The following is a 288,358-nucleotide window of genomic DNA, read 5'->3' as shown; positions in this document are numbered from 1 at the left end:
ATTGTGCTGTTCTGTTCTTTGCCTTTGTAGTACCACACTGTAGTGGTTTTAAATGAATTAAAAGACAGAGTCAGCACTTGCCTCTTGGTTTGTACATCAATCATGACAGCTATAAAGCTATAAAGGTGCAAACCTTTGTACTTTTAGTACTTTGTCTACTAGTACTAATAGACAATCACCATGTGGCCCTTGAGAGAGCATTGATGGCTATATTAGTTTAACTCACCATGAGCTGAAGTACCAGCAGGTGATTCCTATTTGGGTCCTGCTGCTATGCAGTATGAGAATGTTGGCCCTCAGGGGCCCCAGCACATGCTACTTACCTTACATGGATAAAAGCAGCACCGGACGAGAGATTGGCTGTTCAGACAGGATTTAGCATCTGATCCAATGATGGTGACACATATGGAGAGTGATCATGATGCTGGAACCAGGTTAGATGGAATGAAGAACTCTCCTTCATGGCAGATATAGGCAAGTTGAAGTTCTCCCTTATGCTACCCCATCCACTGTTAGCCCACTCTGAGGATCATGCTAAGGAGTTTGATGGACCAAAGGCTATAGGTATATCAGAAAAAAGAAACTGCAAGCAGAATATTCTTACTTTTGTCCTCAGGTATGTGTGTTTTGAGGGGTTATCAAAGCTCAGCTATATCAAATTTAAAGTTGAGGATTTATTGGCCAAGACAGATTGTGGGTCTTGAACTAAAGCCACAGAAAAGTTTGGGGACACAGATATCCTTGAGAGAATCTAAGAAGCCTCTTGTTGTGAGCAGAACAGGGATAGAATGTCACTTACTATTAGAAGGGGAATGAATAGCTACTCGTTGTGTGACTGCCTATATTCCTTTTACCAGTTATTATTTGTAACTTAGATCTTTATGGAGCCCCTATGTCCCTTTATAAAGGCTACTCTGCCCAAAATTTGTGGACACTCGGAGCTCTAGCTTTTATGAGGACGCTGAACTAATAATCTTGGGGCACTCCCATCACTTCATCAAACATCAAAATCCTTTTACAACACACACACACACATATATATATATATATGTGTGTATGTATGTATGTATGTATGTATGTATGTGTGTGTGTATGTATATGTATGTGTATATATTATGCTTTCTGCTAACCCAGATAAGTAATTATTATTAGCTTGGTTTATCATTACTGTTATGCTATGTGTTCAAACCCACTTAAATATGGTATAACTCTTTTATACTGCTCTATCTACGGTGCTGTCTTTAGGTATAATACAATTTATTCAGGCAAGAGATGTCTTGTAATGGTAATGTATTGAGAGAGGTAGCCTACTATATTCTGGTTTGTCTATAGGTTAATGCAAGGTACACTAAATATATTTAAAGATACGGTTGGAAAGCCATTGCCTCATACTTGTTTTCATGCTTCATGAGTCTTCATTATACTGAGACAGAGCTAGTAGTTTTTTCACAATGTGATACATTTTATATGGCAATAAGGTATAATCAGATGCCATTTTACATGCTAATTTTCATTATAGTTTATTTTATTGTTCACTTGATGCCATCTCAGTACATGTTTTGGGTCCATAAGTGGCCTTATTTGTTATTTTCCCCAATTTTCCCCTTTATTTCAACATCTTATTTGGTGGTTCCAGAGTGGCCACTTTTTAGCATTTGGGGAACTTACAGTATATTCTTATACCTACTTGATTGCCTTCAGGGGATAAATAAATACTATATACCCTGTATACCCCTTCCACACCAATCATAGGTATGGATTGGTCCAAGAGTGGCCATTGTTAATTATTTAAAGAATTTTTCTTAGAATAGCATATGATATTGTTTAAGTGTAACATAAATAAAATATGAGGTATTGCATCTTTTCTTTGTACTTCAAGTCACGATTATCATAGAAACTAGGCAATGTGGCAATTGTACTTATATTATTGAAAGATATGTTATGATTGTTTTAAGTCTGTGTGCTATTGTTTATTAATGTTTGAAAATACTCAATTGTAATATGCCTGTACCTATTTGTTTTGCTTACTTCAATAAAAACAAAGGAAATCTCAGCTATAAAATAGTTAGAAGCAGATATTCACTTGCTATGAATCGATTTTTAAATCCTAACTATAGCAAGTTGGTAGGTGCAATATACACAACTTGACTCTTTGGCCCATATTTATCAAGGTCTGTCGGACCTGATCCGACAGTACGGATTAGATCCGACAGACCTCGCTGAATGCAGCGAGCAATACGCTCGCTGTATTCAGCATTGCACCAGCAGCTCACAAGAGCTGCTGGTGCAATGCCGTCCCCTGCTGACTCGCGGCCAATTGGCCCCCAGCAGGGGATTGTCAATCAACCCGATCGTACTCGATCGGGTTGATTTCCGGTGATGTCTGTCCACCTGCTCAGAGCAGCCGGACAGGTTATGGAGAAGCTGTCTTTGTGACCGCTGCTTCATAACTGCTGTTTCTGGCGAGTCTGCAGGCTCGCCAGAAACACGGGGTATCAAACTCCATACGGAACTTGATAAATATGCCCCTTTCTGTTAACATTTAACAACCCATATAACTTGCTAAGTTGTTTAATAAGAGACAATATAGTACTTGCAGTCAGCTTCTACGTCCTGTGCTTATGCCTCATCATCTTAGCATGAGAAGCTGCTTTATGAGACATACCATTTTGTGATGTGGTCTGCATATCTAACTATTTCACTCACAAAACTCTATGTCCCTCTGTAACAAAATATCTCTGTTTTTATTTCATATAAATTCTATCTTTATTTTCTTCCCCCCCCCACCCCCAGAATTAAATGAGTTACTTTTATCTAAAAAATAAAAAATATGTCTAGCAAAAAGAAATCTCCCCTGACTATTGCTCAAAATACACAAATTAAATTAAAAATCTGTTGTAATCATTCTGTTTTGCAGAAAAAGAACATCTGTTACATATTTGTCATTGCTGAATAACGTAAAATAGTTTTAAGCCATTCCCTGTTATACAAATGATTATAAATAATATTAGTAGTAAAAAGTATTAAGTTGTATACCCATAATTTTTTAAAATCTAGAATGATTTAAAGCAAACTTATAGTGCAAGATCTCAAAGGGGTCACAAGCATGAATCATCTATTAAAAAAACACACATAGAGAAAGCAAATGTTTTATAGTTGATAAAGGTTTGAGACTGTATTATAATCAAATTACTATTACTTACTGAGCTGTCAGCACACTATGTGCATGGCTGATAAGAATGACCAGAGTAATGGAAGCCTTTCATCCTAACCATATTATGAACTGGAAACTATCTCAACAGTTTTGAATTCCAGTTCTCAGGGCACACTACAAGGCAATATTTTCATGTTATCTGAACTAAACCACAGGTGAAATAATCAGCTGAGCAAAAACCATTGTTACTAACCTGCTGTTACTCATCAGCTGAATATTTAAATTGTGCTCTAGTTGAGATAAAAATAAGGCCTGTTGGTGTGCCTGGGAGACATTAGTTGAAAACTCTTAGGTATCTCATGATTTCCTCTACTGTAAACTAACTGCACTGCCCCAATCCCTATTCTAATCACCTATCTGAACTCCTTAATGCATTTAATCTTACTTGCCATGACCCTTTTCATAACACCAGCAATCACAACCCATTGCAATTTCCCAACATGAAAGAGACTCCTCTGATGTAACTGTGCCCACAATGCTATGCTCCAACAACTAATGGATATCCCCTACACAACTCCACTATCACAATCCCCTAAACACTCAGGTTACATCTTACACCTAAGGCACCCTAAGAAAAAAATTTACATAAAAAAACCCCATAAAGTTATTTCCCAATCTGCAGTCCCGTTTCGTCTTCCTTTATCTTCTTCTAATCACATGAACAAGGTTGCTTGCCATCTTCTTCCTTGACATCAATTAGGGTTTAGTTAAGTGATAGATCCGACCAGTGGGAGCAATCAGTTATAATGGTGCACTCTGCCTTTGCAATGCTAATTAGTTAATTTCCTTACCAATAATCATTGAAAAAATATTGGGGGACACTTGTCCAGGCCTAGACTTTAAAAAGTTAAAGGAATGAGATTAACCCTGTTCCTAGAAGAATGTACAGATAAATCACATTGGAAAAACATCAGAGCAAAGCAAATAGCTTTACATTTTTTTATATTGATCTAGAGGAGGGAGTAGTGACCCTTTACATATTGGACATGTTCCTTAGCTATCGGGGCATTTGTAGTGAGGGTAATGAATTTGGTTATTTTGGGTGTTAAAGGTATTTCAGTGTGGAGGGCTTCTTATGTGTTAGGGTATTTTATTTAGGAGGTTAAATACATAGGGGTTCATTACAATCCATCAGCCAATTTGTTTGCAGCCAAAAAAGGGCACTTTTCATTCAGATGTGATCACAATAAAGTTTTTTGGGCTCTACATAAAAAGCCCTATATTCAACATGGAACTGAACTGAAAAGTTCTCTGCGATTACAATCCATTATTTCAATACTTTTCAAAAAAAATTCCAAAAACATCCTTTTTATATTTATATATTTATATATCTAGAAATTGAGTGTAGCATTGCTTTCTGTAAATGCTTGTTTCTATTTCATACTAGCTTTCTTGTGATTGTTCGTTTAAGTATTGTTGTCTTCATAAATGGGATTTTAATTGGAATCTCGTTTAAGTGACTGTAATTTCACAGTTTGTCGACCCAGCTTGTTTGACCAAGATTTTGTTTTTAATTTTATTTTTTTATATTTATTTTATTTGGAGTAACAGTTGTGTTTTTAAAAAATAGAATTTATGATATCCAGAACCTTGTGTCACCATCTTTTTTACAGTAATATATATTGCACAAAGAAAGTGTGACCATGTGTTCTTCCAGGTTGGGTGACAATTTATGTGCTTACAATATTGCAATGGAGGAAACCTCCTCACTTAGCAGTTTTATGATTTACAGTATGAGAACTGTTGAAATCCCATTTTAGAAGATGGGATAAGTTGCAGGCAATGTACTTTTAATTTAAACTAATTTAGCTCAATGTTATGCATCTACATTAATGAACTCATGGTCTCAGATGCTCATTCCAGACTTAGTGTCCCCCTATAAAAAGAAAGTCATGAAGGTGCAATCTCATTTAAGAGTCTCATAGGAAGATACACTATAACAAGGCACCAGGGTCATAAATTACTGTTTAAAAACCATTAAAATCCAGCAAGAAATGATATGTCTTTTGCATAGAAATTCACTGTTGCCATTTTGTTTCCAGTTCACGCCAAAATGGAAATGGTGCATTCACAAACACTAGTCATAAATGTTATTTAAAGCAGTCAAAGAGCAATGGAAAAATAGTGCACAATCTGCCCATTCTGACAACCTAAAAGATGCTTTCAGATGGGTTCGCAGTGGTGCTGATAGAAAGGGATTACAGTAGTTAACTATAAAGTCACAATTAAGTGAACTCCATTAAAAACACAATTTTAATAACATGCCATTTGTAGTTGTTGGGGTCCGGAAGTGACTTTTCCAGCAGATCAACATACTGTAGCTGTTTGGATATCACATAGTTAATATATATATATATATACACCAATATATTTGTACATGTGTGCTCTGTTCGCTATATACGCCTCTCCTATAGGGATGAATGGATAGTTAATGAATTGTTACCATGTATGTTAATAAACCTCTAGAATGTTTCTTGTGGCCATTTCTGTGTGTTTTACATATGTGCAAGATAAAAGATTGTTTGCAAATGTAAGTGATATATTGTTAAAGATGTTGAAAATACCCTTTCAAAGACATATCAAGTGACTAGAGGTGTCAAATTCGAAAAAGCCAAAAAAGAGCTTGAAAAGCTGTAGAAAAGTGACCTGAAAATGTATTATCGCCAAGAACTTTCTGGCCCCATAAAGAAAATAGGAATCTTATATAGGATCTAACTAATAAATAGGATCAAACTAATAAATTACAGAAGAGTGAGTGCTGGGTCTTTTGTATTAGTATATATATAAATATATACAGATGGCCCTCGTTTTACAACGGTTCAATTTACACCGTTTCACAATAACAACCTTTTTTCCAGTCATGTGACTGCTATTGCAAAGCATTGAGAAGCAGTGCATTTATTAAAATAGCCAATAGGTGGAGCTGTCCGTTTGTGTTGCAGCAAAGTCAAGCAAGCTGAAATTAATCAGTTTAACCAGACCTGAGCTATTGAGCAGATTTCAAAGGAACAAGATCTTCCTCTCTATAAATCAGTCCAGGTTGGAATGCATAGAAAGAACTGTTTGCAGAAAAATGCAAGTGAAGTCTGTGTTGTGTGATTATTTTATTAGGTTTATAATGCTGTTTAGCAAATGTTTTTGTTCATTTACTTAGTTTAATTATATATTCTGTGTTGTGTGATTATTTTGTTAGGTTTATAATGCTGTTTAGCATTTAAAGTCTTCATTTCAAAGCTTTAAAAATAATGTATTAGGTGTTACTTATGACAATTTTGAGAGGGGCCTGGAACCTATCTCCCTCCCTTCCCATTGACTTACATTATAAACTGGGTTTCAATTTACAACGGTTTCAATTTACAACCATTCCTTCTGGAACCTAACAGCAGCTCTCTCCAAAGTGATAGACGATTAAACCAGTTAATATACGTTTTTTTATACGTTTTTTCTTCTGGAACCTAATCCTGGCGTAAACTGAGGGCTACCTGTATTTACAAATGCAAATTACAAATTCTACTATGTGAAGAACCTTGGAATGTAAAGTATTTACACTAAATTACACAGTAAAACACATATAAACATATTCAAATTTAATTAAAATGATTTTTCATGTTTTAACTTATTTGAGTGGAAAGGGCTCCAAAGTGTATACATAAACATACGTAAAATTATAACTTTGGCCTCCTGTCCAATCATTCATCTTGTTGTTAACACTAAAGTTTTATGCAAGCTCAGTTCGTTTGAGTGGAAATGGACGATGAGCCAATCAGAAGGATAAGATGCAAAATCAAACTGCACCATGAACTCTGCTAATTGGCTCACTTGGCTGTGTCCACTAAGCAACAACAGCTCTTTTGCAAGGGGTAAACACATAGGGCTCATGTTCCAATAAGAAGGTCATGGATACAAAATAAAATTCCCAATAAATCCTGCGCAGCTCCATCCCCTGCTCTCGCACAGGGCATGTTAATCATTGTGAACGAGTATGATCGTTGTTTATAAATGTGGGGTAAGCAAGTTCACATTGGACAGCCTGCACTGCAATAGCTCCAAAGTAGCTACTGCTTCTTAGTAAATGGATCCCATACAGTTGCAGGTTCACTAATGATAAATTTAACAAGTAGAGAATGTAATTATTTCCACTATAATGACTCCTATATTATCTGTCAAAACTTGCAATGAGCCTGTTTATTTTAGTGTTAGGTTTGTTTGTCATGTGTTTAACTAGATTTTGCTTTTTTACTGTTTTCCAATTATATTGTTTTTCCAGCTCAAACAGCAGCTCTATTACTCATTGGAATAACTTTGAAATGTATTGTACTGTGTCAGATATGCACAACTCAGTGTTTCCTACTAGTTTTGTATATAAATGTAAACACTTTTACTTAACTTTTTCATGCACAAAATACATTTTTTTTTTAAATAATATTTTTTTTATTGAGGTTTTAGATATAATACAGCGTAAATAAAATGCCATGTAACACATGTGCATAAAGTTTTTCTACATACATATTGTATTTTAGATTATATATGTTTTTCAGGTAAGATTTTACCTCTACACAACTAATATGCACATGTTGGCTAAATATCCTTGACTAACATTAATTCATCTGGTATATATTGCATCATTATTTTTTATATAAATGTGGTATATTCTCCATATATTTCGTCATACTGAATGGATTTATCATAGACAGCACTATGGTTATTATAGCTAAAATATTCGCTAAGTTTTCTTTTTACCGTATCATATGTTTTTTCTTTTCTAGAATTATAGTTTATAATACTTATCAGGATATATTTCCATTAGACATTTAGCGATTGCATGTATATACTCATTAATGTGTGTACTCCTGCTGTAACAGGTCTAGGGTACTAAGGGTTAAGTTTTTTTCTTACCTGGTGTGTGGGCGTGTTTTGTATTCATTGTTTTTATCCAATCACACTGTAACACTGACTTTTTAACCCTTTAAGGACACAGCTTTCAGTTTGCTCAATTGTTTTATGACGGAAAAATTCCGTCATATGTCCTTAAGAGGTTAAACTTGCATTCACCTGCATGACACCTATGGCTATGATTACGGCTGAGTGCCTAAACATGTAAGCCTTGGTGTCACGCTCACACACCCGATTTGCTTGCTATCACTGTTTGCTGTTCATTTAGCCTGCTTTGGCGTTTTAACTTTGCCAATAAACATGGATTTTATTTGCATAAAGCTGGATCCTACCTCTCTTTTGTGACTATGTAATAAGAATAACAGAATATTTAACATACAGCGCTTGATTGCAAATTATTATAGAATTAAAAAAGTTAAAGGGGCATTAAGCACTAAATACATTTTACTGAGGTTATTCCCCCCTCACCCTATAGTCAATTTAGCTTCATTCTATTGACATCCTTTATTGAATGAGCAGCAATGCACTACTACTGGGTAATAGCTTAACACATCAGCAAAGCCAAGGAAAAGAGGCATATATGTACAGCCACCAATCAGCAGCTAGCTCCCACCTCCTGAGCCTACCTAGGTATTTTTTTCAACAAAGAATACCAAGAAAGCAAATTAGATAATAGAAGTAAATTGGAAAGTTGTGTACAATTCTATGCTCTATCTGAATCATGAATTAAACATTTTGGGTTTCATGTCCCTTTAAGGTATCTACAACTGTGGTTTTAATAAGCTTCTGGATCTGTTTATCCTTTCAGCATTCATCATAAATATTCAAATCTCTTTGGCATATTTTATGAGTACATGTTAGATGTATGTGGGATTTTTTATAAACATGAACATTTAAATTATTATGGAACAGAAATAAATATATTCCCAAATGATTTGTAGTATATTATAATACTTATCTTTAATATTTTACCTGTAGATATGTTTCTTTTTTACTTCTCTAAATGTGTTTATATATTTAAAAATGACAAAAAAAATAGCAAAAACTATGACTTAATAAAAAAAAAATTAAGTAACAAGGACTGCAGCAGGAAATAAAGTATAAAAAAAAGTAATACCTAACTTATTTAAAAAATACTACTTGGAAAATAAAAATCACAGGATAGAATACAAACTGTCACCTAGATTCCAAGTTTTGCGTTAATAGGGGTGCGGAGCTAACAAGCAGTTTATGCTCACTGCTCACTTACAGACAGCGCTGGTATTACGGGTTTTTAGAAACCTGGCGTTAGTCGCAAAAAAGTGAGCAAAAGCAAAATTTTGCTCCACATCTCACTTCAATACCAGCACCGCTTACGTTAGCAGTGAGCTGATAAAATGTGCTTGTGCACAATTTCCCCATAGGAATCAATGGGGGAGAGCCGGCTGAAAAAAAAAACCTAACACCTGTAAAAAAGCAGCGTTCAGCTCAAAACGCAGCCCCATTGATTCCTATGGGGAAATACTTTTTTATGTCTACACCTAACACCCTAACATGAAACCCGAGTCTAAACACCCCTAATCTTACACTTCCCCCGACATCGCCGACACCTGCATTATATTATTAACCCCTAATCTGCCGCTCCGGACACCGCTGCCACCTACATTATACTTATGAACCCCTAATCTGCTGCCCCCAACATTGCCGAACCCTACATTATATTTATTAACCCCTAATCTGCCGCCCCCAATGCTGCCACAACCTAACTACATTTATTAACACCTAATCTGCCGCCCACAACGTCGCCACCACTATATTGTATTAACCCCTAAACCTAAGTCTAACCCTAACCCGAAACCCCCCTAACTTAAATATAATTTAAATAAATCTAAATAAAATTAATACAATTCACTAAATTATTCCTATTTAAAACTAAATACTTAACTATAAAATAAACCCTAAGATAGCTACAATATAACTAATAGTTACATTGTAGCTAGCTTAGGGTTTATTTTTATTTTACAGGCAACTTTGTATTTATTTTAACTAGGTACAATAGTTATTAAATAGTCATTAAATATTTAATAACTACCTAGTTAAAATAAAGACAAATTTACCTGTAAAATAAAACCTAACCTATGTAACAATTACACCTAACACTACTCTATAATTAAATTAATTACCTAAACTAAATAAAATTAATTACAATTTAAAAAAAGTATCTAAAGTACGAAAAAATCAAACACTAAATTACAGAAAATAAAACAATTGCAAGAATTTTAAACTAATTATACCTACTCTAACCCCCCTAACAAAATAAAAAAGCCCCCCAAAATAAAAAAGGCCTACCCTACACTAAATTACAAATAGCCCTTAAAAGGGCCTTTTGTGGGGCATTGCCCCAAAGTAATCAGCTCTTTTACCTGTATAAAAAAAAAAGTACAAATATCCCCCCCAACATTAAAACCCATCACCCACACAACCAACCCTACTCTAAAACCCACCAAATCCCCCCTTAAAAAAACTTAACACTAACCCCTTGAAGATCACCCCACCGTGAGATGTCTTCACCCAACCGGGCAGACTCCAGACAGGCAAAAGTCTTCATCCAAGCTGGGCAGAAGAGGTCCTCCAGACGGGCAGAAGTCTTCATCCATCCGGCGAGGAGCGGGTCCATCTTCAAGACATCCGACGTGGAGCATCCTCTTCAAATGACGGCTGACTGAAGAATGAAGGTTCCTTTAAATTACATCATTCAAGATGGCATCCCTTCAATTCCGATTAAGGTAGAAAAAATCCTATTGGCTGATGCAATCAGCCAATAGGATTGAGCTTGCATTCTATTGGCTGATCCAATCAGCCAATGGAATGCCAGCTCAATCCTATTGGATCAGCCAATAGGATTGAACTTCAATCAGTAGGATTTTTTTGATTGGATCAGCCAATCGGAATTGAAGGGACACCATCTTGGATGACATCATTTGAAGGAACCTTCATTCTTCAGTTGTTTGAAGAGGATGCTCCACGTTGGATGTCTTGAAGATGGAGCCGCTCCACGCCGGATGGATGAAGATAGAAGATGCCATCTGGATGAAGACTTCTGCCCGTCTGGAGGACCTCTTCTGCCCGGTTGGATGAAGACTTCTGCCGGTCTGGAGGACCACTTCTGCCCAGTTGGGTGAAGACATCTCATGGTATGGTGATCTTCAAGGGGTTAGTGTTAGGTTTTTTTAAGGGGGGGATTGGGTGGGTTTTAGAGTAGGGTTGATTGTGTGGGTGGTGGGTTTCAATGTTGAGGGGTATTTGTACTTTTTTTTTACAGGTAAAGAGCTGATTACTTTGGGGCAATGCCCCGCAAAAGGCCTTTTTGTGATTTAGTGTAGGGAAGGGCTTTTTTTATTTTGGGGGGCTTTTTTATTTTGTTAGGGGGATTAGAGTAGGTGTAATTAGTTTAAAAATCTTGTAATTATTTTATTATTTTCTGTAATTTAGTGGGGGGGTTTCGAACTTTAGATAATTTTTTTTAAATTGCAATTAATTGTATTTAGTTTATTATTATTATTCTTTATTTATAAAGCGCCAACAGATTCCGCAGCGCTGCCCATGGGTACAAGGATAACAGTACAATGGAGAAACAATACAATAAGACAAAATTTTACAGACAAAAACAGGGGGAATTGAGGGCCCTATTCCCGTGGGAACTTACAATCTAGATGGGTAGGATGGGAAACAGGAGGTGGGGACTGCAAAGGTGAGAATGATATTAATGAGGAGATAGAGGGCAGTTGTTAGTTAAGTGAAGTTAGTATGTTAATAAGTCGGATGATAAGCTTCCCTGATGTGATGATATTTTCTAGAATTCTGGAATAAAGTGAGGTGTCAGTGTGAACCACAGCTGCTGAGATAATGTAAGTGCTGTAGTGTAACTAGGATATTATTGGATAGTAACATAAATTACAAACCATGTAATGTGAAAACCCACATAATATCTCAGATGAATTAATATGAGGTAACAATGCTGCTGTTATTCTAAGGCTGCTGGGGGATTGTTACACAACTTATGCAGCAGAAATAAAGACAGCACAAATACCATGATGAGTTAAAAATAAATCAAGATATGTAGCAGGATATGAACTGCACAGTAACATAACAAACATAGGAATAAGTAAGTAAAAGTGAGCGGAGCATGTGAACAGAGAGAAGGCAGAATGGCTCCGGTATAATATGCAAGTATTATATTATGCACAATATGTTCGTTGGTGATATAGAGTATACTTGCTTTCTTTTGAGAACGATGACAGCTCTGAGGCAAGTTTACCCAGGCAGAGGTAGAGAATATGCAACCGGTTCAGAATGGGAGCAGCGATCCGGAGGAATGGAGGAGCTGCAGCGTGGAGATGGCGTGTGATGTCACCACAAGGAGTTCCGATGTAGAACAGCTGATAGAGAGCAGAGCAGATTCAGTTCCGTGATGGCAGTGCAAGAGCAAGTGAAGCAGGAATCACAAAGAGGCTAAGGGAAATGACTGTAGCAGGAATACCACGGTCCAATACCAAGCACTGTGGAGAGTGAGAGGTGACCTTTTATAGATCTGTAGAGAGCTAATTGTTATTTAAAGGTGCAGTAATGGTACATAATATACATGTATTTATCAGGAAGAAGGGAATCATGACACCTGAACAGAAAGGTCTTTAGGGAACGTTTAAAGGAGGAGAGGTTAGGGGCGAGTCTGACAGCATGAGGAAGTGTGTTCCAGAGGGTTGGTGCCGTCTGAGAGAAGTCCTGTAGTCTAGCATGAGAGGAGGTGATGGTAGAGGACGCAAGAAGCAGGTCATTGTTGGATCTTAGGGGATGGGCAGGAGTGTATTTGTTGATAAGTGAGGACAGGTAGGGTGGGGCAGCATTGGTGAGGGCTTTATAGGTCAGGGTGAGAATTTTGAATTTAACTCTGTTGTGAATGGGGAGCCAGTGAAGGGACTCACGAAGAGGTGCAGCAGAAACAGAGCTTCGAGAGAGGTGGATTAGTCTGGCAGATTCATTAAGGATGGATTGGAGGGGAGAGAGGCGGGAGAGAGGGAGGCCAGATCGTAAGTTGTTACAGTAGTCAAGTGGGAAATTACTAGGGAGTGGATTAGCTGTTTAGTAGTTTCAGCGCTTAGAAACGGATGAATTTTGTAGATATTGCATAGGTGGTTGCGGCAGGATGAAGAGAGCAATTGGATGTGGGAAATGAAGGACAGATTTGAGTCAAGTGTGACTCCAAGGCAGCGGACTTGGGGTGATGGGGAGATAGTGGTGCTGCCAACAGTGATGGAAAAATTAGAAACTGGAGTAGAGTTAGAGGGGGGAATTAGAAGTAGTTCGGTCTTGGACATGTTTATACTTAGGTGGTGAGAGGCCATCCAGGAGGAAATGCCAGATAAGCAGTCGCTGATGTGAGAATTGACAGAAGGAGAGAGTGCAGGGGTGGAAAGGTAGATCTGGGTATCGTCAGCATAGAGAGGATAGCTGAAGCCATAGCTGTTGATAAGTTTACCCAGTGAAGAAGTGTAAATAAAGAAGAGTAGAGGACCCAGGACAGAGCCTTGAGGTACTCCAGCAGACAGAGGCAAAAGAGAGGAGGAGTCACCAGCAGAAGAGATGGAGAAGGATCTGTTAGAGAGATAAGAGTGAATCCAGGAGAGGGCAGTGTCACAGACCCAAAGAGAGCTGAGAGTCTGTAGGAGAAGGGGATGGTCAACAGTGTCAAAAGCAGCAGATAGGTCCAGTAAGATGATTATAGAGTAGTAGCCTTTGTTTTTAGCAGAAAGGAGATTTTTAGTAACCTTGGTGAGGGCAGTCTCAGTTGAGTGTTGGGGACAGAAGCCAGATTGCAGGGGGTCGAGCAATGAGTTGGAGGACAGGAATAGGGTTAGGTGATTGAAAACTAGTTTTTCAAGTAATTTTGAAGCTAGCAGGGGCAGTGATATGGGGCGGTAGTTTGCAAGGGAGTTAGGGTCAAGGGAGGGTTTTTTGAGGATGGGGGTGACCTTTGCATGTTTGAAGGAGGAAGGGAATGAGCCGGTAGAAAGGGATAGGTTGAATATGTGACTAAGAGCCGGAGTGAGGGTGGGAGACAGAGGGGGAATTAGATGTGAAGGAATAGGGTCAAGTGGGCAGGTAGTGAGGTGAGAGGAAGACAAAAGAGAAGCCACGTCACTCTCAGTAGTTGGGAAGAGGGTGCAGAGAGTGGCAGAGGGGGTGACTGGGAGTGAAGTTGGGAGATTGCAGGTTTGTGTTGGGATGTTTCTTCGGATGGCAGGTGTTTTATTGAAAAAATAGTCAGCAAGGTCTTGAGCACTGAATGCAGATGAGGGGGGTAGTGCAGGTGGGTAGAGGAGAGAGTGGAAGATGGAGAAGAGTCTTTTAGGGTATGAAGAGTGAGTGGATATAAGAGAAGAGAAGTATGTCTGCTTAGCTAAGCGAAGGGCAGAGGTGTAAGAGTAAAGAGTGAACTTATAGTGCAGGAAATCAGGTTCAGAGTGGAATTTCCTCCAGGCACATTCAGCAGTGCGTGAGCAATTTTGTAGGTAGTGTGTTTGTTGGGAGTGCCAGGGCTGGAGCTGACAACGTGGGGCTTTGCGAAGTTGGGGCGGAGCGAGAGTGTCAAGTGCAGTGGAGAGAGTATGGTTATAGTGGGTTATGGCAAGGTCAGGGCAGGATATTGTGGAAGTGTGGGAGAGAGGTATATGAATAATATTGGAGAGTTGGGGAGGGTCCACAGTGTGCAGATTTCTACTGGTGCGGGGGTGAGAGGGGGAAGTAGGTTTAGCATCTATATTGGGATTAAAGGTGAGCAGATGGTGGTCAGAGATGGGAAATGGTCGACAGGCAACATCAGAGAGAGAGAGCAGAGATAGGAAAATACCAGATCAATTGAGTGTCCATCACGGTGGGTAGGGAATAGGATGGATTGTGAGAGGCCGAAGGAGTTAGTGAGTGATAGAAGTTAAGAGGCAGAAGGGGCAGATGGGGTGTTAATAGGGATGTTGAAGTTACCCAGAATTAGGGTAGGTGTATTTGTAGAGAGAAAGTGAGGAAGCCAGGCAGCAATGTTGTCAAGGAATTGGGAGGTTAGTCCAGGGGGGCGATAGATAACTGCCACTCTGAGAGAGAGGGGGGAGAACAGGCGGATGCAGTGGACTTCAAAGGAAGAAAAGGAGAGAGATGGAAATGGAGATAGGTACTGATAGGAGCAGGAGGGGGAGAGTAAGATGCCAACACCACCACCATGTCTCTCACCTGGCCTAGGTGTATGGCTAAAGTGAAGACCACCATGAGTGAGAGTAGCAATGGAAGCAGTGTCAGAGGAAGATATCCAGTTTAGTTAATTAATTTAATTATAGTGTAGTATTAGGTGTAATTCTAACTTAGGTTGGGTTTTATTTTAAATGTAAATGTGTCTTTATTTTAACTAGGTAGTTATTAAATAGTTAATAACTATTTAATAACTATTCTACCTAGTTAAAATAAATACAAAGTTGCCTGTAAAATAAAAATAAATCCTAAACTAGCTACAACGTAACTATTAGTTATATTGTAGCTATCTTAGGGTTTATTTTATAAGTAAGTATTTAGTTTTAAATAGGAATAATTTAGTTAATGATAGTAATTTTATTTAGATTAGGTTTAGGGATTAATAAATGTAGTTAGGTTGTGGCGACATTGGGGGCGGCATATTAGGGGTTAATAAATATAATGTAGGGTTCAGCGATGTTGGGGGGCAGCAGATTAGGGGTTCATAAGTATAATGTAGGTAGCGGCGGAGTCCGGAGCAGCAGATTATGGGTTAATAATATAATGTATGTGTCGGCGAAGTCAGGGGTGGCAGATTAGGGGTTAATAAGTGTAAGATTAGGGGACTTTAGACTCGGGGTTCATGTTAGGGTGTTAGGTGTAGACATAACTTTTATTTCCCCATAGGAATCAATGGGGCTGTGTTAGGAGCTTTACGCTGCTTTTTTGCAGGTGTTAGGTTTTTTTTCAGCCGGCTCTCCCTCATTGATTCCTATGGGGAAATCGTGCATGAGCACGTTTTACCTGCTCAACGCTAACGTAAGCAGCACTAGTATTGAGGTGAGATGTGAAGCTAAATTTTGCTCTTCGCTCACTTTTTTGCGGCTAACGCCGGGTTTGTAAAAACCCGTAATACCAGCGTTGTCTGTAAGTGAGCGGTGAGCATAAAGCAAAACTCGTAATCTAGGTGATTGATTGTTGTCTGGAATGAATAATTACCTTATTGTCCCTTTAAAGGGACACTCAAGTCAAAATTAAACTTTCAGGATTCAGCTAGAGCATGCAATTGTAAACAACTTTCCAATTTACTTCCATTAACAAAATGTGCACAGTCTTTTTACATTTACACTGTTTGATACACCACCATCTACTGAGCATGTGCAAGAATTTACAGAATCTACGTATATGCATTTGTGATTGGCTGATGGTTGTCACATGATGCAGTGGATGTGGAAATAGACATAATTTTAAAATTTGCCCCAAAAAAAAAATCTACTACTCATTTGAAGTTCAGACTAAGGGGCCGATTTGCCAATGTCTGGCAGACATGATACGCTGTAGCGTATCAGGGGCGCGATCCGATATCGATCGCAGTTTGCGGCGCAAGCGAGGGAACCGGCGTCGCCCGCAGTTTCAGCTCGCAACTCGAGCCATCCCATATAGGTCGCCGTCAGATGCTAACGTGCCGTAAGTCTCACAAACCAGCGATGTCCAGAAATCTGCGTAAGTACAAATTTCTGGCGTCGCCAGTGACTTGCGCCACGTTAGAATCTGCCGGCGCCTATAAAACCTGACTAAAGTCTAAAACACCCGCACTGTCTAACACGCCTCCCTAACATAGCCCGCACTGTCTAACACGCCTCCCTAACATAGCCCGCACTGTCTAACCCTCTATCCGCTATCCCCCCTCACTAGCCTAACAATAAAAAAGCTATTAACCCCTAAACCGCCGCTCCTTTACCCCGCCGCAACCTAATAAAGTTATTAACCCCTAAACCGCCGCTCCCGTACCCCGCCGCCAGCTATATTATATCTATAACCCCTTAAAGTGAGCCCCTAACACCGCCGCCATCTATATTAAAATTATTAACCCCTAATGTAAGCCCCTTACACCGCCGCCATCTCTATTAAAATGATTAACCCCTAATTTAATCTACCTACCCCGCCGCCAGCTATATTATCTATATTAACCCTAAGTATATTATAGTTAATATAGGTATTACATTATATATATTAACTATATTAACCCTAATTATATTAGGGTTAATATAGTTACTATAGTATTTATATTAACTATATTAACTCTATCTAACACTAACTAAATTTATATTAAATTAATCTAATTCATTTATAAACTAAAATATTCCTATTTAAATCTAAATACTTACCTATAAAATAAACCCTAAGATAGCTACAATATAATTAATAATTACATTGTAGCTATGTTAGGGTTAATATTTATTTTACAGGTAAATTGTTAATTATTTTAACTAGGTATAATAGATATTAAATAGTTATTAACTATTTAATATCTACCTAGTTAAAATAATTACCCAATTACCTGTAAAATAAATCCTAACCTAAGTTATAAATACACCTACACTATCAATAAATTAAATAAAGTACAAACATCTATCTAAAAATACAATTAAATTAACTAAACTAAATTACAAAAAAAAACAAACACTAAATTACAAAAAATAAAAAAAAGATTACAAGATTTTTAAGCTAATTACACCTATTCTAAGTCCCCTAATAAAATAATAAACCCCCAAAATAAAAAAAATTCCCTGCCCTATTCTAAATTAAAAATATTTCAAAGCTCTTTACCTTACCAGCCCTTAAAAGGGCCTTTTGTGGGGCATGCCCCAAAGAATTCAGCTCTTTTGCATTCAACAAATACAATCCCCCCCCCCCATTACAACCCACCACCCACATACCCCTATTCTAAACCCACCCAAACCCCCCTTAAAAAAGCCTAACACTACCCCCCTGAAGATCTCCCTACCTTGTCTTCACCACACCGGGCCGAACTCCTGATCCGATCCGGGCGATGTCGTCCTCCAAGCGGCAAAGAAGAATTCTTCCTCCGGCGACGTCTTCCTCCAAGCGGCAGCAAAGTCTTCATTCTTCCGGCGGCATCTTCAATCTTCTTTCTTCGCTCCGCCGCCGCGGAGCATCCATCCCGGCCGACTGCTAAACTTGGAATGAGGTACCTTTAAATGACGTCATCCAAGATGGCGTCCGCCGAATTCCGATTGGCTGATAGGATTCTATCAGCCAATCGGAATTAAGTTAAAAAAATCTGATTGGCTGATTGAATCAGCCAATCAGATTCAAGTTCAATCCGATTGGCTGATCCAATCAGCCAATCAGATTGAGCTCGCATTCTATTGGCTGATCGGAACAGCCAATAGAATGCGAGCTCAATCTGAGTGGCTAATTGGATCAGCCAATCGGATTGAACTTGAATCTGATTGGCTGATTCAATCAGCCAATCAGATTTTTTTAACTTAATTCCGATTGGCTGATAGAATCCTATCAGCCAATCGGAATTCGGCGGACGCCATCTTGGATGACGTCATTTAAAGGTACCTCATTCCAAGTTTAGCAGTCGGCCGGGATGGATGCTCCGCGGCGGCGGAGCGAAGAAAGAAGATTGAAGATGCCGCCGGAAGAATGAAGACTTTGCTGCCGCTTGGAGGAAGACGTCGCCGGAGGAAGAATTCTTCTTTGCCGCTTGGAGGACGACATCGCCCGGATCGGATCAGGAGTTCGGCCCGGTGTGGTGAAGACAAGGTAGGGAGATCTTCAGGGGGGTAGTGTTAGGCTTTTTTAAGGGGGGTTTTGGTGGGTTTAGAATAGGGGTATGTGGGTGGTGGGTTGTAATGGGGGGGGGGGGATTGTATTTGTTGAATGCAAAAGAGCTGAATTCTTTGGGGCATGCCCCACAAAAGGCCCTTTTAAGGGCTGGTAAGGTAAAGAGCTTTGAAATATGTTTAATTTAGAATAGGGCAGGGAATTTTTTTTATTTTGGGGGTTTATTATTTTATTAGGGGACTTAGAATAGGTGTAATTAGCTTAAAAATCTTGTAATCTTTTTTTTATTTTTTGTAATTTAGTGTTTGTTTTTTTTTGTAATTTAGTTTAGTTAATTTAATTGTATTTTTAGATAGATGTTTGTACTTTATTTAATTTATTGATAGTGTAGGTGTATTTATAACTTAGGTTAGGATTTATTTTACAGGTAATTGGGTAATTATTTTAACTAGGTAGATATTAAATAGTTAATAACTATTTAATATCTATTATACCTAGTTAAAATAATTAACAATTTACCTGTAAAATAAATATTAACCCTAACATAGCTACAATGTAATTATTAATTATATTGTAGCTATCTTAGGGTTTATTTTATAGGTAAGTATTTAGATTTAAATAGGAATATTTTAGTTTATAAATTAATTAGATTAATTTAATATAAATATAGTTAGGGGTGTTAGTGTTAGATAGAGTTAATATAGTTAATATAAATACTATAGTAACTATATTAACCCTAATATAATTAGGGTTAATATAGTTAATATATATAATGTAATAACTATATTAACTATAATATACTTAGGGTTAATATAGATAATATAGCTGGCGGCGGGGTAGGTAGATTAAATTAGGGGTTAATCATTTTAATAGAGATGGCGGCGGTGTAAGGGGCTTACATTAGGGGTTAATAATATTAATATAGCTGGCGGCGGTATAGGGGGATTAGATTAGGGGTTAATAATTTTTATATAGGTGGCGGCGGTGTAAGGGGTCAGATTAGGGGATAGATAAGGTAGATGGCGGCGGTTTTAGAGGCTCACAGTAGGGGGTTAGTTTATGTAGATGGCGGCGGGGTCCGGGAGCGGCGGTTTAGGGGGTAATAACTTTATTAGGGATTTCGGGGGGGGGGGGGGATCGCGGTTGACAGGGAGATAGACATTGCGCATGCGTTAGGTGTTAGGTTTATTTTAGCAGATCGCGGTTGACAGGGAGATAGACATTGCGCATGCGTTAGGTGTTAGGTTTATTTTCTAGTTAGTTTAGGGAGTTACGGGGCTCCAATAGTCAGCGTAAGGCTTCTTACGGCTGCTTTTTGTGGCGAGGTGAAAATGGAGTAAGTTTTCTCCATTTTCGCCACATAAGTCCTTACGCTGCATATTGGATACCAAACTGCGCGGGTTTGCTATACCTGCCTATGGCCCAAAAAACTGCGGGCGACGGCAGAAATATACGCGCGTAACTTCTAGCTTACGCCGTATATAGGATACCAAATCCGCGCAATTATTGGCGTCGCCGGCTTTTGCGGGCGACGATTTTTATCGGATCGACCCCCATATACGCTAGACATCGCTGAATGCCGAATAACGCTGTCGGCATTTAACATTCCACAAGCAGTTCTGGTGAACTGCTTGTGCAATGCTGCCCCCTGCAGCTTCGCTGCCAATCGGCTGCTAGCAGGGGGTGTCAACCCGATTGTACAGGATCGGGGGGATTGAGGTCCGCAGCCATAGAGGCAGTGGACCAGTCTGCTTCATAACTGCTGTTTCTGGTGAGCCTGAAGGCTCCTGTAGAAACAGAGGCATCAGGGGCCATTCGGCCCTTGATAAATCGGACTCTGAGTGCCTTTGCATTGTCTTGTTGTCATGCATTTGTTGATTATGCAAATCTATTGCATTTACTGGTCCTTTAAAGGCAATGTGGAAGGTATGTACATTCTTGGATATTCTGCATTTGTTTTTGGTCCCTGGTAGTGGCATTCAGCTCTGCATGTATATCTCAACTTATAATTTAAAATCTTTACAACTCTGCAATCACTGTTTGTTTTTGTCATCTTACAAAAAAGCAGCCCCTACTAGACAGTAAAATCAATCTGCATATCAAATTTAAAAAAAAAATATTGATGCAGTGGTTTTTGCTGTAGGTTTGGCTAACCATTTTTTAATGTTAAGAGGTAAGGGAAAGTACCTTTTTTCAATACTTAATTCCTAAAACATTACTAAACCAATTTATTTAACATTTAATAAATTTCAGGTCACAGAAGTTACCCACAAAACTGAAATTAGTTTGCACAGTCCTACATTACAAATACTCATAATAACAGGGTTTAACATTAAAGAAATAGGAAGGTGAAAATTAAACTTGCATTATTTAAATAGAGCATGTATTTTTAATACACTTTTACATTCACTTCTATTTTAGATGTGCTTCATTCTCTTCAAATCCCTTGTTGAAAAAGAATATGCACATATCCCACACTATTGGGTACTAGCTGCTAATTGGTGCTTTCACACATTTGTCTCTTGTGATTGTGACAATGCTGTTCCTTTAGCAAAGGATAACAATATAATGATATCCAAAATGTTTCTTTCATGATTCAGATAGAGTATATAATTTTAAACAATTTTCCAATTTACTTCTATTATCAATTTAGCTTCATTCTATTGACATCCTTTATTGAATAAGCAGCAATGCACTACTATTGGGTAATAGCTTAACACATCAGCAAGCCAATGAAAAGAGGAAGATATATGCAGCCACCAATCAGCAGCTAGCTCCCACCTCCTGAGCCTACGTAGGTATGCTTTTCAACAAAGAATAACAAGAGAGCAAATTAAATTAGATAATAGAAGTAAATTGGAAAGTTGTTTAAAATTGTATGTTCTATTCAAATCATGAAAGAAAATGTTGGGGTTTCCTGCCAATTTAAACATTCAGGGAAAAACAGTATGGGGTCTATCTATCAAGCTCCTGCAGGCTCGCCAGAAACAGCAGTTATGAAGCAGCGGTCACAAAGACCGCTGGGTCACAAAGACCGCTGGTCCATAACCCTGTCCGCCTGCTCTGAGCAGGCGGACAGACATCGCCGCAATGCAACCCGATCGAGTACGATCGGGTTGATTGACACCCCCCCATTGGCCGCGAGTCTGCAGGGAGTGGCGTTGCACCAGCAGCTCTTGTGAGCTGCTGGTGCAATGCTGAATACGGCGAGCGTATTGCTCGCCTTATTCAGCGAGGTCTGGCAGACCTGATCCGCACTGTCGGATCAGGTCCGCCAGACTTTCTTAAAGGGACACTGTACCCAATTTTTTTCTTTTGGGATTCAGATTGAGCATGGATTTTTAAGCAACTTTCTAATTTACTCCTATTATCAAATTTTCTTCATTCTCTTGGTATCTTTATTTGAAATGCAAGAATGTAAGTTTAGATGCCAGCCCATTTTTGGTGAACAACCTGGGTTGTCCTTGCTGATAAATTCATCCACCAATAAAAAAAAGTGCTGTCCAGAGTACTGAAACCAAAAAAAAGGCTTAGATGCCTTCTTTTTCAAATAATGATAGCAAGAGAACGAAGAAAAATTGATAAAAGGAGTAAATTAGAAAGTTTCTTAAAATTGCATGCTCTTTCTGAATTACAAAAGAAAACATTTGGGTTCAGTGACCCTTTAAATAGGGGCCTCAGTCTCTGTGTGTATATCTACCATACTATAAATTTTTAAGGAAACTGCACATATTTTTAAATATTTCAATTCTAAAACATTGATGTAGCTTGACTAAATATTGTTTGCCTAAATATTATTAAAAGCCTGTTATTAACTACATTCCACAAGTCACTTTCATGTAATTGAACCATAACTAATCGGTCTGCACTAGTAATTAAAATTTAATGACCTGTATCTTTCTGTCATTAACAACATGTGGCTTATAACTTGGAATGAATGTAAATTAGCGTTACTGTGTTGCTATAAAATGCATATGTTCAAAATTGCTTACAAAAAGTATTTTGTAAATATTTCAAATACATACTTTATGGTTTTACATTTAGCATTAATTTCCTATTCAAAAACACAAACATTTAGGATTTTATACCTATATTTTGAATCAATATTAGTCATTTAAATTTAGAAGATAAAAATATTTTTGTCCCTTTACACAATCTGTATACAATACTTGCACACAGATGAGTATAAATAAAATATCTAACTATGACAATTTTAGATTTTGTTTATTTTTTTTTTTAAATCTAACCAACATTCTGGTTTTACAGTAAGGTAACTTATCTCATAGATGGAATGAATATGAATGGTCTTAACCCTTTGCAAATTTACCTAGGATACTAAAAATTATTTACCCCTTGTAAACAAATAAGTAAAAAGTGAAATAATGTGATTGTTCATGCGATCACATGATTTCAATTATGGGATCATGTCTGGGGGGAGATGCTAGGCACCCCCTCCAGCCCGCGATCCCATTCAGGAAGCGCTTTTGGTTTCAGTACAGCCAAATGGCTAGGATGTTCTATGCCATCCTAGGGTTATAATAATATATAGGTATACAATCCTAAATGTTTGTGTTTTGGAGTAGAAAATGAAGTAAAAAGTGAAATAATGCGATTGTTCATGCGATCACATGATATAAATTATGGGATCATGTCTGGGGGGAGATGCTAGGCACCCCCTACAGCCCGCAATCCCATTCAGGACGCGCTTTTGGATTCAGTACAGCCAAATGGCTAGGATGTTCTATGCCATCCTAGGGTTATAATAATATATAGGTATAAAATCCTAAATGTTTGTGTTTTGGAATAGAAAATGAAGTAAAAAGTGAAATAACATGATCGTTCATGGGATCACGTGATTTCAATGATAGGATCTTGTCTGGTGGGAGTGCCTATGACGCTAGGCACCCCCTCCAGCCCGCGGTCCCATTCTGAAAGCACTTTTGGCTTCTGTACAGTCAACCAGCTAGGATGTTCTATGCTGTCCTAAGGGCACTAAAGCCCAGTGCAGTTAGAATGGCATAGAACATCCCAATGGCAGGAAGGGGTTAAAAAACCACAAAATAAAACATATTGGTATCATAAATCTTCCTATATAAATATTTGTAAATGATACCTGTATTTTTCTTCCTAGAAACAGCTATCCTGTTTAATTTTTATTAGCTCAGAAAAAAACAAAATGAATCTAGCATTTCCTGTCAGGTGATTGTTATTACTATGACAATCACTTTACAGCTACAATGAAAGGGAATCCTGATTTAAAATGCTGTAACCAGCACCTTCAACTGAGAGGTATTAAATTATATTTATATGACCGGAAAATTTTAGTTAACATGCAATTCTAAAAGAGCACCATTCCTGTAAGGTATTTGTCATTGTTAGGGCAATCTTTTGGGACCTAGATAGACACAAGATAACTCTTTTGTAAGAAGGGTATTGCTTAGTTCCAATGAGGGGTCTCCCGATACTCTTCATATTTTGTTCCATATACATATATTTCTCTATGGTGATTGGTGTTGCTATGATGACCACATAGTCCCTCTTTTCAAAGTAGGGCTTCTCAAAAGTTGGGTTACTCACCTGCAACTTCGATGGGCATGAGACCCCTCATATAAAAAGCTAACCCTATCTTTCAAATGAAGGGTGTTTGCTGTTTGTATGTCGTCTTTAGAGGAAGGGGGATCTTATGGAGCCACTTTACCCTTTACAGTAAATACATTAAGTAGATGATTAATATCAAAATGACAGATTCCAATTCTTCCCTCATTGGAAATGGAATCTCCCCACCTATTTAAAAATTGGGAAGAGACTAATGAATTTATTCATTCCTCCACTGAAAATCTCTTTGGTGTCCATTGATACAGGAACTCACCATATCTCTTGGTTATAACCTATATCCAGGGATTGAATTTGTGATGCAAAATTCACATATTGGAGAATATGAAGTGCACATTACAAGCAAATTTAATTTTTAAATAAATATTGTCTAGCAAATATACCTTTTTTATATATGGGCTGCTGAAAAATAACTTCTGAAAAGATTAATTGGAAGTCAAATTCCTTCCTAGCTTAGGGGTTTGCCTCAAGGGACGTCTAATAAACAAAATAAAGGAATTAGTCTAAAAGACAACAGGTTGATTTTTTATGCATATATGTAGCTTTGGTTAGTATTTATTCAGTATACCCTACATTTTGGTATGCTGCTACACAATCTATTTATATACTATTTTAAGAAAATATTTCTATCATAAATATTTTATTTTACCAGGAAGTCTGTAATTGTGCCTTTGGTAGGGCACATTTTATATTTTGCGTATTTTCTATGTTCTCCTTTGCAGTACTGAAATTTCTTTATGTGGTTTCTATGGTAATGAATCTATCACAGTGGTAGATTTCAAATGACATCATAAGGGAGGATTTAGAGTTCTGAAGTCTCTGTGTGTGTTTGGCTACCCAGATAAAAGTTTCACAATGAATAATAATTTTTGTTTTCAAATTATATTTATTAAATGTTAATGCTTTTATGTATTGGTATACATGCTGCCATATAGATTTTCTGCAGCTGTTTCTTTGCTGTAGCAAACAGTATAACAAATCAACAACATTTTTCTTTTTCAGATTTTAGATTTAGTCTTTATACATTTTGTAAGTGGTAAAGAACACAGCCATGGGTTGTGTGTTTGAAAAGCGCTATTAAAGGGATATAAAATTGTAAAATGAAAATGTGTTATTGTGTTAAAGCATTATATTATTGCACTATTGCTTGTATTTAAATGTATATTTAACCCCTGCTAATGTCTTAAACATATATCTATAGTCAGCTCAAGAAAAGCAATGCATTGTTGGGACCTACCTGAACACGTCTGGTAAGGCAATTACAATAAGCATATGTGTGTAGACAAAAATTAGCAGCTGGTCCCAGTAACGCTCTGAAAGTGAAACATTTTGCTTTAGTTAAACTATTTCTGAATATCTTGCTACAAATTTATATTCCTAACCTTATATATTCTTAACATATTGCTTTTTAAAATAATGCTAATGGTTTTAACACTTTTTGAATATTTGCTAAATTAATCAAGATCACATTTTATCCTGGGTTTTTTTTGTTCAGCCAACTGATCAAATCATCAAGAAGGATGATAAAAGTTGGTCAAACGTAACTGCTTTAAGTTGGTTTTAGGTTGATATTCTTAGAAATTCGACTTGATAAAAAAATTAACTTTCTCTTGATCAGATTGTAAAATGTTTAGACTAAGCTTAAAGGGACTGTACACTGTAAAATTGTTTTTCCATAAATGTATTTTAAATAACTTGTTATACCAACTGCAGAGCATATAAAATATTTGAGAAATTGCATTTTCGGTTTTATTTGTGTATCTGAAGTAGCTGGTTTTGTGCTTTGAAACCACAGCCTATTACAATGGGTTGAGCTTTAGGTAATATCAGATCTCATTATGTTAACACTTGGTGTACACAGACTTGCTTCTTTATCTTATATTTGTCTGGAACACCAAAGCTCAATACATAGAGAGAACAATGGAAAATTATCATTTTATTACTGAACTATCCTGCCCCCCACTGTGAGTTTAATTCCTTCTGCTGACTGTGTTTACTTAGGCTTGTCAATAGCTTATACGCCAGTATCAAAACTTTCAGTATAGGTTGGGAAACCACAGGCTAAATCAGCTATTTCAAATGCCGAAATATGAGTAAAGGAGCTACTTGCAACCAATTTAATACACTCTTGCAGGTAAAAAGGATCATTGGGATTAATTTAAAGGGGAGAAAGTTTTTGGGTGAACTGTCCCTTTAAATCTGATTGAATGGAATTGTTTTATTGTTTGTTTGTTTTTTTAACTTTGTACCAACTTAAAATAGTATAATGTTTACCCTAACTAATGGTTGACAGTGATATCTGCAAAGCATGTTACACATTATATTTGCTATAGTAAGATCCTTGTGTTTATCTCTAACTTGGTGGCAAGTCAACTATTCATGGGTAAATGTTTATAGCAAGTCAGTGTTTTTTTGTTTTGTTTTTTGTAATATGAATTGAATTGACTGGGGATATGCAAACTAAACTGAATGTTTGTATGCCGTTCAATTTAGCCCTAGTAGTATTTGTGAAGCATATCACATATCTATATTCATTTTTTTAATAGAAACTTATTTCTAAGTTTGTATTTCACTGACTGCAATAGATGTCCAATCAATGCATTTTTCTTCATTCCTAGGTCACTGGTCTATATGGCCAATCAAAAGCCTGTACCAAACACTAGTTTGACTAAATCATAGGTGCTTGCCAGTCAATTGTCAGTGTGTACAGTGTGTATTCTATGGCATGGACAGAATGGCTTCAAAAAAGCCATGCCGCCAAGTGACTTCAAAAAGAAAACAATATTCATAGGCATCTTTTGCAGTCAGTGAAATGTAAACTTTGGATTAAAAGATTTTAATGAAAAAATATATAAATCTGGATGTGTGGTATGCATGAGGAATACTACCGGAGTGAGTACATATAAATACTACCGGAGTGAGTACATATAAGGACACTTTTCATTTACTGTCCCTTTATCAGCAACAAAGATAATGAAATACTGCAGTATATTGTGCACAGATAATAATAAAATCTTTTTGTTGCAGGTGTTATTTTGGTGATAGAAAAGCAAGCTGCACTTAAGTATAACAAGTGTAGTAAATCTCATTAACATAGTTGTACTTTAATTTGATAAACTGGCATGTAGCTAAATACTCACTGAAGTGTGATACACAGGAAGTAATATGACAGCATTTGTAATCATTTAAATTTGATGCTTAGATAAAAGTATGTTTTGGTTTAAAAGCAAACACACATATTTTTCACTTGTTCTGTCTGCCATTTACCTCATTAACACATTATGTTACACTGCAGGATGTGGTTACTTAATCATCAGTTATGAATAGAAGCTTTACCTGCCACTAATGACAAATACATTTCAGAATAACATAAAATTTGTTTTGAGCAACACAGACATTCTACGCAAGACAGTACAACTGAATTTGTGCTAATAGGATTAAACATTTAAATTGCTTCTTGTCAGATCATAGCATGAAAAACAGTGAGTTCTACCATATTGATGTTTTAACTCTTTTGCGATGGTTAAAGTTCCCTATACATCAGTCATCACAAGGGTTTTCAGGTCTGTAGGTCAGTGGGTCTCGCCCACTGAGTCCTGCAGAAATAGTGCAGTGGATCACTGGAAGCACATTAAAGGAGGAGAAAATGTTCTTTTATAATATTTTCACTATTTATAATATTTGTATTCATTTATAATAACTGTGGCATATGTGCTTTTACTAAGGGTCTTTTAAAGTGAGTGCCAATTTGGAAACCCTACCATCAGATAATGTAAATTTAAAAAATATCAAAACTTTGGCCTACATTTCAAGTGGAGAGAAAAATCATTAGCGCTACTGTGCATTAACATTGCTGAAAAGCAGTCAATAGCACTTTTATTTTTGCTCTCATATTACAAGTTCAAAGTTACGTTTTATCACAAAAGCAATAATCTAGGGCGTGTTGGATATTGCTGATGTGCTAAATCCCTCACATAATAGATTTCTATGGGGTGCGCCCACTAAAATTTATGTCAGTCATCACTTGAGAGCTAAGCTGATGGTACTCAATTGTAGAGTTCTTCATATAGTTCTGTTGTATACTATTAATTATAATAATGGTTTACTTCAGGAGGTCGAATTATCAAGTGTCTGTCGGACCTGATCCGACAGTGCAGATCAGGTCCGACAGACATTGCTGAATGCGGAGAGCAATACGCTCTCCATATTCAGCATTGCACCAGCAGCTCACAAGAGTTGCTGGTGCAACGCCGGCCCCTGCAGACTCGCGGCCAATCGGCCACCAGCAGGGAGGTGTCAATCAACCCGATCATACTCGATCGGGTTGATTTCCGGCGATGTCTGTCCGCCTGCTCAGAGCAGACAGACAGGGTTATGGAGCAGCGGTCTTTAGACCGCTGCTCCATAACTTGTGTTTCTGGCGAATCTGAAGACTCGCCAGAAACACGGGCCTTAGGCCCCCAGGTCTTAAAAAGTGATACATTTTACAGCAGTATTTTGGTTTTTGCTCAAGTGCAACAAAGGGATATGAAACCCAAAAAGTTTATTTCATGATTCGGATAGAGAATGTAATTTTAAACAACTTTCCAATTTACTTCTATTATAAAATTTGTTTCATTCTCTTGGTATCCTGTGTTGAAGAAGCATCAATGCATTACTGGGAGCTAGCTCAATGCATTGGGAGCCAATAACATGAGGAATGTATGTACAGCCACTAATCAGAAGCTCCTGAGTCTACCTATGCATCCTTTTCAACAAATGATATCAAGAGAACAAATGAGATATTAGAAGTAAAATGGAAAGCTGTTTAAAATCACATGCTCTACCTGACTTATGAAAGAAAATGTGTGTTTCATGTCCCTTTAACTCACCACGAGTGTAATGAGTGCGCCAACAGTGCTCCCTGCAGTATCCATTAAAAGTATAGGGCACGCTAAAAAAGTCAAGATGCTTTGGTTAAAATATTTCACCATGCTCTTGTAATACCAGATTTAACCTTATTCTTTATGCAAGGATGTGCAAAAGATAATACATCCTGCACTATCAATTACTCTCCACCTATAATCTAACTGTTTTTTTGGCTCTATCATCAAGCGTCCTAATACTAACAACATATATATATTTTCATAAGTGTCAAAAACACACACACATTTTTTTTTTTAATCAGAATTTTGGAAATGAGATAAAGTTGTCCCAGAATTATGGGGTTAAAGCATGCTGGTAATTAATTCCATGTGTGCATTGCATTCCCATCAGGGTATAAAGTTAGAAATCAACATCAAGAAGTTGTATTGCCTTAGACACTAACATCTTTTTTTTTATATGAGCATATTGTGTATTCTGAGAGTAAGATATAACAGCTGAAGGCTTGAAGCCATCTCTGTTTGTCTGAGTAGGGAACTAGCTTAGTAGACTAATACAGAGGATTAGGACATTTTTTTGTTTATACGGCATCCTTAGTGACTTTATTCTCTCGTACATTCTCTTTTAACATTTCAAATCCACAATGAACAACAGTAAACAATATCCTTGCTTTTACCTTATGGAATACCTGGGATACTCACATAATTATTATATAAACATAGCCCCACAAGCAGAAATAATCCATCTAGATTTTACCTGCAACACTTTACTTTTCCTAAGTTTATCTAAGGTTTTTATTCTGCAGTTCCTAAGACATAACAGTGATAAATGAATTTTTAAACACCAACTGTTATATTCTGGTAAATAGCCAGTAAATCCCTGATAGCCTCTGCTCCTGCTCATTACTGAAATGCTCTTGAAGAGTGACATAGGTATCTCTGCTCTTGGTGCTAATTGTTTAAAGGGACATGAAACCCAATTTTTTTCTTTTGTGATTTAGAAAGAGCATGTCATTTTAAACAACTTTCTAATTTACTTCTATTAACTCATTTGCTTCATTCTCTTGATATCACTTGCTGAAAAGCATATCTAGATATGCTCAGTAGCTGCTGATTGGTTGCTGCACATAGAGGCCTTGTGTGATTGGTTCACACATGTGCATTGCTATTTCTTCAACAAAGGATATCTACAGAACTGAGCAAATTAGATAATAGATGTAAATTGGAAAGTTGTTTAAAATTACATGCCCTATCTGAATCATGAAAGTTTAATTTTGACTAGACTGCCCCTTTAACTTTTATGCCTAGAGCCAGATTCGCATGAGCAAACCTGAGGCAGAGAGTTAAGAAGTAGTGGTCATCCCACTTCACCACCTGTTTTGTGGCATATTTCCATTCCCCCAGAACTTTCCGACCAAGGAGAATGACAGCCCATGCTGGCGTGCGATTGGATATGCTCAAGCAGGGGGCAGCATTGTACACTAGCCGTAGTGTGCAATGATAAATATGGGGATGCGTTACTGAGTGGACAGGGGAGAAGACGTACACCCCTATCAGCCGGATTTTGATCAATCTGGCCCTTAGTGGTGAGATAATATATAGCACTACTATTATATATACACTACTTGAGTAGACATTTTAAGCTATAGTGACTTTGCACATGTATGTTACCAACATCAACAATTGTAGTGTGGGACCTAATAGAAATTAATCTATTAAAATGGCTTTATACATCTGGCCTATCCAACATGATTACTGTAGCATGCACCATACTAACACCTGCACAACAAATGTTAATGATTAAAAGGCAATAAAAGAAAAATAGGACTATAGGTTTGCATACAAGGATATTAAACAATAAATACATGCTAAACTCAAAGCAAAGAATAACCTAAGAATCAAAGGTATATGTTTTGTTTGTTTTTTTATTATAGAATTGAGCACAATTCTATAGAAAAGCTTATCCAATTATTTATAAAAAAAATTGTGATTTACTGTTGAAAATCATTAGATAAATTACAGGATTGTGATAAGCCCTATATCAGTTGTTTAAATATTAGTGAAAAGGTTTAGTTTCAAATTGTATTTTAGTTATTATAAAATAATAGATGCCACCATATTTGAACCTAGATTTTCGACTTACCTCTTCTGCAAAGGACAATTGGAGACAGATATAACACACTCAATAAAAAAAGTGTGCAAACAAGGCTGTGTGTTAAAGTATCTAACAGGATTTCCACCCAGTCTTGTTTGTACACTATCTTTTATTGTCTTACAGAAAAACCGAAGACCATTTCTCTCTGCTTATCCTCCTTGATCTCTCTGCAGCCTTTGATACTGTTGACCACCCTCTTTTGCTCCAAACCCTGCAATCCTTTGGGATTTGTGACACAGCGCTCTCGTGGTTCTCTTCCTACCTGTCTAACCGTACCTTTAGTGTAGCCTTCTCTGCCCCATTACCACTTTCTGTTGGGGTACCGCAAGGTTCTGCCCTCGGTCCCTTTGGTTCTCAATCTACACATCATCATTTGGTTCCCTAATAAAGCCCATGGGTTTCAATATCATTTGTATAATGACGACACCCATCACTGCTCCAGACCTATCTCCTTCCTTGCTAATCCATGTCACTAACAGTCTTTCTCACATCTCTTCATGGATGTCCTCTCACTACCTTAAAGGGACAGTATACTGTAAAATTGTTTTTCCCTTAATGTGTTTACAATTGCTTTTTTTACCAACTGCAGAGTAAAAAATGTATGAAAATTAGCTTTTTAAGGTTTATTTCTGTATATTAAAGCTCTGATTTTGTGTTTTGAAGCCACAGGCTAATAAAATAGGTTGAGCTTGTAGGTATAATCAGACCTCATTACTGTATCACATTGTGTACATATACCTGCTTCTTTATCTTATATCTGTCCTTAAAACAATCACCAATACTTTGAGAGAACAATGGAAAATCAACATTTTATTACCTTATCTCTGCTTTATCACACTGGGAGTGTAATTTCTTCTGCTGGCTGTGTTTACAAAGCTTATCTATAGCTGGTACGCGCGGCCACAAACTTTCAGAATAGGTGGGGATACCACATGCTAAATTAACAATTTCAAATGCCAATATAAGGGTAAAGGAGCTACTTGTAAACAATTTAATACACTCCAGCAGGTAAAGTGGATCATTGGCAACAAATTAAAGGGGAGAAAAATTTTGAGTAAACTGTCCCTTTAAGCTAAATTTCTCCAAAACTGAGCTCCTTATTTTCCCCCTTCTTCCAAAATCCCCCCCATCTCTCTATAACTGTCGACAACTCCATCATTACCCCTATCCCGCATGCCTGATGTCTTGGGGTCACACTTGACTCAAATATTTCTTTTACTCCTCACATTTAGTCCTTGGCTAAAGCCTGCCGCTTCCACCTTAAAAACATCTCTAAAATTAGACATTTCCTTACACAAGACACAACTAAGATTTTAATCCACTCGCTCATCCTGTCCTGCCTCGACTACTGCAACTCCGTCCTCTCTGGTCTCCCTAGTTGCAGCCTAGCTCCTTTACAATCCATAATGAATGTCTCTGCCAGGCTCATCTTCCTTACTTGTCGCTCTTCATCTGCTGCACCTCTCTGCCAATCCCTTCACTTGCTTCCTCTTGCCTCCAGGATTATACACATAATTTTGACTCTGACATTCAAAAGGCTTCAACTGCACTGCTCCACCCATATCTCAGACCTTGTCTCCAAATACTCTCCCTCCCGCCCCCTTCGCTCTGCTCGCAACCTCTTCCTCTCCTCCTCTCTTATTACCTCCTCACATTCCCGTTTACAGGACTTTTCCAGACTGTCCTATCTTGTGGAACTCTTTGCCTCGCTCCACAAGACTCTCCCCTAGTTTTGAAAGCTTTAAGTGCTCCTTAAAGACTCTACTGTTCAGGGATGCATACAAACTACACTAACCTTTCCTAATACCAGTTCCTTTACTCCATGATCACCTTCAGAGCTGACTACAACAGTGTGACTCTTGGCAGGGCCCTCTACACATTTGATCCCTATAAATGCTACATTGTATACTGCCTATGTTTATAGCACTGTGAAATCTGTTTGCGCTCTACAAATAACCGATAATAATAATACATTTTAATAATAATCTGTCCCTATTTGTCTTCAACAGAAGAGAGTAATAAGTGGAAAACCTTGGTTCAAGCATTACAGCACCCATTACTTAAAGGGATAGTAAACACCAAAAATGTTATTGTTTAAAAAAGATAGATAATCCCTTTATTTACCATTCCCCAGTTTTTCATAACCAACACTATTATAGAAATATCATTTTTACCTCTGTAATCACATTGTATCTAAGCTTCTGCTGACTGCCTCCTTATCTCAGATCTTTTAACAGACTTGCATTTCAGGCAATTAGTGCTGACTCTTAAATAACTTTACATGCATGAGCACAATGTTATCTATATGAAACACACAAACTAATGCCCTCTAGCTGTGAAAAACTGTCAAATGCCTTTAAATTAGAGGCGGCCTTCAAGGGCTTAGAAATTAGCATATGAGCCTACCTAGTATTAGCCTTCAACTAAGAATATCAAGAGAACAAAGCAAATTTGATGATAAAAGTATATTAGAAAGTTGTTTAAAATGACATGCCCTATCTGAATCATGAAGGTTTAATTTGGACTTTACTATCCCTTTAAAGGAAATCATTGGAATGGAGAAAAACAAAAATTTTCAAATTTAAAGGGACAGTAAAATCAAAATTAAAATTGCATTCTCTATCTGAAACATGAAACTTTAAACAGCTTTCCATTTTACTTTTATTTCCTAATATGCTTTTTTCTCTTGATATCCTTTGCTGAAAAGCATATCTAGGTAGGCCTAGGAGCTGCAATGCACTACCGAAAGCTAGCTGCTGATTGGCGACTGCACATATATGCCGATTGTCATTGGCTCATTAGGGTCCTTACAATAAAAAAAAATGGAGAAAAAAATATGCAAAACCTGTCCAAGCTTTTTTTTTAGCATTATTTTGTAATCCAGAGCACTAAATAGCAAATTAATCAGCTATAAAGCTAAAATTTGACATTCTAAAAATCTTTGAACTCAAGGTACTGATGAGCCTCCCCAGAGCATACCGCTTTGGATCATTGGGTTCCAGATGGCTTTAGTTTGTTCCCAGTAGTGCATTGCAGCTCCTATTATTTAACAAAGGAAACCAAGGCCTAGATTTGGAGTTTGGCGGTAGCCGTGAAAACCAGCGTTAGAGGCTCCTAACGCTGGTTTTAGGCTACCTCCAGTATTTGGAGTCACTCAAAAAAGGGTCTAACGCTCACTTTTCAGCCGCGACTTTTCCATACCGCAGATCCCCTTACGTCAATTGCGTATCCTATCTTTTCAATGGGAGTTTTCTAACTCCGGTATTTAGAGTCGTGTCTGAAGTGAGCGTTAGAATTCTAACGACAAAACTCCAGTCGCAGAAAAAAGTCAGTAGTTAAGAGCTTTCTGGGCTAACGCCGGTTCATAAGGCTCTTAACTACTGTACTCTAAAGTACACTAACACCCATAAACTACCTATGTACCCCTAAACCGAGGCCCCCCCACATCGCCGCCACTCGATTAAATTTTTTTAACCCCTAATCTGCCGACCGCCACCTACGTTATCCTTATGTACCCCTAATCTGCTGCCCCTGTTCCGATCAGCCAATAGAATGCGAGCTCAATCTGATTGGCTGATTAGATCAGCCAATCGGATTGATCTTGATTCTGATTGGCTGATTCCATCAGCCAATCAGAATATTCCTACCTTAATTCCGATTGGCTGATAGAATCCTATCAGCCAATCGGAATTCGAGGGACGCCATCTTGGATGACGTCCCTTAAAGGAACCGTCATTCTTCAGTTGGACGTCGCCGGATGAAGATGGGTCCACGGTGGAGGTCTTCAGGATGGAGCCGGTCCTCATCGGATGAAGATAGAAGATGCCGCTTGGAAGATGATGGTTGCCGGTCCGGATCTACTCTTCTTCCCGGATAGGATGAAGACTTTGGAGCCTCTTCTGGACCTCTTCAGCCACTGGATGATGGATCGCCAGCCCCCGCTTGGGTTGGATGAAGATTTTGGAGCCAGGACCGATCGGTGATACCCGGTGAGGTGAAGACAAGGTAGGATGATCTTCAGGGGCTTAGTGTTAGGTTTATTTAAGGGGGGTTTGGGTTAGATTAGGGGTATGTGGGTGGTGGGTTGTAATGTTGGGGGGGGTATTGTATGTTTTTTTTTACAGGCAAAAGAGCTGAACTTCTTAGGGCATGCCCCGCAAAGGGCCCTGTTCAGGGCTGGTAAGGTAAAAGAGCTTTAAACTTTAGTAATTTAGAATAGGGTAGGGCATTTTTTATTTTGGGGGTCTTTGTTATTTTATTAGGGGGCTTAGAGTAGGTGTAATTAGTTTAAAATTGTTGTAATATTTTTCTTATGTTTGTAAATATTTTTTTTTTTTGTAACTTAGTTCTTTTTTATTTTTTGTACTTTAGTTAGTTTATTTCATTGTAGTTATTTGTAGGTATTGTATTTAATTAATGTATTGATAGTGTAGTGTTAGGTTTAATTGTAGGTATTTTATTTAATTAATTTAATGATAGTATAGTGTTAGGTTTAATTGTAACTTAGGTTAGGATTTATTTTACAGGTAATTTTGTAATTATTTTAACTATTTTAGCTATTAAATAGTTCTTAACTATTTAATAGCTATTGTACCTGGTTAAAATAAATACAAAGTTGCCTGTAAAATAAATATTAATCCTAAAATAGCTACAATATAATTATAATTTATATTGTAGCTATATTAGGGTTTATTTTACAGGTAAGTATTTAGCTTTAAATAGGAATAATTTATTTAATAAGAGTTAATTAATTTCATTATATTTAAATTATATTTAAGTTAGGGGGGTGTTAGTGTTAGGGTTAGACTTAGCTTTAGGGGTTAATACATTTATTATAATAGTGGTGAGCTCCGGTCGGCAGATTAGGGGTTAATAATTGAAGTTAGGTGTCGGCGATGTTAGGGAGTGCAGATTAGGGGTTAATACTATTTATTATAGGGTTAGTGAGGCGGATTAGGGGTTAATAACTTTATTATGATAGCGGTGCTGTCCGCTTGGCAGATTAGGGGTTAATAATTGAAGTTAGGTGTCGGCAATGTTAGGGAGTGCAGATTAGGGGTTAATACTATTTATTATAGGGTTAGTGAGGCGGATTAGGGGTTAATAACTTTATTATGATAGCGGTGCGGTCCGCTCGGCAGATTAGGGGTTAATAAGTGTAGGCAGGTGGAGGCGACATTGTGGGGGGCAGATTAGGGGTTAATAAATATAATATAGGGGTCGGCGGTGTTAGGGACACATTAGGATAATGTAAGTAGCGGCGGTTTACGGAGCGGCAGATTAGGGGTTAAAAATAATATGCAGGGGTCAGCGATAGCGGGGCGGCAGATTAGGGGTTAATAAGTGTAAGGCTAGGGGTGTTTAGACTCGGGGTACATGTTAGGGTGTTAGGTGCAGACCTAGGAAGTGTTCCCCCATAGCAAACAATGGGGCTGCGTTAGGAGCTGAACGCTGCTTTTTTGCAGGTGTTAGGTTTTTTTTCAGCTCAAACAGCCCCATTGTTTCCTATGGGGGAATCGTGCACGAGCACGTTTTTGAGGCTGGCCGTGTCCGTAAGCAACTCTGGTATCGAGAGTTGAAGCTGCGTTAAATATGCTCTACGCTCCTTTTTTGGAGCCTAACGCAGCCTTTATGTGGACTAAGCCAGCGTTAGCTACGCGGGTCCTTACCGACAAAACTCTAAATCTAGCCGCAAGAGAACTAAGCAAAGTAGATACTAGAAATAAACTGGAATATTGTTTAAAAATGTCCCTTTAAATTACAGGAAAAGAGGACAAAATACATAATGAAAGTATAATGTAACATTCAAAATACAAATACTGAAACATTTTATATTATAATCTCAAATCTGTTTGAAGTACTTTTAATTACCTAAAAAGAGGCTACTGGGTCAAACCTCAGATTTTTAATCTTTAATTAAAAAACAAAAAAACCAACAACAAAAAAAAGCAAAAAAACAAAACAAAAACTTTGTAGCAAGCAATTGACTAGTTCTACAGTTCTCACTATGCTCACTATTCTCACTAACACCTATACAGGTCTAAACAACTAAGTACTTTTTAATGAATCGCTACTCAGAGTACTGTAAAAGAGAATCTTTGTGTACTGTCCTGCAATTACCTTTCACCACTGAACTTCTATAGTTGTATTTAGTTCTGTTTTTATAATACCATACTTCTTTTTCAAAATGCTACGGTAATAAATATATTTATATTAACTAATAATGGGGGTTGGTGGCACTCATTGTGTGGGCTATTTGGTGTAAATCACCAAAAGTGATTGTGCAAGCAGTCACAAAATATTATAATATTATACCATAAAAAGAGAGGACTAATGCAGATTTATAACAAAAGCCAAAGTGTGACACAGGCTGCACCAAAAACATATACTTTATTGACAGCTTTATAAACTCAGTGGAATCTCTCCTAATACAGAGTGTGGCTGTGTAGCTGATACATAGACAGAGGAAACACATGTCAAAATAAATAAAGATATATAACAGACGTCTGTTGAATTATTTAACACCATATAGTAGACTTTAACTTCAAAAAAGGCATGTCTAAAAACTGTTGGGAACAAGCTTGAAAATTATTTTCAAAAATACACACACTATGCAATTGCAAATGATGTTATAAACTGGAGCACTTAAGTGCCTAGACACGCTCCTTGTATTATCCTAAAATTAGACAGCTAAATATAATGAGTTAGTAGGTGTGGGGAGCACTTAGTGCAACTGCACGTTCCAATCCAGCATGAAAAGAATAATCAAACAGTTCCTGTTTATCACAGATTAAGGTTTACCAAAATCTTCAATCTCTGGGCAAATCAATCAACCGGTGCCTCTTTCCTTAGATTAGGACAAAACCGGGACCTCCTTTTTCCTCCAGATTTGGTTTATATCACTTGTACTGTGTCTTTATTATTGCAAGTGTAATCCTCTGCTGCAGTGATTTTACCTTCTCCTGCCTCTGCTTTTGAGTATTAGAACAACTCACTTGATACACAGCATGAAGGGCTTGGTTCACCTTTACCAAACAGCTCACAGCTCACAGCTCACAGGTGAGTAATGATTACAGGATTGATTACATGTTTTGCCCCTCCCCTTTGTGGGCCGTCTTAGGGGCTTCGTCAGATAGCAACCTGATTCCATTCCTTGGCTTTTATAGCCAATTGCAACTTGTTAGGAAGGTATAGTTAACACTTCACATCCTCTGCTGAGTTACTTTGCTAAAACAGCTTTGTTGTTTTAGCAAAGTTTTTATGACTATCAATATTTATTTGTTGGTCTCTTTATTAAGATACAAACAGAAAATACAGGAAATCTGGACAAAAAATATAACCCCCCCACACACACACAATTTTCAGAACAAAATGCAAAATTCAGTTAGAGTTACCTGCCTTGACACTAAGCACATCTTGAACTCTTTTGGGGAGACTGTCCTGAAGTTTTCTGAAGTAATCTTCTGGTATATTATACCAGGCTTCTTTCAGCACTTTCCAGAGTTCTTCTTTAGATTTAGGTTGTCTTTTATTTATTTCTCGGTCAAGGTTATTTTATACTGCCACTATAATATTCGAGTATGGAATCTGTGTAGGCCAGTTGACCACCATGTATTACTAGCACTCATTCTTCCTTCTCTCTCCTACTCCTCTTCTCACATATAGTTGACGATTTTACCCAAAACTTGGATTTGTCACATAATACTCTTTTGCTCTAATGACACGGTACTGTTGGGAATATCCCTGGCCAGCAGGAGGAGGCAAAGAGCACCACAGCAAAGCTGTTAAATATCACTCCCCTACCCACAATCCCCCAGTCATTGTCTTTGCCTGTAGTGCAAGGAGGAGGTGAAGTTTAGGAGGCCAAATTATCAAATATCTGTCGGACCTTATCTGACAGTGTGGATCAGGTCTTAAAGACATCGCTGAATGCGGAGAGCAATACGCTCTCCATATTCAGCATTGCACCAGCAACTCACAAGAGCTGCTGGTGCAACGCCACCCCCTGCAGACTCGCTGCCAATGGGCCACCATCAGGGAGGTGTCAATCAACCCGATCATACTCGAGCAGGCGGACAGGGTTATGGAGCAGCAGTCTTTAGACCGCTGCTTCATAACTGCTGTTTCTGGCGAGTCTGAAGACTCGCCAGAAACACGGGCCACAAGCTCCATACAAGCTTGATAAATGGGCCTCTAGGTGTCTGATGAGAAGTTTTCTTCAATCAAGATTTTATTATTTTTTTAGCAGAGTAAGATTACTATGTTCTTTTCTGGGGTCTAGCCTAGTCCACACCAGTCTCTTCAGTAGGGCAGTGGTTGCTTTTGAGCACTTGAGAACTTGTGAGGTACAATCCTCACTGCATTTTCTCAAGAATCTGCTGCCCTAACTAGAAAACCTGAGTAGGATTACTCAGTTTTTTTTTCTCTTCACAGGTCCATGTGAGGTGCTGCACCCTCTCAAACCAGGTAAGCTGTCCTGCTGCTGGACAGCACTTTCAGGTAAGTGCCATTTTAATTTTCTTTTTCAAGGAGATTGCTGGCACTTGTTACAGCTAAAATCTGTCTTATTTAATATGGGACTTTATTAAACCTTCATGTTTGGGGTTTCTTTTAGGAAGTTTGGGTGATTTATAATAGCTCAGTGTGTTATAGTAGTCTTTATACTTTAACTTTGGAGATTACTGTTGTAAGCTGTTTTTTTTTTTTGACAGTTAGGGCTCTGTAACCGCTCTGTATTTGAAAATGAGCTGCAGGACAGGTAGGCACCTCAGTTAAACTACTGAGGTGTATAGATAGCCTGAGGTCTATTTGGTTTGTTGCACTAACACACATTTCTATTTAAAGAAACAGTACACATTTATTTTTTATTTTCAAATAAATAATTTTTACACTTTATCCTAATTTATTACATAAGATGGATCAAGAGGCTTTTCAAACCATTATCCCAGGCAAAGTTGCTGCTTGTCAGTTATGTTTTGATGTTTAGGTGGAACCCCCAGTTCCTTTTTCTTCCTCATGCATTGAGAAAACTTTAATTTATAGAGATAAAATATTTGACCATGAGCCACCATTATCCCTGGCAAATGCTGCTCAGGTGTCTCCTGTTGCAGATATGCCGCAGCTTTCTCCTCAAGCATCCCAACCTTTTCAGTCTCCACATACAGTGCCCTGTGTTTCCTCTTGCAATCCTGTAGGATTTTCTCTACAAGACACTGCTTCCCAGGTATCCCTTGCAGTATCTGAGGCCTTGTCAGCTTTTCCCATGTTGCAGGGAAGGCATAAATGGAAATTTAAGGAAACAGTTAGTAAGGTTTCTGATCAAGTTCTGGCTATCCAGAGTGTCCCTTCCCATAAGTCTGAGGAAGAAGACATGTCGGTAGCATCTGAGGGGGAAATCTCAGACTCATACAGTTTAATTCCTTCTTCTGATGCTGAAGTGGTATCCTTCAGATATAAGCTAGAACACCTTCACTTATTACTTAAGGAGGTTTTGGCTACTTTGGACGACTCCGACACAACTATCGTAGTCAATCCTAAAAAGTCTAGTAAATTGAACAAATACTTTGATGGTCCCTCCATGGTGGAGGTTTTTCCAGTTCCTGATGGTGCTGCAGAGATTTTTGCTCAAGAATGGGAAAGAACTTGTATTCCCTTTTCTCCATCTCCTATTTTAAAGAAGATGTCTCCTATAGTGAATTCTATTAAGGAGTCGTGGCAGACAGTTCCTAAGGTAGAAGGAGCGATCTCCACTTTGGCCAAGAGGACTACTATTCCCATAGAGGATAGTTGTTCTTTTAAAGACTCAATGGATAAAAAATTGGAGGCTTTACTAAAAAAGATGTATGTCCACCACGGTCTACAATGGCAACCTGCGGTGTGCATCTCAACTGTTACTTTTCGACTAATCCTAGAACTAAAATGCTTAAACAAGTTTCTCAGAGTGCCACCCTTCAAGATGGAGACTATATGCTCCATTCTTCCCTTGGTACAAGAGGGTCAGTTCATGACAACCATAGGCCTAAAGGATGCATACCTTCATGTTTACATTCACAGGGACCATCACAAGTTTCTGAGATTTGCCTTTTTGGACAATCATTTTCAGTTTGTGGCCCTTCCATTCGGCTTTGCCACAGCTCCCAGAATTTTTTCTAAGGTTCTGGGGCCTCTTTTACCTGTGCTTCGATATCGAGGCATTGCAGTGACACCTTATCTGGATGACATTCTGGTTCAGGTGCCATCTTTTCAACAAGCAGAATCTCATACAGAGATCTTGTTGTCTTTTCTTCGATCCCACGGATGGAAGGTGAATCTGGAAAAAAGTTCTCTGGTTCCAGCTACAAGGGTCATATCTTTGTTGACCATAATAGACGGAGGTCAGAAAAAATAAAGATTTTCGACTCTTGTCTTGCCCTTCAGTCCTCTCCACGGCTGTCAGTGGCTCAATGCATGGAGTTAATCGGTCTGATGGTGGCTTCCGTGGACATTATTCCATTTGCTCGGTTCCATCTCAGACCTCTGCAGTTATGCATGCTCAGACAATGGAACGGGGACTATACGGACCTGTCTCCATGTGTAGATCTAGATCAGGCATCAATAGACTCTCTTCCATGGTGGCTTTCTCTGGATCATCTCTCCCAGGGTACTTGCTTCCGCAGACCCTCCTGGGTGATTGTGACCACGGATGCCAGCCTTCTAGAATGGGGAGCAGTATGGGGCTTGTTGAAGGCTCAGGGCTTCTGGACCCAGGAGGAGTCAGCCCTGCCCATAAACATCTTGGAGCTGAGAGCAATCTTCAATACTCTTCTGGCCTGGCCCAGTTTATCAGAATCCATTAAGACAACATAACCTTGGTGGCCTACATCAACCACCAGGGGGAACTCAGAGTTCCTTGACCATGACAGAGGTGGCCTAAATTACGCAGTGGGTGGAAACCCACAACTGCTGTCTTTCTGTGATCCACATCCCAGGAGTGGACAATTGGGAAGCGGATTTTCTGAGCAGACAAACTTTTCATCCCGGGGAGTGGGAACTTCATTTAGATGTGTTTTCCAGGTTGACCCTCAAGTGGGAGCAGCCGGAGTTAAATCTCATGGCTTCTCGTCAGAATGCCAAACTTCTGAGATACGGCTCAAGGTCAAAAGATCCGCAGGTATTTCTGATCGATGCTCTGGCAATTCCTTGGAACTTAATTCTAGCATACCTGTTTCCTCCGTTCACTTTCCTTCCAAGAGTCATTGCTCGAATCAAGCAGGAGAGCGCATCTGTAATTCTCATAGCCCTGGCGTGGCCTTGCAGGATTTGGTATGCAGACCTAGTGGAAATGGCATCCTTTCCACCTTGGAGACTGCCTCTGAGGAAGACCTTCTACTTCAGGGTCCCTTCCTTCATCCAAATCTTGTTTCTCTGAAGCTGACTGCTTGGAAATTGAACGCTTAGTTTTATCTAAGCGTGGATTTTCAGAGTCGGTCATTGAGACCTTGATTCAGGCTCATAAGCCTGTGACTCGCAGGATTTACCATAAGATCTGGCGTAAATACTTGTACTGGTGTGAATCTAAAGGATACTCTTGGAGCAGAGTAAGGATTCCTAGGATTTTGTCCTTTCTCCAGGATGGTCTGGAGAAGTGTTTGTCGGTAAGTACTCTAAAGGGTCAAATTTTGGCGTTGTCTATTTTGTTACATAAGTGCTTGGCAGATGTGCCAGACGTGCAATAGTTTTGTCAGGCCTTGGTATGCATTCTTTAGAAGAAAAAAGTTTTTTTTCTTGTTGCTATTTCCTCTGCTTGGAGAGTTTCTGAACTATCGGCTTTACAGTGTGATTCCCCTTATTTTATATTTCACTCTGATAAGGTGGTTCTGCGTACTAAGTTTGGTTTCCTGCCCAAAGAATATTAATCAGGAAATTGTTGTACCTTCTTTGTGTCCTAATCCTTCTTCTCACAAAGAACGCTTGTTGTATAATCTGGATGTTTTGCGTGTGCTAAAATTTTATTTGCAGGCAACTAAGGACTTTCGCCAGTCTTCTGCATTGTTTGTTTGCTTTTCTGGGAAACACAAGGGCCAGAAAGCTATGGCTACTTCACTTTCCTTTTGGCTGAAGAGCGTTATTTGCTTATGAGACTGCTGGACAGCAACCTCCTGAGAAAATCACAGCTCATTCCACAAGGGCTGTTTCTTCTTCCTGGGCCTTCAAAAATTAAGCTTCTGTGGAACAGATTTGCAAGGCTGCAACTTGGTCATCTTTGTACACTTTTTCCAAATTCTATAAATTCAATACTTTTGCCTCGGCTGAGGTTTCTTTTGGGAGTAAGGTTCTTCAAGCAGTGGTGCCTTCTGTTTAGGTTCCTGTCTTGTCCCTCCCTTATTGTCTGTGTCCTCTGGCTTGAATATTGGTTCCCAACAGTAATTGATGATGATCCTTGGACTCACCGTGTCATTAGAAAGTAAATCAAATTTATGCTTAACTGATAAATGTATTTATTTCTTGACACGGCGAGTCCACGGCCTGCCCTGTATTTAGACAGTTTTTTTTTTTTTTTTAAACAAGCTTTATTGACAAAAGAAGATTTGTTGACATACATTAAAGCTATTTTGAAAACAGTAGTAGTACAGATAACTCTTACGGACATTAGTGAAAAAGAAAAAAAAAAAAAAAAAAAGCTTAGGACGTTTTTTGTCCACTTTAAGATAAACAGTAGTTCGTGATGTCCTGGTGAAGAGTATAAAGTCCTCTGCAAATCATAGCTTGTGGATTTTTCTTATACAAACCAAACAACAATCAAATAACAACAAATAACAAATAAACAAACACAAACAAAAAAAAAATATATATATATGTTACGTAGCTCGTATGCATATAATATTATTTTACATGGTATAAATTGCATTATGGGAAACAAAATATATCATGTCTCGTTGTGTACTATGTCACAGAGAAGCCTAGGGTGGCGTCAGACCAGACTCTGGGTATAACCTATTCGTCTACTGATTTCAAGTGCTTATTCCCTCAAGGAGGAGTAATGGTGGTGCTAGTTATAAGGGAAGTGGTTACTTCAACATTATGGATATACGTTTCCCAGTATAAAGACATTGCACAATAAAAATCTAGTCTATTAGTCTTAAGATAGTGGTATCTTTCTAGGGATAAAAGGAGCGAGACATTCTGTGTCCAGTCCTTTGTAGTTGGGACCGCTCTCTGTTTCCAGAGTCTCGGGACTAGTTGCTTTGCGCTGCTGAGCATAATATATAATAACGTAGACTTATATTTACATTTGAGCCTTGGAGGCTTGTTAAATAGTAGTATCAAGGGGTCACAAGGGATCTCGTGTGCAAGGGCTTTCAGGATCTCACTATGTATGTTCCTCCAAAAGGGTTGAAGGATAGGGCAGTCCCACCATATGTGGTATAATGTGCCAACTTGTTGGCAACCTCATAGGGGGTCAGAGGATCTGTGAATCTTGGCTAGCCTGCTTGGATGAAGATACCACCTTCCTAACAGTTTCATATTTGTCTCTGTGATGCTCATTGAGGATGGTGCTTTCCCCATTTGTTGAAAAATGGAGTCCCAAGTCTCAGAAGGGACATTGAAGCCCAGTTCTGATTCCCAGACTCTAGTGTATGATGGGAGGTTTTCAGAGTGTATAGTTGTTAAGATTTTATATATCTTTGAGAGTGCACCTTTCATTGGCTGTGTAGTCCAGCAAAGTGCTTCAAAAGGGGTTAGACTCCTAACTATGTTAGCTTTGTCCTTGTGGTGTGTGATGAAATGTGACAGTTGGAGGTATTCAAACCTTTTTATATATTTTTCTCTGCCAGAGAGGTTTTAGGCAGGATACTGCCCTCCTCCATCATAGAAAAGCATGGCAAACCTGCTACAATGCCATATGAACCTTCCGCCCATACATGTTGGTAGGGAGGGAAGTCTTTATTATGAAGCAAGGGAGTCAATGGTGAAGGAACTATAGACACGCCCTTTCGGGATCTGGTAAGACAGTCCCATGATAGTAATGTATCTTTCACTAATGTAGTGGAGGGTGTCAACATACTCCTGTTATGTCTATACGTCCAACAAGACAGTTTCTTTTTATATAAACCTCAGGCACCTCTGCATCTTGTGTTACTTCCTTTCTCTCCTTTCTCTTTGGTCAAATGACTGGGGGATTGTGGGTAGGGGAGTGATATTTAACAGCTTTGCTGTGGTGCTCTTTGCCTCCTCCTGCTGGCCAGGAGTGATATTCCCAACAGTAACTGATGATGATCCGTAGACTCACCGTGTCAAGAAAGAAAGAAATTTATCAGGTAAGCATAAATTTTGTTTTTCCTCTGATCTTCATTCCAATGTTTATGAGATTTAGCATATTTTAGCCTTTTTAAACTTGTTCCCCTTCCGAAAAAATGGTTTCTTGGCTGCTGTCCTTTGACAAAGACCATTCCTGATCAAGCTTCTTCAGACTTTAGACCGGTCAACTTGGCATCCAGATGAAGCTGCCAGATGCTGAGACAGGTACTTGCTGGACTTCTTCTTGTCTCTCAAAGAAAAACTGCGAAACTTCTCATCAGAGAAACTGAGAAACTTCTCATAAGATTTGAAAGTTTTCTTGGCCTCCCAGTAAATTTGCCTTGCTGATGCAAAAGTATTAATTTATGTCTTTCAAATTCTGTAATCTTTGGCATTTTGAATGAAATTATGTGATTGAATGTTGTTCTTATTAGCAAGCTTCCAAAAAATTAAACTCATACCACATGTGTATGTAATGCTCAAGCATGTCTTGCACAAACCTGGTGTAATAGACCTTTTTCACAGCAGCCAAAACCTATTTTTTGACAAAATTTTATATGTTTTGTGTCAGTATTTATTTTATAGATGGATGATAGATGATAGATAGATAGATAGATAGATAAATAGATAGATAGATATAGATAAATAGATAGACAGACATACAGACGGACAGATAGATAAATAGTATTTGTATCTATTATTTATAGCTGTTGTAGGCATGTGATTAAGATTACTCAAATCAAGAATTCTATAAATAAAATGCAGAAGCAAACACACACACATAATTATTAAATAATACTTTCACTGCCATATGTGCGATCAAAATCTCTGACCTTCAGCAATTATTTTGCTACCTACACTATTCATTTCCTTTTGTATTTTTACATATTGTAATGACATCACACAAATAAGTAGACAATTAGTCCATTATAGTCAAGGGTTAAATGTATCCCACCTGAGCAAAAAAAAAAAAAAAGAAAAAGAAAACCTGGAAACAGTTAAAAAGAAATAGAATAAAAATAAAAAGGAAACAACCTCATCATCTTTGAGCTAACAAGATACAACCCCAAGACAAGATAATTCACTGGGGCAATAGAGTTTTAATGAATTCTGCATGCTAGAACAACTCGGAATGCCCATATGAGTCTACTCTACCATAACAACGCTGATACGTCAATATTTTAAAATTACAAATATGTATATAATCCATTTTGCGTTTTGAGGTTGTGATTTTAGTTTTTTTTGCATTGCTAGCAGTTATAAATTAATGTGTGAGATACCATGTATTGGGCACACCATGCAACTATAAATGTTAGTTGTAGGAACACCCACAAACAAAATGCTGGGAAACATAGTGAGTGATACTTAATAAAGTAGTTGAATTAGAGATCTTTTTCACATTTAACCATGCACAAAAAGCATTTTTCCACAACATTAATAGAAAACAAAATGTTCTTTTAGTAATGGTAAAACAAAAATACTACATTTTAAAAAACGTTACAAAAAAAAAAAAAAAAAAATATTAAAATCAATGTTAACATAGAGCATCTAATAGAATTAAAGATGTGATGCAGTACAGATAATACACATCAAAATAAATAGCAACAGAATCAGTTCATAAACTTCTGCATATCTTCCTAACATATGTGCATCTTTAAAGAAACAGTCTACTCCAGAATTTTTATTGTTTAAAAAGATAGATAATTCCTTCACAATCCATTCTCCAGTTTTGCATATTTAGCACAGTTATATTAAAGTGAAAGTCAAGCCTATCGTTTTACAAAGCTAGGATTGACTACTGAAACAAATAAAGGGGACTTTCATACATGAAGTATAAGATACTTCATATAGAAATCTCCTTTATTTGTTTCAACCGATCGCCGTTCTTAGCTGCTACAGCAGCTCACGGCTTAAGAACATTTTTTCCTAAGAGGTGACGTTTTCACCTCTTAGCCAATAGCTGTGTGTAAAATCCGGCTTGGCGCCCATGGGAGCCGGATTTACCGCACGGTTATTGGCTAAGAGGTGAAAACGTCACCTTTTAGCAAAAACATTTTTTAGCCGTGGGCTGCTGAAGCAGCTAAGAACGGCGATCGGTTGAAACAAATAAAGGAGATTTCTATATGAAGTATCTTATACTTCATGTATAAAAGTCCCCTTTATTTGTTTCAATAGTCAATCCTAGCATTTGTACAACGCTAGGATTGACTTTCACTTTAATATACTTTTTACCTTTGTGATTACCTTGTATCTAAGCCTCTGCAGGCTGACCCTTATCTCAGTTCTTTTTACAGACTTGCATTTAGGCAATCAGTGCTGACTCATACATTAGTCCACGGGAGTGAGCACAATGTTATCTATATGGCACACATGAACTAACGCTGTCCAGCTTTGAAAAACTGTCAATGTTCACTGAGATAAGATTAGGCCTTCAAGGGCTAAAAAATTTGCATATGAGTCTGCCTATGTTTAGCTTTCAACAAAGAATACCAAGTGAACAAAGCAAATGTGAGGATAAAAGTGAATTGGAAAGCTTTTTAAAATTGCATGCCCTGTCTGAATCATAAGAGTATAGTTTTTACTAGACTGTCCCTTTAACTAATAACCCTAGTAACATGACAGGCACTTGCATCCAGTTTACTGAAGATACATGCAGTTTTACCTGCTAACCATAGTAGCATGGCACACACTCACACCCTTGCATCCCGTAGTGTTTCACAGGAGGTTTATTTTTGGAGCATTCAAAATAAGTAAAATCAGAGGTTTTTTTTTAGAACTATCTTCTTTTAATCTATGTTAGTTTTAAAGGGATAGAAGGAACTTAAATTTGAAATAGAAGCATTTTTGCAATATAGTTTAATTAGCAAAAATGCTTCTAGTAATAGTTATTACTGTTTTTCTTCAGCTTACGCGCATATCCTGTGAAGGCCCCTTGCACCAATATTCAAAGACTACACCTTCCCAGAGAGTCAGCAGTGGCTTCTATGGTACTAGTTACGTCTTCAGAAGCAATACACATTACTGCCAGCTCTCTGAGAAGGTGTGGTCTTTGAATACTGGTGCACAGGGACTCCACAGGATATGTGCGCATGCTACAAAAAAAACAGTAATAACGTTTACTAGAAGTATTTTTGCTAATGGAATTATATTGTAAAATTGCTTATATTTCACATTGAAATGCCCCCATGCACATTTTGACCTTTCTATCCCTTTAAATCTTCATTAACTATCGGCTAGATTACGAGTTTTGCAGTATGGCTGTTAACACTGAAAAATTGGCCATTACGCTGGAATGGCCAGGAACGCATATTACGAGTCTCTGAGGTGTAGCAATATTGCAAGCATTTTAGCCTGTAATGCAACGTCCATTCCGCACTCAAAAAAATTACGTTTGAGTGCGGGATTTTCAATAGCGCCGTATTACATGTTGTGCGGTCCGGCTAAAATGCTTGCTTTACAGCCTTTACCAACACGATCCATACCGCCATCTAAAAGCAGTACTTATGGATTTTGAAAAACAAAAATGTTTCTCAAAACTCATAACTAAAATGTTACAAAGTACACTAACACCCATAAACTATCTATTACCCCTAAACCAAAACCATATACCAACACTATAATAATGTATTAATCCCTACACCTCCAGCCCCCCCACAATGTAACTACTAAACTAAACCTATTAACCCCTAAACCGCAGCCCCCCATCGCAAAACACTACATTAAACTATTAACCACTAAACCTAACACACACCTAACTTTAAATTTAAATATAACCATCTTAAAATAAATTTAAAAAAAATAAACACTAAATTATGAAAAATAAAAAAATCTAAAAATAATAAACAAAATTATCAAAAATAAAATCAATTACACCTAATCTAATATCCCTATTAAAATTAAAAAGCCCCCCAAAATACCCCCCAACCTACAATAAACTACCAATAGCCCTTAAAAGGTCCTTTTGTAGGGCAATGCCCTAAGTTAAACAGCTCTTTTATCTTAAAAAATCACTAAGCCCCCCCTAAAAGTAAAACCCCCCACCCAACCATCCCCTTAAAATAAAAAAAACTAACTCTAAAAAATCCTAAACTACCCATTGCCCCCAAAGGGGCATTTGTATGGACATTGCCCTTAAAAGGACTGTCAGCTCTTTTACTGCCTTTAAAAGGGCATTCAGCTCTTTTAACCTGCCCAAAGCCCTAATCTAAAAAAAACCCACCCAAAAAAATAAATCATCCATCTCAGGGACATCTTCTATATTCATCCCTCAGGGACGAAGCAGAGCTTTCCTGGACGGCAAAGACATCCTGCATGGAGCCTCCTCTTCATACGGTCACCACCGTACACTAAAGTTGAATTCAAGGTAGCCATTTCAAAATGGTGTACCTTGCATTCCTATTGGCTAATTTGGTTTTTCAAATTCAAATCAGCCAATAGGATGAGAGCTACTGAAATCCTATTGGCTGTTCAAAACAGCCAATAGGATGAGAGCTACGTACTGAAGTCCTATTGGCTGATTTGAACAGCCAATAGGATTTCAGAAGCTTTCATCCTATTGGCTGATTTGACTTTGAAGAATCAAATCAGGAATGCAAGGTATGCCATTTTGAAACGGCTACCTTGCATTCAACTTCAGTGTACGGCGGTGACCATATGAAGAGGACGCTCCGCACAGGATGTCTTCACCATCCAGGATAGCTGCGCGGCGGTTTAGGAGTCAATAGGTTTAGTTTAGTAGTTACGATGTGTGGGGCTGGAGGTTTTGGGGTTAATACTTTATTATAAAGTTGGCGATGTGGGGGGCCGGCGGTTTAGGGGTTAATAACTTTTATTAGTGTCAGCAATATCGGGGAGCGGCGGAATAGGAGTTAATCATTTTAGTTAGTGTTGTCGATGTCAGGGAGCTGTAGAATAGGGGTTAATATTTTTTATTAGTGTCGGCGATGTCAGGGAGCGGTGGAATAGGGGTTAATAATTTTTAGTAGTGTCGGCAATGTCAGTGAGAGGCGAGAATAGGGGTTAATAACTTTTATTAGTGTCAGCGATGTCGTGGAGCGGCGGGATAGGGGTTAATAACTTTTATTAGTGTTGGCGATGTCGGAGGGAGTGCGGACTAGGGTTGTTTAGACTAGGGGATAATGTTAGGGTTTTATGTTTAAACAAAACTTTCTTTCCCCATAGACATCCATGGGATTGTGTTACAGCGATCGCCATTCCGTGATCGCAGGTGTTAGTTTTTTTTCTAACACTCTCTCCCCATTGATGTCTATGGGGGAAAGCATGCACAAGTACGTAAACTCAGCCCTTGGCTTGTGTGCGGTATGGAGCTTAACACACCATAACGCACAGCACAAGGAGGCTTTTCAGTAACTCGTAATGGCAGTGCTATGATGAGTGCAATAACGCAAAGATTATTGGCGTTAGTTGCGCACCCTGTATAGCGCAAAACTCGCAATCTAGGAGTTTGTCTTGTAAAACACAATTCATGAGCAAAGTGTTGGCAATTAATGAGCTTACTTGTTTGATGATTACTTGTTCTTTATAGGTGTCTACTCTTCATTACAGAGAGGTGAGTCCCTGGGAAATACCAGAAGTTGCTGCCTGTGCTGTATTTTAGCTGTGGAAAGTTACATAATTGTTAATCAATTACTTTTCATCAATGATGTTTTACTGTGTACATCTTAGAGACTGTAGCATCAGTGAGGTTTAAAGGGGAATGAAACAAAATAAATGCTAGAAATGTATTCAAATCAAAGATTATCTTGAGAATAATATGCCAAATTATGTTTTAAAGTATATTAATATAAATATTGAAGCAATAAGTGTAAATTCCATAAAGCAATGCACACCGCCATGTTGTAACCTAAATTTACTTATCTACTTTGGCCAATTAGGGACTGTTATAAATGATTCTCTAGACCAATGTTTTTCTAACAGTGTGCCGTGGCACACTAGTGTGCCATGAGAGATCCTCAGGTGTGCCGCGGCAGACTGACAACAGTGTGACATATTTTTTTAAATTTTGCTTGTTTTTTATTCTGGGCCATTTTTTTATTTTGAGTGAGATGATGACTGAGAGTAACAGCCTCCACCAACCACAACACGTGTCTAGTGCTGGCTCTACACGCCGCGGACACTTCAATCCCCCATGCATGCTGGCGCAGCTTTGCTCCTCCTCCAGAACAGTTCCAGCCAGCGGGGGTGTCCCTCTTTCAAATTTTGAAATAATGGGAGGTATGTGGCAGGCTCATCAGGCATCATTTACAACCATGACATAATTACATTCATTCACAGACAATCATTATGATTGTTTGTGAATGAATGTCAATATGTCATGTATAGTTTGTAGGAGGCATGGCATGACATGACAGCACAGTACAGTGTGTGTGTGTGTGTGTGTATATATATATATATATATATATATATATATATATATATATATATATATATGTATGTATATGTATGCTGTATTAGGCTACAATGTGTGATTTTGTAAAATTTTGGGATGGTGGTGTGCAGCAGGATTTTTTAAGGTAAAAAAGTGTGCCACTGCAAAAAAAAGGTTGAAAATCACTGCTCTAGACTATGCAAGTGAGCAGCCAATGGCAGTGTGGAATATAGCAGAGTTAAATTACTGGAAAGAGGGACAAAATAAATAATTATTACACATAATCAAATATGTTATTTTACAATTCCAAATTGTTAAATGTTCATTTAATATATGTGTTGCCCTGACCAATATGTGATAATTATTTTCAGAAATATATTTAAAAAATATTTCTTTAAATTACCTTATGGAGAGTTTTACATATGACAAATATAACTGCATTTAATACATTGTAAATCCTCAAAGAGGCTAATGTTTCATAATAACTGTATTCGGTAAATATGGTGTAATAATGAAAATTACAGGTTGATATTTCAAAGTCTGAGTTATAAAACCACAATGACATAAAATGTAACAATATTTTGGGTTTCTTCTCTTTCTTGACCACATGATAAGCAATAATGCTCATAAGTCATACTGTCATAATTGGAGAAAAATCAGCTATTTACTAAAAGCATCTCACTTACAAAGTAATAAATTAAAATAATTTTGTTCTACCAAAAAATAAATAAATAAAATTGATTATCCTAATAACTCAGCCTAGACAAAGTTAAGACGGCTTATTAAATCCTGCACACATAATGAGCATTATTTATCAAATAGTTGATACTGAGTTGGAACTCTTGCAGTGCAGGCTTGCTTATGAGAGGCTGCTAGCCTAAAGTTAAGAAGAAGTAGCCATAACCTCTCTGCCACTACAGAGCTTACTTGTCCTGTGCCCAGCTCTTGCACAGGGGATGGTGCTATACAAGCAGTTGCTTTTGAATGAACAAATGTTGACAGCAAACACAGCTTGTCCTTTGCATTTTGTTGCAAGTGTGTACTGACAAGTTCCCTACCTGGAAGCATTGTTTCTTATCAAGTCTTTGAATATAAAATATGCTTAACACTTCACGTTTTATGTCTAATGAGGTGTCCAGTTAGCGCACATAAAACAATACTAACATTAAAGTGCGTTCTTGAAATATTAAACATAATATATTAAAAATATTAATAATAATGATTAAAAATTATACATACTGTAATATATATATATATATATATATATATATATATATATATATATATATATATATATATATATACATACATTCGTATGCAAAAGTTTAGGCACCCTTGACAATTTCCATGATTTTCATTAATAAATAATTTGGTGTTTGGATCAGCAATTTCATTTTGATCTATCAAATAACTGAAGGACACAGTAATATTTCTGTAGTGAAATGAGGTTTATTGAATTAACAGAAAATGTGCAATATGCATCTAAACAAAATTAGACAGGTGCATAAATTTGGGAACCCCAACAGAAATATTGCATCAATATTTAGTAGAGCCCCCTTTAGCAGACATAACAACCTCTAGATGCTTCCTATAGCCTGTAATGAGTGTCTGGATTCTGGATGAAGGTATTGTGGACCATTTCTCCTTGCAAAACATTTCCAGTTCAGTTAGGTTTGATGGTTGCCGAGCATGGACAACCCACTTCAAATCACCCCACAGCTTTTCAATGATATTCAGGTCTGGGGACTGGGATGGCCATTCCAGAACATTGTACTGTTTTTGACTGTTCTCACCAACCATTGCCTTTGCCTCTCCGATATTTTACTTGGCCTGCCACTTCTGGCATTAACAAGAAATGTGCCTGTGGTCTTCCATTTCCTCACTATGTTCCTCACAGTGGACACTGAAAGCTTAAATCTCTGTGATAGCTTTTTGTAGCCTTCCCCTAAACCATAATGTTGAACAATCTTTGTTTTCAGCTCATTTGAGAGTTGTTTTGAGGCCCCCATGTTGCCATTCCTCAGAAGAGAGTCAAAGAGAGCAACAACTTGCAATTGGCCACCTTAACCCCTTAAGGACCAGCGACGTACCCTGTATGTCACTGGCCTTTTTTTGGGACTTGATTGTTTTATAGCGCGGTCTTGCCACCAGCGTTGAGACTGCTCTATTCCACAAAGCCTGCTGGAGGGAGGGCATTAATAGCGTGTTCTTGCTAGACTTGTGCTATTATGTCCTGAAAAAACCCTTAACGACCAGTGACATACAGGGTACATTGTGGTCATTAAGGGGTTAAATAAATTTTCTCATGATTTGATGCACCTGTCTATGAAGTTCAAGGCTTAATGGGCTCACCAAACTAATTGTGTGTTCAAATTAAACAGTGCTAGGTAGTTACAGGTATTCAAATCAACAAATGTATACTCAAATGTATACACCTGTCTAATTTCGTTTTGATGCATATTGCACATTTTCTGTTAATCCAATAAACCTCATTTCACTGAAATATTATTGTGTCCTTCAGTTATTTGATAGATCAGAATGAAATTGTTGATCCAAACACCCAATTATTTATAAATGAAAATCATGGAAATTGTCAGGGGTGCCTAAACTTTTGCATACAACTGTATATATCAACTGTGTGTGTATATATATATATATATATATATATATATATATATATATATATTCTATGGGTTATTTAGATTTTTTTTATGGTGTGAATAATAATTTTTAATAACTATTATTTTTTTAATAGTTTATATTTAATATTTCAAGAACATGCTTTAAGATTAGCAATTCTTTATGTGCTAACACGACACTGCGTTAAACCAAAAGTGTGAAATACGAAACAGTTTACACATACAGTATTTTACATTACTATGTTCTTCACATATAGGGCTCCATTACATATGCGGCGGCGCCCGCAAAAGCCGGCAACACCATTTTTTACGCATTTTTGGTATCTAATATACAGCACCGCATATAAATGCGGCATGTATGTTTCACCCGTCGGCTTCAATTTTTACTCCCATAAGCTAACATAGAACCGCGGTGCAAATCGGTATCACATATTCCACGCAAGGACTTACGTGGTGAAAATGGATAAATTTTACTCCATTTTCACCTCACCACACAAAGGCAGCCGCAGCAAGCCTTGCGCTTAGTATGTGAGCACCGTAACTCCTGTAACTGCCTGAAAATATAAACTAACACCTAACGCATGCGCAATATCTATCTACCTGTCAACAGCAATCCCCCACTGCAATAACTAATAAAGTATATTAACCCCTATGTCCACCATCAAATCCACATCACAAGTAATAATTAAATTATTAACCCCTAAATCTGCGAACCCCAACATCACAAACTACCTAATGTATTAACCCCTAATTCGCCATTATCCTACCCAAAAAAAAATTAAAAAAACTAAACCCCGAAGATCCACGATCTTCATCCAGGCGGTGAGAAGTCTTCATCCAGGTGGCATCTTCAATCTTCATTCTGGTGGAGAAGTCCTCATCCAAGTGGCGAGAAGTATTCATCCAGGTGGCCTCTTCAATCTTCATCCTGGCGGCAAAGTCCTCATCCAAGTGGTGAGAAGTCTTCATCCAGGCGGCCTCTTTAATCTTCATCCAGGCAACATCTTCTATCTTGATCCTAGCGGTGTGGAGCGGGTCCATCCTGAGGACATCCGGTGCGGAGCATCCTCTTCATACGGTCGCTGCCGTACACTGAATCTTCAATGCAAGGTACGCAATTTCTATTGGTTGAAAGATTTGAATCAGCCAATAGAATTAGAGCTGCTAAAACCCTATTGGCTGTTCAAATCAGCCAATAGGATTTAAGCAGCTCTAATTCTATTGGCTGATTCAAATCTTTCAGCCAATAGGAATGCAAGGGATGCCATCTTGGATCGCGTACCTTGCATTGATGATCCATGCCAAATGTCTTCAGGATGGACCTGCTCAGCGCTGTTGGGATCAAGACTGAAGCTGCTGCCTGGATGAAGATTGAGGAGGCCACCTGGATGAAGACTTCTCGCCACTTGGATGAGGACTTTGCCGCCGGGATGAAGATTGAAGAGGCCACCTGGATGAAGACTTCTCACCGCCTGGATGAAGATCGTTCAAGCGGGACTTCAAAAACTGTAAGTGGATCTTCGGGGGTTAGTGTTAGTTTTTTTAAGGGTTTTTGGGTAGGTTTTATTTTTAGTTTAGGGTTTGGTCATGTAAAATAGCTAAATGCCCTTTAAGGGCAAAGCCCATCCTAATGCCCTATTCAGGGCAATGGGTAGCTTAGGTTTTTTTAGATAGTTTTTTTATTTTGTGGGTTTGGGGGGTGGGGGTTTGTAAGGTTAGTGGGTATTTGTATTTTTTTTTACAAAAAGAGCTGATATCTTTAGGGCAATGCTCTACAAAAGGCCCTTTTCAGGCCCCCCCAAAAGGCACTTTAAAGGGCCCTTGGCAGTTTGGGGGGTGGGGGTTTGTATACTGTTAGGGGTGTTTGCTTGTTTTTGTAGCAAAAGAGATGTTTAACTTAGGGCAATGCCCTACAAAAGGTCCTTTTAAGGGCCCCCAAAAGGCCCTTTTAAGGGCCCTTGGTAGATTATTCTAGATTATGCTTTTTTATTTTGGGGTGTTTTTTTTAAAGGGTATTAGAATAGGAATAATTTAAATTTTTTGGATAATTTCGTTTTATTTATTTTTTTGTAATGGTAGTTTTTTTATTTTTGTAATGGTAGGTTTTTTTATTTTTTGTAATTTTAGGTTTTAGTGTAAGGTAGCTTAGGTTTTATTTCACAGATAATTTTGTATTTATTTTAACTAGGTAGTTATTAAATCGTTAATAACTATTTACTAACTAGTCTACCTAGTTAAAATAAATACAAACTTACATGTGAAATAAAAATAAAACCTAAGCTAGCTACAAAATAACCATTAGTTATATTGTAGCTAGCTTAGGTTTTATTTCACAGGTAAGTATTTAGTTTTAAATAGGAATTATTTAGTTAATAATTGTAAATATAATCTAGATCTATTTTAATTATGTTAAAGTTAGGGGGTGTTAGGGTTAGGGTTACGTTAGGATTAGGTTTAGGGTTAGGTATAGGGGTTAATAGTTTAATTTAGATTGTTGCGATGTGGGGGGCTGGCGGTTTAGGGGTTAATAGGTTTATTTAGTGGTAGTGATGTGGGAAGCCAGAGGTTTAGGGGTTAATAACTTTATTTAATTGCGGCGATGTCGGGCAGCGGTGGAATAGGGGTTAAAAACTTTAGTATAGTGGCGGCGATATCGGGAACAGCAGATTAGGGGTTAATACCTTTATTTTTGTGGCGTAACATTGGGAGTGTCAAATTAGGGGTGTTTAGACGTGGGGTTTATGTTAGCGTGTTAGGTTTAAACGTTAGTTTCTTTTTCTCCATAGATATCAACGGGGCTGCATTACGGAGCTTTTCTTTCCGCAATCGCAGGTGTTACACTTTTTTCTGACCCACTCTCCCATTGATGTCTATGGGGGAAGCGTGCATGAGCAGGTCAAAACAGCACTTTTCTTGGTGCAGTATGGAGCTTAAAAGCATCATATTGCACGCACAAGCAAGGATTTTTAAAACTTGTAATGGCAGTGCTATACGGGATTAAATAACGCTACTTTTGTTTGTAATCTAAGCCAATGTGCACAAAAAAATTATATTGTTTGCCCGCAACAGTTATCGCGCCATTTATAATGTAGCCTTAAATATATAAATTCAGTTTAAATACATTTCTCCTGCATTTAAAGGGACAGTCAACACCAGAATTGTTGCTGTTTAAAAAGATAGATAATCCCTTAATTACCAATTCCCCAGTTTTGCATAACCAACACAGTTATAATTATACACGTTTTACCTCTGTAATTACCTTGTATCTAAGCCTCAGCAGACTGCCCCCTTATTTCAGGTCTTTTGACAGACTTGCAGTTTAGCCAATCAGAGCTGCCTTCATGGTAAATTCACGAGCATGAGCTCAATGTTATCTATATGAAACACCAGAACTAATGCCATCTAGTGGTGAAAACGATCAAAATGCATTTAGATTAGAGTTGGCCTTTAAGGTCTAAGAAATTAGCATATGAACCTCCTAGGTTTAGCTGTCAACTAAGAATACCAAGAGAACAAAGCAAAATTGGTGATAAAAGTAAATTTGAAAGTTGTTTACAATTACATGCCCTACCTGAATCATGAAAGATTTTTTTGGACTTGACTGTCCCTTTAAGTTGACATTCTGGAAATTAAATACAGGCATTAAATTATTTGCTTTTGTTATTTTGCGGCCTTTATCTAATTGGAAACTTAGCACCAGCCTATGGGTTTTTAATGGTTTGTTTGCTAGTACATTTGTTTAAAAGATCAATTTCAAATCAACTGAGATTGAAACAACTTGGAATATTTTGAAATCAGATTCAGTTCAATTGAATCCAATAAAATGCTTTACAGCCAATCAAAATAAATTTAGAACATATTGGCAAATAAGTTGGTTTCAATTGAGCTATTTCCAAGGTAGTTTTTTTTTATTATCTGCAGTTTGTGGATATGATAAGTTTTGGCCTACTATAAACAACTTTGTTGAACCAAACTTATCAGACTATTTTGAAAAAAAATTAAGTTGATAGAAAAAGTCAGACCTTTGTGAAAATTATACCTTGCCTTTTGCATTCTTAAAAAAAAACAGAATTTATGTTTACCTGATAAATTTCTTTCTCCTACGGTGTATCCGGTCCACGGCTTCATCCTTACTTGTGGGATATTCTCAATCCCTACAGGAAGTGGCAAAGAGAGCACACAGCAGAGCCGTCCATATAGCTCCCCTCAGGCTCCGCCCCCCCAGTCATTCGACCGATAATTAGGAGAAAAAGGAGAACCATAGGGTGCAGTGGTGACTGTAGTTTACAAAAATAAATTTAAACCTGACCAAATGCCAGGGTGGGCCGTGGACCGGATACACCGTAGGAGAAAGAAATTTATCAGGTAAACATAAATTCTGTTTTCTCCTACATTGGTGTATCCAGTCCACAGCTTCATCCTTACTTGTGGGAACCAATACCAAAGCTTTAGGACACGGATGAAGGGAGGGAACAAGTCAGGTAACCTAAACGGAAGGCACCACTGCTTGTAAAACCTTTCTCCCAAAAATAGCCTCTGAAGAAGCAAAAGTATCGAATTTGTAAAATTTGGCAAATGTATGCAGTGAATACCAAGTCGCTGCCTTACAGATCTGTTCAACAGAAGACTCATTCTTGAAAGCCCAAGTGGAAGCCACAGCTCTAGTAGAGTGAGCTGTAATTCGTTCAGGAGGCTGCCTTCCAGCAGTCTCATAAGCCAACCGGATGATGCTTTTCAGCCAGAAAGACAGAGAGGTCGCAGTCGCCTTTTGACCTCTCCTCTTGTAAGAATAGACGACAAACAAGGACGATGTTTGTCTGAAGTCTTTAGTTGCTTTTAGATAAAACTTCAAAGCACGAACCACATCAAGATTGTGTAACAGACGTTCCTTGTTAGAAACTGGATTAGGACACAGAGAAGGAACAACTATTTCCTGGTTAATATTCTTATTGGAAACCACTTTTGGAAGAAAACCAGGTTTGGTACGTAAAACGACTTTATCTGTATGAAACACCAGATAGGGTGAATTACACTGCAAAGCAGACAATTCAGAAACTCTTCTAGCAGAAGAAATAGCTACCAAAAACAAAACTTTCCAAGATAGTAACTTAATATCTATGGAATGTAGAGGTTCAAACGGGACCCCTTGAAGAACTGAAAGAACTAAATTTAGACTCCATGGAGGAGCCACAGGTCTGTAGACAGGCTTGATTCTGACTAAAGCCTGTACAAATGCCTGAACATCTGGCACGGCTGCCAGACGCTTGTGTAACAAAACAGACAGAGCAGATATCTGTCCTTTTAAGGAACTAGCTGACAGACCTTTCTCCAATCCTTCTTGGAGAAAAGATAGTATCCTTGGAATCCTAATCTTACTCCATGAGTAACCCTTGGATTCGCACCAGCAAAGATATTTCCACCATATCTTATGGTAAATTTTCCTGGTGACAGGCTTTCATCTATAACTGAATCTGAAAACCCACGCTTAGCTAGAATCAAGTGTTCAATCTCCAAGCAGTCAGTTGCAGAGAAACTAGGTTTGGATGTTCGAATGGACCTTGGATTAGAAGGTACTGCCTCAAAGGTTGCTTCCATGGTGGAACCGATGACATATTCACCAGGTCTGCATACCAAGTCCTGCGTGGCCACGCAGGAGCTATCAAAATAACCAAAGCCTTCTCCTGTTTGATCCTGGCTACTAGCCGGGGGAGAAGAGGAAACGGTGGAAAGACATAAGCTAGAATGAACGACCAAGGCGCCACTAAGGCATCTACCAATGTCACCTTGGGATCCCTGGACCTGGACCTGTAACGTGGAACTTTGGAGTTCTGACGTGACGCCATCAGATCCAGATCTGGAAGGCCCCATAGTTGAGTTAACTGGGCAAAAACCTGATCTGATGACTCAGATAATCCGCTTCCCAGTTGTCCACTCCTGGGATGTGAATTGCTGATAGATGGCAGGAGTGATCCTCTGCCCATTTGATGATCTTGGATACCTCCCTCATCGCCAGGGAACTCTTTGTTCCTCCCTGATGATTGATGTACGCTACAGTCGTCATGTTGTCTGACTGAAATCTGATGAATTTGGCCTCTGCTAGTTGAGGCCATGCCTGGAGCGTATTGAATATCGCTCTCAATTCCAAAATGTTTATCGGGAGAAGAGATTCTTCCTGAGACCATAGACCCTGAGCCTTCAGGGACTCCCAGACCGCACCCCAGCCTAAGAGGCTGGCATCGGTCGTGACAATGATCCACTCCGGTGTGCGGAAACTCGTTCCCTGAGACAGGTGATCCTGAGACAACCACCAGAGGAGTGAGTCTCTGGTTTTCTGGTCCATTTGTATCTGGGGAGACAAATCTGCATAATCCCCATTCCACTGTTTGAGCATGCACAGTTGCAGTGGTCTTAAATGAATTTGAGCAAAGGGAACCACGTCCATTGCCGCAACCATTAGTCCTATTACCTCCATGCACTGAGCTATGGAGGGTTGAGGAATGGATTGAAGAACTCGACAAGTGTTCAAAAGTTTTAACTTCCTGACCTCCGTCAGAAAGATTTTAATTTCTACTGAGTCGATTATTGTTCCCAGGAAGAAAACCCTTGTGAACGGGGACAGATAACTCTTTTCTATGTTCACCTTCCACCCGTGAGACCTTAGAAAGGTTAGAACAATGTCCGTATGAGCCTTTGCTTTGTGAAAGGACGACGTTTGTATTAAGATGTCATCTAGGTAAGGTGCTACTGCAATGCCCCTTGGCCTTAGCACCGCTAGAAGGGACCCTAGCACCTTTGTGAAAATTCTGGGAGCAGTGGCCAATCCGAAGGGAAGAGCCACAAACTGTTTTTCCAGAAAGGCGAACCTTAAAAACTGATGGTGATCCTTGTGGATAGGAATATGCAGGTACGCATCCTTTAAGTCCACGGTAGTCATATATTGACCCTCCTGGATCATTGGTAAAATTGTCCGAATGGTTTCCCTTTTGAATGATGGAACTCTGAGGAATTAGTTTAGGATTTTTAAATCCAGAATTGGCCTGAAAGTTCCTTCCTTTTTGGGAACTACAAACAGGTTTGAGTAAAAACCCAGTCCTTGTTCCGCTGTTGGAACTGGGTGTATCACTCCCATTTTTAAAAGGTCTTCTACGCAATGTAAGAATGCCTGTCTCTTTATCCGGTCTAAAGATAAGCGAGACATGTGGAACCTTCCCTTTGGAGGAAAGTCCTTGAATTCTAGAAGATACCCCTGAGAGACAATTTCTAGTGCCCAGGGGTCCGGAACATCTCTTGCCCAAGCCTGAGCCCTTCATGCTGTCTTGGTAGCAGCAGCAGGCTTCTTGGCCTGTTTACCCTTGTTCCAGCCTTGCAATGGTTTCCATGCTGGTTTGGGCTGGGATGCGTTACCTTCTTGCCTAGTGGCTGTAGAGGTAGAAGCAGGTCCGTTCCTGAAATTGCGAAAGGAACGAAAATTAGACTTATTTTTAGCTTTGAAAGGTCTATCCTGTGGAAGGGCATGGCCCTTTCCCCCAGTGATATCTGAAATAATTTCTTTCAACTCTGGCCCGAAAAGGGTCTTACCCTTGAAAGGAATATTAAGCAATTTTGTTTTGGACGACACATCTGCCGACCAAGATTTTAACCAAAGCGCTCTGCGCGCCACGATTGCAAAACCGGAATTTTTCGCCGCTAATTTAGCTAACTGCAAAGTGGCATCTGTAATGAAAGAATTAGCCAACTTCAGGGCGTGAATTCTGTCCATGACTTCATCATAAGAAGTCTCCTTCTGGAGCGAGTTTTCTAGTTCCTCAAACCAAAATGCCGCTGCAGTGGTTACAGGAATAATGGAAGAAATTGGTTGAAGGAGAAACCCCTGTTGAACAAAAATTTTCTTAAGTAAACCTTCTAATTTTTTATCCATAGGATCTTTGAAAGCGCAACTGTCTTCTATTCGTATAGTCGTGCGCTTAGCTAGCGTTGAAACTGCCCCCTCTACCTTAGGGACCGTCTGCCACGCGTCCCTTCTGGGGTCAACAATTGGGAAAATTTTCTTAAATATCGGAGAGGGAACAAAAGGTACACCTGGCTTCTCCCACTCCTTAGTCACGATATCCGCCACCCTCTTAGGTATCGGAAAAGCATCAGTGTGTACTCGGACCTCTAAGAATTTGTCCATTTTACACAATTTTTCTGGGACCACCAAAGGGTCACAATCATCAAGTGTAGCTAGGACCTCCTTAAGTAGGGCGCGGAGGTGTTCTAGCTTAAATTTAAATGCTATGGTATTAGGCTCTGCCTGCTGAGAAACTTTTCCTGTGTCAGAAATTTCTCCCTCAGACAGGCCCTCCCTCACCGCCAAGTCAGATTGATGTGAGGGCACTACAGATAAATTATCCTCTGCGTCTGCTTGCTCATTTTCTGTATTTAAAACTGAGCAATCACGCTTCCTTGGAAAAGCTGGCAGTTTGGATAAAAATGCTGCGAGAGAATTATCCATTACTGCTGCTAACTGTTGCATAGTAATAGCAATTGGTGCGCTAGATGTACTGGGCATCGCTTGCGCGGGCATAGCTGGTGTTGACATAGAAGGAGGGGATAGCGGGCTATCCTCACTACCTTCAGCTAAAGAATCATCTTGGGCTACATCTTTAAGCGTGACTGTACGGTCCTTAAGCTGTTTGGACGCTATGGCACACTTCACAGATAAATTTAATGGGGGAACCACCTTGGCCTTTAAACATACAGAACATAGGCTATCTGAAAGGTCAGACATGCTTGACAGACTTAGACAGAACTTCAATGCAATAAAAATTACTTTTGACAAAAACGTTACTGTGTCTTTAAATAATAAAAGTGCACACTTTATTACTGAAACATCAAAAAACCATCAAATAAACATCCGATTTTAATGAAATTTTCACCACAGTGTCTTAATGCTTTGAAAAGATTGCACACAAATTTTCAGACTAATTAACCCCTTAATGTCCAAACCGGAGCTAATAACAGCAGTTAAGCGGTTAAAAACACTACAGTACAATGCCACAGCCTTTACTGTGGCCTTTACCTTCCTTAGGGGTTATTTAAGTAGGAAATAAGCTTCCCTGAAGTCCTTCCTGATGTCTCTGGACTCCCCACGTGAAGCTGCATGAACTACCTAGTCAAAACAACTGCGCAATTGAGGCGCAAAAATGAGGCCTCCTCCCTCTTCATTCCAGAGTGGAGGGGCCTTTTAGACTAGATTAGGTGTAATAAGTGCCAGGCGCAATATTAAACCCCATAAGTGTTTCAAAGTCTGAAAAAACACCTTATATATACTGAAAACATGCTAAAAAGCAATCGATTAGGCCCAAAATAGTGTCAGCCCTTAATATAAGCCATCATTTTATACAGAGTCTAAAAAAAATGGCTTACCTATCCCTGAGGGGATTTCTGACAGTCTTCTAGCATTACTTGGTCTTGTTAGAAAAATGACTGATCATACCTGAAGCAGTTAAGCCTGCAAACTGTTCCCCCCAACTGAAGTTCTCTGGTATTCAACAGTCCTGCGTGGGAACAGCAATGGATTTTAGTTACTGGTGCTAAAATCATATTCCTCTCAGCAGAAATCTTCATCACTTTCCGCTTCAGAGTAAATAGTAAAAGCCGGCACTATTTTAAAATAACAAACTCTTGATAGAAGAATAAATAACTACAACTAACACCACATACTCTTTACCACCCCCGTGGAGATGCTACTAGTTAGAGCGGCAAAGAGAATGACTGGGGGGGGCGGAGCCTGAGGGGAGCTATATGGACAGCTCTGCTGTGTGCTCTCTTTGCCACTTCCTGTAGGGATTGAGAATATCCCACAAGCAAGGATGAAGCCGTGGACCGGATACACCAATGTAGGAGAAAGAAAGTTTGTCTTCATATTTCTCATAAATTGTTAACATAAACTAATTGCTTTTTTACACTAAACACTTTTTAATTACAAGAGGTTTCTACTGTCTTGCTATAAAAAAAACAAGCCACATTAAATAAAAAAATGCAACTTGTTTGCTGCAAAAGGTTTTCAACTGCAAAATTTCACCCACCAGTTCCGTTATTTGGAGGAGCCAATCCAGTCTTGTTACTAGTTTGCATTGTTTTGAAGTTTATTTGCTGAGGTCTGTTAATTAAACATTTTATTTACAATCACAAAAAGTGTTCACTGCCCCTTTAATACTCTTTAAACAAACTATTTGTTGAAATCATTGTACCACTAATTTTAATTTAGTATTTAATTAAAAAAATTTGAGACAATCACAACATATGTTAAACTTAAAATGCAGAGCAGAATGTTATCCATCATCAAGTTACTATTTTCTCCAGTGAACATTTCATCCTAAGATGTGAGGTTAGCTACATTTAGTAGTTTGAGCATTGTTATAAGCAGTAACCAGGTTAGATAATACCTCCTGCAGCCTGCAAGGTCCCAGAGCTAAGCATGTTCAAATATGACTCGTGCAATCTGGCAAACATGGATATTTATTTAGCCTGTTATATGGAATACTGAGAATCAGAATGTAGGTGTTGACCTTCTGTGTGCGCATTGTGCTGAAAACCAGCTCCACTCAAAGAATAAATAAGTTACATAGATGAGGATATGGCAGGCTTTTAGGAAATTTGGTGAAGGCTTCTTTATAATTGCTATGTTTTATTAGGAGAATAAGTTAATGTGATGTCACATTATTGATGATAAAATTTGAAAAAAATAAATCTTTGATTTGAAAACTCACATGGTTCCTTTTATAAGACTAAGATAAGACCAAGATACTTGCAAACATGACAACCTAATATTAGCCAAGCTTCTATGGTTTGTAGCACATGGCTTGTGATTATGTAATTCTGCCAATTAGTTTTCATTCCACACTTTGTCATGAGCAGCACTCATAGTTCTAAAGAGGCACGGGGCACAGATTAGAACAATCCAAGGTTTAGGGCTATTACAAGACCAAATGTATTTGATTTTAAGTCTGCACAATAATACATGTTCATTAGACAGTCATTTGTGTGCCTAATCTGTTCTCACTTTTTGTTGCACTGACATATATATAGAAAATATAGGAATGGTTGCTATATAATCAATTAGTCATAGAATGTAACTACATTTCCAATTTCCTACATGCATTACAGATTATATCCAAGCATAGGAGAATATATAATATTCTATGAGTCATACATTTCTATATCTATAATACTAACTTGAATCTAAATTTGTATATTTTAATTAAATATGCTTAATAAAAATGCTTATTTTCAGTCTACATATTAGTTCATTGCAATTTACATATTGTTTATTTTAACCTCCCATGCATCTAAAATATACTTAAATGGCAAGTTACAGTATTTGTTCATGCTATCTATGTTTTGCAGCTTTTTACAAACACAGCATTCCTTCTTGTCGCCATTCTCTGTATAAATTGCTCCGCTTGACAGTTGTATGAATCAAGCATTAACAACCTAGATTGCACTGAAGTAGGAAAGGCATCAGAATGAAAAACTCTCATTTATCACTCTGCTTTATCCTGGTGATGGGATTTTATGAGCACAATTTATCAATCTTACCAAGGCATTTAATGCCATGTAAGGGCCTCATTCACTAAACAGTGAAAGTTCAGGCAAAATCATTTACAAAATCATGATTGGAGATTATATTGACAGAAATCTTCAGATACAATCAAAACAGTTATTTTAAGAGTAGCCATATTTATAGTAGTAAAAAAGCCAGATACTGTTAAAAATAAAAATACATCAAAAGCTTTTGATGAATAGGTCTGAACTTAGTCTTGGATCCTGATTGGTAATTGGTCAATAATACAGCCTGGTCATGTGATACAAGTTTGTCATATAATTCTCATTGCTTTAAATTCTGTTAGCTGTAAATCATTATGTGACCTTGGAGTAATAAAATAAGAGATAATATTAAAGAATCCTTCAAGTACCGGTATATTATGAGATTCAACAAAAAAAAAAAAAAAAAGAGAGAGAGAGAAAATTCTCAACCAAACGTCATACTTCTCATGTTGAACTTCTAAAAGAGGTTGGGAAAGGCAAATAGAAAGGGAATTCAATCACTTCTAAGCATTAATTACTCTTACACTGTCAGAAATATGGACTACCTCAATGGACCTTTTGCTTTTTAATTGCCATCAAAACCAGATATTGTACTAGGGGATTTAGGGTATGTTTGTATATAATAATATATATGTGTTCCATATGGGCATGCTAATATGATAAGGAAGTCAAGTAACCTCTGTTTTGGTTGTCAGTTAAGTAAATCCCTCCACATACATTCCCTATTATTTTATATTCTACGTACTTTACATTTTACTACTATCCATTTTATAAAACTAGAAACTGTAATGGAGAATATATTGGGTCTTCATAGGCAGATATATACTGTATATATATATATATATGGGTGCAATAGTGAGTGCACTTTATTGGAAACATCACCACACACAAGTAGACTAAAAAGTTAAGGAAAAGTTCAAGAATATCTAATTAATCTCTACCAAATGGCACTAGTTGTGTAAATCAGCCTTTTTGTTACACAATATGATTTCTGGTACACAAAAAGTTAGGGCTAGTTTAAACTTTAGGTAATAATAATTAACATCTTCATTAAAGTAATCTAGGATTTTTTTTGATGTGAGTACAAATTAAAACATTACATATCTTAAAATGGAGCCAAAAAGCATTATTAAATTCAGCTAGAGAAAAATACTTGTTGATTTATTTTTGCTACAGGTTTATGTACTTCCTCATTGACTTTTACAATTGCATAGATTTTATTTGCAGTGTTATCATCTCCCTACCCCCATTAATATTCAGAAACGTGGTAATTTTATTTGTAAAAAAGGCTTGTTTTGGGCATTTAAAGGGACAGTCAAGTATAAATTAAACTTTCATTATTCAGATAGGACTTCTAATTTTAATTGACTTTACAATTTACTTTTATCATCAAATTTCCTTTTTTCTCTTGGTATTCTTAGTTTAAACTAAACATAGGTAGGCTCATATGCTAATTTCTAAGCCTTTGAGGGCTGCCTCTTATCACATGCTTTTTAAATCTCTTTTTAACACAAAGAGACAGAAAGTACACGTGGGCTATATAGATAACACTGTGTTCAGGCACAGAAAGTTATTTAAGATCTAGCACAAAACAATGCTAAATGCAAGACAATAGATAATAAACAGTCACAGTCATGTGATCAGGGGGCTGGAAGAAGGTTCCTAGATACAAGGTAATCACAAAGGTAAAAAGTACATTAATATAACTGTGTTAGTTATGCAAAACTGGGGAATGAGTAATAAAGGGATTATCCATCTTTTAAAACAATAACAATTCTATGGTTGACTGTCCCTTTAACTTTTACCTATGATATATAAAATATTTTAAGTCAATGTAATTTGTATGACTTTATTTAAAGAAAGTAAAAATCATTTTGTAAGAAAATAACAAAAGTGATGTACTGGTGATTCATATAATAGCTAACTAATAGTGGATAAAATTATAAGCTTTCAGCAAACTGAGGTCCCTTTGTCATATGCTTTACATGTTTTAAAATATTTTCATAATACTTGTAAAGGGATATATTTCCCATTACACCTAGTAGGGGAAGATATATGTTTTTCAAGTTAACATCAGCATTCAAATGAATGACCTGAATGACAATTAGCTTTTAACAGCTCTAGTTGATGCAATGTTACCATTAGCTTCCATAACGTGACTGGTGTAAAATAAAAATCTTCAAACATTTAGGGCTAGATTTCAAGTGGCATGCAGTTGTTAACGCGGATCACGATAACCAATATTGAGACCATGCTAATTTACATGCATTATGCAAGTTGAAAGTAAGTGAATTTGCTCAAGCCCAAATTAAATTAGTGCACATTGGGTTTACGTGAATGAAGTCCTAGGGGGGTAGTTATCAACGTGTCAACTTTCCTGCCTTCGCCGGCCCAATACGCCTGCCTAAGCTCGCCTACCATCGCCGCCGCGGACCTGAAAAAAATCGCCTAAATTATCAATAAATCTGTCAAAAAGCCGCGCACCAAGTACGGGGCGATGAGCAGCGGACTGTGATAGTTATCATTCATCCGATCTAGCTGCTCTTCGGCTTTTTTACAGCTTTATTGCTAGCCTGTCACTAAGCACCCACACTAAACTACACTGTTCTACCCCCTATACCGGCGCCCCCAGAGCCCCCCGCAACTCAATAAAGTTACTAACCCCTAAACCTCCGCTACTAGACCCCGCCGCAACTCTTATAAATGTATTAACCCCTAAACCGCCGCTCCCGGACACTGCCGCAACCTACATTATACCTAGTAACCCCTATCTTGCCCCCCCTATACCGCCGCCCTCTATAATAAAGTTATTAACCCCTATCCTGCTGATCCCGCACATCACCGCAACTAAATAAATAGTTTAACCCCTAAACCGCCGCTCCCGGACCCCGCCGCAACCTATATTAAATTTATTAACCCCTAATCTGCCCCCCTACACCGTCGCCACCTATAATACATTTATTAACCCCTATCCTGCCCCCCACTACACCGCCGCCACTGTAATAAATTTATTAACCCCTAAACCTAAGTTTAACACTAACCCTAACACACCCCCTAACTTAAATATTAATTAAATAAATCTAAATAATATTTCTATTATTAACTAAATTAATCCTATTTAAAACTAAATAGTTAGCTTTAAAATAAACCCTAATATAGCTACAATATAAATAATAATTATACTGTAGCTATCTTAGGATTTATTTTGATTTTATAGGTAACTTTCAATTTATTTTAACTAGGTACATTAGCTATTAAATAGTTATTAACTATTTAATAGCTACCTAGCTAAAATAAAGAGAAATTTACCTGTAAAATAAAAACTAACCTAAGTTACAATTACACCTAACACTACACTATCATTAAATAAATTATTCCTATTTAAAACTAAATACTTACCTGTAAAATAAACCCTAAGATAGCTACAATGTAATTAATAATTACATTGTAGCTTTTTTAGGATTTATATTTATTTTACAGGTAACTTTTTATTTATTTTAGCTAGTTAGAATAGTTATTAAATAGTTATTAACTATTTAATAACTACCTAGCTAAAAGAAATACAAAATTACCTGTAAAATAAATCCTAACCTAAGTTACAATTAAACCTAGCACTACACTATCATTACATTAATTAAATAAATTAACTACAAATAACTACAATTAAATACAATTACATAAACTAACTAAAGTACAAAAAAAAAGTTACAAGCATTTAAAAAATATTACAACAATTTTAAGCTAATTACACCTAATCTAAGCCCCCTAATAAAATAACAAAGCCCCCCAAAATAAAAAAATTCCCTACCCTATTCTACATTAAAAAAGTTCAAAGCTCTTTTACCTTACCAGCCCTTAAAAGGGCCTTTTGTGGGGCAAAGAAAAGTGCTCTTTTGCCTGTAAAAGAAAAATACAACCCCCCCAACATTAAAACCCACCACCCACATACCCCTAATCTAACCCAATGCGAAATCAATCTGATTGGCTGATTGGATCAGCCAATCGGATTGAACTTCAATCTGATTGGCTGATTCAATCAGCCAATCAGATTTTTCCTTCCTACACCATCTTGGATGACGTCCCTTAAAGGAGCCTTCATTCGTCGTTAAGTCCGTCGGGAAAGAAGGATGTTCCGCGTCGGCGGAATAAAGATGGATCCTGAAGAAAGAAGATTGAAGACCCCGCTTGGAAGATGACATCGCCCAGATAGAAGACTTCTTTAGCGCCGCTTGGAAGATGACATCGCCCGGATGGAAGACTTCTTCAGCGCCGCCTGGAGGATCACTTCATCGGATGGAAGACTTCATCAGCGCCCCTTGGAGGATCACTTCTGCCGCTCCGGATCTCCTCTTCAGTTCCATCGGTGGCTCGGCTGAGTGAAGACGACTCAAGGTAGGATGATCTTCAGGGGATTAGTGTTAGGTTATTTTAAGGGGGGTTTGGGTTAGATTAGGGGTATGTGGGTGGTGGGTTTTAATGTTGGGGGGTTGTATTTTTCTTTTACAGGCAAAAGAGCAGTTTTCTTTGGGGCATGCCCCACAAAAGGCCCTTTTAAGGGCTGGTAAGGTAAAAGAGCTTTGAACTTTTTTAATGTAGAATAGGGTAGGGAATTTTTTTATTTTGGGGGGCTTTGTTATTTTATTAGGGGGCTTAGATTAGGTGTAATTAGCTTAAAATTGTTGTAATATTTTTTAAATGTTTGTAACTTTTTTTTTATTTTTTGTAATTTAGCTTTTTTATTTTTTGAACTTTAGTTAGTTTATGTAATTGTATTTAATTGTAGTTATTTGTAGTTAATTTATTTAATTAATGTAATGATAGTGTAGTGTTAGGTTTAATTGTAACTTAGGTTAGGCTTTATTTTACAGGTAATTTTGTATTTCTTTTAGCTAGGTAGTTATTAAATAGTTAATAACTATTTAATAACTATTCTAACTAGCTAAAATAAATACAAAGTTACCTGTAAAATAAATATAAATCCTAAAATAGCTACAATGTAATTATTAATTACATTGTAGCTATCTTAGGGTTTATTTTTCAGGTAAGTATTTAATTTTAAATAGGAATAATTTATTTAATGATAGTGTAGTGTTAGGTGTAATTGTAACTTAGGTTAGTTTTTATTTTACAGGTAAATTTCTCTTTATTTTAGCTAGGTAGCTATTAAATAGTTAATAACTATTTAATAGCTATTGTACCTAGTTAAAATAAATTGAAATTTGCCTGTAAAATAAAAATAAATCCTAAGATAGCTACTATATAATTATTATTTATATTGTAGCTATATTAGGGTTTATTTTAAAGGTAAGTATTTAGTTTTAAATAGGATTAATTTAGTTAATAATAGAAATATTATTTAGATTTATTTAATTAATATTTAAGTTAGGGGGGGTGTTAGGGTTAGTGTTAGAAATTTAGGTTTAGGGGTTAATAAATTTATTACAGTGGCGGCGGTGTAGTGGGGGGCAGGATAGGGGTTAATAAATGTATCATAGGTGGCGACGGTGTAGGGGGGCAGATTAGGGGTTAATAAGTTTAATATAGGTTGCGGCGGGGTCCGGGAGTGGCGGTTTAGGGGTTAAACTATTTATTTAGTTGCGGCGAGGTGCGGGATTGGCAGGATAGGGGTTAATAACTTTATTATAGAGGGCGGCGGTATAGGGGGGGCAGGATAGGGGTTACTAGGTATAATGTAGGTTTAGGGGTTAAGCGGCGGTTTAGGGGTTAATACATTTATTATAGTTGCGGCGGGTCAGGGAGCGGCGGTTTAGGGGTTAATATGTATAGAGTAGCTTGCGGTGGGCTCCGGGAGCGGCGGTTTAGGGGGTAATACATTTATTTAGTTGCGGCGGTGTAGGGGGGACAGATTAGGAGTGTTTAGACTCGGGGTACATGTTAGGGTGTTAGGTGTAGACAGCTCCCATAGAAATCAATGGGATGTCTGGCAGCAGCGAACTTGTACTTTCGCTATGGTCAGACTCCCATTGATTCCTATGGGATCCGCCGCCTCCAGGGCGGCGGATTGAAAACCAGGTACGCTGGGCCGGAAAAGTGCCGAGCGTACCTGCTAGTTTTTTGATAACTAGCAAAAGTAGTCAGATTGTGCCGCACTTGTGTGCGGAACATCTGGAGTGACGTAAGAATCGATCTGTGTCGGACTGAGTCCGGCGGATCGAAGCTTACGTCACAAAATTCTACTTTTGCCGGTCTCTAGCCTTTGATAACTAAGGCGAATCATCCTCGCCACAAATACGCTGCGGAATTCCAGCGTATTTGAGGTTGACGGCTTGATAACTACCCCCCTAGTGTAAAGTGTAAGGTTTTAAAAAAATATGCCCCAAGCATATATAGATAGATATGTATTATATAGATATTTTTTGCACATCTATAATAATTATTTACATTAATTATTCATATTTTTCAATATTTCATAAATCCATAACACACCTTAATATAACTCATGTTGGGTTAGCACAATATACAAATTGTTTATATATTTATTAAAATAATGAACATCATTAATAATTAATGTAAATAATTATTATAGATGTACTCAAAAATTCTAAATAATCCATAGGGAAAAATAAATGTATTATATTTTTTACAATATTTCATATTTAATACCTAAATAACATGCCTAAACCCCTTAAGGACTTGGCATTTCAGACAAAAACTTCACCAAAAGACCAGATAATTTTTAGCATTTTTGCCATCACTACATTTAAACAGAATTAGAGCCTTATTTATATTTATCTATCAAAACTATATACATTTTTTTTATTATTGATCTAGGCCCATTTTGGTTTATTTCATGCCACCATTTCACCGCCAAATGCAATCATGACACAAATGGTTGTAAATGCTTCTCTGGGATCCCCTTTGTTTAGAAAGAGCAGAAGTATATGGCTTTGGCATTGCTTTTTTGGTAATTAGAAGGCCGCTAAATGCCGCTGCACACCATACTTGTATTATGCCCAGCAGTGAAGGGGTTAATTAGTTAGTTGTAGGGTAAATTTTAGCTTTAGTGTAGAGATCAGCCTCCCACTTGACACATCCCAACCCCCTGATCCCTCCCTGACCCCTCTCAAACATCTCTCTTTCACCCCCCCAAAGGTCACCACCTTCTTAAGTACTGGCAGAAAGTTTGCCTGTATAAAAATAAAAGGTTTTTTTTTTATATATATATATATATTTTCTGCAGCGTAGTATCCCCCCTTACCTCCCAACCTCCCTGAACCCCCCAAATAGCTCTCTAACCCTCCCCCCTTCATTCCCTGTAGCATAGCATAGCAGTCCCACCTGCTCCCGCCCCCTACAGCAATGGGCCACCCACCCACCTCCCTCCTTACCCTCCCACCCATCAATGTTCGGCACCACCGCTGTCCGATGCAGAGAGGGCCACAGAGTGGCCCTCTCTGCATTGGTAACTCTGCAAATCTTTTTCTGCAGTGCTCCCCGCATGCAAAAATAGTGCGATCGTGCTATTTTTAGCTAAATTGCTGCAGATAGAAGCCCAGGACTGCAGCGTCGTACAGGGTGCATCGCTCGTCCTTAAGGGCATAACGACCAGTGTCGTACAGGGTTTGGTGTTGGTCGTTAAGGGGTTAAAGGGATATGAAACTCACAATTTTTCTTTTGTGATTTAAACGGAGCGTACCATTTTTAAAAAGTTTCCAATTTACTTCTATTACCAAATTTGCTTTGTTCCTATGGTATTTTTTGTTGAAAATATACCTAGGTAGGCACCTGGAGCACTACATGGCAGGAAATGGTGCTGCCCTCTAGTGCACCTGCATTCTTGTAAAACTGCTACCATATAGTGCTCCAGAAATGGGTCGGCTCCTAAGCATAAGTCCTTATTTTTTAACAAAAGATGCCAAGAGATCAAAGAAAAATTGATAACAGAAGTAAATTAGAAACTTAATTAAAATTGCATGCTCTAGCTGAAAACATTTTTTGGTTTTTTTTATATCTCTTTAAGTTAACTAATTCTTTATGTGCTCTAACCCGGCACAGCGTTAAACCTAATGTACGCAACACTAAACACATTACGCATATTTAACATTCCAATGTTCTTAACATAGAAAAAAACTATCATTTTTATTATTAAATATATATATGTTAGTGTGTTCATGTTATCCAAGGTCCCAAAGTTAGCGTGCATTGCGTTTTGCTTGTGCCCAAATTTTTTAATCTCAACGTGCAATACACACGTCAACTTGAGCGTGCAAAAAGATTACTACTAGCAGTAATAAATAGCACGCCACTTCTAGCCCAAACTAGGCAGCGTAAAAATAAATCTCCATCCATTAAATAACCATGCCCAAAACCTTTTTAACCCCCCCCCTAAAAGTCCTGATTAAATAGCTCTGAAAAAAATACCTTATATATAGAATATCTTTCAACATCTACAGAATGAGAGCCCTAACATTATAGAATATCTACTCATTTTCTATGTTCCAACTTTTTAATGTTCATGTGAAGATATGCTAACGGTTTTTATAATTCCCCTGTCTACCTGCAAGGTATAATTTTTCATATATGCAACTCTAAAATTCTGTAATGTATAATCACAAAAGCCATTTTCATTGAATCTTTTTAAAATATATAAAAGACATTCTTATTTAACCAGACCTTTGCTTTATTTAGCATAATTATGGTCTCCATTATGAAAGATGTGTTTTTCACATCTGTTGCTATTTTGTGCTCCCCTGCTATTTTCTTTCTTGAAATTGTAACAATTTCAGTATCATTTCTTGGAAAAAATATATAATCAATTATGTTTTACTATTTCTCTTCTGTAGACGACAGACTACTGATTCTCGCTGTTATCAACAAAAAGCATTGGTAATTGTAGTCATTAAATATTCGAAAAAACAATTTTATGTCCTTTATTTGCTGTTCAATGCTGTTCAATAGCAATAAATTGATTTTATATTTAATTTAAACATTTCTATTAGCAGTTTAGTTTAAAATGGTTATTAATTATTTTAAAATTGTGAAAACATAGCTACATTAGATTATGTCCTTAAAAATATTTTCATTAATTTTATGAATACTTGCCAAGGTACATTTCATTTTACACAGCTGAATATGAAAAAAAGGTGTTACAAAATTTTAAAATTATGATCCACAGTTTAAAGGGACAGTAAAGTCAAAACTAGACTTACATGGATTGGAGAGAGTATACCATTTTAAATAACTTAAGCAATTTATTTATATTATCTATTTTACTTAGTTCTCTTGATATCCTTAGTTGCAGAGTAATCCTAGGTAAGCTCAGAAGCATGTATTTGCTTTTAACTGCAACTGCAATGTTATACATAGTTGCAAACACTGCTGCCATATAATGCTTATAACATATGCACAATCATAAACTCTTAACACCTACCTACAGTTACTTTTTGACAAATGATGCCAAAAACACAAAACAAATGTGATAATAGCAGTAAATTGGAAAGTTAAAAATATTAGCTCTATTGTGGGTAACTTTGCTCAACTGCAGTCAAGAGTGCTTCTCTTTTTTAACTCATATTATAAATCCAAAGTTCTTTTTTTTTACTCAAGTGATATTCTAGGGCATGTTAGCCCCTACATGTTGGATAGCGTGGGTGTGCTAAATACCTCACATAATAGATTAATGTTGGGGGCATGTTGAAAACCCACTGATGGTAAGCTAAGCTGATGGTTTTCAATAATTTCATTGTTATACTATTAATAATAATGATTTACTTCAGGTCATAAAAAGCGCTACATTTTACAGCAGTATTTTAGATAGTGCTCCAGCGTAACACTTGTAATACATGCATAAAGGCCAAGCTAATAGTGCTCCTTGCGCTACCCATTAAAAATATAGGGCACGCTAAAAATGTTTAGACTGCGTTAAGAAGTTTTGGTTAAAATGTTAAACTATCCACTTGCTATACCAGTCAAAATATGCCAGCACCTGGAAGTAATGATGGTGTGCCAGGTCCAAGGGTCATGCACAAACCCTAAAGTTAATCCAAAAACATAGAAAGCAGCAGCACCACCAATGTCTTTAACAGATTTTATTTAGCTGAAACAGGTTAACAGCCAGACCAAAACCTCTGAATGGAGCTTGATACCCCTGTTTCCGTGGCTCGCCAGAAACAGCAGTTATGAAGCAGTGGTCTAAAGACTGCTGCTCCATAACTTGTCCGCCTGCGCTGAGGCTGCGGACATCAATCCACCCGATCCTATACGATCAGGCTGATTGACACCCACTGCTAATGGCCGATTGGCTGCAAATATGCACTGCTTGTGCAATGATAAATGCCGACAGCATATGCTGTCGGCATTTGTCGATGTGCGGCGGACATGATGCGCTACATCGTATTATGTCCATCCACTCTTTAATAAATTGGCCCCATGTGTTATTCAATGTTCAAAGCCATGCAAAAAAATGATGTACCATGTGCTATCTATTGGTCTCCACTTATAATCTAGCCCTGTATCTTTTACAGAATGTTAAAAATTTAGGCCTAGATTTGGAGTTCGGCGGTAGCCGTCAAAACCAGCGTTAGAGGCTCCTAACGCTGGTTTTGGCCGCCCGCTGGTATTTGGAGTCAGTGATTAAAGGGTCTAACGCTCACTTTTCAGCCGCGACTTTTCCATACCGCAGATCCCCCTACGCCATTTGCGTAGCCTATATTTTCAATGGGATCTTTCTAACGCTGGTATTTAGAGTCGTTTCTGAAGTGAGCGTTAGAGCTCTAACGACAAGATTCCAGCCGCCTGAAAATAGCAGGAGTTAAGAGCTTTCTGGCTAACGCCGGTTTATAAAGCTCTTAACTACTGTACCCTAAAGTACACTAACACCCATAAACTACCTATGTACCCCTAAACCGAGGTCCCCCCACACCGCCGCCACTCGATTAAAATTTTTAACCCCTAATCTGCCGACCGCCACCTACGTTATACTTATGTACCCCTAATCTGCTGCCCCTAACCCCGCCGACCCCTGTATTACATTTATTAACCCCTAACTTGCCCCCCACAACGTCGCCGCCAGCTACTTAAAATAATTAACCCCTAATCTTCCGACCGCAAATCGCCGCCACCTACGTTATCCCTATGTACCCCTAATCTGCTGCCCTAACATCGCCGACCCCTATATTATATTTATTAACCCCTAATCTGCCCCCCTCAACGTCGCCGACACCTGCCTACACTTATTAACCCCTAATCTGCCGAGCGGACCTGAGCGCTACTATAATACATGTATTAACCCCTAATCCGCCTCACTAACCCTATCATAAATAGTATTAACCCCTAATCTGCCCTCCCTAACATCGCCGACACCTAACTTCAATTATTAACCCCTAATCTGCCGACCGGAGCTCACCGCTATTCTAATAAATGTATTAACCCCTAAAGCTAAGTCTAACCCTAACACTAACACCCCCCTAAGTTAAATATAATTTTTATCTAACGAAATAAATTAACTCTTATTAAATAAATTATTCCTATTTAAAGCTAAATACTTACCTGTAAAATAAACCCTAATATAGCTACAATATAAATTATAATTATATTATAGCTATTTTAGGATTAATATTTATTTTACAGGCAACTTTGTTATTATTTTAACCAGGTACAATAGCTATTAAATAGTTAAGAACTATTTAATAGTTACCTAGTTAAAATAATAACAAATTTACCTGTAAAATAAATCCTAACCTAAGTTATAATTAAACCTAACACTACCCTATCAATAAAATAATTAAATAAACTACCTACAATTACCTACAATTAACCTAACACTACACTATCAATAAATTAATTAAACACAATTCCTACAAATAAATACAATTAAATAAACTAGCTAAAGTACAAAAAATAAAAAAGAACTAAGTTACAGAAAATAAAAAAATATTTACAAACATAAGAAAAATATTACAACAATTTTAAACTAATTACACCTACTCTAAGCCCCCTAATAAAATAACAAAGCCCCCCAAAATAAAAAATTCCCTACCCTATTCTAAATTTAAAAAGTTACAAGCTCTTTTACCTTACCAGCCCTGAACAGGGCCCTTTGCGGGGCATGCCCCAAGAATTTCAGCTCTTTTGCCTGTAAAAAAAAACATACAATACCCCCCCCCCCAACATTACAACCCACCACCCACATACCCCTAATCTAACCCAAACCCCCCTTAAATAAACCTAGCACTAAGCCCCTGAAGATCTTCCTACCTTGTCTTCACCATCCAGGTATCACCGATCCGTCCTGGCTCCAAGATCTTCATCCAACCCAAGCGGGGGTTGGCGATCCATAATCCGGTCCAGAAGAGGCTCCAAAGTCTTCCTCCTATCCGGCAAGAAGAGGACATCCGGACTGGCAAACATCTTCTCCAAGCGGCATCTTCGATCTTCTTCCATCCGGAGCGAAGCGGCAGGATCCTGAAGACCTCCAGCGCGGAACATCCATCCGGACCGACGACTGAACGACGAATGACTGTTCCTTTAAGGGACGTCATCCAAGATGGCGTCCCTCGAATTCCGATTGGCTGATAGGATTCTATCAGCCAATCGGAATTAAGGTAGGAATTTTCTGATTGGCTGATGGAATCAGCCAATCAGAATTTAGTTCAATCCGATTGGCCGATCCAATCAGCCAATCAGATTGAGCTCGCATTCTATTGGCTGATCGGAACAGCCAATAGAATGCGAGCTCAATCTGATTGGCTGATTGGATCAGCCAATCGGATTGAACTTGATTCTGATTGGCTGATTCCATCAGCCAATCAGAAAATTCCTACCTTAATTCCGATTGGCTGATAGAATCCTATCAGCCAATCGGAATTCGAGGGACGCCATCTTGGATGACGTCCCTTAAAGGAACAGTCATTCGTCGTTCAGTCGTCGGTCCGGATGGATGTTCCGCGCTGGAGGTCTTCAGGATCCTGCCGCTTCGCTCCGGATGGAAGAAGATCGAAGATGCCGCTTGGAGAAGATGTTTGCCGGTCCGGATGTCCTCTTCTTGCCGGATAGGAGGAAGACTTTGGAGCCTCTTCTGGACCGGATTATGGATCGCCAACCCCCGCTTGGGTTGGATGAAGATCTTGGAGCCAGGACGGATCGGTGATACCTGGATGGTGAAGACAAGGTAGGAAGATCTTCAGGGGCTTAGTGTTAGGTTTATTTAAGGGGGGTTTGGGTTAGATTAGGGGTATGTGGGTGGTGGGTTGTAATGTTGGGGGGGGGGGTATTGTATGTTTTTTTTTACAGGCAAAAGAGCTGAAATTCTTGGGGCATGCCCCGCAAAGGGCCCTGTTCAGGGCTGGTAAGGTAAAAGAGCTTGTAACTTTTTTAATTTAGAATAGGGTAGGGAATTTTTTATTTTGGGGGGCTTTGTTATTTTGTTAGGGGGCTTAGAGTAGGTGTAATTAGTTTAAAATTGTTGTAATATTTTTCTTATGTTTGTAAATATTTTTTTATTTTCTGTAACTTAGTTGTTTTTTATTTTTTGTACTTTAGCTAGTTTATTTAATTGTATTTATTTGTAGGAATTGTGTTTAATTAATTTATTGATAGTGTAGTGTTAGGTTAATTGTAGGTAATTGTAGGTAGTTTATTTAATTATTTTATTGATAGGGTAGTGTTAGGTTTAATTATAACTTAGGTTAGGATTTATTTTACAGGTAAATTTGTTATTATTTTAACTAGGTAACTATTAAATAGTTCTTAACTATTTAATAGCTATTGTACCTGGTTAAAATAATTACAAAGTTGCCTGTAAAATAAATATTAATCCTAAAATAGCTATAATATAATTATAATTTATATTGTAGCTATATTAGGATTTATTTTACAGGTAAGTATTTAGCTTTAAATAGGAATAAGTTATTTAATAAGAGTTAATTTATTTCGTTAGATAAATATTATATTTAAGTTAGGGGGGTGTTAGTGTTAGGGTTAGACTTAGCTTTAGGGGTTAATCCATTTATTAGAATAGCGGTGAGCTCCGATCGGAAGATTAGGGGGTTAATAATTGAAGTTAGGTGTCGGCGATGTTAGGGAGGGCAGATTAGGGGTTAATACTATTTATGATAGGGTTAGTGAGGCGGATTAGGGGTTAATAACTTTATTATAGTAGCGCTCAGGTCCGCTCGGCAGATTAGGGGTTAATAAGTGTAGGCAGGTGTCGGCGACGTTGTGGGGGGCAGGTTAGGGGTTAATAAATATAATATAGGGGTCGGCGGTGTTAGGGGCAGCAGATTAGGGGTACATAGGGATAATGTAAGTAGCGGCGGTTTACGGAGCGGCAGATTAGGGGTTAATAATAATATGCAGGGGTCAGCGATAGCGGGGGCGGCAGATTAGGGGTTAATAAGTGTAAGGTTAGGGGTGTTTAGACTCGGGGTACATGTTAGAGTGTTAGGTGCAGACGTAGGAAGTGTTTCCCCATAGCAAACAATGGGGCTGCGTTAGGAGCTGAACGCTGCTTTTTTGCAGGTGTTAGGTTTTTTTTTCAGCTCAAACAGCCCCATTGTTTCCTATGGGGGAATCGTGCACGAGCACGTTTTTGAGGCCGGCCGCGTCCGTAAGCAACTCTGGTATCGAGAGTTGCTTTTGCGGTAAAAAATGCTCTACGCTCCTTTTTTGGAGCCTAACGCAGCATTTGTTTGAACTCTCGATACCAGAGTTAATTTTATGGTGCGGCCAGAAAAAAGCCCGCGGAGCGTTAACAGCCCTTTTACTGCCGAACTCCAAATCTAGGCCTTAGTGAACAAAATCAGATGAATTGTTGCTCAATTTTCAATAAAAATATGTTATGGTAAAAATGTTTAAACTGATAATGAAACCACTAAGAAATCTATGCTTGCTCACAACTGATACTAAAGCTTCATTGCTCATTGGATATTTAAAAAAGCCCACAGCTATATTAGCAGATATTGTCAGGGTGTTAGGAATCAGACTGAGACGAGAAGTGCAAAAATAATCACACCTTTATTGATAGCAAAAAATAATAAAAAGTCCACAAGTCAAATAACAAGCCAGGAATCAAAACCAGAGCTGGTAGTCAGACGAGCCGAGTCAGGAGCCAAAGCGAAAAGTCAACGAGTCGAGTCAGGAGCCAAAGCGAGTAGTCAGACGAGCTGGAATCAGGAACAAGGAGAACAGCAGAGTCAGGATTCAAGCCAGAGATCAGGAACCAGGAGGGACAGCCAGACAGCCAGGTAATACACAGGAGCTCTCACAAACAGGTCTGAGACAACTCAAGGGCAAAGCATACTGAACAGAGGCCCTTTAAATAATAAGCAATGACATCAAAATTCTGAGACTGCATCCTGTCTCACACGGATGATGTACACCAGTCTGGCCATAGAAGGAAGTGCAGGAAATGAGCAGCATCAAACAGTATGCACCAGAGTCAGCAAGAGAAGTGAGTAAAATGGCTGCCAGCAGCACATGACAAACAAAACAGGGAAAAAACCCTGACAGATATTGACATACATACAACTTAAATGGTGTTTTAATAAACACAGGGACCTATATGGTTGGTTTGGAATAAAATAAATAAATAAAAATAATTTCTTTTAAATGTGACAAAGAAAAAAAATTATGTTAATATCTTGCATGCATTCAGCTAGTACACTCAGAGCCCAGTCTTCAATGTCATAACTTATTCATGAGCCTTCTAATAACTTAATAATGAGTCTTCTAATATGTTGTATTCATATACTCAAAGTGTTGTAAATTTCTTAAACAATCAGTGCTTCTAAAACTTTAATTGTTGTATGCACTTAGTTTATAACCCTGAGAACTATGGGCCTGATATAACCCTGAGAACTATGTCCCTGATCTCCTCCATTACAAGATTATGGTAAAAAGTTTAGTCAAAGAATTAGTCAAAGGGATAACAGAAGATTGTGATAGAGACAACACTGCATTGAAACATTTTTAAAGCTATTTGTTTAGTAGAATGTGTTGTGCACAAGTACTGTTAACATTGTACTGCACATAATAAATCTACCTATTCTCCTGACCAATGCATTTCTTCTCTTGATATTGACAGAAGGATATCCAATTCCAAAAATAATTGTGCTATAATGAAAGAAGTATTTTTATATCTTATGGTTAGGACAATCCCAATCAATACAGTAATGAGGAGGAACTGTTATGTTAGCCCTTTATGCAGCTAAAAAACAATGCCTTCTTTGATATTCAAGAAGTCTGTCTGGGCGTCCTATTGATTTCACCACCTAAAAGCTGTCAAATGTAAATTGCAGAGCTAGACACAGAAATACACACAAACATATTGACTGCATTGATGATAACTCTGAAAAACAGTGTGTTGCATGGTCCATGAGGGCTCATTAGCTGTAAAATGCTGCAATGATCAAGGACATATAAAATACCATGAATCTTATATAATTTTTATTAAGGATTACTGCTTAGAAACTTTAAATAATAATTCCCATACAGATTTAGACAGGAGATGACACATGAGACTTAAGTTCACAACTTGATTTATTAGGCCCTATATAGGATATAGGCTTTGTCTTATGTCAGTACTGGCAAACTGGCGTTCCAATATAATTTCTGAAAGGCCATATGCTATAGTGTGTGCTCACAAGCCAAGCCTGGAATTAGTTCTGAATAGTTCTCAGGAAATTTAGGAAAACTTCACTATTTTAGTGGACTGAGTAGAGCTATGGCAAATTGCACTATTTTAAAGGAATAAGGTAAAGAATGTATACTTATTATTTAACATTTAGATTTTAAAATGCTGCAGGCAGTAGCAGACCTACCCTGGGGCTAAATATTTTTTTGGGGCCCCCAAAGGTAAATCAGTTGTAAGCAACAGTAATAATATACATACTGCTCTTTATAATGATTTTGAGAATGATGATAGATAGATATATGATAGATAGATAGATACATGGACCCGCATAATAAAATGATCCCTAACATTACGTTTGTAAACATTCTGAACACTCCTATGTAGAGACTGGCTGCTATGGACCCCCAAGAACTTGGGCCCTGGTGAAATTGCACCGGCTGCACCAATGCTAGTTCTGCCCCTGGCTGCAGATATTTTTAAAGGAACAGTACACTGTAAAATTGTTTTTCTATAAATGTATTTTAAATGACTTGTTATACCAACTGCAGGGTATAAAATATTTGAGAAATTGCATTTGCGGGTTTATTTGTGTATCTGAAGTAGCTGGTTTTGTGCTTTGAAACCACAGCCTATTACAATGGGTTGAGCTTCAGGTAATATCAGATCTCATTATGTTATCACTTTTATGTACACAGACTTGCTCCCTTATCTTATATTTGTCTGGAACACCAAAGCTCAATACATAGAGAGAACAATGGAAAATTATCATTTTATTACTTAACTATCATGCCCCCCACTGAGGGTGTAATCTCTTCTGCTGACTGTGTTTACTTAGGCTTGTCAATAGCGTATACGCCAGTATCAAAACTTTCAGTATAGGTTGGGAAACCACAAGCTAAATCAGCTATTTCAAATGCTGAAATATGAGTAAAGGAGCTACTTGCAACCAATTTAATACACTCTAGCAGGTAAAAAGGATAATTGGGAATAATTTAAAGGGGAGAAAGTTTTTGGGTGAACTGTCCCTTTAATGTGTGAGGACTATTATCTGGGAACCCCTGGGAGTTCGAAGTAACGGGAAGGGGACTTGACCGTTGGAGGAATTAGGCCTTGGGTGTGATTGGTTTGTACCTGTAAGGGGGCGGGCTTAGCACGCGCTGTTACGCATTTAAGGAAAGAGCGGGAGAATCTGTCATCAGATTATTTATCAAACCTTTCTGGAAAGTGCTTGTTAATTGGTAATTTGTGATGGCGCATTTTGATGCGATTTTTGACCAACTTAAGTTGGAAGCTGCCAAAATGGGCCCTACCTGGCTCGAAGAAAAGTTACGTCCATTGTTTAGCCCGGTTATCGAACCCAGGGAGGATATCGTGGATGTTGCATCGAGACCTGTGAGGCGTTCGAGGCCCCCAGTTCGTTCGGATCCGGATCCGGAGGGGGGTAATAACGGTCGGAAAAAATCCAGCCCCAGTCCGGGGTTAAAGGCGGCTGTGAGGAAGAAGTCAAGTTCTAGTGCCGGAAGTCGGCAGGCCGGAGCGGAGGTTGCGGATAATGCGATGCTGTCCGGGAGCACTTGTTCCCTTCCGGAACAATTCGTAGAGCCTGTAATAAAGGGTGATTCTTTGCCTAAGGGTAAGATGGCCAATTTAGGCCAAAAAGTAGCATTTAAGGGAAAAAGGCAAGCTAGTAAAAGTGACGGCCCGCCGAGGCCTAGTTTGCCGTGTGGGGGTAAGGAGCAAGTGAGTATAGGTAGTTTAGGAAGTGCCTTAGTGAAAAAGAAAGGTGAGGGTTTGAATGTGTCGGGGCTGACTGAACTACCTCAGGCGGTTTCAGAACAGTTACATAATGTTTCAAAAACGGCACAGATTTTAAGACCTTGTAGTAATATTGAGGAAAAGGCTTATCGAGTGTTAGACGAGAGGGTGGAAGGGCCTGAAGTCAGTGAGAGTCAGCATGACACCGAGGTTGATAACGGTGTTGAAGAATTAGCTTTATATTTAGATTCTTCTGAGGAGGATTTTATTCCACCTTCTCCCAGTGTAGTTAACCCTATTCGCCAGTTTAAACCGTCAGTCAGGGTCCCGAGTGATTTGGTTTTAAAGGGTGAGTTAAGAAATTTGAGGGATAGGAATGTTGACGTAATTAAAAATTTACCTGTCTCTAATGATGTTTTTCTTTTAGAAGGGAATGAGACTGGGTCACAGCCTGAGAATTCCCCGGGTCTTTTAATGGTGGGAAATGACGGCCTAAGTGGGGATGCTTATGGTCTGCAGGAATCCTGGACGGAAAATATCAGGCTGGATATTGAGGACGGCGTTCCGGGGGCGGAACGTTTTAATGCAAGGGGAGAAGAAACAAGGGTGAGTACGGCCAACAATCTTAATTTTGGTCTTCAGGGCATGATGGGTCAGAGTATTAATAATACGTTTCATAGCTCGGTTAACTCTGTTCAACGTCCAAACAGGTCTGGGATTGGGAGAATACAAGGTAGAGGTAGACAACGCAAGAGGTATGGGGATTTAAAGGGAGAAGGGTTTGAGGTTCCATCTGCTAAGAAGGGTAAGGGTGTTTTAGTGGATAGTAGGTTGGGTATGTCTACAGCTAGTAGGGGCATTGGAATTTGGGCACCTTCTGGGGGTTTGTCACATGTTTCTTTTTTGCAGGCAGAAAAAGGTCAGCAATTAATGGCTAATACGGATCCCAGGACTACTGGTTTCCAGAATATAGAGAAGGTTACGGCTGCATCTCAAGGGGTTCAGTCTGCAGCGACTCAGGATCCGAGTACAGGTAATGAGGGATCCGGGGTGGTGAATCTGAATGTGGGGGTTGATACAGTTGGTGTGCATGCTGATCCTTTATCTATAACTGTTGTAGCGGGTTTAAGGGACTTGTTAGCCAAATTAGAAGGAGCCAAAGTCCCGGGGGGAGTTGCCAATTCATGGGTTCCCCCTGAATTGGCTCTCCAAAATGGGGTATTAGGGATTGTTGGTGAGGGAACAAAAGATGTAGGGTCGGTACCCCAATCTCAAATGGTCGGTTTATCCCAGCAAAAGGTGGCTAATGTCGATAATAAAGCGTCTGGGGGTCCCGAGCTGAAGATTGCTGACACGGCTTTGGCCAGGTCTTGTTTGTGTTCTATCGGGCCTTTGGGTATGCATTTGACGGTCGAGTTAAGGGAAAAGATATACAAGAGAGAGTTTATTGAATTATTTTCCCTCCTTCCTCTTGATCAGTCTTTTGAGATACCTGAAGACTCAAAAAAGGATTCGGCTAAGAAGGAGGAGGAGGAAAGGAAAAGACGTTACAGAAAATTACCGAAAACATTTACTAACTGGTTCCAGGCTTTTGTTATTTATGCTAGTGTATTTGCTGTTAAGTTCCCTGATCAAGGCGCGGCCCTCTTTTGCTATTTAGATGAAATTGCCGCTGCTCAGAGAACATATGGTGGTATGGCTTGGTGGTTTTATGATGAACAATTTAGACAACGTTTGTCGGTTAAGCCTGAGATGAAATGGGACGATCGTGATATGGGTCTATGGTTAAAAGTGATGACCCCGTTAAGGTCTTCGCAGCCTTTTCGCGGGGGTGCCGGCGGGTCTCTTCAAATCGGTTCATCGGCAACAGTCAAAAAAGGTTTCTGTTTTGCTTTCAATGAAAAGTTCTGTAAATGGGGATCGTCCTGTAAATTCAGACACGAATGCTAAGGGTGTGGGGGATCCCACCCTTCCATTAAGTGTTTCAAAAAGAACAAATTGGGAGGAACCCAGGAGCTTCCTGAAAAAGGGATTAACTCCGGTGAGGCTAAGCGGGATGGAGCTGTGGCTCGTACTCTACGCTAAACAGAAGGGCTGTGGTGATAAGGCCTTGTTATTGCTACATGGTTTTGAGTTTGGTTTCAGAATCCCATCTTCAGGGGGTGTTGTTCATTACAGGGGTAACCTTAAGTCTGCTAGAGAATTGCCTGAGGTTGTCAGGATTAAGCTTGAGAAGGAGGTTTCTTTGGGTCGAATGGCAGGTCCTTTTAAAATCTCTCCTATCCCCCATTTGCGTATTTCTCCTTTAGGAGTGGTTCCTAAGAAAGAGCCTGGTAAATTTTGTCTAATTCACCACTTATCCTTTCCAAAAGGTGGATCTGTTAATGATGATATTCCGGGTGAATTATCGTCTGTGTCTTATACATCATTTGACATGGCAGTTAATTTGGTTAGAGAGGCTGGTCAATTTGCTTTAATGGCTAAAGTGGATATTGAGGCGGCTTTTCGGTTACTTCCAGTTCATCCTTCTTCACATTATCTTTTGGGTTGTTGTTTTGAGGGTTTTTTCTACATCGACCTCTGCCTCCCGATGGGTTGTTCTATTTCTTGTTCTTTGTTTGAGTGTTTTAGTTCTTTTTTGGAATGGGTCGTTAAATTCAAGTCTGGAGTCTCGTCAGTAGTTCATTATTTGGATGATTTTCTTTTTGTTGGTCCCCCTGATTCGGACGTTTGTTTGAAGTTAAGGGATTGTTTTTATTCAATGGCATCTGATTTTGGGGTTCCTATTGCAATGGAAAAATCTGAGGGTCCAGTTACGGCCCTTAAATTTTTGGGTATTACAATCGACTCTGAAAGTATGGAATGTAGGCTACCTGTGGAAAAGATTGTGGATTTGTCAGAAATGATTCAGCAATTTTTGGCGGTCCGTAAGGTGACTTTGAGAAAAATGCAATCTTTGCTGGGAAAATTGAATTTTGCTTGTAGAATCATTCCTATTGGTAGAGTTTTTTCTAGAAGAATGTCATTGGCTACGTCTGGTGTTAGTAAGCCTCATCATTTTGTAAAGATTAAAAAAGGCCACAAGGATGATTTGAAAGTTTGGTTGGAATTCCTTAAAAACTTTAACGGTGTTGCAATATTTATGGAAGCTAGGATCTCTAATGTTGATTTGGATTTGATAACTGATGCAGCTGGGGGTGTTGGTTTCGGGGCTTATTTTCAGGGGTATTGGTGTGCAGAGGTGTGGCCTCAAGAGTGGGTCAATTTGGGTTTAACAATGAACCTAGTTTTCCTTGAACTATTTCCAATTCTGGTGGCTCTGTTTGTGTGGGAAGTTGATTTGATGAATAAATCCATATTGTTCCATACGGATAATATGGGTGTTGTTTCTGCTATTAATTCTTTATCTGCATCATCATTACCAGTTTTGCGTTTATTAAGAGTACTAGTCCTGAAATGTTTAAGTATGAATGTATTTGTCAGGGCAAAACATATCCCTGGTAAGCTTAATTTGATAGCAGATTCTTTATCTCGTTCACAGTGGTCTCTCTTTCGAGAGTTGGCTCCTCAGGCGGATGTAGCTGGAGCGATGTTTCCTGTCCAACTTTGGAAGCTTGGGACGGAGGATTGGCTGAATTAATTAAAAAATCTTTGGCTCCAGGTACTTGGTCGTCCTATGTATCAGTTTGGAGGGAATGGGAAATGTGGTTATGTCAATCTGAAATTAAAGAAGGGTCTGATGATGTCACGGGTTGCTTATTGGAATGGATGTGGCATTGGGGAAATTTGGGTTTGTCACCATCTAATATGGAAAGAAGATTGGCGGCCCTTGCTTTTAGATTTCGTTTATTAGGTTTGTCTGATGTTACAAAAGTTTTTTGGGTACGTCAAGTTCTTAAAGGCTTGAAGAAAAAGGCAAAGGTTAGAGATAAGAGAAGGCCTATTACATTTTCTTTACTTAAAAAAATTTGGGCAGTATTAGCAGAGATTTGTGCATCAAGATTTGAAATAATATTGTTCAGAACGGCCTTTGTATTGGCCTTTTTTGGGGCATTTAGAATTTCGGAATTGGTAAGCCCTAGCAAAAAAGTTTCAGGAGGTTTACAAAAAGAAGATGTAATATGGAACGATAGCAGGGTAGAAATATTACTGAGAAGTAGTAAAACGGACATATATGGGAAAGGCAAGAACATAGTGCTGTTCCCTAGTGGTGGAGAGATATGTCCATGTCAGGTAATGATGCTTTATGGGTCCATACGGCCTTTGCAGGATGGCCCTTTGTTGGTTCACTCAGATGGTTCTTTTTTATCACAGTATCAATTTAGAGCCATTTTAAAAGGTTCAATTGTTTTATTGGGTCTTAATCCTTTAGAGTTCGGATCTCACTCTTTCCGGATTGGAGCTGCTACTGAAGCTGCTATGTTAGGTCTCAGAGAGGATATAGTAAAAAAGATTGGTAGGTGGGGTTCAAGTCGTTATAAATCCTATGTTAGGCCTGATTTAAGGTTATAAAAAAAAAAAAAAAAAAAAAAAAAAAAAACCTTGAATAGAGCGTATGTTTTGGAATGTTTGAGCTGTAATCATCCTGAATACTTTCTTTATTTCTTTTATTTTAGGTGTGAGGATCGTATGGGTGATGGGGCATTCGTTTATATACTGGGCCAATGCTGAGGCCAGTAAGAAAATGGGCGGCCTTCAGCTCGGTGTCCAGTTGATCAATGGGAGGTCAAATGGTTTGGGATTAGGGGCATGTGCTGGGAACTCTTGTTTCCGTTGTTTCTAGACTATGGCAGATTTTTTCCCCGTCCTGATGTTTTGATAGTGCATTTGGGGGGAAATGATTTAGGTATGATTCCTCAAAAAGAATTAGTGAGAAGAATTAAAAGGGATCTGGGCAATATAAAGGAGCTTTATCCCGGAATAAAAATAGTCTGGTCACAGATTACTCCTAGGCTGGTTTGGAGATCAGCGAGGGATTACGATAGCCTAGAAAAGAGCCGCAAGAAAATTAACAAAATAGTTAGCTCTTTTGTTAAAAGGTTGGAGGGAAGTGTAGTTTTCCACCCAGATTTCGAAGTAGACGGGGCTGAGGAATTTTACTTAAAAGATGGTGTTCATTTTAACCAATTTGGGCTGCAGCTATTTCTTTTTGATATAAAAGAAGCGTTGGGAAAAATGTTGGGTTTGGCGGGACTGGGCTGTTCGGTCAGTCCAGTCGGTGGCGGGGGTGCTAGTTCCCAGACAAATATGGTATGCAATATGGCCAAGTGATTTGGAGGATTTTAAGTAGTTGCCTCTCCATGGGGTGAGTGGGCAACTGGTTTTATAGGGGCAAGGGGTTCCCTATTAAAGTGTAGGTGTCCTTGGACGGACTCAACAGGGATATAGTTGAGTCCAGTTGTTGAATAACGGCCATCTTGTTTTGTGGGTTTGGGAACTAGCACCGCTGTGGGGAATTGACAGTTTTATTTGACAGTTTTGATTGGAATGTTATTTATGAACATCAGGTATGTTCTGTTAAAAAATGTTTGAAAATATTTATTACACAATATTTAACTTGTGATGTTAATAAAATGGCTGCGGCCAAATTTTATACCAAAGTTGTGTGTAACTCTTTATTTATAGTTATTATGTTAGCTTATAATGGTTATAAGGTTAAGGCCGGGGATTGACGACTTTAAAGGTCAGGGAACCCCTGGGAGTTCGAAGTAACGGGAAGGGGACTTGACCGTTGGAGGAATTAGGCCTTGGGTGTGATTGGTTTGTACCTGTAAGGGGGCAGGCTTAGCACGCACTGTTACGCATTTAAGGAAAGAGCGGGAGAATCTGTCATCAGATTATTTATCAAACCTTTCTGGAAAGTGCTCCCTCCCTCCCTAATTTTGTTTTCCTTCCTTGTTTCGTGTTCGTCGCAGCAAGGCGGGGGTGCTAGTTCCCAGACAAATATGGTATGCAATATGGCCAAGTGATTTGGAGGATTTTAAGTAGTTGCCTCTCCATGGGGTGAGTGGGCAACTGGTTTTATAGGGGCAAGGGGTTCCCTATTAAAGTGTAGGTGTCCTTGGACGGACTCAACAGGGATATAGTTGAGTCCAGTTGTTGAATAACAGCCATCTTGTTTTGTGGGTTTGGGAACTAGCACCGCTGTGGGGAATTGACAGTTTTATTTGACAGTTTTGATTGGAATGTTATTTATGAACATCAGGTATGTTCTGTTAAAAAATGTTTGAAAATATTTATTACACAATATTTAACTTGTGATGTTAATAAAATGGCTGCGGCCAAATTTTATACCAAAGTTGTGTGTAACTCTTTATTTATAGTTATTATGTTAGCTTATAATGGTTATAAGGTTAAGGCCGGGGATTGACGACTTTAAAGGTCATGTTTTTATTAAGCCATTTATTTCCTATTCCTTTAACATATCCTAATTACTCCATCTTAACTTTGATGACCATGAACAAAATAATGCTCTGGTTTTATTCTTAAAAATTGAGAATAATATTCCTTCATGTTCTGATGAGAAGAAAAATAAGATATATATTTTGTTTAACTCTGCTTGATGGAAGCACTGGTTCCTTCAGGTATTATGTTATGACAAGCATATTTTTCCTTACAAATAAGTTTCAAATGTATCTTTAAAGATTTATTGCTCATAATAAGTCCAAATAAAAATGATGGGGTCTTTCACAAGCTTTCTGATATCTGCTCCCAAAAACAAGGTTTCAATTGTGGACAATACGGGTAGAATGTTTTTCAGGTGATTACAATCCAAAACGGATTCGGCCACTAAAACCTCACAATCGCCAATACATTTTTAAACAAAAAATTCCTGTAAAATGTTTTCGGCTGTTAAGTACTTTATATAAAATCAAAACTGGTAATCCAACCAAAATCGACATAATTCTTAAGGTTACATTACAGTTTTATATTTTAAAAGTATTTTATTTTTCATTACTTTTAATTACAAAATTCACTCCTTTATACTTACTGTAAGTTTTAATATAACTGTAGACAGATGCCATCTAACATTTTTTTTTTGCAAAAAATAAAAGTTAGATTAGTGGTCTTGTGTATGTATATATATATATATATATATATATATATATATATATATATATAAAGCAAAATAACTTGTTTTTGTATGTCTGAGGAAGGGGCTAAACCCCCAAAAACGTTAACATCTTAGGAAATAAATCTTTGAAAGTGAGTGCACTCTTCTTTTGCTTCTACAATTCTTTCTGTTGCAACCCAGGCATTTGTGACCTGATATCTGGAGTGCTTGTCTTTCCCTCCTTCTTCTCCTCACACCAAACTTCACAGAAGCATTATGTCATTAGATCAACAACAGCTTTCTAATTCCTTCAAACCTCTCCTCTCATCCTTCTCCTTCTTTTCCTGCCCTGACCAATCTATCTGCCACTATAATTCCACCCTTACATCTGTCCTTGACAATCTCGCCCCTCTTACCATAGCTCGGAAATCAAACACTCATCCTCAGCCCTGGCATACTCCTCTTACACGATACCTACGCAGATGTTCCCGTACTGCTGAGCGGCACTGGAGAAAATCTAGGAGTTCAGCTGATTTTCAACATTACAAATTTATCTTGAACTCCTACTACTCTGCCCTTCATTTCCATAAGCAACACAATAGAAGCTTAAAAGGAAAAACTGCTAGATTACGGAATAGTTTTTTCCCAAGAGCCATTACTCTGCTAAATAATAACTTTTAAAAATCTCTCTTATGCTCATAGCCTTTTTTAACTTTTTAATTTTTTATCCTTCTGATGATTAGATCTTTTTATTATATTGAAGAAAGTGCTAAATTAATGGTTTTAATTTAATTTATTGATTATCCTGTTAATGGTTCTTTTTCACCTCACTTTATATTCACATAACACATATAATATAAAATACACATATGATTCATATAAAACACTCATGATTCACATCATATATAATGCAAATGTACACATATGTGTGCAAGATGACTAATTTTTTATTACATTTTTCTACACATATATATACTTTTTTGTATGGAACTGATTTTTTTTTGCACTTGCACTTTATTACACTTACATTGTACTTACTTTTTTGGTATAGAAATTTTCTGCACAAGTCACTTGAATTTTTTGCTATCTATTAGTTTTTACCATTATAGTGCTATCTGTGTATAGGATTGGTTAGATTTTCAAATATAATTTCGTTGTCTCTGTTTTCCTACTTTGTACAATGACAATAAAATGAATCTAATCTAATCTAATCTAACACTACTTCTCTACTCTTATCTCTAATCTTTCTTCAAACCCAAAACGTTTGTTCTCCACTTTCAATACTCTTCTCTGCCCTCCCCCACCTCCTAATACAACTTCTCTCAACTCAAGACTTTGCCAACCACTTCATTAACAAAATCGACTCCATCAGAAATGAAATCAGCTCTCAACATAATTCCATTCTCTCACCCCCTCAAATAACTTGTTTTTGTATGTCTGAGGAAGGGGCTAAACCCCCGAAAACGTTAACATCTTAGGAAATAAATCTTTGAAAGTGAGTGCACTCTTCTTTTGCTTCTACAATTCTTTCTGTTGCACCCCAGGCATTTGTGACCTGGTATCTGGAGTGCTTGTCTTTCCCTCCTTCTTCTCCTCACACCAAACTTCACAGAAGCATTATGTCATTAGATCAACAACAGCTTTCTAATTCCTTCAAACCTCTCCTCTCATCCTTCTCCTTTTTTTCCTGCCCTGACCAATCTATCTGCCACTATAATTCCACCCTTACATCCGTCCTTGACAATCTCGCCCCTCTTACCATAGCTCGGAAATCAAACACTCATCCTCAGCCCTGGCATACTCCTCTGACACGATACCTACGCAGATGCTCCAATACTGCTGAGCAGCACTGGAGAAAATCTAGGAGTTCAGCTGATTTTCAACTACAAATTTATCTTGAACTCCTACTACTCTGCCCTTCATTTCCATAAGCAACACTACTTCTCTACTCTTATCTCTAATCTTTCTTCAAACTCAAAACGTTTGTTCTCCACTTTCAATACTCTTCTCTGCCCTCCCCCACCTCCTAATACAACTTCTCTGTCAGCTCAAGACTTTGCCAACCACTTCATTAACAAAATCGACTCCATCAGAAATGAAATCAGCTCTCAACATAATTCCATTCTCTCACCCCCTCAAATGCTCTCAATCAACCACAATCCACTTAACCTTAAACTTAGCTCATTCTCCCCTGTTACTGAGGAAGAAGTTTTGGCACTTATACTGCGCTCTCACCTCACTACCTGTCCCCTTGACCCTATCCCCTCACAGCTACTCCCCTCCCTCTCTGCCACCCTTACCTCTAAACTCACACACATTTTCAACCTCTCTCTCAGCCCTCAGCACTGGTCACACCTATCCTCAAAAAACCTTCCATTGATCCTAACTCCCCATCCAACTACCACCCTATTTCCCTCCTCCCTCTTGCATCAAAGCTTCTCGAAAAACTAGCTTATGCACGCCTATCCCATTTCCTTACAGTAAACTCCCTCCTTGACCCTTTGCAATCTGGATTTAGTCCCCATCACTCCACAGAGACAGCAATTGTTAAGGTTACCAACGACCTACTTACAGCAAAATCAAAAGGCCACTTCTCTCTGCTTATCCTCCTTGATCTGTCCGCAGCCTTTGACACTGTTGACCACCCTCTTTTGCTCAAAACCCTCCAATCCTTCGGCATCTGTGACACAGCCCATGTGGCTCTCTTCCTACCTATCAAACTGTACCTTTAGTGTAGCCTTCTCTGGGGCCTCCTCTGCCCCGTCACCACTTTCTGTCGGAGTACCACAAGGTTCTGTCCTCGGTCCCCTTCTCTTCTCAATCTACACATCATCATTAGGTTCCCTAATAAAGTCCCACGGTTTACAATATCATTTGTACGCCGATGACACCCAAATCTACTTCTCTTTACCAGACCTATCTCCTTCCTTGGTAACCCGTGTCACTAACTGTCTCTCTCACATCTCTAACTGGATGTCCTCTCACTACCTCAAGCTAAATCTCTCCAAAACTGAGCTCCTTATTTTCCCCCCTTATTCTAAACTCTCCACCCCCAATCTCTCTATAACTGTCGACAACAACTCCATCATTACCCCTACCCCGCATGCCCAATGTCTCGGGGTCACATTTGACTCAGATCTTTATTTCACTCCTCACATTCAGTCATTGGCTAAAGCCTGCCACTTCCACCTTAAAAACATCTCTAAAATTAGACACTTCCTTACACAAGACACAACTAAGATTTTAATCCACTCTCTCATTCTTTCCCGCCTCGATTACTGCAACTCTGTCCTCTCTGGTCTCCCCACCTGCCACCTAGCTCCTTTACAATCCATAATGAATGCCTCTGCCAGACTCATCTTCCTTACATGTCGCTCTTCATCTGCTGCACCTCTCTGCCAATCCCTTCACTGGCTTCCTCTTGCCTCTAGGATCAAACACAAAATTCTGACATACAAAGCCCTCAACTGCACTGCTCCCCCCTATATCTCAGACCTTGTCTCCAGATACTCTCCCTCCCGTCCCCTTCACTCTGCTCATGACCTCCTACTCTCCTCCTCTCTTGTCACCTCATCACATTCCCATCTACAGGACTTCTCCAGACTGGCTCCCATCTTGTGGAACTCTCTGCCTCGCTCCACAAGACTCTCTTCTAGTTTTAAAAGCTTCAAGTGCTCCCTAAAGACTCTATTGTTCAGGGATGCATACAACCTACGCTAACCTTTCTTTATACCAGTTTCTCTCCTCTATTGATTGATATCCCCTGAACCCCCTTAGCATGTAAGCCTAATAGTCCAGCAGTTTGTAGATCACCTTCTTAAGAGCTAACTAAAACAGTGAAACTCTTGGCAGGGCCCTCTACCCCTTTGATCCCTATAATTGTTTTGTTGTACTCCGCCTTTGTGTATAGCGCTGCGGAATCTGTTAGCACTCTACAAATAACCGATAATAATAATAATAATATATTTATATATATATATATATATATATATATATATATATATATATATATTGTTGGCTTTGTATCTTAATACTGTTATTTATGACAAATCTTTGGGGGGGGGGGGTTTGAGCAAGAACGTCCAGAACAGCATTTTTTGAGAGACCTCACAGTACTGATGAGAGATGTTAGATCATCTCGCCAGAGCAGAGAGGTTTAGATCATCAGGCCCTTAGTATGAAAGTCATCTAAAAACCTTTCATATGCAAATTCAGGGTTACAAAATATCCATATATTAGTCTTGTGTTATGTTGACTAAAAAGTAGAATTTCTTTGCAAATATTTGCTTTCTCCAGCTTTTCCAGCTGGAGATGAGTGAATATTAGTAAATCAACAGTATAGGAAAACATAGGAACTGATAAAGATGCTCAAGAAAATGGAGAACTGGAGGGATAGAGAGGTAGAGAGAAAGAGAGAAGGATGAGAAAAATAGAGACTCCACACATGTAGAATGATAGGAACTGTAACTAACTGATTGATAGCTGCAGAATATTACAGTCTATTCTATGAATAACAGTAAAGCATATGCAGTAAATATAATAAAGTTAAATAAAATAGAACATTAGCATAGTTTTATCTCAACCTACCAGACAGCCAAGCAATTAAATAGAGAAATCCATTCTGAGGAATCATAAAATCACAGTATATTTCTCTTAGTTCTGTAGTACAATAATTTTAATAAACACATAAAATGGTTAGTCATGTCTTAATATATTAAAGAGTTATCAGATTTAAAATAATAAACTACATAACAGTTACATTTAATAAAAGCTTTGATTTATTTTGTCTCTTTTCCAAAAATGGAGGTCATTTGCAATGTTGTGTTAGTTCTGATTGGGAACTTCCAAATAAAACAAAATAATAGTTAACTTTTAATTAACTTGGCTTACAGTTATTGGTACAATGTGACAGCTGTAATCCAAATGAAACCATCAATTCAAGCATTGTTTCTTAAAGTTATATAACAGTGTTCTCTAAACTTTTTCCTACAAACCTCTCCTACCCTCATACCCATAATGCTTAGTCTGATAATGGGTTCAATTGCAATCTATAATCAGTTTGCTCCCAAAATGTTATTTTTTTTCTTTCTGCCCATATTGGTTGTCGAGTTTCTCATGTAATCATAATAGAAAATGGATTTGTTTGTTAAAAGACCACAGCCATACCCAAACTTGAACGAGCAATTTAAGGAACTTGAGAACTTTCATATTCTTTCCTTATGCTTCAAATATTACAGGTAAGTGTTAAAACCCATGTGCACTTCAAAGATTTACTACGAGTATAGCACCTGACTCATAAGTACTTATGTTTGTCTATTCCTACCCCGAAATATATTCTATTGATGGATGATACAGGTTTTCCTTCAGTATTGGATACTCATCCTTTTAATTTATGGTGTGAACAAGGGTTTGCAACTGTGGGGGATGTCCTGAATTAGCTGTCACATAAGATAAGATTTTTTCTTTTGGGAATTTATCAAATTGTTTTACACAAGGACTTAGATGCTTTTTGGAAAGCTGGAACATAGATGTTGCTGAACCTCTTACCTTGCAGCATATAAAATATAGTTTTGAACAAGCTAAGAAAGCCTACATTTCAAGGCCTCTAAGAAAGATTCAGTTGAGAATGCTTCATAAATATTATTTTGGCTTTCCAAATGGAGACCCTCTTGTAGCAATAAATGTGTAAAATGTAGTCTAGATATCCCAGACCTATTTAATTTTTTGTTAAATATTCCTTATTAAAACACTTTTGGTACAAAACTCAGCATTGGATTAATAAAACCTTTGAGATCAATATTTCACATGATTTGTTCCACATGTATTTTAATGTGGGACAAATCACTCTCTAAACTCCAAAGCATTCTTTTATTGATTGTTCTATTGAATAGGAGTTATATCCTTAATCAGTGGACGATAAGAAAACCACCTTCTCTTAAAGAAAACAAAAATTGACCAAACAGTTATTTATTAAGCAAGACCACACTAAGGCCTAGATTTAGAGTTCGGCGGTAGCCGTGAAAACCAGCGTTAGAGGCTCCTAACGCTGGTTTTGGCCGCCCGCTGGTATTTGGAGTCAGTGATTAAAGGGTCTAACGCTCACTTTTCAGCCGCGACTTTTCCATACCGCAGATCCCCTTACGTCAATTGCGTATCCTATCTTTTCAATGGGATCTTTCTAACGCCGGTATTTAGAGTCGTTTCTGAAGTGAGCGTTAGAGCTCTAACGACAAAACTCCAGCCGCCGGAAAATAGCAGGAGTTAAGAGCTTTCTGGGCTAACGCCGGTTCATAAAGCTCTTAACTACTGTACCCTAAAGTACACTAACACCCATAAACTACCTATGTACAGCCAATAGAATGCGAGCTCAATCTGATTGGCTGATTGGATCAGCCATTCGGATTGAACTTGAATCTGATTGGCTGATTCAATCAGCCAATCAGATTTTTCTAACTTAATTCCGATTGGCTGATAGAATCATATCAGCCAATCGGAATTCGGTGGACGCCATCTTGGATGACGTCATTTAAAGGTACCTCATTCGTCGTTCAGTCGTCGGCCGGGATGGATGCTCCGCGGCAGCGGAGCGAAGAAAGAAGATTGAAGATGCCGCCGGAAGAATGAAGACTTTGCTGCCGCTTGGAGGAAGACGTCGCCGGAGGAAGAATTCTTCTTTGCCGCTTGGAGGAAGACATCGCCGGAGGAAGAATTATTCTTTGCCGCTTGGAGGAAGACATTGCCCGGATCGGATCAGGAGTTCGGCCCGGTGTGGTGAAGACAAGGTAGGGAGATCTTCAGGGGGGTAGTGTTAGGCTTTTTTAAGGGGGGTTTGGGTGGTTTTAGAATAGGGGTATGTGGGTGGTGGGTTGTAATGGGAGGGGGTATTGTATTTGTATGCAAAAGAGCTGAATTCTTTGGGGCATGCCCCACAAAAGGCCCTTTTAAGGGCTGGTAAGGTAAAGAGCTTTGAAATTTTTTTAATTTAGAATAGGGCAGGGAAATTTTTTTATTTTGGGGGTTTATTATTTTATTAGGGGGCTTAGAATAGGTGTAATTAGCTTAAAAATCTTGTAATCTTTTTTTATTTTTTGTAATTTAGTGTTTGTTTTTTTTTGTAATTTAGTTTAGTTAATTTAATTGTATTTTTAGATAGATGTTTGTAGTTTATTTAATTTATTGATAGTGTAGGTGTATTTGTAACTTAGGTTAGGATTTATTTTACAGGTAATTGGGTAATTATTTTAACTAGGTAGATATTAAATAGTTAATAACTATTTAATAGCTATTATACCTAGTTAAAATAATTAACAATTTACCTGTAAAATAAATATTAACCCTAACATAGCTACAATGTAATTATTAATTATATTGTAGCTATCTTAGGGTTTATTTTATAGGTAAGTATTTAGATTTAAATAGGAATATTTTAGTTTATAAATGAATTAGATTAATTTAATATAAATTTAGTTAGGGGTGTTAGGGTTAGATAGAGTTAATATATAGTTTATATAAATACTATAGTAACTATATTAACTATATTAACCCTAATATAATTAGGGTTAATATAGTTAATATATATAATGTAATACCTATATTAACTATAATATACTTAGGGTTAATATAGATAATATAGCTGGCGGCGGGGTAGGTAGATTAAATTAGGGGTTAATCATTTTAATAGAGATGGCGGATAGCTTTTTTATTGTTAGGATAGTGAGGGGGGATAGCGGATAGAGGGTTAGACGTGTCGGGCTATGTTAGGGAGGCGTGTTAGACGTGTTGGGCTATGTTTAGGAGGCGTGTTAGACAGTGCAGGTGATTTAGACTTTAGTCAGGTTTTATAGGCGCCGGCAGTTTCTAACGTGGCGCAATTCACTGGCGACTCCAAAAATCTGTACTTACGCAGATTTCTGGACATCGCTGGTTTGTGAGACTTGCGCCACTTTAGCAAGTGACGGCGCCGCATATTGGATGGCTCGAGTTGCGAGCTGAAACTGCGGGCGACGTGGGTTCCCTCGCTTGCGCCGCAAACTGCGATCTATATCGGATCGCGCCCATACTGCTTATTTGAAATTTAGAGTAAGTTTTATTACATTATATTTTTATTAAGCACTTGTTAAATATAGAATTGTTTTGTATTTAATTGTCCTTTATTTAGCCTTATACATATCCCAAGCTCTTGTGAACTTCCAAACAGTATTTGTGCTTACCACCTGTAAGCCAAGTGTATTCCACAAATTAACCAGTTGCTCTGTAAACAAAAACTCCTGCAAATTACTCATGAGCCGATACCCTCTCTCGAAGATTATTACCTTGTATTATGGTATTGCTCTTTTTGTTAAAAACACTTCAGTTTTAGTATATCCATTAACAGTTAAAGGATTTTATCCTATCACCTTCTTTTACTATATATATATATATATATATATATATATATATATATATATATATATATATATATATATATAAATAAATATATAGATATATTAACTCACATTGTAATATTATTATATAAATTTAAATTATTGTGGATTCATTTTGTAGATGGTGAATTTTGTAGATGATCCATTTATATAGCCCATACAGATTTTTTTTTTTTTTTAAGTATAGTTTTGCTTATTTTTAAATAACAATGCTCTGATTTTCAGATTCCTAACCAAGCCCCAAAGAGAATACTGATGTATACCTACTCCAGCTTGCTCCTGTTTGTGTAAAGGGTATTTTCATATGCAAAGGAATAGGGGGGGGGGGGTTAGTGTCTGATATTTCCCACTTGCAGCTACCTTTTTAACAGAGCTAAACTGGTAGCTTCTAAGTAGGTTTTTAAATGGTTTTATACTGGATTTTTAGATCAGTATCTGTGCATATTATTATTTATAGTAGTGTCTATTACATGCAGTTATATGAAAATTGGTGTATACTGTCCCTTTAAAGGTACAGTCTACACAAGAATTGTTATTGTTTAAAAAGATAGATAATTTCTTTATTACCAATTCCCAAGTTTTGCATAACCAACACAGTTATATTAATATTTTACCTCTGTGATAACCTTGTATCTAAGTCTCTGCAGACTGCCCCCTTATCTCACTGCTTTTGACAGACATGCAGTTTAGCCAATCAGTGAAGACTCCTAAATAACTCCACGGGAGTGAGCCCGATGTTATCTATATGATACACATGAACTAGTACTGTGTAAAAATCTTTCAAAATGCTCTGTGCTAAGAGGCGGTTTTCAACAGTTTATAAATCAGTTTGAGCCTACCAAGGTTTAGCTTTTCAAAAATACCACCAAGGGAACAAAGCAAATTTAATGATAAAAGTCAATTGGAAAGTTGTTTAAAATTGCATGCCCTATCTGAATCATGAAAGTTTAATTTTGCCTAGACTGTCCCTTTAACCTTATTTCCATGTGACAAACTCATGTTATGCCTGAACTCTGTGCTGCCCTGACAAAGCTGTGTCAGAATCAAATATGTATCTTTGTATACTGAGCAGTGAAAGTTTTAAAAAAGTTATTTAAATCAATGCTAATAATATACAGCCACAATATAATGATTTTCAGATATGTATGTGTATTATTTGTTGTTTTCTGTTTGGATAAACAAAGATGAAAGTTCCCGAAATCACAATTTCCATGTAAAATCTTTTGTAAAAGCCTTGTATTAGTGAAAATGAAAAATTAAAGGTTATAACCAAAATTATATTCCTCAAGCAGCAATCAAGATTCCTCTGCTTGCACTAACAAGAAAGTTATTGATTGTACTTCTTTCCCAGGAGAGTCCTTCCCCGGATCAATTATGAGTCAGTGTTTCTAATAAATGAATGCAGTCTACTGCATATTAGCAGGTCTATTTACAATTGCGGTTATTAAAAAAAGGTTACCAACAAAATTATTTTTTAAAAACGTGTTTATGTCAACGATTGATGCACTAAATTAATATAACATTTATATATACTGTAGATGCAACATCCAGTGCAAAACAGATGTAAATAAACAGAAATGGTAAGGAATTGGAACTGTTAACTGTAACTATTAAATCTTGTTTCAAGTGTCAAAATTTTAAAGAAAAAAAAAAAAAGAGACAGAAATGTCTCTATATAATTAATCATATGATAAAAGCATATATGCTTTTTAACCTAAAATAAGTTACTTGTCTTCTTCACACCAAGGGACCACAATTGGAATTTTGCATTGCCCCCTGAATGTGCACTCCTGATGAAGTACAGGTTTTCAATGCTCCTGATAGGATGCAGGTATGTTTTAAGCCATCCAGTAAAAAAACACTAGAAAGAGAGGTACCTACTGCATTCTCCAGAGTAGGAACATCTGCATTTTAACTAAAGTAAAAAAGCTCTTTTAGTTAAGCTAAAAGCATATACATACTTTTATTAGTGTTCTGATTCTGGAAAATGCTGAATGCATTTCTGCTTCCACTGTCTTCCGCTGCCTCAAAGGTCTTGTAAAATATACTTGTAAGGGTTCCTGGGAGGATGGAGGAACGTCTGTAGACTACCCATGTATTTCATGGTAGTAGTGTGCATATAGAGGGCATTGGAAATGTTCAGAAGAGAAACACAACCATTTTGAAGCTGCATAGGCTATTTTAGGTTAAATTCCATATACATTCATTATGTGATTCATCTCTTCCTTTAAAAGAGGGAAATGAAAACCCAGATTTTTAAAACATTCAGCTAGATTAAAAGTTTTGCGTTATGGTGCGGTACGGCTATACCACTGAAAAATTGGCCATTGCACGTGGAATGGCAGGTCTCCCATATTACAAGTCGCAATGGTATAGCTATACCGCAAGCATTTTAGCCTGTAGCGCAATAATCCATTCCACACTCAAAAATTTACGTTTGAGTGCAGGATTTTCCATAGCACCATATTACAAGTTGTTTGGGCACGCTATAATGCTAACGTTATAACTTATACCGTCACGATCTGAAACCAGTAGTTATGGATTTTGCAAAAATAAAATGTTTCACAAAATTCTTAACTAAAATGTTACAAAGTACACTTACACTCATAAACTACCTATTAACCCCTAAACCGCCACCCTCCCGCATCGCAAATATGATATTAAACTTATTAACCCCTAAACCACTGCCCACCCACATCGCCAACACTAAATAAATCTAGTAACCCACCGGCCCCCACAACAACAACACTATAATAAAAATATTAACCCCTAAACCCCCAGTCCTCCACATCTCTACTAATAAACTACACCTATTAACCCCTAAACTGCCCCCCCCCACATTGCAACACACTAAATTAAACTATGAAGCACTAAACCTAATACCCCCCTAACTTTAAATTAATTTTACAATATAACTATCTTTAAATAAATAAAAACTTACCTGTGAAACTAAAAAAAAACTAAGTTTAAACTACAAATTAAACTAACATAAAATAAACACAGTTCAATATCCAGCACTCTAAACCCTCAGGTGTGTGCACACTGTCACAGGATCACTGCAACAATCTCAAAGACTCAAAAATCACAAAAAATACAGCGGCACCACTTCTCATCTTCCAAGAATTCTTTTATTTCAACATAATGGGAGCAGATTCAGCAAGAACAACGTTTCGGGTTATACACCCTTAGTCATGTTCATAAATTAAACTAACATTACTATTTTAAATAAATAAAAGAAATGAAAAATAAAATAACCTAACATTACAAAATTATAAATTCGTAACACTAGGATTAAAAATTAAAGAAAAATAACATTACAGTATTATAAATCCTAACACTACAAATTAAACACAAATTAAAAATAACATTACAAAAAATAATAAACACTAACATTACGAAAAATAAAAAAGTCTAAGATTACAAAAATAATAAAGAAATTATCCAAAATAATAAAAAAATAACAGCCCTATAAAAAACAAAAAAGCCCCCCAAAATAAAAACAGCTCTAACCTAACAATAAACTAACAAAAGCCCCTAAGGGCCTTTTTTAGGGCATTGTCCTAAGTTAAACAGCTCTTTTACCTACAAAAAATTACAAAGTCCCCCAAGAGTAAAACCCCACACAAACAACCCCCAAAAATAAAACAACATAAGTCTAAAAAAAAACCTAAGCTACCCATTGCCACTAAAGGGGCATTTGTATGGGCATTGCCCTTTAAAGGGCATTCAGCTCTTTTACTGCCTATCCCTAATCTTAAACCCCCCCCCCCCCCAAAAAAAACGTAAAAACTAACACTAACCCCAGGAAATCTACTCACGGTGCCTGAAGTCCGGACATCCATTTTCATCCAGGCAGCTACATCTTGATCCATCACGGGAGGCATCTTCTATCTTCATCCCGGAGGCGCAGAGCTGTGGAGGTGTGGAGCATCTTTACCGGCGGCGTGGACATCTAGCGTGGAGGATCCTCTTCATATTATCACCGCTGTACACTGATGCTTGAATGCAAGGTACACATTTAAATATGGGGTACCTTGCATTCCTATTGACTGACATTTTAAAATCAGCCAATAGGATGAGAGCTACTCAAATCCTATTGGCTGATTTGAACATGTCGCCACCTGGATGATGACTTCTCACCGCATGGATGAAGATGGATATCTGGATTTCAGGAACCTGAGTAGATTTCCTGGGGTTATTGTTAGGTTTTTTTATTTATTTTTTAGGTGTTTTTTTTAAGATTAGGGATGGGCAGTAAAAGAGATGAATGCCCTTTTAGGGGCAATGCCCATACAAATGCCCCTTTAGGGGCAATGGGTAGCTTAGGTTTTTTTTAGACTTAGGTTTTTTTATTTTTGGTGATTGGTTGTGTGAGAGGTTTTACTGTTGGGGGGCTTTGTAATTTTTAGTAGGTAAAAGAGCTGTTTAATTTAGGGCAATGCCATACAAAAAGCCCTTTTAAGGGCTATTGGTAGTTTATTGTTAGGTTAGGGGGAGTTTTTATTTTGGGTTTTTTTTGTTTTAATACTAATTAATATTAGATTAGGTATAATTTTTATAATTTTGGATAATTGTGTTTATTATTTTTTTTAATCTTAGATTTTTTTATTTTTAGTAATGTTAGCGTTTATTATTTTTTGTAAGGTTATTTTTTTTTTTTTATTCGTAGTTTTAGGATTTTACAATATTGTAATGTTAGTTTTTTTTTTATTTCACAGATTTTTATTTATTTAAAGATAGTTATATTGTAAGTTTAATTTAAAGTTAGGGGGTGTTTGGTTAAGGGGTTAATAGTTTAATTTAGTGTGTTGCGATGTGGGGGCCAGCGGTTTAGGGGTTAATAGGTTTAGTTTATTAGTGCCAATGTGGAGGGCCGGCGGTTTAGGGGTTAATAGGTTTAGTTTATTAGTAGCGATGTGGAGGCCAGCGATTTAGGGGTTAATAGGGTTATTTAGTGTCTGCGATGTCAGAGGGAGGCTGTTTAGGGGTTAATCATTTTATTTAGTGTCAGTGATGTCGGTGAGCGGCGGATTAGGGGTGTTTAGACTAGGGGTTTATGTTTAACTTTCTTTTCCCCATAGACATCAATGAGGTTGCGTTACGGAGCTCTCCATTCCGCAATCGCAGGTGTTAGTAAACTCAGCCCTTGGCTTTTGTGCGGTATGGAGCTTATCGCACCATAACGCACAGCACAAGGAGGTTTTTCAATAATTTGTAATGGCAGCGCTATGGAAAGTGTGATAATGCAAATTTTTTTGGCGTTCTTTACGCACCTGGTTTAGCGCACAACTTGTAATCTAGGTGACTTAAAGATCAGGGCCTTTTCTGGTTGTTCCAATTTACTCCAACATCTCTTCCTCTGCAACATTGATCTTCTATGCAACTGACTGACATGGTCTTTGTGCATAGGTAAGCTTTATATTTTTTTCTAAATAATTACATATTTGAAGTAATTTATATTAGTATGTATTTTAAGTTTGAATTTTTAATATACTTGCAAATTCTGAAAATTACTATAAGGTTTTGTATTTTACATTGCAGTATGTATGCTTCACATCAGTAAAGAGAAATATGCTCAAACTTCAAGAACAAACTAAACTCTGGAGTATTTTTGTTACAATGAGAAATTGAAGAAATCAGTAGACCTTCGATCATATTTATTACAGGATGCATTGTAATGACATATGAGCAGCAAAAAAGATTATAGTAATAATTCAGCTTTATCTCTTCTATTATAAATAATGTACAACCCAGATAATTTAAAGAATATTACAGTTAACTTTACTACTAAATTACTGGTTTTAGAGGCCCTTTAATATGTGTGTTATATCAGTTTACACTGTTACATATTTAAGAGATATTTTTTCAAAAACTTATTTTAAAACATTAATTTAAAAAAATTATGTAGCAGAAACTGGTTTACCATATGGGCTACCATATGGTCAGAAAACAATGATAATAATTTTATCTGACAGTATTCCAAATACACAGCTTATTTAATAGTAAAAAAAAAAAACAAATACACAAATAAATGGTCTGGTTTCCTTGACCTAAATGTGTTAAATCACATTTGCACATCTACAAAAAAACTTTATGTCTATCTTTCTTTCTATCCATTAGTATATCTATCTGTAAAGCTATAAATCTAGTTTCTTGGTCATTGTTAACAATATTCTTGAGTTCTCCCTTACGTTGTAATATATGAGCCTTTCCATGTATTACTAAAATTGCTATTCCAGCATGCCCTCTCTCCCTCAGTGTTTAAAGGAGCACTGAAGTGATATGTGTAGATAAATGCATCAATTCCTTTCTAACACTCGGGGGAGAAAAAGAAAATGTATAATTTTTTTGTGGAACAAAATAATTTGCCATAGTTGTCTTTTTAAAACACTCTCTGCATTCCTACATTTGGCCATAAAGATTTCTGATCTATATGATGGACCAGAAGCAATATATTAAACAGTTTATTTCATGTTGCCTTTAACCAAATGTATAGCAGTACAGCTTTACTGCTCAGGCTGCTTATTGCTGATTACTGCCTGCCATAAGGACATTTGTGCAAACAAAGCACAGGTTCAGCAGCTAATTTTACAATGTGGACACTCCACTCCTAGAATGGGGACAACATTAAGGAAAGGGAGCAGAACGCCCCTCTCTCAAATATATAGGCCTAGATTTGGAGTTCGGCGGTAGCCGTCAAAACCAGCATTAGAGGCTCCTAACGCTGGTTTTGGCCGCCCGCTGGTATTTGGAGTCAGTGATTAAAGGGTCTAACGCTCACTTTTCAGCCGCGACTTTTCCATACCGCAGATCCCCCTACGCCATTTGCGTATCCTATCTTTTCAATGGGATCTTTCTAACGCTGGTATTTAGAGTCGTTTCTGAAGTGAGCATTAGAGCTCTAACGACAAAATTCCAGCCGCCTGAAAATAGCAGGAGTTAAGAGCTTTCTGGCTAACGCCGGTTCATAAAGCTCTTAACTACTGTACCCTAAAGTACACTAACACCCATAAACTACCTATGTACCCCTAAACCGAGCTCCCCCCACATCGCCGCCACTCGATTAAAATTTTTAACCCCTAATCTGCCGACCGCCACCTACGTTATACTTATGTACCCCTAATCTGCTGCCCCTAACCCCGCCGACCCCTGTATTACATTTATTAACCCCTAACCTGCCCCCCACAACGTCGCCGCCAGCTACTTAAAATAATTAACCCCTAATTTTCTGATTGGATGATGGAATCAGCCAATCAGAATCAAGTTCAATCCGATTGGCTGACCCAATCAGCCAATCAGATTGAGCTCGCATTCTATTGGCTGATCGGAACAGCCAATAGAATGCGAGCTCAATCTGATTGGCTGATTGGATCAGCCAATCGGATTGAACTTGATTCTGATTGGCTGATTCCATCATCCAATCAGAAAATTCCTACCTTAATTCCGATTGGCTGATAGAATCCTATCAGCCAATCGGAATTCGAGGGACGCCATCTTGGATGACGTCCCTTAAAGGAACCGTCATTCGTCGGGAGACAACGGAAGAAGAGGATGGATCCGCGTCGCCTGCTTCAAGATGGACCCGCTCCGCACCGGATGGAAGAAGATTGAAGATGCCGCTTGGAGAAGATGTTTGCCGGTCCGGATGTCCTCTTCTTGCCGGATAGGAGGAAGACTTTGGAGCCTCTTCTGGACCTCTTCAGCACCGGATGATGGATCGCCAACCCCCGCTTGGGTTGGATGAAGATGTTGGAGCCAGGACGGATCGGTGAACCTGGTATGGTGAAGACAAGGTAGGAAGATCTTCAGGGGCTTAGTGTTAGGTTTATTTAAGGGGGGTTTGGGTTAGATTAGGGGTATGTGGGTGGTGGGTTGTAATGTTGGGGGGGGGGTATGGTATGTTTTTTTTACAGGCAAAAGAGCTGAAATCCTTGGGGCATGCCCCGCAAAGGGCCCTGTTCAGGGCTGGTAAGGTAAAAGAGCTTGTAACTTTTTAAATTTAGAATAGGGTAGGGAATTTTTTATTTTGGGGGGCTTTGTTATTTTATTAGGGGGCTTAGAGTAGGTGTAATTAGTTTAAAATTGTTGTAATATTTTTCTTATGTTTGTAAATATTTTATTATTTTTTGTAACTTAGTTCTTTTTTATTTTTTGTACTTTAGCTAGTTTATTTAATTGTATTTATTTGTAGGAATTGTGTTTAATTAATTTATTGATAGTGTAGTGTTAGGTTAATTGTAGGTAATTGTAGGTAGTTTATTTAATTAATTTATTGATAGGGTAGTGTTAGGTTTAATTATATCTTAGGTTAGGATTTATTTTACAGGTAAATTTGTTATTATTTTAACTAGGTAACTATTAAATAGTTCTTAACTATTTAATAGCTATTGTACCTGGTTAAAATAATTAAAAAGTTGCCTGTAAAATAAATATTAATCCTAAAATAGCTATAATATAATTATAATTTATATTGTAGCTATATTAGGATTTATTTTACAGGTAAGTATTTAGCTTTAAATAGGAATCATTTATTTAATAAGAGTTAATTAATTTCGTTAGATGTAAATTATATTTAACTTAGGGGGGTGTTAGTATTAGGGTTAGACTTAGCTTTAGGGGTTAATACATTTATTATAGTAGCGGTGAGGTCCGCTCGGCAGATTAGGGGTTAATAATTGAAGGTAGGTGTCGGCGATGTTAGGGAGGGCAGATTAGGGGTTAATACTATTTATGATAGGGTTAGTGAGGCGGATTAGGGGTTAATAACTTTATTATAGTAGCGCTCAGGTCCGCTCGGCAGATTAGGAGTTAATAAGTGTAGGCAGGTGTCGGCGACGTTGAGGGGGGCAGATTAGGGGTTAATAAATATAATATAGGGGTCGGCGATGTTAGGGCAGCAGATTAGGGGTACATAGGGATAACGTAGGTTGCGGCGGTTTACGGAGCGGCAGATTAGGGGTTAAAAAAATATGCAAGTGTCAGCGATAGCGGGGGCGGCAGATTAGGGGTTAATAAGTGTAAGGTTAGGGGTGTTTAGACTTGGGGTACATGTTAGAGTGTTAGGTGCAGACGTAGGAAGTGTTTCCCCATAGGAAACAATGGGGCTGCGTTAGGAGCTGAACGCTGCTTTTTTGCAGGTGTTAGGTTTTTTTTCAGCTCAAACAGCCCCATTGTTTCCTATGGGAGAATCGTGCACGAGCACGTTTTTGAGGCCGGCCGCGTCCGTAAGCAACTCTGGTATCGAGAGTTGCATTTGCGGTAAAAATGCTCTACGCTCCTTTTTTGGAGCCTAATGCAGCATTTGTTTGAACTCTCGATACCAGAGTTAAATTTATGGTGCGGCCAGAAAAAAGCCCGCGGAGCGTTAACAGCCCTTTTACCGCCGAACTCCAAATCTAGGCCATAGAAAGGTTAAATATATGAAGTACACTTTCTATGCTGCAATAGGTGATGGCTAAATAAAAGCATAATACAATTATTTAATGAAATTTTTTATATGTACTTTTGTTTTGTTTGTCCTGACACTATATTGCAAACACTGGTGCAGAAATCACTTTTTATATGTTAGGCCATATCATATAATGATTTAAAAAGAGTGGTGAAAAAATAAATTATGAGATTAGGCTCATAAAAGTTTATGACTTGTGTATGTATGAAGTTATTTTGAGAAAGCATTATTTAAGTTTAACCACATTTCCGATAGTTACAATATAAATAACAACCAAAAATCCATCATGGTGCAAAATAGTATTATAGAACCAGCACTCAAAGAACTGAATTACTATTATTTGATACTTTAAGTCTGAAAAAAAGTTTGTGTGTGACCATGATCTCAATAAGTGTTAGCTCTTTTCTAGTAAAACAGCCAAAAAATTACAATATAGGATTTATGATAATCTGTTATTTTGTTTCCAATATCAGGGTTACATCAGGACAAGTTTGTAGTATTTATCACTGTATAGTGAGTGAGAGCCTCAGGGCTTAGCAAGAGTACAATTCAGGTAGTTAAATGATTGTTCATGTTCAAAGTCAAACTTAATCACTGAGCACTGAGAAAATGTTAAATCCAATGCCAATTACCAGGAGGTTATTAACAAGAAAAAGTTAAAGCAATCCATAGTTATTAAAGCTAAATTAGAATAAAAAGAATTCACATGTGCATATAAGATATGTTGCAGCTAAATTATTGCAATTAAATGTCATATGGTAAATGCAAACTTTAGAATTTTGGTCACTGCAATAATATTTTGTAAGTTCAACATTCAATTCATGAAACTTTTCCATAAACCTTGTGTCAGAAACAGGTGGAAGCTTAATCAAGTCATATTGTCACACATAAACTATAGTATGACCTGTATTTCTATTTGTATTCTTGATTATCTACATTGAACTGAACCTTAAAAATACCCAACATGCTGGTATTTTACTGGTTGGGTGGCAATTCTATGCTACCTACACTGTAAAAGGCTTTAGTACTGGACTACTTATTGGTCATGATTCTACTTTAGCCACATAAAGTACTAGTCAGCATCTGTATTGTGTGGCTAGCTTCCCTACACTAGTTGTAATAGAAGATGTGTATTACACTATTGCACTTCAGAGTGAAATAATGGGGACATTAAACTCAGGGTTTCTAAAGGGACATTAAAGTCATATTTTTTGTAAATTGATCTGAAATCTATCAATGACCTGCATACAAAACAAATATTTAAAAAATAAATCTTGATCGCATAATTTTGTAGTCATAGGGCACATTGTTTACTTTACTTGAAAAGTCTCTTAAGTGTTGTTTCCCTTATCACTTTTGCTGTGGCCAATAAGGGACAGATATAAATAAACTTTGTCACATATCAAGCATTCTTTTGGTAGAAAGATGATTAGAGTTTCTGTTCCAGCTTCTCTAGGGACAGCAATCTATTATTTTGAGATTTAATTTACTTGAAAAGAAGATTAATAAATAATGAAAGTGCCCTGCAAAGGTTTTGCATTAAGCCTTTTCTGGTGAAATACATTTTGAGTTTAATGCCTCTTCAATAAATGAAAGCTCATATTCAAATACAAGTTTGTACATATTAAAAATATATGTATGGGGTTTGTCCAGGCGGCTATCATGTCAGGTAACAATATTGAGAGAAGGGCAAATAGTGCTGTTTCAATCACCATTTTACAGCTGACCCTAGAGAGATACTTGATCGAAAACTACAAGAATTTATTTATTATTCTTTCCTGGATCTAATGATACCAATATTACTAGGGACCTTTCTATAATCCAATTAGAACCTTTGGGAGCTCCAGAGACATGTTAGCGTGTAGGCTGTCAGCAACCCCCACCACCCTGCCGGAGCTATCAACACAGAAAATACCTGTGCATTCTTTTTATATTACTATTCATTTAACAAGGAGCATAGAAGATATTTTTATAATGGTGCAGGCCTTCTTAATGGATTTTCAAGATTGTAAGTTCCTACGGGAATAGGGCCCTCAATCCTTCCTGTATGTGCTTGTAAATTTTGTCCTGTATCTTACAAGTCTTGCATTGTTTTATTTAAATGAATTGTATCCATGGACAGAGCTGCGGAATATGTTGGTGCTTAATAAATAAAGTATAATAATAATAATAATAATAATTTTGAAAATGTGATTTTCGCATGATTTGATCGCCTCTCAGCAATTATTCAGCTTTTGAATACAAAACTATTTCTTTTATGGTGACTACGGCAGGGCAAGAGGAACTTTCTGACTTGTAGAAGATTGTGCAGGGTAAAATAGGCCAAGCAGGTATTATGACTAGTGCCACAATTCTCCTACCCTGGAGCCACAGGGATCCTTTTGCTCTATCCTAGTCCCTCCTCAGGGAGATGTGGCCATCCCCTGGAGTGAGATATAACTCTATGGCACTGTCTGGCAGTGATTCATCAGACAACTACTATGACATGTTCAGCTGCTAACTCCTGCATGGGCTTTAAATTATCTGAAACCCTCACAAACCAGCACATCTTGGTACACTCAAGGGAAACAGCACCTGATAGCTTAGCTGGAGTTATGCCACTACAGAATGATGGTGGCTTCAAGAAGGAAGAATCTTGATATGCATACAGGCAAGTTAACAGCTCCTTATATTTAATTGATGAGCTTGCTACTATTATTGGCAACTGGAGGGGAGCTGTGTCACTTAAGACCATTCAGCCACTGACACAGGGCTCTGCAAACTTTTGGTCCTAGAAAGAGCACCAGAACCCTCTTAGACATGCTTTAGAGGTTGAAACCCTCTTCTCTTTCTGTGACCCTCATATGGGGGCAATGGGTTTCTCAGCCAAGAATGTAGTTATATTATTCTGCAGAGCCAGCATTGGGTGATTGCAGCTGAGCTGTTAGACCATGGGAGGGATGTTTTTGTGCAGTGTAATCCACTTATCTCTCTATCAAATTATAATCTAGTGATCTAATATGCCATTTTATGATTGTCACCATAATATATTATATTTTTTACATTTATTTTAGTTATTTGAACATACCCTGGATAGTACTTATTTTATCGTTCATGACAAATATTTTTGCCTTGTTCTATTTATTGGTATGTTTGACTGTGGTTAATGTTACTCTCAATAGCAATAGGTTGAAGGCACCCCTGTAAATAACTAGGAAACTTTCTGAGTTAAATAAGTAAGGCTTTGCCTGACACTTATTTTATTTCAGTAATGGGGTTTCTTTCAAGAATGTTGATAGGACCACCTATTCATTGGTCACAGCCAATTGAAATCCAATGTTAGTATATTTGCAATACCGGCTGTATGTTCCATAGTCCTTTCTATATGTGCATTAAGAGCCAAAAATACTTAGGGTTTGTACTACTCTAAATTTCTTTTTTTTTTTTATTATCTTATTTACGTATATAGTTGTTAACCATCTCAGCACACATATTAGTACTAAAGTATATACTCCCTGTAATTAAATATGTGCTGGAAGGTCGAAGAGTTTCCACCCCCTGGTCTTTTTATAATATTTCAATATTTGTTGACTCCCTGTGGTAGATGTATTATGTGTCGAGCAGACATTATTTGCTATAGCGAATCATGTCCGTTCAACATTGCTAAATGCTTGACGTGCATCTTGTTTTTCCAAGGAGCCAGCAAATTGTTGGTTCAGAACCATGAACAGCACTTGTTTATTGGTGCTGTCCAATCAGCAAGGACAACCCAGGTTGTTCACCAAAAATGGGCCGGCATCTAAGCTTACATTTTTGCTTTTCAAATAAATATACCAAGAGAATGAAGAACATTTGATAATAGGAGTAAATTAGAAAGTTGCTTAAAATTGCATGATCTATTTGAATCACGAAAGAAAAAAATTAAGTTTAGTGTCCCTTTAAGAGCCTAAATATTCAGTATAGAAGGGGACGCAACAGGCATAATCATGTATTTCAAATGACAAAATAAAGGTAAATGAACTATTAGTAATCATTTTACTACACTCCAATAGGTAAAATAGATATATGGGAACAAATTAACATTAATTTCGAGAAAAAAATTGCAATACCTTTAAATCTACCACCTCTTATGATTTATCCTTTTTAACTTGTAGTTGCAGGCTTGCACTAAGTGAGCCAACACTCACTTGGACCCTATTATATAGTTCAATCTGCAACTTTTATGTTTGTTTCATCAAACTGCATGTTTAGAACTTGTCTATGTCAAAGAAGCTCAGTGGTTAAAAAGACAACTCCATCAAGTACATTATTTGTCAGTCACACAACTCACAATCATAAAAACAAAATGGCCCTGATTACAAGTGGAGTGCTAATGATAGTTTGGGCTGCAATATTATGCTGTCGGCATTTATAAATGTATAGTTAGTCCAATAAAAATGTATCATTGCAGTGTTTCCAACAGTACCACCAACAGTCCTGATTTTCATTATAGCTGAACCAGTGCACAGGAGAAGTAATCAGCTGATCAGTAACCAACCTGCTCTCATCCACCAGCTGATTATTTCACCTGTGCTCTAGTTCAGCTATAATTAAAACCAGGACTGTTGGGGGTACTTGAGGACCGTGATCGGGAAATACTGGCTTAAAAGGACAGTCTAGGCCAAAATAAACTTTCATGATTCGAGCATCTAATTTTAAACAATTTTCCAATTTACTTTCATCACCAATTTTGCTTTGTTCTCTTGGTATTCTTAGTTGAAAGCTTAACCTAGGAGGTTCAAATGCTAATTTCTTAGACCTTGAAGGCCACCTCTTTTCAGAATGCATTTTAACAGTTTTTCACCACTAGAGGGTGTTAGTTCACGTATTTCATATAGATAACACTGTGCTCGTGCACGTGAAGTTATCTGGGAGCAGGCACTGATTGGCTAAACTGCAAGTCTGTCAAAATAACTGAAATAAAAGGGGCAGTTTACAGAGGCTTAGATACAAGATAATCACAGAGGTTAAAAGTATATTATTATAACTGTGTTGGTTATGCAAAACTGGGAAATGGGTAATAAAGGCATTATCTATCTTTTAAAACAATAAAAATTCTGGTGTAGACTGTCCCTTTAATACAATACTTAATGTAATGCTTGTTATTTTGAGATTATATATATATATATATATATATATATATCAAAGTCCCAGCTAACAGTTATTCAAAATGTAAATAGCTAAACAGAACTGCATTCACTGGATTTGTCAAAAAAGACAAATATTTATTTACATACGGTGAACACAAACCCTTTCCTACTTTGTCTGAGGAATGGGTTTGTGGACCGCTAAACATCACCATACGTAAATAAATACTTTTATTTTTTCACAATTCCAGTGAGTGCAATTCTGATTTGTATATATGTGTGTATATATATATATATATATATATATATATAAAGAGAGTTCATAGGCATATGCACTCCCACCAACCGTTCACCTGCCAGGGTGCTTTCAAAAAATTCAAAAAATGTAGCAGGAAAAGCACTCACTGGACTTCAGACTTCAAATGTGACAACAAAATTTATTGAATGTGACGTTTCGGGACTTAACACGTCCCTTCCTCTGACAGTTTGAAAACTCCAAACAAACCAACTTATAAAGGCATACAAAACCCAACCCCAATACTAGCTCCAATCACTGGAAACCGTGTGCAAAATACAATGGTTTCGACCAGACAAGTGTGTTAAATAAAACATGTATTCACAAATTCAAAGTGAAAAAATTAAACCATTATTACTATAATGTTAAAAATACAAAATGTAATAAATATATAAATGCATATGTGAATATAGCACGAATAATGCCCCCAGACCACTAAAACTACCAATATGGATCATCACAGCACCCCTGTATCAGAAATTGACTCTCCTCCAGCGTCATTAAAGGGTTTAACATCACATAAGGATACTCCCCTAATGCCAATTAATATCACGATTCACAGATCAAGAATCCCATAGTTGCTTATTATAAGCGGCACTGCTTCCATTCACATACCGCATCACCATTCATAATGTAATCAGAACTAAAACAAACCTGATTGCTGTCAAAGATCTCCCTTAGTGAACACAACACCGGTGATTACGTCACAGCACGTCCCCTAATCTCCCATTGGACCAATCAACACGTTGTCCAGACGACTGGGAAAACAAAGGCGTGCCCCAACCAATGACCAAACAGAGGTACTAGAGTCAGGGACCAATATATCTGCCCATTGAGGGCTTGCCACCTCACAAACATTGGAGCCCCGTAACTCCCTAAACTAACTAGAAAATAAACCTAACACCTAACGCATGCGCAATGTCTATCTCCCTGTCAACCGCGATCTGCTAAAATAAACCTAACACCTAACGCATGCGCAATGTCTATCTGCCTGTCAACCGCGATCCCCCCCCCCCCCCCCGAAATCCCTAATAAAGTTATTACCCCCTAAACCGCCGCTCCCGGACCCCGCCGCCATCTACATAAACTAACCCCCTACTGTGAGCCTCTAAAACCGACGCCATCTACCTTATCTATCCCCTAATCTGACCCCTTACACCGCCGCCACCTATATAAAAATTATTAACCCCTAATCTAATCCCCCTATACCGCCGCCAGCTATATTAATATTATTAACCCCTAATGTAAGCCCCTTACACCGCCGCCATCTCTATTAAAATGATTAACCCCTAATTTAATCTACCTACCCCGCCGCCAGCTATATTATCTATATTAACCCTAAGTATATTATAGTTAATATAGTTATTACATTATATATATTAACTATATTAACCCTAATTATATTAGGGTTAATATAGTTACTATAGTATTTATATTAACTATATTAACTCTATCTAACACTAACACCCCTAACTATATTTATATTAAATTAATCAGATTCAAGTTCAATCCGATTGGCTGATCTAATCAGCCAATCAGATTGAGCTCGCATTCTATTGGCTGATCGGAACAGCCAATAGAATGCGAGCTCAATCTGATTGGCTGATTGGATCAGCCAATCGGATTGAACTTGAATCTGATTGGCTGATTCAATCAGCCAATCAGATTTTTTTAACTTAATTCCGATTGGCTGATAGAATCCTATCAGCCAATCGGAATTCGGCGGACGCCATCTTGGATGACGTCATTTAAAGGTACCTCATTCCAAGTTTAGCAGTCGGCCGGGATGGATGCTCCGCGGCGGCGGAGCGAAGAAAGAAGATTGAAGATGCCGCCGGAAGAATGAAGACTTTGCTGCCGCTTGGAGGAAGACGTCGCCGGAGGAAGAATTCTTCTTTGCCGCTTGGAGGATGACATCGCCGGAGGAAGAATTCTTCTTTGCCGCTTGGAGGACGACATCGCCCGGATCGGATCAGGAGTTCGGCCCGGTGTGGTGAAGACAAGGTAGGGAGATCTTCAGGGGGGTAGTGTTAGGCTTTTTTAAGGGGGGTTTGGGTGGGTTTAGAATAGGGGTATGTGGGTGGTGGGTTGTAATGGGGGGGGGGATTGTATTTGTTGAATGCAAAAGAGCTGAATTCTTTGGGGCATGCCCCACAAAAGGCCCTTTTAAGGGCTGGTAAGGTAAAGAGCTTTGAAATATGTTTAATTTAGAATAGGGCAGGGAATTTTTTTTATTTTGGGGGTTTATTATTTTATTAGGGGGCTTAGAATAGGTGTAATTAGCTTAAAAATCTTGTAATCTTTTTTTTATTTTTTGTAATTTAGTGTTTGTTTTTTTTTGTAATTTAGTTTAGTTAATTTAATTGTATTTTTAGATAGATGTTTGTACTTTATTTAATTTATTGATAGTGTAGGTGTATTTATAACTTAGGTTAGGATTTATTTTACAGGTAATTGGGTAATTATTTTAACTAGGTAGATATTAAATAGTTAATAACTATTTAATATCTATTATACCTAGTTAAAATAATTAACAATTTACCTGTAAAATAAATATTAACCCTAACATAGCTACAATGTAATTATTAATTATATTGTAGCTATCTTAGGGTTTATTTTATAGGTAAGTATTTAGATTTAAATAGGAATATTTTAGTTTATAAATTAATTAGATTAATTTAATATAAATTTAGTTAGGGTTAGATAGAGTTAATATAGTTAATATAAATACTATAGTAACTATATTAACCCTAATATAATTAGGGTTAATATAGTTAATATATATAATGTAATACCTATATTAACTATAATATACTTAGGGTTAATATAGATAATATAGCTGGCGGCGGGGTAGGTAGATTAAATTAGGGGTTAATCATTTTAATAGAGATGGCGGCGGTGTAAGGGGCTTACATTAGGGGTTAATAATTTTAATATAGCTGGCGGCGGTGTTAGGGGCTCACTTTAGGGGGTTATAGATATAATATAGCTGGCGGCGGGGTACGGGAGCGGCGGTTTAGGGGTTAATAACTTTATTAGGTTGCGGCGGGGTAAAGGAGCGGCGGTTTAGGGGTTAATAGCTTTTTTATTGTTAGGCTAGTGAGGGGGGATAGCGGATAGAGGGTTAGACAGTGCGGGCTATGTTAGGGAGGCGTGTTAGACAGTGCGGGCTATGTTAGGGAGGCGTGTTAGACAGTGCGGGTGTTTTAGACTTTAGTCAGGTTTTATAGGCGCCGGCAGATTCTAACGTGGCGCAAGTCACTGGCGACGCCAGAAATTTGTACTTACGCAGATTTCTGGACATCGCTGGTTTGTGAGACTTACGGCACGTTAGCATCTGACGGCGACCTATATGGGATGGCTCGAGTTGCGAGCTGAAACTGCGGGCGACGCCGGTTCCCTCGCTTGCGCCGCAAACTGCGATCGATATCGGATCGCGCCCCTGACCTCCAAATGTTAGTGCACCTAAGTCTTTCACTTGCGAGCTAAACCTTTACTTTCAACTTGTAATAACAGTGCTTACATGGGGGCGCTATTGATTTAGCTTGAGCACAGTTAGCGCTTAAGAGCGATATAAATGTATCTCTCCACCAGTAATCTAGGTCAATGTATTTTTTTTTTTAGCAAAAGAACATTTATTTGATAAAAAATAAATAAATAACTCTGTAATACAGTTTAAATCTCCCTCTTTTAGAAGCAAAAAAAGAGGGAGATATGTGTGTGTGTATATATATATATATATATATATATATATATACACAGTATATAAACATACATACATATATGAAAATTAATATAAATAAAATTAGAGGCGCCCTTAATTACTAGCAGTGTTCCGCCAGTACTAATGTGCAAAGTGCTGAAAAAACTGTCATAAAAACAGTTGTAAATATTGTCAAAAATACAACTAGAACAATAATAAAGAACAACCTACAAATAGAATTAAAACTTGTTAGGTTAGGAGTATCTTCATATAATATAGTATAGTTTGCTATAATGAATAAAACTATCTCTTTAACAATGTGTAATATGATAGTCCACACTCTCAGAGGTATTTATAGTCTCCAGGCCGCAATCTCATTCCAGAAAGGTGTTGGCAATCACAGGTTCTGTTCAAAAAAGAGAAAAGAGAGAAGAGGCGCCAAATGGTGTGTATCGTTTTGAATTCAGTAGGCCTTGCCCCCAAATAAAGACTACTTACAAAATTTCCAGCACTTGAGAAGTGCCACAAATGCCTTCTGAACTGTTAGCAGCCGTCCAGCTAGCTGAGATGTATCAAAACTGCGTCTATACTGTGCTGTTTAAGACAAAACAAACAAAAGTGCCACAATAGTGTGTATCAGTGTGATCATTTGATATAGCGCAACAAATGAAATGTACTCACAAGATGTAAGGCACTTGAGAAGTGCCACAAAAGCCTCCTGGACACTTTTCAGCTGTCCAGCTCACTGATAACATCGATCCCAGGTTCACTTGTTCGGCTTACACATGGGCTCCAATACAGCACACTTAGATCTCCCTGCAGCTCAGTGTTCAGATGAGTGCAAGTATGGCTGCCAATATTGGATATACAAAGTTGCTAGAAATAGCCGTGCTGCTTGTACTGATTAGTAAAAAATGTATATTTATTAAAAACAAAGTTACACTACGCGTTTCTCGGTTACTTAGACCGCTTCCTCAGGTGTAATTTCAGATACAAAGTAGCAAAATTTTATAGCCCCATGTTGGCGTCTATCCCGACCCAGGGCGCATGCGTGAGCAACTAAAAAAAACCTTAGCCAATCAGTGCCTAAGTTCGATTTGTCTCCGATGTAATAGGTTCTCACTAGGGGGCTTGTTTAATGACGTGCCCACTCTCGTCTGTGTGATGTATATTATCAGCACATATGTTAGTTTTCAACTGACATGTAAACAAATCGTAAATGTTGTATTACCATGTAGTACTGTTTCTCACGTCTTTATAGTATTACCTATTTATGGCACCAATTCACTAGAGTTAGTTGGTCATGCATTTACATATAGTGATTGATATAAAAAAATAAAAATAAAAACATACTCAAAATACAAATATGTCCAAACATCTATAAGAATTATCTGAATTTAAAACCGCTATGATCGGACAGATAACCATATACTAGACTGGTGATAAAAATTAATAAAAATTAATAAAAATTAATAATATAACATAAAATATAGATTATTCTAAAGTATAAAACATAAATCAAATATTATATACCGATTGAATTATAACATGGCTGTTGCTAACATTGACATATACTGCAACTAATAATATAGGTCTTGTATATTAATTGAAAGCGGCCATGTCTATATTTTCGTTTAAGCCATGGGGTTGGAGCGTCTTAAGCTTCCAAATCCAAAATGTCTCTCTCTGTCTTAGATGGGTTAACCTATTCCTACCCCATTTAGGGGCAATCTGTTCTAATGGAAAAATATTGAAAAGATCAGTTTGTCCGTCGTGACAGTTTTTACTGTGTCTTGGAACACTATGGTTGGCCACCCCATTCTTAATATTTCTATTATGTTCCCCCCATCTCTTCTTTAGGGGTCTTGAGGACCTACCAATGTACTGGATTCCACATTGACATTCAAGGAGATATACCACATAACTTGAATCACAAGTGAATCTAGAATTAATTTCAAACTCTTCCTTCGTTGAGGCAGATTGAAATTTAATCCTATTGCCTGAAGTATATTTGCAAAGACCACAGTTCGGTCGATTACATCTGTAAAAACCCCTTTTGCCCATTGGCCAACTATTTGTGGTGATTCTTGTATTGCTCCCTTTAATATATTTCTTCATTACCACCTTGCTTGGTGCTAATTTATTTTTTAATGTTGGAGCTCTCTTGAAAGTGCAGATAGGGAACTCTTCTAAAATGTTTTTAAGAATGCAGTCATTTCTTAAAATATACCAATGTTTACACAAAATATGTTTAATTTTATGGTGGTTACTGTTGAATTTAGTGATAAATCTTAAATTGTTAGATTTGGGCTGTGTGTTTATGGATTTATTAACACTATTGCCATTAATATTCGTAATGCCTTCATTTTTCTTTTTAAAAAATTCCTCTCTATCTTTAATCCTAGCTTTTCTATAACCTTCTTCAATTAGGATTCTTGGGTATCCTTTTTCTAGAAATCTTGATCTTAAAGTCTCTGCCTGATCATCATAACTATTTAAAGTAGTGCAATTTCTGCGTATCCTGGAAAACTGGTTATACGGTATATTTTTAACCCAGGCTTTGTAATGATTGCTTTTGTAGTTTAAATAGCTATTTGTATCAACTGATTTGAAATATGTTTTGGTGGTTACTCGTCCATTTGCATCCCAGCTCAATATTAGATCCAGAAATTCTATGGAGTTCTTATTAATATTTGATGTTAATTTAAGGCCCATATTGTTGTTATTTAAAGATATAATAAATTCCTTTACGGAATCTTCAGTGCCATCCCATATCAGTAACAGGTCATCAATGAAACGGCCATAGTACACCAGGCCTGCCCCCAAAGGAGACTTGTATATATAATTCTCCTCAAATACCCCCATAAAAAGGTTCGCAAAACTGTTTTTATGACAGTTTTTTCAGCACTTTGCACATTAGTACTGGCGGAACACTGCTAGTAATTAAGGGCGCCTCTAATTTTATTTATATTAATTTTCATTTGATGATTGCTGGCTTTTGTTAGAGAGCGACCATAGAGATTTTATATGTTATACACAGTATCACTATATACGTCATAGTTGTATTTCACTTGGAATAGTATATATCTAATAGTTGTATTGGATATACAAGGCAAAATTTTAGATTACCTTATATATCACAGCTAACACATTGTTGTTTTTCTACACAACACAAATACACTCTCTTTTTTTCTTCCTTGTTTAGAAACTTGCATTACAATGCAAAGCAAGGAACAAAGAATAAATTTTCGACACACACTTAGTAATCTAGACACTCCACTAGAGGAATTATCTAGGGATGACGAGGAACTCACTTTTTCACAGCTTCTACATAAACTTGAAGAAGCTTTAAAATGTGAACACAGACACTGGTGGGATATTGATACTTTAAAAAAATATAAAGCAAAAGGTCATATACCGAGAGGATTAAGGTTATCCAAAGTGTGCTCATTCACACAAGATAATGAACTAACGATTAAATGGCAAGAACAACTTACAAATTGTTCACTTAAATTGATAGATCTTTTAATAGAATTCAGGAGCACTCTTTTAAATAATATTGAAATTGAGATAGAGAAATTACAATCATTATTAAACAAATACGAACAACATCCAGAGTATAATGCTAAAATCAAGGAAGTCACAGAAAAATCTGATGCATTCCAGAAAAAATTAATTAAAATAAAAATTAAAAAATTAGCAAGAGATGAAAAAGATTACCTAGAGGGATGTATATATAGAACTCTACCAACAGATAATTTAGACGTTACAACAGAGCCCAATAATGAGAGTAATCCCATACTGACAAATCAGAGAGACCAACTAGCGGTCAGTTCCCCAAACTGGAATAGGGTAAATTATAAAAAACCTAAAGATAAGAAGAAAAATATTAACTTCAAAGGGAACTACAATCTCAAAAATGGAAATCATTGGCAAAATAACTACCAATCAGGGAATAACCATAGAAAAGAACACATGGATAAAAGTAAGGAATCAGAAAATCACATGGGGAGTTTTTACTCCAATAACTATAGAAAGAGAACTGAATCCCCTAATGTTTACTATGAATATAGAGAGCCACAGAGTGGCAATTCAATGATAGAACCTAGAAATTATGAGGAACAAAATAGATCACAGAACAGATCTCATCATACATATAATCATAGATTAGATAATAGGGGAGATTTTTTTGAACCTGGAAATACTCAGGTTTTTCAGATGCACAAACAACAAAATCCTTTTCAGTCGAATCAGAGAAGGTTACCCATGCACCTGAAACAATTAGACAGAACACCTATAAGAGAGGAATACATCCCAGTGTCAACCCCAAGAAAAAGAAGCTACGCAAGCGTGGCTGCAGAGGTAGAGCAAAATCAACCAAAAAACAAAAACTTGCGAAAATGAGAGAAGGTATCTTTAATTTATCTAGTCACATCTTAACCAATGAGGAGATCTGTATTTTAAACAGAGGACTTTCATTTTGTCCTTCCAACAAACATAATATGTTTGAGTTGTTTGTTGACCTCAATAGGTTTATCAGAAAGTTAAACTTACAAAGATATTTTTGTGATAAAAAATTAAAGTCATCAAATCAATTGCCTATCATTACAAATGACATGCCTGAAAGACCCATTAGAGATATTGTATATTGTGAACCTGAAGAATTTTGTGAATCATTATTCGATGACTACATACATTCCAATCTAGCACCCAGTTCCAATTTTAATCCCCCAACTACATGTCCCAATATTACTCTTTTTCAAAATCTAGTGTTAGAAGAGTTCGGAACCATGAGCCTTGAAATAAATAATTATAATTTGAATAAATTTGAATACAAGGCTCTAGCCAATTTGGCAAAGAATAAGGATATAGTCATCAGGCAGGCGGACAAGGGGGGAGGGGTGGTTCTACAAGATATGTCAGATTATATTGCAGAAGCCGATAAAATTCTGTTAGATCCTTGTTATTATAGGGAATTGAGTTTTAATCCCACATTAACATATCTGGCTAAACTCACCAAACTAATAGATAAAGGCTTTTCAGAAGGTATTCTAAATAAAAAAGAGAGAGATTATTTGATACCCATGTCACCCAATTTGGCTTATTATTACCATCTTCCGAAGATACATAAAGACCCAAAGTGTCCACCAGGGAGACCTATTATTTCTGGTATCGGAAATCTTACTTGCAATCTATCTGAGTATGTAGACACCTATCTAAAAAAACCGGTTATGGGTCTAGAATCTTATATCAAAGATACCCCAGACCTTATATCGAAGATCTCCAAAATTGAAAAAGCAGGGCGAGATCTCATCTGGTGTACATGTGATGTATCCTCTTTATATTCAAACATCTGTCACAATCTAGGCCTAGAAGCAATAGATAAGTTTTTAAAAAGAGATCAATATCTACCGTCTAAACAAAGACAGTTTCTATTAGAGGCCATTTCTTTTGTGTTAAAACACAATTATTTTGTGTACCAAGAAAGGTTTTTTTTACAAATCAAGGGAACGGCCATGGGCACCAGGTTTGCCCCCAGTTTTGCGAACCTTTTTATGGGGGTATTTGAGGAGAATTATATATACAAGTCTCCTTTGGGGGCAGGCCTGGTGTACTATGGCCGTTTCATTGATGACCTGTTACTGATATGGGATGGCACTGAAGATTCCGTAAAGGAATTTATTATATCTTTAAATAACAACAATATGGGCCTTAAATTAACATCAAATATTAATAAGAACTCCATAGAATTTCTGGATCTAATATTGAGCTGGGATGCAAATGGACGAGTAACCACCAAAACATATTTCAAATCAGTTGATACAAATAGCTATTTAAACTACAAAAGCAATCATTACAAAGCCTGGGTTAAAAATATACCGTATAACCAGTTTTCCAGGATACGCAGAAATTGCACTACTTTAAATAGTTATGATGATCAGGCAGAGACTTTAAGATCAAGATTTCTAGAAAAAGGATACCCAAGAATCCTAATTGAAGAAGGTTATAGAAAAGCTAGGATTAAAGATAGAGAGGAATTTTTTAAAAAGAAAAATGAAGGCATTACGAATATTAATGGCAATAGTGTTAATAAATCCATAAACACACAGCCCAAATCTAACAATTTAAGATTTATCACTAAATTCAACAGTAACCACCATAAAATTAAACATATTTTGTGTAAACATTGGTATATTTTAAGAAATGACTGCATTCTTAAAAACATTTTAGAAGAGTTCCCTATCTGCACTTTCAAGAGAGCTCCAACATTAAAAAATAAATTAGCACCAAGCAAGGTGGTAATGAAGAAATATATTAAAGGGAGCAATACAAGAATCACCACAAATAGTTGGCCAATGGGCAAAAGGGGTTTTTACAGATGTAATCGACCGAACTGTGGTCTTTGCAAATATACTTCAGGCAATAGGATTAAATTTCAATCTGCCTCAACGAAGGAAGAGTTTGAAATTAATTCTAGATTCACTTGTGATTCAAGTTATGTGGTATATCTCCTTGAATGTCAATGTGGAATCCAGTACATTGGTAGGTCCTCAAGACCCCTAAAGAAGAGATGGGGGGAACATAATAGAAATATTAAGAATGGGGTGGCCAACCATAGTGTTCCAAGACACAGTAAAAACTGTCACGACGGACAAACTGATCTTTTCAATATTTTTCCATTAGAACAGATTGCCCCTAAATGGGGTAGGAATAGGTTAACCCATCTAAGACAGAGAGAGACATTTTGGATTTGGAAGCTTAAGACGCTCCAACCCCATGGCTTAAACGAAAATATAGACATGGCCGCTTTCAATTAATATACAAGACCTATATTATTAGTTGCAGTATATGTCAATGTTAGCAACAGCCATGTTACAATTCAATCGGTATATAATATTTGATTTATGTTTTATACTTTAGAATAATCTATATTTTATGTTATATTATTAATTTTTATTAATTTTTATTAATTTTTATCACCAGTCTAGTATATGGTTATCTGTCCGATCATAGCGGTTTTAAATTCAGATAATTCTTATAGATGTTTGGACATATTTGTATTTTGAGTATGTTTTTATTTTTATTTTTTTATATCAATCACTATATGTAAATGCATGACCAACTAACTCTAGTGAATTGGTGCCATAAATAGGTAATACTATAAAGACGTGAGAAACAGTACTACATGGTAATACAACATTTACGATTTGTTTACATGTCAGTTGAAAACTAACATATGTGCTGATAATATACATCACACAGACGAGAGTGGGCACGTCATTAAACAAGCCCCCTAGTGAGAACCTATTACATCGGAGACAAATCGAACTTAGGCACTGATTGGCTAAGGTTTTTTTTAGTTGCTCACGCATGCGCCCTGGGTCGGGATAGACGCCAACATGGGGCTATAAAATTTTGCTACTTTGTATCTGAAATTACACCTGAGGAAGCGGTCTAAGTAACCGAGAAACGCGTAGTGTAACTTTGTTTTTAATCAATATACATTTTTTACTAATCAGTACAAGCAGCACGGCTATTTCTAGCAACTTTGTATATCCAATATTGGCAGCCATACTTGCACTCATCTGAACACTGAGCTGCAGGGAGATCTAAGTGTGCTGTATTGGAGCCCATGTGTAAGCCGAACAAGTGAACCTGGGATCGATGTTATCAGTGAGCTGGACAGCTGAAAAGTGTCCAGGAGGCTTTTGTGGCACTTCTCAAGTGCCTTACATCTTGTGAGTACATTTCATTTGTTGCGCTATATCAAATGATCACACTGATACACACTATTGTGGCACTTTTGTTTGTTTTGTCTTAAACAGCACAGTATAGACGCAGTTTTGATACATCTCAGCTAGCTGGACGGCTGCTAACAGTTCAGAAGGCATTTGTGGCACTTCTCAAGTGCTGGAAATTTTGTAAGTAGTCTTTATTTGGGGGCAAGGCCTACTGAATTCAAAACGATACACACCATTTGGCGCCTCTTCTCTCTTTTCTCTTTTTTGAACAGAACCTGTGATTGCCAACACCTTTCTGGAATGAGATTGCGGCCTGGAGACTATAAATACCTCTGAGAGTGTGGACTATCATATTACACATTGTTAAAGAGATAGTTTTATTCATTATAGCAAACTATACTATATTATATGAAGATACTCCTAACCTAACAAGTTTTAATTCTATTTGTAGGTTGTTCTTTATTATTGTTCTAGTTGTATTTTTGACAATATTTACAACTGTTTTTATGACAGTTTTTTCAGCACTTTGCACATTAGTACTGGCGGAACACTGCTAGTAATTAAGGGCGCCTCTAATTTTATTTATATTAATTTTCATTTGATGATTGCTGGCTTTTGTTAGAGAGCGACCATAGAGATTTTATATGTTATACACAGTATCACTATATACGTCATAGTTGTATTTCACTTGGAATAGTATATATCTAATAGTTGTATTGGATATACAAGGCAAAATTTTAGATTACCTTATATATCACAGCTAACACATTGTTGTTTTTCTACACAACACAAATACACTCTCTTTTTTTCTTCCTTGTTTAGAAACTTGCATTACAATGCAAAGCAAGGAACAAAGAATAAATTTTCGACACACACTTAGTAATCTAGACACTCCACTAGAGGAATTATCTAGGGATGACGAGGAACTCACTTTTTCACAGCTTCTACATAAACTTGAAGAAGCTTTAAAATGTGAACACAGACACTGGTGGGATATTGATACTTTAAAAAAATATAAAGCAAAAGGTCATATACCGAGAGGATTAAGGTTATCCAAAGTGTGCTCATTCACACAAGATAATGAACTAACGATTAAATGGCAAGAACAACTTACAAATTGTTCACTTAAATTGATAGATCTTTTAATAGAATTCAGGAGCACTCTTTTAAATAATATTGAAATTGAGATAGAGAAATTACAATCATTATTAAACAAATACGAACAACATCCAGAGTATAATGCTAAAATCAAGGAAGTCACAGAAAAATCTGATGCATTCCAGAAAAAATTAATTAAAATAAAAATTAAAAAATTAGCAAGAGATGAAAAAGATTACCTAGAGGGATGTATATATAGAACTCTACCAACAGATAATTTAGACGTTACAACAGAGCCCAATAATGAGAGTAATCCCATACTGACAAATCAGAGAGACCAACTAGCGGTCAGTTCCCCAAACTGGAATAGGGTAAATTATAAAAAACCTAAAGATAAGAAGAAAAATATTAACTTCAAAGGGAACTACAATCTCAAAAATGGAAATCATTGGCAAAATAACTACCAATCAGGGAATAACCATAGAAAAGAACACATGGATAAAAGTAAGGAATCAGAAAATCACATGGGGAGTTTTTACTCCAATAACTATAGAAAGAGAACTGAATCCCCTAATGTTTACTATGAATATAGAGAGCCACAGAGTGGCAATTCAATGATAGAACCTAGAAATTATGAGGAACAAAATAGATCACAGAACAGATCTCATCATACATATAATCATAGATTAGATAATAGGGGAGATTTTTTTGAACCTGGAAATACTCAGGTTTTTCAGATGCACAAACAACAAAATCCTTTTCAGTCGAATCAGAGAAGGTTACCCATGCACCTGAAACAATTAGACAGAACACCTATAAGAGAGGAATACATCCCAGTGTCAACCCCAAGAAAAAGAAGCTACGCAAGCGTGGCTGCAGAGGTAGAGCAAAATCAACCAAAAAACAAAAACTTGCGAAAATGAGAGAAGGTATCTTTAATTTATCTAGTCACATCTTAACCAATGAGGAGATCTGTATTTTAAACAGAGGACTTTCATTTTGTCCTTCCAACAAACATAATATGTTTGAGTTGTTTGTTGACCTCAATAGGTTTATCAGAAAGTTAAACTTACAAAGATATTTTTGTGATAAAAAATTAAAGTCATCAAATCAATTGCCTATCATTACAAATGACATGCCTGAAAGACCCATTAGAGATATTGTATATTGTGAACCTGAAGAATTTTGTGAATCATTATTCGATGACTACATACATTCCAATCTAGCACCCAGTTCCAATTTTAATCCCCCAACTACATGTCCCAATATTACTCTTTTTCAAAATCTAGTGTTAGAAGAGTTCGGAACCATGAGCCTTGAAATAAATAATTATAATTTGAATAAATTTGAATACAAGGCTCTAGCCAATTTGGCAAAGAATAAGGATATAGTCATCAGGCAGGCGGACAAGGGGGGAGGGGTGGTTCTACAAGATATGTCAGATTATATTGCAGAAGCCGATAAAATTCTGTTAGATCCTTGTTATTATAGGGAATTGAGTTTTAATCCCACATTAACATATCTGGCTAAACTCACCAAACTAATAGATAAAGGCTTTTCAGAAGGTATTCTAAATAAAAAAGAGAGAGATTATTTGATACCCATGTCACCCAATTTGGCTTATTATTACCATCTTCCGAAGATACATAAAGACCCAAAGTGTCCACCAGGGAGACCTATTATTTCTGGTATCGGAAATCTTACTTGCAATCTATCTGAGTATGTAGACACCTATCTAAAAAAACCGGTTATGGGTCTAGAATCTTATATCAAAGATACCCCAGACCTTATATCGAAGATCTCCAAAATTGAAAAAGCAGGGCGAGATCTCATCTGGTGTACATGTGATGTATCCTCTTTATATTCAAACATCTGTCACAATCTAGGCCTAGAAGCAATAGATAAGTTTTTAAAAAGAGATCAATATCTACCGTCTAAACAAAGACAGTTTCTATTAGAGGCCATTTCTTTTGTGTTAAAACACAATTATTTTGTGTACCAAGAAAGGTTTTTTTTACAAATCAAGGGAACGGCCATGGGCACCAGGTTTGCCCCCAGTTTTGCGAACCTTTTTATGGGGGTATTTGAGGAGAATTATATATACAAGTCTCCTTTGGGGGCAGGCCTGGTGTACTATGGCCGTTTCATTGATGACCTGTTACTGATATGGGATGGCACTGAAGATTCCGTAAAGGAATTTATTATATCTTTAAATAACAACAATATGGGCCTTAAATTAACATCAAATATTAATAAGAACTCCATAGAATTTCTGGATCTAATATTGAGCTGGGATGCAAATGGACGAGTAACCACCAAAACATATTTCAAATCAGTTGATACAAATAGCTATTTAAACTACAAAAGCAATCATTACAAAGCCTGGGTTAAAAATATACCGTATAACCAGTTTTCCAGGATACGCAGAAATTGCACTACTTTAAATAGTTATGATGATCAGGCAGAGACTTTAAGATCAAGATTTCTAGAAAAAGGATACCCAAGAATCCTAATTGAAGAAGGTTATAGAAAAGCTAGGATTAAAGATAGAGAGGAATTTTTTAAAAAGAAAAATGAAGGCATTACGAATATTAATGGCAATAGTGTTAATAAATCCATAAACACACAGCCCAAATCTAACAATTTAAGATTTATCACTAAATTCAACAGTAACCACCATAAAATTAAACATATTTTGTGTAAACATTGGTATATTTTAAGAAATGACTGCATTCTTAAAAACATTTTAGAAGAGTTCCCTATCTGCACTTTCAAGAGAGCTCCAACATTAAAAAATAAATTAGCACCAAGCAAGGTGGTAATGAAGAAATATATTAAAGGGAGCAATACAAGAATCACCACAAATAGTTGGCCAATGGGCAAAAGGGGTTTTTACAGATGTAATCGACCGAACTGTGGTCTTTGCAAATATACTTCAGGCAATAGGATTAAATTTCAATCTGCCTCAACGAAGGAAGAGTTTGAAATTAATTCTAGATTCACTTGTGATTCAAGTTATGTGGTATATCTCCTTGAATGTCAATGTGGAATCCAGTACATTGGTAGGTCCTCAAGACCCCTAAAGAAGAGATGGGGGGAACATAATAGAAATATTAAGAATGGGGTGGCCAACCATAGTGTTCCAAGACACAGTAAAAACTGTCACGACGGACAAACTGATCTTTTCAATATTTTTCCATTAGAACAGATTGCCCCTAAATGGGGTAGGAATAGGTTAACCCATCTAAGACAGAGAGAGACATTTTGGATTTGGAAGCTTAAGACGCTCCAACCCCATGGCTTAAACGAAAATATAGACATGGCCGCTTTCAATTAATATACAAGACCTATATTATTAGTTGCAGTATATGTCAATGTTAGCAACAGCCATGTTATAATTCAATCGGTATATAATATTTGATTTATGTTTTATACTTTAGAATAATCTATATTTTATGTTATATTATTAATTTTTATTAATTTTTATTAATTTTTATCACCAGTCTAGTATATGGTTATCTGTCCGATCATAGCGGTTTTAAATTCAGATAATTCTTATAGATGTTTGGACATATTTGTATTTTGAGTATGTTTTTATTTTTATTTTTTTATATCAATCACTATATGTAAATGCATGACCAACTAACTCTAGTGAATTGGTGCCATAAATAGGTAATACTATAAAGACGTGAGAAACAGTACTACATGGTAATACAACATTTACGATTTGTTTACATGTCAGTTGAAAACTAACATATGGGCTGATAATATACATCACACAGACGAGAGTGGGCACGTCATTAAACAAGCCCCCTAGTGAGAACCTATTACATCGGAGACAAATCGAACTTAGGCACTGATTGGCTAAGGTTTTTTTTAGTTGCTCACGCATGCGCCCTGGGTCGGGATAGACGCCAACATGGGGCTATAAAATTTTGCTACTTTGTATCTGAAATTACACCTGAGGAAGCGGTCTAAGTAACCGAGAAACGCGTAGTGTAACTTTGTTTTTAATAAATATACATTTTTTACTAATCAGTACAAGCAGCACGGCTATTTCTAGCAACTTTGTATATCCAATATTGGCAGCCATACTTGCACTCATCTGAACACTGAGCTGCAGGGAGATCTAAGTGTGCTGTATTGGAGCCCATGTGTAAGCCGAACAAGTGAACCTGGGATCGATGTTATCAGTGAGCTGGACAGCTGAAAAGTGTCCAGGAGGCTTTTGTGGCACTTCTCAAGTGCCTTACATCTTGTGAGTACATTTCATTTGTTGCGCTATATCAAATGATCACACTGATACACACTATTGTGGCACTTTTGTTTGTTTTGTCTTAAACAGCACAGTATAGACGCAGTTTTGATACATCTCAGCTAGCTGGACGGCTGCTAACAGTTCAGAAGGCATTAGTGGCACTTCTCAAGTGCTGGAAATTTTGTAAGTAGTCTTTATTTGGGGGCAAGGCCTACTGAATTCAAAACGATACACACCATTTGGCGCCTCTTCTCTCTTTTCTCTTTTTTGATACATACATATATACATACATTGAAACATTGAATAACTTTTTTAAACATTAATATGGTTTTACATCTTTTTAATAGAAATACTTAAAAAAAAAAAATAAAAAAAAAAAAAAAATATATATATATATATATATTTGCTTACAATATCTATCTGTCTATGTATGTATGTATGTATATATATATATATATATATATATATATATATATATATATATATATATATATATATATTTTACAAAAATATGCAAGTATATATAAATATTTATTTAAAAATAAAAATAATATTTTCTTCTAAGTAAAGAACATATGTATTTGAAGTTTTCCTAATGCACCTTTGGCTTTAGCGCAGTTGCTCTAGCGCACCTTCGGTTTAGATAAAAAGAAAAGGCTTTTTTAGCACACCCCATAGAAGACTATAGGGGAGGGAGTTGGCGCAGTCACAAGATCTGACCTCCAAATGTTAGTGCACCTAAGTCTTTCACTTGCGAGCTAAACTTTTACTTTCAACTTGTAATAACAGTGCTTACATGGGAGCGCTATTGATTTAGCTTGAGCACAGTTAGCGCCTAAGAGCGATATAAATGTATCTCTCCACCAGTAATCTAGGTCAATGTATTTTTTTGTAGCAAAAGAACATTTATTTGACAAAAAATAAATAAATAACTCTGTAATACAGTTTAAATCTCCCTCTTTTACAAGCAAAAATATAAACACAGCTTTAAGATTTCATGTTAAAACCCAGTTGTTAACAAATAAAGAGATATATAAGTACTAGGAATTTATTTTTAATTCCAGATGAGAGACAAAATTAAGAGGTAACTTGTAGGTTGCTTGAGTCCAGTTATTTTGTTCAATCAAATAGGCAGATGGAATTTTAACAGCAGGGCAAGGGATGTTTCAATAACTGCTAAGTGCATAGTCGCTAGGGAAATGTTTCATGCTTAACTGGGTTAACACTCCTTGATAGAGCTCTAAAATCAATCCTTTTTTTAATTTGTTTATTATAGAGAGAAACATGCATGCAGTACTCTGCACAGCAAATGCACAAATGTTGAGATTTCAAGACAACCAAGATAATCAAAAGAGACAGGATGCTCTCACAAAACATAGTTGCCTTCCTGTTTGTGTATTTCATTTTATTATTTTTATATAGTTTTTGTCATTTTAATGTAAAAAAAAAAAAGAGATAAAGAAAAAGCTAAAGAGACAGACAGATTTCACTGCAAAAAAACTATTATTTGGAACACAATCAGAAAATACAAAGTGACAATAAACTGAAAATATAAATATTATACATTAAAGTGTCAGTAAACCTAAAAAATAATGTTATATAATTCTGCACATAGTGCAGAATTATATAACATTATATTAGTGCTATTGTTATAAAAGCTTATATTCCCTTTTAATTTTTTTAAAATATGTCAGTTTTTCAGACTCGCTCTCTGCACTCTTCTGAGCGGGTCTGTTTTTAATTACACAGCGCCCGATATATCATAAGAATATATATATGTATAATTCCTAACACCAAGTCTCTAAATACCCTGACATCGAAGAAATCAATAGACTCATTGCTATAGGAGTATTAAAAACATATCATAGATGTAATGTTATTCAACTGTTCCACCCATTGGTTCAAATTATCGCTACTGTCCAGATTAAAAACAAGTCATCAATATAGTTATAATATAGGATCACAAATGGATCTTCAAATATTTAGATGTACAAGTTTACAAAGGATGGGGCCACATTGGACCCCATTGCTGTGCTTGAAATCTATAAGTAGAATTTCTTATCGAAACAGAAATAATTCATGCTTAAGCACATCTTCAAAAGTCATAAAATGGTATCAACTGAAGGTCCCATATAGGTTATCATATTGAGACAGTAAGAAATTGCCAAGATGGCCTTCTCTTGCGGTATTACGATATATAGGCTTGATGCATCCATTGTAACCAAGAGATCACTATCTTGTAGACTTTTAAAGGTAGTCACCAAATGAATAAAGGTAGAGTCAAGAAAGAAGGACTACAAACACTTCGTCATTGATTGAAGAAATAAATCCATGAATTGTGCCAATGTTTGCAAGAGTAATCCTCTTGCTGACACAATTGGTCTTTCAAAGGGTTCAACAAAAATTTTGTGAATTTTTGGGAGCGTGTATAGAATCGAGCAGATAGTATGGTCCATATGCAGGAATTTAAACTTATTGTCAGTGATATCACCATCATAATAAAGACAAATCAATAATTCATCAATTCTTTTCATAAATTGTAGCATTGGGTCACCCAATAGGAGTTGATACGTCTCAATATCCGATAACTGATGCATAACTTCATCCCTACAGTATGGGCTCCATGTACTAAAGCGTCAATTTGCTCGCTGACAGCGTGTCTGATTTACTCGTAAGAACTCGCAGTTAGCGAGACAATGTCCTCTCACCATATGTACTAAAAACAGCTTAAAAATGGTTGCGTCTAATCTGCATCGAGCACAGGCAAATATACTATTATCTTCTTACAACCTGTCAGTCATGTTTGTCCCACGTGACTGTAAGGTGTCAGAAATGTCAGATTGGTCACGGAAAGTTATTTCATCACTGTATAAAGTCCACTTTATCTAATTATTCAGACAGAAAATGTATTGTACCTGAAGCATTTCAAGCTTATATATTTATTTTTAAAAACTTAAGTATGGCAACCTCAGGATCTGATTTGCAGACAACCAAATCCAGAAACCACACTTCTCACACCAGCAGAACCTGGTACTTGTTGATATGGTACTGGACTCAGGATTATTTATTCGGTTGTTGTGCGAAATAACCTTCCAGTCACCGGAAAAAGAGTATCTGGACTCATATCAGTGATGCTGTCAGTGCCCAGGGACCCGGTAAAAAGGACGTTGACCAGATAAAGAAGAGGTACAACAACATTAAAAGATTCGCCAAAGCAAAATTGGCAAAAGAAAAAAAATCTTCCTGTGCTACCGGAGGAGGAACAGCTTATGTCCCCGATCTGACTGATTAGGAGCAGAGACTAGTGCAGTGTTTAGGCCCCAAAGTTATCATCGCGATTACAGACAACTGTGATAGCAACCTAAGAGGTATAATTTTTAATTATTCTATTTTCTTTAATTTTAAATCTTTTAATTACATGTTAATCATATTACAATTATATAGTACTATGAGTTTAGCCAATTTCATATTAGGTCAACACATCTGAAAATCCATGTTATTTGGCGACATTTTTGGTCATCTATAGTTAAATATATAGTTGAAAAAGTGTCTACATGGCTAGCATGATCGACAGTGAGTAAAGATTACAGTCTATTAACCTTCTTTTATATGACTTGTAGGCGTATATCTTATAGACCCTATTGTTTATTATTGTTCTCGCCAGGCGAGGGATTTGTCAAGAGCTAGGTGCGGAAAAAGTAGCGTGTGGAGAAATAGATTGTTTAGTAATTACTGTTTATTGTGAGATTTATGTAGAGCAAGGAATTTTATGCTACAAAAAAGTCTAGAATATAAGAGTTGCGGACAAGTTTGCTCGATACTTGTAAATGTAATTTTTTCAATGAATTCAGGGCATGGTACATATGATCTTCTATCCGCATGCAGAAATTTAGATGGAAAAGCTCACGAACAACTCGCTGATAGCTTAGTACATGGAGCCCTATGTGTAATCCATTATAACAATGTCATCTCCTTTGTCCGAAAGGTGCATGATGATAGGTTTATAATCATTCAATGTTTTAAAGGCATTCCTTTCTTCCCATGACAGATTCTCACTATATACTCTCCCATGTTCATCATTCTGGATCTGTTGTATCAATAATCTGGTATATGTCACAGTCGAGGAATTTGTGGAGTTAAGATTTAAAGTACTTTACTTTCGAAAAGGACTGTCATGTCAGCACCTGTATTATTCTTAAAGAACTCTTTTTTAATACATTTTTTCCAAACTTTTGGACATCACTAAATGTATCAAAGTCTCTCAAACGATTAGGGCCAGACTATAAGTGGAGCTCAAAATTGCGATTTTGCAAGCTTGATATTTGCGATCCACTCGTAAGATTAGAAGTGACCCGCAATGCGTTCACATTTCATGCAAGCTTTGTGCTCATGAAAGCATGCTTCCAAAGGCTTCAATAGGAGCCTCGTTCTGGTGTCATCATACATGCCACAAAACCTAAGCGCAGCAAAGGGAGTCGCTCAGCGATGGGCAGCAAATTTAAAATATATATGTATATTAATATATACATTTATATTAATTTATTGAAATGTGTATATACATATATTAATTATAGGTCACAAGATCTAATTAAAATCAGAAAGGAAATTGGAGATTTACAAATTGAGTTAAATAAGAGATGTTTAGAACCTAATTTTGGTAAATATGATTCTATCTTGCAGCAATCAGTGGCACAAGGCAAATCAGAGATTATGGAGAACAAACATTTGAAGTATATGAGAGATAAATTTGATTATGATTAAGGTTCTGTATATATTTGGAACAAGAAAAAAAGAAATGAATTTAGACGAAACCAACCACAGTCTAAAAATAAAAACAAAAAGGGTAGAAGGAACAGGAGGGGCAGTAAAACGGTTACATTTTCTGATCCAGATACAGATTACTCCTCAGATGACAGTAGGGCTGTGAGTAATTCACAAAGTACACCAGCTAATGATAATATGTTAGCACAAGGAGCTACAGCTACCATTGGTGCTGCAGGAGGTGTACCTGTACTGCCAACTGGGGACAATATTAATAATACTACCATTATGAATGTGGCAGCCAAGCCTAAGATACAGACCAATACACAGACACAGGCACATTTTTCACATAATTCACAGCAGTCCACAATTGTTTTTAACATCAACTGATGCCCGACAAACAGACATTGAACAGGTTTTTCCCTTAGCTCAGGCCAAAACAGGAGAGGGAATGAGTCAGTCCAAAACACGAGAGGGAACGAGTCAGTCCAAAACTCAGAATCAGGAAAGATACCAACTAAGAACAAGCCGCCCACAGAGCAAGTACAAATGAATAATGTAATTAATTTGTCCAGTACTACTCTGACTAAACATCAAGAGTTTGTATTGGGTTTGGGTTTGGGTTTTGCACCATCAACTGACTTCAATGTCTTTCAAACCCTATTAGACGTTAACAGACTGGTTAGAAATCTTACCCTAAAAAAAGCATTTTGGCAATTCTGACACGATGCCAATTTATTCTGCTACCCAGACACATCTTCCTCCAGTGTCTAGTCTCAACCTTGACTTTTCTGAGTCTTGTGATGTTATTTCATTACAGATGTTGGAATCTGAAACTGCCAAAAAATTTGATGGAGTGGATCTCAAACCCAAATTCAAAAGCAGGTCTAGTTTCTATCCTTTACAATCGAGAGGTCCTATTATAGAAACCTTTCATGCAAGAATAGAGAAAGATTTAGTGGCTTTAAAACAGACAATTAGACAGAGGGATGCCAAAAAGAAATTCAATCTCACTAGGTCTCAGAGAGAGGCATTGGTATCATTGGAACAAAATACCACACTAGTAATACGTCCAGCGGATAAGGGCGGATCCGTTGTAGTGATGGATAGGCCAATGTATATCTCTGAGGCCTATAGACAACTGAATAACGAACATGATTATGTCAAACTTTCCAGGGACCCTACAAGTGTGTTCAGGAGCGAACTGATAGATTTGTTAGATGATGGGATACATGAGGGCCATTTGGATCCACAAACAGTGGAATATTTACTAGTTGATTTTCCAAAGACCCCTTGGTTCCATCATTTGCCAAAGGTTCATAAGACCTTGACAAATGTACAGGGCAGACCGATAATAAGCGGTATTGATTCGCTTCTGGAACACACATCTGAATGGTTGGATGCTATATTACAACCACTAGTTGTCTCACTCCATTCCCATATACGTGACACTAAACATCTTTTAAATATGATACAAGACATCAAATGGGATGAAAAGAGCATATGGTTAACCGTGGATGCGGTATCATTGTTTTCGTCCATACCGCATGAGAATGGTTTAGAAGCTTTAGAGTTTTTTCTATCTCACTTCACTAACTATGACTCAAGATTTCAGAGATTTGTGGTCAGAGTAGCAAGATTTCTTTTGACACATAATTTTTTTAGTTTTGAGGGGGATTTCTTTCTCCAAAGATGTGGCACCGCCATGGGTGCTAAATTTGCACCATCATATGCCAACTTGTACTTAGGGTGGTGGGAGATGGCACACATCTTTGGAGAGGGAAATCCCTTCAGACATTGTATTGGAATATACTAACGTTTATAGATGACTTGTTATTTGTTTGGTGTGGACAAGAGGAATTAATCACTCAGTTCATAGGATTTTTTAACAGCAATGATGTGGGCCTGCGGTTCAAATTTGAATATAACAAGTTCTCTATTAATTTTTTGGATGTGACTCTAATAGGTAACGGTGATGGCACCATAGACTCAAGTGTTTACAGAAAACCAATCTCGGGAAATACGCTTCTCCACGCCGTCAGCAGCCACCCTGATCATGTAAGATATGCAGTGGTAAAAGGTCAGTTCACGAGACTTAAACAAAATTGTAGTAACCCTGCTGACTATGAAGTGGCTGCTGGTGACCTGGAGAGGAGGTTGTGTGAGAGGAAATATTTGAGGAGAGATAGAGAGAGAGCGAAGAAAGAGGTAAATGCCATTGATAGACAGGCTCTAATAGCTGAACGTCCTCCACGAATAGATCATACACAAACACAGGGAGTTTACTTTGTGACAGGGTACAGCTCTCAATACCAGGAGGTCTGTGCAATAGTCAAAAAACATTTTTCTATCTTGTCAGCAGACGATGGACTACAGGAGGTGGTAAAAAATGGGTTGACATGCTCATACCGCAAAAGTAGTACTCTAGGGTCCAGGTTAGCACCCACACAACTTAGGTCATTGAATAATCCAACCAGTTCCTGGTTGAAACATCTAGGTATGTTTAGGTGCGGACATAGGAAATGCAGGCCTTGCGAATTTGTCCATATAACATCCAAATTTACATCCTGTGTAACTGGAGAAATGTTTGACATACAATCTTGTTTAAACTGCACATCTGAGCGTGTGGTGTATCTGTTGGAGTGTACCCTGTGTACCCTACGGTGATGGCACCATAGACTCAAGTGTTTACAGAAAACCAATCTCGGGAAATACGCTTCTCCACGCCGTCAGCAGCCACCCTGATCATGTAAGATATGCAGTGGTAAAAGGTCAGTTCACGAGACTTAAACAAAATTGTAGTAACCCTGCTGACTATGAAGTGGCTGCTGGTGACCTGGAGAGGAGGTTGTGTGAGAGGAAATATTTGAGGAGAGATAGAGAGAGAGCGAAGAAAGAGGTAAATGCCATTGATAGACAGGCTCTAATAGCTGAACGTCCTCCACGAATAGATCATACACAAACACAGGGAGTTTACTTTGTGACAGGGTACAGCTCTCAATACCAGGAGGTCTGTGCAATAGTCAAAAAACATTTTTCTATCTTGTCAGCAGACGATGGACTACAGGAGGTGGTAAAAAATGGGTTGACATGCTCATACCGCAAAAGTAGTACTCTAGGGTCCAGGTTAGCACCCACACAACTTAGGTCATTGAATAATCCAACCAGTTCCTGGTTGAAACATCTAGGTATGTTTAGGTGCGGACATAGGAAATGCAGGCCTTGCGAATTTGTCCATATAACATCCAAATTTACATCCTGTGTAACTGGAGAAATGTTTGACATACAATCTTGTTTAAACTGCACATCTGAGCGTGTGGTGTATCTGTTGGAGTGTACCCTGTGCCACATTCAATATGTGGGGCTCACGGGGAGAGACATAAACACCAGGATTAGGGAGCATCTGTCCACACTTACATTGGGTAAAGCTGCCACACCATTGGTTCAACATTTTGCTAGGAAACATGACAGGAAGGTAGACTCTCTGAAATGGTGTGTTATTGAGCAAATCAAACCACCAAAAAGAGGGGGGGGATATTGAAAAACTCTTAGCAAAGCGAGAGATGTACTGGATTTTCAGATTGGGAACACGATTTCCCAAAGGTCTAAACTCAAAGTATGACCTTATTAACTATTAAGAATAACAGTACATCTCCCGTTCTTTTTCTTTTTCTTTGTCTCTCTCTCCTCTCATCTTCTTTCCCAAATTACCCTGTGTTTGGATTATAACATATATACATACATATAAGCATTTATAAATGTTATGAATTAACCAATGGTCCTTTCAAAAGAGTTTAGCATATATTTTCATATTAGCGACTGTATTAGGTTCACTTTTGGAATTTTTCTCATGACATATAATATTTGCTGTGTTTTAAACATATGTATTGATTATTTCCAGGGTTTGTATACACTACAGAAGAGTTTTGGATTATTCATGCAGAAAATGGACTTTATACCGTTATATATTTATATATGTAGATTTACTGACAGGAATCAGGTACCTGTTTATTTACTTACAAATGCATTTGACTATATTGATTATGTCCTCTGGTCTGATGCTTAAACAACAAATATTATACTCCATTTCATGAATCCTCAACTCTAAACAGTAATATTTACTCCGTATGTCTCTTTAAATATGCATAGGATAATGGATAGAGTGTTCTTTGAAACAAATTTGACTTCTCTGTATGTCTCTTTAAATGTGCATGAGATGAGTTATATATTGTCTTTAAAATCTAGTTTGACTAATCATGCCCATTGTTTGATATATTTGTATTACATATATATATATTTTTTTTTTGCTTTACCCAATGACATTTCTTTAACCTATTGTGTATATACTAAAATTAGCTCAATATCTGTTTATTGTAATCTAGCGAGTATCTTAAGTGTTAATAAGGCTAGTAGGTGTGCTTGTGTTTTTAAGTAAGTTGGAAATTGTTAACCAATCAAATTTTACAATGTCTTTTAAAAGAAGGGGGAGTAGACCCAGCACCTATGGCTATGACTACGGCAACAGCCGAAACGCATAAGACAGTTTAGGTGTCAGCCTACTCTGCTTATATGTTAACTTTTTTTCCATGTATTTTTAATTATTACTAATAAATATTTTTGTTTTAATGAACTGTCCGCACCTCTTGATACTTGATATACATATATTAACACATAAATAGATATGTATATAAGTATTTTACATGTATTGTTATCGAGAACACATAGTACACGATTAATTGCAATGTAAAGGCACTTTACACCCGCTCATAACTGCTTCCTGCATTTATTTTATTAAAAAAATAAAAATGCTACAATTTTTATTTATTAAAAATTACAGCACACTTTATTTTGGGGGCAATTGGGGCACATTTTGAAAATTTACTAGAGATCGTATTTGCACATTTACGGGAGCACAATAAATTAGTGTTTATTGTGTTAGTAAATTGTAATCTAGACCTTAGTCAACACAAAATAAAGGCTGTTATATATTACTCTATGCTCAATATCAGTAAGTTACCTAGCACTGATATTGAATACATTAGAAATCACCTGGGAGGCTGTTCTTGGTAGTTCCTAGATTGAGTGATCACCTTGTGATGCAGCAGGACTCTGTCAAGATTCTGTTTCATAATTATCAGGATCGGAACTGTTATCAACTGTTATATCTCTTGGTAAATTGTTTGCCTCTCAGAGGCTTCAATGACCTCCTCTCTTCAGATGTCAGTAACCATCTATATACATTATTCTACGTATGGTCATATGTCACCGTCTGTAATTTACAATTCTTAAAAGCATTAGCTCGTGTTTATACTACCTCAATTGTGCCAAATGTTTTCCATGCAATTCTCCAACAGATTTAACTTTGTTGAGTTTGATGTGCATTTAAGCTAGTTTTCTAGCAAAATGGGGTACCAGGATCAGCTAAAGTAATCCCTAGAAAGCTAAATGTAATTTTTTTTGTGTAAGAATAAAATACAGTAGTTAGCTATTTTATGGTTTCCAACAAAAACAACATACATACTGCCACCTCTGGTGCTAATTGGGAAGGCAAAGTGACTTGGAACATCCTTAGTCCCTGTATGGATGGGTGAGAACCAGTAATGGAGCCATGTAGCATATAAAGAAGTCAATTGTAGAAAACAGGTTATACAGAATAATAAGTTTAGAGGCAACTCATTTTTATCTTTAGGGGGAAAAATCCTATCAACGAGAGTGGATGATGAGATGATGCAATAGTGGGTGTAAAGGTGAGGAGAAATCCATGTGGTGACCATGCATTAGACAGAGGATTTAACAATCTGGGTTTCAGTTTATACTTTTGAGCAGATATAAGCTATAATTTTAAAAAGTAAACTGAGTGTGTGCAAAACTTTAACATTTAAAGAAAAACTCTGTGGACAGCTAATAAATGCCAGTAAGATATGAGTTTTCAGGATTTAAAAAACTAATCAATAATGTTTTGTAAAGGATTTCTGTCAAATTCCCTCAATGCAAATAGTTTTTTAAGTTAACATGCATGTTATGAAGTTACTTGAAAATCATGCAATAACCAAGTTTTCTAATGACTTGCAATTGCCTTGAATTTTAAAACGTCTGATGAAAACATCTCACACGTCACTTTTTAAAATTTGAATTGATCCCAACAATTGGAAATAATCTGTATAAATACTATTATGATTTCTTATTTGTAAAGTACCAAAAATTTTAAAGTGCTGAATAAATAAAGGGTTACAAAATGCATGCAAAATTTACAGCATTTCTATAATTCAAATTAACATTTCTAAATTAATTATTTGAATTGAAAAAATATTACGTTTATATTTGTTCATGCAAGTAACTAGAAGTATTTGTGTGCCATAATATTTATCATATTATTTTTATTATTTGAGATTTAGAGTATTGTAGAGATTTGTTAGACATTTTAATGAACTTGAACTTCATTGGTCATATAACCTTAAAAAAAAATGCAGAACAGTTTCTTTATTCTATGATTTGTCTATGCCTGTGGCCTATATTTTGGATTTGGGACGCAAATACTTTAATAACATATTTTAGTGGGATTATACTTTAATTTATTTTTCTACCATTAATTGCACAATAATTCTAAATGAAATTCCTAAATAAGAAAATTTGGGAAAAACCTTATTAAAAAAATGACTTTTTTTATTATCTTGCTTTCTTTGTACTAGAAATGTATTTGCACTACGAACTTTGAATATAAAATATTTTTAAAAAGCATGCAAAAGTTCCTGGATTTTTTTTTATAAAAAATACTCTGTGTTGGAACTATGTGCCTTAACTCTGCAAAATGGTTAAACACATATGTAAACTCCAGACAGCAATGCACTGCTGGGGCATTGATGGTCACATATGGTAAGCCAATGACAAGAGGTGTGTGTGTGTAGCTACCAATCACCAGCTAGTTCCCAGTAGTGCATTGCTGCTTCTACTTCTAAGTATGCTTTTCAAGTAAGGATATCAAGAGAAACAAGATTATATTTGCTTTATATTCTTTTTTCCTCAATACTTTAAAATGATATAATATTCAAAAGTACAATTTGAACAACATTTTGAATAGAACATGCGTAAACAAACATTTTTCTTATTTTTTATAGTAAAAGGTACCAAAACATCAGTGATAATTTTTACTAAGTGTGGATTGTAGATCATATCTTGATATCACCAGTGAACCATTAGTCCAACACCATAATTACATTCAAACACCATGATTGCCCAGAGAGCCAGCAACACAAATTTAATATCAGAAAATGTATTAGTTTTCTTCACTGTAAGATAGCCTTATGCCAATATAAATGTTACATTTCATTCCTTTGTTAAATATACCCATACCGTAAATTCCTTGTATCTGCTACAAAGCCATTAAGAGCTAGATTAGAAATAGAGCGCTATTTAACGCTCCACTCGAGCACTAACTATGCTAGAAGTAAGCTTTTTTACGCTCGTCAGGTTCCAAGCCAATTTACTTATATTACCTATTTTACTTTGCTTTCTTTGTTGAAAAGTATGCCTAGGTAGGCTCAGTAGTTGGGAGCTAGCTGCTGATTGGTGGCTGCAAATATGTGCCTCTTGTGATTGACACACTGGTGTGTTCAGCTAGCTACCAGTAATCATTTCTGCTTCCTCAAGAAATTATATCAAGAAAATAAAGCAAAATTGATAATATAAGTAAATTGGAAAGTTATCTACAAATTTATGCTCTATCTGAATCATAATATATTTTTGGGGGTTTTTCTATTCCTTTAATTATCCTTTAATGAACATAGATTTCAAACCCTTGGCATAGTAATAAAACCACTGCATGATCAAACTGTCTAAAATGTAAGTGAAAGGCTGATTTTGATATTTCTCTGTTTAGGCTTGTGTTTCATATCCTGATATTGTTCTATTTATGTGTTTACACTGAATGTCATTGAAATCTATAGCAAAGAATACACATTGGATTCTCACTGATGATTCTATAGTCGAATAAAAAATTACGTTACAGTTAAAATAAAAATAATAAAGAAAAAAGTATCTGAATATTAACTGTAGCATATTTAACTTTGTGTATTATCAGTATCTTTATTTTTAATGAGCAGCTGTTGCTTTTTTTCCCAAGGTACATTTTCATACCATATCTTTCTCACACCAAACTCTCAGTTTATCATCTTTATGCAACTAATAACATTTTTATGACCATAATCTCTTTTTTTAATTGCTTTTTCTTTGTCCTTCAATTAGCCCTTTCCTCGTCAAACAGCTATACACAATAGAAGTTACTGCATTGAAGTACCAAAGTATTTTAGTCTTTTTCTTTCTTTTTATCTTGTTATTAGTTTTGTTTATTTGTAAAAATTGTACACTTTTAAATGCATCATTGTTTTTATTGTGGATAAAAAATTGTTATTCAATGTCATAGGGACAGTCAAGTAAAAATTAAACTGTCATGACTGAGATAGCACTTGCAATTTTAAAATACTTTCTTATTGTCTTCTATTATATAATTGCTTCATTCTCTTGGTATACTTTGTTGAAAATGATACCTAGGTAGGGTTAAGAGCAGTAGTGTATTTCTGGAAGTAGCTGATAATTGGTGGCTGTATTACATATGCTTCTTGTCATTGGCTCACTCAATGTGTTAAGCTAGCTCCCAGTAGTGCATTGATGCCCCTTCAATAAAGGGTACCAAGTGAATGAATCAAATTTGATAATAGATTTAAAATGGGAATATATATGTTATATCTGAATTGTGAAAGAAAAAAATGTGGGTTTTATGTATGTTTATTATTATAATTACAATCCAATGTAGTATAAGCTAAAAAAGATTGATGCATATTAATATTCCGCACAAGGAAAGAAATCTGTTTTTCCACAGCTTTGCTGAATATCCACTGCAGCTGGAGACACTGGCTAGCTACATGCAAATTAAGCTATGTCTATGGTGTAAAGAATAATCACAATTAAAAAACTTCTAAATAGTATTTTTATTTCAGTATTATCTCATTGTTGATCTAGTCAAAAATCTCAATAAGAAAGTATATTAAATAATATGAAAGAAGACAAAAGTCCATCAAGTTCAACCTCTACAGATCCTACCTGATTCACAGTAAAGAAGCACTAATTGAACTTATATCAAACAATTAACTAACCCGTTCAACACAAGCAATCATATCCCTGAATTCTGTTTTTAGCCAGAAATGTATCTAAGCCATTTTTAAATGTATCTAAGGTATTTACAGTCACTACCTCCATAGGCAAGATGTTCTACAATTTGATTGCTCTTACCTTGAACAAACATTTACATCGCTGAAGACTAAATCTCCATTCCTCTAGCCCTAAATTGTGACCTTTTGTCACAAACAAATGAGTTAAACAGCAATTCCGACAATTCTGTATATGGGTCTTAAATATATTTATATAGAGTATTCAAATGACTTCTTAAACACTTTTTCTTCAAAGTAAATAGAGCCAATTTGGCTAGCCGCTCTTCATAGTTTAAATCCTCCATTTCCCTTATTATTTTTATGCTCCTTCTATAAACTTTTTCTAATTCTGTAATGTCCCCAAAACTGTACTCCATACTCACCAGGGATTTATATATATAGCAGCAGCATTATGCTTTATTTCCCTGCATCAATGCCTCATTTTTTTAATACATGCTAGTATCGTGTTAGCAATAGAAGCCGCTGCCTTGCATTGAGCACTCATTGTTACCTTGTTAGCTCTAAGTTTAAATAATAGATAGCCTGCTATTTTAACTTTTAAAATGCACATTTTTACCTTTACCAATATTAAGGGCAAAATGTATCATCCTGGGAACAGACAGGATTCATATATTGTGAAACTATCCACATTCCATTGTAGGAGTGAATGCTCATGCTGTGCCACCCCCCTACCCTCGTGCATCTAATTGCATGAGAGCAGAGCTTGTCAATCACCCCAGCCAAATTAATCTGGGGTGATTTTCATCAGCAAAATCCAAGTTGGTGAGAGGGTTTATGAAGCATCAGTTTAAACCTCTGCTTCAAAAATATGAGTTGAATGCTCAAATAAATGAGTCTGCAACCAATCAAGGCATTTGCCTCATGAAAAATCTTTCCCTTAATTTCATTTGCCATTTACCAGTCCATTCCTCCAATTTTATGTAAATCCCCTTGCAAAGAAATTACATTCTGCACTGACCTAATCACCTTACACAACTTTGTATCATTTGCAAAAATAGAAATGTTCCTATTTAATCCTTCCTTTGAGTCATTTATAAAAATATTAAAAAGAAGAGTGCCCCGCACTGATCCTTGGGATTACTTATATCCAATTTTAGTATGATTAATTTACTACAACAGGTTGCTTCTTGTCTTTTATCCAGTGATTTATCCATGAGCTAACATTTTCAGCTATTCCCAGTCACTTACTGTTGTGCAATAATTTCTCATGTGGTACTGTATCAAAAACCTTTGCAAGATTGAAGTAAACCCCATCAACTGATACACCATTGTGTATATTTTTGCTTACCTCCTCAAAGAATCTAATTAGATTAGTTCAACATTATCTATTACTCATAAAACTAACTATGCTGATTTGTATTCATAATCTTGTTTTCCAGAATATACTCCTCTATAATCACTTCCAGTATCTTCCACACTACCGATTTCAGGCTTACTGGTCTATAGCTTCCTGGATCAGCCCTGATTCCCTTTAAAAAAGTTGCACAATATCAGATTTATGCCAGTCCTGGTGGTACTATGCCTGATGATAAAAATTCTTGAAAAATTAGGAGCAAAAGGTTTGGCTATGACAGTACAAAGTTTCCTTAGAACTCATGGGTGTATTGCATCTGGACATGGAGTTTTATTTACCTTAATATTATACTTTGTTGTGATATCATCTAGAAATAACTCAGTTATTGGTATGGGCTTGTATGTTCTAGTTTGTTTCAATATCTTTCCCATTGTTTCCTCTCTGTATACTGAAGAAAAGAAATGGTTCAGCATCGCAGTCTTCCCCTGGTCACTGTTAATCATGCTACCCTTCAAACATTTTAATGTACCTATATTTTCCTTCTTAGATTTTGTTCTCTATTAATATACTTAAAAACAATTTGGGGTTTGTCTTAGAATCATTTGCAATAACTCTTTTACTTTGAATTTTGTCTACTATAATTGCTCTTTTGCGTGCTTGATGAATCTGTGATGAATCTGTGCTAATTTTCTTTAAATAATTTAAATACCCTACAGTTTTTCCCAATTTCTCTTAACACATTTTATTTAGCCACATTGATATAGATGTATATATTTTATTTTTATAACTATGTGGTATGTGTTGATATGTTTTTTTTTTATTTAACAAAGTTTTAAATCTCCTCTATTTGTCCCCTGTGTTTTATTTGAGAATAATTTGTCCCAATTCCCATAAAATCTTGAACTTGGTAGAACCATTGTAACACTGATTATAGAAAGTAATTTAAAATGTGACCATGTTATTATTACTTTTACCTAAATGTTCTTTAACTTCTATGTTTGATGCATTCATAATAAAAATATTTTATTTTTCAGTTAGGTAAATTAGAAAAAAAGCTAAAATTACTAAATATTACATATCTCTAAAAAAATGATTTGATTTTTATTTTATAACTTTATATCCTTCAAAAACTTATTACATACACAAGAAAACATATCCAACAAAATACAATAAACAATAAGAAGAATCACATTTATTGTTTGCCTTTTTTTTTTTCTTTTTAAATATCAAATTCTTAAATATAAGCTTGCTTGCTAGTAACAAGATGTTAATAATCAATTTCTTCTTTTTATTTGTCTAATCATTTAACTAAAAAAATAGTATATTTTTACAAATGTATATTGTTAAAATCCTTAAATATAAGCTTTCTTGCTAGTAACAAGATGCTAATAATTAATGTCTTTATTTTATTTGTCCAATCATTTAACTCAAATAATAGTATGTTGTTAAATGTAAACTTAATCTATTTTTTCATAATCTTAGACATGTAGGGCTCCATTTATGAAGCTGTAGATACAGCTTCTAGGCCTCGTGTGGACCTGAAATGATAGTTATGTAGCTGCAGTCTTAAGACTTAGTGGCCGAAATATCAAAGGCCAAATGGCCCTGAATACCCCTGTTTCTGCACAAGCCTTCAAGACCACTGATCCTTAACTCGTCTGCCACCAGAAATTCTTGTGCAATGTTAAATGCCAACAGCGTATGCTGTTGGCATCCAGCGATGTCTGCTGGACATGCTCCGCTACAGCCGATCATGTCCGCCAGACATTGATAAATCGGCCCCTTAGCCTCTATTCCACCTAATGGCTCACAGAGTTAAAGGGACACTGAACCCAGTTTTTTTTATTTTGCGATTCAGATAGAGCATGCAATTTTAAGCAACTTTCTAATTTACTCCTATTATCAATTTTTCTTTGTTCTCTTGCTATCTTTATTTGAAAAAGAAGGCATCTAAGCTTTTTTGGGTTCAGAACTCTGGATAGCACTTTTTTATTGGTGGATGAATTTATCCACCAATCAGCAAGGACAACCCAGGTTGTTCACCAAAAATGGGCCGGCATCTAAACTTACATTCTTGCATTTCAAATAAAGATACCAAGAGAATGAAGAAAATTTGATAATAGGAGTAAATTAGAAAGTTGCTTAAAATTGCATGTTCTATCTGAATCACAAAAGAAAACAATTGGGTTCTGTGTCCCTTTAATTCAGCCTGATGATAGTGTAACCAGCTCTATTGCAGCTGGTTACACTAGAGAAGGGGGGGAGGCTGCACAAGCAATTGCTTGTGCAACATTATCTGTAGATGGATAGCAGATGCTACCCACTTGTCGCTGTCCCAGACGGACAAGAACCTTTGGGTATTCCCACAGATAATGTATTGTATTTGAATCATCAATGAACACTTAGAGCAGATATCACTTATTTCCTTTCTTTTATTTGTTTCTGTTCAGTGTTAAATAGTCTTGATTGATTACTTGTACTTGAGACTTTTGTAAATTTATATTTAAAGCAGCATCATTTGTTAACTTCATATTTCTTTCAGCTAGGGCTTTTGAAATTAATTTTCACAAAATGCAAAACCAAATTTTACTAATATTATTGTCTATTACTTTGTTTATTTTAGATCGAATTCCTTGTAGATTGAAGATAGAGAAAATGTATTCACAAAGTGTTCATTGATGAGATTGATAAACCCAAAATTAATCTTAAAACCAATCTTTTCACATAATATCTAAATTGGTAAGTATATAACATTTGAAACTTGATTTCTCTAGCAATGTTAGTTTCTTTTATTTTTCAATTTTTGTTTTTATTTAAAGAAGACACTGAATATTTTAAAATAATTCAATTCTGTCTTTTTGTTAGAAAGTTTTGCAAATCTAGAGCAGTTTGTATAGACTCCTCGGAAAAAAAGCCTTGTGGAATTTATGGTATTGGTCTGCTTAGCTGTAGACTGTGAGGTGGCAGAAAAGGAACTAATACAAATTTCCAGCAAAACCTGGGAAAATAAATAATGAAAGTATATTTCAATGTTGCTTTATTTACCTTTATTAAAGATTTTAAAGGAATATAAATGCTGATTTTAATGTGCCTTTAAGTAAGATCTAATTTTTGTAAAGGATAATAAATAAAATATTTTTTATTTTAAATATTTTTGCATTTCTCTCTTTACTGATATGGAGTAAAATATCAATAGAAATTTGAGCTTTAGTCCACAGACAACAACATCCACAGTCATAAAGTTAGAAGAAAAGACATTGTTTTGCAGTTGTTTTCTGATAACAGCAATTAGAGATATGCATGTAGCAGGGTTAGCCTTGATAAGTCAACAGGGTGCATTTCAAGTTCCGAGAATTAGAAATTGCTCAATTATCAGAGCTAAATTACATGGAAAGAGGGCAAAAATAATGGAAATATATTGCATAGTTGATTTATTGTGCATAACTAAAGAAATTATGTAAAAATCTGAAGATATTGGTGAAGGTGAATGGAGAATCTGGTCAAGGAGAGTAAATTTTACAGGAAGCTCCCAGTACTGATACATTTTCTTCTGAAGCACATACAAATCAAATTACGCTGTTTTGGTGGACATTTTAGTGTGCATTCACATCCATGTCTTTTTTCATTAACTTAGTAACTACATTACATATATTGGGGCCGAATTATCAAGCTCTGAATTGAGCTTGATGCCCCTGTTTCCGTGCGAGCCTTCAGGCTCGCAGGAAACAGTAGTTATGAAGCAGCAGTCTAAAGACCGCTGCTCCATAACTTGTCGGCTGCCTCTGAGGCTGCGGTCTTCAGTCTGCCCGATCCTATACAATCGGGCTGATTGACACCCCCTGCTAGCGGTTGATTGGCCTTGAATCTGCAGGGGGTGGCATTGCACAAGTAGTTCACCAGAACTGCTTGTGCAATGATAAATGCTGATTTATCGATGTGCGGCGGACATGATACGCTACATCGTATCATGTCCGCTCGCACTTTGGTAAATTGGCCTCACTGTGACAAACTTACATTTGGTGACATAAATCAGTGAGACTGCCGGGGTCAAATACTCAGAGAATACAATAACAACTGTGAATTAACTTCAGACATACTGAAGGATACCACTACCCCGCCCATTTACTGAGAATGTGAGGCTCATTTTACATTGGAAAATTACCAAGTACTATTTCAACTTTGTGCTTCAAACACATTTTATAATGAAATTAAGATTTTTACTTTGTATTAAAAAACTAGCATTTGTTTACTTAATAATGTAATTTAAATGTTTTTAATATGGAATTACAATTTTTGTTATGATTTTCACTTTGTACTATAAAATTAAGATTTTTACATTCTACATTCTACTTTCCATGCAATTTTTAGAGGGCTTATTTTATTGTGCAGTGTGCACTATATTGTAATCTATGTGTTTTGCCTTCACATACGAACGTCCCTAGTGAAATACACAGCTATTAAGGGGGGGAATCATGTTAAGGGAACTGTAACACTGATGGATATTTTTTGGATAATCTCACCTGAGTGGAGAGGTTTACAGAATCAGCCTCTATGTCTTTAAATTATTTATTAGATCAACAGAATGAAGTGAATATTATTGCCCATAAGGTTTTTTTTCTCTGAAACATGCTAAAACCTATAGCCTAATTAGTTTGGATATGTTTATAAATGAGTTTAAAAGAACAATAATATTCTCTCTCAACTGAAGCTGAACTAAGTTGTTGTTTTTTTTTTTTTACAGTTTTCAGATCTTGGCAGGAAAAATGACTTCATTTTGTTCTCAGAAGGCTGGACCATTACAGCTTTTAGAACAGGAGTATTGTTTCTGAAATTCGCTCCATTGTACATTGAATAGAATTAGACTGTATAATAACATTTTGCACTGATCTTTTTCAGTGAATTGCTACCCAGACTGAAACAAACTATCCACAAGGGAAATCATGTTCTTTTCCATGGTACAGGTAATACTTTTCACAACATTGAAATTTATTACTAGGATATTCATGTCAGAAAGCAAATAAAGAATGTATATGGTACAGAATTTTTTGTTTTCTGAACTATGAACAAAAGCAAACTAAATTGCTTAAAGGGACAGTCTAGTCCAAAATAAACGTTCATGATTCAGACAGGGCATGTCATTTTAAACAACTTTGAAATTTAATTTTATCACCAATTTTTCTTAGTTGAATGCTAAACCTAGGAGGTTCATATGCTAATTTCTTAGACCTTGAAGGCCGCCTCTTATATGAATGCATTTTGACAGTTTTTCACCACTAGAGGGTGTTAGTTCATGTGTGTCATATAGATAACACTGTGCTAATGCATGTGGATTTACCTAAGAGCCAGCACTGATTGGGTAAAATGCATGTCTGTCAAAATAACTGAAATAAGAGGGGAGTTTGCAGAAGCGTAGATACAAGGTTATCACAAAGGTAAAAAGTGTAATATTACTATGTTGGTTATGCAAAACTAGGGAATGAGTAATAAAAGGGATTATCTATCTTTTAAAACAATAATAATTCTGGTGTAGACTATCTTTTTAAGATATATTTCCACTGTCACCAAAATGCTACTATGAATCTGGGCAGCTATATGTGCTTACCCAGTGATAAGTGCGTGAGAAATGGATATGGCAGTTAGATACTATGGGGGTCAATTTATCAAGCTTTGGACGGAGCTTGATGCCCCATGTGTCTGTTGAACCTTCATGCTCGCAGAAAACTGAAGTTATGAAGCAACCTGTCCGCCTGCTCTGAGGCGGCGGACAGAAATCAACCTGGTGCTGGTGCAATGATAAATGCCAACAGTGTATGATGTCAGCATTTATCGTTGTGCAGCGGACATGATCCACCCCTGCCTGTCTGGTTCCAGTAGTATTTTTGCTACTCTTCTATCAGTTTGGTTTTATTCCTCAGGGAGGCACAGGGTTAACTTAAAGGTTAACTTAAAGTAATTTTAAATATATGTTAACCATAATGCTTTTGTTCCCTTCTACTTTGCTATGATTGGCTCATTGTTTTAATTGGTTTGGGCATATGTATATGGTGTTTGCACTGTTGTTTTAGCTTGAGAAAGGGGCAGGAGCCTTGAAACAGCTTAATAAAAGTTATTTTCATCTTCCATGAGAGTGCAGCCTTTACCTTGGTTCTTCTATAAATTTGAAAGTTGTTTAAAATCACATGTTCTATCTGAATCATGAAAGAAAATATTTGGGTTTCATGCCCCTTTAAATGTGAGCAGCATCTAAAACTTAGTATAGGTTGTTAAAACTTGTCTTATTAGATCTAGAGATCCAGGGGCCGGTTTATTAAAGTGTGGATGGACATGATACGATGTAGCATATCATGTCCCCAACACATTGATAAATGACGACGGCAATGCCGCAACCTGCAGATTCGTGGTCAATCGGCCGCTAGCAGGGGGTGATCTTCTGATATCGGGCGGATTGATGTCCGCAGCCTCAGAGCAGGCAGACAAGTTATGAAGCAGCAGTCTTTAAACTGCTACTTTATAACTACTATTTCCAGTGAGCCTGAAGGCTCGTGTGGAAACAGGGGCATCAAGCTCCCCAATGCATCAAAGTCTAAATAAATAGATAATAGTCCTGCTTAGTACCATTCAACACCTGAACAAGGTGAGACCAATTAGCCAATTAGGAGTGACATTAGCTTGTAGCTACCAATCACAGGCCAGATCTTGCTCAGGGGCTGAAATGTGCTGTGAATTTAATAATGTGTTTTGCTTTTTTGCAAGTAAAGCAGGGGAACACTAGAACTGAAAAAAATGTTAAATTATATTTTCTATTTTTTTCCATTAGAATGTTACTTAAAAATTAAGAAATTTGCTCTTTATCAAACTGACCCTGCATGCAGCACACACACAGTATAGAAAATAGGAAGCAATTCTGATACTTTAGCTTAAACATTTTTTACCTGCCTAAATAATCAATAAATAAAATATCCAACAACTTATGGTGTACTATATCTGCTGTTGAATTAAATTCTTCATGAATGTACCTTCATACACTATAAAAGGCTTCCCAGCCAGTATAATGATCACATTTATTTTTAAATACAGGTTGGCAAAATATAAATGAGTTTTGTTATTCTACTTGAGTCACAGACTATTAATGCAGTTAGAACCATGACCAGTCATGGATGGAAATATTAATCTGCACCAACTCTCTCCCTTCCACAGGAGATGTAGCAATAAGCATAACAAAATATATGCCTTATGTTTGAGATAATGCTAAATAATTCTGAAATAATGTATTTAATACTGTTTGTACTTTGCAAGTCTTTTCCAGCATAAATGTCAAAGACTATGAATTCTAATTTAAACAAGCACAGACTTGCCTATGAAAAATACCATGTTCTGTTGCAAATGTCTCTACTTTAGTTTAAATTATAAGGGGTGTTTTTAAATATCTACAGGGAGATATTAGGAGAAAACTACTTTTACACTGTATTTAACCATACAGTGTACTGTAAAGTTCACCTTGAACTATTCAAGACTACATACAAATTCTTTATTTGGAAGTACTGTTCTTTAAAGGCATATTAAGCATTTATGGGAAAAAACTGCTTTGTTTCACGCTCCCTAAATCACCTAAATCAGCTACTGATATGTTACATTTGCAAGTTAGATTATGGGACAACCATAATTTTTAAACAAAAGTAATAGATGTTTAATGTAATTTTTTTTTAATTTTTATTGAGGTTCATTTGAAAGTATTACAATAGCATAAGGATAGTTTGAATATCACATGAAACAAATTCAATTATACAATGGATACAAATAGTAAAATTAGAGAAAGAAATGGTACAATGGTCATGTGAACAATGTAAAAGGAGTATGCCATTTAGAGACCTCCCAGATGACACACTAGGCCACTCTTGGGCCTCCAGAAAGAGTTAGAGGGGCCCATTTATCAAGCTCCGAACGGAGCTTGTGGGCCCAGTTATGGACCGCTGCTCCATTACCCTGTCTGCCTGCTCTGATGAGGCGGACAGGAATCGCCGGAAATCAACCCGGTCGAGTACGATGGGGTTGATTGACACCTCCCTGCTGGTGGCCGATTGGCCGCAAATCAGCAGGGGGCGGCGTTGCACCAGCAGCTCTTGTGAGCTGCTGGTGCAATGTTAAATTTGGAGAGCGTATTGCTCTCCGCATTTAGCGAGGTCTTGCGGACCTGATCCGCAATGTCGGATCAGGTCCGCAAGATCTTTGATAAATAGCCCCCAGAGAGTTTTAACAGCTATGGGTGGTCATTTGAGACTGAGGAGACTGTTGTTGAGTCTCAGATGATAAACCTTTCTTAATAATAAGAACATGTGGTATAACATCACATGCTTATTGAAAATTATAATATTAGAGTTTATATATGGAATAGTAAAACTTAAGCATAAACAAGAACCACCTAATATTAATTAAATGAGTGGCAACTAAAGAATGACTGCTCGCTTCCATCTGCTCAATGTAACATTAAAAAACAGTAAAACCACAATGTAGAGTAGTGACTAACTTTGAATTAGTCTGGGGGGCTATTATGTCCCTTTAACTGGTGAGGATAAGGAATAAAATATATAAACCAGGCTGTATTGACCCTTAGCGGTAACATTGTAGTGGCCTATTTAGCTAACTGAGGTACAGACAATATATATACCTATATGGAGTAAAATGTGTAGTAGATCCAACTTTTTAGTAGTTTCTATCCAGCCTACATATTGAATGATTTAATTGGGAGGTAACTACTTTATAAATCCCAGACAAGAACTTAAGCTGAGATTGCCATGTCCCTTCGGCTGCAAGAGACATGGCAGGAACCATTCTTATTAGCCTAATAACTATGATGTCCATATGGCAGTAGAGTATCGTACTTGCTCTAGTAGTGTCTATAGAGAACATATGCAAAAGCATTATCATTAAATGGCACCTAACATTAGGGCACAATGTGAAGACTATAATGTACTGTATGAGGTCCACAGCATTATAGGCACTATATAGAAGCACATTAATATAACATGATATTAAGAAACACATATCCTATTAATGCTATATTAGTAGACAGGATACTGGATATAAAGAGTCTCATTTAGAGGGTCCTGCCTAACAGTACAGTGACTATAACATACATAGCCATAGTATCAGGTCCAGGGGCAAAACTACAGGGGGTGCAGAGTTCGAAGGTGCAACTGGGCCCCTGAGGGTGGGGGCCCAGCTTAAAAAAAAATATAAATATTTAAATAATTTATATATATATATATATATATATATATATATATATATATATTTTATAAAAAATGTTAACCTACCACTGCCTGCACTGATATCTGGTATCATGTGAGTGTGACATGACTACAGGGGTTAGTGTTTCTGTTTTACATTGGTGTTTATGTGTGTGTGTGTGTGTATTTATGCATGTATGTGTGTGTGTATGTGTAGGTTTGTGGAACCAGCAAATTACAGACCTTGTTACTACAGCATGGGGGGGCAGGGGGTAAACAGTGTCACTATATAGTACCGCTATATACAGTATGGGGGGTGGACCATGTCACTGACTACTGTGGTCGCTTTATAAAGTACTGGGGTGGGTAGGGCTAGGCCAGCCATCTCACCGGCAGATTACAGACTGTGTCACTAACTTACTATATACAGTACTGGTGAGTTAAACAGTGTCACTATATACAGTAATAGGGGGTCAGATTATCTCACAGACTGTGTCACTAACTTACTATATACAGTACTGGGGGTTAAATAGTGTCACTATATATATATACAGTAATAGGGGGGCTGATTATCTCACAGACTGTGGGCACAGGGTACCTCCTTTTGTAGACATGTAATCTGATTCACATTTTTTTTTCTGTGTTAAATGTAAAAAAAAAAAAAAATGATATGTATTAAATTCACATTTTTTTGGAGGGGGAGGGGCGGTGGGGGGGCCCCTTCTTAGATTCTTGCACCTGGGCCCTGTGGTTTCTAGTTACGCCTCTGATCAGGTCTTTTTTAAATATGCAGATAGGGAACATATGTATAGGTATAGTTAGGTGGGTTTCTCCACTAGAACTGATATGAAGGTCAGAAACTACAAATGGCTATTATAAACCTCACTAAAGGTGTAACATATGAAGCTTTGCATAATTACAACCAGTATACAGTGGCACAGGAACACAGAACAACAATAATATACTTATTTCACGATAATGTCAACAAGTTGAGAAACTCCCTAATTATCAGACTTCATTAACAGACTCTCATTTAGCACTACTGTGGTTCATGCACACACAAAAAAACTGTGTTTAATGTAATTTTAATGGTGTTCTGAAAGCTAGGTAACATGGGTTAGCACATTGGACCCATTCTATAAAACTCTTTGGGCTTGTGAGATTCTATTGGAAATCTATCCAGTACTATAAAACCCCTGTTCTAATTCTATAAAGGCAGTTTTTACCTTGAGAACAATGTGTCACCCAAAGGGGTGTTCCCTGCATTTAAAGGGACAGTCTAGTCAAAATTAACCCCTTCCCATCCTTATGACGTTCTATGCCGTCCTAACTATACTGGACTTTAAAGCCCTTAGGACGGCATAGATCGTCATAGCCATTTGACTGTACTAAAGCCAAAGGCTCTTCCTAAATGGGATCATGGGTGGGTGGGTCGGCATGCCTACCATCATATGCACTCCCCCCTGACCCAATCCCTTCATTGAAATCACGCAATCCCATGAACGATCGTTTGATTTCAATTTTTTACTTATTTGTTTACATCAGAATTGTTCCAATGTAGACAAATAACTAGAGACGGGAAGGGGTTAAACTTTTATGATTCAGATACGGCATGCAATTTTAAACAACTTTAAAATATGCTTTTATCATTAAATTTGCTTTGTTCTCCTGGTATTCTTTGTTGATACCTTGAAGTTCAATGCTAATCTTGTCAGTTTTTACAGCTAGACATTGCTAGTTCATGTATACCATATAGGTAACATTGATTGTACTCACTCCCTTGGAGTTACCTAGGAGTCAGCACTAATTGGCTCCTTTACACTACAATTGTTGTTTATATTGGGACATAAGTACTTGTAAATTCATACAACTTTTTATAATCGCTGAATTTATTATGTGCCAAGACAATTATATATTTTATCTCAGTAAAATACTAATTATATCTTTATACTGTTTCCACGTATTTATTTTGGTGTATTTATTTTAGTGTAATTACTTAACATGCAAAATATTGACATTAGACACCAGTCATCAGCACTTTTTTCACTTAAAACTCTTTTAAGTATTCTAAGGTACACCATAGGAAATATTATTATTTTTAAACACTCACTCAATTCCTGAAGTGACACAAAAGAATTACACTATTGATTAAGCAATCAAATATCCACTATTTTTCAACTTATTTTTCAACCTCTTTTTAACCAAGTTTTTTACACGATAGTATCACATCCAATCATTTTTTCAATTTTTTTTCATATTTTTCTTATTATCTTACTTTTCAGAAACAAATTGTGCTTTATAAATACAAATTTATATATCTAATTGTATTAGTACTTTTAGTATTTTCAGCCAGCTTTTTAGCGCTCCCCTTTTTTGTATTAATATTCAGCACTAATTGGCTAAAATGCTAATCCGTCAAAAGAACTGAAATAAGGGGGCAGTCTGTAGAGGCTTAGATACAACGACATCTACTTATCAAGCCATCAATCGCAAATACGCTGGAATTCCACAGCGTAATTGTGGCGAGCATGATTCGCCTTAGTTATCAAAGCCTACAGACTGGCAAAAGTAGAATTTTGTGACGTAACATACGATCCAACAGTCTCAGTCCGGCACAGATCGATGGTTACATAATTACAGATGTTTCTAAAGCAAATTCGGCACTATCTGACTACTTTTACTAGTTAACAAATGTCTACCAGGTACGCTCGGCACTATTCCGGCCCAGCTTACCTGGTTTACAATCCGCCGCCCTGGAGGCGGCAGATGCCATAGGAATCAATGGGAGTCTGAAAGCAGCGAGAGCTTATGTTCGCTGCTGTCCGATATCCCATTGATTCCTATGGTAGAATGAAAGTTATGTTTATACCTAACACCCTAACATGTACCCCGAGTCTAAACACCGCTAATCTGCCACTCCTACACCGTCGCCACCTACATAAAAGTATTAACCCCTATCCCGCCACTTCCGGAGCCCACCGCAACTAAGCGTATTAACCCCTAAACCGCCAGCCACCCACATCGCCATAAACTAAATTAACCTATTAATCCCTAAACCTAACAACCCGCTAACTGTACATTAAATATTAACTCATCCCTATTTTATAATAAATTTAAACTTATCTTTAGATTTAAATTAAACTATATTGAACTAATAATTAACTTATTCTAACTATTATAATAAAATTACATTAAACTATATTAAATTAATAATTAATCTAACCTGTTATACTAAAATTACATTAAACTATATTACATTAATAATTAATCTAACCTAACTGTTATACTAAAATTACATTAAACTATATTAAATTAATAATTAATCTAACCTAACTGTTATACTAAAATTACGTTAAACTACAAATTTAAATAACTATATTATATATTTAAACACCTATCCCTACTGAAATTATTTAATTCTACACTTAACATTACATTCGACACAGAGCATCCTCTTCCTTCCGATGACTACCGATGAATAAAGGTTCCTTTAAGTGCGTCATCCAAGATGGCGTCCCTTATATTCCGATTGGCTGATAGAATTCTATCAGCCAATCAGAATTAAGGTAGAAAAATCTTATTGGCTGTTGCAATCAGCCAATAGGATTGAGCTTGCATTCTATTGGCTGATTGGCCAATATTGGCGGCTTGGATGAAGACGTCTCCTGGCTTCGTTGAGGACTTCGGCCCGGTTGGAGGAAGACTTCTTCCTTAAGGATGGATGGCCGGTCTTCAGAACAGTAAGTCGATCTTCAGGGGGTTAGTGTTAGGATTTTTTAAGGGTGTATTGGGTGGGTTTTAGTTTTAGGTTAGGGCTTTGGGCTGCAAAAGAGCTAACTGCCCTTTTAAGGGCAATGCCGATCTAAATGCCCTTTTCAGGGCAATGGGGAGCTTAGGTTTTTTTAGCTAGTATTTTATTTGGTGGGTTGGTTGTGTGGGTGGTGGGTGGGTTTTTCTGTTGGTGGTGTTGTTTGTATTTTTTTTTTACAGGTAAAAGAGCTGATTACTTTGGGGCAATGCCCCGCAAAAGGCCCATTTAAGGGCTATTGGTAGTTTAGTTTAGGCTAGGGGTTTTTATTATTTGGAGGGGGGGTTATTTTTATTTTGATAGGGCTATTAGATTAGGTGTAATTAGTTTAAATTTCTATATTTGTTTATTATTTTCTGCAATTTAGTGTTATTTTTTTGTACTTTAAAGGATAGGGGTTAATATGTTTATTAGAGTCTTAGTGAGCTCCGGGAGCGGCGGTTTATGGGTTAATAACTTTATTTAGTTGCGGCGGGGTCCGTGAGCAGCGGGATAGGGGTAAAACAGTGTAGTATAGTGTGGGTGTTTGATGACAGTATACCAATAAAGCTTGGAAAAAGCCAAAGAGCAGCGAGATCGATGACTGTCAGTTAACAACAGTCCACTGCTCATCGCTCCGTACTTGGTGCGCGGCTTTTTGACAGCTTTTTTGGTAACTTTGGAGAACGTAATCAGGTCCACGGCAGCTAAGTTAGGTGATCTTAGGCAAGTGTATTGGTGCCGTTGAATGCAAGTAAGTTGACGGCTTGATAAGTAGATGCCAAGGTATTCACTGAGGTAAAAAGAGCATTAATATAGTCGGTTATGCAAAACTGGGGAATGGGCAATAAAAGGGATTATTTATCTTTTTAAACAATAAAATTTTTGGAGTAGACTGTCCCTTTAAGTATCTAAAGGCGAGAAATACATAACAATAGGACTCACAAAACAATTGTTAATTAAAAATCATATTATATTAATAAATGAAATATAGAATTCAAAATATGCAGTAAAAAAATCGTATTGTGTAGTCGTATTAAAAATCGTAACAAATTTTTTCTGCAAAAATCTTATTTTATGAAAAAAAAAAAATTTGTATTGTAATTGTGCAGGAAAGAATAACTTTAAGGGGCACAGTAGTAATTGTGATAAAACTACAATGCACATGCAAAAAATACTGTGAAATTTGCATTTTTAATCCAAAATTCAAATCATATTATTTTCCTTATTGTGACATTAGTTTCCCCACCTCTGCTAGTGGGCTGAACAGGTGCATTCCATAACTGAAATTTTTCTGTCAAATCTGGCGCATTCTGTAAACATTCCCCCCCCCCCCCCCGCATTGTTTTTCTCACAAACTTAAAGGTGTCTAGACTTTTAAAATAAAACACATGCAAACAAAATAAAGGTGATTGTAAGATACTATACTTGTAAGATACTATACACTAAAAGCAGAGTAATTTGATTTTTATTGGCTGCAGAATTTCATTTGTAAAGTGTGCTCCCTGCTAACTTCGCTCTCCCCAGCGAAGCTTCCCTTTACAAAAAGCTCCATTACTTTCTATGGGAGGCATTTTGCAACTTGCAGGAACAAACCATTTTTTCATATATTTCAATGAGGGCTGCCCCTGCAAGTGTTGGCGTGGAAAACCATGACTGACCCAGCAGTTTTTTTAGAAACAGGCCCATTGTCTTAAAAAATATGTGTAACATAGTAAATATCACAATACATCGTAACAAAAACGTATATATTGTTGCTTTCTGAGACCCTTCACAAGATTCCCTATTATACTTTCCATATAATATATACATATGCTAAATAATGATTTTTTTAATATATATTCATGGTTGTTAGGCATAATATAATCAATTTTTATATAATTTTTCACACACTCACAAAGTCCATACATATTTAAAGAGTAGTTCCCGTTTAGATTATTTTCTAGTCTTTTCCATCAAACTAAGGTTTATTCAAATATTTATCTGTGCTTTTTTTAAATTAACCTACCTTTTTTGTAGTACATTTTATTTAATCAACCTGTACCTTTGTAAACAAATATATTGGCCTAGATTAATTACACATATTAACAAATAAATATATATGCAGTACATATATATTTAAAATTTCTGCCATCGCTGCATGACTTACCCCCTTTGCTGCGCTAAGTTCTCATGTCATGTCACATGGCATGAAAACGAGGCTCCCATTAGAGCCTATGGAAGCGCGTTCTCATGAGCGCAATGCTTCCCAGCAATGCAAACTCGAGGTTGTGTTATCATTGTGGCTAACTTTTAATACCAGTGCACATTTGCGTGCGCTGGTATTACTCAGTTGAGTGCAAATATCGTTTTTGTAAAAGCGATATTTTGCGCTCCACTTGTAATCTAGCCCATTATCAATTATTCTTTATCATTAAGTTGCATTATCTTGATTTTAATTTCTTCTTTGCAGATTGATTTTTTTTTAATTTTTCCTTTCCTGTTTAGGAACTGCATATTAATGTCACTTTTTAAAAAAAAATAGATTCATGCTTCCATGAAATATGTCCTTAACACCTTTTTTTCTGGCTATTTCCTCCTATTTCTACTTATTGGCATTTATGAAACTGATCCATGTTGCAGAGCTAACTAAAGAACCCCTGTGCTGTCTATACAATATAAATATATAAGTACACGAGGGAAGGAAACACAAACTAGATCTATCAGAATGCATTAGTTGATAAGCTACCACTACCTATCACCTAGATTACGAGTTTTGCGTTCGTGTGTTTTAACGCTGAAAAAATGGCCATTTCAGCGTTAAAACAGCAACGCAGCCATTACGAGTCTTGTCGGTATAGCTGTACCACAAGCCTTTTAGCCTGTAACGCAACCTCAGTCCCGCACTCGAAAAAATTATATTTTTGCATGGGATTTCCATAGCGCTGCCATTACAAGTTTTGCGGTGAGGCTAAAAAGCTTGCATTACACCCTTTACTGACACGATCAGTACCGCAATCTGAGACCAGTAGTTATGAGTTTTACGCAACAAAACTGTTACAGAAAACCCATAACTAAAATGTAACAAAGTACGCTAACACCCATAAACTACCTATTAACTCCTAAACCGAGGCCCTCCCGCATCGCAAACACTCTTTTAAAATTATTAACCCCTAATCTGCCACTCCCGACATCGCGGCCACTAATAAAATGTATTAGCCCCTATTCCGCTGCTCCCCAACATCGTCGCCACTATACTAAAGTTATTAGCCCCTATTCCCCCGCACCCCAACATCGCCCACACTATAATAAAGCTATTAACCCCTATTAGCTTTAATGTTAGCTTTAATGTAATGTTAGTTTAATTTATAGTTTAAACTTAGGTTTTTTTTAATTTCCCAGTTAAGTTTTTATTTATTTTCAGATAGGGATCTTGTAATTTTAATGTAAGGTTCGGGGGTTGTTAGGTTTAGGGGTTAATAGTTTAATTTAGTTTTTTGCGATGAGGGGGGCTGTCAGTTTAGGGGTTAATAGGTTTATTTAGTGGCAGTGATGTGGGAGGCCAGAGGTTTAGGGGTTAATAACTTAATTAGTGGCAGCGATGTTGGGGAGCTGCGGAATAGGGGTTAATAGCTTTATTATAGTGTGGGCGATGTTGGGGTGTAGGGGGAATAGGGGTTAATAACTTTAGTATAGTGGTGGCAATATCCGGAGTGGCAAAATAGGGGTTAATAGATTTATTTCGGTAGCAGCAATGTCGGGGCGGCAGATTAGGGGTTAATAAGTTTATGTAGGTGTCGGCGATGTTGGGGGCAGCAGATTAGGGGTGTTTAGACATGGGGTTTATGCTAGGGTTTTTACACTTAACTTTTTTCCCCCATAGACATCAATGAGGTTGCGTAATGGAGTTTTTCATTCCACGATCGCAGATGTTTTTTCTAAAACTTTCTTCCCATTGATGTCTATGGGGAAAGAGTGCACGAACACGTCCAAGCAGTGCTTGTATTTTGTGTGGAATGGAACTTATCACCTCCATCGCACGCACAAGGCAGCTTTTTCAAAACTAGTAATGGCAGCGCTATGGAGGGTGAAATAACGCAACTTTTGTTGCGTCCGTTTCGCACCCTCTATAGCGTAATAGGTGTCTGTTATTTCAAGGATATGCACTCCTTCCAGTCTTCTAATTATTGATACAAGGTGCAAAAAAGTCAGCATTTAATTTCAATGTTATTACTAATATTTTATTTAGCTAAATTAACTCTTTTCATATATATATATGCCATAGAATTATTGTATAAAATTTATATTAGTGAAGAATGCATGAATCAAGCGACATACAAGGTTATCGTGGAAGAAAACTTGCTTCCATCTGCTCTGACAATGTCTCCCAATTCTGATGATAGTTTTTTTCAGCAGGACAATGCTCCATGCCACACAGTCAGGTCAATCAAGGTGTGGATGGAGGACCACCAGATTAAGACCCTGTCATGGACAACCCTGTCATGCTGAAATGTGATCAAGAGCAAGATGGATGGTCACAAGCCATCAAACAAAGCCTAACTGCTTGAATTTTTGTGCCAGACAATCACAGTCTGCTTAAACTAATAACACACAAAGAATTAAATGTTGCCATGTTTTTATTGAACACACCATGTACACATTCACAATGCAGGTGGAAAAAGTATGTGAACCCTTGTATTTAATAACTGCTTGAACCTCCTTTGGCAGCAATAACTTCAACCAAACGTTTCCTGTAGTTGCAGATCAGACGTGCACAACGGTCAGGAGTAATTCTTGACCATTCCTCTTTACAGAACTGTTTCAGTTCAGCAATATTCTTGGGATGTCTGGTGTGAATCGCTTTCTTGGGGTCATGCCACAGCATCTTAATCGGGTTGAGGTCAGGACTCTGACTGGGCCACTTCAGAAGGCGTATTTTCTTCTGTTTAAGCCATTCTGTTGTCGATTTACTTCTATGCTTTGGGTCATTGTCCTGTTGCAACACCCATCTTCTGTTGAGCTTCAGCTGGTAGACAGATGTCTTGATAAACTTGGGAATTCATTTTTCCTTCGATGATAGCAATCTGTCCAGGCCCTGATGCAGCAAAGCAGCCCCAAACCATGATGCCCCCACCACCATACTTCACAGTTGGGATGAGGTTTTGATGTTGGAGTGCTGTGCCTCTTTTTCGCCACACATAGTGTTGTGTGTTTCTTCCAAACAACTCAACTTTGGTTTCATCTGTCCACAGAATATTTTGCAAGTACTGCTGTGGAACATCCAGGTGCTCTTGTGCAAACTGTAAACGTGCAGCAATGTTTTGTTTGGACAGTAGTGGCTTCCTCTGTGGTATACTCCCATGAAATCCATTCTTGTTTAGTGTTTTACGTATTGTAGATTCGCTAACAGGGATGTTAGCATTTGTCAGTGACTTTTGTAAGTCTTTAGCTGACACTCTAGGATTCTTCTTCACCTCACTGAGCAGTCTGCGCTGTGCTCTTGCAGTCATCTTTACAGGACGGCCACTTCTAGGGAGAGTAGCAGCAGTGCTGAACTTTCTCCATTTATAGACAATTTGTCTTACCGTGGACTGATGAACAGCAAGGCTTTTGGAGATACTTTTATAACCCTTTCCAGCTTTATGCAAGTCAACAATTCTTAATCGTAGGTCTTCTGAGAGCTCTTTTGTGCGAGGCATCATTCACATAAGGCAATGCTTCTTGTGAAAAGCAAACCCAGAACTGGTGTGTGGTTTTTATAGGGCAGGGCAGCTGTAACCAACACCTCCAATCTCATCTCATTGATTGGACTCCAGTTGGCTGACATCTCACTCCAATTAGCTCTTGGAGATGTCATTAGTCTAGGGGTTCACATACTTTTTCCACCTGCATTGTGAATGTTTACATGGTGTGTTCAATAAAAACATGGCAACATTTCATTCTTTGTGTGTTATTAGTTTAAGCAGACTGTGATTGTCTATTGTTGTGACTTAGATGATGATCAGATCACATTTTATGACCAAATTATGCAGAAATCCATATCATTCCAAAGGGTTCACATACTTTTTCTTGCAACTGTATATATATATATATATATATATATATATATATATATATATATATATATAGAAACTTCTGTGTAGAGAAGAGGCACACTCAGGGCTTAGTTCACATAAATTTTATTGATAATTCATTAATTCAGTCATTGTTTCAGTCCTCACAGGGACCTTTGTCAAGACTGTTCTCCGAGGGAGGGTGTCTAGTGCTGTCTAACCGCTGACAGCACTAGACACCCTCCCTCGGAGAACAGTCTTGACAAATGTCCCTGTGAGGACCGAAACGTTGACTGAATTAATGAATTATCAATAAAATTTATGTGAACTAAACCCTTTGTGTGCCTCTTCTCTACACAAAAGTTTCTACCTATCTACCATAGAGTGCACCCAGGCAATTCTATTTACAGTGAGTGCTTGGATCCCACAAACCAGAATATATATATATATATATTTTTTTTTATTATTTATGTTTTTATTGATTATGACATGAAGAATAATTTCTCTTTCTCTCAGAGCCTTTAGTTCAAATTCCTGAAGTATTTTACTGGTCTGGGACAGTTCTCACATCATAGGAGAAAACTGGCAGTTCCGAGAGTATTTTTCCTAAACCTCACTCTTCCAATTACCAAATAATAATGAACCCCCACTTTTGCTCCAGTTGGGACTGTTCAAACTCTAGGAGTGGGATATGGTAGAAATAGATCAAAGGTTGTTAAAAATAGCTGTATTTTACTTTATCAGTTGTATGTAAAAGTATGTCAACGTGATCCTCACATAAACCCTAATCCCCTCCAGACTAGCACAGACTTGGCTCCTCCATTCAGCTTTGAGTTCTAAGGGATGTGGCCTTCCCAGCACACCAAGTCATATCTGGTGGGAATGCCTCTGTCTTTACAATATTTGGACTATGGTCTACAGTGTTTAGTGTAGGGGAGGTCTGAATGTATCACTTTACTGCATTTGGATTTTCCTTGAGTGACTACTCCACAAAAACACTTTGGCCTCTATTTAACAAAGTCTGGTGGACCTGATCCCACAGTGCGGATCAGGTCCGCCAGACCTCGTTGAATACGGAGAGCAATATGCTCTCCGTATTCAGCATTGCACCAGCAGCTCACAAGAGCTGCTGGTGCAACGCCGCCCACTGCAGACTCGCGGCAAATGGACCGCCAGCAGGGGGTGTCAATCAACCCGATCGTACTCGATCGGGTTGAATGCTGGCGATTCCTGTCCACCTCATCAGAGCAGGTGGACAGGGTTATGGAGCAGCGGTCTTTGTGACCGCTGCTTCATAACTGCTATTTCTGGTGAGCCTGCAGGTTCGCCAGAAACACGGGCATCAAGCTCCATTCAGAGCTTGATAGATAGGCCCCATTGTGTAGTATTGTTTATGGCAGCTAAATTATCTATTGCCCCCTTGCCTTCTTATCTCACTGATATAATGCTTTATCTGTGGATAATGGAGCAGAGGGTCATGGTTGCCTTTGACAGGGTTTCCTTCCATGATGATATCTGGGCTTCTTGGGTGCCTCCTTAAACTTTCTCACGGACAAAGGAGTAGATTCCAAAATAAGTTGTCAACTATGTGCTGTGTATGTGGGGGGTTTTCCTCTCTGTGCCGCCTATACATTTTCTTCCTTGTACTCTCTGCCTCTCAGATGCTTAAATCACTATTTCTAATATGCCACATTTTTTTCTTACACAGTCTCATTAGTGCCTTTCCTGTGGTAGGGTTACCAATTATCCATCCTTGATAGTTAGCACCCTCAAGCATGGCTAAGGACTGGGTATTATCCTGCTCTCTCTCTTTGATAGCTCATATTATTACTGCATTACAATGCATGTCAATTTCTAGCAGAGGAAAGGAGGGACATCAATTAACTTATGGAATAGTTTGTAATGGGTATTCTGAGTGTCAATATGTTCTTTATACTATGACACTTTAATGTCTAAGTCTTGTTTACATTGGTGTTTGTTCTATTTTTTAGTTATTCATTTTTGGCTTTACACAAACTTAAAGGGACAGTCTTCAATAGAATTGTTATTGTTTTAAAAGATACATAATATCTTTATTACACATTCCCCAGTTTTGCACAAAAAACACAGTTATATTAATATATTTTTTACCTCTGTAATTACTTCTAAGCATCTTCTGCCAGTCCCCTGATCACATGACTGTGACTGTTTATAATCTATTGACTTGCATTTAGTACTGTGTTGTACTAAATCTTAAATTACCCCCTGTGCCTGAACATAGTGTTATCTATATGGCCATTATGAACTAACAAGCCTCTTGTTGTGAAAAGCAATATAAATAGCATGTGATAAGAGGCTGCCTTCAAGGGCTTAAAAATTAGCATATGAACCTACCTATGTTTAGTTTCAATTTAGAGTACCAAGAGAAAAAAAACTAATTTGATGATAAAAGTAAATTGGAAAGTTAATTAAAATTCCAAGTCCTATCTGAATAATTAAAGTTTAATTTTGACTACACTGTCCCCTTGAGGCCTATTTATCAAAAGTCTTGCGGACCTGATCCGACAGTGCGAATCAGGTCTGCAAGACTTCGCTGAATGCGGAGAGCAATACGCTCTCCGTATTCAGCATTGCATCAGCAGCTCACAAGAGCTGCTAGTGCAACGTCGTCCCCTGCAGACTTGCGCCAGCAGGGAGGTGTCAATCAACCCGATCATACTTGATCGGGTTGAATTGTGACGATTCCTGAGCAGGCGGATAGGGTTATTTTAGACCGCTTAGACCGCTGCTTCATAACTGCTGTTTCTGGGTAGTCTGGGTAGTCTGAAGATTCGCCAGAAACACTGGCCCACAAGCTCCATATGGAGCTTGATAAATGGGCCTCTTTAATTCAACTATAGTAGCCTTTCCACTCAGTTAGTAGTCCAGATGGTTTCTGGACCCTGGTATATATTTGTACTATCTTTGTTTGGGAATGTCATATTGATTTTTTTAAGATTTCAACGAAAATAATCTTTGCTTTCAACTTAGTAATACCAGCACACTAAAACGTGCACTGGTATTACAAGTAAGGTACAATGCGAACCAGACCTTTGCACAGAAGCATTGCACTCACGAGAGTGCGCGTCCATAGGCTTCAATGGGAACCTCATTCTGATACCTTCAGAACCTAGCACAGCGCAGGCGGTAAGTCACACAGCGATGGGCAGCAAATATAAATATATGTGTTAATATGTAAATATACACATATTAACACATAAATATATATGTATATAAGCATATACATATATGTTTACTGGGAACACACAGTTCCCATAGACCACAATGTAAAAGCCCTTTTTCTAACACCTTGCACCTGCCAACTTTAGAAATGCTACATTTTTGTTTTTTTAAAAAGAGACCTAACATGTTATTTTGGGGGAAAATTGGGGACATTTTTAAATTAACCATAGGTCTGACTTCTGTTTAATTCTTTGAGCCCTAATTGATACTGCAAGCTCGCGGTAGCAATAATCAACTGGTTATTTATTGCGTGCCTGAAAACGGGCAAATTTGCCTGTTTGCGGGCATGCAATAAATTAGTGCTCTACTTGTAATCTAGCCATAATGTGAAATAGATCTAGGTTTCACACTGATTAATCTAGATAACTTGTCATCCTGAAACAATGATGTTTCTCTTGAAAAAAAAAAAAAACAAGGGATCTCTTATATACAAATTCAACAGTCCAACCTGCAAAGTTATCCGAAACCAACAATCTTTATAGTGTCCATCTATCACACACACACAGCACAACCTGCAAAAGATAACCAAAAAAACATAATTTATGCTTGCCAGATAAATCCCTTTCCTTCCGGATAGGGAGAGTCCACGGCTTCATTCCTTACTGTTGGGAAATAAAACACCTGGCCACCAGAAGGAGGAAAAGACACACCAGCCAAAGGCTTAAATATCCCTCCCACTTCCTCATTACCCCAGTCATTCTGCAGAGGGAACAAGGAAAAGTAGGAGGAACAGTAGGGTATAAATGGTGCCAGAAGATAAAATAAATAATACGGGATCGCCCATAGACAAGAAAAAATGTCCACAGATTCATTCATTACTGTTGGGAAAACAATACCCAAGCTCCAGAGGACACTGAATGAATAATGGGAGGGAACAAAAAGGAAGAGGTGGACCCTATTCTGAGGGCACCACAGCCTGCAAAACTTTTCTTCTAAAAGCAGCTTTTTGAAAAAGTATGTAAGGAGGATCAGGTAGCCGCCTTACAAATCTGATCCATAGAGGCCTCGTTCTTAAAGGCCCAAGAGGAAGCCACTGCTCTAGTAGAATGAGCCATTATCCTCTCAGGAGGACGATGTTCCACTGTCTCGTAAGCTAAGCAGATGACACTCCTTAACCAAAAAGATAGGGGAGTCGAAGTAGCCTTCTGCCCATTGCTCTTCCCCCGAATAGACAATAGCAAAGAGGAAGATTGTCTAAACTCCATAGTAGCCTGAAGATAGAACTTTAAGGCGCGAACCACATCCAAATTGTGAAGTAAGTGTTCCTTCAATGAAGAAGGATTAGGAGACAAGGAAGAAACCACAATTTCCTGATTGATGTTGCGATCTGACACAACCTTAGGAAGAAAACCTAATTTAGTACGTAAAACTGCCTTATCTGCATAAAAAAATCAGATAAAGGGGCTCACATTGCAAAGCAGAGATCTCAGAAACTCTGTACGCATAGGCAATAGCCAATAAAAAAGAGAACCTTCCAAGATAACAATTTAATGTCAACGGAATGCAGAGGCTCAAATGGAACCTGATGCAAAAGTCGAAGAACAAGATTTAGGCTTCAAGGAGGAGCCCCAGATTTAAACACAGGTCTGATACCAATCAGAGCCTTAGCAAAGGACTGCACGTCTGGAAGCTCAGCCAGTCTCTTGTGCAATAAAACCGACAGGGCCAAAATCCGTCCCCTCAGGGAACTAGCAGAAAAGCCCTTCTCCAGCCCATCCTGGAGAAAAGATAAGATCTTAGCAACCTTAACTCTGTGCTAGGAAAAACCACGCTCTTCACACCAGAATAAATAGGTCCTCCACACCTTGTGGTAGATATGCTGAGTAACTTGTTTACAAGCTTGAATAAGTGTATCAATGACACTCTCAGAGAAACCTCTCTTGGCTAAGACTAAGCGATCAATCTCCACGCAGTCAGCCTCAGAGAATCTAGATTTTGATGAACAAATGGACCTTGTGTCAGCAGGTCTCTGCGACAAGGTAACTTCCACGGAGATGATGACATCCCCACTAGATCTGCAAACCACGTCCTTCGCGGTCACAATGGAGCAATCAGGATTACTGATACCCGCTCCTGCTTGATGCGAGCCACCACTCGAAGAAGAAGCAGTAATGGAGGAAAAAGATACAAGTTTGAACCTCCAGGGCACTGCCAGTGCATCTATTAGATCCGCTTGGGGATCCCTCGACCTCGACTCGTACCTGGGTAGCTTGGCAATGTGATGGGACATCATGAGATCTATCTCCAGCATCCCCCACTTGCTGTATAAATCTGCAAACACCTCGGGATGGAGAGACCATTCCCCTGGATGGAAGGATTGCCTGATGAGAAAATCCACCACCCAGTTGTCCACACCCGGAATGTGGATTGCTGTCAGCGAACAGCTGTGGGACTCCACCCACTCCAGAATCTGAGATACTTCCTTCATCGTCAAGAAACATCTCGTTCCCCCCTGATGGTTGATGTAAGCCACTGAGGTTATATTGTCTTATTGGAATCTGATAAACTGGGATGAACCCTGAAGTGGCAAAGCCTTCAAGGCCTTGAAAATTGCCCATAGTTCCAAAATATTGATCGGGAGGGAGTACGCCTCCTGAGTCCACAACCCCTGTGCCTTCCTCACACCCCAAACAGCTTCCCATCCTGATAGGCTTATGTCTGTAGTCACAATCTCCCAGGATGGTCTTAAGAAGCATGTCCCTTGGGACAGATAATCTGGACAGAGCCACCAAGAGAGTGATTCTCTCAACCATCTGTCTAATACAATCTGTTGAGATGGATCTGAATGATCGCCGTTCCACTGCCTGAGCATGCACAGTTGTAAAGGTCTGAGACGGAACCTGGCAAAAGGAATGAAAGGACACCATGAGACCAATCGCCTCCTACACAATCCGAGTTTAGGTCTGGACCAAATAAAATCTTTCCCTTGAAGGGAAGAGAAAGGAAACTGGACTTAGAAGTCATATCCGCAGACCAAGACTTCAACCAGTGTGCCCGGCAGGCTAGGACCGCAAAGCCAGAGGCCTTTGCATTTAGGCAAATAATTTGCATGTTTGTATCACAGATAAAAGAATTATCAATTCTCAGAGCTTTAATTCTGTCTTGAATATCCTCGAGGGGAAACTCAACCTCAATGAGTTCCTACAAAGAGTCCCACCAGTAAGCAACCGCTTCCGGCAACCATGGCAACTGAAGCCGCCGGTTGAAACAAAAATCCCGTATGTTGAAACATCTTTCTCAGAAACTTTTCCATTTTCTTATCCATCGGTTCTCTGAACAAAGAACCATCTTCAAAAGTTATAGTAGTATTTTTAGCAAGTGTAGAGATAGCACCATACACCTTAGGAATGGAGCCCCACAAATCTAGTTGAGAATCCGGGACCAGGAACAACTTTTTAAAAGTAGACAAGGGGGAAAAGGAAGAACCAATTCTTTCCCATTCATTCTTAATAATGTTCGCCAACTTAACCGTCACAGGAAAAGTCAAAGAAACTTTCCTGTCTTCCTAAACTCTGTCTAATTTAGGTATCATAGGTTCTTAAGGCTGCACAGCCTCTGGAACATCTAACGTAGACAGAACCTCCTTTAATAAAAAACACAAGTGCTCAATTTTAAATCTAAATGACAGTTCCTCCGCAGCAGGAGGCTTAGAAGCTAAGGACTCTGACCCAGAAAGTTCACCCTCTGAAGCTACAGAGGTTAACTTATCATCATATAACTTGGACATAATAGCTAAATCTGCTAAATATTTAGATGAATCCGGGTCAGGAGAGCTATGTTTAACCTTTCTCTTGCATTTGTTAGAGCGAGTTAATGCACTGAGGACCGCACGGCAAAGTCCACAGGAAGAAGGCCCCCTCCGGATGGAGGATTAGATGTGCTACAGGGAACTGCAAGTGGAGTGGATAATGTAGCAAGGGTAGAAATCTCACAGGACGCTGAGACCTGAGAGGTAGACAGCTCAGACGGACTAAGAGCCTTAGCTGGCTTGTCTCACTTCTTAGACTTTATAACGGTGTTAAGGCATGTGGAACATATTTGAGTGGGCGGAAAAACCACGGCCTCCTCATAATATAAACAGGTATGATATAGTACAGAAGGAGTACCTTCTAACATGTTAGAGTCCTCCATAGCTCAGGTTATACCCACAGGACACAAATAAAAACGTTTTTTATTATAGAAAACTGCACCAGGGGCGAAAATACAGAGGGTGCAGAGGTTGCAATTGCGACTGGGCCCCCAAGGGTGGGGGTCCAGCTTAAAAAAAATAAATAAAAAAAAATTGACATGCCACTGCCTGCACTGATATCATGTGAGTGTGACATGATGCTTCACTAGTGTCTCTGACTACAGGGGTTAGTGTTTCTGTTTTACCCATTGGTGTTTATGTGCATGTGTGTATGTATGTGACTGTGTGTGTATTTATGCATGTATGTGTCTATGTTTGTGGAACCAGCAAATTACAGACCTTATTACTACACCATGGGGGGGGGGGTTAAACAGTGTCAGTCTATACAGTACCACTATATACAGTACGGGGGGGGGGGGCTGGACCATGTCACAGACTACTGTGGTCACTTTATAAAGTACTGGGGCGGGTAGGTCAGGCCAGCCATCTCACCGGAAGATTACAGACTGTGTCACTGACTCACTATATACAGTACTAGTGGGTTAAACAGTGTCACTATATACAGTAATGGGGGGTCAGACCATCTCACAGACTGTGGGCACAGAGTACCTCCCTTTGTAGACATGTAATCTGATTCACATTTTTTTTCTGTGTTAAATGTAAAAAAAAAAAAGAAGATATGTATCAAATTCACTTTTTTGGGGGGTGGGGTGGGGTGGGGGGGCCCTTCTTAGATTCTTGCACCTGGGCCCTGTGGTTTCTAGTCTAGTCTAGCCGGAATGGAGGAAATCAACATAGACCACACCCAGTCACATGGAGTGCAAGACAGTACTTCCCCTGTTATTACAAGTACAGCAAGTAATATGAGCTGTGCAACACTTTCAAAAATGAAAGTGAAACTTAAAAGTGAAACCTGTTTATTCCAGCCAAAAAACACACAGTCTTTCAGCTCAGGAAAAAAATCACACAAAGCAGCATGTAAATAATTATAACACTGATTAATTAACCCCAACTGTTCAATAAACCACTTCAGAGGATATTAACCCTGGATCCTTTTAAGGTATAAAGGAGCAACACTGTGACCCTGTTATAGCATTTTATGTGTAAAAATTTAAACGATCTTACCTCCAGGAGCCATGCTGTGGACCAGAACACAGCCTCTCAAGTGTAACAGTCATTTAACAGTGCTCCTACCATGGAATTGAGTGAAAGAAAGCAGGCAATGAAACTCGTCAACACTGATTGCTTAGGAGCTGTTAGCAGTAGTCTGGATGATTTTGCAGAAAAACATTCCCTGCATCTCCAGACTCTAACTTTCATCAATACTCTCACTGAGAGGTTGACATGACTACTTAAAACTCCAGTCCTATCTCAAAGGGCAGATATCCTTTTTCAGGACTCTCTGTATCTTCTGACACTTCTCTGCCACCTCTAACTTGATGAAAGGCAAAGAATGACTGGGGTAATGAGGAAGTGGGAGGAATATTTAAGCCTTTGGCTGGGGTGTCTTTGCCTCCTCCTGGTGGCCAGGTGTTGTTTTTTCCCAACAGTAAGGAATGAAGCCGTGGACTCTCCCTATCTTAGGAAGGAAATACCCTGCAGTATAATACAGTATAATCCTACTAACCAGAGGTAAAAGCACATAGTGTATCTGCAAAATCTTTCTTTGTAGCACAGCTAATGAATATAGTGCACTGGTGCATTGTTTGTCCATACGATAAGAAATAATATTAAATTGTATCTATATAATTAATACAAACTTTAACAATGATTAATATATGAACATAAAAAGAAATACAGCTAGATTATGAGTTTTGAACGCTATAGGGATTTTAACGACCGCCATAAAAGTGGTGTTATTTCACCTCCCTATAGCACTGGTATTACGAGTTTTAAAAAAGCAGGCTTGTGCGGGTGAAATGGTTGCGTTGAGCTCGATACAAATCAAATGCTGCTGTTACGTGCTTGTGCACAATTTCCCCATAGACATCAATGGGGAGATCTGGCAAAAAAAATCCTTATACCTTCGATCGCGGAATGAAAAGCTCCGTAACGCAGCCCCATTTATGTATATGGGGAAATAAAAAGTTACCCTAACATATACCCCGACATCGCCGCCACCTACATACAGTTATTAACCCCTAATCTGCCGCCCCCAATATCGCCGCCACCTACATACAGTTATTAACTCATAATCTGCCATCCCCAACATCGCTGCCACCTACATAAAACTATTAACCCCTAATATGCCACTCCCGATGTTGCCACCACTATCCTAAAGTTATCAACCCCTAAACCTCTGGCCTCCCACATCACTACCACTAAATAAATCCATTAACCCTTACCCTAACTTAACCCTAAGCCTAACACCCCCTAACTTTAACATAATTAAAATACAGCTAAACTAAAGTTACAATTATTAACTATTTTAAACTAAATACAAACTTACCTGTAAAATAAAACCTTAATAAAAAAAAAAACTAAAATTACTAAAAAAAAAAAACTAAATTACATAAAACAAACAAACATTAAGCTACAAAATAACTAATAGTTTTTTTAATGTAATTTAGTTATTTTATTTTAGTAATTTTAGTGGGGTTTTTTTTTTTGTAATGTTAGGTTTTAGGTAAGGTTTTATTTCACAGGTAAGTTTGTATTTATTTTAACTAGGCAGACTAGTTAGTAAATAGTTATTAACTATTTACTAACTACCTAGATAAAATAAATACAAACTTACCTGTGAAATAAAACCTTACCTGCCTTACACTAAAACCTAACATTACAAAAAAAAATAAACACTAAAATTACTAAAAAAAAAAACAAAACTAAATTACATAAAAAAACAAACACTAAATTACAAAAAAAATAAGAAACAAATTAACAAAAATAAAAAAGAATGACACCTAATCTAATAGCCCTATCAAAATAAAAAGCCCCCCCCCCCCCCAAATAAAAAAAACCATAGCCTACAATAAACTACCAATGGCCCTTAAAAGGGCCTTTTGTGGGACATTGCCCCAAAGATAACAGCTCTTTTACCTGTAAAAAAAATACAAACACCCCTAACAGTAAAACCCACCACCCCCACAACCAACCCCCCCAAATAAAAAAACTATCTAAAAAAATCTAAGCTCCCCATTGCCCTGAAAAGGACATTTGTATGGGCATTGCCCTTAAAAGGGCATTAGCTCTTTTACATGCCCAGACCCTAAACTAAAAATAAAACCTACCCAAAAAAACAAAAAACACACACTAACCCCCAACGACTCACAGTTCTTGAAGTCCCGCTCGAAGTATCCATCCAGCCGGCGAAGTCCTCATCCAGGCGGCAAGAAGTCTTAATCCGGGCGGCCTCTTTCATCTTCATCCAGCCGGCGAAGTCCTCATCCAGGCGGCAAGAATTCTTCATCCAGACTGCAACTTCTATCTTCATCCATCCGGTGCGGAGCGGGTCTATCCTGAAGACATCTGGCACAGAGCATCCTCTTCGTACGGTCTCTGACGTACACTGGAACTTCAATGCAAGTGACATCATTCAAGATGGCTTCCTTTGCATTCCTATTGGCTGAAAGATTTCAATCAGCCAATAGGATTAGGGCTGCTAAAATCCCATTGGCTGTTGCGTGACTGGATAAAAGGTGTGCGGTACACCTATACCGACAAGACTTGTAATAGCAGCAGGGAAAATGAAGCATTATGGGCCATAATGCTGCTTTTTCACTCATAAAGCCAAATTCGTAATCTATCTGATGGTTAATTAAAAATAGTGTCAGTATCCATTGTATTACATTTATTTTCTTTAGTAACTGTAGGCTTCTTAAAAAAGTGTTTATTTTATATAAAAGATTTGTTTTTATTAAAATTAAACAAGCATGTTAATATTTTTTTTAGTTTCAAAAGTTTTGGTCACTTGCTTGTTTACTAAATAGAATATACTATTACTTGTCTCCATGAACATAGCCTGTTTTGCATTTTTATAAATATCTACATATAGATATGTGCTAAATATAGTTGTATTTAATTTATAGGGCTAATGTATATGTATTATTTTAAAATGTACAAGATTGTAAATACAATTACGGTTTACTTTATACAGCTATACATATCATTACCAGCTGTACAGTTTTATACAAATAATGGGCTATGTTCTTCAGTAAATGCTGCTTGTTGGGAGCTCAGCAAACAGCACAGATTTTAAGAAATATCTTACAAGTCACACCTTTCTGACCCAGTACAGGGGTACATCACAAAATAGCTTTTTAAGCTGAATTTTTGCTTATCTCTATTGCTCAGCACTCACGGGCTTGCGCATTCATCTGTAACTGTAAAGAAATTGCATAAATGCAGAAAAATAAGCTGGATAGTCTAAGTTAAAGTAAACATTGACTTTATTGAAAGTATATCAAATTATATAAAGGACAGAGTAACTCCTCTGGCAACCATACAGTTTTGTATTCTTCTGTAGGAAGATGTATATACATAGAAAATGCATGTGTCTCCACCCACTACAAACCATAACTGTACATATACGATTATACAAATAGCTACTTGCAGTGTTTTATATGAGTAAAAAAAATTACATGATACGACTTGCCAGCAATTTCCCCCTGATAGGGAAGTTCTCCTTGGTCAGCTTTGCTTGTAATAAATGAATCTCTCCAAACGAATATAGAATAAGCATATTTTATCTCATTTATCTTTGTATGAATCATTATTAGTTACCATATATTTCTCTGACCTAGTTTTAAAACAGGAACAATTCCATGATGAACACAGGCACTTTAGTCATTAGATCCCTATTTGCTTTGCTAACGGAAACGGTAATTTAAGTAACAATTCATGCTGCTACATGCTTCTTTACACAAAGATGCAGTGTGTCAAACATATTTCTATGTCCCTATTCTGATGGAGTGTGATACATTGTAACAGATTACAGCAGGTTACTGGCGGAATGGCAGTTTGCAAATTATTTTCCTCAACAGCTAAAAATGGACATGGGCAGCCTAGTTAAAGGGCCATAATAGTCAAATTCATTAGAGCATGTAATTTTAATACTATCAACTATACATTTTCATTCATCTTTGGATAAATACATATTCATCTGAATTTTGTCCCATTGGGGACAGAAATGGGCAACTAACAACATTTATCATGTTTGTTATTTGTTTTGTTTTTCATATTGCACTATCAGCACCAAAAAAGGGGGAGAGAACACAGGAAGAAGGGGGAAGGAGTTGAGATCCTTTGACAAATCCGCTCATTTGTTTGCAGTGATGTACAGGGGTGCTAACCATTCATGTGTGCTACTTACCCTCTCCAATCCTGACAAATCATTACTAAATAATTGATGCGTGGGGCAGCAAGTCCAGCATTAAATGCCAGACAGGCTTGTCCAATCCACTTTTAACCTAGCATAGGGAGGTGGGAGTCTAAGTGAACATTTTTAAAATAATCACTTTCACTTCAGAATTTGAACAATGCAGTTATGTAAGCCTCTGTCAGCTATTTTTCATTACGTGTGCTGTTTTTGAAGAAAAAAACTTTGTGCTGAATCAGATTTTTTTCTTGCAGTGCAACTGCATAGTTTTTTTTAACTCTAGGGATCAGGGATTTATCATTCTTACTAGTTTAGTGTCAAGGGTTGGAGGATTGGATCATGTGATTTTGCAGAGGATATTGAATGTTTGAGTGCTAGTGGGACTTACTTGGAGGTAGCCTTGGATATACACAGCTGTGTCTGGATTAAAGCAATTTATGCCGAGTTCTCTCCAGTGCTTGTTGCACTCACTGGTTGGGAAATGGAACTCCAATGATGCTGCATGTGAGTGTGATTGAATCTTTGCATAGATGTTTGCTTTAACTGGTCTGCCTTATTCACAGTACAAAGTTAATAATGGACAGACGTCACTCAATATTGCTACATGAAAAGACATGATTGGCTTTACTAACTCTGCAACAATTTGCTTACTGCTCTGGCTATGTTGTACTATGTGTGTGTAGTTAATTTTTGCACTCACCACACTACAATTTGCTATTTGCACTCACTATGATGTACTATAGATGTACTTGATTGCTGCTAAATCATTTTGTTCCTTACAAAACAGTGGATAGCATAGATCCCTATATGTTTAATGAGCATGCACAACACACTTGCATTTTCTGGTGAGGCCTGGGATTCAGTTAAAGGGACATAAAACCCCAATTTTTTCTTTCACGATTTAGATAGAACATACAATTTTGATCAACTTTCTAATTTACTTCTATTATCATATTTTCTTCATTTTCTTGTTATCCTTTGTTAAAAAGCAGGAATGTAAGCCCTGGAGTGTGAACATGTCTCCAGCACTATATGGCAGCAGTTTTGCAACAATGTTATACATTAGCAGGAGCACTAGATGTCAGCACTATTTCCTGTCATGCAGTGCTTCAGGCAAGTACATGCTACCTACCTAGTTATGTCTTCAAAAAAGGATAAGATGAGACTGAAATAAATTTGATAATAGAAGTAAATTGGAAACTTTTTAAAAATGGTATTATCTATCTGAATCATGAAAGAAAATGTTTAGGTTTGTTTAATGTCCCTTTAAGTGTTACTAGTCCGCCATTATGTATGGGCTTATTTTCTAGGATGTATGAGTATTGGTTTTATCTGTGATTGGTACTATATGTCTTCAGTCTGTGTATGGTCATTTTGCACTTACCATGCTGTGATTTAGTGAATATTACCTTTTCTTTTTCTATTTGTATAATAAACATTTTATAAAAGTGTGCTGTATACCCTTGCTTTTTGTGGACCAGCATATTTCGTCTTTTCCTATTCTAAGTATTTTTATATTATTCACTATTTAAGGGCCTGCATCACATAGGTTTATTTTAGGTCTAAGTTATTTAGAGATTTCAGAGAATGTATTTCTCTTTGCTTTAATCTAGTGTTCAAGAGTTGTAGCTTTATATATATTTCAGTGGGGGCATTGCTGGACACTGGTAGGGCTCCTGCCTTTTATTTTTAGGAAAAAAGGTTTTAATTTAAACCCTTTGTGAGCAGCGTCCGTTTTTTTCTTGCAGTGACTGCATCACTGTTTAACTGCACATGCCTGCATTATTTATTTTTTACTCTTTAGAGCCGGGATTTATACATTTTCTATAATCGTTTAGTGCGAAAGAGTTGTAGCATTTTATATTGCAGTGGGGGCATTGCTGGGATTGGTAGGGATCCTGCCTTTGTTGGGGGGAAAAACCCTTTGGGCTCCATTGTAGTAAGTGCATATTTTTTTTTATATTATTTTTAATTCTGTGGTTATCAAATATATAAAGGCTGGCTATATTGCACACAGCACATGACTGTTGCCTATACTATTATAATATTTATATTACATATATTGTAGTATGGTGTACCCCTAATCTAATTGAAACAATATTGTTATTGCTGGGGGGCCACCATGGGTTTCTGGCAGTTGCTATAGACAGTGCTTATCCCCTCTCTTTTCTTGTGCTCTTTGGAATGCTCGCTCTGTCTGTAACAAACTTACAACTGTTCATGACCTGTTTGTTTCTAACACCTTCAATCTTCTAGCAATTACTGAAACCTGGCTATCTTCCTCTGACACTGCTTCCATTGCTGCTCTCACGCACGGTGGTCTCCACTTTAGCCACACACCTAGGCCAGGTGAGAGACATAGTGGCGGTGTTGGAATCTTACTCTCCCCCTCCTGCTCCTTTCAGCACCTGCAGCCTCATCCATCTCTCTCCCTTTCCTCCTTTGAAGTTCACTGCATCCGACTATTCTACCCCCTCTCCCTCAGGGTGGCAGTTATCTATTGATAACTTTGCTGCCTGGCTTTCTCACTTTCTCTCTACAAATACACCTGCTTTAATCTTGTCCCCATTGATAACCAATCTGCCCCTGCTGCCTCTAAGCTTCTTTCACTCACAAACTCCTTTGGTCTCTCACAGTCCACCCTACTCACCATGACGAACACTCTATTGATCTAGTATTTTCCTACCTCTGCTCTCTCTCTGACGCAACCTGTTACCCATTTCCCATCTCAGACCACCATCTGCTCACCTTTAAGCTTAATATACAGGTTAAACCTACTTCTCCCCCTCACCCCCGCACCTGTAGAAATCTGCACTGTGGATCCTCTACAAGTCTCCAACCTTATTAAAAAACACCTCTCCCACACTTCCACAATATCCTGCCCTGACCTTGCTACAACCTACTATAACAATATTCTATCCTCGGCACTGGACACTTTCGCTCCTCCCCAAATACACAAAACCCCACATCGTCAGCTCCAACCCTGGCACTCTAAGCAAACACGCTACCTGCAAAAATGCTCCCGTGCTGCTGAACGTGCCTGGAGGAAATCCCGCTCTGAAACAGATTTCCTCCAATATAAGTTCATTCTTTATTCTTACTCCTCTGCCCTTCACTTAGCCAAGCAAACCTACTACTCTTCTCTTATATCTACTCACTCCTCAAACCCTAAACGTCTCTTCTCCATTTTCAACTCTCTCCTTTATCCACCTGCACCACCCCCTTCATCTGCCTTTAGTGCTCAAGACCTGGCAGACTACTTTTTCATCAAAACAATTACCATCCAAAGTAATATCCCAACACAAGACTGCAACCTTCCATCTCCGCCCCCGGCAACCCCCTTCACAACTCTCAGCACCTTCCCCCTTACCACTGAGAATGAAGTGAGTTCCCTATTGTCTTCCTCACACCTCACTACCTGCCCACTTGACCCTATCCCTTCACATCTAATACCTTCTCAGTCTTCTACCCTCACTCCAGATCTTACTCACATATTCAACCTATCCCTTACTACCGGTTCATTACCATCTTCCTTCAAACATGCAAAGGTCACCCCCATCCTCAAAAAAACCTCCCTCAACCCAAATTCTCCTGCAAACTACCGCCCCATATCTCTGCTTCTGCTCGCTTCAAAAGTCCTGGAAAAACTAGCCTTCGATCGCTTAACCCACTTCTTGTCCTCCGACTCACTGCTTGACCCCTTGCAATCTGGCTTCCGTTCCCAACACTCAACTGAGACTGCCCTCACCAAGGTTACTAATATTCTTCTTTCTGCTAAAAAAATGGCCACTACTCAATACTTATCTTACTTGATCCGTCTGCTGCCTTTGACACCATTGACCATCCCCTTCTCCCACGGACTCTCAGCTCCCTTGGGCTCTCTGACACTGCCCTTTCCTGGATCCACTCTTATCTCTCTAATAGGTCCTTTTCTGTCTCCTTTGCTGGCGACTCCTCCTCTCCATTGCCTCTGTCTGTTGGTGTACCTCAAGGCTCTGTTCTGGGTCCTCTACTCTTCTCTATTTATACATCCTCACTGGGTAAACTTATCAGTAGCTATGGCTTCAACTACTACCTCTATGCTGATGATACTCAGATCTACCTATCCACCCCTTCACTCTCTCCTTCTGTCCTTTCTCACATCAGTGTCTGCTTATCTGGCCTCTCACCACCTAAAAATCAATATGTCCAAGACTGAGCTCCTTCTAATCTGCCCCCTCTAATTATACCCCGGTTCCTAACTTTTCAATCACTGTTGGTGACACCACTATCTCCCCATCATCCCAAGTCCACTGCCTAGGAGTTACACTTGACTCCAATCTGTCCTTCATACCCCACATCCAGTTGCTCTCTTCCACCTGTCGCAACCACCTACGCAATATCTCCAAAATTAATCCATTTTTGAGTGCTGAAACTACTTAACAGCTAATCCACTCCCTGGTATTCTCCCAACTTGACTACTGTAATAACCTACTAACTGGCCTTCCTCTCTCCCATCTCTCCCCTCTTCAATCCATCATAAATGCCTCTGCTAGGCTAATCCACCTCTCCCGATGCTCTGTATCTGCTGCACCTCTCTGCGAGTCCCTTCACTGGCTACCCATCCACAGCAGAATTAAATTAAAAATTCTCACCCTGACCTACAAAGCCCTTACCAACGCAGCCCCCCCCCCCCCTACCTGTCCTCACTCATCAACAAATATACTCCAGCCCAGCCTTTAAGATCCAACAATGGACCTGCTCCTTGCATCTTCTACCATCACCTCCTCCCATGCTAGGCTACAGGACTTCTCTCGTGTGGCACCAACCATCTGGAATGCACTTCCTAGAGCTGTCAGACTCCCCTAACCTTTCCTCCTTTAAACGCTCCCTAAAGACCTTTTTGTTCATGGAAGCCTATCTCCAAATCAGTAACAAATGAATTCTTCTTGCCTAACTGCTGCACAACCACCTCCACACTAACATCATTCTCACCTTTGCAGTCCCCACCTCCTGTTTCTCACCCTCCTACCATCTAGATTGTAAGTTCCCATGGGAACAGGGCCCTCAATTCCCCCCTGTATTTGTTTGTTAAACTTTGTCTGGTGTCTTTTATATTGTATTGTATTGTACTTTATTTTTATCTTTGTACCCATGGACAGCGCTTCAGAATCTGTTGACGCTTTATAAATAAAGAACAATAATAATAATACTGCACCATAGTCCCATACCTTTTAATTTGGGTGTAAAATATAAAACAACAATAATAATAAATACACAGTGGCTGGCAATATTGAACACAGTTGCCTATACTGTTGCTAGTGTACCATCTGGATTACATATATCATTGTATGGTGTAGCCCTCTTCTAATTGGATTATTATTTGTTATTGAAGTGTGGCACCATGGGTACCTGGCAGTTTTCTATAAGCTCTCTGCAGCACCATAGTAGTTACATAACCTTTTCATTTGGGTGTAAAATATATAACAACATCTGCCAATGACAAATCCTTAGGAAACTACAGTTGTCTGTTTCCAAAAGGACAACTGCTCCCTTGGAGGTGTATTTTTGAGGTGTATGTACTGTGAAGACTACCTAGTAACCAGTTACTTTGCTCTCTGCTGCTGCTACTTCTGCCCTTCCTGCTCTGTGGTGATCATCATTCATCAGTACCAAATCCACAGTGAATGGCTGCTCTGTCAGGCACTCTAGGCATGTGTTTGTTCTCCTACTCTCTAAGAGGCGTATTTTTAAAGGTTTATGTACCATGAGGTCTACATAAGTCTGCTGCCTGCTGCTCCTGTCAATTCTGCTCCTACCCTTCTTGCTCTATAGTACAGTTAAAGTAAAAAAACATAGTAAACTATTGGCCACTGTGTCCAAGGGTCTCTAAGCACATCCTTGTCCTTCTCCCTTGGAGGAATAATTTTGAGGTTTATGTACTTTGAGGCCTACCTAGTTCAGTAACTATGCTGCCTGCTCCTGCCCTTCCTGCTTTGTAGTGATCATCATCAGTTAATGTAAAAAATCATAATAAATTGTTGTCCACTCTGAACAAGGGACTAAGCACATATTTTAAGGTTTTTGTACTGGACGCCTACCTAATTCAGTAACTCTGCTGCCTGCTGCTGCTTCTCCTACTCTTGCCCTTCCTGCTCTGTGCTGGTCATCATCCATCAAAATCAAACATTTAGGGAACTGCTGGCCACTGTGTCCAAGGAACTCTGGGACCATATTTGTCCTCCTCCTCCCTTGGAGGTGTATTTATGTTATTGTACTCTGAGACCTCTGTACTCAGTTTGTAAATCTGTTGCCTGCTGCTGACACCACCTCTGCTCCGGCCCTTCCTGCTCTGTGGTGGTCAATTTCAGCTATATTGAAAAATTGTCGGGAAGTGCTGGCTGCTTTGTCCAAGGGACTCTAAACACACATTTGCCCTGCCTTCCTTGGATGAGTATTTTTTAAATTTGTTTACCAGTTGACTACTTAGTGTAGTAACTCTGCTGCCTGTTGCCACTGCCTCTCCTGCTCCTGTCCTTCTTTGAATTGAGTCTCCAAGGATAACTTTTAACTACAAACTTGTTTGGAGCAGTTGTATGAGAAAGTGAGGAATGGGAAAAAAATAAGATGGTAGAGAAAGCAGTGCTGAAAAGCAAAAGATTAGAAGGGGACACAATAGGGTGGTGGAAAAAGGTAGTACTAGCAAATAATTGATAATTATTATTAGTGTAATTATCAGATGCTTTTTTTTATTAGATGCTTTTAATTTTAATTTATTGTTTGAATTATCTTTCTAAAAATTGTTCCTGTAAGTTCTCATGTCACTCTTAGCACTGAATCTTTCAATTGTTGGCATTTCATAGAAATGTATTTTTTATTTTATTTTCTATGTTCAAATTGAACAAAATTTGTTTTTAATTAAATTCTTATCTGAATATATATATGAACAAAAGAACATGACCATGAAAGAAATTCTGAGGAACCACATTTTTTGCCCTTGCAAATATTTAGTATAAAACCTTCACTACTTTGGGAGAGATTACAAATACGGTGCAGGCTTCAGCGTAACTTTTGAAACCTGCGTTGCAACATCGAGGTATCACATATACGGTGCCTCCCACATCGAGGTATCACATATACGGTGCCATCAGATGCTAGACTGGCGTAAGTAGGACAAACTGGCGATCTTCAGAAATGTGCGCAAATACACATTTCTGTCGTCGCAAGTAACTTACGCCAGTATTATGTACACGTAAAGTGTCAATAAAGAGTAGTGTTATGCAAATGAGGATAACACACGTAAAAACTAAACTAGAATTAAACTAAAAAAGTGACACATAATTACGCTATGCAAAATCCATATATAAACCCATGTGCAGCCGCAATTGTTCATTGAGCTACAACACATGGCCCAGGAGTGGAGGATTAATGAGAGTAGAGAGAGGCGTAAACAGAATAAATAGTTAGGTCTCATTGGTGGATTGAGTAAACTTGTACACTTACTTACACATATTCTGACATATTGCATACATTGCATACATACATATACAAATACAACACAATTTCTTTTTATAACACCTCACATTTTATTTTTACAGTGTGATAGGCTGAATGTTTGGTTGTGATTGTGTGTGACTGAACTGGGAGTGAGTGGGAGTGTGTGTAGTGTGATTAGTGTGAGGATGGCAGAGAGAGGTAGGGATGAGGGGAGGAGGGAGGGGAGAGGAGTGGCAGGGAGAGGAGGATAGCAGAGGACAGGAGAAGAAGTGGGCCCCCCGACAGGGAGTAAGTGAAGTGGGGAGAGGGAGAGCCAGAAGGGATGATAGGAGGAGAGATGCCAGAGAGCTCCAGATACCAGGCACATCCAGAAGAGGGACAGAGGGTGCACATGGGGACAGAAGGGGGGAGGAGGGAGAGGATAGGGAGGAGCCCAAACTGCCAGGGATATCACAGGGAGGAAGCTAAGTGGCCATGGAGGCTGAGATGTCCCAACTTCTCATTTGATGTCCTAGTCCAGGCCATCATGGACAACTACAGTGACCTCTTCGGGCAGGAGAAGGGCAAAGGCAGTGCCAAAAAAGGGACTGCATGGATGTGGGTAGAGGATGCCATAAACAGCGTGGCCCCGCAGAGGAGGACTGTAGAGGGCCTGAAAAAGAGGTGGAATGATTGTAAGAGGCGGGTCAAAGAGAAGATGGTATAGGAAGTTGTCCACCAAAAGGGAACAGGCGGTGGGGCAGCCCTAGAAATGGGGTACAACACCTGGCAGGAGATGATATGCAGGTCCCTGAGTATCACATGAGTCCATGGACTTCCAGGGGCTCGTGACTCAGGTGTTGCAACCACAGCACATCATGCTGGTGAGTAACATCCCACACACCTGTATTATATGTAATTGCAATAAAACATCCTTTAATATCACACATGCATGTACATGATGAGGAGCATGGTATTTTGAGTACTAATAAAAACATCTACAATTATACTTGACATTACTGCTACATAACAAAATGCAATTCATGATGTGAGGTAGAATAGTGCAATACTAACATGTCTCAGAGTAACACAGGCCACAAGCCACATGTAGAGTTTTCATTAAATGGACACTATAGCCATCCCAATACATTTTGTCCAATAAAGCAGGTTCTGTGCCTAGATCAAGCTAAAGTAAATTGTGTGACCATAGTGTCTCTTAAAGAACACATTATTTCATCATTGACATGTACACATAACTATTGTATGAAACACATCCCTATATACTGCTCATATTCAAATCCCTCATAGACCAACTACCAATGTGCACATGCATGTTATAGAGTTTGACATGTGAATCAGTATAGGCCCTAGCATGTATCAACGTACATTGTATTCCCACATGGACATATATCTGACTGTACTAATCCCTCTTATCCTTTAACTCCTCCACAGAACCTCCTACCACAAGGATAGAAACAGCCATGCCACCACCACAACCACCACCAGTCTTCAGGCAACCGCACAAACTGTGCATCCAGGCATGAGCATGGTTGGATGGCTTCAGTTGAGGGTCATCAGTGGGAATACCAATCATCTATGAGAGCTCCACCATCTTATTCACTGGGACAAGCTCCACTATCCTTTTCCCTGGAACGAGCTCCACCATCCACTTCCCTGGGATGAGTTCCAACATCATCTTCCCTGGGACAAGTTTTAACATCTGCAGATGAAAATACGGCAGAAACTACAGCTGCACCTGCCCCTCAAGCACTAGAAGATACAGCTGCACTTGCCCCTCAAGCACCAGAAGATACAGCTACACCTGCCTCTAAAGCAGCAGAAGATACAGCTACATCTCCACCTCAAGCACCAGAAGAACATACACCAGCATCACCTCTTGTCCAACATCGTGGCCATCAAACAACTGCCATCCCTGTTGGTCGACAGTCTGTGGATGTATTGTATTCTCCCCTGGGAAAGGAATACATTACACTCCAGAGGAGGCTCATCAGAAGCACTGAGAGCTTACAAAGAGGCCAAGAGAGGTTCTTTAGAGACCAAGAGAGGTTACACAGAAGTAGCATAGAGCTGCAGAGGGACATTGCAGCATCATTAAGTGCAAGTGTTCAAAACCAGTCACAGATTATGCAAATTCTGTCTGATATGCAGATGGAAAATAGATGGTGAGAACAAAATCAACTTTTGGGTGTGTTGGCTGAGCACTTTGCACACCAGCAGGATACTGCCTCCAGCAAATTCTCTGTCACCAGCACACTAGCAGAAACACCAGAATCTGCTAGAACAAGCAGAACAAGGCAACCTACTACAGGCACCTCAGCTCCCTCATCCAAAAAGCCAAAGAAAAAAGTATTATTATTATAGTTCCCCATAAACATTGTCCTTTGTTATTTACCATGTAATTGTCATACACATCAATGTAAGGTGTGTTTTATTACACTAATATTGTTAAAACATGATAATTTGACCTGTGTTGAAATAGCAAAAAAACAAACAAAAAAACCCACAGATAAGATTATCATGTTTATGACAATTTAATGTACTATAACTGACATCACATAGTTCTGTATGAAGGGTACATATAGTAATATTCACTTATATGATGTAAATCAATGTTTCTTACATCCAATATAAATTGAAACATGGGTGTATATATGTGTGTGTATGTATGTGTATATATATATTCCACTGGGTTGTCCCCACTTGTAGCGCAAAAAACCTCTCCAAAGAAAAGTAAAACTTCCTTTATTGTGATATCAAAAGTAAAAACATGACAGCCTACACACGACTGTAATAAAGCACAATATGTAAAAACACAGTGTCAGTGATCTGAACCACATGCAGACATGTTTCGTGCAGTTGCGCACTTGATCACTGCTTCTATATATATATATATATATATATGTATATGTATTTACAAAAGGTGTGAACATAAGGTAGAAACATCGATTTCCATTCTTCTTCAGAATGATATTCCAAAAATCATTGTGACCTAAACATGAATTAAACAATAAGACATATAAGACATATTCAGTAATTAGGGTGTCTAAGGAAAGGGGGTGGGATGTAGTAGTTTCATTTACATGCAATGGAAATTCACAGTATGTAATTCTGCAAGACATGATATATACACATGCAATGATTGGTGAGGTACAGTCAAACATCATAATACATGTGAATGTTACGGTTTACTGTGCTTATGAACAAGTAACTTACAGGTGAAGTATTCATGGATGACAAAGTCCCTCACTTCTTTCCCCCTCAGTGTCTCCCTGTCTACACCCTCAGGTACAAGAACCAGCTGCTGATCTTGCTCTGGTTCAATGTCCCCCAATATACGTGTGTCCACAGCAATGTTGTGTAGAATACAACATGCATTGACAATGGAACACACTTTGTTAGGGTTATACTGTAAAGCTCCACCCATCAAATCGAGACACCTGAATCTGGAATTGAGTAGGCCAAAGCTCCTATCACATTTCTTGTCCTAATGTGGGCCTCCTGGTACCTGAGTTGTAGCTCTGTAAGGAGGTGTGCCAATTGGGTCAACAGCCATGGTCTGCAGCCGTACCCTGCGTTACCTGTCATGTAACATATGATTCTGATTGCTTTCTGATTGATACAGGTTCACCATGTGCTTAAAGGGACATAACAGGGATTTAATTTAAAATATATATTTTTCTATAACATTAAATTGGTGCATTGTAAGCAATATACTTTGATGACAGGATTATTCTAGAAAAAAATTATATTTTCATGATTCAGATAGAACATGCCATTTTAAGAAAATATCCCTTTAAATTAAAACATAACTTAAAGGGACAGGAAAAGCCTGCATACACATCTGTGAATTTCAAAGTGGTATCACAGACCATCTGGCAATTCAAGGAGTAAAACCCTTTCCTGTTGATATAGAGGAATGGCTCCTCATGTGGGGTCACGATAAGCACATATGTGCAATCAATTGCCCCCATTACATTGGGAATACCCCCCCAGTCGACAGAAGCCTTGTTTAAGACTGTTCCATTCCTGGGGGGTATGGGGGAAATTAATATATTGCTGTGTCTGGTTATCTAGAGCAGTCAAAACCTCCCCTAGGAGCCTGGAGAAGGTGGACTGCACTAGACCAGACACAAATCCCTCTGTTGACTGGAATGAGCCAGATGCCAGGAAGTGCATAACACACAACAGCTTCTGCATACCAGTCAGAGCTCGGTTCCTATTCGCTTGAGGGTCAATATCATCCTTCAAGACCTCATATAGGTCAATGAGACTTGTAGAAGTCAAGTAATACTTTCCCTGACCTCCTCCTCTGTCATTCCGAACAGGGTAACCCTAACCCTGTTGATCCTTGGTGCCCTTGCTCTTCCCCTCTGCTGATGCTGATGTCTTATAGGCCCTGCTGGCCTATGACCAGCTGCAGCAACAACAGTCGCAGGGGCAGCACAAGGAACAGCAGCAGGGACGGCAGCAGCACCATGACCAGGAACATCAGCAGGGAGAGCATCCCCAGCAGCAGCAGGTATATCCTCCACAGCAGCACCAGGTATATCCTCCACAGCAAGTAGTGCAGCAGCAGTGGCTTGTAGGCCTTCCAGCACCCCTTGTGCCCCACAATGCTGTCTGTCTAGATATTGCAGGTAAAACAAGGGAAACATGGTGGCTAATGAGGGTGTGCATTGTCAGATGTTTTAAGGCTGCAGGTGAGAGGTTGTGCTGTTTGTGATTGGTTTGACACATTTGCAGAGGGAGGATACTGTTTGTAATAATAAAGTGCTTAGAAGAGGTTTAACTGTTTGAGATTTGCGGCTGATATGTATGTGATTGTACATGCATTAGGTGTTTGTTAGGCCTTCCAGGGAGTTACGGTGCTTTTTTAACGCTGCACAAGGGTTGCTGCATCTGCCTATGTGTTGCGAGATGAAAATGGAGTTGATTTTCTCAATTCTGTGCGTGCAAGTTCTTACGCTGAATATTCAATACCAAATGGCGATGCAAGTTCTATGTTAGTTTATGGGAGTAAAAAATGCTGGCGACGGGTAAAATGTACGTGTGTAACTTGTATGCTATGCTGTATATGTCATACCCAAACCGCGTAAAAAACGGTGTTGCCGGCTTTTGCGGGCAATGCTGCATATGTAATCTTGCCTCTTGTGTTTAACTCCTGCAAATTAATTAAACACACAGTAGATGTACCGCTCAGGAAAATGTAACTAGAGCTGCTGATTGGATCAGCAGTGCTTTCTGTTGGGACCCGCAGTGCTCTACAGGTCCTGAGCACTACTTTTACTTTGCAGGGGATAAGCAGTAGTGCAGGTTTGATTATATTAAAATGATATAGTCTAACAAATTAAAGCAAGTCATTTGTTTAATTATTATGGGCCTTTAAAGAGCTTGCAAAAAAAGTACAGATTTACTGAACTCTGCTTTTAAAAAAATGTGTTCTTTATTGTTTTTTAAGATTTAGGTTCATCTGTTTGTATAAATATATAGTAAGTACGCATGAGAAATGTTATTGATTGGGTTTTGGTGCCTGATATGTCATCTGGAGCTTATTATAATGAGGTAATGCAGCTGGCAAAGAAGTTTTTTGTTTTTTCAAAACAGAGCATAGTACCTGATTTTTTGAGTCCTCACAGCAAGCAATAAGCACAATGGACAGTTCTTTAACAGGACACAGAAGTTAATAAGTTATTTATGATTGCATCTTAAATAAAGTATTTAAAAATGTATTATGTATATTTTTTGTTTTCGTAAAAGAGATGTTCCAGTAATAAGTAAAACAAACAATTGGTTTATGGAACCTCCCAACAGTCCCTAATTCTGATCTTTCACTGTCCTTCTGAGACAGTCATATGCCCTTGTTTCCTAGCCCTGCCTATAAACCACCCATACATGCCCACAAACCCCCAGACACACCCACAAAACAAACAGACCTGCCCTTTATCCCACCCACTATCAATCTGTGATCCCCTTCCAACACGACCCCACCCACAAAATGGTTAAGGCTCTTTTAACCTCCTGAGTCCCTAATACCTATCCTCATATGCTGGGAGGTATGGGTGTGTCAGTCTTCATTAATAAATCAATGGGAGTCCTGGTTATATATCCATAAGGGCCAATTGTACACAGACATGCACTTTCTTTGTAAATGTGGAAAAAAAATACAGCTTTTATATTACATTTTCAGAGCTTACTTCATAGGCTTATTTTGATTTGTTGCAAATGCAAATTCGTAATGAAAACACGGATATTCGGTTTGGTTTCACAAAATGACTGCGCTAATTTAAAGGGACAGTCAAGTAAAAAAAAAACTTTCATGATTTAAATAGGGCATGTAATTTTAAACAACTTTCCAATTTACTTTTATTACCAATTTTGCTTTGTTCTCTTGGTATTCTTAGTTGAAAGCTAAACCTAGGATGGTCATATGCTAATTTCTTAGACCTTGAAGGCCGCCTCTAATCTGAAAGCATTTTGACAGTTTTTCACCACTAGAGGGCGTTTAGTTCATGTGTTTCATATAGATAACATTGAGCTCAGGCACGTGAAGCTCCTAGGAGTCAGCACTGATTGGCTAAAAATGCAAGTCTGTCAAAAGAACTGAAATAAGTGGGCAGTTTGCAGAGGCTTAGATACACGGTAATCACAGAGGTAAAAAGTGTATTATTATAACTGTATTGGTTATGCAAAACTGGGGAATGGGTAATAAAGGGATTATCTATCTTTTTAAACAACATTTTTGGTGTTTACTTTCCCTTTAAAGAAAACTATCAAATACTGGCGAAATTTGTCAGAAATAATGTCTTTCATATAAATTAGCGTTTAAAGGGACACTGTACCCAAAAATTTTCTTTCGTGATTCAGATTGAGCATGAAATTTTAAGCAACTTTCTAATTTACTCCTATTATCAAATTTTCTTCATTCTCTTGGTATCTTTATTTGAAATGCAAGAATGTAAGTTTAGATGCCGGCCCATTTTTGGTAAACAACCTGGGTTGTCCTTGCTGATTGGTGGATAAATTCATCCACCAATAAAAAAGTGCTGTCCAGAGTACTGAAACCAAAAAAAAGCTTAGATGCCTTCTTTTTCAAATAATGATAGCAAGAGAACGAAGAAAAATTTATAATAGGAGTAAATTAGAAAGTTGCTTAAAATTGCATGCTCTTTCTGAATTACAAAAGAAAGAAATTTGGGTGCAGTGTCCCTTTAACGTTTATATACTTAAAGGAGAAAGTCCTTTAGCGCAGGCTTTGGGATCCACCACGCTGTTAGCGCGGTCTGTTGCTCAATGATGAAGGGTTGTAATTAGTGCTGCTCTCCAGCACTATAGAGGTAAGTATAAGGTTATGGGTGAACTTTTTCACCTGAAGCAAAGGAACATTTACATTTGTTTAATGAAAACGAATGTAAATGCTCCCCGGATATTCAGTATTTGCTTTTGAAATTAAACAAAAATCTAATCGTGCAGCAGACAAATATTCTAAAAAACATTTTTTTCCGAATATTCATTCCAAAAGATTTGTGCAAAACAATTTTTTTGCTGCTGCACATGTCAATAACTTAACATTTTACATACTGATTGTAATGGATCGCATTTTGATAAAACCATTTATAAACCTATAACAAAATCGATGTGCTGGATTAGAATACAGGGTGTTGTTCTCAGAGACAGCTGTAACCTGCAGCTAATTAGTAGGAACCTGAAACATTCTTTTATTCATCAAAAATGTGTTGCTCTTCTCTAGAGCAGTGGTACTCAAACTTGTCTGTGGCATATATAGCAATGCAAATGTCTGTTTGTTCCTAATGTAATTAACCACAAATGTATAGTATTTTACAGAATTCACACATCACATTAAAATACAGGCATGAGAGGAGAAAACATAATTTATGCTAACCTGATAAATTTATTTCTCTTGTAGTGTGTTCAGTCCACGGGTCATCCATTACTTATGGGATATATTCTCGATCCCAACAGGAAGTTGCAAGAGGATCACCCAAGCAGAGCTGCTATATAGCTCCTCCCCTCACATGTCATATCCAGTCATTCGACCGAAACAAGACGAGAAAGGAGAAACTATAAGGTGCAGTGGTGACTGGAGTTATAATTTTAAAATTTAGAACCTGCCTTAAAAAGACAGGGCGGGCCGTGGACTGAACACACTACAAGAGAAATAAATTTATCAGGTAAGCATAAATTATGTTTTCTCTTGTTAAGTGTGTTCAGTCCACGGGTCATCCATTACTTATGGGATACCCATACCAAAGCTAATTACACGGATGAAGGGAGGGACAAGGCAGGAACATTAAACAGAAGGAACCACTGCCTGTAGAACCTTTCTCCCAAAACCAGCCTCCGAAGAAGCAAAAGTGTCAAATTTGTAAAATTTGGAAAAAGTATGAAGTGAAGACCAAGTTGCAGCCTTGCAAATCTGTTCAACAGAGGCCTCATTCTTAAAGGCCCAGGTGGAAGCCACAGCTCTAGTGGAATGAGCTGTAATTCTTTCAGGAGGCTGCTGTCCAGCAGTCTCATAGGCTAAACGTATTATGCTACGAAGCCAAAAAGAGAGAGAGGTAGCCGAAGCCTTTTGACCTCTCCTCTGTCCAGAGTAAACGACAAACAGAGAAGAAGTTTGTCGAAAATCTTTAGTTGCCTGTAAGTAGAACTTCAGGGCACGGACCACGTCTAGATTATGCAAAAGACGTTCCTTCTTTGAAGAAGGTTTTGGACATAATGATGGAACAACAATCTCTTGATTGATATTCCTGTTAGAAACAACCTTAGGTAAAAACCCAGGTTTAGTACGCAGTACTACCTTGTCTGAATGAAAGATCAGATAAGGAGAATCACAATGTAAGGCAGATAACTCAGAGACTCTTCGAGCCGAGGAAATAGCCATCAAAAACAAAACTTTCCAAGACAAAAGCTTAATATCAATGGAATGAAGGGGTTCAAACGGAACACCCTGAAGAACTTTAAGAACCAAGTTTAAGCTCCACGGAGGAGCAACAGCTTTAAACACAGGCTTAATTCTAGCCAAAGCCTGACAAAAGGCCTGGACGTCTGGATTCTCTGCCAGACGTTTGTGTAAAAGAATAGACAGAGCTGAAATCTGTCCCTTTAGCGAACTAGCGGACAAACCTTTTTCTAAACCCTCTTGTAGAAAAGCCAATATCCTAGGAATCCTAACCTTACTCCATGAGTAACTCTTGGATTCGCACCACTATAAATATTTACGCCATATCTTATGGTAAATTTTTCTGGTCACAGGTTTCCGAGCCTGTATTAATGTATCAATAACCGAATCCGAAAACCCCCGCTTAGATAGAATCAAGCGTTCAATTTCCAGGCAGTCAGCCTCAGAGAAATTAGGTTTGGATGGTTGAAAGGACCCTGAATTAGAAGGTCCTGCCTCAGAGGAAGAGACCATGGTGGACAGGACGACATGTCCACTAGGTCTGCATACCAGGTCCTGCGTGGCCACGCAGGCGCTATCAGAATTACCGATGCCCTCTCCTGTTTGATCCTGGCAATCAGTCGAGGTAGCAACGGAAATGGTGGAAACACATAAGCTATGTTGAAAACCCAAGGGGCTGCTAATGCATCTACCAGCACCGCTCCCGGGTCCCTGGACCTGGATCCGTAACAAGGAAGCTTCGCGTTCTGGCGAGATGCCATGAGATCCGGTTTGCCCCAACGACGAATCAGTTGAGCAAATACCTCCGGGTGAAGTTCCCACTCTCCCGGATGAAAAGTCTGGCGACTTAGGAAATCCGCCTCCCAGTTCTCTACGCCTGGGATGTAAATCGCTGACAGGTGGCAAGAGTGAGACTCTGCCCAGCGAATTATCTTCGAGACTTCCAACATCGCTAGGGAACTCCTGGTTCCCCCTTGATGATTGATGTAAGCCACAGTCGTGATATTGTCCGACTGAAATCTGATGAACCTCAGTCTTGCTAACTGAGGCCAAGCTAGAAGAGCATTGAATATTGCTCTTAATTCCAGAATGTTTATTGGAAGGAGTTTCTCCTCCTGAGTCCACGAACCCTGAGCCTTCAGGGAATTCCAGACTGCTCCCCAGCCTAGAAGGCTGGCATCCGTATTTACAATCGTCCAATCTGGTCTGCAAAAGGTCATTCCTTTGGACAGATGAACCGGTGACAACCACCAGAGAAGAGCATCTCTGGTCTCCTGGTCCAGATTTAGCAAAGGGGACAGATCTGAGTAATCCCCGTTCCATTGACTGAGCATGCATAGTTGCAGCGGTCTGAGATGCAGGCGCGCAAATGGCACTATGTCCAGTTCCGCGACCATTAAGCCGATTACCTCCATGCACTGAGCTACTGATGGGCTTGGAATGGAATGAAGGGCACGGCAAGCATTGAGAATCTTTGATAACCTGGACTCCGTCAGGTAAATCTTCATCTCTACAGAATCTATAAGAGTCCCTAGAAAAGGAACCCTTGTGAGTGGTAACAGAGAACTCTTTTCCACGTTCACTTTCCACCCATGCGACCTCAGAAATGCAAGAACTATCTCTGTATGAGACTTTGCATTCTGAAAACTTGACGCTTGTATCAGAATGTCGTCTAGGTACGGAGCCACCGCTATGCCTCGTGGTCTTAGTACCACCAGAAGTGAGCCCAGAACCTTCGTAAAAATTCTTGGGGCCGTGGCTAACCCGAAGGGAAGAGCCACAAACTGGTAATGCCTGTCTAGAAAGGCAAACCTTAGGTACCGATAATGATCTTTGTGAATCGGTATGTGAAGGTAAGCATCCTTTAAGTCCACTGTGGTCATATATTGACTCTCTTGGATCATGGGTAGGATGGTTCGAATGGTTTCCATCTTGAACGATGGTACCCTTAGGAATTTGATTAAGATCTTTAAGTCCAAGATTGGTCTGAAGGTTCCCTCTTTTTTGGGAACCACAAATAGATTTGAGTAAAATCCTTGTCCCTGTTCCGATCGCGGAACTGAGTGGATCACTCCCATGATTAAGAGGTCTTGTACACATTGTAGAAATGCCTCTCTCTTTACTAGGTTTGTTAATAACCTCGAAAGATGGAACCTCCCTTGTGGAGGAGAGGTTTTGAAATCCAGAAGGTATCCCTGAGATATAATCTTCAACGTCCAGGGATCCTGCACATCTCTTGCCCAAGCCTGGGCGAAGAGAGAAAGTCTGCCCCCCACTAAATCCGTCACCGGATAAGGGGCCCTGTCTTCATGCTGTCTTAGGGGCGGAAGTAGGCTTTCTGGCCTGCTTGCCCTTGTTCCATGACTGGTTGCCTTTCCAACCCTGTCTGTAACGAGCAGTAGTTCCTTCCTGTTTTGGAGCGGAGGAGGTTGATGCTGCTCCTGCCTTGAAGTTACGAAAGGCAAGAAAATTAGACTGTTTGGCCTTTGGTTTGGCCCTGTCCTGAGGAAGGGCGTGGCCCTTACCTCCCGTAATGTCAGCAATAATTTCCTTCAAGCCGGGCCCGAATAAGGTCTGCCCTTTGAAAGGAATGTTAAGTAGCTTAGACTTGGAAGTTACATCCGCTGACCAGGATTTAAGCCAGAGCGCTCTGCGCGCCTTGGATGGCGAATCCGGACTTTTTTAGCCGTAAGTTTGGTTAGATGTACTACGGCATCATGAAACAAACGCATTAGCTTGCTTAAGGGATCTAACTTGCTCAAGAGCCTCATCCAACGGCTCTGTGCAGATCGACCTCTTCCAGAGACTCAAACCAGAATGCCGCTGCAGCCGTGACAGGCGCAATGCATGCAAGAGGGCTGCAGTATAAAACCCTGTTGAACAAAGATTTCTTAAGATAACCCTCTAATTTTTTATCCATTGATCTGAGAAAGCACAGCTTATCCTCCACTGGATAGTGGACGTTTGGCTACGTAGAAACTGCTCCTCCACCTTAGGGACCGTCTGCCATATAGTCTCGTGTGGTGGCGTCTAAAGGGAACATTTTTCTAAATATCGGGGGAGGGGAAAAAGGCACACCGGGTCTATCCCACTCCTTACTTATAATTTCTGGTAAGTCTTTTTGGATATAGGAAAAACGATCAGTACAAACACACCGGTACACCCGCCATATTATCTATCCAACCTACACAATTTCTCCTGGAATTGCCACCAGTGTCGCAATCATTCATGAGCCGCCTAATACTCCCCTAGGTAACACACGGAGGGTCTCAAGCTTAAAGTTAAAATTTGAAATTTCTGAATACGGTCTCCCCCGGATCAGAATCGTCACCGACAGAATGATGCTCACCGTCCTCATGTTCAGCAAGTTGTGACGCAGTATCAGACATGGCTTCGTGTCATCAGCGCGCTCTGTCCTTAACCCAGAGCTATCGCGTTTGCCCCATAATTCGGGCATATTATATAATACTTCTTTCATAACATTTAGCCATATCATGTAATAAGTGATTTGTAAGGGGCCTAGATGTACTAGGAGTCCTCTATCCTACGCATCTCCCAAGAGCGGGAGACGCAGGTACTGACACGTGGAGGAGAGTTAGACGGCATAACTTCCCCCTCGTTGTCTGGGTGATAGCTTCTTTATCGGTACAGATTGACTTAGCAAGCTTGGAAATCACTTTCAATAAGTTTACAAGCAATATAAAAAACGCTGCAGCGCTTCAAAAATACAGATATAATTAAACTATTCTTAACAAGAAGTGTAATATTAGCAGAGGATTGCACCCATTAGCAAAAGGATGATTAACCCCTCAATACCCAAAACGGATAAAACGGATATCAATTAAGATTTAACGCTTTTAATCACAGTCAAGCACACTGTCACAGATCTGCTGTGACTGATTACCTCCCTCAAAAATGAATTTTGCAGACCCCTGAGCTCTCTAGAGACGTCCTGGATCAAGGAGGAAGAAGCAGGAAGACTGTGCTAGAATTATAACTGCGCAACAAGGCGCTAAAACAAGGTCCCTCCCACTCCTATCACAACAGTGGGAGCCCTGATATAACGGTTTCCATGCAGAAAATATATGTCAGCCATGTGGAAAAAAATCATGCCCAAAGAGATTTATCACCAAAGTACCTCACAAAAACGAATAACATGCCAGTAAACGTTTTATTAAAAAATAACATTTTCCAATGTCATACAAAGTTATCACTAAGCCTGCTACCAGTCGCTACCACTACAGATAAGGCTTAAGTATTATTTCAGTTTTAACAGTATTTTCACAGTCAATTCTAGTCCCTAGAAAATAACTTGACTGCGCATACATTTATCAGCCTGATACCAGTTGCCACTACTGCATTTAAGGCTGTACTTACATCATATTGTAACAGCAGTATTTTCTTAGTCAATTCCATTCCCAGAAAATAATGTACCGCACATACCTCATTTGCGGAGGACCCCGCATGCTATTCCCATTTTCTGAAGTTACCCCACTCCTCAGAATGTCGAGAACAGCCAGTGGATCTTAGTTACGCCTGCTAAGATCATAGAAAAAAACCGCAGGCAGTTTCTTCTTCCAAATACTGCCTGAGATAGAAAAACAGCACACTCCGGTGCCATTTAAAATAACAAACTTTTGATTGAAGAATAGTTAAGTAAAAACTCCAGCTCCTCTCGCGACCTCCTTCTTTGTTGAGGGTTGCAAGAGAATGACTGGATATGACATGTGAGGGGAGGAGCTATATAGCAGCTCTGCTTGGGTGATCCTCTTGCAACTTCCTGTTGGGAAGGAGAATATATCCCATAAGTAATGGATGGCCCGTGGACTGAACACACTTAACAAGAGAAATGAGACTGGGAACAAAAACCTGATTGCATATTGGACTGGAAAAAAAAATGTACATATATAAATGTATAAATAAGCAAAAGTGTCCTGTAATTTGGAGGAAATATTTTTTACTATTAATATTTGGCGGCATTCCTCTGGCTACCATTGTGCAAGCCATCCCAAAGCCATAGTATTGCCGCAGAGTGCTATGCATTTGCTAAATCTCCCTTTTAATTCATCTTCCAATTAAATAATTTCAGAAGAGCTACAGATTTAATTTCTGTCACCAATGATTTTATATATAGAAAGGAAAATTGGAAAATTACTTTAATTATAAATATATTATATTGATATCAGAAACACCATTTGCTGTATTCTTTGTATTGTATTTTATTAGGTTCAGTATTGATGTTTAACCCCTTAATGACCACAGCACTTTTCCATTTTCTGTCCGTTTGGGACCAAGGCTATTTTTACATTTTTGAGGTGTTTGTGTTTAGCTGTAATTTTCCTCTTACTCATTTACTGTACCCACACATATTATATATCATTTTTCTCGCCAATAAATGGACTTTCTAAAGATACCATTCTTTTCATCATATCTTATAATTTACTATAAAAAAATATAAAATATGAGGAAAAAATGGAAAAAAAACACACTTTTTCTAACTTTGACCCCCAAAATCTGTTACACATCTACAACCACCAAAAAACACCCATGATAAATAGTTTCTAAATTTTGTCCTGAGTTTAGAAATACCCAATGTTTACATGTTCTTTGCTTTTTTTGTAAACTATAGGGCCATAAATACAAGTAGCACTTTGCTATTTCCAAACCATTTCTTTTCAAAATTAGCGATAGTTACATTAGAGCACTGATATCTTTCAGGAATCTCTGAATATCCATTGACATGTATATATTTTTTTTTAGTAGACAACCCAAAGTATTGATCTAGGCCCATTTTGGTATATTTCATGCCACCATTTCACCGCCAAATGCAATCAAATACAAAAAATTGTTCACTTTTCACAAACTTTTGGTTTCTAACTTAAATTATTTACAAACAGCTTGTGCAATTATGGCATAAATGGTTGTAAATTCTTCTCTGGGATCCCCTTTGATCAGAAATAGCAGACATATATGACTTTGGTGTTGCTTTTTGGTAATTAGAAGGCCGCTAAATGCCACTGCGCACCACACGTGTATTATGCCTAGCAGTGAAGGGGTTAATTAGGGAGATTATTGGGGTAGCTTTAGTGTAGTGTAGTAGACAACCCCAAGTATTGATCTAGGCCAATTTTGGTATATTTCATGACACCATTTCACCGCCAAATGCGATCAAATTAAAAAAAACGTTAATTTTTTCTCAATTTTAGGTTTCTCACTGAAATTATTTACAAACAGCTTCTGCAATTATGGCACAAATGGTTGTAAATGCTTCTCTGGGATCCCCTTTGTTCAGAAATAGCAGACATATATGGCTTTGGCATTGCTTTTTGGTAATTAGAAGGCCTCTAAATGCCGCTGCGCATCACACGTGTATTATGGCTAGCAGTGAAGGGGTTAATTATGTAGCTTGTAGGGAGCTTGCAGGGTTAATTTTAGCTTTAGTGTAGAGCTCAGCCTCCCACCTGAAACTTCAGACCCCCTGATCCCTCCCAAACAGCTCTCTTCCCTCCCCCACCCCACAATTGTCCCCGCCATCTTAAGTACTGGCAGAAACTCTGCCAGTACTAAAATAAAAGGTATTTGGCCCTTTTTTTTTTTTTTTTTTTTTTTTTTTAAAAAAGCATATTTACATATGTTGATGTGTAGGATCCCCCCTTAGACCCCAACCTCACTGATCCCCCACCAAACTGCTCTCTAACCCTTCCCCTCTGCAATAATGGGCGCCATCTTGGGTACTGGCAGCTGTCTGCCAGTACCCAGTTTTGTAACAAAATGTGCCTTTTTTAAAAAAAAAATCCTGCCCCCGATCCCGCCCCCCTCCACTCCACACAGAGCATCGATGGCCGCCCACCCGCCTCCCACGTAAGCTCCCACCCACCAACGATACCGGCCATCGATGTCCGGTGCAGAGAGGGCCACAGAGTGGCTCTCTCTGCATCGGATGGCCAAGGGGGGTTATTGCAGGATGCCTCCATATCGAGGCATCACTGCAATAACCGGAAAGCAGGTGGAAGCGAGCAGGATCGCTTCCAGCTGCTTTCCAGACCAAGGACGTACGCCACACGTCCTCGGTCATTAGCTGTATTTTTTTTGAGGACGTGTGGCGTACGTCCTTGGTCGTTAAGGGGTTAAAGGGACACGGAACCCAATTTTTTTTTCTTTTGCGATTCAGATAGAGCATGCAATTTTAAGCACCTTTCTAATTTACTCCTAATATCAATTTTTCTTCATTCTCTTGCTATCTTTATTTGAAAAAGAAGTCATCTAAGTTATTTTTTAGTTCAGTCCCTGGACAACACTTGTTTATTGGTCGGTTAAATTAATCCACCAATCGGCAGGAACAACCCAGGTTGTTCATTAAAAATGGGCCGGCATCTAAACTTACATTCTTGCTTTTCAAATAAAGATACCAAGAGAATTAAGAATATGTGATAATAGGAGTAAATTAGAAAGTTGCTTAAAATGTAATGCTCTATCTGAATCACGAAAGAAACAATTTGGGTTCAGTGTCCCTTTAAACACTTAGGCCAAGTTTACTCTGCTGAGGTTAATTTTATACTGCAAGGGATTAAACCATTAAGTTGTTGTAAAGTGCTATCCTTTTCTGTTTTTCACTAGTTTACATTAGACATGTCACAAGTGAAAATGTGTTTTGTCCGAAAGATTTGTTTTGAAATTGTTTCGGCTGAATATTGGATTCAGGTTTGTTACCATTATTTCCAATGGGGACAGCAAATATATACAACTAATAATAACATAAATGCTGCATTATAGGATTTGAACAATTAACCTATCTTTCAATGCTAACAGAACATACAACTCTGAATGGCAGAAGTCACACAACTGCATGCTCCAATATCTATATTCAAATTCTAATGTCCAGTGATATGTCTGATGATACATATTCAAGGGTAGAAGCACTTGTAAAAAGTAAGATTATAATAATTTTATATCATGAGTGCTACATCTGACGCGCATAAACAGTAACAATAAACCTTTTTTTGCTTGCGTGTAACTGTTATTACACCATTTATAATCTAGCCCTAAGTAAGACAGTTTTATTAATTGTATAACAAAGAACTATGTGAACAATCCACTACTTGTGTACCATTGGTATCTCACACCATCATCTTAGCACTCAAGAGAAATCCAATATGAATTTTTTATGTACGTCGCCCCAGAAGTTTATTATGTGAGTGATTAAGCATACCTGTGCTATCTGACTTACAGATGTTAGTGTGCCCTAGACTATCGCTCGCGTGCTAAAGAAAATTACTTTAGACTTGTAATATGGCCCCAGAAATAGAAGCCCTATCGATTGCGCTTGAGTAATCTTAAGTCACAGTAGCCGTTATATTTTTGTGCTACATTTGTTATGTAGACCTATATGGGGAATATGAAATTATTTATGTCACTAACCTTAAACTCTTAAGAGAGGTTTAAAAAAAATACTAAAAATCATTTGTGATATTTGCACCCTTAGCCCTGATTTTATGTGACTCCCAAGGACATCCAGGCAATGTAGCTGAGCCTAACCAGTCACCCAATGCACTATATTTGCTCATTGTGCGGCACTGCAGAATCTGCACAGAGTTGTATTAGTAATGTTTTTTTAATAACATCAACAAAATTTATCTCAGAACAATATCCAAAGAATAAATATTAACTATTATTTTATAGAATTATGTTCTATTTTGCACACAAAAAATGATTTTTAGGATTTTATTTTAATGTTCTCTGGAGAGATTAATGTACAAAATTAGGGACTGAGAATAGCTGAAAATGTTAGCTCAGGGATAAATAACTGAATAAAAGACAGGGAGAAATGAGTAGTAGTAAATGGATCATACTCAGATTGGACAAAGGTAATCAGTCCAGTCCCCCCAGGGATCAGTACTGGACCCTGTTCTTTTTAATATTATCATTAATGACTAGGAGCAAGGATTAAATAGCAACATCTCTATTTTTGCAGATGATACAAAGTTGTGTAAGGTCATAAGGTCAGTGCAGGATGAACTTTCTTTACAACGGGATCTACAAAAATTAGAAGAGTGGGCAGGTAAATGGAAAATGAGATTTAATACTGGAAAATGCAAGGTTCTACATGTTGGAAGTAAAAATAAGCAGGCATCCCATTATTTAAATTGGACTAGACTAAGCAAAACATAGAAGGAAATGGATTTGGAAGTAGTAATAGATAACAAACTAAAGATGGGTGCACAATGCAGGGCAGCGACATCTAAGGCTAATGAGATACTAGCATGTATTAAAAGAGGCACTGATGCAAGAGAGGAAAGCATGATTCTGTCACTATATAAATCCTTAGTAAGACCTCACATTGAGTATGGAGTGCAGTCCTGGGGACTGATCTCAAAAAAAGACATTGCAGACTTAGAAAAAGTTCAAAGAAGGGCCACAAAACTAATAAGGCAAATGGAGAATTTAAGCTATGAGGTTAGCTAAACTGTGTCTGTTTTCTCTAGAAACAAGTGACATGATAAATGAATATGAATATATTCAAGGCACATATACAGAGATAGCAGAAGCTCTGTTTATTTCAAGAAAATTGTTTGTGACAAAGGTCACAATTTAAGGCTAGAGGAAAGGAAATTTAATCTCTAGCAACGTAAATGTTTTTTTAATGTAAAAGCAATCAAATTGTGGAACTCTTTACCTAAGGAGGTAGCAAATAACAATACAATAGATACATTTAAAAATGGTTTAGATACATTTATGGCTAGAAACAGAATTCAGGGATATGATCGTTTGTGGTAAAGGGGTCACCTTTTTAAATGAGAATTTAAAGGGACAGTCAAGTCCAAAAAAAAACTTTCATGATTTAGAAAGGGAATATAATTTTAAACAACTTTCCAATTTACTTTTATCACCAATTTTGCTTAATTCTTTCCGTATTCTTAGATGTAAGCTAATTCTAGGAGGTTCATATGCTAATTCCTTAGACATTGAAGACTGCCTCTAATCTGAATGCATTTTGACCACTAGAGGGCATTAGTAACATTGAACTCATGCACGTGAAGTTAGCCTGGAGCCAGCACTGATTGGCTAAAATGCATGTCTGTCAAAAGAAGTGAAATATGGGGGCAGTTTGCAGAGGCTTAGATTCAAGATAATCACAAAGGTGAAAAGTGTATTTCTATAACAGTGTTGGTTGTGCAAAACTGGGGAATGGGTAATAAAGGGATTATCTTTCTTTTTAAACATCAAAATTTCTGGTGTAGACTGTCCCTTTAAGCTCAAGTAGAGCTTTTTTGTAAGTATATTAAGATTTGTATAGGTTGATCTCAATGGACTGCTGTCTTTTTTAACCTCATCTACTATGTTAACAAGTAAAAACAAACTGTTGATTGGCTTAGTTATTTGTTATGGATACTTTGTTTTTTCCTGTTGTAAGTTGATACAATGGACAATATTACATTTTAAACACATGAACCGTTGCTGTGGGATTTTGTAGAACAGCTATAATGTTTTTGTCAAAGGTTTCTTTTTTATTGCAGTTCCCTGCCTAGGTGGCTTATCAAGGTAATATGCAAATAGAAACTTTTAATTCAATTAAAAATTTATGAAAAATAATACATTTAAAATTATAATTAGAACTGTAAATATACAAACTTAAATAATTAATCCTTGAAACATTAGATCTCAGGAAATGTTTCTATATTAAAATAACATAGTAATGCAAGTATTACATGTGCTTATTCCTTAGAACATATCTGTTTTTCATAGATAATTATTTGCTTAAAGGGACAGTAAACCTTAAAAAGAATGTTATATAATTCTACACATAGTGCAGAATTATATAACATTACATTAGCCAAACTTTTTAAAACATAATATTTCCTTTTTATTTTGGAAAAATATCGCTGTTTTACAGACCCGCTCTCTGTACTCTGCTGAGCGGGTCTGTTGTTTTTACTGAGCGCATCGGGCCAGCTATATAGTCACAGCCGACAGCATTTCTGTTCTGATTAACTGCTTGGGCAATGCCGCCCCCTGCAGATTCACGGCCAATTGGCTGCTAGCAGGGGGTGTCAATAAAAACTAATGAGACTGTGGCTGGGAGAGCAAAAACAAATGAGACTAAGGTTTATCATTTTTTCTTAGTTCTTTTGGTATCTTTATTTGAAAAGCAGGAATGGAAGCTTAGGAGCTGGCACATGTTTGGTTCAGCACCCTGGATAGCACTTGATGATTGGTGGCTACATTTAGCTACCAATCAGCAACCAGTACACAGGTGCTAAGACAAATTGATAAAAGGAGTAAGTTAGAAAGTTGCTTACAATTTCATGCTCTGTCAGAATCATGAGAGACAAAATTTTGGTTTAGTATCCCTTTAAGACTAAGGGACCTATTTATCAAGGGCCGAATGGCCCCTGATGCCCCTATTTCCATCAGAAACAGCAGTTATGAAGCAGCGGCCGTAAGCTGTTACGGAGAGCCTGAAGGCTTGCGCCGAGACAGGGGTTGTGAAATCGGCCCCAAAGTCCGCATTTGAAAATTATAAAGGGCAAAACATTTTAAATCTACTAAAGTGTTGTAGTATAATTCTGATTTCACTATATGTTAATGTGAAACATCCCAATTTCCCGTTCCATGAATGCTGATTATTATACACTATTGCTTGTAAGTCTGTGTTAATTTAGTGTGTCTGGTTTTACCATATTAATGTATTATTTTGCAATAACAACAGATATGTGAAAAAGTTTTTCAGTACTGATTTTATGGTTCAATATAGTTGAAATGTATAAAGGGACACCAAACACATGTAATTACAAGCTCTATTCATTTCTATGGTATAGGCCTTCTGTAGTGGCCAAAGCACACATTTATATGTTGTATATATGTTCATACACATGGTATCCTATAGGGGATCTGCAGGAGAAGTGCAAACAAAAAAAAAAAGCTCAAGACCCCAATGTCTAAAAATTGGGTGGAACAATCTCTTCCTTTTAATGTTTTGATTCTAAGTCACACTAGCACTGTTGTGATTGTAACTAACGGTACTGGCATCTTCATAACTGGCCTTTAAAACAGGATCCTACAATAGTGAGTTCAAAAGGAGCCTACTGTAATCTGATTCCATCCCTATCACTGCTTAAAGGGATATGAAACCCATTTTTTTTTCTTTCAGATAATTATTTCAGCAAAATAATACATAATGAATAATACATTTTGAATTAAAAAAATAATAATTCTAAAATACAGATTTAGAGACAATAAATAACACTTCTATATATCATATGTAATTTACTGAGAGGAGAAATAAATAAAATTAAATGATGTTCACATATACTGCAAACTTTAATAAATTCTATATTTAGTAAATCAACAGAACAATTGTTCATGATACAGTTAAATCCTCCTGCTGTTCTTCTGGTGGATATGGCTGTAACTAAGTATATCACTCTTCTAAAAGGCAAAGTTAGGACATAGTATGTATGGAGTAGAATCAATCACAAAATGTCGGTGCTGCCCTTTGTAGAAGGGAGTTTTCATGTGAGTCTCCCTGAGATGGATACTAGAAAATAGAGCACAAATAACAGCAGTGCAAATCCTCTAAGTATTCTTTATAAACGAATAAAAGCACATATAAAATAACACAAGAATGTGGTAAACCAAAAGAATATCATCAAGTAACCTCTCCGTTAACTGCCTCAGCATCCCCTTAAGTCCTCCTAGGAGCCATTGAGCCAATAGTATGGTCAGGGTGCCAGAGTCCTGTATTTTAGGAGAGGATAATCTCTGTGGAAAGGGTGATATTCAAACCTCAATTCATTTCCTCTGGACTCGGCCAGAGTTTTTCAAGAGGTGTATATGATAACTCTTGCAAAAGAGGTGTGTATGATATATACACCTCTTTAAAAAGCATAGCCGAGTCCTGAGGAAACATTTCAAGGTTTAGATCTCACCCTCTCCACAGAGATATCTTCTCCTACAACACAGGACTCTCTTCTCTGATGACATCACTCAGAATGTATTAGAGGTGTACAGATGTGCTCATAACATATGTTTGCTCACAGAGTGCCTAGTATGTTGTGAATAAACAGGTCACTAAAGTTGTCGAAATTAGTAGGCTGCATTAATGTTTGTTTAAATACTGTCAATAGATAGGAAGTGGACATCCTTCCTTATTGGGGGCTCTAGAAGAAAGTTATGAATGTCAGTCTCCACTATTTACATCTGGCAGCCATATATCAATAATACTTATAAGGATACGCTGGATAATAATATAAAATTGTAGACAGCTTGTGGCTGGAGAGTACAATGCTGGCAGCATTTGATCATACAGCGAGAGCAGTATAAACAGCAACATAATAACCACAGGCTCCTAATATAGGGTATTACTGACTATAAGCAGAGACGTTCTATACAAGTGGATAGAGGTCAACACGAGCAAGATTTAAAGGTACAGCTAACATTTACTATGGTCATTTTGAACAGCTGGTTTGTAGCCATATCTTAAAAACTAATATATGTTAGAGCTAAATGGACTGTTTCACTCATACAAATGGGTACACTTAGTTTCCCCATACGGAGAGTGTGTGTTATAATAATAACACTTTCAGCTAATGGCCACTGGCTGATAAGGACTGCCACCAATCTTTTATATGAACACCCCTGAATGCCTAACAAGAAAATGTTGCTTTACTCCATAGAGAAGATGTATTTTCAAATAACAAAAACTAATATAATTTGAAATATCCCTTTTTAGTTTATAAAAAAAATATAATACTAAAATTATATATGAAGGGGGCATGAAACACAATTTTGTTCTTTCAAGATTCAGATAGAACATACAATTTTAAAAAACTTTCCAATTTACTTATTTTATCAAATTTGCTTCATTCTCTTGGTATTCTTTTTTGAGGAAGCAGCACTGCACTACTGGGATCTAGCTGAACACATCAGAGGAACCAATGGCAAGAGGGATGTATGTGCAGCCACCAATCAATAGCTAGTTCCCAGTAATGAATTGCTGCTCCTGAAGCTACCTAGGTATGCTTTTCAACAAAGGATATCAAAAGAATGAAACAAATTAGATAAAAGAAGTAAATTGGAAAGTTGTTTAAAATTGCATGCTCCATCTGAATCATGAAAGTATAATTTTTAACCTTTCACACAATTGTGCTAAGCTGTTTTTGAGCTTTTAGACACTGCTCACATTTTAGCACTACTGTAGGTCAATCTTCAGTAAGAAACCCACACATTTCAAAAGACCCAGAAGATTCAAAACTATAATATTACTAAATGTATATATCACAACATGAGTATTATATTATATACATAAATGTGTAAAATTGCAATTTTTTTCTTTCAATTTTTTTATGAACAAATTTGTATACAGTATACTAAAAACTATAATATCAATCTATAGTGAGATTGGATATACAGAGTGCACCAATTCCAAAAAAAGTAAACAATAATAAGGCAAAAAAGTGGTGCTAATTCAAAAAAAAAAATATATATATATATATAAAAGTAAAAAGAAAAAATTAAAATCAATAGTGAATGAATGAATGATTCGTGACTCTAAATAAGAAATCAAAACAAAGTCATTAGTAATAAAGTGTACATTAATAGTCTCTTATATCCATGAAACGTAAGTCCAAAAGCAAGTACAAACCACAATTATCTAACCAATACTGGTCAAAAGTAGTACGATGACTCAGTGATTTTTTTCGTGTTTATGGCTTTTTTGCTTGATGACAATGTATCAACAGTTGGGCAGCTCTCTTTATAAAGAAGGTAAATCAGCAAACAGGATCCTGAGTGGAAGGAAAAAAAGAGGCGCCTGATGGTGTCATAACGAATGCACAATTGACAGGACAAAAGATGAGTACAAATGTATACTCACAAGCCAGGATGCACATCCAGTGCAATAATCAGCAGACCGAGGCTTCAGAGACGCTCGGCTGACTCAATCCACTTAGATAGACAGCTGGGCCAGGTGAAAAAAAAACGTTCTCCAAAACGTTTCCAGAGCCAATATGCAATACAAACAACTGTAGTGGAACCTACAGGTGTACTATTGTGATTCAGATGTTAGTGGCAATGTCCAGGAATCAAAAGCAAGGTGTAGGTAAAAAATATTTTTATTTGTTTTAAAACAATTAAAATATATTATAACAGGAGCACATATTCATTAAAAACAGCTTTGCCTTGTTATTGTAGAAAAAAGCAGGATAACACTTACACTAAATGTCTAATGCGTTTCAGCTCCTTGAGCCGTATTCATAGACACTATGAGATATAAATAAATATTTATGTTGCATCCTGCATCAAGGTGTCGTATTCTAATCCAGACAAGGGTTTTGTAGGCTTCTCCACTTTTGATGTTATCATAGGAGCTTCCCTGTACATGTATATGTCTCGTTAATTTAACAAAAAAATTCTGTAATCTAGTAAACCTCAGCAGAGGGATAACCGGACTATAGTGACCTCAGTAGTACCTATATTTGATTGGTTTTATTCTCATTAAAAAAAGGGGTTTTGGGAGAATTTAATAATTTTGATCTGTAGATTTAATTATTTTGATCTGTAGAAATAAATGCACATTTTATTTTAGCAAGGTAATCACTATTACTATAGTGATCACCTGATTATAATCCATAAAAGGTGCATTTATTTGAAAGAGGGGCTTCTGTTCTTAAAAATAAGGGGTCTTGGTATGTAGGCGTTTTTGATTACCTGGCACTTAGAGACCCACTTTCTACAAAATATGTATTTTGTTTTTTTAAAATTTTTAAAAAAAGTTGATTACTTTTCAAAAAAGTTGACCTTGTGAGCTTGCAGGAGTTGAGAGAGATGAAATAGAGGGGTTGTATATTTCAGTCACCTTCTCCACTTACAATGTCTCTTCCATTTTGAGAAGGTCACCATGCCCTCTTGCCTAACTCATCACCACCTTTTAAGCACATTGCAGGGATTACCTGTGGTCACTTTTGAAAATGAATCTCCAGGATGACGAAAAAAGGTCATCATTTATATTATTTTCACTAGGAAATGTATCTCCATATACAAATAAATGTGTGGGACTAAAGCTCAGTGGCTGTTACACTCCCCAAGAACATAACAGAAAAAATGTTTTCAGCACAGGAACAATTTTTTTCCAAAAAAATTAAAAAAATATAACACACGACGTTAGATTAATAAAGAAAATAAAAATAATAATAAATGAATGTCCCTTATAAGAACTAAATGGTGAAAATGAGGCTTGGGACATTTAATAGAATATAATGATAAAATCATAAAATACAATGTAACTATTTTAATTCTTCCAACTGTATTGACCACTAGCTGTTTACTGACTCTCCTGCAAGTTTTATTGATTGCAAAGGTCAATATTTAACCTGTTTGAGAAACAATAGCCCCTGGCAAGAAAGCATTGCACTATTCTACTTAAATTATGTATTCTAACCATCTATTATTTTTCACAATGTCATACATATTTATGGCAATTGCTGTGTATTATTCATTAATATCATAGCAAATTCTTAAAATAAAATCTCTAAATATATGTTTTATGGCAAACGTTAATAAACCATTCATTCCATTTTCTAATCTTCAAATCAACATACTAAACAGTTTGAAATGCTATAATTAAAAACATTTACTGGAGTAAAATATGATGAAGAACTCTTGTAAGTTGCTATTATCATGTTCAAGGTGAAATCATATCTGATTGCTGAAAATCTAGTATATAAAATTGAAGTATTATGATTTGTAGACAAACTTGATTTAGAGTAGTTTATACTGATAGCTGCGCTATTTTTAGATGTTTGTTCAAGAAAGATTTGAACTGTGAAACACTGTCCAGATGAAATGGGGATTACATGCCCTATATCACTTGTTTAAAGGGATATGTAACCCAACATTTTTTGTTTCATTATTCAGAGAGAACATACATTTTAAACAACTTTCCAGTTTATTTCTATGAAAAAATTAGCTTTATTCTCTAGCTGAAAACATCAGTAAGCCAATAAATAGAGGCATATATGTGCAGCCACCAATCAGCAACTAGCTCCCAGATCCTTAGTCTACCTAGGTATCCTTTTCAATAAAGGACACCTAGAACACTAAGTAAATTAGATAATAGAAGTAAATTAAAAAGTTGTTTAAAATTGTATGCTCTGACTACAACACAAAGGAAAAATGTTGGGTTTCATATCCCTTTAAGGACATTAAAGGGACATAAACCCATGATTCAGATAGAACATCTAATTTGAAACAACTTTCCATTTTACTTTTATTATCACATTGGAATTTCCTTAAATACACACAAAACATGGAAATTAACTTTACTCTTAAACTGCACTGGATACACATCCCATGTTGCAGCAAAACTCACATTCCTGGGTACTCACCAGTACTCACAAACAGCTGCATAGCTTTTGGTGACACAAGCAGTTAACCCTAGAAAACCTTGATCTGAAACACATAGTGAAAAATGACAAAAAAAATAAATAAATGTATGACACATTATTTGGATGCCATGCTCCAGGGAGAATATAGTGTTGCAGTGCAGTGCTGCTCTTAGTTTTTGTGATATGGGTAACCTTTTATTTTAGCTAGGTTGTTGCTTGGTCATTTTAGTATGTTTAACACTTTTATGAAATGTTTTTTTTGTGCGTTCACAACTTAAATATGCATATAAATGTATGGAACATCCTGCAATTTGCTCCTCTGATCCTACTGCATCTTTCTCTTCAGTGCAGATGTTCCCGTTTCCAAAGAGGATTCTTTGCCAGACTCTGCCCAACTCCACCCACAGAACACCTGCAACTCTGCCCCACCATTTGCCACTCCACCAACACAAAACCCATGGCTCACAAAGCTTAGACCACCCTTGTTGCTCCTGATGACCACTTCCCACCCTTGGAGTGACCCCTTAAAAGGGAGCAATAAATGACCCACAAGGTGCTTCTTACTACCAAGGAGAGTGGTCTTACTGAGAGGTACAAATGCAGAGATTGAGAACTTGATTACTCTGGAAGCAGGCAGAGCAGGCTCCTATCTCTCTCCCAGATGTCCGCTGTCTCTCTGCAAATGCTGCAGACTCCAAGGGCTTTAATGACTTGTTACTCCTGGTCGTTGCTCCAATTGGAGAGCACCCATGTCTAAATATAGGACTCAATTTAAGAATGGCAGGAAAGATAGGGGAAGAAATCTCTGCCTCTGTCCACATGACGTCGCAGCTAGCAGGCAGCAATACACTGCCTGCATTTATCATTGCGTAATTTGCTGCATGTGCAATGCTGCACCCTGCTTGCGTGCAATCAATCACGCACGAGCAGGGACTGTCAATCTCCCGATCTGATAAGTCTGGGGGATTGAGAAACACCCCTTTACAGTTGGCATAGCAGGTTAAGAAGCATGACCGCTAAATCTTAGAGACATAAAATCCAAACTTTTCTTTTCATTACTGAGATGGAGAATACAATTTTAAACAACTTTCTAATGTACTTATATTATATAACTTGCTTCATTCTCTTGTTTATATGATTGAATGAGGGGCTAACCCCAAGACGTCACTTTTTTTGTTTTACACTGTTTAAAATAAAGTGAACTTTTATTACAGTGCTGTGGACCGACCATTGATTGATTGCTTCATTCTCTTGGTATCCTTTGTTGAAGAAGCATTAATGCACTACTGGGAGCTAGCTGAATGCGCTGAGTGAGCCAATAACATGAGGCATACATATGCAGCCACTAATCAGCAGCTTCAGGGTCTACATAGGTATTCTTTTCAACAAAGGACATCAAGATAACAAAACTAATTAGATATTAGAAGTTAATTAGAAATTTGTTTAAAATCACACACTATGGGGCTGAATTAACAAGCTGTCAATCGGCCCCAATGCAGCTGTTTCTGCTCACCGGAAACAGCAGTTAAGAAGAATCGGTCTTAAGCCCGCTGCTCCTTAACTCGTGCGCCTCCTCTGGGGCTGCGGACATCAATCCATCCGATCATTTATGATTGGGTTGATTGACACCCCCTGCTAGCAGCCAATTAGCCGTGAATCTGCAAGGGGCTGCACTGCACAAGGAGTTCACCAGAACTGCTTGTGCAATGTTAAATGCATTCAGTGATGTCTGTCGGACATGATCGCCGAGCGGATCATGTCGGACAGACACTTGATAAATGTCTGAATCATAAAAGATAAAAATTTTGGTTTCTTGTCCCTTAAACCCCTGGAAATAGGTTTGCACTTGTGAGCCTACAGCCAAAGGTGTTTTGAAGCTACATTCATAGTTTATTAATTGGATTCATATGGGCTGTGTAATTCTCATTGCATTTCTTTAAAAAAGGCAAACAAATATGTATATGGCTTGATCCAATTTGGACCAATATAGCTACATATAGGTGCATTCCAATTGTTAATCTCATTGAATCTTCCTGTGGATGTTTTTTTTAGCATCAATAATTTGACAGTAATTAAATGTCTCTAAACTGATAGCTTTAAATATTTGATAAATTAGCTTTACAAGAGAGCTAAGTGTTTACAGTATTGCTAGGGCAAAGACCTTTGGGATAATGCTGAAAAAGTATGTGTTTGTTGTTGTCCATTAATTGTTTCTGTGTTAAGGTTGAAAGTTATTGATTCATGTTTCTGGCTTGCAGTTAACCCCTTTACAATGAAAAAAAAGAAAAGAAACAAAAAAGAATGTATTGTTTATAATTCTATTTCTCCAACAGATAATATAAACTAATCTATCAATCAATCTATCTATCTATTTATCTATCTATTTATTAAGTGTATTGAAGGCAGTTTATTCCTTATAGCTGGTAAATATTGCAAAATACTTAAAACTTTCAGTCACTTAGTGTCAATTCCAGTAGCATTTTCAAATAATCAATGCAATTTTATAGGCATATTGATTTTTTCCTAAATGTATTGCCATTTTAAACTAAAAGTCAATACTAAAAAAGACATTACTTGCCAATATTAGGCAGAACTATTGCAAACATATTCTATTTTGCCTATGAATATTTATTTATTTTAATGTAGATAACTCCAAACCTAATATTATGATGTTTCCGAATATTTTAATATTAAAATCATTTATATTGTCAGACCATTCAAACAAATGTCTTGTTTTTCAATAAGAATAAATGTAGCAATAAAAGTAAAAAAGGATTCAATACTAATGAGAAATCATTTATACTTCCAGTTGTATATTCATATATTTATTAGAAGTTGAAATGTACCCTGCTGACTACCCAAAGCTAACCCTGCTACACATCTGCCCCTAATTGGCTTTAGCTTAAAATACCTTCCAAACAATGCATTTAAGACAAGCATTATAGGGTATATTTATTAAGTTGTGATTGCAGCTTCAGAGTTCCAGCATTGCAGGCTTTTTAAAAGTGTGGTAGATTTAAATCATCCTGATCCTGGCGCAATGATTGACAGCCCCTGCTCGCACTCGGTCACCTGACTTTTGCAATGTTAAATGTGGGTAGGAATGGTGTGAGGAAAAAGGCAGAGGATCATGATACCAAACCTTTTCCACCCGACACTTGATAAATTGAGCCCTATGACCTTGCCTACCCTTGTTGACTGCAGACTAAAGCCCAGATTGACTTCTCTAAGTAAGGCAAATTGTGGGTGGAGTTTGGCTGTAGAAAAACAATTGCATTAAAAAGGATGTTAATTTGTTTTGATTCAGCTAATATGTTATTCTATAGCAATACAACAGAAATGTCTTGTAAATTACAAAGTGTTTACTGTCCCTTCAAATATCTCAGTTTAGACACAGCAGTTGTGTGGTTACAGCCCTGTACACAGCCACAGTCATCAGTCAGATTTTGTGTTTGTGAATAAATGAGAAAAAAGACATAATATTACTGCAATATTGTTGAATTTAATAAATAATCATAACCCCTTTTGCCAAGTTAGTACTCAAATGAAGGGGAGCTATAATTAGTTGTTTGATTACAAGTTCAAACACAACCCTATTAGCAAATAGTAAATGCAGTTTGCATATAAGCATAAATTATTGATTATAAGAAAAATAAAAACATAAAACAGTAAACTATGGATACATATAGTGGTGGGCAAAATCCTCACTTCAAACTGGGAAATAAAATAGTACTAACTTCTATCAACACCAAATCTTAAAAAAGTCTGTCTGCTATAGCCACTTCTGTTCTCAAATTTTATTACCTTCCTCACCCACTCCACCTCGTATTTCCACTTCTCTCTAAGCTCAGGATTTTGCCAACCACTTTACCAACAAAATAGATTCCATCAGAAAATGAAATTATCTCTCAACACACTACCAGTCTTCAATCCCTGCAACTGTTTGCCAATATCCAAAACCCACAAAGCCAAGGATTCAGCCTTTTTTCTCCTGCTACTGAAAAAGATGTTTCTGCCCTTATATCCTCCTCTCACCTCACTACCTGTCTCCTTGATCTCATCTCTTCACAACTACTGCCCTCCCTCTCTCCTATTCATTCTCCAATCCTCACACCTATTTTTAATCTCTCCCTCAGCACTAGTATATTTTCCTCATCCCTAAAACATGCACTAATCACACCTATACTCAAAAAACCTCCCCCATCCAACTACTGCCCTATTTCTCTACTACCCCTTGCCTCAAAACTTCTAGAAAGGCTCAAAAATATACGTGTTAATCACATTTCCTCATATTAAACTCCATCATTGATCCAATGCAATGTAGATTTTGCCCCCAACATTAAAAAAAACAATCATTAAGGTTACTAACAACCTAATTACAGCAAAATCAAAATGCCACTTTTCTTTGTTAATCCTTCTCAATCTATCTGCAGCCTTTGACACTGTTGACGACACTCTCTTGCTCCAAACCCCCAAATCCTTCGGCATCTGTGACACAGCCCTCTTGTGGCACATCCTCTGACCCTTTATCATTTTCTGTTCGGGTACCACAAGACTATGTCGTTGGTCCCCTTCTCTTCACAATTCATAAATTGTCCTTAGGTTCCTTAATAAAATCCCATGGGTTTCAATATCTTTTTTATGCTGATGATACCCAAATCTACCTCTCTGCACCAGACCTACCCCATTCCTTACTTACTCGTGTCACTAACTGTCTTTCCAAACGCAAAATTATTTTTTTTACAATTTTTTTTATTTTTCTTCAAAATAATACATTTCATTACCTGTCCATCAACAGCTTCCCTCCTTCCACTTAGAAACTCCATTATTCCTTTCTGTGATGTACATGGTGGGTTGATCTATTGGCACGCCCATAGACAGAACTTTTTTTTACTTTCTGCGATGGGATTTTTTTAAGTGAAAAAGTTTCTGCAGGTCATTTTGAAATTAACACACAACCTCACACACAGAAACATACACACACTCTGGGTAGAATGTGTTATTTGTTTCTCTTAAAAAAAATGTGTTTTTTATTTTATATATATATATATATATATATATATATATATATATATATATATATATATATATATATATATATACACACACACACACATTCCAATATGATGATTACATTCACCAAAAGTATTTTTAAAATATCTTAAAAATAAATTAGCACCAAAGACATATTGGAATGTGGCATTGTGGGAATTATTATATATCAGACTCAGAGTAAACCATAGTGTGTGTGTGTGTATATATATATATATATATATATATATATATATATATATATATATATAACCAAATTAAATAGAAAGAGCTCTACCAAATCTAGAGAGCTAAAGTGGATCTCAGGCCGCACCATACACAACCCACACAATATAATTAGAAATGATATCCTAAACAGGTATGCTGGACATATACATATTTATTAAAAGCAAAGCCAAGAAAACATGCTGTAAAGGTGGCAATAAACCAATTACAAATTGCAAGTGTAGTGCACTACTGATGTATGATTCTTGCTAGCATATTCAGGATTAGAGCCGGCTCATGAGAAAATCCATCTCTACTACCGGGCACTTGAGTGTTAAAAACACGCTCCGTTATGAATAAACAGAATACCGTCCTTGAAATCTCAGATGGTTATATATTTATCCGGTACCGGATTATAAGCAATTATGTGAGAGTCCAAGAAAGGCAATTTACTGTTGGGTACTCCAATCCCATGTGCAAGTTATACAAGAGACTTCAGGGTGCAAGGCTTGTTACTGCATGGCTTACCTTCGCTATCTTCACACACTCCCTGTCAGGCTCCCTTCCGCGGTGTGTCTCACTGCGATGTATATGGCCAATGCAGATCTTCACTTGCCCAAACACTTGAGACAGATATTGCCAGATTCACAGCACTTCCACCATGCTGGCGTCCTCCACACTGTGTCTTGTTCAAAACATTACGCGTTTCGCCCCTCCCCCTTTCCGGGCTGAACTCAGGGCTTCTTCAGATGTGTCTGATTAGACAACTGAACAGGCATTTAAACACTGGTACAGATACAATGTTACAACCCCTTCAAAGATTTAAAGGGGAATTGTGTTATGCATTTAAAGTTCATTGGCTACAATTTGATAACAGCATTCATTTATATACAACTAAACTATACAAAATAGGCTATTTACAATTTTCCAAATTATTGGAAATTACATCAAACATGATGATATACAGCATTAGATATATTATTCCACTTTTACACTGAAAGGCAATCATGTAATAAGAATTACTACATATTTGGTTGCTAACTATTTAAGCACATACATCTTATGTTATTAACAGTGTTTTGTGGATACACGGAATATTTATAAAAAACAAGAAAATTCAATTTTTTCATTCAAGCCAAGGGGAGAGAGGGTACTCAGTCTATACATCCACCGTGACTCATGCTGGAGTAATAGTTGGTCAATATTACCTCCTCTTCTCCTTGGCTTGATATGCTCAATACCCAGTACTTTTAGGAGGGAGAAATCAGAATTATGCATTTTTTGGAAATGTCTGGCAACTGGACTATCCGAATCCTTATCCTTAATGCTATCTCTGTGTTCTCTCACCCTTTCCTTTAGTTCTCGTGTCGTTTTCCCAATGTAAAATTTGGGGCACGAGCAATGTAACATATAAATCACATTTGTGGTGTTGCAGACTATTCTTTCATTTATGTGGTAAGACCTTTCTGAGTATTCAGTACAAAAGCTTGAGGCTTTGACTATGTACTTGCAGTACACACATCTGCCACAAGGTTCACAACCCTTCCTAGTTTGTGCTTGTGTTAGCCAGTTCTTAGGGATATCTCTTTGAAACTCACTATGGACTAATCTGTCTTTGATACTTGGTGCTCTTTTGGCAGGAATTAGATGTATGGGTGAAGGCTCACGTCGCCCTATGGCTGCGCTATGTGGACTACATCCTGGTATTGTGGAAAGGGGATGAAGATTCGGCCAATCAATTTGTTGAGATACTGAACAAAAACAACAGGAATTTGTTCCTAACTCACCAAATAAGCAATAGGGAAGCTACCTTTTTGGATCTCAAATTGACTATTGAAAATGGGCTACTAAAAACCAAAGTGTTTCGAAAGGAAACAGCAACTAACAATCTATTATATGCCTCCAGCCATCATCCTGAAGCTCTAAAAAATGGTATCCCAGTGGGACAGTTCTTGAGGCTCAAGAGATGCTGTTCCACTGAACCAGATTTTGAAAATCAGGCAAGTGAAATGGCTCAGAGGTTTCTTCAGAGAGGGTACTCAAGAAATCAAGTAAGAAAAGGTTGGCTTAGAGCTAGGCAGAAACCAAGAAATGAACTATTATATAAAGCAAGTGAAGTTGAGGCGATTAAATATCTTGGTTTAGTTTTGCACAGTAATCCTAGCTGTTGGTATAAAGCTAATTTTGAACCTTTGTTTCACAAGATTCGCACTGATTTACAACTTTGGGCCTCCTTCCCGTTATCTATGATAGCGCGTGTCAATTTAATTAAAACTATTATTTTTCCTCGCCTATTATATCCGCTGCAGAATCTGCCTTTATTCATATTAAATAAAGATTTGAAAATTATCAATGCCTCATTTTCTAAATTTATATGGAATAATAGAAAGCCTCGAATGTCGTTGGAGAGAATTATGCAAAAAATTGGGGTAGCCGGTTTAGCACTCCCTAATATAAAACTTTACAATCTGGCCGCTATGGCTAAAGTTGCAATAGATTGGCTAGCTGGATCCAAAATTATTTCATCTAGTGAGATAGAATCTTTTCTAATTTTTCCATTCTCCTTGAAAGCGATCCTTCATTCACACGCACAGAAGCTCCCACAAAATGTTACTTGTTTTATCTCTATTAAAAACATAGTACATGCATGGCAAAAATTTTGTTCAATTTTGGAGTTGGATTATTCATTTTCAGAATTTTTGCCGATTGTTAGTAATCCTAGTTTTCTCCCTGGATTATATCAAAAAGTGTTCAAAGAGTGGGGTGATAAAGGACTATGTTATATAAAACAACTTTTTGATGATAATTCTCAGGTTATTTCGGCTGAGACTTTATTTAGTAAGTATGCCATACCTAGATACAATTTATTTGCGTATTTTCAAATTCGTCATTTTATCTTAGATCTGAAATGGCAGAGTAGTGTTACAGCAGACTGAGCCGGTATTAAACTATGTATACAAAAATTTAACATGGGGGATGCATCAATTTCATTGATGTATGATATTATGCTAAATAAGCAAAGTCTATCTATTAGGGATAATATATGTAAGTCATGGATACCGGTGATCCCGTCGATAGACCATGAAAGGATTTCTCAGAGTTTTGAATCTCTTCATAAATGCAAGGTTCCAGTAATATGGAAAGAATCACACATGAAGGTGATAAATAATTTTTATGTTTCCCCGTTGAAGATGAATAAGTATTACCCCTCCACGGTTAATCTGTGCCCACGGTGTGCACACTATAAAGCAGATATGCTCCACATGTTTTGGACATGCCCTAAAGCCAAACAACTATGGTTGAAAATTATTTTTTGGTTTAATAAACTGTATAAAGTTTCAATTGCGTTAGCGGCGGAGGATGTTATTTTGTTATTATTGCGCAATAACACTCTTAATAGTAATACTGTAAATAGTATGAACACAATTATATTGGTGGTTAGATATTGTATACTTAGAAATTGGAAAAGTAAGGCGTTACCAGGACTAGCTATGCTGTTTAAAACACTTCAAGACCAAATAGTTTTTGAGTCATTTCAGTTATCTGATGCAACGGAGAAAAGAATTAAGAAGTTTCTTTGGAGATGGTCCCCAGTCATTTTAACTTACTCTGTGGCTAGTCAAAAATTGATTCTTTCTCCATTTTTATCTTCGGTTAGCTTTGCAGAACTGACTTTATTGAATGTCTTTCCTCATAGCTGGATAAAACAATCGTGAAGAGTCTGGTTGTGGAGGTGGGGGAGAGGAAATTTTACCTTTTTTTTTTTTTTTTTTTGTTCTAGTGTTGTTCTGTCATGTCTATTAGTTAGGAGGAACCGTATAGTATAAGTGGGAATAATTTAGACTGTTTAAAAACAGAGTGGTTTTGAGATTTAATAATGCAAGTATAAAGAAAAAAGGGGAATTAAGATGATATCGTTTTTATGGAGAAATATTCCTATTTAATTTAAATTTGGTGAACAGACAATGCAGATGCATTATTATTTTTATTTTTTTTAATTTACTTTTTTCTTCTCTCTGTTGTAAATAGAACTGTATATATAGGATGCATTACGATCATTATGTTATTACAATTATGAATTTATTCCATAAGATGATGGAAGATGTGGACTATATGAAATGTTATTTTGTTGTCAAGGGGATATCTCCTCGATTTATTTTATTTTTTTCTTTTCTTTTTCTGTTGTTTGTTGTATGGTATTCACATGTGAAAAAAACAATAAAAAAAAAAAACTAAAAAAAAAAAAAAAAGCAAGTGAAAAGTCTAAGGGAGAGACTGAGATTCATCTCATAACTAAATATAATTCCCACTGGAATAAGTTACGTGACATCCTTAACAAACATTGGCATATTTTGTCTAATGACAGTTCAATTGCTAAATACATTTCAAAATACCCATTGCTCACAGCCAAAAGAGCACCAAGTATCAAAGACAGATTAGTCCATAGTGAATTTCAAAGAGATATCCCTAAGAACTGGCTAACACAAGCACAAACCAGGAAGGGTTGTGAACCTTGTGGCAGATGTGTGTACTGCAATTACATAGTTAAAGCCTCAAGCTTTTGTACTGAATACTCAGAAAGGTCTTACCACATAAATGAAAGAATAGTCTGCAACACCACAAATGTGATTTATATGTTACATTGCTCTTGCCCCAAATTTTACATTGGGAAAACGACACGAGAACTAAAGGAAAGGGTGAGAGAACACAGAGATAGCATTAAGGATAAGGATTCGGATAGTCCAGTTGCCAGACATTTCCAAAAAATGCATAATTCTGATTTCTCCCTCCTAAAAGTACTGGGTATTGAGCATATCAAGCCAAGGAGAAGAGAAGGTAATATTGACCAACTATTACTCCAGCATGAGTCACGGTGGATGTATAGACTGAGTACCCTCTCTCCCCTTGGCTTGAATGAAAAAATTGAATTTTCTTGTTTTTTATAAATATTCCGTGTATCCACAAAACACTGTTAATAACATAAGATGTATGTGCTTAAATAGTTAGCAACCAAATATGTAGTAATTCTTATTGCATGATTGCCTTTCAGTGTAAAAGTGGAATAATATATCTAATGCTGTATATCATCATGTTTGATGTAATTTCCAATAATTTGGAAAATTGTAAATAGCCTATTTTGTATAGTTTAGTTGTATATAAATGAATGCTGTTATCAAATTGTAGCCAATGAACTTTAAATGCATAACACCATTCCCCTTTAAATCTTTGAAGGGGTTGTAACATTGTATCTGCACCAATGTTTAAATGCCTGTTCAGTTGTCTAATCAGACACATCTGATGAAGCCCTGAGTTCAGCCCGGAAAGGGGGAGGGGCGAAAGGCGTAATGTTTTGAACAAGACACAGTGTGGAGGACGCCAGCATGGTGGAAGTGCTGTGAATCTGGCAATATCTGTCTCAAGTGTTTGGGCAAGTGAAGATCTGCATTGGCCATATACATCGCAGTGAGACACACCGCGGAAGGGAGCCTGACAGGTAATACCCGTTGAGTGTGTGAAGATAGCGAAGGTAAGCCATGCAGTAACAAGCCTTGCACCCTGAAGTCTCTTGTATAACTTGCACATGGGATTGGAGTACCCAACAGTAAATTGCCTTTCTTGGACTCTCACATAATTGCTTATAATCCGGTACCGGATAAATATATAACCATCTGAGATTTCAAGGACGGTATTCTGTTTATTCATAACCGGAGCGTGTTTTTAACACTCAAGTGCCCGGTAGTAGAGATGGACTTTCTCATGAGCCGGCTCTAATCCTGAATATGCTAGCAAGAATCATACATCAGTAGTGCACTACACTTGCAATTTGTAATTGGTTTATTGCCACCTTTACAGCATGTTTTCTTGGCTTTGCTTTTAATAAATATGTATATGTCCAGCATACCTGTTTAGGATATCATTTCTAATTATATTGTGTGGGTTGTGTATGGTGCGGCCTGAGATCTGCTTTAGCTCTCTAGATTTGGTAGAGCTCTTTCTAATTAATTTGGTTATATGAATTTTGGATTGCCAGCACATAACTCAATACCCATATATTCTCTGAGTGCCCCCTACCCCAAGTATCAAAATATGTATATATATATATATATATATATATATATATATATATATATATATATATATATATATATATGACATTAGGTTTGTTTTCTTAAAAAAAACAACAAGCAAACATTTACACTGACTCCATTATCAACTTGACTATGCCCGTTTTAAAATTACCATCAGAGCACCTACACATGTTGTAAACATAGTGTCCGTGAACTCAAAGCATCAGCTTTGAGGTTGTAAGGTTCCATCTGGGCACCATGAAGGAAGTAAGGGAAGCGGCTTGAAAAGGTGTTCTTTGGCTGTTACTTGGACGCTGCAGACCGCCCACAGCCCACACGTCACAGATGCAGGGCTCCCGGTATAAAAAAAAAGTTAGCGCAGTGTCATAATTATTTCTGGACACCTGCAGCTTGGAGTGGCGCCTGCAATATCCTCTGAGTGTAATGCCACAGCAGCTCTTTCCTTCCCCAATAAATAGTAGGTGGCACCCTGACCATCAAATTGCAGCTATTGTGCAAACTTAAACAAGCCATAATCCTTGGATCACTATAACTGAATGACCAAAACTAAATTTAATTGTCAGGGTGCCACCTACTATTTATTGGGGAAGGATGAGCTGCCGTGGCACCACTCCAAGCTGCAGGTGTCCAGAAATAATTATAATCCTGCGCTTTAACTTTTTTATACCGGGAGCCCTGCTGCTGTGACATCACATCATTGGTGTTCTGCAGCATCCCGGTAACAGCCAAAGAACACCTTTGAAGCCGCTTCCCTTACTTCCTTCATGGTGCCCAGATGGAACCTTACAATCTCATAGCTGATGCTTTGAGTCCACAGACATCGTGGAGCCCTGAGAGTATGCCATGGTTCTGTGTTGAGTGGAGGGGGGCTGGGGGAGAGGTTACAATGTAGGTCGGTGTTCTAAAATTTTCCCGGATCCATAGGAATCCATTCCTATGGGTCCAGGAAAATGTTAGAACACTGGTGGTATGCTGCTAGAAAATGAAATAAAGCAATAATGCATGAAAGAAACCTGTTAAATAAAACATAATTAAAAAAAAAAAAAACATTTTTAAGTGCAAGCCTGAATTTTCCTGTGCTCCTTTCAGCAGACATTCTGCATTTTCTGTGATAAAATCAAAGCAAGTTCTGCCTTGGGGTTGGCACGTCACATAATTGGGCTGTACTAAACCGAGTTACTGACATCACTCAATGCGCTACTTGTTACAAAGCACATGCTCTAATTTTGTCACTGGCTTTCTTTCAAGTACACAAACTGTAAACTGAATTGCATCTTAAAAATTATTAGAATACATGCATATAAGATTAATAATAGTTTAAAAACACTTTAATGTGGGGAATTTACATACGATCCAAGGTTTACACACAGCTCTCAAGAGCGGTTGCTGCTTAACCAAATGAGTGCTTCACTCACGCTTAAATTTGCACTTTTACTCCTGTGTTAAACTCAAGTTACTGAACAAGACAAATGATGCAATGCAATCTGAGCGATTCCAACCTCAGTGCTTCTGCTTGTGGTTTCAATCAGATAGTGTGAAGTTTCACTGCTACATGCCTCCCCTTATCTGTTCTAATGCCCCTGGAAGAGGCCCGCCTCACACTTTAATAACTACAGATTTAAATATTAGAATATACAGACATTTATAATGTTATCAGAACTATATGTATACTTATTTCTGTGCTTTTGCGGTCCAGATGGGGTCTTTATGGGGACCCATACAATGACAGGTTGGCCTCCCTGAATTCCAACACACAGCAACGTTATACTACTTAACCTGAGTTGCTGAAGCTTATATTTCTAGCTTATATATTTAATACATTTTTTAAAGTAATCTGTTGTTTTACTAATAATTCTAGGATTTCTTATTTTCAAGAATGACCAACTTGAGGGGTAGAGAAAATGTGCATCCTAGGTTATACAATTTCTCAGTTAAATATTGGGGCTTAGTTGGATATATAAGTCATTGCCTTATGCCCATTACTATAAGGACTACATGTCTCAATAGGCTTTTAGCTTTACAAATGCTCACAGCATGGCTTATCCTTAGGCTGATATTTATAAGAATTTTTAATCCATATGTTTTTTTTTTATAGTCTGAGAAGTTTTAAGGGTGACTTCTGAGTCAGATGTGATAGATATATTGAGAGTCATGTCATCATTGGGGAAGTTGTAAGTAGTCATACTAGGCCTTAGAACTGTACCAATAGCTTTTTGGCTCCTAATATTGCCTTCCTTTTAGTCCTACAGAAGACAGTGCCCTGCTCTTAAACCATCAATATGACGCTAGAATTAAAAAAAAATTGCAGTGCAGTTTCTATGCCTACTCCAGGTCATTTGATTATACTGCCTTCAGGGGCGGACTGAGACCAACCAGGGCCCCCGGGCAAAAGTGTGGCAGGGCCCCCCACACCTCCTCTTTGCTCCACCTCCCTACCTCCTCTGCCCCTCCCACCTCATATGCCGCTCCTCACCATGTTTTTAATTGCCATATAAAGAGACAATTTTTTCCTTAAAGGGACAGTAAACACCAGAATTTATATTGTTTAAAAAGGTAGATAACCCCTTTATTACCCATTCCCCAGTTTTGCATAACCAACACAGTTATAATATACTTTTTACCTCTGTTATTACCTTGTATCTAAGCCTCTGCAAACTGCCCCCTTATTTCAGTTCTTTGGACAGACTTGCATTTTTAGAAAATGAGTGCTGACTCCTAGGAGCTTCACGTGCCTGAGCTCAATGTTATCTATAACAAACACATGAACTAATGCCCTCAAGCCCTGTCAAAATGCTTTCAGATTAGAGGCGGCCTTCAAGGTCTAAGAAATGAGCATATGAACCTCCTAGGTTTAGCTTTCAACTAAGAATTCCAAGAGAACAAACCAAAATTGGTTATAAAAGTAAATTGGGAAGTTGTTTAAAATTACATGCCCTGGTTTCCGGAGGAGGAGCACAGGTGTGTGGTCAGGTGATGCACCTGCTCTGATTCTCCTACCTGCAAGCTATTGGCGATATTCGCGCCCAAACCCTGGTGTCTGGGGCGGCTTGTACTGCTGTTTACCATCGCTGCTGGAAACCACATAGTGCCTTACCATTGCACTTAAGCTGCCTACAGCAGCTCTGAAGAAGGTCTCAATTTGGTGGCAAACCTTATGCCATTAGACAAATAAAGCCCGTACTCTTGTATAGCACTCTCATCAAAAAGCCGGTTTGGATGGGAGGAACACTAAAGAACAAGAAAACGGCGGCTTCGGCCGCCCGCTATACCGAAACTGTCGACTCATTCTGAACTTGGGGTCGGAGGCTGATGTACCTGCTGCTGGTGCTGTACCGTACTGTCTTACCCCCTCCTCTCATATAGTGAGCCGTGACTTGCTTTACCTGCCTGATCTGGGTGTCGCGGAGGGTCGGGACTTCCTGCATCCCTTTTTCGCAGTGTTGGGAGAGGTGTGCCGGGGATACCGGTGTGATCCGAGGGAGAAGAGCTGTCTGCCGGGCTATCTGCTCCACTATCTGACGTCCCGCAAGTGGCAGTGTGTGTGATAGGGAGTTGGGAATCTTTTCCACCCTTTAATCTACAGTGGAGGGAGAGCCGTGGCTAAAGTACCGGTCCAGTCCGCCCGAAGTCTGCTTTCTAGGCTCCTCTATCTCCTGTTCCATTGCCCTGTAACTGGCTTTGTGTGCCATACGGAGCCGGGACTCTGTTCATCTCTAAGCGACGCTGGAGGGAGAGCTGCGCCCGAAGGGGAGCCGGGTCTCTCAGCAATCTTTATGGGCAGTGGAGGGAGAGCCGTGCTTAAAGTGCCGGCGCTGTGCTTGTGAAAGAATTTGTTCTCTGAACCTATTGGCTCCTACATTGTCACCCTGTGAACGCTAGCAGCTTTCAGTGCTCGCCGGGACTGTTCCTACATTACCTGAGGATTTTTAACAGAGCCCCCTCTACTTGGAGTGTGGCTCCATATCTTGAGACCCTTTTCATCCCTGGAAAGGCGCTCCCCCTCCCACCGGTGCTGCGTGAGGGGGGGCCGCTGCTGATAAAGGGCTATTGCTCGCTCCCTGCTGTGGAAGATTGGATGGGTAATGTAGAACTGTTTTGAATATAATCTACAATATTCGGCTAAAGAACGATAAAGACAGGAGTTGATGATACATTTTGACTAAATATTCTTTTACATGCACTGATCCTACTGCTGGTTGTTTAATTTTGTTCTACTAAGGACTGCTACCCTGATAAAAAATTAAGGGTTAAAACAAATCATTATTTAAAAGCTACGATCATTGCTTTGATCTTAATGGACTCTAATGTCTCTTAAATATCTAATCTTGCTATTTCTGTACCTTTGGTGCTATGTTCCTATCCACTACTGAAAGCTAGAGAAGAGGGGAAGGGAGGAAGAGAGAGAAATCTCTCCTTTTCTCATATCTTTTTTTTTTTTTTTTTCCTTTTTTTTTTTTTAAATAATATGTAATACTTTTTCTTTACTTGGAGTAACCAAGATTAATATACTCTCTCTATATTTATAGAAATCCATCTAAGTATAAAAATTGACATATTCTGTCTGAAAACATATCTAGGGTGTTGTTTGCATAGGATTGATGTAACTATGATAAACTGGAAGTGTTCTAGGATCCTACATAAACTTTAGGCTCTGAGTATACTCAGTCAAGGTACAGGGACAGCTATTGTTTATTAAGAATACTGATTTTTTGTTGTTTCTTTTCTCTTTCTAGTGTCTTTTTTCTTTTCTCTTTCTAGTGGCTTGGTAGATCTTAGGAAATTGAATTAATCTATTCCCTATAGTCACTGGCATGACTGAATTTTTTTTTTTTTTTTTTCTTTCTTCTTTTTTTTCACGGTGGATAATTTGGTAGGTAATATTTAAAAACAAGGGGTGCACGTTCCTCACACCCTTTCCTTTTTTCTTCTGGGGGTCTTTTTCCCCCCCTCTCTTCTGGGGGTTTTCTCCCCCTCTTCATCACTTTTGATTAGTTTTTTTTTGTCATCACTTCCCTCCCTCACAAGTATATGGATAAGTTTTTACACTCACATTCCAAAATCTCACCTACAGTCATGTCAGCTAGACAAAGGGATAAAAAAACTAAACCTACCACAGAGGTGGCTGGTGATGTACAGCTGGCTGCACGTGATTCCCTAAGCTTACATGAGTCTTTTGATTTACAGTCCCTAGTTGCAGATATTTCTGCGGCCCTTGCACCCAAGTTTGAATCCCTAAAAGTAGAGATAAAACATGATATTGCTCAGCTAGGTTCAGAGGTCAAACAATTCTCAGAGAGATTTGCCGAGGTAGAACAAAGAGTCTCTGATCTTGAAGATCTTTCCCTAGCTCAAAATACTAAATTAGAAGCCACCTCGCTAGCCCTCTCCAAATTACAAAACAAATTAGAAGACCTGGAGAATCGGGCTAGACGTAATAATCTAAGAATAATAGGGGTTCCCGAGGGGAAGCAGTTCGAAGATCTAAATAAATTGATTACTAAAACACTCCCAGCGTTGTTGAATATTCCTGAGACTTACCATGATATTATTATAGAACGAGTACATAGGTTAGGACCAGCATCTCCCTCAAAAAATAATATGAGGCCAAGACCGATCATTGCCAAATTCTTGAACTATCAAGACAAAATTATTCTATTGCAAGCTTTTCGTAAGAAGCAGCCCATACTTCTGGAAGGAACAAAAATATTGTTGTTCCAGGATTATGCAGCAGACACTGCCTCAAAGCGAAGGGAGCTAGCTCCAGTCTGCACTAAATTCATACAGCAGGGATTGCGTGCAACAATTGTACATCCCGCCAGGCTTCGATTAGTCCATGATAATACCTCATATTTCTTTGAGTCCGCTAAAGCCGCAGAAGCTTTTTTCACTAAAAACTGTCTAGTTAAGTAGATAAGGTCCTTGAGTATCTTGGCTTTGGTTAGCAATGCTAAGAATAGAACCATTGTCATATCATCATGTTGGGCTTTTTTCAGGTTAGGGTAACAGACGGTCTAGGTCTCCCAAGACGTCTGTATTATGTTTGTTGGTTTGTTTGTCTGTTGGGGATTTTATTTTTTTTATTTTTTTACCCCACCACCACCTTCCACCTTGAGTTGTAGATATCTTGCAAAATGAATGGGGTTAAATTTATTTCCTGGAATATAGGAGGTCTTACATCCCCCATTAAGAGGAAAACGATTATCTCATATCTTAAGAAGATAGGCTCTTCTATTGCTTTTCTGCAAGAAACCCACCTGAAAACGCAAGAAATTCTTAAACTTAAAACCTCATGGGTGAAATAGGTTTTTTACTCTTCTGGTCGTAGCCGTAGAAGTAGAGTTGCTATTCTCCTGGGGAAAAAATTCAATTATGAGGTACTTTAGAGTCAGTCAGATGAAGAGGGGAGATACATTATTTTGAAAATTAAGATCGCTAATATCCTATATACGTTATGCAATGTCTATGCACCGAACGTTTTTGATCTTTCTTTTTGGGATGCACTGCAGGCCAGGCTCATGACATTTGCAGAAGGTTTTCTTGTCTTGGCTGGTGATTTTAATATGGCCCCGCAGTATCCAATAGATAGATTGAGGCAGCAGGAGTTATTAAAAAAAACTAAAAGGGATAATCTTGAGGCAAAACTGTTTTCTAGGATTTTTTCTAACTTGAGAGTAAGGGATATCTGGAGGCTCCAAAACCCGGATACGCGGGACTTCACGTGTCTTTCAAAAGCACACAAATCTCTGTCTCAAATTGACTTATTTCTGATTGATGAAAGACTGTGTAAATATAAGACGTCAGCCCAAATTTTGCCGATTGCGGTATCCGATCATGCCCCAATATCATTTGAATCTCAACTGGACATCCCCTCTCAGGCGAAAAATCGTTTTACCTATCCTAAATTTTTGTCTTCGGACGCTAAGTTTAAAAAATTTTTGGAAACTAAACTTGCGGATTTTGCTATGTTTAATGCGGAGGCCAAAAGTCGTCCGTCCCTGTTTTGGGAAACCGCTAAGGCAGTGATGAGAGGCGAGATTCTTGCCTATAATATTAGGCGCACTAAGAACCTTAAAAAACGTGAGAATGAACTTATGCGGGCAGTTACTAACTCTTACAATTTATACTTAATGGAAAAGACTTCCCAGAAATGGGCTAAATACATCACTGCATTAGAGGCGAGAGATTCACTGCTAATATGCAAAGCTACCCAAAAGGATATAAGGTTTTCAGCAAAATTTTATAAGTATGGGAACAAAACGGGAAAACTCTTAGCTAGATTAGTTAAGCAGGATCTAGGTTCTCAGCTAATTGACACACTTCATAGAAATGGGCAAATAGCTAGCTCCGCTCAGGACCTTCTTCAAAATGTTTATGACTATTATAAATCTATATACTCGGCTAAACCATCCGATGTTATAGAATGTCAGAGGTTCTGGTCAGGAATCACATTCCCATCACTATCACCATCCGTAATGGAAGATCTTAACTCTCCTATTACTGAAGCAGAAGTGGCCAAATCTATTAACAAGCTGGGATATAATAAAGCACCGGGACCCGATTTATTACCTAATGAATTCTACAGAACGGTATCTGCTACTATAACTCCTTATTTAACTTCGTTATTTAATTATATATTTATCGAGGGTAATGCACCTACGCCGAGTTTTGCAGCATCATTTACGTCCTTGATCTTAAAAAAGGAAAAAGACCCAAAAGCGATAGAATCCTATAGACCAATTGCCCTCATGAATACGGATTATAAACTGCTAACTACAATTCTGGCACAGAGGCTGCAGTCCCTTCTCCCTTCTATTATCAATACGGATCAGGCGGGATTCATGAGAAATAGGAACTCTGCTGCTAAGATAAGGGAACTCCTGCTTACTTTAGATTTTTTTTCTAACACCCAGTGCTCTGATCAAATGGGCGAGGAAAGCGAGACAGACATGGCAATATTAGCCATAGACGCCGAAAAGGCCTTTGATTCAATCCACCATGATCATCTTCTAATGTCCTTAGAACAGTTTGGATTGAAGGGCAACTTTACAAACTTCGTTGAAAAGCTATATCATACAGCTTCCACTAGATTAATAGTTAATGGTCAATTGTCTCTAGAAATAACTCTACAGAGGGGAACAAGGCAGGGGTGCCCCCTGTCCCCGCTCCTTTTCAATATCGCTATCGAACCCCTTGCTATAATGATAAGACAGAGGCTTGAGGGGATTATGATTGCCGGACGGGAATTAAGAATAGCGCTATACGCGGATGATATCCTTCTTTATTTAGCTAACTTACATAAGAATCTACCAACTCTCTTGGTAATTATACAACAGTTTGGCTCTTTCTCAGGATATAAGGTAAACATAAGTAAATCCGAATTTCTCTGGGTTAGGCAGACAAAAAATTCTCCCATAAATATACCTTTTTCTATAGTGAATGATTCATTTAAATACCTGGGTATAAATATTTCCAGTAACCCTGATGCTTGGTACTCGTTGAATGTCCTCCCTGTTTTAAATAAAGCTAAAGTAGCTTTTAAAAACTGGCAGAATTTACCTTTATCGTTATCCGGACGTATAGCAGTATATAAAATGATCCTCCTACCTAAAATACTCTACGTTCTTCAGAATATCCCCTTGCTTTTAAAAAAGAAGGATATTAATCTATTTAATTCATCTCTCCGAACCTTCCTATGGCAGGAAAGGAAGCCCAGAATGTCACTTATAAAACTTTCTTTCCCATTGGGAGCTGGAGGTTTGGCTTTACCTGACCTGAGGGCATATAATTATGTTTTTTTAATACGTACTGTAGCAGACTGGTTATTTCAGCGTAACTATGTGACAAATAATGACCTGGAGATTAGCATTATGCATCCCGTTTCACCGGTGGCACTTATACATATGGATACGACCGATATTCCATCTCGAATTAGAAAATATAAAACTATATATAATATAGTTCTGGCTTGGAAAAAAATATGTAATTTGCTAGGATTAGATTATCATGTATCACGATATTTGCCATTTGTAGGGAATCCACAATTTCAAGAGGGTACACCTTCCTTGATTTTTTCAAAATGGAACACTCGAGGACTTGCTAATGCCTTCCAGTTGCTTGATATAGAAGAAGGGTGTATCAAAACATTTGATACGCTTAGATTGCAATATAATCTCCCTCATAGAAATTTCTATGCCTATCTCCAAGCCAGACATTATGTTTTGAAGTTAACAAATGAACATGGATGGAACTGGTCACTGGGGCAGTTGGATAAGTGGCTTACCTTGACAAAAAATGGAATTATGTCAATCTCCCCATGCTATACGATTCTGGTGTCAGATAGAGGTACAATTAATATAGATAAAATCGCGGGGAGTTGGGCCAAACTCTTATCTAAAGAAGTTGATTCCAAAACACCCTCTCTTTCAATTCAAGAGGTGGCTAGGACAACTCTGTCGTCTACATGGAGGGAATCCCATGTTAAGCTCTTACATAGGACATATTTTACACCAGAAAAGGGAATAAAATGTGGCAAATCGACTTTTACTAGTTGTCCTAAGTGTTCACTTCTTTCTGCAGATCTTCTGCATATGTTATGGACCTGCCCGAAAATCAGGAACGTTTGGTGTAAAGTTCAATTTTGGCTTTGTAAAATACTTGATCTCCCCTCATTAAATCTTTCAGACATGAATGTAATTTTTCTTTTTTCTAGACCAGAAGACAAGCAGCTTAACATTAAATTGATAAATGTAACCATACTGGCTGTTAGATACCTCATTTTTAAAAAATGGAAAATGAGTACGGGTCCCAGTATTTCTGAAATTAAAAACTGCTTAAAAAAGCAATGTATTCTGGAACAATATAATGTTAATATTGATAATGACAATGAGATTTCTAGGTTTTTCCTCAAATGGTCAGCATTTGTAAAAATATTTCCCCCGGCTGAAAGGGAGTGCTTGATATATCATCTACGTAACTCTGAACTAGTTCTTTTAGGGAGGTGGTGATGGGGTTTATTCTATTTTATTTTATATAATTTTTTTTTTCTTTTTTTTTTTTTTTTTTTTTTTTTATGGTTTTCGATTTATGTTGTTTTTGTTTGTTTATTAAGTTTTATTCTTTTTTTTTTTTTTCTTTTGGGTTAAAATATTAAAATAATCCAACAGGGTATAGTTTATAAATGCAAAGAAGGAATGTTACTTTATTTTTTGGGCAGGCTTCAGCTAATTAATGTTTAAAGGTTTGAGGTTACTATGCTCATATTTAGTTTATGTTTTCTATTATGATGTTAAATATGGGTGAATTACCTAAAACTTGTATAATTAGAACGCAGAGTTGATTGTTTCTGTTTTTCTTTTTCTCTTACATATGGTGTTCTTATATGTCAGTACACTTTGTTGGATATAAATAAATAAATATAAAAAAAAAAAAATAAAAAAAAAAAAAAAATTACATGCCCTATTTAAATAATGAAAACAATTTTTAAACTTGACTGTCCCTTTAAATATTTTTAACACAAACTAAATATTGTAAATTAACAAGTGCTTGTGCAAAAAAATTAAAATCCCCATGCACTAAAGTACGGAGCAGAAAGTAGTGAGGGAAGGACAAGGGGTTAAAATCACAGATTGTCCAGTATATTGGTGAAGGACAGCTGGTGTCTGGTTTTGAGGAAACAAATAAAAAGAGCCTTTAACTTAGTCTGGGGCATGTGATGCTTGGTTGAATTTTTTTTTAAATAAGGGAGTTATATGGTGTTTTAAATGGACAAAAAGTAAAAATTAAACTATGATATTACAGATAGTGCATGTAATTGTAAACAAAATGCCAATTTACTTCTGTTATCAAATTTGCTTAATTTTGTTTTTATCCTTTTGTTGACTAGTAACCCATGGTAGGCTCAGGGGCAGAAATGCACTATTGTGAGCTAGCTGAACATATTGGGTGAGCCAATGACAAGAGGCATATACTGTATGTGTATCCACCAATCACCAGCTAGCTCTCAGTAGTGTATTGATGCTCCTGAGCCTACCTAGGTATGATTTTAAAATCACATATACAGAAACTATATCTGTATTTAACTCAAGTACTCATAGGTTACTTCATTTAATGGGTGCTGCAAGTCTATAGATTAAGCACTGATACTGTTAAAAATAACCTGGTCTGGGCTTGTATTGAGCTACAACATTTTGTTCTACAGTCTGGTCCCAATATTGTAGGAACTGTATCTTATTTCACACATAGTCTGATATCATGGTTGCTATAAGGGGTTAGGCTTTAACAGTTATAATAAGACAAGCAAAACCTTAGAACTAGGGGGGGGGGCGGAGCTAACCGCAGAAGAAACAGGACGTACAACTTAAAAGCTCCTGCTAATTCTACAAACATTAAGCTTTATGAAGTATATAATTTGCACTTTTTAGACTTTGCTCTAGTTTTACACTTATGTAAGAGGGAAAGCAACATCTTAAATGACTTATCTAACACAGTCTTAAATATCTGCTACGCTACTTTTGTGGAGACATATCGTCTGGCGTAACCACGAGGCAGAAGCGACCATTCCCAACTTAATATGGCAGACCTTTATGTGCAGATACAGGCATCGCTTGCTGGATTTGAGGAGAAGATGGATCGCTGCTTCCACGACCTGCTGTTTATAGTAAGAAATCAGCGGGAGGAAGAGGATATCCCAACACCCAAAATGGCGGCTCCCCTAAATCTCACTAAGAATGACGAGACCCACCGCCTTAGCCTCAGCCTAACAACATCAGCGATAGGGACACCACATCTTTGTATGGAGTCTGCTCCACATGATGTCTCGCTAAGTACTGGGGCAAGCTTCGTAGCAGTGAGGAGCTGTGTTCTATCGGTTTCACCTAGAAAAGAAAAAAGCCTCAAAGACGAAATCCTGCACTTAGTCAGCTCCTTACCGCTTACTAGTGTTTCACACCCTCATACGGAGAGCTGGATCTGCAGCCCTGGGATGGCCTTGGCTATCACAGAGTCTGCCGCTGACGCTAGTGGAGCTGTTTATCAGAAGGAGACAGAGAGCACTATGCAGACGCCGCTCACCATGGTTGCGCTCATGCAGGAACCCGGTCATACAGTCCTGAAGTCTTTCATCAGACCGAACTTAACATTTTTATCTATCCTTCTCTCCAGCCCAGCGCAACCCTCGGGTGAGTTTAAACACATAGCTAGCTTACAGACTGGTCAGGACCTGGTTATAGCACTCCTTGGCAGTGGGTCCCAGACCTTATGTGCATTTCCTCACTTGCGCTTGAATGAGCAGGATCTTTTTGACAAATTCTCACTCCTTTTGGAAACTCAGGAGCAAACGCTACAATCTACACCATACCTCATTAGCAGTAAAGGAGTGAAGAGAGGGGTGGGCTAAGGCTCTGGTGCCATTGGGTAAAGATCCATATTCCTGCAATATTAGTCTTTGGCAGCCCTAACTCAATATAAAATCAACAACTTTTACTTCAAGACGTTTTTCAATACAGGACTCAGTGCTATATTAAATTTACCATAACCTCTGTAAAACTCATCCAATTTGTAACTTTTTCTTAATGATGTGGATAGGCATATGTGACAAAAGTAAAGCTGTTTATTATTTACTAGGTTGTTAAACTTATAGAAACCTATCCGCTTCTCCTCTTGTTAATTCCCTATGTTATATTGCTGATGCTTGTGTCTGGCTACCTAGGTACTTGAGGCAGGAGCACTTCTTCATGTACCCTCTGCAGAACATCTCATCAACCATGTAGTATTAGCTGTTTGTGTCATATAGTTAATACCTGTACATAGCTATTTATGTTTTTTGAATTAGAAGACATATTATACGCGACTCTCCTATGGTAGGATGTGCACTCCTAATATACCATAAGGGGACATTCTCTTGACTTTATAACTTAAGTGTGTACTTGATGACAAGTATGACCTCTGCATTGAGCTGCTACCTAAAAGTTAGAGGTTATCCATATTGTTCCATTACAACGTCTACTCCATGTAAATAACTGTTATTATGAGGGGTTATATGTTCTTTCTTCCTTTTTATTGATATGCCAGTTTTCAAGATGCTTATTACACTGGGGATATTCATCATATGATATAGGCATTAGTAAATTAGAATTTAAGCGGCATATTCATGTTGGTTATATTAATATCTATAAAGATAAGCCTAGCGATTACCAGAAGTCAGCACTGTAGATAAATGTTAGTTAAATTAATTTCTATGGGCCTGCATATTGTGACAAGTCTAGCATAGGGCCTATAGTATATAGGTTTAGTCAATGGGTGGTAGCATGGCTAATATGGTGCCACTAGTATATGGGTATAATGTCAAGTATAATATTAAGCCCTCTGGTTTATAGATAGTAACCAGCCTAATACGGTGACTGCAGTTTATAAGTACAGCTTTGTAGTGGTTCTCTCTTAATAATTTACACTCCCTCTTATATAACTAGCATTTTTTCTTATATGGTTATAAGTAGGATATACTTCATAGACTAGTTATTATCATCCTAGCCAGGGTCTTACAGAGACAGTCTATACTACTTTTCAGTAATGATGTTATTCCTATTCCTAACTTCCATCTTCTGTATATCAAGGATACATGCAAGGATCACATTGCAAGCTTTAATACATTTATACTCCTAGAAAATGATTTCCCCTACGTTGAATTATTAGTACAAATTTTCTGTTACTGCTGGGCTCCTCTCCTCCCTTTCCCGCCGGCACCTGTTGCCTGCGGGTCATACCCCTACTCCTTTTTCCCACATCGCCTATAGCTGGCATTTCCCCAGGAGAGGAGCTCCCTCAGAAGTCCCCTATATTCCATGCATACTAATATTCCCCCCGTTTCACATAACCTTATCAATAACTATTCTTAATTATTTTATAGAAAGCAGATCAACTTGCATCATAAAGGGTTATATATACCAACTGCGTGGCACATATCTGCTTAGTTTGACTACCACAACATTGGTCCCTGTTATTACTATATGTAGCACCAGTATGAACTAGCATTCCACAGATGTCTACTCCTAGATAAGTGCAGGTATATATATGTATTTGGCATGCTACAGGGTGGTTGGCAGCCTCTTAATATTCACAACATATTGCTATAGTTTTTCAATCCATAACATTCCCAAGCTGCATACAATCTAACTAGACACCATACTAATATTTAAGCTCCTGAAGTTAGTATTTACCTTATTGGAGATATAACACAACACCCAATTCTCTTTAGCTGATATATATATACCCTTGTTTTTATGCTCATCACTCGTTACCATATAGTTTAATAGATTTGAGGTATGTCCATGCATCAGGGTCTCAGATTGTACCTGCCTCAGCTCCAAGTGAAACCACCTTCTTCTATCTTATCATTAGCTTATTTAGTAACTTGGAATCACACATATTTTATAGTATGCAAACTACTTCTCTATTATATATCTGTCATGAGTATATTCATTTTCCATCTTGGAGTTCTCTACATCATAAAGTTAAATAGCCCTGTAGTCCCCACCTTTATAATGTTTAGATTGGCTCCGCCCTCCCATTTCCCCTCTATTATTAGCGGCTTTGGCCCGCTGTCCCCCCCCCCCCCCATATATACAGGCCTACGGGAGGCCTGACAACAGCCAACTCCCTACCTCTCACTTTTATTTAGCTTCTAGAATACCTTTTACTAAGGAGTGGGGATCACTAGTTCTCAGTTATAAAAAATGAGGCTTCATCCACATATGTTCCAGCCACACACGTTTTCTACATGCAGTTTTACATTTCATATTCAAGTTCACAAGGATGGTACTATAACTTATGTCAACTCTTATTCTTCGGTTCTTGTCTTAGCTATTTATTTCATATCACTGATCCCAGCTTCCATTCACGTATGGCACTACCATGGATGTGATACTGTGATAACAAATGCTACATTAGTACACCAATGTCTTAACCCTTGTATTCTCATATGTGAACTGTATAAGTTTCATTATTTTTTCTTTATTGCTACTGTTCTGTGACTGGATATATTCTTTATTGTGTTGTTCATATTCAATGCCTCAATAAAAAATTATTTTCAAAAAAAAAAAAAAAACCTTAGAACTAATACAAAGTGAATCATGAAAATCTTAGTTACTATAAAGCACTTTATTATGAAGTCATAATGCCTAAAGTACAGAGGTATTTACAGTAATAGAAATGTGTTCTGATTTCCTCTGCTTAAATAAAATTGTTTAAAGTGGCTTAACATTTATGTTTGATTCCAGATGACCATATATTTGATCACAGATGTGCACTTTAACATTTAGCTCTCCTCCTTGCATGCTGTCACTCACTCACACATGTAAGTTTTGCCGATATTCACACTCCCTTACAAATGCTGGGGACTCCCATAAAAAGCTTTGACTGTTGATTGGGAGAGCTGATAAGGGGATATTTATGACTTTTTCTCAGTGCAGTGGCTAGAGGGTAGTGTAAACATCGGCAGCTAGATGTGCTGCAGCCCCCATGCCTCTGAATTCCATCCTTGACTCCAGCAGCAGAAGGGGGGTTTGTGTGCACACGTACAATTTGACTGTTAACTTTGCAAAAGCATTTAGCACAGAGAGTGTAACGCAGCTCAGCCTTCATCCCAGACCCACACACATTGAAATTATATGCCCTGGCCTGCACTAGGCCTTTAGAAAAATCTCTCAGTAACACTGCTCCATTTATATCTCCAATATTGTCTCTAAGTACTCTCCCTCCTGTCCCCTTTGCTCTGTTCATGATCTCCTGCTCTCTTGTTACCTCCTCAGATTTCTACTATGCGCAAAGTGACAAGGGCACTATAAAGGCAAGCTCCTCAATTATATTTATTCTTAAGATACTTTATATTTGAGAAAATTAATTTCCTGAGGAGTGGTGCTAGCATTTGATTTGGCAGTATGTAGGAAATAGGGATTAGGGTTCCCTAAAAATAAATGCTTACTTAGCACTGTTTGCCCAGACCAACTGTGGAGGCAAAAAATAAAATTTAACTTTTATTGTACAATTAAAAGATGGGTGGACACAAACATGTTAAAATCCCTATCGTGGGCTAAAAAGATATATCATTGACAACGTGTCCCTAAATATGACTAATTGGCCTTCTTGCATAAGTATCTTGTTTGGCGACACAATAGTGTTTGAAAATTCTCTAATACATATTTTGTATCAATGGTCCGTGGTGTGCCGATGTGGATCTATATCAATTGGACTAATTCCTTGGAATGTGTAACATTGTATAATTTGTGATGTTCAGTTAGCAAAGGTTCTATATATACACTGTAACAGTTTGCGTGATAATCTGAGTTCTTTATGCTTTTGGCTTGTATTGTGTTTGACTGCTAGGTACCAATGGATTACGGATAATTCTCGATGATCAAGTGTACTTGGTCAGTGGCTAACAAATCTTTATCCCTATGTAATGTGAGCATAGGGTAACTGCGACTGCATTATCCACATTAAGCGTGTATCAAATTGCGTATGTTATTTACTATCTGAGACAACACTACGTAAAAATGACCAGTTTCAAATTTTGCATATGTAGTTATTAGCTGACATCTATCAGCTTGAATTATATATACTAAAATATATTTGCTACTGGTTTATATTTTTGAGCATAGTGTGTGCCCATCTGCATTAACGCTAAATCTAGATGCTTGATACCTAACTATAACACGGGAATTATGCTTCACTATACATGGTTTTCCATATGGTTTCATTTAATTATAAATCAGGTGTCGCAAACAGATTGGGCAGTGTAGGGTTAATATCTTGTGCTATGACAACTTAACTGTACATTGGCAGTACTATGTTTCCTTCATAGTTAACAAAGGTTTTGCAGTAAAAATAATAGTTCCCTATACTGCTTAAGTGAACAGTTTTGCAGTCACCATATGTGGATATTCTGATATTTATAGTGTGGTTTTGTTATACACAAAATATGTGGATATTTTGGATATATGTGGATATTCTGATCTTTAAAGTTGGTTTTGTTATATACTGCTTAAGTGAACCGTTTTGCGGTCACCATATGTGGATATTTTGATCTTTATAGTGTGGTTTTGTTATACACATCATATTCCTCTTGCACTCTTGTTACACATTTCCATTCACAATATTGCATATAGTCTGACTTGCTTATAATCCAAGTACCATTAGCGATTTGAATAGTATGGAGTTTGTATTTTTACTTTTGCAACGTTCGACCGTGCCTTACCTATTACTTATTTATGATTTAAGTATCACAAACAGTTTGAGTGATATATAATGTATGTAATTACTCTGTAGATTGTAACGTATATAACATGTCCTATGATTTTGTATGCAGCATAAGTCAAAGTACTCAAGTAAAGAAAATAATTCCCTGGGTTGCTTGTATAGACCTCTATGGCCACCATGCATGAATAATCTTCAAAATAAATTAGGAATTTTCAAATATCAATTTTAGCTTAGATAGGCTTGTTTTAAAATACAACAACAACTGGGGACCCCATCGTCCCTCTCAATTTAAGTGAAACCATATGGAAAACCATGTATAGTGAAGCATAATTCCAGTGTTATTGTTAGGTTCAAGCATCTGGATTTAGCGTAAATGCAGATGGTCACACACTATGCTCAAATATATAAACCAGTAGCTAATATATTTTAGTATATATAATTGAAGCTGATAGATTTCAGCTAATAACTACATATGCAAAATTTGAAACTGGTCATTTTTACGTAGTGTTGTCTCCGATAGTAAATAACATATGCAATTTGATACACGCTTAATGTGGATAATGCGGTAGCAGTTACCCTATGCTCACATTACATAGGGATAAACGGATTTGTTAGCCACTGAGCAAGTACACTTGATCATCGAGAATTAACCGTAATCCAGCAGTACCTAGCAGTCAAACACAATACAAGCCAAAAGCATAAAGAACTCAGATTATCACGCAAACTGTTATAGTGTATATATAGAACCTTTGCTAACTGAACAGCACGAATTATACAATGTTACACATTCCAAGGAATTAGTCCAATTTATATAGATCCACATCGGCACACCATGGACCATTGATATAGAATATGTATTAGAGAATTTTCAAACACTATCATGTCGCCAAACAAGATGCTAACGCAAGAAGGCCAATTAGTCATATTTAGGGACACATTGTCAATTATATATCTCTTTAGCCCACGATAGGGATTTTAACATGTTTGTGTCCACCCATCTTTTAATTGTACAATAAAAGTTAAATTTTAGATTATTTTTTGCCTCCACAGTTGGTCTGGGCAAAGAGTGCTTAGTAAGCATTTCTTTTTAGGGAACCCTAATACCTATTTCCTACATACTCCTCAGATTTCTGTCTACACAACTTCTCCAGAACGGACCCTATTTTGTGAAACTCGCTTCTTGCCTCCACAAGACTCTCCCCTAGTTTCAAACTTTCAAACGCTCCTTAAAGACTCTACTGTTCAGGGATGCATACAACCTACACTAACATGTTCATATCTTAGTTCCTTTAGTTATCCCCTTGAATCCCCTTAGCATGTAGGCCTAAGAGCCCAGCTGCTTTGTAGATCACCTTCAAGAGAGCTGATTTACAACAGTGAAAATCTTGGCAGGGTCCCTCTATCCCCTTTGTCTCCCATAATTGTTACCCATGTTTTAGTGCTCTCTGAATCTGCTGACGCTCTATAAATAACTGATAATAATAATTGCATTATAAACAAGTGCACAATAAAAATATATTTCAATGAACTTACTCTGAATTTTAAACAGTAAACACTATATGTTTTCTGACATATTTCAAAATTTACTTAAATTTCCTGTATCATGTGGCAGCCAACCACAGACTCAAATTAGTAGCTTGTGCCTCAGAAACTGTGCATATAAAAATACTGTACAATTTGATGATGGAAGTCTTAAAATTGCATGTTCTATCTGTATCATAAAAGTTTAATTTGGACTTTAGTGTCCCTTTTAGGATACCAGTTTTTTTTTTTTTTGCACTAAAAAATAGTGATCTGAAAGTTATAATCCAGTATAAACACGAACTTGCCAGCTTTAAAGAAATGGTTAAAAAATGAATGTGATAAAAGTGCCAATTGGTTGGATGAAATATAATTATTTTTAGGCAATATTGTGTCTGGTGAGGACTGCATGCTAACAAAATAATTACATTTCCCAAATTTCAGCTTATTTATCCATCATAAAAAGACCATTAGTCATTTAAATGTTTCTATTGAACAACATATAATGTAAAATATATTTAGAAAATGCAAAATTTTCGAAAATATTGTGTTAATCTGCCATATTTATAAGTATCTCAAAAAAGTTAAACTAACATTGTACATATGAAGAATGTGTTATACAGTTAAGAAAAAAAAAGTTTTACAGCGTTATTTTCAGTGCACCTGTCTTGTCATCTATTTGTCAGCTTAACCTTGACAGAAAATTAGATCTGTCACTATCTCAAATCTTAATCCTGAAAGATTGGTTCTTGAAAATGGGTGATTATTTTTTTTATAGACCAATAACAATCTATATATATATATATATATATATATAGAGAGAGAGAGAGAGACCCATGAAATTATAGTTTAGTAGCAGATGACTTAAAGGGATAGTCTACTCTAAAATTTGTATTGTTTAAAAAATAGATCACCCATTCCCCAGTTCATTAGTGCAGCCATACTGCTGCCTTACAAGAATATGAAAAAAGAAACATTTTAACCTCAAACTGACATGAAAATAAAATAGAAAGTGTTATAATTAAAATAGTTTTGAAGATTAAACTGTGTCTACATTTTATTCTTCAATAACCCATTCATGTTTTTAACCTATTTTACCTTACCTTACCTTTCAAAAATATAACCAAAGGGGCTTTGTGCATTAACCACACATCAATCCTTGAAATAAATAAGGAGCAACTCAAACAGATTTTCCTATGCTATTTCATGTCAGCAGAATAAATAATATAGTAATGTATCTCTGCACATGCATTTTAAATTTTGCATAGATGTATCAAAGGGAAGATGTATTTAGCTGCATTTGCCATTTTTGAGGCTTTGTGGTGCAGGATGCAACTACAAATTTAAAAAGTTGAAACTACTCATTTATTCTCTCTGCCATCTCATTTGTTTGGCATGATTGACATGCCCAGCTGTCGCGCAATTGGCTGTGCTAGAGAAGGGAGTGGGATTGCAAATGAGAACTTTTGTGCAATGTTAAATTTTGCATCACAAGAGGTGATTGCAGACGGACAGGTTCTCTGCTTGAAATCTTGTCAGCTTGCAATCTTGATACATTTTCCTTTAAATGGATACTCAAATCAAAGTTAAACTTTCACGATTCAGATAGAGCATGCAATTTTAAACAACTTTCCTATTTACTTTAATTAACAAAATGTGCACAGTCTTTTTATATTTACATTTTTTGAGTCACCAGCTCCAACTGAGCATGTGCAAGAATTCACAGAATTATCATACAGTATATGCATTTGTTATTGTCTAATGGCTGTCACATGGTACACAGGGAGTAGAAATATACATAACGGAAATTTGTCAAAAAAAAAATCTAAAACTCATTTAAAGTTTAGAATAAGTGCTATTGTATTGTCTTTTTTTATCATCATTTGTTGATTATGCAAATCTACTGTATTTACTGGTCCTTTAAGCATGTTAACAACATGCATTGTAAAAAAATATATGTGTCACCAGTAACATTTATAAGAATTCTGTGAATTACAAGGAGACAATATTCACTATCAACTTATTGTTGAAGAAACCCAAGAAATGAAAACATCTGTTAAATGATATCACTGTTATGAGTGTAAGCATTTATATCTCTTACATTTGTAAAAATTATTTTCACAAATAAATCTCATAGGGTTTGTAGTTTTATTCATTTGTAGTCTGTGTCCAGCTAATGTCATATTTTTCTGAGCATAGAATAATATGAAACAAATGGCTCTCATCTATTAATTCTATTTCTAAGATATTTGGAGCAGCTTGGTGTCATGCTGCAAAGCCATTCCGTTGTTCCTTGAGTTTAATGTAGGGGCACATGAAACAAACCTTTGTACTTTCTACCCAGCCCAGCTGTCACATTTCTCTGACCCCAGAATAGTATGAACCTACAAAACAAGTGATATCATTATTTGTTTTGAATGTGTTATCTCTTAGAAGGACTATGAAGTTGAACTCACTGGGGTCCATTTATGATAGTGCGGACGGACATGATATGATGTAGCGTATCATGTCCGCCGCACATTGATAAATGCCGACAGCATACGCATTTAATATTGCACCAGCAGTTCTTGTGAACTGCTGGTGCAATGCCGCCCCCTGCAGATTTGCGGCCATTCGGCCGCTAGCAGGGGTTGTCCCGTATTCGATCGGGTTGATTTCTGTCCGCCGCCTCAGAGCAGGCGGACAGGTTATGGAGCAGCGGTCTTTCGAAATACGGCGCTTGATAAATAGGCCCCACTGAATCTATATGTCAGCTGAGTTTTAGTTATTTAAAAGTCTTTTCCAAACCATATCATAACATTATTTCATACACATTAACTATTTGCTCCCCTCCTTTATATATGGTCTATCCTTACTTTTTGTCTCTGACGCTTAGATTGTAAACTCTCTATGCAACAGAGCCTTGTAATCCTGCATTCCTTGTATTGACTTTATTTTCTGTACTTCCTCTTTAGAACAGTAAAAATCTGTTCACTCATTACAAATAAAAAAAAACAGCTGTAAACACCAATGTAAAACAATGATGTATTTAAAACAAATAAAATGACACACCATAAAGTTCTATTATTAATTAAAATGTTAAAGTTGTTACGTTTAATATACATCACTTTACCTGTGTACAAATTTGAAAATCAGCTGAAAACTTACTTTTATAATAAAGCATTTTGATCAGCTTCTTAACACGCACTATCCACTTGAGACTCATTTAATTGCTTATTATCTGCTCTAGATTAATGCAATTACATCCACTCTTACCAGCTGTAAGTCTATCAAGTCCTGACATAACACTTAAATTCTAAATGCTTTGGGGGGGGGGGGGGGAATTAAGTTGTTATCAATCTCCCTCTGTTTACTTATATTTTCATATATAATAGTATATATAATATAATAGCATCATATAGTATAGTATATATATATATATATATATATATATATATATATGTGTGTGTATATATATATATATATATATATATATATATATATATATATATATATAGACCAAAGTTAGAAGTGTATTCAATCACAAATCAGGTATATATATATATATATATCTCACAAAAATAGTCTTATTATATATTAATCCCTAGTAGCGATCGCCCTTAGACCTTCATAAGTGAGGCAGATAAAGGTGATACACACAGTCACAAGTAAACAAGCCAGATTGACTCAGAAGTACAGTCTCTGATGTGAGTATAAAATGGCATGGGTCTTATCACAAGCTTTTACACATATTTTCCCTGTGTAAAAGAAAACCGCTGAAGAGCTGTAGATACTTTTGGACTAGACTTCCGTTGGGGGCGGTGCAGTATTGTTCACCTGCACACAGGTGTGGTGAGAGGACGCCTTCTACCTGCTCCCGGCCCTCTGCCGTGTACCTGGGAAATCCACCTCAGGTTGTTTGTGGCGTGTTGCAGAGTTTGTTTCCTGCTGAGGGTTGGAAGTCCGCCGAAGCCAAAGCGGCTGTGACTGCACTGCAGTCCGAATTTTAAAAAATCCCTTCATTTTGGGACATCCCTGAAAGATTTATAGACTGGTCCCGAAAATAAGCAGAGGAAGGGCCCGTGCTGGTTTGCCAAGATACTTACCCCCCTGGTTGGGGTTTTTTGTGCCAGTGCCAGTGGTGTTGGGAACTAGATCGCATCAGGATATTTACGGTTGCTGAGATAAATCCACTGAGTCAAGTCTCGCCGGTGCCTGATACATTCCCAGACGTCACCCGGTAAGATAGGAGACAAGAATCGGAGGTAAATCTTGAGCTGTGCCTGCTGGACTAGTACATGCCTTTTACTACTGGGTATGAAGCAGGTAAGAACGGCTGCTGTGAACTTATCAATATACCATATTCGCCCCGCCTGAGGACTGTATGTCTCTATCTCTAATGCTTTGGTACCTGTTATTATCGGAAGCCAAGGCTCACAGTAAAAGTTTTACGTATCAGATCTCTGGCCCTGCTATGCCCTATGTTCTTGAAAAATTATCTACTTGAGATTAGAATCACCTGTGCAGAGAAGGGTGCAGGACCAGTTCAAAGAGACTGCTATTTTTCACTGGAGCGGTGAGAAGGTCCGCATCTCTGTTTTGCTCCCATCATTTGTTGGCATATATACGGTTGTGCTACTCTCTGGGGCCGGGTCCCCTGTAAGCCTCTTGTGCCCAGAGGTGCTATTGTAACACAGAGCTGAGTGGCTAAGGAGGCTTGGAATAAATTACGCTATAATCTGCAGGACTTATTATGGCTAACATATTATCCCTCTGAGAATACTGGTGTAATGGAGGAAGAGAGAGCATTTGAAATAGGCTGCTAAGGCTAGCTTGAGTCCTATCGCTTTGCTGAGACTGTTGTTGCAGACTATGATCTGGGTCTTGGTCTGTTTTTGGAAAATTTGGAAATTTGGCTGTCTTCTGTCTCGGCCCAAAAAAGTAAAAGGAAAGAGAAAAAAAGGAAAAAGGGGAGTGAGATGAAAGGGAAGAATAGGAAATAAAGGAAGACAAAGGTTAAAAGGAAGGATAAAATCCAGTTAATTTCACGCCAATAAGATCAATATCTTCCCCAAAGACTTCCCTGGTTTGGTATGGACGGTACTAGTTGATGGGCTAACTGTACATTATATGTGCCCTGCAGATTGACCTAGGGTAGTTTAATTTTTTTTTTTTTTTTTCTTTTGTTGTCTAGTTTCAAAAATGCTTTTGGTCAAAAGGGGTTGTCACAGCAAATAATGACCTTACTTTGTGATACATTTAAACACATATATAGGCTGAAAAATTGCTAAAGTAATATTAGGTAGTCTAGATAGCAGGTATCATTAGATAGTATCTGAGAAGGGGTTGTTTTTGGGTGGGCTGATGAGAAGGGTGGGCTGTATTGCATATTTGGAAAAAATGCTATATTATGCTAGAGTATGCGACAAGGGTTTCAAGGGGAATGATCAGTAATTACATTATCATTATTGTTTGTGGGTAATTGAGTTTAGATAAAAGATAGCCTCAGAGAGTGTCCTGGGTATCAGGCCTTAATTTCACTTTGTTTGTGGTGTTTAATAATTTTATTTATTGTTTGTTCCACTTAAGTATCTCCGGTTGTGACACCGGATGTTCACGTTTTGTCACCTTATTCTGTTTTTTTACACTCCTTTAATATTCTAGGTTTTTGGTAGGACCGTGGGGTCCCCTAAGTACACCCCTTTTCTTTTTTTTTTTTACACATTTTTTAGAATAATATTAATTCACTGTAGCACAGACACATGGAAAAATTTGTGACACAAGGAAAGGTTAATTAACCTAGAATGCCTGTTAAGAAGGATAAAAAAGCTAAACTGGCGGATGCCAGTGCAGAAAATATGCCTGATAATATCTCTGTTGAAACTCACACATTGATCTCCCAACTTGTAGATATCTTTACCCCCCAGTTTGAGAGTATAAAAAAAGAGTTGGGGACTATCTCCGCAGATTTGAGTCTCTTATCTGCAGAGATGAGACAATTTGCCTCCCGAATGCAGGAGGCTGAGGACCGAATTTCTACTTTAGAAGACAGACTCCATATACAAGAGGAGACTATCTCTAGTCAAGATACTAAAATCAATTCCTTGCAATTACGCCTCGAGGATCTTGAAGATCGCTCGAGGCGTAATAACATTCAAATTGTAGGCCTGCCCGAGTCCCCCGAATTTGATGATCTTATGCAATTTGCAGCTGTTATATTGCCTAAAGCATTAGGATTCCCCCCTCAGCAAATACCTCTATCTATAGAAAGAGCCCATAGAGTGGGCCCAAGAAATCTCAGTGGAAATAGTAGAATAAAAGATAGAATGGTTATCTTTAAGCTCTTAAAGTTCCAAGATAAGGTGGAAATCTTCAAAATGTTTAGGAAAAAGGCCCCGTTTATGATAGGGAATCATAAGATCCTATTGTTCCAAGATTTCTCCTCTGAGACATCAGCGAGGAGGAAGCTGATGGCCCCGTTCTGCTCCCAACTCATTAAGTCTGGACTCCGTGCCTGGATGATGTATCCGGCTAAGATTATAGTAGAGGACGGGGACAGTAGGCTGACCTTCGCAGAGGTCTCAGAGGTGAAGAATTTTATACATTCAAAACAGTGTTAGAGGCCTGTATTTTGTTTTTTATGTTTCTGCCAGAAGACTTGCAAAGGATGGTATATGTCCGGAAGTGTTTTTTGTTTTCTTTCTTAGGAAGTGTTAACAGGATGTCTCCACTAGTAAGGATGTTTCTGCTAGTGAGGTTTAATACTTTTTTTTGTATTGTTTTATGGTTTGGATGTTGTGATGTGGTAGGGTTTGGAGGGGTTTTTTTTTTGGGGGGGGGGGGGGGGTTTCTCTTCTCTCTCTGTCTCTTTCTCCTTTCCTCCTTCCCTTTCTGCTGTGGGCTCCCTTCCTCAGTTTTTTTTTTTTTTGCTTTCCTCTCTCTCTCTCTCTCTCTCTCTTTTCCTCCTTCCCTCTCTGCTGTGGGCTCCCTTCCTCAGTTTCCTTTTTTTTTTTTTTCTTTTTTTTTTTTCTCTCCTCTTTCAATTTATATCCCATCTGGGGTGGGGTGACCTGCAGGGCAGGGATCTGGGCATTTTAATAAAGTTTGTGGTGAGATGATATCAATAGGTAATATGAAGATTTTATCTTGGAATGTGGGAGGGGTCACATCCCCCATTAAGCGTAAACTAATAATCAAAAGACTTGGTAAATTAGACCCGAGTATAGTGTTTTTGCAGGAAACGCATCTTAAAGATAAAGAAATCCCAAAACTTAAATCTAAATGGGTGGGGGAGGTAGTTGCCACCCCCAGCACAGCTAGGAAAAATGGGGTCGCGATACTTTTTAATAAAAACTTCTCATATAAGGTGGTGAATATAGAGAGAGATGAGAACGCAAGATATATTTTAGTTCATATTCAAATTAATGACACAAGACTAGTACTGTGCAATATCTATGGCCCAAATAGGCTCTCTATTGGATTTTGGGATAAAGCTGTTTCCTTACATTAATCAAAATTTGATTATTGGAGGAGATTTTAACATGTCTCTATGCCCTGATTTGGAGAGACATGGGTCAAGAAATTCTGTAGAATATAATAAACAAGCTAAATATTTCAAGAGATTTTGCCATAAGTTAAAGGTAGTAGACATCTGGAGAATAAAGCACCCGGATTCTCGTACATATACATGTGAATCTAAAGTCCACAAAACCTTTTCAAGGATAGATTTTTTATTGATTGCTGAGTCCTTATCTGTTTTAAAAATAGAGTCCTGTATAAATGATATAATGATCTCAGATCATGCTATAATATCGATCTCTTTTGATGCCATCCTGCAGCTTAAGGACAAAAATTCATTTTTTTTCCCCTAAATATCTGTTTAATAATGTAAGATTTACACAGTGGTTAAGACAGAAGTGGAAAGAGTACTCAGGTTATAATAGTTCCTACTATGATAAAATAGAGATATTTTGGGAAGCTTCAAAAGCTTTCCTGCGCGGGGAAATTAAGGCATATCTCTGTATCCAAAGAAAAAAAATGAATGCTCTGGAAATACAACTTTCTAATCAGGTTAGAAATTCTTACAGAAAGTTTATTTCAGAGCATGGGAACATTAATTGGGATAATTATATCAAAGCTAGGCAAGCCCGAGATATCTTTTTTAAAAGCAAATCTCAAGAAGAAGAGTTAAAAACTAGTCTTCTTTATAGTGGCATACATGGTACCTCGGCGAAATATCTTGCAAGACTGGTACAAAATAGAAAGAGAAAGAACTATATTCTTGCTATCCGTGATGAGAACCATAGATATACAGAGATGGAAGATATCAGTAAAGCGTTCTATAATTATTATCAGAAGCTCTATACAACTCCAGGTATTAATGAGTTAAATTTGGAAAATTTCTGGGCAGATATTGAGATGCCGAAAGTATCTGAAATAGAATTGGTGGCATTAAATAGTCCAATTACAGTTGATGAGATTCTCAAGGGCATAGATAAGGCTAAACTGAATAAAGCAGCCGGCCCTGATGGTCTCCCGGCAGAATTTTTGAAAATATTAGCGGATGATATGAAATATACACTCGAGAAATTGTTTAATAGTTATTATGGTATGAATATGGTGCCGTCTAGATTTTTCTCAGCAGCAAATATTTCATTGATTTTGAAAAAGGATAAACATAGTGAGGAATTAGCTTCTTATAGACCAATATCAGTTTTGAATGCTGATTATAAAATTCTTGCGGCTATTATTTCGGAGAGACTCTCTAAATGTCTTGATAAGCTTATACATCCAGACCAGGTAGGTTTCATGAAGACAAGAAACTCATCTAAGAATATTCGGAAAGTAATCAATTACCTGGATTTTGTATGCAATTCTGAGAAAAACCCGAGCTATAGTAGAGTTGACTCAGCTATTATCACACTGGATGCTGAGAAAGCTTTTGATTCTATTGTCTGGAAACATCTTTTTAGAGTACTAGCAGAAATGGGATTTAAAGATCAGTTTTCAGAATTTATACAGAATTTGTATAAACACCCAATATCATATTTGTTAATTAATGGGGTTCTTTCTACGCAGATTAATCTTGGTAGGGGAACTAGACAGGGGTGTCCATTATCTCCCCTACTTTTTAATATGGCTATTGAGCCACTGGCAATCTGGCTACGAAGTTCTATCAAGGGGATTGGACTGGGGGAACACAATCTTAAAACTCTTTTGTATGCAGACGATTTGCTGATATGTGTGGAGAATACATCTCAAGAAATCCCAATTGTTCTATCATGCCTGGAGACATATAGTTCTTTCTCAGGGTATAAAATTAACTGTGAAAAGAGTGAACTGATGTGGATAAAAAGATCAGGGTATAGCCTACAAAAGTTACCCTTTAAAGAAGTAGTTACATTGAAGTATTTGGGTATATACCTTAATTCCAACCCTAAAACTTGGTATAGTATTAATTTTGCCCCTCTTATTGAGAAAATTAAATCTGATCTGGAAGTGTGGGTGCAGTTCCCGCTATCGATAACGGCAAGGGTAAATGTAATAAAAACAATTGTCTTTCCACGCTTGTTATATCTCCTACAAAATCTTCCTCTCTTGATTCCTACAGGTGATATTAGAGCTATTTATAGGTCTTTCTCAAAATTTATATGGAAAAATAAGAAACCGCGTATTGCTTTGAAAAAATTAATGCAACCATGTAGAATGGCAGGATTGGCCTTACCTAATATTTATCTATATAATATTACTATGCTGGCAAGGATTGCTTTAGATTGGCTGTCAGATGTTAACATTTTTTCTACTATTGATCTGGAAAGCTATCTGGCATACCCTTTTTCTCTAAAAGCTATTTTACATTGTCCAGTAAAGAAACTCCCGGCAAATATTACTGGTCTTGTGTCATTAAAGAATGTAGTAATAGGCTGGCAGAAGTTGTGTACTATATTAGAAATGGACTTTTCTTTTTCAGAGTTCTTGCCAATAAGGGGGTAACGTAAATTTTTCCCCTGGGATACACCAGTTAGTATTTCAGATCTGGGTCGAAAAGGGCCTCATAGTCATTCAACAGCTTTTCTCAGCTGAGGGGTATATATTAACGTTTGAGAATCTTCGGCATAAGTTTGGTCTTCATAGTAATAATTTTTATGCTTATTTACAAATAAGACATTATATACAGGAATGGAATTGGGATGTTAATAGGAAGGTAGAGTGGGCTGAGGTTAAGAGTTGGATGAAAATCTTCAGAGCCGGGAATACTTCTATATCCTTGATGTATGACGTAATGCTTGCCAAACAAAGTCTATTTTTATTGAATAAGACCTGTGAGTCTTGGCTACTGTATCTGCCAGATATAAATACGGATAAAATCATAGCAAGCTGCACTATGATAAGTAAATATCAAATCCCGATGAGTTGGAGGGAATCTCAAGATTTTCTTCCCAGCTATTTTTTGTGTGCCCTCGTTGTTCATCGATGGCAGCAGATTTGGTACATATGTATTGGTATTGCCCAAAGATTTTACAGCTTTGGTAGAAGGTGGTTTTTTGGTTCAATAAGCATTATCAACTAAATGTTGTCTTAGAGCCAGAGAACATATTCTTGTTAAATACCCAGACCTTGGTTTCTCCTCTAGGTTTGATTATACTAAATACTATAATCTTATTAGTAAGACATCTAATAGCTAAAAATTGGAAGGCTAAGCGAGCCCCCCCATTAAAATTTGCCCTCCAAGAAATCCAAAATCAGATTATTTTTGAATCTTATCATACTAGGTTTCTGAAAGAGAAAAAAATCAAACAATTCTTAGTTGGTTGGTTGCCTATAATTAAATCTTACCCAATTGGTATTCAAAAATCGATCCTGTTTCCCTTTTTGAGCTCAGAAAGTTTTATGGACTTGGTCTTATTAGGAGATTTTCCTGCTGATTGGATAGTACTCGGATAAAGATATAGATGGCGGCAACGGGTGGGACTGAGGAAGGGAGCTCTTTGGGTTTTTCTCCCTTTTTTTTTTTCCTCTCCATCTCTTTCTTTTATCTTCTCCTGTCCTGTTCTGTTTTATTTTGGTTTATTTTGTTTTTTTTTTTGGTTTGTTTAGTTTAAGGTTGATGTAGGTAGGTTTAGAGTGATTCCCAAAAATGTTAAAAAATCCCAACATTGTGGTATTAATAAGATATTGATTATGTAGAAGAATATGTTACACAAATGATAAAAGTGTTGTATAGACCCGAATACAATCATGTTCAACATAAACTGCTATAGTACTCGATAATTGTGCATTGATGTATGCTATGGTATCTTACAATGCTATTAATTGTATTCTATATTATTTCACCCTGCGTGGTGTTTCTCTTGTTATGTTGTTTGTTTTCTTTTGTCTACAATACCACATGTTGGTTATAAATAAAATATATAAAAAAAAAAAAAAGAAAACCGCTATGTGGCTATGCCCACTTACCGACCTCACAAGAGTCTTCCTTTGTACTCGATAGCCGCTTTATCCAGGATTCAGTTGTCCAAACTGTCGCCGTGTAGTCTTACACCTTCGGCACAACAGTCCTATGTAACTCCGATACTAAGACGCTGGAATTGCGTGCGTGCGTGTATGACATACCACGTGTACCTGTTCATCCAATCAAATTGGAGAGATTCCGGAAAAAATCCTAGGTGAGCTGTGAGCCTCCAATTAGAAGTCTAGCTGTTCACAGTTACTAGGGGTATTGAAGGAGCACTTAAGCATCGCTAGGCACAAATGCTGTCCTGATAAACATATGCATGAGCAACAAAAAAAGTCTTTCAGCAACAGTGCAAATAGCGATAAAAAGAGAAATGTATTAAGTGTCTTCACACATTCTTAAAACATGGGGGTACCATCAAAAACATAATAATAAAAAAAAAAAAAATTCAAACATGAGAAAAGAAAGCTAACATGTTTCGGCTCGCAGCCGTAATCATAGCTCATGATTACAGAAATTTACAGAAATTTTCTTAATAAGTATTTTTTATTATATCTGACTTCACGCCTTTTATTTGTAAATATTTGAATAGCTTTAGTCAACAGATTAACTGATAAAAGTTGTATAAAACGTTGAAAGACTTTGGACAATACAGTAATACATCAGATAATACAAGAAGCTTGCTTGATAGTATAGGAAGATGTATTGGCAGCTGAAAAAAATCAGGTTATTTTATAAATTACTAGCTTGGGTCACCTTGAATATTGTGTATAGTTCTGTTTACAATTTTTTTCAGAAGGATATAAATCAACTACTAATTATTCAAAGAAATTGCACTAAAATAATACATGAAAACTTACAAGGAAGACTTCAGAAGGACCTTAATAGGAAAGCTTATAGGAGAGATGGTGATATGATTGACACATGTACATTCAATAACAACACAAGGTTAGAGAAGATTGTCCCACTGAGATGCCAAAAAACAACTTGTATTTCCTTTTTCCAAAGTTTGTTTAGGCTATGCAGTCACTGTGTACTGTAATGCTTTTCATATATTGCAGTAATAAAATATGTTTACAGTCCCTTTAAGGCATTCAATAAAGCTTAGCATGTTTCACAACTACAAAACATGTTGTTATGGTTTCATGTTGATGGGTAGCAGTTGGGAAGTAATTTGTAGATTCATGGATTATACTTCCAACATGGCTGGGAAATATATAAAGTTATAAGAATGAATTAAGCTTGCACTTAACAGGAAATATGTGGTACTTTTGTTCTTATCTCTCACCAAATTCTATGTTTCAATAATAATAAAAAATGTAATTTATATAATGATCAGTTATAATATCCTACTGTAACAAAATATAGTTACAAATGATTTCTTAGAAGAAAATGATTTACAAATGTGAAATTTACTGTATATGTTTATCATCTGCTTCTGCTTTATTTAGATTTTGTAACAATACATTGTGCTCAGCAGGGCCGGCCTTAGGGCAAGGCGAGCGAGACGGCCGCCTAGGGCACCGCACCGGCGGGGGCCCCGCGCTTGTGACAATTTTTTTTTTTTAAACACTTACAAAAAAAAATAAAAAATTGCTGCCTAATTTTTAACATTTTATTTTTGGCGCCATTTTTTGAGCTCCTCTGCAGACTGACTCTTTCATTTAAAGTGTAATTTTTACTGTGCAGTTAATTTCCTGCCATTTCTGATGTGTGGCAGGGAATCAGCTGCCAGTAAAAATGTTCCAGATAATACTACCACACACACAGGACTATTTCATGCAGCATGACAGGAGGCAGGTATGTAAAATATGTTGTGATTGGCAAGGGGGCGGGTACTAATAGAGATGCGCGGGAAGTGACTCGGGACAAGAAGTAGGAAGCCAACAGCTCAACTCATCCTGGAGGACACTTGTCGTGTCTGTGCCTGCTGAAAGAGACTGAGAGCCTGGAAAAAAAAAGGTAGGCTAAGGGCACTAACGTCTGACAGTAGTTCAGATGGAGATGGACAGTCACAGACAGGTGGTGTTTTTTTTTCTTTTTTTCAGATAAATACAAAAATATTAAAAAGTTAAAAGTATTGAATTTATATTTTAATCATTAAATATCATTACATATTGCGACTGTAAATATATGCTTATTGCTTATATATTGTCCGTACTGATGGCTCAGACTGGTGGAGGGGAAGCCACTGTAAGGTTAGTTCATTCTGACAAGCTTCTGCCTACTGAGGGCAAGCAGAGCTCTCTCACAGACAGCTTGGAAAATAGTTACTTTACCTTACCTCACTGCATACTGTCTTCACTTTTTACAAAATAAGGCTCTTACTTTTCCCTATGCGGCCCTGTATGCCATTTCTCAGTAAATGCAATTTTTAATATTTATCTGATAGGTATGTGCAAAGTTAGCTTGTGTTTATTGCAAATTGGCAATAGCCCCACATGAAGCCCAATTGCTTTAATTCAATATTCTCTAAAAACGGTTTCATGTTGGTGCAACAGTTGGTTTTCATGTGCTATGGTCGCTGTATTTTTCCTTTGCTGTGCTATAATTTGCACTATTACAGTACACAAGTGAAAGATAATGGGCATAAAAGTGCTTAACATTCTTCTGACAGGTGTCTGTTTTAGCCTAGTTCATGCAAACATATGTAAACATAGGAGGCTATACATATTTTTTTTCTCCAGCTTTTTAAGAGGAATATATTATTTCACTTGGATTGTATTTAATATGAACAAGATAAAGAGTATTAAATCTAGAGATAAATAAAATTATTTACGTAACTGGAAGGGAATGCAAATCAAACACACACATCTATATTACTGTGCAGGAAAGCAATCCACTGTTTGTATTAAAGTTTGTTAATCCCATGTGCTTGACATAACAATTGTACTTCAAGCTCATTAGAACTTGCTTAGGCAACTTAGTGGTTAAGCTGTACAATTATTGAGCATTTATTATTGGATAAATGAGTAACAAGCTTCAAGCTGGAATATTGAGATAATAGTGCCTTGGTCACAGCAAACACCAAAGGAAAGGGCTAGTGATATCACAGAAGCAGGAAAGGTGAGCAAAGCTTTATGATTGTGTAGTTACAGGTGTTAGCATCTGCAAAAAGTACAAATTCTGCTCTTAGACAAAGTTCACAAGACCATGTCCTGAGAAATACAGTCCTTCTAAACTGTGGCATAATTATAAATCAAAGTAATGTAAAGAAAGGCTTTAGACAGAGAATACAATTTTAAACATTGTTTTCCTTTTGCTTTTAACAAATTTGCTTCATTCTTTTGATATCCTTTGTTGAAGGAGCAGCAATGCACTACTGAAAGCTAGCAGAAAACATCAGGTGAGCTAATGACAAAAGCCATATTTGTGCACCCAGTATTCAGCTGCTTTCCACAAAGGATACCAAGATACAAGGCAAATTAGATAATAGAACTACATTTAAAAGTTTTTTAACATAATATTATCTATCTGCATCATGAAAGAACATGTTTGGTTTCATGTCCCTTTAATGTCTATAGCCTACACACAAAAAGGAAAGGTTTAATATGCTAGATTCCCGCAAATAAATTATAATACACACAATGGTGCATCTGTGGGCCAATATGCACCAGAAAAATGTGCTGAAATTTAAAAAAAAAAAAAATCAGTTTAGCAACCTGGTTTAGTGTATTGTTAGTCTAGTAAAATGAAAAAAATATGTTTGCTATAATGTACTGAAAAGTCCCACCAGGTATAGGGTGACCATATTGCCGCTTTAAAAAGGGACACATATGAAAAATACATATCAGGGCTGTTTAAAGAAATGTTTTGTATAAGAACCCTGACATACAGTATGTATTTTTCATATGTGTCCCTTTTTAAAGCGGCAATATGGTCACCCTAACCAGGTACAAGTGAGGGGATTAGGGCATAAATTGATGTTGGGGAGTTAATGTAATTATTTTATGATCTGAATAAAACTTTAGAACTGAAAAATGTTCACTCCTTTAGCAATAATTTAGTAGCAAATGATCAGGTTTTTTTTTTAATGCACCTGCAGAAATAAATTAGGGTTTGCATTCATTTGCCTTGATTGAGGCAAGTATGTTTTTGTTTTTTGTTTAGCAAAGGTTAGTGCCAAGTGTGGGGGCGTTTTTCCCAGTAAGTTAAGTTTGTAGTGAGAGTCGCGACTAGTGATATTAATAATGGAGTGTCAGTGATAGAGAATGTTGGCATTCCTGTAGTATAAGATAGTTTGGAGCCAACGTGAGGCTATTGCAGCATTGTAAGGTATTTTACATGTGTTCTAATTCACCATAACATGGATATTGAAGCTATCCTAGATTTTGAAATAAAAAACAATTTTTGAGTAGCCTGTTTTCAGTGTGGTTATATCAGCCATTAAATGCTTCTTAGTTGTTTTGCATAAAATATGATTTGACTGTCTTCCTTCCTTGGCCGCTGACTCCTATTAGTGTGGTGCATGTTACGTTAGGTGTCACTAATAAAAGCTCAATAACAAAGCTTGGCATACCATCATGTGTCACAATACCTCAAGTTATGGATTTAAAATTGTATGAAGTAAATACCACACAACTGTAATTCGTAGCTAACCAGCTTGCCTTTGTTACAGTAAGTACCTGCAACTAATCTTAAGCAATTGACATCATTTCAGTTGCTTCCCATTTCTATACATGTGGGCTGTGTGTGCGTGGGCTGTGTGTGTGTGGACTGTGTGTGTGTGGGCTGTGTGTGTGTGTGGGGGGCTGTGTGTGTACACCTGTGTATGTATATATCTGGATGTATGTGTATATATGTATCTCTGTGTGTGTGTATTATATCTGTGTGGTACAGTGCATTGACCCATTTCTTTAAGTTTTTTTTGTTCTGGGTAGACGCCACCACGCTGTCATTCTGCCTAAAAACCTGCACCTGCTATGGCTGGCCCTGGCGTCTCTGTAATGTTCTTGTTATCATAGGAAAACACATAAAAATAAGGCCCAGTTCAACTCAACTGTTCCTAATTGTCAGATAATTCTTCATTATATAAATAAACAGTTGTTCCAATAGTACAAATGGTATATTACAATATATATAATGTTACAGTGCTCCATATTAGTGGATTTGTATGGTTTTTTGTTTGTTTGTTTTTTTATAAAATGTTATGCATTACCTTAAATGATTTTTCTCCAATTTTTTTTCATTTTAAAAACTGTGGGGGCGGGGTTGGAGGCGGAGACAGAGTGGGGTTGGAGGCAGAGACAGGGCGGGGTTGGAGGCGGAGATAGGGCCAGGTTGGAGGCAGAGACAGAGCGGGGTTGGAGGCGGAGAGAAAGGGGGCCCCATTTTGTCATCCTGCCTTGGGCCCCGCAATGGCTAGGGCCTGGTGCTCAGCAGTGTCCATTTATTATATTTTCAGACCTTCAGACAAGCAATATGCTTATGACTTCAATGTTCGGAAAAAGCTAGTATTTTATTATAAGATAATAAAACAGTCTGGCTCTAGTTTCTGAGGAAATGAGAAGTTCAATTTAAGTATAAGACGTCAACTGAGCATGCACCAGAAAAAATATACTTCATTTTAGAAAAAAATTTTTTTTTTTCTATACATAGAATAGCTACAGAGCATTACCTTAAATGTTTACCCAACAGCTCTGTTTTTAAGGATAACAAAATATGTTTTTACTCATGAGTACTATATTTTGGATTTTCATTATGTAAGTGGGAAGGATGTATTACCATGTTAAGGTTTAATTTCCATATAAATCTGCTACATTTCCACATTTATTCCCAGGTGAATACATTTTATTTCCAAGGAATTTGTCACAGGTGTAGTTAAATGTACCTATCTTAAAATTTTATTCAGTACTAGAAAATTGCAAATTAATATTTTAAAGTTCCATATTTTACTTGCAGCTGCTATACTCTACTGCGTCTGTCTCTTGGTGAGATAGTAGCCAATATAAAAAAATTATTTTCATAAGGTAGTTGTTGCTTTATTACTTGTATAATTTACGTGAGTATTTTCCAGCCCGGTTTCTATATCCTTATCTGCAAAAACTATTCATTTTGCAAATCCATATTGTGCTATAAACTACTAATCCATATATATATATATATATAAACAGGACAAAAAAGGCAGTTTAACAATGAAGAGGGTTCTTCATTGCAGAACAATATCCTTTTACAAACAAATCTTAGCAATAAAGTCTCTTTGAAGGACCACTAAATACAGTAGAATTGCATAATTAACAAGTGCATAATATGAAGAAAATGTAATAACACTTTCAAATAAGCAGAAATTTTCCCCATTTGCCGGCCCCCTGTATAATGTGACAGCCATCAGCCAATCGCAGACAATTATATGTATATCCTGTGAACTTATGCATCTGCTTAGTAGGAGCTAGTGCCTCAAAAAGTATGCAAATAAAAAGTGCAAAATATTAAAAGTTTAATTTTGACTTTAATGTCACTTTTACACACCAGCCATCCTGGCTGGGTAACAGTCTACTAGGCCTAAGGTAGGCTTCCATTTAAATTCTAGGAACTGAAATTTTGAGCCACACCTGTAATTATCAAGCCCCTAACCAAAACCTGGTGGGTCCACCCATCTCTCCAAATACTCCACCAAAGGGACCCAGAACTCATTTTACAAATGACACAGTTCAACCATACAATATTTTCCTGGAGTTCTTAACAGAAAAGAGGAATGCTACTTAAAAGGCATGGTCTTATATACCTTTTATTTATTACCAGACCCTGCTTTCTGTAAAAAAAAACAAAAACAATATATATATATACATATACATAGAGAGAGTGCACTCACAGGAACGAACAACCAGCTCAATACCATTGTTAGCCTGTTCTATGGCGATTAACCACCTGGGTGCAACTTCTTTAAGCCCAGTAAATTATGCTTTTCAAATAGTAGAAATTTCCTGTATATATATATATATATATATATATATATATATATATATATATATATACACATATACACAAACACATTATTATTAATATTATTATTATTGATCTATTTAGGACTACTTGTCTTGTTTAAAATAAGATTAAAGATTATCGATAAGAGCCTATTTTTAATTTGCTCTTCTTTCTTGTTTCAGATAATCTCCATGTGGCTTTTTTATCTCCACGCTTGCACATCACTACTTTACTAGGAGCTAGTTTTTCTTTTAGTGTTGGAGCTCTCCTAAAAATGCAAGTGGGATGTTGTTCCAGTATCTGTTTGAAAATGGGGTCTCTTAATAGTAAATTCCAATGTTTAGACACAATCATTATAATTTTCTTATGGTTGGTGTTCTACCTGGTAATGAACGCTGTCTTAATAGGGGGAGTCTATTGAAACTATTGAAACCTGCTTCAATAATTGTGTCAGGGTAATTTTTCTCTTTGAATCTAACTTTAAGAATTCTGCTCTGTATGTCGTAGGTGCCTAATTCAGTACAGTTTCGACGAATATGCCAAAACTGACTGTATGGAATGTTTAGTTTTCAACTTGAATTGTGGTTGCTGTAGAAGGCTAAAAAGTTGTTGCTGTCAACAGACTTAAAAAAAGTGCAGGATTGAACAGAACCGTTTGTGTCCAATATCAGGGATACATCAAGAAAGTCAATTTTATCATTCTGTATATTCCATGTGAAGCTGAGTCCCATATCATTATCATTGATCTTTTCCATAAATAATTTATTTGATTCTAAAGAACCATTCCAAATAAAAAGCAAATTGTCAATGTAACAGCCACAGAATACCAGGTTGAAATCCCATTTTGCCTCATAAATGAACCTGTTTTCGAATACACCCATAAACAGGTTCTCAAAACTGGGTGCAAACCTGGTACCCATGGCCATCCCTCTAATTTGAATATAGAATTCATCTAGAAATTCAAAATAATTTTGAGTTAATATGAAGTTAATCAATGATATAAGATAATCTTTTTGTTTAGTGGACATAAGGGGATCTTCATTAAGTTATTGTTCTATGGCTTTTATACCTAAATTGTGTGTGATATTAGAGTAGAGGGCACTGACATCACAAGACAACCAAATGTAGTTGTCACATTTTTTTATATTTGAGTTTAAATAAAAGGTCCGTTGTGTCTTGGATGTATAACTGTAATTGTATTACATATCGTTGTAGATAGAAGTCTATAAAAGCTGACAGTTTATCTGTCATACTGTTAATACCAGCAATAATGGGTCTGCCAGGTGGTTTAGATACCTTTTTGTGTATCTTGGGCAGGTGATAATAGTGGGGATGTTTGGATTTCTAGGGGCAGGTAGATTTTCTTTTGGTTATTAATAATTCCTTCATTACTGCCATAATTAATCAAAATAGTAAGTTCTTTCATAAATTCATCTGTAGGATCTTTCTCTAGTTTACTATAGTATTCAGGATCCCATAATATACGTTGAGCTTCAATATCATAATCCTCATAGTTTTGGATGACAATCCCTCCCCCTTTGTCAGCTTGGCGAATGATAATGCTGTCATCAGATGCTAAACTATTTAGAGCTCTTAGTTCGTTGGGTCAGATATTGTTATGTTTCCCATTATACTTGGGTCATTTTTCAAAATCTTCCATAATCAAACTTTGAAAGAGATCCAAATAAACCACATCATCTTTTTTTGGGTGAAAATTGGAGGGTGCGGCTAAATTAGTATGAATAATACCTTTAAACAATTCATCTGTAAGAAGGGATAACTTTTTTTGTAGATAAGACTAAGACATCGGAGGCTCCCCCTATTAAGACAGCGTTCATTACCAGGTAGAACACCAACCATAAGAAAATTAAAAAGATTGTGTCTAAACATTGGAATTTACTATTAAGAGACCCCATGTTCAAACAGATACTGGAACAACATCCCACTTGTACTTTTAGGAGAGCTCCAACACTAAAAGAAAATCTAGCTCCTAGTAAAGTAGTGATGTGCAAGCGTGGAGATAAAAAAGCCACATGGGGATTATCTGAAACAAGAAAGAAGAACAAATTAAAAATACTCTATTATCGATGTAAACATAGTAGGTGCCATATGGGTGAATATATCACAGATGGCGCCACTTATATAACATCTCATAACACTGGGGAAATTTTCCATCTTTCACAAAGAATCACCTTTAATTCAACATATGTGGTCTATTGTATCACTTGTATTTGTGGCCTACAATATATAGGTCACACTTGTAGAAAAGTGTGTTGAAGATGGTCTGAGCACCTTAGAAATATTAAAAGGGGGTCCAATAAATATAGCACCTCAAGACATCATACACACAGAACTGGTCACTGTCAGATGATAATTACACCTTTGGAGGTTATCTTACCGAATAAATTTAATAATAGAATGTCCAGATTATGCCAACGTGAGACGTACTGGATTTATAAATTTGGGTCACTATATCCGGATGGTCTAAACAAAGTCATAGACACTGGGGCTTTCTAGCTACCATTTTACACACTATTTTGTATTTTTATTTAAATAGTAGGGCTGCAACTAACTATTATTTTCATAATCGATTAATCGGCCGATTATTTTTTCGATTAATCGACTAATCGGATAAAAAGAGAATCAATAATATTTTTCTATGTTCTAAATAAAATCCACATAATGAGTGTTACAAATATAAGAAAATGTAGAAGGAAAAAATGGATATATCAGAGCACTCAGAAAATACTGAATAGGGAAAATTCTATATATATGTGGATTTGCAGGAATCAGGTTTATATAAAACGTAACTTTTAATGATAAAAAATAAAACTATATACAGGGAGTGCAGAATTATTAGGCAAATGAGTATTTTGACCACATCATCCTCTTTATGCATGTTGTCTTACTCCAAGCTGTATAGGCTTGAAAGCCTACTACCAATTAAGCATATTAGGTGATGTGCATCTCTGTAATGAGAAGGGGTGTGGTCTAATGACATCAACACCCTATATCAGGTGTGCATAATTATTAGGCAACTTCCTTTCCTTTGGCAAAATGGGTCAAAAGAAGGACTTGACAGGCTCAGAAAAGTCAAAAATAGTGAGATATCTTGCAGAGGGATGCAGCACTCTTAAAATTGCAAAGCTTCTGAAGCGTGATCATCGAACAATCAAGCGTTTAATTCAAAATAGTCAACAGGGTCGCAAGAAGCGTGTGGAAAAACCAAGGCGCAAAATAACTGCCCATGAACTGTGAAAAGTCAAGCGTGCAGCTGCCAAGATGCCACTTGCCACCAGTTTGGCCATATTTCAGAGCTGCAACATCACTGGAGTGCCCAAAAGCACAAGGTGTGCAATACTCAGAGACATGGCCAAGGTAAGAAAGGCTGAAAGACGACCACCACTGAACAAGACACACAAGCTGAAACGTCAAGACTGGGCCAAGAAATATCTCAAGACTGATTTTTCTAAGGTTTTATCGACTGATGAAATGAGAGTGAGTCTTGATGGGCCAGATGGATGGGCCCGTGGCTGGATTGGTAAAGGGCAGAGAGCTCCAGTCCGACTCAGACGCCAGCAAGGTGGAGGTGGAGTACTGGTTTGGGCTGGTATCATCAAAGATGAGCTTGTGGGGCCTTTTCGGGTTGAGGATGGAGTCAAGCTCAACTCCCAGTCCTACTGCCAGTTTCTGGAAGACACCTTCTTCAAGCAGTGGTACAGGAAGAAGTCTGCATCCTTCAAGAAAAACATGATTTTCATGCAGGACAATGCTCCATCACACGCGTCCAAGTACTCCACAGCGTGGCTGGCAAGAAAGGGTATGAAAGAAGAAAATCTAATGACATGGCCTCCTTGTTCACCTGATCTGAACCCCATTGAGAACCTGTGGTCCATCATCAAATGTGAGATTTACATGGAGGGAAAACAGTACACCTCTCTGAACAGTGTCTGGGAGGCTGTGGTTGCTGCTGCACGCAATGTTGATGGTGAACAGATCAAAACACTGACAGAATCCATGGATGGCAGGCTTTTGAGTGTCCTTGTAAAGAAAGGTGGCTATATTGGTCACTGATTTGTTTTTGTTTTGTTTTTGAATGTCAGAAATGTATATTTGTGAATGTTGAGATGTTATATTGGTTTCACTGGTAAAAATAAATAATTGAAATGGGTATATATTTGTTTTTTGTTAAGTTGCCTAATAATTATGCACAGTAATAGTCACCTGCACACACAGATATCCCCCTAAAATAGCTAAAACTAAAAACAAACTAAAAACTACTTCCAAAAATATTCAGCTTTGATATTAATGAGTTTTTTGGGTTCATTGAGAACATGGTTGTTGTTCAATAATAAAATTAATCCTCAAAAATACAACTTGCCTAATAATTCTGCAGTCCCTGTATATATATATAAGTGGTAACAAACCATTCACTCAATCAGATGTAGTTAAAAACAGTTAAAATGGATAATGAATGCTGTAATGCCAGGTATGAACCATACTAGGTGTGTTAAGTGGGTAGGTCTGGCAGGGAAGCACCATAAAATGCTCGCGGATTGCACAAAAACTGATCTAAAAAAGAGGATTGACCTCAAACAATAATTATCTAACTAGTGCAATACTGGAGCGGTGCTATCACTTGTCAGAATCCCATACTGTGTATATTAGTTTACAGATGAAGTTTAGCAATAAGTTCCCATAGAAATACTGATCTGTTATTAGAGCCAATTCAAAGGCAAACAGTCAGGAAAGAATACTATCAAAGTCACCTATATATTAGCATCCATACATAAGTATTGGGGTTTAACACACACAAAGCATTAAGACTTGCATTCATACAGAGCGCCTGATTCCTGCAAATCCACATATATATAGAATTTTCCCTATTCAGTATTTTCTGAGTGCTCTGATATATCCATTTTTTTCCTTCTACATTTTCTTATGTTTATACAGGATATTGAGCACCCCCCACCCTACTAATTGGCAAGGATTATTTTCCTTCTATGTTCATATAGTATAATTGTGTTGGGGTACTAATATGGAAAATAATACAATAGTATTTCTCCTTTACAATTTCTAAAGTGTTACAAATATAAACTTCAGACTAAAACTTTACATTAACACAACTGTTTCTTCAATTTTAAGCAGCAGAGCACAGTTTTATAATTAAACAAAACAAAACCACAAACTGTTTGAAAAGAGGTAGAACTAGAAAGAGTTAGACTATCACTGTTAATAACATTCTGTTATTCACTCTTTTAGAAACTTTGCATTGAAATGCAAAAATCTCAACATGTCCACATGCTTCTGGCTAAGGATGGTTCTCTGTTTGCAGCTATATTTCCTGCAGCAGAGAAAAGACTGTTGAGGTGTATAAGTAGGATTTTGCCAATTTCACCAAAGTGGGATATTTATCTTTGTTAGCTCTTCACCAATGCTAAGTGTTTTCTACCTTGGCAAGGGGCCTCTCAAAGTAACCCTTGACTTCATTCTAACATAAAAATATCTTGAATATCTATATGCAATGGTAAATAACCAGCTATAAGGTTAGGGGAAATATCTAGTCCGCTCTAAAAATAATGAATATATACTTATAAAGGTTGAATCTGGTACATATCACAATTTATTAAAAATAATAAAACAAAATCAAAAGCGCTAAGGACTGTATATCAATAACAGGACAAAGCCTTACACATTTATTTATACAGTACATATAATCCACAATAGCAAGCAATATGCTAATAATTGAGCAAACAGATAATAGTGCACATCAATTTAAATAACTTCCATCAATCTAGGGGCAAGGTGTAAACAACAAGCTTGGCACTATATCATGAAAAGCATAGTTCCAAATCACCAGATTTAATATAAACAATCCAAATGATGATTATTATATCTGGGTTGCACATAAGCCAGGGGTAGTTGTAAACTTATACTGTCCTGAAAAAGTAAAAAGTAGACGTCTGTAGACGTCCTTTAGGCTAAGGACATAACCATAAAACACAATACCATATGCAGGAGTTCATTGGAGTGAAGCAGCTGGTGTTGTGTACAGACCAACTAATTGCAAACCAACTAATCGATTAATCGATTATGAGATTCGTAGACAACTATTTTCATAATCGATTATTATCGATTATGACGATTAGTTGTTGCAGCTCTGTTAAATAGTATGGATTTGATAATATTATATTTGTTTACTACAATCTGATAGCACTATTAATATTATTTTTTGTCAGTAAGGATATCTAAATATGATGATTCAACTCACTAAATTATTAAGTTCACCACTATCACTTAATATTGTTCCACGAGATATTCCATTATCATACACCCTATTGTTCCTTTTTATATCACACATTTATTATTTTTTATTAGAGATTCACTACACATATAGGTGTCAAATTTTGCAGGTTTGTTTCAACACATCACTCTCGAGGGCGGTCCCAATCAAACACACCTCTCGCAACGCCCTCAGACTAACACCAATGTGAATGGATATTGCACACATTGTAAACACTATCCACATTCTATTATTTAGATTGTGTTAGTGATTTTAACTGCTTGGACATATAGGACTCACGACCCGAAGCAAAAAGGTATCCACTGATTTACAATTTAATATATCATTGATCGTAAACTTAATCTTGTATTTCAATGGCTATATATTGCACAGTTTTAGTGTGATAGGAATATTTGGTCTATAAGAACTATGTATTCAAGATGGGTTTCTAAATTATAGGAAGGTAATGTCCCTATATAAGCCCTTACAGATAAGAGTACACTCTATAGGAAGAGAATGTCTTGTATGAATTTGGTCTGTTGAAATAAAGTTATATGCGTATAATAATAAGACATAATACTGGATACTTTAAAGTTACATGTATGTTTATTTTGAATTGATTGTTGTCTCAATTAGGGTTAACTTCACACCTGTGCACTAATGTTTCAACTTGTGTCCGATTGGTTCTTGATTGTTTAAATAAGACTCCACTTGCTGCTTAGAACTATATGCCTGATGAAACGGCGCGGTAGATGCTGAGAAACGCGCTGCATCTTTGTGCTATTGTATTTTATCATTGTTCTTAAATTGTACACTTTGTTTTTTTTTTTCAAATATATACTTTTTAATATACTTCTTAAGCAGCAATTTTTTTTGGAGTCCTAACAAGCTTTGCTTCATATCAAGTATCGTCTGCTGGTTGTTTAGTGAGCTGGACCACTACTAATAGCCCAGCCTGTGTGAATAGCATAGTGCCTACAAAAGTGTGAGTACCCTTTGATCCATTGGGGCATCCTTTGGAATATTATTATCTGATTGATCTGCACTAGGAGGCGCCCTTTTCATGTGCTCATTTTTAGATTCAGAAAGCACATGCAATTTTAACAACTTTCCAGTTTACTTCTATTATCTAATTTTCTTTGTTCTCTTGGTATCTTCTGATGATGTAAATGTAGCCACCAATCAGCAAGCGCTATCCAGGGTTCTGAACCAAAAATGGGCCTGCTCCTAAGCTTTCATTCCTGATTTTCAAATAAAAATACCAAGAGAACCAAGAAAAAAAATTGATAATTGGAGTAAATTAGAAAGTTGCTTAAAATCACATCTTGTATCCAATTCATAAAAGAGAAAAATGGGTTTAGTATCCCTTTAACTGTGAGATGCAAAGCTTAAAATCATTCATCTTCTGTAAAGTAGTATCTACTTCTGTTTTTTACTTGGTTTACATTCTTCATGATTCCATTTTACACAAAAAAATAACGCTACACCCATGTTTCTTAAAAACTGTAACCTTGTAACATAATAGTTTTACCCATGACATCTCCTACTTAATAATACATTTTTATTTATGGTTTTATACAAGGACTAATTTACATAATTATTCATTCTTTATTGCTTTAATATTTAATTTCCCAGGATTTAGACTATGGGCTCCATGTACGAAGCAGTGAAAGCTGCTCCGGAGCCCTTGCGAGCCTGCTTCCCGTAATGTAAGTGGCGAAGAGAAATCACAGAGAGCTCACTCACTCTCCGAAATTGACAGTTCCTTCACTCACGCAATTGGTTGCTCAAATGAAAGGGCGGGCATTACAACACTCATCGGAGTGTGTAATGGTACATGCAGGCCAGCGGATGAACAGATCTGCTGCCCGTATGCAGTGAGGGCGAGCTTGCATATGTATTGCATGTGTGTTTTACAGGTTTGAACAATGTTTCACATTTGGTAAAACTATTTGTAAATGGAATTTTGACCCTTTGCACCCAGGAGACTAGTCTCAATGTAAACTGTCTGCAAAGTATTGTTTCTTGCTCCCATTAAGTTCAATGGCTACAGAAATCAACCTTTATTCTATTCTTTGGTGAATACAAATGGCAATCCAACAGCTTTGTAAATTGCTAAATGGCACTATGTTCTTGACAGCTTTAATAGCTACCTAAAAACTATTAATACCAGCCTTAGGCCTAGTTTTAAATGTAGCCACAAATCAACAAGTGCTATCCAGGGTTCTGAACCAAAAATGGGCCAGCTCATAAGCTTACATTCCTGCTTTTTCATAAGAAGATACCAAGAGAACAAAGAAAAACTGATAATAGGAGTAAATTAGGAAGTATCATGCTCTATCTGAATCATTAAAGAAAAAAATTGGGTTCAGTATCCCTGTAAGAAGCTATTATGTTTGCAGACCCACAGCTTCATAAATGGGGGCTTATGTCTGTAATGGAGTTTGTTTTTTTCAAATCCTATAATAAATATTGACTGTTTTCCAAAGCTTATAACTTTGTAATGGCTCATTGTATTAGGAAGTTTACTTTGGACTGTGTGTCACTATATACCCTCACTACATTTTAAATAAATAAGAACATTTTGAGTTATTAAGATAAACGTTTTACATTTTTTAGTGCAGCTATAATGGGAGTTTTAGAAAAAGCTACATTGAAAACAACTGTACCAGACTTCATGAAAACTGAAATATTTAAAGATTCTATTTTGAAGATTTTTCCATAATTTCAAAGTTGCTATATTTCAATGTTGCTTGCTCATGCTTAATAGATAAAAACAAAGTGAATTTTGTGAGTATGCACATATGCTGTTTTCAATACTAGACAGCACGTTTTATACAGATTTTGTGAGTAATGTCAATCTGGAGTTTATGTTGCTTTTGTGTATTAGATTTGGTTCAGTTTATTTGAGATATATAGTTTTGAGCACTGGCCCAGCCTTACCAGACAGACAAAGCAACAGATTGCTGACTGATTAAATGAAGGAATGATCATGCCAATTTAAAATTTAGCCAAGATGGAGAGTGAGACAGAACAATTCCTCACATTGCTAAAACAAAAAATCTTACTTTAAAATAGGACGTGCATTTAATTATTTATGGCTATAATTTTATTTTTTACCCTAAAAACAAGGGACAAAATTACATATGCAGCGTCACCCGCAAAAGCCAGAAACACCAGTTTTTATGCAGTTTTGGTATCAAATATGTGGCGCCGCAATTAAATGCGGTGAGTATATTTCACCCGTCGGCTGCTATTTTTACTCCCATAAGCTAACATAGAACCACGTCGCAAATTGGTATCACATATTCAGCGCAAAGACTTACGCGGCAAAAATGGAGAAATGTTACTCAATTTTCACCTTGCCACACATAGGCAGGCGCAGCAAGCCTTGCGCTGAGTATGTGAGCACCGTAACTCCCTGAAAATAGTAACTAACACCTAACGCATGCGCAATATCTATCTACCTCCTGAAAATAACTAACACCTAACACATGCACAATATCTATCTACCTGTCAATCGCAATCCCCTACCACAATAACTAATAAAGTATATTAACCCTTAATCCGCCAACCCCCACATCGCAATAAACTTAATAAATGTATTAACCCCTAATCCACCATTAACCCACATTGCACCAAACCTAATAAAACTATTAACCCCTAATCTGCCATTAACCATCGCAATAAACCTAATAAAACTATTAACCACTAATTTGCCACACCCACACAACGCAATAATCCTAATAAATCTATTAACTCCTAACCTGCCAAACCCCCACAACGCAAATAACAAATTAAATTACTAAGCCCCCTAACCTAACACCCCCTAAATTAACCCCAATTACCTAAATTAAAAAATACTAAGTTACAATTAAAATAAAAAAGCTAACATTACTTAAAAATAAAAAAACTATTACAAAAAATAAAAAAGTCTAACATTACATAAAATAATAAACCAAATTATCAAAAATAAAAAAATTCAGCCTTATCCCTATGAAAATAACCCCCCCCCCCAATAAAAAAAAACCTAATCTAATGCTAAACTACCAATAGCCCTTAAAAGGGCTTTTTGCAGGGCATTGCCCTAAGTTAAACAGCTCTTTTACCTTAAAAAAACACTAAGTCCCCCCTCTAACAGTAAAACTCCCCACCCCCCAAAATAAAAAACATAACACTAAACTACTCATTGCCCCTAAAGGGGTATTTGTATGGGCATTGCCCTTAAATGGGCATTCATCTCTTTTACTGCCCTTAAAAGGGCATTCAGCTGTTTTAAGAGTGCCCAATAAATCCCTAATTTAAAAAAAAACAATCCCGCAAAAAAATTAAAAAAATCCTAAATCTAACCCCCAAATAGGTACTCACCATTCCTGAAGTCCGGCGGAGAAGGTCCTGTTCCAGGAGGCGGTGAAGTCTTCTTCCAAGCGGCTGACTTCTTCCAAGCGGGGACCACTTATTTCTTCATCCAGGACCAAGCCGGCGCAGAGTGGAGATGAGCATGGAGCAGGACCTGCGACCGTGGAGCCATGGAGCATGGAGTATCCTCTTCGTACGATCACCACCGTACACTGAATAGTGAATTCAAGGTACGCGTTAAATATGGCGTCCCTTGCATTCCTATTGGCTTATTTGATTCTTCTAATTCAAATGAGCCAATAGGATGAGAGTTACTGAAATCACTTTGTGAACTGCCGGCGCCGTATATGCGATACCCCAATGTGCGAGGTGAAATTACAGGCGGCACGGGTTTCAGCAGTTGTGCTGAAGCTTGCGCCGCCCAAAGTGTCTCGTTAAGATGTGGATACAGCATCTTCATATGGGAAGTAGATGCATACATTACAAAAAAGCACAATGAAAATCGAAATTTAAAAAAGTACAAAATAAATATTTAAACCATTCACATATAAATACGTAGGAAAAATGTGTATTAAGTTGCATCAAAAATCATAAGAAAATTGCTCACAAAAAGTCATAATTTATCAAAAACGTATGATTTGTATGCAAATTACACAATAATAAATTGTATTAAATATGCACTGGGTAAATCCTAATTTAAGTACACTGGATGTGCAAAAACACACACACATTTGTACAAATTACAAACTGTAGATCTTGTTTTATCATAAAATGGGCATTTCATAGGTATGTAGGAAATTGTCTCAAATCCGAGGATAATTATCTAAACCTTTCTACCCTACAGATCTTTCCATTTTTTGTTGCAAAGTAAAAGGTGGCAAGGTTGTAACCAAATACACAAAATACTTAATACCCTAAAAGAAAAACACATGCGTACAAGAATAAAGACGACTGTAAGATGCTATATGCAGAAAGCAGCGTAATTTGACTTATTTTTATGCAGGAATTTCATTTTTAAAATGCGCCTCCTGCTCACTTCGCTCTACCCAGCAAAGTTTCACTTTCCAGCAAGCTGAGCTCCCTTACTTTCTATAGGAGACATCTTGCTACTCGCAGGATTTGCCCCGTTTAAAAAGATAATTTCACATCGGTAGCCCGTACGAGGGTCAGAGTAAAAAAACATATCTGATCCAGCAAAGTTTAGATAATCGGCCCTTAAAGATACACAGTACCTCAATTTTTTTCTGTCATGTCTATGAAAAAGGAGAAGATAAACGTTAACATTTTTTATACAAAAATAAAATATTTTAAGTACAAGCTGTTTAAAGGGATAGTAAACCCAAATATTTTCTTTCATGATTCTGATATAGCATGCTATTTTAAGCTATTAAAATTATTTCCAATTTACTCCTATTATCAATTTTTCTTTTTTATCTTGCTATCTTTATTTTAAAAAGCAGAAATAAAAGCTTTGGAGCCATTTTAGGTTGAGAACCTGGGTTGCAATTGCTGATTGGATTGCTAAATGTAGTCATAAATCAGCAAGCTCCATCCAGGGTACTGAACAAAAAATAGGATGGCTCCAAAGCTGTCATTCCTGCTTTTTCAAATAAAGATAGCAAGAGAACAAAGAAAATGTGATAATAGGAGTAAATTAGAAAGTTGCTTAAAATTGCATGCTCTATCTGAATCATGAAAGGGTTCACTATCCCTTTAAATTCAAAGTGTGACTATCAGGAAGTGCATAAATGGGTACAACTGAGTGTTGCTCACTGGCTTTTAAGGGTAACTCCCATATAAAAACTGGATTATTCAGCATTGGAAAATCTGTTTAAAGGCACTGTAATACATTTTAAATAATCTTTTTACGTAAATAAAAATCTTTTTTTTTGTGCTTCTTTGAAGCATAAAGAGGGAAATCCCAGACCTTATCTTTTAAATTTCCCTTTAAAAAAAATAGAAATGCCCCTGTTTTTCAAATATGATTATACATTTAAACTCTATGAACAACATACATTTTGACTATTTAATGGCACCTAGATTTTTTAGTTAGTCTCTGACTAAGCATTACAACATATCCATGGTCTTACAAAATCCTCTAGGCTTTCCACATTTTATGGCAGGAGCTTTTATTTAATTAAAGTAACTAAATCATTTGCTTAGCGTATTGAATATTGGCAGCAAAGCAATTTCTATTTTAGCACCCCCTTCACACACACACACACATATATATTATATATAGTGTGTATATGAGCAAGTAGCTTTTTCCAGTATTTTGTAAGTTTATACCTCTTCAAATGCATGGGTATTGCTCATTGCCTCAAATGCAAGAGTAGCCTACATGCCACATTGCCCCTCCCGATACTGGGCTCTGGATCCGCCCCTGAGCAGGGTATGGTCACAATTATCCAATTTGAAGAGTCTTGGACTATATTTTTCATTCTTACAATACTGCCAACATATTAAAAAAAAAGAGTTTTACATTATAGCCAATAGGTAAAGTGATGGTAAACAACTGATGTACCTATATTTTATATAGCCTGCAGCACTAAAGAAATAAAAAAAATATTTCCTTAGTTGCCTAAGGTGAGCAGAACTTAATGTTAAGGGGCCGATTTATCAAGCTCCGTATGGAGTTTGATGCCCCTGTTTCCGCGCGAGCCTCTAAAGACCGCTGCTCCATAACTTGTCTGCCTGCTCTGAGGCCACGGACAGAAATCGAATACGATCGGGCTGATTGACACTCCCTGCTAGCGGCCGATTGGCCGCGTATCTGCAGGGGGCAGCATTGTACAAGCCGTTCACAAGAACTGCTGGCGCAATGATAAATGACGACAGAGTATGCTGTCAGCATTTATCGATGTGCAGCGGACATGATACGCTACATCGTATCATGTCCGCTCGCATTACGATAAATATACCCCTTAGCCTCCAATTATTATAGGACTGTTTCTGACATGAACTTAGTTCTCACTTCTTACACCTCTATGGAGTTAAACAAATAACCATATCTTAATGCATACCTAATATTTGTAGTTTAATTTGTTATAAAAAAAACAGAAATTATTTGAAAAGATTCAAGTATTTTGGGTTTACTAATGATGCTATCTTTGATTCCAGTTAATTAAACACAGAAACCTTACATGAAGTAACACATGTTGCTTATTTAAATGCAAAGCATATACTAAATTGTTCCTAGACACAAATGCCGCTATTGAGTAAACTTTTCTTGGTATACTTTTGTCTTTACATTTCTAAAAATAAGATTATAAGAGTTTATGTTTATTGTTATGCTCATTCTTACTACTAATATAGGAATAGTAAGAATCTGCAGTATATGAGTAACAAATTAATCTTTCCCCAGTGAAATAAGTTATGAAAATCAATTATTTGGAGAAGCAGGTGATTTCTGTCATCTTTCACAAGGACATTTTTAAACAAACAAATAAATTAAAATACAATACATACACATACAAAATTAAATTTATGATCCACAGAGCTTTAGATTATAATAAAATGACTCAGTTGTTATCATCTTACTTAATGGAAAACCCCAAACAAGTGATGTATAGAACAGAACAGTGTTGTTGTGAAACATTGAGGCAGACATATATAATGATAATATAAAGCAATGCTGTCTCTGCTCTGTATTTTTATCTCACCTCACATTTTCAACAGTCATTTTTATTATCTTTGCATCAACAGAATGTTAAGGCTGCAGTCCTATAACCAGTGTAATTTCCTATTATTATTATAGTTATATGTTTTACACTTATCCCTTGAACTTTCAAATTCTATCATCCAATCTTTCAGTTTATCTTCACCCTACTTTTAGAGTTTTCATTCTATTCCTTACGCTAATATGTTCAAGTCCTACATGTCATAGCATACTATGTTATGCTTACTTAGCTACTCATATATTGCTACTGGCGTGTTTAATGCTATTTGTTTTAATTGTCTAAATCAATAGAATATATTTATAATAAGTCAAATAAAATGAAAAATAATGATTTAATAACTGCACTTTCCTGATTATATTATAAAAACTATCTACCAAGGACTATATTAATGTCTCCAAACATGAACATATAGTCATAGGGAATCTCTCTGCCCTGTTTCACAGCAAACGGGCAGCAGACACTGTACATCCGCTGCCCAGACAGATCATTACACACACACACTTGCATGTGTAATGCCGCCCCCTTCTCTAACGCAAACAATCATGCGCCATAAGGGCATGTCAATCACCTCAAAGGCTTGTGGCCTACCTCACATGGGCTCGAAAGCAGCAAATGATGCCAAGTATTTTGAATCTACATATTTTGGTTAAATTCCTAATGTCAATAATAATAATAACAACCATATGAAAAAGATTTCTAGGGTTAGGGTTTTTAAATATGTAATATAGTTAATTTAATTGTTAGTTTAATGTAATTTTAGTATAATAGTTAGGGTAGGTTAATTAGTAGTTTAATATAGTTTAATTTAATTCTACAGGTAAGTTTAAATTTATTATAAGATAGGGATGAGTTCATATTTAATGTAAAATTACCAGGTTGTTAGGTTTAGGGGTTAATAGCTTAATTTAGTTTATGGCGATGTGGGGGTTGGCGGTTTAGGGGTTAATAGGTTTAGTAAGTGGTAGTAATGTGGGAGGCCAGGGGTTTAGGGGTTAATAAGGTTATTTAGTTGTGGAGGGGTCCGGGAACGGGGGGATAGGGGTTAATAACTTTTATTAGAGTTGCAGTGGGCTCCGGGAGCGGCGGGATATGGGGTTAATACATTTATTTAGTTGCGGCGGGCTCAGGGAGCAGCGGGATAGGGGTTAATACACGCATTAAGTTGGCGAAGAAGATTCAGTACAGGACTGAAAAGAAGTATACATATATAGCACTCAACAAGCCTGTGTCAAAACACTAGATTAAGTGAAAGCTATAATAAATAGCAGAATAACCATGTATAGGGTGTAAGTCTGGTTCAAGTCGTTTAAAACTTAATTTTATTGATAAAATACACATAAAATAAAGGAAAAACACACTTAACTGAATGTTAAAAACACAGTGACGGCAGGTCTAGAAAAAAGATAGTGTCCGTGGGAAGACTCTCAATATATCTGTGTAATTCAAACACCTTTAAATGAATGACTATTTATCACTCAGGATTGTATGATCAGAAATTGGTATGGGTACTAAAATAGAAAAAATTATATTCTCCAGGGGTATGTTCTAATCTCCAGTTGTTACAGTATGGTTGCTACAACATCAGGTATGTGCAGGCTGGGTTATTAAGACCCCATCTTATGCACTATAAATTAAGAAGAATACAAGGAATTGTAAATCCTGATAGAAAAGGGATAAAGTCTTAAATGTCCCTCAGTTACTAGGGTCCTCTGTATGATGATATTTGTAGTGCCCTTAATATTACTTCTAGAAATAGAATAGATACGGGGTGTTATCAAATCTCATAATCCTTTAATTAGTTATGTTATTAAACAACCATTGTTTGAATGTTATCTCAGTACTCTGCAGTTATATGTTCCACTGTGATCTCATAGTAGTACTGTGAGAAAGTGGGAGAATTCAAATCTATAGAATATTAGTATAGTTCAATCGATTGTCATGACTACTATGTGTTTCCAACATAACTGGGAAACCCCACATTAAATATTAATATATTGTTCCCCTACTTGGGGTTATTGAGTCTATGATCTGTATATTGTATAAACCCCTGGTATTGTAAAAGGGGGAACAGGTATATATTGGGTATTACCAGACCTCTAGATAGAGAATCATATAAAGGGTATAATCCTCGGATAATTATCATATATATGATATTAACCTGTAGTAATATATGTAGGATTCGCGGGTATATTATTAAATCTTTCTCTCTTACTCTCGTTATGTATAGGTAATGTCTGATCACTTATCAAATAAACGCCTAGATTTAGAGTTTTGCGTTAGAAGGGGTGCGTTAGCTTCACGTGTTCCCCCCCCCCCACCTTTTAAACAACGCTGGTATTTAGAGTTCTCAGAAGGGCTGCGTTAGGCTCCAAAAAGGGAACATACAGGCATATTTAACGCCACTTCAACTCTCAATACCAGCGTTACTTACGGACGCGGCCAGATTAAAAAACGTGCTTGTGCACGATTCCCCCATAGGAAACAATGGGGCAGTTTGAGCTGGAAAAAAAACCTAACACCTGCAAAAAAGCAGCGTTCAGCTCCTAACGCAGCACCATTGTTTCCTATGGGGAAACAGTTTCTAAGTCTGCACCTAACACCCTAACATGTACCCCGAGTCTAAACACCCCTAACCTTACACTTATTAACCCCAAATCTGCAGCCCCTGCTATCGTGGACCCCTGCATATTATTTTTACCCCCTAATCTGCCGCTTCGTACACCGCCGCAACCTACGTTATCCCTATGTACCTCTAATCTGCTGCCCCTAACACCGCCGACCCCTATATTACATTTATTAACCCCTAATCTGCCGCCCCCAACGTCGCCGCCACCTACCTACAATTATTAACCCCTAATCTGCCGACCAGACCTCACCGCTACTATAATAAATGTATTAACACCTAATCTGCCTCACTCCCGTCTCAAAAACCCTATAATAAATAGTATTAACCCCTAATATGCCCTCCCTAACATCGCCGACACCTAACTTCAAGTATTAACCCCTAATCTGCCGACTGGACCTCACCGCTACTCTAATAAATGTATTAACCCCTAAAGCTAAGTCTAACCCTAACACTAACACCCCCCTAAGTTAAATATAATTTAAATCTAACGAAATAAAATAAATCTTATTAAATAAATTAATCCTATTTAAAGCTAAATACTTACCTGTAAAATAAACCCTAATATAGCTACAATATAAATAATAATTATATTGTAGCTATTTTAGCATTTATATTTATTTTACAGGCAACTTTGTATTTATTTTAACCAGGTACAATAGCTATTAAATAGTTAATAACTATTTAATATTTACCTAGTTAAAATAATTACAAAATTACCTGTAAAATAAATCCTAACCTAAGTTACAATTAAACCTAACACTACACTATCAATAAATTAATTAAACTATCTACAATTATCTACAATTAAATCAACTAAACTAAATTACAAAAAAAAACAAACACTAAATTACAAAAAATAAAAAAAGATTACAAGATTTTAAAACTAATTACACCTACTCTAAGCCCCCTAAAAAAATAACAAAGCCCCCCAAAATAAAAAAAATGCCCTACCCTATTCTAAAATAAAAATTTGACAGCTCTTTTACCTTGCCAGCCCTTAAAAGGGCCTTTTGTGGGGCATGCCCCAAAGAAAACAGCTCTTTTGCCTGTAAAAAAACATACAATACCCCCCCAACATTACAACCCACCACCCACATACCCCTAATCTAACCCAAACCCCCCTTAAAAAACCTAACACTAATCCCCTGAAGATCTTACTACCTTATCTTCACCACGCCGGGTATCACCGATCCGTCTAGAAGAGGGTCCAAAGTCTTCATCCTATCCGTCAAGAAGAGGTCCAGAAGAGGGTCCGAAGTCTTCATCCTATCCGGCAAGAAGAGGGCATCCGGACCGGTAGACATCTTCATCCAGGCGGCATCTTCTATCTTTTTCCATCCGGCGTGGAGCGGGACCATCTTGAAGCAGCCGACGCAGATTCATCCTCTTCTAACGACGTCCTAAGTCCGAATGAAGGTTCCTTTAAATTACGTCATCCAAGATTCTATCAGCCAATGACGTCATCCTCGATTCTATCAGCCAATCGGAATTAAGGTAGGAAAAATCTGATTGGCTGATTGAATCAGCCAATCAGATTCAAGTTCAATCGGATTGGCTGATCCAATCAGATTGAGCTTGCATTCTATTGGCTGATAAGAACAGGAATTCCAGCATATTTGCCTGATAAATATCCCTCATTATCTTATTAAAATGTGCATTTATGTTATGTTAGTTACATTAATGGGATAAAAAATGTACATATTTATATAATATATATGAAAGAGCACTATTTAAACAATTCACATTTATTTTCTTGCATTGAGCGCCAGATTACAAGTGGAGTGCTATTTAATGCCCCTGCTTGATCGCTAATTACGCTAGAAGTATTTTTGTGCGTGTCGGGTTGCGCTCCGTATTATGAGTTGAAATTACACAGTTTTCGCTCTTGCGTATCTGTATATAGTAACTTAATTAATACACAGGCTATTTTTTTGCAGTACTGCGGTCCCACCCCTTGCTCTCTCTCCCCCATCTCTTTTGCTCTCTCACTCCCCCCTCTCCTTTTGCTCTCTCTCTTTTGCTCTCTCTCTCCCCCCTCTCTTTTACTCTCTCTCCCCTTTCTTTTGCTCTCTCTCTCCCCCTCACTTTTGCTCTCTCTCTTCCCCTCTTTTGCTCTCTCTCCCTCCTCTCTTTTGCTGTCTCTCTCCCTGTGTTTTGCTCTCTCTATCCCCCCTCTTTTGCTGTCCTTCTCTCCCCTTTCTTTTGCACTCTCTCCCCCCTCTCTTTTGCTGTCACTCTCCCTCTCTTTTGATCTCTCTATCCCCCCTTTTGCCCTCTCTCTCTCCCACCTTTCTTTTGCTGTCTTTCTCCCTCTCTTTAGAGCTTTCTCTCCCCCTTTCTTTTGCTCTCTCTCTCCCCCTCTGTTATGCTCTCTCTCTCCCCCTCTCTTTTGCACTCTCCTCCTCTCTTTTGCACTCTCCCACTCTCTTTTGCTCTCTCTCTCTCCCCTTTCTCCCCCCTCTCCTTTGCTCTCTCTCTCGCCCTCTCTTTTGCTCTCTCTCTCACCCCTTTCTTTTGCTCTCTCTCCTCCCTCTCTTTTGCTCTCTCTCTCTCCCCTTTCTCCCCCCTCTCTTTTGCTCTCTCTCTCCCTCCCTCTCTTTTGCTCTCTCTCTCCCCTTTCTTTTGCTCTCTCTCTCCCCTTTCTTTTACTGTCTCTCCCCCTCTCTTTTGCTCTCTCTATCCCCCTCTTTTACTCTCTCCCCCTCTCTTTTGCTGTCTCTCTCTTTCTTTTGCTCTCCCCCCCTTTCTTCCTATCTTGTGCTCTCTCTATACCCCCTTTTTTTTCTCACTATCCTCCCTCTTTTGCTCTCTCTCTCCCCTTTCTTTTGTTCTCTCTCCCCCTCTCTTTTGCTGTCTCTCTCCCTCTCTTTTTCTATTTCTCCCCTCTCTTTTGCTCTCTCTCCCTCTCATTTGCTGTCTCTCCCCCTCTCTTTTGCTCTCTCTATCCCCCTCTTTTACTCTCTCCCCCTCTCTTTTGCTGTCTCTCTCTCTCTTTTGCTCTTCCCCCCCTTTCTTCCTATCTTGTGCTCTCTCTATACCCCCTGTTTTTTCTCACTATCCTCCCTCTTTTGCTCTCTCCCCTTTCTTTTGTTCTCTCCCCCCCTCTCTTTTGCTGTCTCTCTCCCTCTCTTTTTCTATTTCTCCCCTCTCTTTTGCTCTCTCTCTCTCCCCTTTCTCCCCCCTCTCATTTGCTCTCTCTCTCACCCCTTTCTTTTGCTCTCTCTCCTTCCTCTCTTTTGCGCTCTCTCCCCTTTCTCCCCCCTCTCTTTTGCTGTCTCTCTCCCTCTTTTTCTATTTCTCCCCCTCTCTTTTGCTCTCTCTCTCTCCCCCCTCTCCTTTGCTCTCTCTCTCGCCCTCTCTTTTGCTCTCTCTCTTACCCCTTTCTTTTGCTCTCTCTCCCTCTCTTTTGCTCTCTCTCTCCCCTTTCTTTTGCTGTCTCTCTCCATCTCTTTTGCTCTCTCTGTCCCCCTCTTTTGCTGTCTCTCTCCCTCTCGTTTGCTGTCTCTCCCCCCTCTCTTTTGCTCTCTCTATCCCCCTCTTTTACTCTCTCCCCCTCTCTTTTGCTGTCTCTCTCTCTCTTTTGCTCTTCCCCCCCTTTCTCCCTATCTTGTGCTCTCTCTATACCCCCTTTTTTTCTCTCACTATCCTGACTCTTTTGCTCTCTCTCCCCTTTCATTTGTTCTCTCTCCCCCTCTCTTTTGCTGTCTCTCTACCTCTCCTTTTCTATTTCTCCCCCTCTATTTTGCTCTCTCTACCCCCTCTCTTTTGCTGTCTCTCTACCCCCTCTCTTTTGCTGTCTCTCTCCCTCTCTTTTGCTGTCTCTCTCCCTCTCTTGTGCTCTCTCTATCCCCCCTCTTTTGCTCTCTCTCCCCCCTCTCTTTTGCTGTCTCTCTCCCTCTCTTTAGCTGTCTCTCTCACCCTCTCTTTTGCTCTCTCTCCCCTCTCTTTTGCTCTCTCTCCCCTTCTCATGCTCTCGTCCCCCCCTCTCTTTTGCTCTCTCTCTCCCCTCTCATTTGCACTCTCCTCCCTCTCTTTTGCTCTCTCCCCCTCTCTTTTGCTCTCTCCCCCTCTCTTTTGCTCTCTCTCCCCCTCTCTTTTGCTTTCTCCCCCCTCTCTTTTGCTGTCTCTCTCTCCCCTTTCTTTTGCTCTCTCCCTCTCTTGTGCTCTCTCTATCCCCCACTCTTTTGCTCTCTCTATCCTCCACTCTTTTAAGCTCTCTCTCTCACGGCCACGACACCCAGCCCTGCCCGTGCCCCGTCCCGCCCGCATCACGCCCAGTCGGCCCCATCTGCTTCATGTTCAGCCCTGCCCACATCACGCTCGGTCGGCCCCGTCCTGTCCCATCACGCCTACTATTGTCCCGGTGGAGGATCCCAGATCAACAGATACCAGGTCAGTCTGTTGAAGACGCCTGACAGTATCAGACAAACACACTTGGCCATTTATATTATAGGATATCATGAGACTAAATGAAAAAGGATATATATACATACAACATAAGTTCCAGATCAATATGCAAAGTCCTTACTTCTGCTCCTTCAGAGATTGACCGATAGGAAGGGGTGGTGCTAAGAACCAAAAAAGAAAAGAAAAACAGGAGCGCAAAATCGGCTGATCTGAGTGTAGTATAACCCCCCCACACTTTAAATAGCACAAAATAAAAACACACTCACACTTTGCAACCTCAAACGTATGAGGTATGATAACAGCACTTCTGTAAGTAACAGGAACAGCTTGGTCTCCCTTTAGGTAACCCAGAGTCACAGTCCGCTTGTCAGATCTTTAAATCTGTATATGTCCACAACAGTGTCCTTTGTGCTCCCCTCTGCATATGTTCACAAGCCGTACTCCAAAGAAGGAATGCAAGTGCTCCGGGTCTGCAAATCACTAAAAAAGATGAACTGAAACAAACAATCGTGTCACAAGCCGGCTAGAATGCTGAGTCTTGAGGGGTTGCGAGCGTCCTCCAATGTGTGTGTGGCTTAATGCATTTCGTGGGGCTCCTCTACACTTCCTCAGAGGCATGCCCAAATACCTTAACTCAACTCTTTTCAAAAATTGTATTTAATTTAACCCCTTAGTGACCAGACCATTTTTCAATTTTCTTATCGTTAAGGACCAGGACTGTTTTTACATTTTTGCAGTGTTTGTGTTTAGCTGTAATTCTCCTCTTACTCATTTACTGTACCCACACATATTATATACCGTTTTTCTCGCCATTAAATTGACTTTCTAAAGATACCATTATTTTCATTATATAATTTACTAAAAAAAAATATAAAATATAATAAAAAAAATGGAAAAAAAACACACTTTTTCGAACTTTGACCCCAAAAACCTGTTACACATCTACAGCCAACAAAAAACAGCCATGCTAAATAGTTTCTAAATTTTGTCCTGAGTTTAGAGATAGCTAATGTTTAAAGGGCAATAAGTACAAGTAGGACTTTGCTATTTCCAAACCATTTTTTTTTCTTCAAAATTAGCGATAGTTACATTGTAACACTGATATCTGTCAGGAATCCCTGAATATCCCTTGATATGTGTATATATATATATATATATATATATATATATTTTAGTAGACAACCCAAAGTATTGATCTAGGCCCATTTTGATATATTTCATGCCACCATTTCACTGCCAAATGCGATTAACGTTTTCACACACGTTAGGTTCTCTCTGAAATTATTTACAAACCGCTTGTGCAATTATGGCACAAATGGTTGTAAATGCTTTTCTGGTATCCCCTTTGTTCGGAAAGAGCAGGCATATATGGCTTTAGCATTGCTTTTTGGTAATTAGAAGGCTGCTAAATGCAGCTGCGCACCACACTTGTATTATGCCCAGCTGTGAAGGGGTTAATTAGGTAGCTTGTACGGTTAATGTTAGCTTTAGTGTAGTGATCCCTCCTTGGCCCCTCTCAAACAGCTCTCTTCCCTCCCCCACCCCACAATTGTCAACCCCATTTTAAGTACTGGCAGAAAGTCTGCCAGTACTAAAATAAAAGCCTTTTTTTAATGTACTTATATATATATTCTGCAGTGTAGGATCCCCCCTTACCACCCAACCTCCCTGACTCCCCCCCAAACAGCTCTATAACCCTCCCCGCTTTACCTATTTGCTGTCTGTAAGTACCCAGTTTGCTAAATGTTATGCTTTTTTCATATAAAAATTAGAAAACCCAATTGTTTTTGTAGTGTAGCTGCCCCCCCCCCTCAATACCCTACCCCCTCCACCTCACAGATTCCTTTCCCAACACTTATCCCCCCCCTCTCCCTCCTTCCCTTTCACTTAAAATGTTCCATAGTGTAGCGGTCCCACCCACTCCCGCCCCTCCCATGCGCTCCTGCACCTCTCTTCATGCAAACCGGAACTCCTCCAGCGATGGGCCGCCCACCCGCCTCCCTGCTATCCCTCCCATGCCACCAATGATCGGCACCATCGCTGGCCGATCCAAAGAGGGCCACAGAGTGGCTCTCTCTGCATTGGTTGCTTAATAAAAGGTATTGCATTATGTCTCAATATCGAGGCATCACTGCAATACCCTGAAAGCGTCTGGAAGCGATCACAATTGCTTTCAGTGCTTGAGACCCCAGAGGACATGCAGGCTCATCCTTGGTCATTAACGACCGTTTTTTGTAGGATGTTCCTGGCACGTCCTTGGTCGTTATGGGGTTAAGGTTATGGTTTATGCAACCTCACCAGTGTTTTCCATACATGGTATGTGTCATGCCTATCAGCTTTGGACTTTTAACCCTTTCCTGCATTAATCAAGATGTATAGCTCTTACACGGCTTTAATAAGTAAGGTTGGCTTAAAAAATGTACAAGTTGATGGACTCAGTCTACCTGTTTCCTGTTTATATGACACCAGCACAGTAAATAAAATACATAATACTAATACATATAAAAATAAAACTTGACATGCACTATTGTGCAAGATATATATATATATATATATATATATATATATATATATATATATATATATATATATATATATGTGTGTGTGTGTGTGTGTTTTCTAAGAACATGTACTTATTAAATTATATTTTAGATGACATTATGGTACATTGTCCTATTTTTTAATTATCTATCTTGAAATCATTATATAAGCCATTTACTTCCATTTCCCATTTTGATTGTTGCAACTTTTTGGCAATCCCATAGTTATAGCTCTTATCTCAAACTAAACCTTGAAATTTCATTCCTGTAGTTAAATTTCTTATGAAAAAAAGACCTTTCTGAAATTCCATGTGAGCCTGGCATTAGAAATCAGTCATCTCTGACTTATTTAAGCAAGTAACAAAATGTTATATTAATATTCAGTGAACATCAGCACCAGCAATTCTACAGTTCCAAAAACATAACTTTGTTGAATTCTATTTTTATTAACTAGCTGAAACTTTTGCATTCCAACAAGCAGGTTTCTAAATCATATACTGCAGATGTTGTTAACACCTCTAAATAAATCAATAAATACATTATACACATTGTTGTCTGCTATTGAAAAAAAAACAGTACAGTACAATATTTTATACATAAAGGATTTGTCTTGTCAAATAAACGTGCATAGACTTCATGGTGAGAAAGCAAAAATAAACAATGTTGATAAAGCAATAGATTATCCCATTGAAAATGATAAGTTATACATTGAATACAGATTGGCAACTAAACATCTCATGTTGGCAATAAACTATGAAGCATTCATACGATATTGACATAAATGGAGAAGCTCAATGTATTAAAAGCTGTCCTTGAATTAATGAATATGACTACTTAAGAGGGGCTGTGAGACACAGACGTAGCAGTTTTACAGTGACAAGACTTGTCAGTTTTCTTATACCCTGGTTTATGGGTAAGTTCTATTTAACTCAATATGTTAAGCTTTACATTAACTTTTGATTAGCTGACACTAATAATAATGTTTCACAAATTCACCAACCATCACTTATAATAGGACAATGTTGTCTGAAACAAATGGTTGTCAGTCTGGAATTAAAATATAATCAACAGTATGTTATACAAGCAAATAATCATACTATTTATTGCAAATATGAAGTTAACTTGCATTAAAAGCTCCTGGGTAAGGCAGCTTTGAAAAACTTTTTGCTTACTTTTATTCCTTTTATGTAGGACCCAAAAGCCACAATTCTTCACAATTTTGTAGTGACATATAAATAAAGGGAGCACAAAACTCTAGACTGAATTAAAAGCAAACAGACTAACATATATCAATTTCTTTGAAAACATTCATTACTAACCATGAAGCCAAATGTCTTATAACTTTATCAACAATACAAAAATCACACAGGTTTATTAAACACAGATTTGTAGTTATAGATTAGTATACACATGACAGTTTGTATTCAGAGCAAATCAAACCTGCAATATAACCATTCAGTGGTTGATATATCCAGTGCTACAATATTTTCTTTCATAATTCAACCTCTTAAATGGGCATTGAGTCTGTCAACTAGTCTGTTCCTGCCCTAGATTGCCTTCAGCAACACTACTTTACTGTTGAATGATTGTTTACTGAAGCACAGATTTTTTTTATTTCCAGAACAGGTGGAATCTGCTTCTTTCTTTAAACCTGGTTTATTTTGACAGATGTGTTAACTAAAGTTACACTTATATTTATTTACTTCTAGTGGGTACCCCTAGGCAATGTTATGATAAAATTACAGTCAACAGCAATCATATTGAAAAACAAAAATACTTTGCATAAAAAAATGACTTTTCTAGTATATTGCTATTGACACAGCAGCATAGGCACTAATATCAAGCAAGGTCAAGACAAATCAAGGATATTTACATTAATACAAAACAGCAAAACAGTACCTTAAACAATATAAGCATAAACCAGAAACAAATACCTATTTACACTGCTGCAGTTGATTTTACAATACTAAATCATTCAGCTTAACTAAACAGGTGGAAATAGATCTGACCCATCAACATTTTACAAAGGGTATCATTTCTATAAGGGTACAGAGAGCTACAACAAAAGTAACATTTAACTAATTTGGCAAGAAATGTACACCTCACTAATTAAGTAATTCTTATTGTATTTTTAATCCGACTAGCACAGTTTATGGAGAAGGCTTCCTGTACTCAATGGAAGTGCTGATGCAGTTTGCATATTAACATTTTGTTTTATTTGTAATTCAGTTATCTAGTAGCCATGTGACACATTTTGATACATTCAATGAATCAGAATGCAACTTATTTTGTGTTTGTTTAACCTTAAAGTCTTAAATACAGCTAAAATTAAACACAATCAAGCACATGAACAACCTTAACGTATTAAATATGACATTATCAACACTAAACAAGAAACAATGAAGAATCAACAATAATGTGTAGGGTTATTGCAACTATATACAACATAGAAGGCAAAGCACTACTGTAGTTCTTGGTCTTGTCATTGCAAACAGTGGAAACGCCTACAAGGAGATGAAGTACCTGGACTGTGAGAGGCTCAGATGTTCACTTCATCTTCTGTTGACAAGGAAACCAAATCGTACTTCATTTTCCAGAAAAAGAAAAAAAAAAAAAAGCTTCCACTGCCATCATTTGGAAATTTAAATAGATGTGCAAATAGACAATTGTGTGAATGTATAAATTAATATAATTTGTTTTTAAGATATTTTTTTTTTCAGTTACAAAATTATTTTAGGAGAGGAGAAAATAAAGTTAATGAGAATTGAATGAGGGAAGGAAAAAGAAGAAAAAAAAAATGATCACAGTGTTAAGCTGTAAAAAAAAAGTTGTCACCTTATGGAAGGGATACATATAACAACATAATAAAGAAAAGAAAAAAAATGGTGCATTTGACAGGGTTCAAAAAAAGAAAAGATAAAGAAAATTACTGTCTTGCACCAGTCATTGCAAGAACACAAACTCTTGTAAATGATGCTCTGAAATGTATAGTAAATCTCATTTTTATAAAAATACAAAGCAGAAAAAGGGAGATCAAGAGTTACAAACATGCTTTGGATTTCTTTCTTTTTTGTTGTAATAAAAAAAAGATATCTACTTTACATCATCAATTAAAACCAGTTGCATAATTTGAGCTGCAGGTCAACTCCCAAAACCAGCACCTCTTACTATAGAACACAGCCTGCTACAAAAACTTGGACTTAGGGTTAAAAACCATGCTC

Source organism: Bombina bombina, chromosome 5, assembly GCF_027579735.1.
Source record: "Bombina bombina isolate aBomBom1 chromosome 5, aBomBom1.pri, whole genome shotgun sequence".
Taxonomy (NCBI): Eukaryota; Metazoa; Chordata; class Amphibia; order Anura; family Bombinatoridae; genus Bombina; species Bombina bombina.
Note: the sequence above shows the minus strand (reverse complement) of the source record.